This window comes from Salvelinus alpinus, chromosome 22, assembly GCF_045679555.1.
Source record: "Salvelinus alpinus chromosome 22, SLU_Salpinus.1, whole genome shotgun sequence".
Taxonomy (NCBI): Eukaryota; Metazoa; Chordata; class Actinopteri; order Salmoniformes; family Salmonidae; genus Salvelinus; species Salvelinus alpinus.
In genome coordinates, this window is record NC_092107.1 from 2977 (window position 1) to 255640 (window position 252664).

At 43.4% G+C, this 252664-nt stretch overlaps 4 protein-coding genes across 18 annotated transcripts; 2 read left to right on the forward strand and 2 right to left on the reverse strand.

Moving 5' to 3' along the window:
- Positions 1–5302: 5302 nt before the first annotated feature.
- LOC139548709 (cell adhesion molecule DSCAM-like) lies at positions 5303–152235 on the reverse strand. 2 transcript variants are annotated; one of them, XM_071358445.1, is made up of 33 exons: positions 151413–152235; positions 131345–131662; positions 131092–131238; positions 60874–61020; positions 60382–60660; positions 59886–60161; positions 57382–57678; positions 55947–56219; positions 54340–54618; positions 53945–54064; positions 51492–51671; positions 41612–41808; positions 41266–41362; positions 40932–41060; positions 40606–40773; positions 40033–40103; positions 39579–39822; positions 37845–37991; positions 36610–36765; positions 34654–34787; positions 34296–34449; positions 33980–34097; positions 33270–33433; positions 33020–33118; positions 26456–26644; positions 22777–23067; positions 22420–22596; positions 22008–22038; positions 20867–20979; positions 20619–20768; positions 19319–19519; positions 18716–19018; positions 5303–6542 (listed from the first exon to the last, which is right to left on the reverse strand). In XM_071358445.1, exons 1-33 carry the CDS (start codon positions 151453–151455, stop codon positions 6127–6129), a joined length of 6108 nt encoding a protein of 2035 aa, XP_071214546.1. In that variant the 5' UTR covers positions 151456–152235; the 3' UTR covers positions 5303–6126. The 2 variants fall into 2 exon arrangements, with proteins under 2 accessions (XP_071214546.1, XP_071214545.1); XM_071358444.1 differs by having other exon boundaries at positions 19226–19519.
- A 14796-nt stretch (positions 152236–167031) lies between these two features.
- LOC139548711 (beta-secretase 2-like) lies at positions 167032–177752 on the forward strand. Its single transcript, XM_071358454.1, has 9 exons — positions 167032–167624; positions 173066–173154; positions 173427–173640; positions 174203–174334; positions 174872–175006; positions 175351–175452; positions 175739–175888; positions 176037–176205; positions 176423–177752. The coding sequence occupies exons 1-9, from the start codon at positions 167334–167336 to the stop codon at positions 176659–176661; spliced, it is 1521 nt and encodes a 506-aa protein (XP_071214555.1). The 5' UTR covers positions 167032–167333; the 3' UTR covers positions 176662–177752.
- A 239-nt stretch (positions 177753–177991) lies between these two features.
- atm (ATM serine/threonine kinase) lies at positions 177992–235484 on the reverse strand. Of its 11 annotated transcripts, none has more exons than XR_011669762.1 (67): positions 235378–235484; positions 234906–235033; positions 234696–234817; positions 233693–233838; positions 228058–228222; positions 227487–227652; positions 226894–227132; positions 226507–226676; positions 226158–226333; positions 225650–226021; positions 225307–225504; positions 222364–222465; positions 222031–222256; positions 221718–221849; positions 221503–221628; positions 221306–221395; positions 220969–221164; positions 220531–220724; positions 220301–220383; positions 220051–220206; positions 219877–219952; positions 219625–219755; positions 219378–219495; positions 219119–219289; positions 218187–218350; positions 217543–217786; positions 215043–215161; positions 214819–214945; positions 214447–214646; positions 214115–214289; positions 213796–213954; positions 213531–213663; positions 213313–213408; positions 212952–213123; positions 212397–212538; positions 212096–212272; positions 211751–211928; positions 211462–211573; positions 210613–210771; positions 210417–210525; positions 210247–210335; positions 210055–210157; positions 209794–209942; positions 209068–209172; positions 208844–208963; positions 208087–208321; positions 206217–206384; positions 205978–206097; positions 205588–205805; positions 205151–205358; positions 204822–204947; positions 204558–204698; positions 204255–204393; positions 203513–203595; positions 203167–203307; positions 201693–201809; positions 201222–201371; positions 200963–201128; positions 200746–200832; positions 200525–200639; positions 200352–200415; positions 200072–200220; positions 183923–184052; positions 183471–183730; positions 183223–183385; positions 181060–181202; positions 177992–179186 (listed from the first exon to the last, which is right to left on the reverse strand). XR_011669762.1 is itself a non-coding variant. In XM_071358448.1 (63 exons), exons 2-63 carry the CDS (start codon positions 234975–234977, stop codon positions 187292–187294), a joined length of 9267 nt encoding a protein of 3088 aa, XP_071214549.1. In that variant the 5' UTR covers positions 234978–235033; positions 235378–235484; the 3' UTR covers positions 186918–187291. The 11 variants fall into 11 exon arrangements, 7 of the variants coding, with proteins under 7 accessions (XP_071214549.1, XP_071214550.1, XP_071214548.1 ...); XR_011669763.1 differs by having other exon boundaries at positions 177992–178438; positions 178957–181202; XR_011669761.1 differs by having other exon boundaries at positions 177992–178193; positions 178286–181202.
- Positions 235485–235725: 241 nt separating this feature from the next.
- npat (nuclear protein, ataxia-telangiectasia locus) lies at positions 235726–248092 on the forward strand. Of its 4 annotated transcripts, none has more exons than XM_071358455.1 (17): positions 235726–235935; positions 236156–236274; positions 236412–236472; positions 236578–236656; positions 236750–236790; positions 237502–237759; positions 237945–238020; positions 240641–240764; positions 240863–240954; positions 241071–241152; positions 241273–241369; positions 241499–241618; positions 241723–243141; positions 245345–245457; positions 245584–245674; positions 245764–247115; positions 247323–248092. In XM_071358455.1, the coding sequence occupies exons 1-17, from the start codon at positions 235899–235901 to the stop codon at positions 247401–247403; spliced, it is 4242 nt and encodes a 1413-aa protein (XP_071214556.1). In that variant the 5' UTR covers positions 235726–235898; the 3' UTR covers positions 247404–248092. The 4 variants fall into 4 exon arrangements, with proteins under 4 accessions (XP_071214556.1, XP_071214559.1, XP_071214558.1 ...); XM_071358458.1 differs by having other exon boundaries at positions 241723–241797; XM_071358457.1 differs by having other exon boundaries at positions 241499–241567.
- The last annotated feature ends 4572 nt before the right edge of the window (positions 248093–252664 follow it).

The window sequence follows — 252664 nt, forward strand, 5'->3', positions numbered from 1 at the left end:
CAGGCAGACTGGTCTACTTACATGTTTTACCCCAGACACTCATTGACTTTGGTTGACAAGGACTGTATAACATCACTAGGATGTCCTATATACAGAGAAGTACTGAACTGACCCAAAACATGCCTTGAATCTACATGGACATGGGTTTTGGACACAAATAACATTGATAAATCTTGTAGAATAGAGGCACTACTCACAGAACAATAGAACATCTTACATGTGATAATGAGGTACTATAATATAATGATAATGAGATACTATACAATACTGATGAGGTACTATAAGATACTGATAATGAGGTGAACATGAGGTACTATAATGTATGAGGTAGGTTGTGAACAGTCCTAATGACATCCCTCACCACCACTACACATGACCACACATTTGATTAATTTGCAGTCCCTCATGTACTGTATAGCCTCCATACTGTATGGATAGTTATTAAAAGGAACTAATAAAGAGGATTCAAGAAAGCCACCTGTCAATCAAGACCGGTCTACCCTGAACCAATCAATATCTCACAATCAATGAGCTGCATGTTCCTCTAGCCATTTGGAGTGGAGAATTCTGTCTGACTGATTTAAGAGAACAGTTAATAAACTTGTAGCTTGCACTGGCGGGTTGCGTGTAAATCTCAGACCGCCGCCATGGTTCATTTGGTTTGTAGGCCTACTTCAGAGGAAGTTGGGATGGGGGGGCAAGGAGATGAATACAGTTATGTGGCATAAGATTATAAATCCACCCCCTCGCCAGGAGGATGCCAACCCAACCAAGTCTCCCACCTAGTCCAGTTTGATGATAAATGTTCAAGAGAGACCATTTCTTGTCAGAAGCATCCAGGAGCACAGATCAGATCCTTCAGTTAGGACAAGGACAAGACAGCTTCAGGATCGATAGAGCGAGGAGAGAGAAGAGTGAAGAGAGAGGGAGAGAATGTCAGAAGGAAATTGGGGGAAGACTGGTCTTGTGAGGAGGACAAGGGCTGACAGATGAAAGTAGCACAGGGTTACCTCCAGGGAGATGCCCAGTATTTTATGAGCTCCAAATTGCCCCCGTCTGATGCATGTTCTTCTGGCACCTCATTATGAGGCTTAGTGTAGAGTGGTGGTCTATTCCAAACCTGCCTAAACTGACACTGCAGCACAATCCCCTCAGAGCCTCCCTAACCAATAGAAGCGTCCTCAGTGCATTATCTCTGACCTGCATTATCTCTGAATCAGCTCGCACACACACAACCTCAGAATTTCAGCTCATCTCAAAGTGGGTGATGAAACCCCTCCTCTATTGTACATTCACTCCCTGTGAGGCTGCATGACCCTTGAACACTGTGCTACAAACCTACAGTTGAAGTCGGAAGTTTACATACACCTGAACCAAATACATTTAAACTCAGTTTTTCACAATTCCTGACATTTAATCCTAGAAAAACTCTCTGTCTTAGGTCAGTTAGGATCACCACTTTATTTTAAGAATGTGAAATGTCAGAATAATAGTTTAGAGAATTATTTATTTCAGCTTTTATTTATTTCATCACATTCCCAGTGGGTCAGAGGTTTACATACACTAAATTAGTATTTGTATTTGTAGTATTGCCTTTAAATTGTTTAACTTGGGTCAAACATTTCGGGTAGCCTTCCACAAGCTTCCCACAATAAGTTGGGTGGATTTTGGCCCATTCCTCCTGACAGAGCTGGTGTAACTGAGTCAGGTTTGTAGGCCTCCTTGCTCGCACACGCTTTTTCAGTTCTGCCTACAAATTTTCTATAGAATTGAGGTCAGGGCTTTGTGATGGCCACTCCAATACCTTGACTTTGTTGTCCTTAAGCCATTTTGCCACAACTTTGGAAGTACGCTTGGGGTCATTGTTCATTTGGAAGACCCATTTGCGAACAAGCTTTAACTTCCTGACTGATGTCTTGAGATGTTGCTTCAATTTATCCACATAATTTTCCTTCCTCATGACGCCATCTATTTTGTGAAGTGCACCAGTCCCTCCTGCAGCAAAGCACCCCCACAACATGATGCTGCCACTCCCGTGCTTCACGGTTGGGATGCTGTTCTTCGGCTCGCAAGCCTCCCCCTTTTCCCTCCAAACATAACGATGGTCATTATGGCCAAACAGTTCTGTTTTTGATTCATCAGACCAGAGGATATTTCTCCAAAAAGTACGATCTCTGTCCCCATGTGCAGTTGCAAACCATAGTCCGGCTTTTTTATGGCGGTTTTGGAGCAGTGGCTTCTTCCTTGCTGAGCGGCCTTTCAGGTTATGTCGATATAGAACTCATTTTACTGTGGCTATAGATACTTTTGTACCTGTATCCTGCAGCATCTTCACAAGGTCCTTTGCTGTTGTTCTGGGATTGATTTGCACTTTTCGCACCAAAGTACGTTCATCTCTAGGAGACAGAACGCGTCTCCTTCCTGAGCGGTATGGCGGCTGCGTGGTCCCATGGTGTTTATACTTGCGTACTATTGTTTGTACAGATGAACGTGGTACCTTCACGCGTTTGGAAATTGCTCCCAAGAATGAAACAGACTTGTGGAGGTCTACAATTTTTTTCTGAGGTCTTGGCTGATTTCTTTTGATTTTCCCATGATGTCAATCAAAGAGGCACTGACTTTGAGGGTAGGCCTCGAATTACATCCACAGGTACACCTCCAATTGACTCACATGATGTCAATTAGCCTATCAGAAGCTTCTAAAGCCATGACATAATTTTTGGTAATTTTCCAAGCTGTTTAAAGGCACAGTCAACTTCGTGTATGTAAACTTCTGACCCACTGGAATTGTGATACAGTGAATTATAGGTGAAATAATCTGTCTGTAAACAATTGTTGGAAAAATTACTTGTGTCGTGCACAAAGTAGATGTCCCTTCCGACTTTCCAAAACTATAGTTTGTTAAACAAGAAATGTATGGAGTGGTTGAAAAACGAGTTTTAATGACTCCAAACTAAGTGTATGTAAACTTCCGACTTCAACTGTATCTTATCACTTACGAACCCCAATGACCCTTACTGAATGAGCTCATTAGCTTATACTATAAGTAACACCTTTTTGACATTTGGATGCAGGCTATGATTTAACGGAAAGGTGTGAATCTCTCCTGATTGACACTGTGAGGCATTCACGTCTTGTTTCCCCAGGGGAAGGTCGTTGTGTCTCTATCTAAAATCTGATTCGATTTGGAGCTTCTCTCTCCGCTGTGCGCATTGGGAGGTGGAATAATGGGCTCCGGTCAGAGGAACAGAAGCACTCTATTCCTCCATTCTATACTTACTGTATGAGAGTGAAATCAGCACTCATATATTAAATTCACCCTCTGTACATGACACTTACTTATCACTGTCATGAGGCATATACTGTACATAGGAGCATATTGTTGATGTCTGATGAAAACCTCTACTCTCCAAAACAGAAACTTGATAGGAAATTGAAAAAAAAATGACCCTAATTTCCCTTTAACAAACATACAATTATAAAACATCAGAACCTATTTTTAATATTTTTAATACATTTGCATGGTCCTAGTGTCATGAAATGTTCAGAGTACGGGTTACTGCTTTTAATACATGTAAAACAAAATGTAGTTTTCATCAGACAGCGACGATATGTAGAAAAGATGAGTTATGACCACACTTCCCACGTCAAGAGAGGATAATATTCTCCCCAGTTACATCATGTTAGTATGTACAGTATATACGTGATATCAAGTCAATTAGGAATATGTCATCATGTACTGAAGATGTGGGAAGCACAATAAAAGGCTCCTATGTTTTTCTAAACACAACATATTTTCCCACACCAAGTGCCCATATCTGTCATTACGTAAGCCCCATAGCTGTGATGTGACTCCTCAGGCTGGAGAGTATCATCAGATCTCCAGTGCTACATTATAGGTGGTCTGTCTACAAGTACACCCATTTGGGCAGGAGACAAACCCTAACTTTCAGGGAGGTAGTAGATTCATTAAGATGTCACTACTACTCCCTGTAGTGGCATAGTACTGTGTATGTGTGTGTGTGGTGCCCCATACTCCGGCATAGGGGGATCGGTGTGTGACAATGTGAACCTGATCTGGGACCCAGTGTCGGTGTGGGGATGAATAATTGATTGGGTTCTGTGTGGTAGAGTCTAGCGACGCTCCAAACGGATGGATAGACGACCGCGTGTTCTTGTCCTGCCCTTGAAGCTTCCCATAAGAATGTCAAAATCTGTTTAAGTACTGTACAGCCCTCTCCAAAGCAAAACCAATTTCTCCTCATTTATTGTCACAGAGGTGCTGTGTTGAGTGACTACACAGCGCCCCCTGTTGGGGGTGACAACTCCAGGCAAACCCAGTGAGAGCTATGTAGAGAAGTCAGATCAAACCCAGTGAGACCATGTAGAGAAGTCAAATCAAACCCAGTGAGAGCCATGTAGAGAAGTCAGATCAAACCCAGTGAGACCATGTTGAGAAGTCAGATCAAACCCAGTGAGACCATGTAGAGAAGTCAAATCAAACCCAGTGAGAGCCATGTAGAGAAGTCAGATCAAACCCAGTGAGACCATGTTGAGAAGTCAGATCTAACCCAGTGAGAGCTATGTAGAGAAGTCAGATCAAACCCAGTGAGAGCCATGTAGAGAAGTCAGATCAAACCCAGTGAGAGCCATGTAGAGAAGTCAGATCAAACCCAGTGAGAGCTATGTAGAGAAGTCAAATCAAAAGAGCCCAACACTCAGTTAGATACAACCAGTGCTAACAGACATAAATGACCCCAAAACATGAACTAAGACACAGGAAGTCTCATCTTTCACTAGTTTGTTATCTCCCTGAAATAAGGTCACAATGCTGACAGATATGTCTAGTCAATACCGTTCACTGCAGTGTTAACATTAGATCTGGGCTTTCAGGTGATGCATGTATTGGATTGCCACAGTTTTCCACATACCAATAAGTCGTCACTAGTGTGGATAAATCATACCTATTTAACCAGAGAGCCCTCTGCACTAAGGGGGAGCGGGTCAATGGAGTCAGATACCCCTGAGGTCTGATAGAGAGCAGTGATGTCTATACCCTGCCTGCCCTCTACTAGCTAATATAATGTGAGACATCCGATCCAGGTGACCTGTTCAGAGTCATTTATCATGTATACACCCAAATCAATTATTGCAGTGTCTACATAGTGAAGGGTGCTTGTGTTACACAACACACAGGCTATGGAGTGATCGGTGTGCTGGGCTCTGTGGTGGCTGAGAGGGTAGAGATGGAGGAAGAAAGAGAATAAGCAGTATTGTCCAAATCTCAAATCAAACCCACGTGTGCAAACATGACTAAGGACTTTATTAACCAAATCATTTTCCCTGTAATATCCACAAATAAAAGTGATCTCTTTTATATATATTCACATTGTATAATTTTCATAGTGTGACAAAATTCTCTTTTGGATTTTCCAGCCATTCCTGTAATTGTCATAGATCAGTCCCCATGCAGTCATTGGAAAGGTTGAAGAATGTAGTAACAATCTATCTGAGTAGATTGAGTCGAAGGCATGGACAGACAGGTTCAGCTTTAATGCAGTTATTTTCCTTGGCTCCTCTCATTATTGAAAAACCACCAGCTATCCAATCATCGATTTGATCACACTGCGACAAACAAAATAAATAAATGAAGAAAGCAATATCCTCCTGCAGAGTGCTCCAGAGTCCTCCTCCTCTTCTTCTTCTTGTTTTTAGATTTATTTTTATTTTTATATATAATAATAATAATGACTATAATTATCATTGATATAAATTCAATAGTATTTTTCTCTGTCAAATTGAAATACATTATTTTGGCAATTTTCATATGGAGTTTAGAATAAAAGAATACTCAAATAGAAAATAAAACAGAGAAATCAGAGAGCAAGAAGAAGAAAGAAGGGAGCAAGAACAAAAGAAAGGAATAGAGAAGAGAGAAGAACGAAAGAAAGCAAGAGAAAGAAATACAGAAAGAATCAAAGTAACGCATCCACTTGGAGTCAGAAATATATATTAGTTGTTGTTGAAAAGTGTCCATCATCATCATTGTTCCGTGCCAGATCTCTGTGTAGAGCTGCAGTACAGTTTACAGTCTAAGTCCTGGAGTGTGTAACGTAACTCCTTGTGTTATACCAGCGTGTAGGACTTTGCGTAGGGGTTGTTGCTCTGTTTTAGGTGTCCTCTGGAGTCTAGCAGGGACTCCTGTGAGCTGCTGAGCTTGGCAGCCTGGGCCTGGGCCAGGTCTCCGGTGGCCTCACGGCCAGTGGGCTCACGCTGGGGCAGGGTGGAGGCAGTCCCTGGCTGCCACTGCTGCACCTCCCTGGACGTGGGCACCTCCATGGGTGTGGGTTCCAGGAGCGGGGGCCGTTTCAGGGTGCGGCTCTTCTGGGGCTCCAAACACGCCTGACCCAATGCCCCTGTCTCCCCTCCTCCTCCTTCTCTTCCTCCGTTACCACCATTGGACCCCCGGCCTCCCGACGTAGAGCCACGGTTTAACAGGAAGTCCATTCGTAGGTACGGGGGCAGGTGCACCAGCTCTCCTCCTGAGGGATGAGACCAGAGAGGCAGTTAGAGGGGTGCCCAGTCAGAAAGGTTAGAGGGGTACCCAGTCAGGAAGGTTAGAGGAGTACCCAGTCAAAAAGTTTAAAGGGGTAGCCAGTCAGGAAAGTTGGAGGGGTACCCAGTCAGGAAGGTTAGAGGGGTACCCAGTCAGGAAGGTTAGAGGGGTACCCAGTCAGGAACGTTAGAGGGGTACCCAGTCAGGAAGGTTAGAGGGGTACCCAGTCAGGAAGGTTAGAGGGTTACCCAGTCAGGAAGGTTAGAGGGGTACCCAGTCAGGAATGTTAGAGGGTTACCCAGTCAGGAAGGTTAGAGGGGGACCCAGTCAGGAAGGTTAGAGGGGTAGCCAGTCAGGAAGGTTAGAGGGGTACCCAGTCAGGAAGGTTAGAGGGGTACCCAGTCAGGAATGTTAGAGGGTTACCCAGTCAGGAAGGTTAGAGGGGTACCCAGTCAGGAAGGTTAGAGGGTTACCCAGTCAGGAAGGTTAGAGGGTTACCCAGTCAGGAAGGTTAGAGGGGTAGCCAGTCAGGAAGGTTAGAGGGGTACCCAGTCAGGAAGGTTAGAGGGGTAGCCAGTCAGGAAGGTTAGAGGGGTACCCAGTCAGGAAGGTTAGAGGGGTACCCAGTCAGGAATGTTAGAGGGTTACCCAGTCAGGAAGGTTAGAGGGGTACCCAGTCAGGAAGGTTAAAGGGGTACCCAGTCAGGAAGGTTAGAGGGGTACCCAGTCAGGAAGGTTAAAGGGGTACCAGTCAGGAATGTTAGAGGGGTACCCAGTCAGGAGGTTAAAGGGGTACCAGTCAGGAATGTTAGAGGGGTACCCAGTCAGGAAGGTTAAAGGGGTACCCAGTCAGGAATGTTAGAGGGTTACCCAGTCAGGAAGGTTAGAGGGGTACCCAGTCAGGAAGGTTAGAGGGTTACCCAGTCAGGAAGGTTAGAGGGGTACCCAGTCAGGAAGGTTAAAGGGGTACCCAGTCAGGAAGGTTAGAGGGGTACCCAGTCAGGAAGGTTAAAGGGGTACCAGTCAGGAATGTTAGAGGGGTACCCAGTCAGGAGGTTAAAGGGGTACCAGTCAGGAATGTTAGAGGGGTACCCAGTCAGGAAGGTTAGAGGGGTACCCAGTCAGGAAGGTTAAAGGGGTACCAGTCAGGAATGTTAGAGGGGTACCCAGTCAGGAGGTTAAAGGGATGCCCAGTCAGGAATGTTAGAGGGGTACCCAGTCAGGAAGGTTAGAGGGGTACCCAGTCAGGAAGGTTAGAGGGGTACCCAGTCAGGAAGGTTAGAGGGGTACCCAGTCAGGAATGTTAGAAGGGTACCCAGTCAGGAAGGTTAAAGGGGTACCAGTCAGGAATGTTAGAAGGGTACCCAGTCAGGAAGGTTAAAGGGGTACCAGTCAGGAATGTTAGAGGGGTACCCAGTCAGGAAGGTTAGAGGGGTACCCAGTCAGGAAGGTTAAAGGGGTACCAGTCAGGAAGGTTAGAGGGGTACCCAGTCAGGAATGTTAGAAGGGTACCCAGTCAGGAAGGTTAAAGGGGTACCAGTCAGGAAGGTTAAAGGGGTACCCGTCAGGAATGTTAGAAGGGTACCCAGTCAGGAAGGTTAAAGGGGTACCAGTCAGGAAGGTTAAAGGGGTACCAGTCAGGAATGTTAGAAGGGTACCCAGTCAGGAAGGTTAGAGGGTTACCCAGTCAGGAAGGTTAGAGGGGTACCCAGTCAGGAAGGTTAAAGGGGTACCCAGTCAGGAAGGTTAGAGGGGTACCCAGTCAGGAAGGTTAAAGGGGTACCAGTCAGGAATGTTAGAGGGGTACCCAGTCAGGAGGTTAAAGGGGTACCAGTCAGGAATGTTAGAGGGGTACCCAGTCAGGAAGGTTAGAGGGGTACCCAGTCAGGAAGGTTAAAGGGGTACCAGTCAGGAATGTTAGAGGGGTACCCAGTCAGGAGGTTAAAGGGATGCCCAGTCAGGAATGTTAGAGGGGTACCCAGTCAGGAAGGTTAGAGGGGTACCCAGTCAGGAAGGTTAGAGGGGTACCCAGTCAGGAAGGTTAGAGGGGTACCCAGTCAGGAATGTTAGAAGGGTACCCAGTCAGGAAGGTTAAAGGGGTACCAGTCAGGAATGTTAGAAGGGTACCCAGTCAGGAAGGTTAAAGGGGTACCAGTCAGGAATGTTAGAGGGGTACCCAGTCAGGAAGGTTAGAGGGGTACCCAGTCAGGAAGGTTAAAGGGGTACCAGTCAGGAAGGTTAGAGGGGTACCCAGTCAGGAATGTTAGAAGGGTACCCAGTCAGGAAGGTTAAAGGGGTACCAGTCAGGAAGGTTAAAGGGGTACCCGTCAGGAATGTTAGAAGGGTACCCAGTCAGGAAGGTTAAAGGGGTACCAGTCAGGAAGGTTAAAGGGGTACCAGTCAGGAATGTTAGAAGGGTACCCAGTCAGGAAGGTTAAAGGGGTACCAGTCAGGAATGTTAGAAGGGTACCCAGTCAGGAAGGTTAAATGGGTACCAGTCAGGAATGTTAGAAGGGTACCCAGTCAGGAAGGTTAAAGGGGTACCAGTCAGGAATGTTAGAAGGGTACCCAGTCAGGAAGGTTAAAGGGGTACCAGTCAGGAATGTTAGAAGGGTACCCAGTCAGGAAGGTTAAAGGGGTACCAGTCAGGAATGTTAGAAGGGTACCCAGTCAGGAAGGTTAAAGGGGTACCAGTCAGGAATGTTAGAAGGGTACCCAGTCAGGAATGTTAAAGGGGTACCAGTCAGGAATGTTAGAAGGGTACCCAGTCAGGAAGGTTAAAGGGGTACCAGTCAGGAATGTTAGAAGGGTACCCAGTCAGGAATGTTAAAGGGGTACCAGTCAGGAATGTTGAAGGGTACCCAGTCAGGAAGGTTAAAGGGGTACCAGTCAGGAATGTTAGAAGGGTACCCAGTCAGGAATGTTAAAGGGGTACCAGTCAGGAATGTTAGAAGGGTACCCAGTCAGGAAGGTTAAAGGGGTACCAGTCAGGAATGTTAGAAGGGTACCCAGTCAGGAATGTTAGAAGGGTACCCAGTCAGGAATGTTAAAGGGGTACGAGTCAGGAATGTTAGAGGGGTACCCAGTCAGGAATGTTAGAGGGGTGCACTCACTACATACTGAGCTGGGAGGACAGTTCTCAATGTCAGCATTACTTGGTTACTTTCTATTAGTTATTTTCTATTCCATATGCGTATTTTCATAAGGTATCTACTTACTGTCAGGATATATGGCATTTGATAGGAAATCAAATGAGTTGAGGAAATACGATTTGAGTTTGGATAATGTAATGTAATCTTTCGTATTGGGTCGGGAGGATACAGATTCTATAAGGGTTTCAGGACGATATGATTTTTCATGGCTTGATGACGGGATTTATTATCCTTTGATATTGCTGCATTAACCTGTCAGATTCATATTCAAATCACTTTTCAATTTCTTCAGGACTATTATGTCAAACAGCCCTGCACTGCCCACTCTCAAACTCTGCTCATCTGTACCTGGGGTTAACTGAAGCAGAAAGGTGGTTCAAATCTCATTTGGAGACAGAATCTTTGCTGTCCAGGAGCCAGAATAAACCAAGCCTGTGATGTAACCCAAGTCTACATTTAGTTAATGATACTGCAGCACTTTAAAAGACTTGGGCTTTTCTACACAGTATTCCCCCATGCAAACAGTGAGTGAATCACTGGACATGGTTGAGTGGATGATGATACAATCACGTCTGCTGTAAATGTATCTCGTCCACTGAATAAACTACGTATTAATTTTAGGAAATTAGCTCATCACAAAGACGTGTCCAGTAGTCATACTAAATATTTTACACTTGATTAGGAGTGGTGGGGAGACGTGTACTGTTCCATTACTGTTCTAATGGATGTCTTCAATATTAATCTTTCTGAGGTCAGAGAGATCAGCAGGCTTCAGTGACTGGCCTTTTCAATGCCAAATCACTATCCCCCACCACCACCATCACCACCTCGTCACACAGAGGAGGACCGGCTCGTCTATGTAGATTGTATCCTACATGTGACCTTAGTGACTGAATTCCAGAGTTCATGGGGAGCATGCATAATTTACTGTTTATATTACAGGCTTTATTAAAACAAGTAAAGATGATAAATGGTGACCAGCTTTAATTGAATTAAATATAGATTTAAGCTTTTCTTTGGGAGCTCATTAGGAATTTACTTAGCTGAAATCCATCAGGCTGTAAGTTGCAGTACGTGGGTAATGGCACAACTTGTATCAGCTACACAATAATGATTGCCAGCCATCCAATAAGTCTCTAGCTGGGGGGTTTGATGTACAGTGCATTCAGAAAGTGTTCAGACTCTGACTTTTTCCACATTTTGCTACGTTTCAGCCTTATTTTCAAATGGATTAAAAAAAAAGAATCCTCAGCAATCTACACACAATATCCCATAATGACAAAGAGTAAACAGGTTATTAGAATTTTTTCTTATATTTTTTTTAATTTGTACTTATTTACATAAGTATTCAGACCCTTTGCTATGAGACTCGAAATTGAGCTCAGGTGAATCCTGTTTCCATTGATCATTCTTGAGATGTTTCTACAACTTCATTGGAGTCCACCTGTGGTAAATTCAACTGATTGGACATGATTTTGTAAGTCGCTCTGGATAAGAGCGTCTGCTAAATGACTTAAATGTAAATGTAAATTTGTAAAGGCACACACCTGTAAATACAGTGGAAAGAAAAAGTATGTGAACCCTTTGGAATTACCTGGATTTCTGCATAAGTTTTACATAAAATTAGATCTGATCTTCCTCTAAGTCACAACAACAGACATACACAGTCTGTTTAAACTAATGACACACAAATTATAGTATTTTTCTTGTCTATATTGAATACATAATTTAAACATTTACAGTGTAGTTTGGAAAAAGTATGTGAACCCCTAGGCTAATGACTTCTCCAAAAGCTAATTGGAGTCAGGTGTCAGCTAACCTGGAGTACAATCATTGAGACGAGATTGGAGATGTTGGTTAGAGCTGCCCTATAAAAAAACTAATTTGAGTTTTGCTATTCACAAGAAGCATTGCCCGATGTGAACCATGCCTCAAACAAAAGAGATCTCAGAAGACCCAAGATTAAGAATTGTTGACTTACATAAAGCTGGAAAGGGTTACAAAAGTAATTCTAAAAGCCACGATGTTCATCAGTCCACGCTAAGACAAATTGTCTATAAATGGAGAAAATTCAGCACTGTTGCTACTCTCCCTAGGAGTGGCCGTCCTGCAAAGATGACTACAAGAGCACAGCGCAGAATGCTCAATGAGGTTAAGAAGAATCCTAGAGTGTCAGCTAAAGACTTAAAGAAATCTCTGGAACATGCTAACATCTCTGTTGACAAGTCTACGATACGTAAAACACTAAACAAGAATGGTGTTCATGGGAGGACACCACGGAAGAAGCCACTGCTGTCCAAAAAAACTTTGCTGCACATCAGAAGTTCGCAAAAGAGCACCTGGATGTTCCAAAATATTCTGTGTACAGATGAAATTAAAGTTGAGTTGTTTGGAAGGAACACACAGCACTATGTGTGGAGAAAAAAAGGGACAGCACACCAACATCAAAATCTCATCCCAACTGTAAAGTACGGTGAACAGGACAATGACCCAAAACACAGAACTAAATCAACAACAGAATGGCTTAAACAGAAGAAAATACGCCTTCTGGAGTGGCCCAGTCAAAGTCCTGACCTCAACCCAATTGAGATGCTGTGGCATAACCTCAAGAGAGCGGTTCACACAAGACATCTCAAGAATATTGCTGAACTGAAACAATTTTGTAAAGAGGAATGGTCCAAAATTCCTTCTGCAATGTCTGATCCGAAACGACAGAAAACGTTTGGTTGAGGTTATTGCTGCCAAAGTAGGGCCAACCAGTTATTAAAACCAAGGGTTCACATACTTTTTCCACCATGCAATGTGAATGTTTACACGTGTGTTCAATAAAGACATGAAAACGTACAATTGTTTGTGTGTTATTAGTTTAAGCAGACTGTGTTTGTCTATTGTTGTGACTTAGATGAAGATCAGATAAAATTTTATGACCAATTTATACAGAAGACCAGGTAATTCCAAAAGGTTCAAATACTTTTTCTACCACTGTATAAGGTTCAACAGTTGCCAGTGCATGTCAGAGCAAAAACCAAGCCATTAGGTCGAAGGAAATGTCCGTAGAGCTCCGAGACAGGATTGTGTCGAGGCAAAGATCTGGGGAAGGGTACCAAAACATTTATGGGGAAGGGTACCAAAACATTTCTGCAGCATGAAATCAGTGGCCTCCATCCTTCTTAAATGGAAGAAGTGAAGAACCACCAAGACTCTTCCTAGAGCTAGCTGCCTGGCCAAACGGAACAATCGGGGGAGAAGGGCATTGGTCAGGGAGGTGACCAAGACACCGAGCTCTACAGTAACTCTGTGGAGACGGGAGAACCTTCCAGAAGGACAACCATCTCTGCAGCACTCCACCAATCAGGCCTTTATGATAGAGTGGCCAGAAGCAAGCAACTCCCCAGTAAAAGGCACATGACAGCCCACTTGGAGTTTGCCAAAAGGCACCGTAAGACTTTCAGACCATGAGAGACAAGATTCTCTGTTCTGATGAAACCAAGGTTGCCCTCTTTGGCCTGAATGCCAAGCGTCATGTCTGGAGGAAACCTGGCACCATCCCTACGGTGGAGCATGGTGGTGGCAGAATCATGCTGTGGGGATGTTTTTCAGCGTCAGGGACTAGGAGACTAAGTACAGAGAGATCCTTGATGAAAACCTGCTCCAGAGCGCTCAGGACCTCAGACTGGGGTGAAGGTTCATCTTCCAACAGGACAACAACCCTAAGCACACAGCCAAGACAACGCAGGAATGGGTTCGGGACAAGTTTCTGAATGTCCTCGAGTAGCCCAGCCAGGGCACGGACTTGAACCCGATCTAACATCTCTGGAGAGACCTGAAAGTATCTGTGCAGCAATGCTCCCCATCCAACCTGACAGAGCTTGAGAGGATATGCAGAGAAGAATGGGAGAAACTCCCCAAATACAGGTGTGCCAATCTTTTTCATATATATATAAATGAGCAAAAAAACTTTTTTTGCTTTGTCATTATGGGGTAATATGTGTAGATTGATGAGGAAAAATACAAATTTAATTAATTTTAGAATAAGGCTGTAACCTAACAAAATGTGGAAAAAGTCAAAGGGTCTGAATACTTTCCAAAGGCACTCTATATGACTGTTTTAACATTCTGTGTGACCAAGTTAATCTGTGCTGCTGGGGAAGGAGTTGTTCTCATTTTCTGTAATCTGGCCTTCCAATGAGCTTCCACAACTACCCACACATTAGTAAACAGACAGACACATCGCGCGAACACACATGCACACACCCCCACACACAAACACACAAATATACATTGACACTGTCGCTTGTTTAAAGGCCCATGACACAATAAACAGTGTTGCAGTAAATGTTTATGAGCTGAAAACCTCAAGATCTTCCTCTATAATTGGCTTCCTACAGTAATTGTACAGGACAGACTGTTTATGAGATGTCACACGGATCATTGCCCAATGTTTCCATCCAGCTTGCGCCAATGACTATGGTCACACACTCACATGAAGAAATGAGCTTGCCAAATCCCACACGTAGTGGACGCACTTAATGTCAAAGTCATGACCCCAGGTTGACCCAGTGTATCAGTATCAGGTGTGTGTGATTGTGATTGAAACGTGTCAGAGTAACGGGAGAGAGGGCTGTCCCCTCCTCCGTGTCACTGTGTGACTGACAGAGGAGGTCACAGGGTCAACTCAGGGCAAAGGTACATTACTACAGAAGGGGGGGGGGGGGGGGGGGGTAGTGGGCCACTGTCAGACAGACAGACAGATATCCATCAAGCACTTTTGTATGCCATCACTATTGTATGCCAGCATCGACATGTATGTTTCATATTGAAAATATAGCCTTTTTTTCTTGAGGATTCTGATGCTACTATGTGACACTCATTGGGCAAAAACACCATAAAAATGAACTGTGTTCAAACTAACATGGGTGAATTCCACAGTGTGCCACAACAGAGCTGGCTGATGCTATACCAGACTGGCAACAACGGTCTTCAACAGGGACTTATTGTAGAAACCTGTAAAGCGTGTCTACGTGTCGCTGGTGTCGCCCCAGCTCCCGCTGGATGAAAGTGACACCAGGGTTAGCACGACGCTACAACAGGCTCTGTGTCTGAAAGACTGATATCGCGCTGAACATCTCCATTGTGGCAGTAAAGTGCTGTTTTGTATTGACAGACAATAGCTTTAGATTGGCTTGACAGATAGCCTCTACTTGCCCTCAGCTGACGGTTTAAGCCTCCCGCTGGCTGATGACTGTGGGCAGCTGGCTCGTGCGTGCACCATGAAAACATAATGAGGAATGGAAACTCAAGACCCAGCTCAGATAGACAAAACCTGTCTACCTTGTCTAACTCAGCCCAACCTAGGTCCTGCCTTCAGACAACATCCACACCAAGCTAGTCTTCATGCACCCAGCCCAGACTGACAACATGGCAGGCCAGGACTTGCTAAACGTACTATATACAATCTGTCTGTGTGTGTGTATTTTTTACAAAAAGTTTTTGAAAAATGTGCATTTCCTCATGTCTATGTATTTCAACCCATTCTGTTTGGTCTGTCCACAAGCTGCGCCAGACAGTGGAACCAATAGGAATAGGAGTTGAGTAGCAGCAGGTCATATGAGGCCAACCTGGGGGAGGACAGTGTCAGACAGACGGACAGACGGACAGACAGACAGATGGACAGACAGATCCTCCATGTGCAGACATTGCTGCAGAGCACTGAAGATGAATACAGCACTGTGAGAGGGGTATTACTGGGGTTTTAATGGTGTTTGTACTAGAGGTCGACCGATTATGATTTTTCAACGCTGATACCGATACCGATTATTGGAGGACCAAAAAGAGCCGATACCGATTAATCGGCAGATTTTAAAAATGTATTTGTAATAATGACAATTACAACAATACTGAATGAACACTTATTTTAACTTAATATAATACATCAATAAAATCAATTTAGCCTCAAATAAATAATGAAACATGTTCAATTTGGTTTAAATAATGTAAAAACAAAGTGTTGGAGAAGAAAGTAAAAGTGCAATATGTGCCATGTAAGAAAGCTAACGTTTAAGTTCCTTGCTCAGAACATGAGAACATTTGAAAGCTGGTGGTTCCTTTTAACATGAGTCTTCAATATTCCCAGGTAAGAAGTTTTAGGTTGTAGTTATTATAGGAATTATAGGACTATTTCTCTCTATACGATTTGTATTTCATATACCTTTGACTATTGGATGTTCTTATAGGCACTTTAGTATTGCCAGTGTAACAGTATAGCTTCCGTCCCTCTCCTCGCTCCTACCTGGGCTCGAACCAGGAACACATCGACAACAGCCACCATCGAAGCAGCGTTACCCATGCAGAGCAAGGGGAACAACTACTCCAAGTCTCAGAGCGAGTGACGTTTGAAACGCTATTAGCGCGCACCCCGCTAACTAGCTAGCCATTTCACATCGGTTACACCAGCCTAATCTCGGGAGTTGATAGGCTTGAAGTCATAAACAGCGCAATGCTTCAAGCATTGCGAAGAGTTGCTGGCAAAACGCACGAAAGTGCTGTTTGAATGAATGCTTAAGAGGCCTGCTGCTGCCTACCGTCGCTCAGTCAGACTGCTCTATCAAATCATAGACTTAATTATAACATAATAACACACAGAAATACGAGCATTAGGTTATTAATATGGTCGAATCCGGAAACTATCATCTCGAAAACAAAACGTTTATTTTTTCAGTGAAATACGGAACCGTTCCGTATTTTATCTAACGGGTGGCATCCATAAGTCTAAATATTCCTGTTACATTGCACAACCTTCAATGTTATGTCATAATTACGTAAAATTCTGGCAAAATAGTTCGCCACGAGCCAGGCGGCCCAAACTGTTGCATATACCCTGATTCTGCGTGCAGTGAACGCAAGAGAAGTGACACAATTTCACCTGGTTAATATTGCCTGCTAACCTGGATTTCTTTTAGCTAAATATGCAGGTTTAAAAAATATATACTTCTGTGTATTGATTTTATGAAAGGCATTGATGTTTGTGGTTAGGTACAGTCGTGCAACGATTGTGCTTTTTTCGCAAATGCTCTTTTGTTAAATCATCCCCGGTTTGGCGAAGTTGGCTGTCTTTGTTAGGAAGAAATAGTCTTCACACAGTTCGCAACGAGCCAGGCGGCCCAAACTGCTGCATATACCCTGACTCTGTTGCAAGAGAAGTGACACAATTTCCCTAGTTAAAAGAAATTCATGTTAGCAGGCAATATTAACTAAATATGCAGGTTTAAAAATATATACTTGTGTATTGATTTTAAGAAAGGCATTGATGTTTATGGTTAGGTACACGTTGGAGCAACGACAGTCTTGTTTCACGAATGCGCACCGCATCGATAATATGCAACTGTCACGGTTTTCTTCCATTGGTGAAGGAGAGGACCAAAATGCAGCGCGGCTAGTGTTCAACATATTTAATAAACAAAGAGACGAATACGTGAACACTATACAAAATACAAAATAACAAATGTGAAAACCGAGACAGACCTATCTGGTGCAGAACACAAACACAGAGACAGGAAACAATCACCCACAAAATCCCAACACAAAACAAGCCTCCTATATATGATTCTCAATCAGGGACAACGATTGACAGCTGCCTCTGATTGAGAACCATATTAGGCTGGACACAGAAACAGACAAACTAGACACACAACATAGAATTCCCACCCAGCTCACGTCCTGACCAACACTAAACAAGCAAAACACATAAGAACTCTGGTCAGGACGTTACAGCAACGCAGGACACGCTAGATATCACGATCGTCGTATGGAATGGACCAAGTTGCAGCGTCGGGAGCGTACATTTTTCTTTATTTGCAAATGTCGCCAACAAAACAATAATACAACAAAAATGAACGTGAAGCTCCGTAAGGCTATACATGCACAAACGAAGACAACTACCCACAACTACCAAAAGGAAAAAAGGCTGCCTAAGTATGATTCCCAATCAGAGACAACGATAGACAGCTGGGTCTGATTGAGAACCATACCCGGCCAAAACAAACAACATAGAATGCCCACCCCAAATCACACCCTGACCTAACCAACTAGAGAAATAAAACGGCTCTCTAAGGTCAGGGCGTGACAGTACCCCCCCCCCCCCCCCCCCCCCCAAAGGTGCGGACTCCCGGCCGCAAACCTGAACCTATAGGGGAGGGTCCGGGTGGACATCTACCCTCGGTGGCAGCTGCGGCTCAACCTGGTCAAGAACTACAGGAAACGTATGATCTCTGTAATTGCAAACAAAGGTTTCTGTACCAAATATTAAGTTCTGCTTTTGTGATGTATCAAATACTTATGTCATGCAATAAAATGCAAATTAATTACTTAAAAATCATACAATGTGATTTTCTGGATTTTTGTTTTAGATTCCGTCTCTCACAGTTGAAGTGTACCTATGATAAAAATAACAGACCTCTACATGCTTTGTAAGTAGGAAAACCTGCAAAATCGGCAGTGTATCAAATACTTGTTCTCCCCACTGTATATATTTTTAAAATAAATCGGCCAAATACCGATTTCCTATTGTTATGAAAACTTGAAATCAGCCCTAATTAATCGGCCATTCTGATTAATCGGTCGACCTCTAGTTTGTACTTCATCAAGCATTCCAGAGGTGTTATCTGAGGAAGTGTACCTTATGACCATGATCATTATTTTGCAATAGGCGTTTTGTAATATGCTGTGTTAAATGAAAGCTATGAAACTTTGAACTTTGAACAGGCCTAGAGAGCTGTGGAAGTTATAGTAGTAATGCAGTGGCACAAGGTCTAATTGGGGCAGAACACTTAATTCAACTTGTCAAGGGCTTGATGAGTAGAATCAGGTATGCTTGTCCAGGGCCACAACAAAAATATGTACTGTTGGGGGTACTGGAGGACCGGAGGTGGAAAACACTGATCTAGGGTAATGAGGAAAATAATGAAGTTTCAGTGAGGTTTGAACTGTACTGTGCGTGTGTTCTGTATACCCGGTCTGTGGGCCTTGGGTGCTGCCATGTTCATAACCCGGCTGACGTCCTGAGGCTTGGGCGGGGAGGCGGTGAACCTGCAGATGCCTGACTCGGACGGCGTGCTGGACGTCAGGCTGTCTGTGTAGTCATTGGTGCCGGCAGTCATTTGCTCTGAGGAGGTGTCGGAGATGAAGCATTCTGTGATGGTGAACTTGGCGTGCCGCAGGTGCTCCTCCATCTTAGCGTGCTCGTATGCTCGGGCCAGCTCCTCGTACGTGGACGACGCGCTCTCTGTCGACACCATGCTGCTCCGCGCACGGTCTGCGTAGTCACACACACACACACACACACACACACACACACACACACACACACACACACACACACACACACACACACACACACACACACACACACACACACACACACACACACACACACACACAGAGACAAAGAAGCAACATCCATTATAGTACATGCATATAGCTGAAATTTCCTAAGATATATAGGAAATATCTTAAAACATACCGTGAGCACTCTGACCCTTCCACGTACAGTAGTAGTGGTCTCCCCTTTGCTGCAGACTAATGTTGTATGTGAGACATAGGGTCAGTCCAGTACCTGTGTCCTGCGATGGGCTGACGCTGTAGCTATCGCTCTCCTTGTCCACAGAGCCGGCGGCGCGCGGTGTGGGCAGTCTCCAGTCTGTGCTCAGGGTGTGGGAGGAGGTGGGTGGTTGGGGGGGGTTCAGAGTCCACTGGCTGGCGTATCGGTTCCTGCTGGCTGCAGGGCCTGCTTTGGCAGTGCGGCGTGCTGTGGGGTCTGGGGGTGAAAGGGCCAAGGTCATTACTGATGAGAGGCTTAGGCAGTGTCGGAATTGGCACCCTATCTCCTATGTAGTGCAGTACTTTTGACCAGGGTCCCAATGGAATAGGGTGCCATTTCATACGTACCACTGAAGTGCTACTAGACAGTAAATAGCATACATTGAGTATTAATTTTCTGTGTATCAAATTACAGAGACATCTATTGATCAATAATAATTAATAGTTTTGAAACTATCATCCTAACCTTTCACAGTAGATATAATATTCCCCAAAGAAAAAATAGTATCATATTCGGTCTGACCCAGACATTTAACCTACTGTGCTATGCATCAATGGCACCAAATCAGAATGGCCCTTTAGAACGGCCATGATTAGATTAGGCCAGGAGAAGCCAGAGAAGAATAGCAGTGGTAATAGTAATAGGTCAGAGTGGAGTAATTCCATCAGTGGGCTGGAGACTGGAGCACCAGGCAGTGTTTGCCCAACACTCTGGATAGATATGGCTGAGTCAGGAGATAAGGTTTAGGCCCACAGTGCTACCCAGCCAGCCTCAAAGAGCCCAATCAGGTGAGCTGTCAGGTGGAGCCAGATGCCTCTCCTCTCTTCATCAGTTCAGCTCCACTGAAGCTCAGCAGCAACAGAGCCTCCATAAGCCACTGTGCAGCCACTGGCTTGGCTCACACTGCTCTGGGATGTGGGCTCTGTGAGTGCATCTGAGGGTTGAAACTATGATAAGCTGAAAATTCTAGTTTGCTTAAAATGGATTTGGGATCAAGGTATGTGAATACATGGAGGTTTATTGTTAGAGCTGTTGTTTATAAAAACTAGAGTCTAAACACTGATTGAAGGACTGGGGTCCAGTTACAGGCACCTGAGAGATAAATAAATATGTACAATGATTTAAAGTTATAGCAGATGCTTGGATTGAATGCAACTATATCAAAAAATATGAATCTTGAGAGAGAGCATTCTCTTATTTCACATAACTACAAACAAATAAACAACAATGAATTACCCCTATTCTTCCAGGGGACGACAGAGTAAAGGTGGTGAGGGGTGGGATATAGAGGTGATTAAATGGGTAAAGCTCTTACTGGTTCCAGGCCGGGCATCGGAGACGTCCACCAGTGGGCCGGTGGCCTGCGACAGGGACTGGTAGTGGACTGTGTGCGTGACAGTGGACGACTTCTGTTTGGACGTCTCCCCAAAGTCATTATCAGTCAGCAGCACCGTCGACCTGTCGTCTGAGAGACAGAAAACAGGCAGGAAGACAATGAGTTATTAGAAAAGATTATCAAATATAACATGCAAGGGATAAACTGGCGTGGCAGACTTGTCTCACCGATAGTCTCCATAGTATCTCTCTCTTCGATGAGCAGCTGGGCTCGGGGGATGTCGATGTGCATTCTCATGGCTTGCTGTTTGTTCGATGTGTCTGGTGTCCGTGTGTTTTTACTAGGAGATAGAAATGTCAGTTAGGGGCTTTTGTTGTATTGTTTGTAAGTTTTCTGTCATAGTTTTAAAGTAACTGTCCAGTGAGAATCTCACTTTTAAAAGTTCATCTTATGTTAACTCATACCAAGATTGAAAAACAGCTTCTATCTCAAGGCCATCAGATTGTTAAACAGCCATCACTAGCACAGAGAGGCGGCTGCCTACCTACAGACTTGATATCATTGGCCACTTTAATAAATGGAACACTAGTCACTTTAATAATGCCACTTTAAGAATGTTTACATATCTCGCATTACTTATCTCATATGTATATACTGTATACTGTATCCTACACTATCTATTCTATACTATCTATTGCATCTTAGCCTCTCTGTCACTGCTCATCCATAATTTTATATTTATATATTCTTATCCCATTAATTTACTAGATTGTGTGTATTAGGTTTTGTTGTGGAATTTGTTAGATATTAAGTTTTGTTGTGGAATTGTTAGATATTACCTGTTAGATACTGCTGCACTGTTGGATCTAGAAGCATAAGCATTTCGCTACACTCACAATAACATCTGCTAACCATGTGTATGCGACCAATAAAATTTGATTTGATTTGATTTGTTGACTCGTCCTTTGGCTTTGTGGCCAAAGCATAAATTGGCCGCAAAAACCCTAACTCAAACTGAAAAATACTTTTTATTTCCTAATAGAGTATGATGTCATACTCCTGAGGAGGATGAGCTGGCCAATCAGCAGTCTAGAGAAGGATGAGCTGGCCAATCATCGGTCTACTCCCGTTAATATTTTTAATGACTGGTATATGCCCACACCATTCCGTTGTTGGGGTACGCCCACACCATTCCAACACAAAAAAGCTGCTTTTTAACACACTTAATTACCATTTTTTTGTTACTATTTTACTCATATTGTAAGTAATTATAGGTCATATTTCATAGAAATCTGGAAACACTGGACAGTTACTTTAAAGTATTTTATGATTCCTATCTATAGTTAAGATTTATTCCTCTTCACGTACCTCATCAGCATTTCTGCCAGGCTTTTTGCATCTGTGAAGTCAGCATACAATAAGTTAGTAACAATGCAGAGTTGTGGTGGACAAAAGCTAACATATTACAATCATAGGCACCAAGCCAATTTCCTAGATTTTCAAAACTAGAACATTAGAGTGTTTGCAAATGAATAGTGGAACACTAGATCTGATCAGACCGTTCTACGGTGTTAGCTAAACTCATAGCCTCCAAATTACATAATGACAGTCAATAGTCACAAACTCACAATTCTACTCTGCTCAAGTTAATTGATCCTCACTCTCTTGAGCATAAATCTCTAAAGTGCTTGTGTGTTATTGTTTGCCTTGTTTCTATTGTGTGTGTGTGTGTGCGTGTGCGTGTGCGTGTGTGTGTGTGTGTCTTTATGTTCTGACTCACCGCGTAGCCTCTTGAGCCTCTGCTCCCTCCTCCTCCTCTTCAGCACCATCAGGAGGATGAAGACCATGACAGCAGCCACCAGGATACAGGTGATGGTCACCATCATCTTCAGCCCCTCGTTGCCTGACATGTTGTCTGTGATGGGGTCCACTGTCTTCAACAGAGGAGGGATAGTGCCTGCGGGGAGAGGAACCATCCCGAGTATTAGGCATGACTATTTATCACCAGGGCTGGGACTTGGGAGGACTAAGAATCGTAGTCAAATATGTTTCTTTGGAAGGACTTCTTTTGTAAATGAAACTCTCATGGTTTAGGAAAAAATATTGTCATCCTAGAGGACCACTGAACTGAACTCACTTCCATCTGCGTTGAGCGTGGCGAATGTGATTTTCTTCTCGGCGAAGCCAGCGCTGTTGACCACCTTCATCTGCAACTCGTACCAGGTGGCTTCCGCCAGGTCGTACAGGATGTAGCTCTTGGTTAGTGAGGTCCGCTGGGCCATGGTCCACATTGCCGTCTCCACCGGACGGTACTCCAGGGTGAATTTGGTGATTGGGCAGCCGCCATTGTTCCACCCAATTAGATTGAGCCTGACCCGGGTGGAATTGATGCTGGCAAACAGCTCGTGTTCTTTGGCAAACTGTGGCTCTGGAAAAAAGAGGGGTGAAGAGACCAGATGTAGACTTTTAAGGATGCCAGTAACATTTTATTCATGAACCAAATCAGGTCACAATAATTGAGGAAGTTCAAGGAATTGCTTGGTAAATTCTTTAGATAGGACTTGAGTTAGAGTCGGTTCTAAGGGGACAGTGGTGGGGTGGAGATGCTATAGAGCAGAGATGAGCAAATTTGATGGGGGTGGGGGCCACAAAAAAGTTGCTTTCAGGTCTGCGTACCCACATGTGCATCCCCCCACCCACCACATTGCAAGCAAAATATTTTAGCAGCCCCACTCTTGACCTCGGAGAGAAATGTTTTACGTTTTAGAGTTAATGTCGTGCAATTCTACTCATGGGATATAGAGAAAATGGTTATTTCATCCAATTCTACACATTTTGCCATGGGATATAGAGAAAATGGTTATTTCATCCAATTCTACACATTTTGCCATGGGATATAGAGAAAATGGTTATTTCATCCAATTCTACTCATTTTGACATGGGATATAGAGAAAATTGTTATTTCATCCAATTCTACTCATTTTGCCATGGGATATAGAGAAAATGGTTATTTCATCCAATTCTACTCATTTTGACATTGGACGGGGGGAAAAGTTGTAATTTTACATTTTGCCATAGGGTGGAGAGAAATGTTTGCAGTTTTTAATGTGATACCTGAGTGAGACTGAGAAACAAAATCAATGGGGCCGGTAATTCATCCATGATTACTAAGTTTAGATTGCTGGCCGCTAGACTAATTTAGCAATCTAAAAAATGTTAGCTGATATGGGCTAATTGAGTGACTATCAGTGACTGACATAACACATTTGTTATTACACCATGTCTATTCTACTATTCTAACTTGCAACTGTAAATTGAGACTCCGACTGAGTTTTAAAAAAACAAAATAAAAACTGTATCCGAGGGCCAGTAGCCCATCCCTGCTATAGAGACTCTACTTACATCCCATCCCTGCTATAGAGACTCTACTTACATCCAATCCCTGCTATAGAGACTCTACTTACAGCCCATCCCTGCTATAGAGACTCTACTTACATCCCATCCCTGCTATAGAGACTCTACTTACATCCAATCCCTGCTATAGAGACTCTACTTACAGCCCATCCCTGCTATAGAGACTCTACTTACATCCAATCCCTGCTATAGAGACTCTACTTACATCCCATCCCTGCTATAGAGACTCTACTTACATCCAATCCCTGCTATAGAGACTCTACTTACATCCCATCCCTGCTATAGAGACTCTACTTACATCCCATCCCTGCTATAGAGACTCTACTTACATCCAATCCCTGCTATAGAGACTCTACTTACATCCCATCCCTGCTATAGAGACTCTACTTACATCCCATCCCTGCTATAGAGACTCTACTTACATCCCATTCCTGCTATAGAGACTCTACTTACAGCCCATCCCTGCTATAGAGACTCTACTTACAGCCCATCCCTGCTATAGAGACTCTACTTACAGCCCATCCCTGCTATAGAGACTCTACTTACATCCCATCCCTGCTATAGAGACTCTACTTACATCCAATCCCTGCTATAGAGACTCTACTTACATCCCATCCCTGCTATAGAGACTCTACTTACAGCCCATCCCTGCTATAGAGACTCTACTTACATCCAATCCCTGCTATAGAGACTCTACTTACATCCAATCCCTGCTATAGAGACTCTACTTACATCCAATCCCTGCTATAGAGACTCTACTTACATCCCATCCCTGCTATAGAGACTCTACTTACATCCCATCCCTGCTATAGAGACTCTACTTACATCCCATCCCTGCTATAGAGACTCTACCTATAGCCCATCCCTGCTATAGAGACTCTACTTACATCCAATCCCTGCTATATAGACTCTACTTACATTCCATCCCTGCTAAAGAGACTCTACTTACATCCCATCCCTGCTATAGAGACTCTACTTACAGCCCATCCCTGCTATAGAGACTCTACTTACATCAAATCCCTGCTATAGAGACTCTACTTACAGCCCATCCCTGCTATAGAGACTCTACTTACATCCAATCCCTGCTATAGAGACTCTACTTACATCCCATCCCTGCTAAAGAGACTCTACTTACATCCAATCCCTGCTATAGAGACTCTACTTACATCCCATCCCTGCTATAGAGACTCTACCTATAGCCCATCCCTGCTATAGAGACTCTACCTATAGCCCATCCCTGCTATAGAGACTCTACCTATAGCCCATCCCTGCTATAGAGACTCTACTTACATCCAATCCCTGCTATAGAGACTCTACTTACATCCCATCCCTGCTAAAGAGACTCTACTTACATCCAATCCCTGCTATAGAGACTCTACTTACATCCCATCCCTGCTATAGAGACTCTACTTACAGCCCATCCCTGCTATAGAGACTCTACTTACAGCCCATCCCTGCTATAGAGACTCTACTTACATCCAATCCCTGCTATAGAGACTCTACTTACATCCCATCCCTGCTATAGAGACTCTACTTACAGCCCATCCCTGCTATAGAGACTCTACTTACATCCAATCCCTGCTATATAGACTCTACTTACATCCCATCCCTGCTAAAGAGACTCTACTTACATCCCATCCCTGCTATAGAGACTCTACTTACAGCCCATCCCTGCTATAGAGACTCTACTTACATCAAATCCCTGCTATAGAGACTCTACTTACAGCCCATCCCTGCTATAGAGACTCTACTTACATCCAATCCCTGCTATAGAGACTCTACTTACATCCCATCCCTGCTAAAGAGACTCTACTTACATCCAATCCCTGCTATAGAGACTCTACTTACATCCCATCCCTGCTATAGAGACTCTACCTATAGCCCATCCCTGCTATAGAGACTCTACCTATAGCCCATCCCTGCTATAGAGACTCTACCTATAGTCCATTCCTGCAATAGAGACTCTACCTATAGCCCATCCCTCCAATAGAGACTCTACCTATAGCCCATCCCTGCTATAAAGACTCTACCTATAGCCCATCCCTACAATAGAGACTCTACCTATAGCCCATCCCTCCAATAGAGACTCTACCTATAGCCCATCCCTGCTATAAAGACTCTACCTATAGCCCATCCCTGCTATAGAGACTCTACTTACAGCCCATCCCTGCAATAGAGACTCTACCTATAGCCCATCCCTACAATAGAGACTCTACCTATAGCCCATCCCTGCAATAGAGACTCTACCTATAGCCCATCCCTACAACAGAGACTCTACCTATAGCCCATCCCTGCTATAGAGACTCTACCTATAGCCCATCCCTGCTATAAAGACTCTACCTATAGCCCATCCCTGCAATAGAGACTCTACCTATAGCCCATCCCTGCAATAGAGACTCTACCTTTTCCGTGGGTCTTTGCTTCAATGATCTCACTGATGCGTCCGGGGCCCACTCCGTTCTGAGCAGTCAGGGTGAACTTGTACCAAGTGCCACACTTCAGGTTCTCCAGACGGTACGAGCGCTCGCTAGGGCTAATGGGAAAGCTTCCCCACTGCTCACTGTTGTCCTCTGAGTACTGCAGGATGTAGCCTATAGAGAGAGAGAGAGAGAGAGAGAGAGAGAGAGAGAGAGAGAGAGAGAGAGAGAGAGAGAGAGAGAGAGAGAGAGAGAGAGAGAGAGAGAGAAACTGTAAAATCTCTCCCAACACACACTCCAAGTTAATCTAATAACCTAATAACTACATTACCCAGATAATCTCTCACAGTGCTGGCACAGCAAAGTGGAACCTTGAAGTAGTTGCGCTTAGACATGGGCTAAATACTTATAAACATGCCAATGAAACTGATTAACATTACATGTAACATAAGGCAGGACCACAGCACATGATCATAGCCAATATTTACTTTATATTTACAGAAATAAAAGGAAATAAGGGACTGTATTGGGGTAAGTGCAAGACTAGACAATATACTGTACTTTGACGCATGACATGAAAACAAATACCATAGGAAATCACCCTGGACATCCCGTATGATCTCTGTTAAAAAGCCTGAGGCCAGAAGCGCAATGTTGTGTTCCAGTGATGACCAGCTATGATAAATCACCAGTGCTACTCCTTCAGTGATTGGGCTTTCTTCTTGACTGAGTGGTTTAATCTTCCACTTTAACCCACCTAATCTTCTTTGTTCCTTTTTAATCTATTCCCTCTCCACTGTTTTAGCACCCCACTCAGCGCAATTACTAAGCCTGTCTAGGATAATGAGAAGTGGGGGCACTAGTAAGATTATTTTGTTCACCCAATGTCCTAATAGGGTCCCAGACGTGTTACTGAAGTGCCATTGGTGTGTCTTAGTAGTTACCAGTGAATTGTTGAGGTGTCGTTGGAGTACCCGAATGGAGGTCTACTTTATCTCTTGTTGAAATGTCATTAGTTAGTGTGTCTGAATGGAGGTCTACTTTATCTCTTGTTGAAATGTCATTAGTTAGTGTGTCTGAATGGAGGTCTACTTTATCTCTTGTTGAAATGTCATTAGTTAGTGTGTCTGAATGGAGGTCTACTTTATCTCTTGTTGAAATGTCATTAGTTAGTGTGTCTGAATGGAGGTCTACTTTATCTCTTGTTGAAATGTCATTAGTTAGTGTGTCTGAATGGAGGTCTACTTTATCTCTTGTTGAAATGTCATTAGTTAGTGTGTCTGAATGGAGGTCTACTTTATCTCTTGTTGAAATGTCATTAGTTAGTGTGTCTGAATGGAGGTCTACTTTATCTCTTGTTGAAATGTCATTAGTTAGTGTGTCTGAATGGAGGTCTACTTTATCTCTTGTTGAAATGTCATTAGTTAGTGTGTCTGAATGGAGGTCTACTTTATCTCTTTTTGAAATGTCATTAGTTAGTGTGTCTGAATGGAGGTCTACTTTATCTCTTGTTGAAATGTCATTAGTTAGTGTGTCTGAATGGAGATCTACTTTATTCTACTCTTGTTGAAATGTCATTAGTTAGTGTGTCTGAATGGAGGTCTACTTTATCTCTTGTTGAAATGTCATTAGTTAGTGTATGTGAATGGAGGTCTACTTTATCTCTTGTTGAAATGTCATTAGTTAGTGTGTCTGAATGGAGGTCTACTTTATCTCTTGTTGAAATGTCATTAGTTAGTGTGTGTGAATGGAGGTCTACTTTATCTCTTGTTGAAATGTCATTAGTTAGTGTGTCTGAATGGAGGTCTACTTTATCTCTTGTTGAAATGTCATTAGTTAGTGGGTGTGAATGGAGGTCTACTTTATCTCTTGTTGAAATGTCATTAGTTCGTGTGTCTGAATGGAGGTCTACTTTATCTCTTGTTGAAATGTCATTAGTTAGTGTGTCTGAATGGAGGTCTACTTTATCTCTTGTTGAAATGTCATTAGTTAGTGTGTCTGAATGGAGGTCTACTTTATCTCTTGTTGAAATGTCATTAGTTAGTGTGTGTGAATGGAGGTCTACTTTATCTCTTGTTGAAATGTCATTAGTTAGTGTGTCTGAATGGAGGTCTACTGTATCTCTTGTTGAAATGTCATTAGTTAGTGTGTCTGAATGGAGGTCTACTTTATCTCTTGTTGAAATGTCATTAGTTAGTGTGTCTGAATGGAGGTCTACTTTATCTCTTGTTGAAATGTCATTAGTTAGTGTGTCTGAATGGAGGTCTACTTTATCTCTTGTTGAAATGTCATTAGTTAGTGTGTGTGAATGGAGGTCTACTTTATCTCTTGTTGAAATGTCATTAGTTAGTGTGTCTGAATGGAGGTCTACTTTATCTCTTGTTGAAATGTCATTAGTTAGTGTGTCTGAATGGAGGTCTACTTTATCTCTTGTTGAAATGTCATTAGTTAGTGTGTCTGAATGGAGGTCTACTTTATCTCTTGTTGAAATGTCATTAGTTAGTGTGTCTGAATGGAGGTCTACTTTATCTCTTGTTGAAATGTCATTAGTTAGTGTGTCTGAATGGAGGTCTACTTTATCTCTTGTTGAAATGTCATTAGTTAGTGTGTCTGAATGGAGGTCTACTTTATCTCTTGTTGAAATGTCATTAGTTAGTGTGTCTGAATGGAGGTCTACTTTATCTCTTGTTGAAATGTCATTAGTTAGTGTGTCTGAATGGAGGTCTACTTTATCTCTTGTTGAAATGTCATTAGTTAGTGTGTCTGAATGGAGGTCTACTTTATCTCTTGTTGAAATGTCATTAGTTAGTGTGTCTGAATGGAGGTCTACTTTATCTCTTGTTGAAATGTCATTAGTTAGTGTGTCTGAATGGAGGTCTACTTTATCTCTTGTTGAAATGTCATTAGTTAGTGTGTGTGAATGGAGGTCTACTTTATCTCTTGTTGAAATGTCATTAGTTAGTGTGTCTGAATGGAGGTCTACTTTATCTCTTGTTGAAATGTCATTAGTTAGTGTGTGTGAATGGAGGTCTACTTTATCTCTTGTTGAAATGTCATTAGTTAGTGTGTCTGAATGGAGGTCTACTTTATCTCTTGTTGAAATGTCATTAGTTAGTGTGTGTGAATGGAGGTCTACTTTATCTCTTGTTGAAATGTCATTAGTTAGTGTGTCTGAATGGAGGTCTACTTTATCTCTTGTTGAAATGTCATTAGTTAGTGTGTCTGAATGGAGGTCTACTTTATCTCTTGTTGAAATGTCATTAGTTAGTGTGTCTGAATGGAGGTCTACTTTATCTCTTGTTGAAATGTCATTAGTTAGTGTGTCTGAATGGAGGTCTACTTTATCTCTTGTTGAAATGTCATTAGTTAGTGTGTCTGAATGGAGGTCTACTTTATCTCTTGTTGAACTGTCATTAGTTAGTGTGTGTGAATGGAGGTCTACTTTATCTCTTGTTGAAATGTCATTAGTTAGTGTGTGTGAATGGAGGTCTACTTTATCTCTTGTTGAAATGTCATTAGTTAGTGTGTCTGAATGGAGGTCTACTTTATCTCTTGTTGAAATGTCATTAGTTAGTGGGTGTGAATGGAGGTCTACTTTATCTCTTGTTGAAATGTCATTAGTTAGTGTGTCTGAATGGAGATCTACTTTATCTCTTGTTGAAATGTCATTAGTTAGTGTGTCTGAATGGAGGTCTACTTTATCTCTTGTTGAAATGTCATTAGTTAGTGTGTCTGAATGGAGGTCTACTTTATCTCTTGTTGAAATGTCATTAGTTAGTGGGTGTGAATGGAGGTCTACTTTATCTCTTGTTGAAATGTCATTAGTTCGTGTGTCTGAATGGAGGTCTACTTTATCTCTTGTTGAAATGTCATTAGTTAGTGTGTCTGGTGTGAATGGAGGTCTACTTTATCTCTTGTTGAAATGTCATTAGTTAGTGTGTCTGAATGGAGACCTACTTTATCTCTTGTTGAAATGTCATTAGTTAGTGTGTCTGAATGGAGGTCTACTTTATCTCTTGTTGAAATGTCATTAGTTAGTGTGTCTGAATGGAGGTCTACTTTATCTCTAGTTGAAATGTCATTAGTTAGTGTGTCTGAATGGAGGTCTACTTTATCTCTTGTTGAAATGTCATTAGTTAGTGTGTCTGAATGGAGGTCTACTTTATCTCTTGTTGAAATGTCATTAGTTAGTGTGTGTGAATGGAGGTCTACTTTATCTCTTGTTGAAATGTCATTAGTTAGTGTGTCTGAATGGAGGTCTACTTTATCTCTTGTTGAAATGTCATTAGTTAGTGTGTCTGAATGGAGGTCTACTTTATCTCTTGTTGAAATGTCATTAGTTAGTGTGTCTGAATGGAGGTCTACTTTATCTCTTGTTGAAATGTCATTAGTTAGTGTGTGTGAATGGAGGTCTACTTTATCTCTTGTTGAAATGTCATTAGTTAGTGTGTGTGAATGGAGGTCTACTTTATCTCTTGTTGAAATGTCATTAGTTAGTGTATGTGAATGGAGGTCTACTTTATCTCTTGTTGAAATGTCATTAGTTAGTGTGTCTGAATGGAGGTCTACTTTATCTCTTGTTGAAATGTCATTAGTTAGTGTGTCTGAATGGAGGTCTACTTTATCTCTTGTTGAAATGTCATTAGTTAGTGTGTCTGAATGGAGGTCTACTTTATCTCTTGTTGAAATGTCATTAGTTAGTGTGTCTGAATGGAGGTCTACTTTATCTCTTGTTGAAATGTCATTAGTTAGTGTGTCTGAATGGAGGTCTACTTTATCTCTTGTTGAAATGTCATTAGTTAGTGTGTCTGAATGGAGGTCTACTTTATCTCTTGTTGAAATGTCATTAGTTAGTGTGTGTGAATGGAGGTCTACTTTATCTCTTGTTGAAATGTCATTAGTTAGTGTGTCTGAATGGAGGTCTACTTTATCTCTTGTTGAAATGTCATTAGTTAGTGTGTCTGAATGGAGGTCTACTTTATCTCTTGTTGAAATGTCATTAGTTAGTGTGTCTGAATGGAGGTCTACTTTATCTCTTGTTGAAATGTCATTAGTTAGTGTGTTGTCTGAATGGAGGTCTACTTTATCTCTTGTTGAAATGTCATTAGTTAGTGTGTCTGAATGGAGGTCTACTTTATCTCTTGTTGAAATGTCATTAGTTAGTGTGTGTGAATGGAGGTCTACTTTATCTCTTGTTGAAATGTCATTAGTTAGTGTGTCTGAATGGAGGTCTACTTTATCTCTTGTTGAAATGTCATTAGTTAGTGTGTCTGAATGGAGGTCTACTTTATCTCTTGTTGAAATGTCATTAGTTAGTGTGTCTGAATGGAGGTCTACTTTATCTCTTGTTGAAATGTCATTAGTTAGTGTGTGTGAATGGAGGTCTACTTTATCTCTTGTTGAAATGTCATTAGTTAGTGTGTGTGAATGGAGGTCTACTTTATCTCTTGTTGAAATGTCATTAGTTAGTGTATGTGAATGGAGGTCTACTTTATCTCTTGTTGAAATGTCATTAGTTAGTGTGTCTGAATGGAGGTCTACTTTATCTCTTGTTGAAATGTCATTAGTTAGTGTGTCTGAATGGAGGTCTACTTTATCTCTTGTTGAAATGTCATTAGTTAGTGTGTCTGAATGGAGGTCTACTTTATCTCTTGTTGAAATGTCATTAGTTAGTGTGTCTGAATGGAGGTCTACTTTATCTCTTGTTGAAATGTCATTAGTTAGTGTGTCTGAATGGAGGTCTACTTTATCTCTTGTTGAAATGTCATTAGTTAGTGTGTCTGAATGGAGGTCTACTTTATCTCTTGTTGAAATGTCATTAGTTAGTGTGTGTGAATGGAGGTCTACTTTATCTCTTGTTGAAATGTCATTAGTTAGTGTGTCTGAATGGAGGTCTACTTTATCTCTTGTTGAAATGTCATTAGTTAGTGTGTCTGAATGGAGGTTACTTTATCTCTTGTTGAAATGTCATTAGTTAGTGTGTCTGAATGGAGGTCTACTTTATCTCTTGTTGAAATGTCATTAGTTAGTGTGTCTGAATGGAGGTCTACTTTATCTCTTGTTGAAATGTCATTAGTTAGTGTGTCTGAATGGAGGTCTACTTTATCTCTTGTTGAAATGTCATTAGTTAGTGTGTCTGAATGGAGGTCTACTTTATCTCTTGTTGAAATGTCATTAGTTAGTGTGTCTGAATGGAGGTCTACTTTATCTCTTGTTGAAATGTCATTAGTTAGTGTGTCTGAATGGAGGTCTACTTTATCTCTTGTTGAAATGTCATTAGTTAGTGTGTCTGAATGGAGGTCTACTTTATCTCTTGTTGAAATGTCATTAGTTAGTGTGTGTGAATGGAGGTCTACTTTATCTCTTGTTGAAATGTCATTAGTTAGTGTGTCTGAATGGAGGTCTACTTTATCTCTTGTTGAAATGTCATTAGTTAGTGGGTGTGAATGGGGATATTTGTCTTGTTGAAGTGTCACTGGGGTATTGGAAAGGAGGTCTATGCCTTATAGAGGTGTCTCTGCTGTGTCTAAATGGCCTAATGTCACTCACCTCTGATGGAGCTTCCTCCGTTGTCCCCAGGTATCCAGGACAGAGTGATTGACGTGGTGGTTGTCTTGGTAACTGTGAGGCGTGGTTGGTCTGGAGGAACTGTAGAACAAAAGGAATGATGTTTATAACAAAATACATGACAACAAAGCATCTGTGCTACATCAAACTAGCCACAAAGTGTCCAAACTAGCCACAAATTAGTATTGGACAGTATTGGACAATTATCCTTGGGCATCTCTCTCTGTCTTACCTTGAACCTGCAGGTTGAGCGTGATCTCATCAGAGCCCCAGTTGTTGCTGGCCACACAGCTGTAGTTCCCAGAGTCCTCTGCTTTCACCGTTCGGATGATGAAGCTACCGTTGCTATGGACACTGCGGCGTCCGTCAATCAGAACAGGGGCAGGGGTACCATTGCTGTTGAGAGGTAGAGTTGACCAGATGATGTTCAGTACAGTATGTAAAAACGTGATTACGATTGCATTGTGCTGAATCATGTGACAGATAGGCCTTGACCATAGAGATGTATAGAGATCATTACTTGAAATTTACCTGGTTTTGCATGGACATTTGCCATTGAAGGCTTCCATAATTTTAAAGTAGTCAACTGGATGGGGATTCCTATGGGTTGGGAGCGATCAGCCAATGATCAGAGCATTGTCTTCTTCTTCAAATTGGTTTGCATAGTTTGTAAATGGCTTAAAGCTATATGACCGCCCTAGTTTGTAAATGGCTTAAAGCTATATGACAGCCATTTAGTGGCCACAATAAATGAAGGACAATATTTGGTTCAGGACTCCAGCACTGCAAATGGCGGTAAGTCACCAATATTAGACCTTTTTCATACATCAAAAGAAGAAGAAAATGTAGATAGCTTCAATGGCGCTGCCAATGCTGTCACAGATGCCATAATGGTACAGATACAACGTTGTGATCTCTATACAGCTCTATGGCGTGACTTACTTTCCCTTCAGCCACTTGATGGTGGGGGGTGGATCTCCGACCGCCTTGCAGGGCAGAATGATGTCCTTCATCCAGGGTGTAGTCACTGTTCCGTTGAACGTCAGGATCCTGGCAGGAGCTAGGGGGGTTACACACATGCATCCCTGTGACTTTACCATTCTATTCCAATGGATAACAATGATGAATAATAACAGAGTGCAAGCAATATCCTAGATGTCATATCAATCAACATCATACTGCAATCACTAATATTTCAGAAACATCAGTTTTGATTCCCAACGTTCAATAGTTACGCTGTTACACAGGCAGCCCGTACCTTTGGCCCGAGGTTCCACTGTGATGGTCTCACTGCTGTTGCCTCGCCCAGCGGCTGTCACGGCACCAACCCAGATGCTGTACTTCCTGTTGCGGGCCAGGTTTGGCACTCTGTAGAAATACACATCAGGAGAAGCCTCAAACTCACTCATCACCTGAAGAGAGGGACGGAGAAAGGGAAGGGGGTTACACGTCTACGTATTTATCATACAACTTGAACAGGGGAGTAATCTTCATGAGCTTTCTCTCTGCCTACAGGACTTTCTAATACAGCCCAGAATGGGAGAACTGGAGGCAGTGTTGTAATGAGCATTCAAGGCTGCTGTGAGAGCTGTGTTAATAATAATAGAGCTCCGTACCGTGGGGTGAAGGTTGGAACAGAAGACAATGTACTTCCTGATGATGCCGTTGAGTTTGAGAGGAGGGAGCCAGGACACAAACACCACGGAGCTGGTGGCGGCTGCACTCTTAACTCCCGCTGGAGGCCCAGGGACTAGAGGGAGGAAGGAGGGGCATATTATGTTAAACATACATACAGTGGGGCAAAAAAGTATTTAGTCAGCCACCAATTGTGCAAGTTCTCCCACTTAAAAAGATGAGAGAGGCCTGTAATTTTCATCATAGGTACACTTCAACCATGACAGACAAAATTAGGGAAGAAAATCCAGAAAATCACATTGTAGGATTTTTTATGAATTTATTTGCAAATTATGGTGGAAAATAAGTATTTGGTCACCTACAAACCAGCAAGATTTCTGGCTCTCACAGACCTGTAACTTCTTCTTTAAGAGGCTCCTCTGTCCTCCACTCGTTACCTGTATTAATGGCACCTGTTTGAACTTGTTATCAGTATAAAAGACACCTGTCCACGACCTCAAACAGTCACACTCCAAACTCCACTATGGCCAAGACCAAAGAGCTGTCAAAGGACACCAGAAACAAAATTGTAGACCTGCACCAGGCTGGGAAGACTGAATCTGCAATAGGTAAGCAGCTTGGTTTGAAGAAATCAACTGTGGGAGCAATTATTAGGAAATGGAAGACATACAAGACCACTGATAATCTCCCTCGATCTGGGGCTCCACGCAAGATCTCACCCCGTGGGGTCAAAATGATCACAAGAACGGTGAGCAAAAATCCCAGAACCACAAGGGGGGACCTAGTGAATGACCTGCAGAGAGCTGGGACCAAAGTAACAAAGCCTACCATCAGTAACACACTACGCCGCCAGGGACTCAAATCCTGCAGTGCCAGACGTGTCCCCCTGCTTAAGCCAGTACATGTCCAGGCCCGTCTGAAGTTTGCTAGAGAGCATTTGGATGATCCAGAAGAAGATTGCGAGAATGTCATATGGTCAGATGAAACCAAAATATAACTTTTTGGTAAAAACTCAACTCGTCGTGTTTGGAGGACAAAGAATGCTGAGTTGCATCCAAAGAACACCATACCTACTGTGAAGCATGGGGGTGGAAACATCATGCTTTGGGGCTGTTTTTCTGCAAAGGGACCAGGACGACTGATCCGTGTAAAGGACAGAATGAATAGGGCCATGTATCGTGAGATTTTGAGTGAAAACCTCCTTCCATCAGCAAGGGCATTGAAGATGAAACGTGGCTGGGTCTTTCAGCATGACAATGATCCCAAACACACTGCCCGGGCAACGAAGGAGTGGCTTCGTAAGATGCATTTCAAGGTCCTAGAGTGGCCTAGCCAGTGTCCAGATCTCAACCCCATAGAAAATCTTTGGAGGGAGTTGAAAGTCCATGTTGCCCAGCAACAGCCCCAAAACATCACTGCTCTAGAAGAGATCTGCATGGAGGAATGGGCCAAAATACCAGCAACAGTGTGTGAAAACCTTGTGAAGACTTACAGAAAACGTTTGACCTCTGTCATTGCCAACAAAGGGTATATAACAAAGTATTGAGATAAACTTTTGTTAAAGACCAAATACTTATTTTCCACCATAATTTGCAAATAAATTCATAAAAAATCCTACAATGTGATTTTCTGGATTTTTTTTCTCATTTTGTCTGTCATAGTTGAAGTGTACCTATGATGAAAATTACAGTCCTCTCTCATCTTTTTAAGTGGGAGAACTTGCACAATTGGTGGCTGACTAAATACTTTTTTGCCCCACTGTATATACTGTATATATGAATAGAAACAGTGAAGATGTGTTTATATGGCCTCATTGCAGACAGTGCTTTATTACGTGCATAGCTTGAACTTATGCAGGAATCATGCTTTGATGTTAATGTGAAAGCAATGATCCACATCTATCTCAAGTGTATCTCAAGCCAGGATTTGTATCTCACCGTCTTCCTTGGTCCGGGTGAAGATCTGCTCGCTGCGCACCCCGTCCCCGGCCCGGGTGAAGGCCAGAACCTGGATGCTGTAGTTGGTGTATTTCTCCAGACCATCCAGTTCCAGAGATGGGTAGGAGGTGGTCACGTTCCTGATCTCTCCCAACTCTGTCAATGTCACACAACGGTTACAAACAACCTTTTATCACTCACTCTCATGCCATGTCAAATTAAGTCTATGATCCAGTGTGACAGCATTATGAGAAAAGAACTACAGTGACCACAATAATACAATAATCCTAGAACCAGAGGTGGAATAAGTACTCAATTGTCATACATGAGTAAAAGTAAAGATACCTTAATATAAAATGACTCAAGAAAAAGTGAAAGTAACCCAGTAAAATAGTACTTGAGTAAAAGTATAGATACCCCCAAAAAACGACTTAAGTAGTACTTTAAAGTATTTTTAATTAAGTACTTTACACCACTGCCTAGGACCACACTGCAAACTACCATACTAGACGATGCACATACACAGTAAGCTACTGTGATTTTTGACCGAGGTAGTATCTGGGATATAGTAATGACTGAGTACTGGCAGTAGTGCTCTGTCTGCTGCGTCTCCTGTGTCCTTGACTGAGTGTCCTTGTAGACAAAACTGAAGCAGTGACCCTCAGTGAGTTACTGCATCTTGTGAATTATTGATGGAGCCCCGAGAGGCTGCAGGCTGGATCCCATCCACAGGGCCTGGGAGCAGGGTGTTAGCTCTGGGTGCTGCCCACTCTGGCCCCGTGGTACCTCCATCCAAATAACCCACCTCATCTAGAATGAAGCTACTGAACAACTAATAAACTACATTATATACAGAACAGGAACCCGTTTTAAATGGATATGTGTCTATTGAGATATAATACTCATTGGATAGTTGATTTGTAAGTAAAGCTAGAAGTGTCATTTGTAACTAATTTGAACCAACACTGGCAGAATGAAATTGAGGAGGAAATGGCAACGTTGCTGAGATATTGCAAACATTCAACAAGGCACACCCATGATCTAGCGTTGCCTGTTGAGAAAACTAAAAACGAAACCATAGCCTCACCTAGTGGCACAAATCTGTCAAGATGAATGACATGCTACATAGCAGTTAATATAGAAAATTAAAGAATGGACTAAAACCATTATGATCATAGTGCTCACACCACCAGTGGTCCGCTAAGTATTCTGAGCGTGTGTTAACAAGCCCCTACCTCCGTCTGGCAGGTTGGCCCAGTAGATGACTCTGTAGCCCTGCAGGTTTCCATTGAGGGCCTCTTTGGGCAGGGTCAACCAGGACAGAGAGATGACTTCTGGGGACTTGGCCATGGCCAGGACATTCTCAGGGGGACGCGAGGGGACTGTCAAGGGACAGGAGGGGAACCAAAGTTAGGACATGTATAGACAATGGTACACTGAACAAATATATATATGCAACATGTAAGGTGTTGGTCCCATGTTTCATGAGCTGAAATAAAAATGTAAATAAAATGTTCTATATGGACAAAAAGCTTCTTTCTCTCAAATGTTGTGCAAAAATGTGTTTATATCCCTGTTAGTGAGCATTTCTCCTTTGCCAAGATAATCTATCCACCTGACAGGTGTGGCATATTAAGAAGCTGATAAACAGCATGATCATTATACAGGTGCACCTTCTGCTGCAAACAATAAAAGGCCACTCTAAAATGTGCAGTGTTGTCACACAACACAATGCCACATATGTCTCAGGTTTTGAGGGAGCGTGCAATTGGCTGCAGGAATGTCCACCAGAGCTGTTGCCAGAGAATTGAATGTTCATTTATCTACCATAACCCACCTCCAACGTCGTTTTAGAGAATTTGGCAGTACGTCCAATTGGCCTTACAACCGCAGACCACATGTAACCACATCAGGCTTCTTCACCTGCAGGATTGTCTGAGACCAGCTACCGGGACAGTTGATGAAACTGTGGGTTTGTACAACCGTCTCAGGGAAGCTCATCTGCGTGCTTTTTGCACTCACCAGGGTCTTGACCTGACTGCAGTTCTGCGTCGTGACCGACTTCAGTGGGCAAATGCTTACCTTCGATGGCCACTGGCACGCTGTAGAAGTGTGCTCTTCACGGATGAATACCGGTTTCAACAGTACTGAGGCAGATGGCAGACCGCATGTATGGCGTCGTGTGGGCAAGCGGTTTGCTGATCTCAACGTTGTGAACAGAGTGCCCCATGGTGGCAGTGGGGTTATGGTATAAGCAGGCATAAGCGACGGACAATGAACACAATTGCATTTTACTGATGGCAATTTCAATGCACAGATACACAGTGACGAGATCCTGAGACCCATTGTCGTGCCATTTATCCGCCGCCATCACCTCATGTTTCAGCATGATAATGCACAGCATGCTGCAAGAATCTGTACACAATTGCTGGAAGCTAAAAATGTCCCAGTTCTTCCATGGCCTGCATACTCACCAGACATGTCACCCATTGAGCATGTTTGGGATGCTTTGGATCGACGTGTACGACTGCGTATTCCAGTTCCCGCCAATATCCAGCAACTTCTCACAGCCATTGAAGAGGAGTGGGACAACATTCCACAGGCCACAACAACCTGATCAAATCTATGCAATGTGTCGCGCTGCACGAGGCAAATGGTGGTCACACGAGATACTGACTGGTTGACCAAAAGATGCATATCTGTATTCCCAGTCATGTGAAATCCATAGATTTGACACGGTGCGTTTATATTTTTGTTCAGACTAGGCTGCAATATCTCCTCCTACTGGCTTCTTACTGTATTAGTGATTTCACATCTTTTGGTTTGAGGTAATTCATCCAGAAGATGGTAGTCTACCTACGGCAGTTACATTTTCACACTGCAACATTCTCATGCTATTAAGAAGTAAACTAAACACAAACACACATCCCTACCCAACCCCACCCCTTAACCCCCTGATCCGTACTAACCATCCTCCAGTGTTTTGGTGATGACCTCCTGAGAGGAGGGGCCGGTGCCAGCACGGTTAGCTGCCTGCACCACCACCCCATACTCAGTGAACTTCCTCAGGTTGTCCAGGGTGATGCTCTCGCTGCTCTCCCCAGTGGTGTCCATGCTGATGATGTTAAACTGGAAGCTGCCTCCAGAGCTGTACTCTCTGTAACCCACCTGGTAGCCCCGGATCACCCCATTCTGAAGGTGCTTGTGGGGGGCCTGAGGAGGAGGAAGAGGATGGGGGACAACGACAATATGTTAAAACGCTGCAAAATATGTTCAAATGCTGCCATCCTTTTGCTTATAATTAGGGTAACACGTTTGGTCAAATGCTCTGCATTACTATTGTCATATCATACGATCAGACTGTACATAGACATCGATAGAAACAGGAAAATAGCTCTGTTTAACACCATGAGGACACAGTACCTTCCAGGTGACTTTGATGCTTTGTGGAGAGGTGGCCTCCAGTTGTACTTCCTGTGGAGGGCCATCGGGGGCTGTAGAACAGGTGTAATATTAACACAAAATACTCTTATGAGACAGTCAGTTGACTGTTGCAGAGATGATAGAGAAAGCAAGACATTTCATAGGCTCCTTTTTTTCTGGTTGGTGCGTGGCGCGTGAACTAAGTAGACCAGCTATCGCATTGGTGCCTATGGGAGAGCCACCCCTTAAGTAGACCAGAACTGTGAAACAAAAATACAATCGTAAAAGTCCTTTTTGAAAAAAATTTAGAACCCACCATCATTGACTGAGTCAATTCAGACATTAATTATTTTGAGTAAATATCTCACTAGATGGTGCTACAACGCTAGGAATCCCTTTGCTCTAGTTATGAACGAGTGATGGACCTTTACTGTATTCAAGAAAATATCATAATTGAAAACAACACATATCCATGGCTAAAATCTGAAGACCAACAGAATATGTGTCAAACTGGTTTGGAACATAACTACATGATGTTTTGACCCAGTGAAGGACAGATCTGCGTGGGCCGACCTGCTTCGTCAGTGGTGATGGTGAGCTCGTTGCTGGTGTCACTCTTGCCGATGTCGTTCTTGGCGAATATGCGGATGTTGTAGGTAGAGGAGGGGTGCAGCTCTATAATGGTGGCCTGGTTCAGCTGGGGGGACACATCTTTGGTTATCTGGGCTGAATTCCACGAGGCTAGGGGGGGCCAAACGCAATGAACCTATTAGCATCTCTGTATGACATGACAACAAACAAATTAGCTAATGCAAAAAAACGATTTAGTTATAACTATGTCATATGCAATTTCATGTGGATTTCTCACATTATTCCATAGGCCTTTGTGCCAGCCCTACCTGACTTGTTCTTGCACTCAATGTCATATCCTGTGATGGGGCTGTTTCCGTCAAAGCCCATGGTCCAGCGGAGGGCAATTGTCCGGTCTCTGACCTCTCGGATCTCCACCTCGGGAGGGTCCGGAGGTTCTAGGGTTTAACACCACACACACACAGATTAGATAGAGAGGTTTATCTGTTCACTTAGTTGACCTGACCAGGAGAAAACAAACTGCAGGCTCAAGTTAACTAAGGCCCAGAGATATTAGCTGATGTGGTCAGGAAAAACTTACAGAAGCAACAAAAAGGTACCACTATGGAGAAACAGCTTAAGAAGCTGGAGCCAGGAGTTTACCTTGCACTGTTAACTGAATGATCCCTCTGTCTTCACCATAGGAGTTGATGGCATGGCAGGAGAAGAATCCAGAATCCTCCCGAACAGTGGGCAAAATCTGAGGAGAGGTCAACATAGTTTTCAACCAGGAAACATCTCCATAATACACCAAAACAGTTTGGTATTCAACTGATCATAACCTCTGGGTATTTTATAGGCTACACAAAATGTCCAATGTCAATGACTGCAAGCACAAACGCTACTATGATCATTCATGCTATATTGAGGACGTACTACACTAATACCAGCTCAGTATAAACACAATAATACACATCACTCCCTTTTGAGGTGGAGGCCTCAGGCGCACCTTCAGAGTGGAGATGACCTCGTCAGCCACCTCTTTGACCACGACGGTGTAGCGGCTGGTCTCTGGGTTGATGATGCGTTCCTCCTTTTCCCAGCGCACCATGATGGGCTTCTCCCCATGGGCTGTGCAGCTCATCTCTTTCTGCTGGCCCACCGTGGCCATGGTGGTGTTGGGGTACGACGTGATCATGGCCGGAACTGAGAGAGAGGGTGAGAGGAGAGAAAGGGAGAGATGGAACTTCTACGTAACTTAACAGAGGCTCATACATCCTCCTTTAACTGTCCTCTGCCACCCTAAAGCCTGAAGGAGTACTCATTCCCAACGTCACGGCTGAGAATAGTCAACTATGGAGAGTCATGAACTCCTATCTAGATCTCCCTGATTCCCACAATGCATTGACCACTAATGGTTCAAAAACAGGCCTTCAGGTAAGCAATCAAACAGACAGCAACTGTTTACGTGTTGTTCCTGAGGCAGAGCGTCTCAGACAGAGACAGAGACAGGGTGCTACAGAGCAGAGGAAAGCTGTGACTAGTCTGAACTCCCCGCGGTGTGTGTAGAGCTCGTCTGGCGTTGCGGCACTACGACGTACCACGCTCATTAGCAGTGGTGCTGTGTGTGTGTGTGTGTGTGTGTGTGTGTGTGTGTGTGTGTGTGTGTGTGTGTGTGTGTGTGTGTGTGTGTGTGTGTGTGTGTGTGTGTGTGTGTGTGTGTGTGTGTGTGTGTGTGTGTGTGTGTGTGTGTGTGTGTGTGTGTGTGTGTGTGTGTGTGTGTGTGTGTATTTCGGGAAATACCCCAGTTCAGCTATAAACAGCTGCAGGTGTCCTCTACTACTGTACAGACACACAACACAGTCATGTACTGTCTCACATAGGTTTGTGTATATCACAGTTACATTGAAAGCCTTGATGATACAACCTGCTGTACTGATATCTGATACAAATGCTGCACATACTGTATGTGCAGTGCACTGTTGCTGATGTTTCAGAGAGGAATGGACTTCAAGGCAGACAAAATAATGTACTGTATATGAATGTGTAGGTACATACGGTATGTCTACTGTACGTGTTTAACAAGATCATATATACAGTACATCCTACTGGCTAAGACAATGGGATACGTCTGGGGGCTGGTGCTCTAGCCATTCTCCTCTGTGTGTCTGTCTGTCTGTGTGTGTCTGTCTGTGTCTGTTAAAGAAGCTGTTTCTCCAGGAACTAAGTGGGTAGTACGAGCAGAGAGGACTCATGACAAGTCTCAGAAACACTGTCTGAGAGCATGTTCCCCTGCAGCAGTGTAACTGTGATCTCTCTCCTCTCTCTCTCCTCTCTCTCTCCTCTCTCTCCTATCCCACCAGGACGGCTATGATTTAATGATGAGAGCCCACTTTGATTATTCATACACAGCAGACAAGACTACTCCTCTGGCCCCACTGCTGTCTCACTACCCCTCCACACACACACTCAGAACCTCGACCTCTCCTCTGTCTTCTACACACACAGTCACACACCAACACAGAACACACACACATCTCCACAAGAAGGCAACACTCACACGGAACACACATACACACCCACACAAATTCTGAAAAACAGAGAAACGCATGCAGCAAAAACAAACCACACATAATCCCAGGTGACACACTCTCTCCATCTCCCTCATTCTCTCTGCACCACCACGTTTGAGGTTCTCGGTGCAGAGGAGGGGTGTGTGTGTGTGTGTGTGTGTGTGTGTGTGTGTGTGTGTGTGTGTGTGTGTGTGTGTGTGTGTGTGTGTGTGTGTGTGTGTGTGTGTGTGTGTGTGTGTGTGTGTGTGTGTGTGTGTGTGTGTGTGTGTGTGTGTGTGTGTGTGTGTGTGTGTGTGTGTGTGAGTGTGTGTGTGAATGTGTGTGTGTGTGTGTGTGTGTGTGTGTGTGTGTGTGTGTGTGTGTGTGTGTGTGTGTGTGTGTGTGTGTGTGTGTGTGTGTGTGTGTGTGTGTGTGTGTGTGTGTGTGTGTGTGTGTGTGTGTGTGTGTGTGTGTGTGTGTGTGTGTGTGTGTGTGTGTGTGTGTGTGTGTGTGTGTGTGTGTGTGTGTAGGAGGGGGTGTGGCTCCGCTAGCTGACAGCCCCTCTCTGACATGATTGAATGTGTCACACTAAGGTCTGCCAACATTTAAGCCTCATCTCTTATTCACTCTCAAGCTACGCCAAAGAACGCTGATTTATTTTGCATGACAACTATGAATTTTAAGTGAGGCACATTAAAATATCCTCCTCAGCCTTCTCTAAATGTTATTGCTCCTTAACAGGGGTAGTTTCTCCGTACATCTGAGGTAGCAGGCAGCGCCGTGGCAGGAGGCGTCAGCAGGAGACCTGCCTGATGTTTTCCTACTCCTGCCCCCGCGAGACAGAGGGCATGCCTTGATGAGCGCTCCGCCTTTGAGGAGAGGAGGGAAGAGGGGGAGCTGGAGGAGGGGAGGACGCAGAATAGAAGAAGAATCCTAATTCTGACATACCTTTCAAACAACACAGGCATACGATCTGCTATTGTCATCACACACGTGACTCTGGCACAGCACCCAGCTCCTCCACTGTTCCACCTGATCAAATTTCAGGGAAGTGTCTGTCTGCTCTGGCTGCTTGTTAAAGCTAGAGACTGGCTGCTCTGTGCTGTGTGCTTCCACAGTGTCATACTCAGTTTGCGGTGACACTCCCAATACTGATACAGTAAAGGCCTCGGGTGTCAAAGATGACATAGAACAAACAGGCAGCTCAAGGTGTTCTCCATCTTAAACCATCCTCACAACAACCTGAGACTTGTTAAAGAAGGTTGTGGGGGCAACAAAAGGCTGCTCCCAGCCAGTCTCCTCTCTCCTGCCTACATTCACCACACAGCCCTCAGTAGCCCCCCAGGCTACCAGTATTCTTTTTGATAGCCCATAATTGCTTGGTTGATGTATATTTTTTAATATCCAGCGATGTTACAGAGCCTGGTAATAATGCGCAGGAGAGAGAAAAAGAGGGAGGGAGAGAGAGAGAGAGAGAGAGGAGGTTTCTATTCCTATCTGTCTGTCAGGTGCCAGTCAGGTCTGGATGTGTGTCACTGGGCAGAGGGAGACTGAGGAGGAGGTTTCTATTCCTATCTGTCTGTCAGGTGCCAGTCAGGTCTGGCTGTGTGTCACTGGGCAGAGGGAGACTGAGGAGGAAGTTTCTATTCCTATCTGTCTGTCAGGTGCCAGTCAGGTCTGGATGTGTGTCACTTGGCAGAGGGAGACTGAGGAGGAAGTTTCTATTCCTATCTGTCTGTCAGGTCCCAGTCAGGTCTGGATGTGTGTCACTGGGCAGAGGGAGACTGAGGAGGAAGTTTCTATTCCTATCTGTCTGTCAGGTGCCAGTCAGGTCTGGCTGTGTGTCACTGGGCAGAGGGAGACTGAGGAGGAAGTTTCTATTCCTATCTGTCTGTCAGGTCCCAGTCAGGTCTGGATGTGTGTCACTGGGCAGAGGGAGACTGAGGAGGAGGTTTCTATTCCTATCTGTCTGTCAGGTGCCAGTCAGGTCTGGCTGTGTGTCACTGGGCAGAGGGAGACTGAGGAGGAAGTTTCTATTCCTATCTGTCTGTCAGGTGCCAGTCAGGTCTGGATGTGTGTCACTGGGCAGAGGGAGACTGAGGAGGAGGTTTCTATTCCTATCTGTCTGTCAGGTCCCAGTCAGGTCTGGATGTGTGTCACTGGGCAGAGGGAGACTGAGGAGGAAGTTTCTATTCCTATCTGTCTGTCAGGTCCCAGTCAGGTCTGGCTGTGTGTCACTGGGCAGAGGGAGACTGAGGAGGAAGTTTCTATTCCTATCTGTCTGTCAGGTCCCAGTCAGGTCTGGCTGTGTGTCACTGGGCAGAGGGAGACTGAGGAGGAGGTTTCTATTCCTATCTGTCTGTCAGGTCCCAGTCAGGTCTGGATGTGTGTCACTGGGCAGAGGGAGACTGAGGAGGAAGTTTCTATTCCTATCTGTCTGTCAGGTCCCAGTCAGGTCTGGATGTGTGTCACTGGGCAGAGGGAGACTGAGGAGGAGGTTTCTATTCCTATCTGTCTGTCAGGTCCCAGTCAGGTCTGGATGTGTGTCACTGGGCAGAGGGAGACTGAGGAGGAGGTTGCCTTCTTGGATAGAGATGGACTACAACAGATTGAGTAAACAATCATCCAGTAGCATTATTAAAAGGTGTGAATTGCAATAAATGCCAGTCTTGAAATTGTGCATGATGAACAGACTATTATAGAGTTAAATTTTTTTGACAAGAAATCCCCAAAACATTGGTATATAAATTAAAATTAAAACATCTTACTGTAGGATTTCTAGTTGGCTAGGGTGTACACACTTTGAGTAAAATGTGTTAGCTGCACAGCAGTAGTAAAATCCTCAGTTGCTTTATCTTTCTGATCTGAACCCTTTCTCTGTAAGAGAGGGACTGAAAATAAGGTAGAACACCACATGCAAATAGCTGTTCCCTTGGGCCCTTACTTAGTCTGTCTCTAATTGAAGTACTGACGGGTTTAAATGAAGCAGAAACTCACTGAAGAGCTTCATCGGCCTGGGACACACACACACACGCATGTACACATGCACACATACACACATGCACACATGCACACAGAATAGTTAGGGCAGACAGGCAGCAGAATAGTTAGGGCAGACAGGCAGCAGAATAGTTAGGGCAGACAGGCAGCAGAATAGTTAGGGCAGACAGGCAGCAGAATAGTTAGGGCAGACAGGCAGCAGAATAGTTTAGGCAGACAGGCAGCAGAATAGTTAGGGCAGACAGGCAGCAGAATAGTTAGGGCAGACAGGCAGCAGAATATTTAGGGCAGACAGGCAGCAGAATAGTTAGGGCAGACAGGCAGCAGAATAGTTAGGGCAGACAGGCAGCAGAATAGTTAGGGCAGACAGGCAGCAGAATAGTTAGGGCAGACAGGCAGCAGAATAGTTAGGGCAGACAGGCAGCAGAATAGTTAGGGCAGACAGGCAGCAGAATAGTTAGGGCAGACAGGCAGCAGAATAGTTAGGGCAGACAGGCAGCAGAATAGTTAGGGCAGACAGGCAGCAGAATAGTTAGGGCAGACAGGCAGCAGAATAGTTAGGGCAGACAGGCAGCAGTGCATACTGAGACACTAATGGTGTTCTTTTTCTATCCACTCAAGCGAATAAGTACACTTTTACAGAAAGCATCTTGAGTCTACGAGTGCACAGTTCAGGGTTTATAAGGCATGAAATGTGATATTTTGATGAGTGACAAGAGTACAGCTGTACCATCATGTAATGACTGAGCTTCCAACCCCCCAGTAGCAAGATGGATACAACTAACAAAAGCCCCAAAGACATCGCAACTCTGGGCTTTCTGGATAATCAGAATGTTCTCCTTTCCAAGATGTCAATCATCATTAAATTTAAGTAGTCTTGAGAGATTTGAGTAAAACTAAACAGGAAATGAGAGTAGGCTATAGGAGAGAACGAGCAGGAATCTATACACCTCACTACACGGAGACACGCTCACAGAGGATCCCCTTTACAATTAGTATTACTGTAACACCCCTTACTGTAACAGCCCTAAATCTCCCTCCGTCTACCTGATGAAGCTTTTGAAGGCTTGTGGAATCTGGTGATAAGGAGCAGCTCTCAACCTAACTCCTCCATCCTGCATAGACCTATAGTACAGTACAATGTAGTCAGCTCACACATACACACACTTACAGTAGGCTATGAAACGCTTTGAGACTGATACATTAAAAGCAAATCTCTTGCTCTCCCCTCCTCCCCCTGTACATTCCCAATGATATCGTGTGTCCTGGGGCGTGCTGGTCTCAGTGTCAGGGTGGAAGCTGATCTGGGGCTGAGGCTGGGGCGACGGCGCTGTGTGAGGATAATATGCTTCAACCCTCATTTTATCATCTCCTCTCCTCACCGGGCATGCTGGGAAAGTAGGCCACCACGCCATGCAATGCCTCACTGGGCTATACCCCCCAAACACACACACACACAATGAAATGCATATAGCCTATAATACACCCACACACAGAGATTTACACTACACACTCCTCAGGCCGGCCCAGTGTTCTTCTTACAGGCCATACAGTACAGGGATGACAAGTTGAGTGGAGCCACTCTAATGCCCTGTTCTCCTGCACAATTACTCTCTCACACGTCAGGAGACAAATACCTCCTGGGAAAAGAAGGCAGAGAGAAGAGGAAGAGGCTTTCTTGTGACTGGAAGCGTCTTGCTGTTGTTGGGTCTGGCTACGGTGTACAGCCAACTGTTTGTCAGTGATAATTAGGCATTAACCAACTGCATAGCTACTGTTTATGGCATGCTGACCAATGACCTGGGTGGTTTGTAAAAAAAAAAAAAGAAAAAAAAAGAATGGTGCCCGGGCCCAGCCAGTTGCTGATTGGCTGTGTAAATGTGCTGTCTCACAGGTCCAGCCACTGCATGGCAACTACGGCCTCCAGTGAGCTAATGTACTGATGGAAACACAGAGTGCTACATAAGCACTTCCATGTTAGCCTCATTAACTATGACAAGCTCATACTGTACAGTACACTGGGTGGGGTAGGCCAGGGCATCGTAGCCATGCTGGCTAGCATACAGCCAATGTCTGTTGCCTCTTCTCAGTGTCTTAGCCACACCATGATCAGAGTGTTTGTTTAAATAGATGGTTCATGCTTGTTTGCACAAATCAGTGTAAGTATATAAAACGCAAAGGTATGGAATGGAACCTAAAAGTCTGTGCACGTCTGTGTGTATTGATGATGGGATGTGTATTTATGGTTACTGATGTGTGTGAGAGTGTGTATTTATTTACATTATGTGAATCTGAATGGATGCATGATAGAGAAATAGTGCACGTGTGTGTGTAAATGTGGGCTTGTGTGTACTGTAGGAGCGCACGTGTGTTACCATCTTTGCGTGTGTTTGTTTGTGTGTGTCTGTTTGCATATTTGTGCAGCAGTCAATGCCAGGAGGGAGCTGCCTTTGGCTCTGACAGAGAGAGCGGCTTAGCGGGGGGGCTCCTGCAACAGCTTGATAAGAACAGCAACAGAATCTGAGCACCATCAAATGAGAATACTTCCCCCATGCAGCGAAGCCAGACTAGCAGTGCCAGGAGACTGGTGACCAGGGTCATTAAAACTTCTTAGGGCTAGGCCCCTTTTTTCTCCACTTCCTGCCTGAATGACATGCCCAAAGTAAACTGCCTGTAGCTCAGGCCCTGAAGCCAGGATATGCATATAATTGGTACCATTGGAAAGAAAACACTTTGCAGTTTGTAGAGATGTCAACATAATGTAGGAGAATATAACACAATAGATATGGTAGGAGAAAAAACAAAGAAAAACCAACCGAGAATCTTTTTTTTTTGAGAGAGAGACCATCCTCTTAGAAATGCAAGAAAAAGGTCATATTGACAATGAGCTCCCTGTATGCAATTCCTATGGCTTCCACAGGGTGTCAGCAGTCTATATGCAAGGTGTCAGGCCTGTAACTTCAAAAACAAATAAGAAATAACAATTTTAGTAGAAGGACACAGTCTTGGAAACTCGTGTTTGCGCACACCATGAAGACATTACGCACCTGCTAAAATCTGTTTCCTATTGAACATACTTATTTCGGAAAGAAATATTATAGTTTAATGTAATTAATGTAATTAATTACATTTTACGGTATCTGAGGAGTAAATAGAAACATATTTTGACTTGTTGAAACAAAGTTTAGGGGTAGATTTTCGGATTCCTTTCTCTGCAAGTTGAATGAGTGGATCACTCAAATCGATGGCGCCAACTATATATACGTCATCTCCCGTCTGGATTACTGCAACTCGCTGTTGGCTGGGCTCCCTGCCTGTGCCATTAAACCCCTACAACTCATCCAGAACGCCGCAGCCCGTCTGGTGTTCAACTTTCCCAAGTTCTCTCACGTCACCCCGCTCCTCCGCTCTCTCCACTGGCTTCCAGTTGAAGCTCGCATCCGCTACAAGACCATGGTGCTTGCCTACGGAGCTGTGAGGGGAACGGCACCTCCGTACCTTCAGGCTCTGATCAGGCCCTACACCCAAACAAGGGCACTGCGTTCATCCACCTCTGGCCTGCTCGCCTCCCTACCTCTGAGGAAGTACAGTTCCCGCTCAGCCCAGTCAAAACTGTTCGCTGCTCTGGCACCCCAATGGTGGAACAAACTCCCTCACGACGCCAGGTCAGCGGAGTCAATCACCACCCTCCGGAGACACCTGAAACCCCACCTCTTTAAGGAATACCTAGGATAGGATAAAGTAATCCTTCTAACCCCCCCCCCCCCCTTAAAAGAGTTAGATGCACTATTGTAAAGTGGTTGTTCCACTGGATATCATAAGGTGAATGCACCAATTTGTAAGTCGCTCTGGATAAGAGCGTCTGCTAAATGACTTAAATGTAATGTAAATGTAACTAAACAGACTTTTGGGGATATAAAGAAGGATTTTATCTAACAAAACGACACTACATGTTATAGCTGGCACCCTTTGGATGACAAATCAGAGGAAGATTTTCAAAAAGTAAGTGAATATTTCATCCTTATATGTGAATGTATGAAACCTGTGCCGGTGGAAAAATATTTTGATGTGGGGTGCCGTCCTCAAACAATTGCATGGCATGTTTTCGCTGTAATAGCTACTGTACATCGGACAGTGCAGTTAGATTAAAAAGAATTTAAGCTTTCAGCCGATATGAGACACTTATATGTACCTAAATGTTTAAAATCCATAATATTAATGATTATTTATTTGAATTGCGCGCCCTCCAGTTTCATCGGAAGTTGTCCCGCTAGCGCGACACCGATCCGTATTAACATACTCCACATGCTGCAACCACACCAGTCAACACAGCAGAGAGAGACAAACTGTCTGGACTCCAATACAAAACCATGCCCTGTCCTTGTTTCAGTATGTCATGATTCATTACTCAGACTGTATCTGTTTTAACTGTGTGATGATTCAATGTACAGTTACTACAGTAGCCTATAGGCCATCTGAGTAACCCTAAGGTCAATTGTTCAATGACTAAACCTTTGAAATGACACAGCATCTAATGAGTGACCTTATGTCACTGAACTGTGTCCCAGTTCCTCTCCAAGTCCCACTGACATTAATGATGCCATGGCCCAGGCCTTGGCTCTGTCTCAGGTTGGTTTTGTAACCGGAAAGTGATTAGTGATGCTACAGCTACATTAGACTGCTGCTGGTACTGATTAAAATAGACCTGGCAAGGCAGGCCCTCTCCCCCTTGTCGGTTAAACATGATGTCTACAAGGCTATAGGAGAACACTGTAATACAAATCAATATGCAGCCAGGGACAAGGCTAATACCAGAAGATAACATATAGGGTGGTCACATTTCTGTGACTTCAGGGGAATACAGATTGAGAGATGGCATACTGGTGACCTTATGAAGGTGCTATATGTCATGTTAAATGTGATGTAGGTGATGTAAGACAAGTAGGGCAACAGAATCATTATCAGAGAAAGAGAGAGAGAGAAACAGAGAGGGGGAAAGAGTGAGATAGAGAAAGCAGGCCAGAGAACAAGAGAGCGGTGTAGTGCTCTGTCCCTCTCTTTTGCAATTGGCAGACTCCGCTTGAATGAAGAGTTCAGCGTGTAATGGACGGGACATAAGTCCTTAGCTGCTCACGCACACACACACACCCAGGGCCAAAGGAACAGTGACTATACTGTGGGATCAAGATTTTACCCTTATATTCCCCTCATTTGCTCTGACCCAAACTCACAGATGCGATACACACTTGTCATTTGATGCTTCACCCAACAATATCAAACAGAGTTATTCTAATAAGGAAGTCAGAAAGAAACATTACAGTGTTTTTGGAGTCTTACTTTTGATGGTGAGGTACATGGATTTGCTGACGTCAGCTCCCACATCGTTGCTGACCTTACACAGGTAGTAGCCGCTGTCCTCCTCCAGCACGTGTTTGATGAGCAGAGAGCCGTTGACCAGCAGCTGGATACGGGAGCCAGAGTTCAGGGCGATGGGCTGGAACTGGGGAACCCCGTTACCTAGGGAAGAGACAGGAGGGACGGGGCCACGAGTCATGGATGATATGACCTGAGATCCACATTTTAAATGCATTTAGCACCTTTCAAAAGTGTGTACATATTTGTAAAGGACGTGTAAGTCTACAACATACTCTAATCCTTAATCTGAAACATTGTATTTGGCATAAGCAATGTAAGGTTAACAGCACATGGGGGTGGTGTGCTACAATTTCCCCTTCCTAATTTAAATCCAAAGCTACTACTGTTTTTGTTTTTAATGCTCATGTTTTGGGTCAAGACTATTGACAGATGCGCATCCTTATTTGACTTGTACAGTGTGTGTAACGCTTTAGTGACAAAGCTTTAGGGATTTAAGGACAGTAAACATGTATCTTAACGCTGCCCCTAAACCTCAGCAGCTGCTGTGGAGAATGTAGCCACTAAAATGAGGTAATCGTTAAAGAGATAGTGCTCATGTTCAACACCAGAGCAGATTGCTGAGGAAGAAAACAACAAGACTGCAACGTGGCCTTGAAACAAGGAATCAGCCAATAAAATGCAAAGCAGTTTCCTTTACACAAAAAAGTACTTTTCTTTTCCTTTGTTTTTCCTTGATTTTCTGTCTGTAAGCCATGTTTGGTATCCTTCATGTGAACAACATTGAACATGTAAGCATGTACATTTACAAATCTACACATCAAAGACTGAACATTGTATTGTACATATTTTTGGGGGTAAATACAACCTAATCTCCAAAGCATTGGTTTTGTCTTGGTGAAACACAAAGATGAGTAATAGTATGTACATGCTTTTTGTAGGTCAAATATTCTTCATTTGTTGGGCACATCTCCCTGGTGGTGAGGTATTCTTCAGCATACTAGCATACAGCATTATACTTTTCACATATTAGGGAACAAGTTATTTTCTATAATCATCCATGTTTCTGTTGGAGGTAATGTTGGACAGTTTCATTCAAAAAGGTCAAAATGACTTCAGTACTGTAGGAAATGTTTAATACTGAAAATGTTCAGGTCAACGAGCTGCCTGGGAATGGAAATCCACTCAGAGCTGTAAGTGGTCTACCTATGTTACAGCAACACATCCAGGCTCGCTCATAGAGTATTAAACATATGTCTGAACTGGGCCAGATATTAGCATGCGATAAAGTTAGCGTGTAAAGATAAGGACATTTAGTGAACTGTGGGTTTTGGTCCTTAATTAAAAATCCAGTCAAGTGCCTATGGTTAGCGAGGGGTCAAGTGGCAGTACTATTCCCACTCTGCTGCCTTGTAGATGAGACGAGAAGAGAGAGAGAGAGAGAGAGAGAGAGAGAGAGAGAGAGAGAGAGAGAGAGAGAGAGAGAGAGAGAGAGAGAGAGAGAGAGAGAGAGAGAGAGAGAGAGAGAGAGAGAGAGAGAGAGAGAGAGCGAGAGCGAGAGACGAGGACGTGCTCTTGAATGATGGATTTTGCATATCCAGAGGGAGCTAGCAGTTATGCTAATACCAGCTGACCTTTCCTTCTTCACTGTTCTATCTCTCTGTGGCTCTGCTCTGCTAGCACCTGACTGGGAGAATAAAAAGCATTATCCAGAACCACAACATGCAGCAACACACGCACTTACAAATTAGAGGTACATCTCAGATAAAGGCCCCGGCTGAGTCTTCACTCTGCCATCGCCGTGGCGACAGACCAAGGTTCTGCCAGACATTTTTAATCAGACAGGAGGTCTAAGACATTGAGGAGCGTCTCTCTCACATCAAACCCAATCTCCTCTCTGTCCCAGGGAGCCAAAGTCACAAACAAATCCCATCAAAGCCTGGCTGCTGTCTGTCTGGCCCTGTCTCCACGCCTTTGATGCCCCTCACACGGCCCCCCACGCCACCCAATTGGTTGGATTGGTTGTTGTCTCTCCATTGTGGGAAACTTTCATCCCTGGTTATGGACGAAGCAGCAAACACCTGGGTCCCCTCTTCAGCTAGCCAGGTCAAGTGCTGTGCCACTTTGTTCACCTGCTCTCTCACACCTCACTGGTAGCTCCCCCACCTCACAACCCACAGTGGCTGTACACCTGCGACCTGTGACAGTGTGTGTGTACACCTGCAGTTGTTGAACCACATCATACACGGGCTGTGGATGAAACAGATGGAACCCATATGCCTTCAACTACTACTACCGTTACTCCATCCAAAAGAGCTGCCGTTACATCCCCAAACAATGTCCATTAATACGTTTGTATAACCATTTAATTCATGCTACCAACAGTCTTCGGATGCTTGATTTCAATATATGTTTACCTTTGGAGTGCTTCCATACGAGGGTGGGGCGTGGATAACCCTCAGCAGAGCAGTTGAGGGTCACAGTTTTGCCATAGATCCCATCCTGGTCTGTGGGCTGCACCACAAACTGGGGAGGAACTGGAGGAGCAGAGGGAACCACACACAGACTGACTTACTAGTACTTCTGAGACAGAAAGATAGTAGAAGAGATAGATTGAGAAAAAGACTGCAGTGGAGAGAAATCACAGTATAAAGACAGATGAGAAGCAACGGAGAGAGGAGCAGAGAAAGAAACAGAAACAGAGAGAGAAAGAAAGAAAGACACAGTACGAGTCAGGGAGCGAGAGGAGGGAACCTAAGAGAGATACATCTAGAGACAGAGACAGAGGAACAACGTGCTAGCCTCCTCTCACCCCTGACAATGAGCTGACTCTGGTGCTCAACAGCTGCAGCCTCGTTGCGTGCAATGCAGGTGTAGTTTCCGTTGTGGTCTGGGGACAGGTTGGAGATCCGCAGTGAGCTGGTGAACTCTATGTTGTCGATGGTGACCCCCAGACTGGCAGGGATTGGCCGCCCGTCCTTCTGCCAGGTGATGTCCAGGGGCTGGTCACCTGACATTACCACGCAGGGGATGAAGACACGCTGGCCAATGGAGAACCGCTGGAATGCAAAGGGCTGGATGTACGGTGGAACTGGAGGGGAAGAGGGGGAGAGGTGACCATAACCACATTAGGCTGAGAGACAATACACTATACCGGTACAATCTCCTGTGTGTCATACTTCAATATTCTATCAATCCCTTTGGTCATTGGAAATCATTGAATAGACTCTGAACTCAGAAGGACTGAGAGTGAATCATCACGTAATTCCACCTTAGTCATTCCTCCAGTCTAGCCGAACATTCTGTACTCTGAGTCGGAGCAAACAGTACCAAGAACAGGTGTACTATTCCATAAACACTTGAAGGGGTGATTCTGTATTTTGGTGACTCATGCCACATCAGTCTGTCTAGAAAACCTAACGACCCTCAAGAAGGGAAAAAAACAACATGTTATACAAATGAATGGAGAATCAGGCCCCATGCTAGACTAGATAACGACCTAGATGTGAGATCCTGCTCAGTAAGTCCACTGTGGCACCTTCTCAGGGGACTCTCCAGCCATCTCGCAAGTCAGCTGCATTTGAGAATCAATGAGTTAAAATAACACTGAAATAAGCAGCACTTGAGCACTGATTTAATTCACAACAAAGTAGGGATAATGGACTCCTGGGATCTCCCCAGCCGCTTTCAGATTTTGAAGCTTGAGCAGAGCAAATTAACTAAGATACTTGTAGCGGGGAAGTGTTGCTTTATATCATGTGGTCCCCCTTTCCCCCGCCCCGCCCCAGCCTCATCTCCTGGAAATGTTTTAAGCAGTGGCTGCATCATTCATGACATGGATATGAGGCATGGGGAATCACTCGTTAACATTCCCATTACGTATTCTGGGTCTCTGGTAATCAAGCTCAATCGCTACTGTATGTGCAGTCATACTAATGACTCTAGTTTAGTCTCACATACCAAAGAAGCGCAGTCATAGCAGTGGTGAATGTCAGGCAGTGTTTCTGTAGATTATGATGGCCCTGTCCAATGGGAGTATGACCTGCGAGGTCACTTCCTATCTCTGGCTACAGCGTTGTCATGTTCTACTGTCCACACTCTCATACCTCTTAGAATGCTTATGAAGCACATGGTGATGTGTGTAACCTACTCCTCAGCCTGAAGTGTCCCCACTTGCGCCAGTGAATAGCTAGCTTTTCATGTGGTGCCGACTGGTAAGATGCTTCAGGAGGGTGGTCATGTATGCTAGCAAGACAGAGTTCGTGCCGGGTATGGGTTGAATCGAGAGGAAGTGGTATTTGCTAAGAAAGCAGTGTGACTTCCTTTACACTTTCCAAATTGTTGTATGCTAGTGTGGATATTAGAAAAAATACTGTGTACTGTCACAGTGCATGAGTCAGGGAGGCAGGCTCTTCCTACCTTTGACATTGAGATGGACGCTCTGATTGGTCTCCTGATGAGGTTTGACCAATACCCTGCAGTTGTACTCTCCCTGGTCTAGCTCCTGCACGTTGGACAGCTTCAGAGTGCCGTTGTTCTCGAAGGCCCGCTGCCGGTGGTTAAAGGGGAGCAGGTGGGAGTTCTTATACCACTTGATGGAATAGTATGGGTAGCCAATGACGCGACAGTGGACGTACGCATCCCGCCCTGCGATGGCTGTGATGTTTTTCATTGGACGGATACTGGCAGCCCCTAAAAATACAGAGAGGGAGAGAGAGCTCTCTATAAACACATTTATGGGTGAGAGGATTGTGAAATGACAGTCAACAACATCAAGCCGTATGTATTGACAGCACACCCAAATGTGTTTGTTTTTACCACAGGACCTCATGGTAGACTCTGAAGAGAGGGCTGTGAAATCAGGACCAAATTAGACAAGGACAAGGTAGGGTTGGCTGACAGCTGAAAGACAGAACATTTTAGTGGACAATATTCACTGTATGAGTTATCTGCATTACAAATCCAAGAGCCACTTGAAACTAACTGTCTCGTTGAATAAATAAACTATACATTCAACAACAAAAAAGTAAGTAAGAAACTAACCAAGGAAACAAAAGAGAGAGAACTATAATCCCTTTTACAGTCTTAAGATAAAACCACCACCAGCATAGAAACATGCAGTACAAAGTTGACCAGTATACACCACACTGGGCTGAAAACCTGCCTGTCAGTAAGGCCTACAAATAAAATGATAATACTTTGGTCAAATGTGTTCAAACATCTACACATGGAACAGCAGTGTAAATCAGCTGAAGGGAATCATCTCTGCAACAGTGATCTGTGTAGAGGATCAGATTACTATTAAAGACAGGAAGAGAGGTATTATAGCAAGAAGAACCTCCCTGTCCAACAAATGAGACACAATCAATAGAACAGACATGTTATGGATGGATCACACATACACAAACACACACTGACAAAACATGATTGGTTGTGACCTGGCATTGTCTTTGACAGTATGAGGGACTGACATGCAAACAGGCCAACAACATATGGGCGACTAGAAATAGCAGTGTTAAAAAATAAAAAGCTATAGAACTGGAGTATCACAATCATAGAAAGAGGGGCAATGTGACAAGAGAAATTCACACAGGGATAAAAAACAACATGGAGGAAATTAGGAGAAACTAAACAATGGAGTCCGAAGCTGCAACTGAAACCGAGGAATAAAAGGAAGAAATAAAGAAAGAAAGAAAATGAGCTCAAGTAAAAAGGTTAGGAATATGTAGGCACTTAGCAAAGGAGGGAGAATAGAACAAAAACCTAAAAGAAACAGGCATTTAACTTGGAAACCAAACAAAAATCAGTTAGGTGTATGTTTTTGTTGTTTTGGAGGAGCTGATCTGACAAGCACCTCTTACGTTTATTCGAGCCTGGTGGTAGACCGCCCCGGCCGAGTTCCTGCAGGTGCAGCGGTACACCCCTCCGTCCACCTCCTTGGTGTGGGTGATGTTCAGCTGGCTGACCACGTGGCCCTCGTGGGTCTCGTAGTGGCCAGGGTGGTGGTGACTGTCCTTGATGACCGGGTCGTCGTCCAGGTTCCAGGTGCAGGAGGGAGGGGGAGTGCCTTTGACGTTACACACCAAGAAGACTGGCTCGTTGGGGTTGACCACCTTCTCACTGAAGGAGGACAGAATCTTCGGAGTGCCGTCTGAAAGGGGAGAGAGAGAGGAAGACCATGGGTAATGGTTAATAGGACTACAACGGGAGGCTTGGACAGAAAAACCTGACAAATCTCTGCATCATGTACTGTATGAACATTGTAAACGTATTCTATACTGACATTAGTCAGCTAAGGTATCGCTCACATAAAACAATTCAAATAATTCCTTACAAGTGTGAAAATAATGTGCAACACAAAACCAAGAACAATTCTTAATGATAGAAAAGAGCTCTATCTTAGAGTGGCCTGCTGTTGCTCTCTGATAACCCTAGCATGTTCTACATCATTATAGATTATCAATATCCTCCTTATACAGTTCAGTGGCCAGGCGAGACAGTTGCCCAAGCAACCAGGCTCAGTTAGGCAGTTTAAAGCTGACTGGGGTAGTAACCCTAATAACAGTTGCTGTTCTGCCGGAGCACAACACTGGCCCTGTATCGATCCAGGGCCAAAATCCCTTTCTGCTAAGTCACTGCTGCTGCAACTACACATACAGTACCAGTCAAAAGCTTGGCACACCTACTCATTCAAGGGTTTTTCTTTATTTCTACTATTTTCTATATTGTAGAATAATAGTGAAGACATCAAAACTATGAAATAACACATATGGAATCATGTAGTAACCAAAAAAGTGTTAAACAAATCAACATTTATTTTATATTTGAGATTCTTCAAAGTAGCCACCCTTTGCCTTGATGACAGCTTTGCACACTCTTGGCATTCTCTCAACCAGCTTCACCTGGAATGCTTTCCAACAGTCTTGAAGGAGTTCCCACATATGCTGAGCACTTGTTGGCTGCTTTTCCTTCAGTCTGCGGTCCAACTCATCCCAAACCATCTCAATTGGGTTGAGGTCGGGTGATTGTGGAGGCCAGGTCATCTGATGCAGCACTCCATCACTCTCCTTCTTGGTCAAATAGCCCTTACACAGCCTGGAGATGTGCTGGGTCATTGTCCTGTTGAAAAACAAATGATAGTCCCACTAAGCGCAAACCAGATCGGGATGGCGTATCGCTGCAGAATGCTGTGGTAGCCATGCTGGTTAAGTGTGCCTTGAATTCTAAATAAATTACAGACAGTGTCACCAGCAAAGCACCCCCACCCCATCACACCTTCCATGCTTCACGGTGGGAACCACACATGTGGAGATCATCCGTTCACCTACTCTGCGTCTCACAGAGACACGGCGGTTAGAACCAAAAATCAAAAATTTGGACTCATCAGACCAAAGGACAGATTTCCACCGGTCTAATGTCTATTGCTTGTGTTTCTTGACCCAAGCAAGTCTCTTCTTCTTATTGGTGTCCTTTAGTAGTGGTTTCCATGAAGGCCTGATTCACACAGTCTCCTCTGAACAGTTGATGTTGAGATGTTTCTGTTACTTGAACTCTGTGAAGCTTTTATTTAGGCTGCAATTTCTGAGGCTGGTAACTCAAATGAACGTATCCTCTGCAGCAGAGGTAACTCTGGTTCTTCCTTCCTGTGGCGGTCCTCATGAGAGCCAGTTTCATAAAATTTTCCAGATTGACTGACCTTCATGTCTTAAAGTAATGCAGTGTAATTTCTCTTTGCTTATTTGAACTGTTCTTGCTATAATATGGACTTGGTCTTTTACCAAATAGGGCTGTCTTCTGTATACCACCCCTACCTTGTCACAACACAACTGATTGGCTCAAACACATTAAGAAGGAAATTCCACAAATGAATAAGGCACACCTGTTATTTGAAATGCATTCCAGGTGACTTCCTCATGAAGCTAGTTGAGAGAATGCCAAGAGTGTGCAAAGCTGTCATCAAGGCAAAGGGTGGCTACTTTGAAGAATCTCAAATATAACATATATTTTGATTTGTTTAACACTTTTCTTGGTTACTACATGATTCCATATGTGTTATTTCATAGTTTTGATGTCTTCACTATTGTTCTACAATGTAGGAAATAGTCAAACTAAAGACAAAACCTGGAATGAGTAGGTGTGACCAAACGTTTGACTGGTACAGTACATGGACACAAAACATACACACAACATAAAACCGTAACCACTCATGCTATAGTCAACTTCCAAGCAGTACAGTACACATGAAAAAAAAACACATGGTGATATATTCTAACCACTGTCTTATTATAAGAACACCAATATATCAAATAACTGCCATAGTAGCATTGATCTTTATAAGAAACCTGTACTGTATCTCACCCTCTAAAATGACCTGAACAAAATCCTGAGCGGACATTTTGTTCTTCCTGGCGAAACATTGGTAGGCCCCGCCGTCGCTCTTTGCCATGCCCTCCATGATCAGGTTCTCCCTGCTGATGCCTGTGATCCGCACGTTGTTGCCGGGGTAGATGATCTCTCCGTTACGGTACCACGACAGTTCATACTCATCAGAGCCACTGACACTGCAATGCAAGGACACCTTACTACCCACGCTGCCCTTCACCTTTCGTGGGCTGACCACCGCCTTCAGGGGCTCTGGACACAAGAGAAAACACAGAACACACATCAAAAACCACAAACCAAACTGGTGGCCTATGACATTCTTATACCGTGACACAAATATTTTGTTGTGAGAACATTATCAAAGAAATAGATAAACAAAGTGACAGGGCAAGAGCAGCTAACGCAGAGACATCATGGCACCCAGGCTGGGATAGCTCCTGATGTGTGAGTGTGATGTGGTGTTTGGACTCACGCTTGACCAGAAGCCGGCCCACCACCTCAGCGTTGCCATAGCTGTTCCACACCTCACACACGTAGGTGCCAGAGTCGGTGGGCTGGGCGCTCTCTATCAGCAGGCCCGTGACACTCTGGCGGAAACGTGTGTCGGGCTCCAGGGGGCTGTTGTCCTTCAGCCAGCGGTACTTGGGCATGGGATGGCCCGATGCCTTACAGGGCAGCTCCACCCGATGGGACGCCATGACCTCCCGGCGGTCAAAGCCATCCAGAATCCCCGGCTCTGAGTTGGTGGGATCTTATGAGAGATAAGAGAGAGAAGTTGTTATGATAAGAATAGAGTTCACTATTAGAAGAGATAGTGTTATGATAGTATTCACTGTGTTGTGGACTTTGCAGTGTATGAAGATGCAGAAGTTTCTGATGTATTACTGCAACATGGTGTACTGTACAGATATCTAGATGTTTCTGGGGTACCGTTATTTAGGTATTTAGGGCAGCACAGACTGACCTGACACAAAAAGCCGGGCGCTGTTGCTTTGCCTGGTCTCGCCCGTGTAGCGATGCCGTGTGGTGCAGCGGTAGTTATACAATCCATCCTCATTCTGAACGTCCAGAATATACAAGGCTCCTGTGGTTGTGATGAGAAATCTAGGTCCTGGAAGAGAAAAAGAGAGAGAAAGAAAGGAGGGATTATTCACATTAAAAATACAGTAGCCAATCAGCTCATAGGAAGCTACTGTAGTACGCCATCCAGCTGGAAAAGACACCCGGTCCCGCATAATCCATGGCATTCACAAACAGTACTGAATTATCTAGGTAAGTTCTATTATACATACATATCCTGAAACATATCATACCAAGACCTTTTACCTGAGATAACCTTTACATTTGGCCTCTGCCCTCCCTAGCTCCAGCAATCTATCTGGTCTAAACCTCTGCTACAGCAACCAAATCCTCTTTGGGTGTCACTAGCAGTTCAGTCTGTGCAGTAATATTATGTTAATTCTGGGGATCAAACCCGACTGAGTGGGGTTGTCACCATCCATAAGGAATGATACCTTCCTCTCGCAATCATATGCATGCGTTATCCCCAGGAGAGCAGATTGATGTCAAAACTGATCGAAAAAGCAATTTACAGGAGATTGTCTTCACTGTGCTGTGGCGAGCATGCTAAGACAGAGACAGCTTAGTGAGCATTTAGGCCCCAAGGAACACCAGCCAGGGGCAGCTTCAGTTAAAACCAGCTACAGTAGCAGCGCTGTGCCTTGTCTCTGACAACGAGGAAGGTGTCTTTAGATAAAGCCTGATCAAAATGGACTGTAAAACGTCATGCACCATTCTGGCCTGAAATCTACAGAAAATCAATGACAAATCAAGCATAGGATATCAGTGTTTTTTTTGGCAAAGTTATCAATTGGTAAAAAAATACAAAAGGACCGGATAAAGAAATATTTTACCTGCATTTAATATTGGCATATTTAATAATTCATTCAATATCTATTGTTCATACAAATAAATACAAATAAAAAATCCACTTTTGAAAGGTAGTAAAAATAAGGAGAGGGAGGAGAGGGAGAAAAAGTCTGCAGCTATTGTAAGAGTTGACCTAGTTAGGATAGACACCAGAGTCCATGGATTTGAAATCCTGAAGGGGTTTCTAGCTCCTGATTTAAATGCAGTTGTGTGACGGGCCACCAGCAGTGTGATCTGTAGAGGGAGGGTGGTGTGTGTGTGTGTGTGTGTGTGTGTGCATGCCCTTATCATTGCCAGGCATTTCTTTAAAGGTTGAGGAGATCAGATGCATCAAAATTATATCTCTTTCATATTGATATTCATAAATGATATGTAGGATTTACTTCTTCAATATTCAATATTGTCACAATACATTGTGCAATCAAAGTGAAAATATAAAATGTTGTGATTTGTATCAGAGTATTTGATATCACCAACATAGGCCAATAGCAATTATGTTAAAAAAAACGAGCTTTTTTAAAGGTTCTCCATTTTGATTCTGTCTTTGGTACCCTACCCTGCAATCTCACAGGGGAATCCATCTTGTGCGAGACAAAATGGTATTTCTCTCTAGCCGCTGAGTAGCCTGTGTTCTGCAGCAATTTTCTCCCCAAGCACCTCCATGCTCCTCCAGTGTCTTTTAAGCTGTCAGACCTCTGTTATTGTGTTATGACAGACTGACGAGCAGGGAGAGGGGATGCTAGAGAGAAGACAGGGGCTCAGCAGACTGCAGCAGAAAATCAAAAATGAAAGAAAATCTATTGTCTTTCTCTCTCCTATCTCGCTCTCCTTTCTATTAGTCTTTCTCTCTCCTTGCCTCTGACTCCTTCTCCACCATCTGGCTTTCACAGCACTCAGCGATATTCTGTCCCTATCAATGTTAGCCTGTATCGGATCCTCCAGACATACAGTACTGTTATACACCGAGTATACACAGAGTATACCAAACATTAGGACCACCTTCCTAATATTGAGTTGGACCCCACCCCCTTTTGCCCTCAGAACAGCCTCATCTAGTTGGGGCATGGACTCTACAAGGTGTCAAAAGCGTTCCACAGGGATGCTGGCCCATGTTGACTCCAATGCTTCCCACAGTTGCGTCAAGTTGGCTGGATGTCCTTTGAGTGGTGGACCATTCTTGATACACACAGGAAACTGTTAATGCTGCGTAAAAAAACGCAGCGTTGCAGTTCTTGACACAAACCGGTGCTCCTGGCACCTACTACCATACCCCCTTCAAAGGCACTTAAATATTTTGTCTTGAATGGCACACATACACAATCCATGTCTCAATTGTCTCAAGGTTTAAAAATCCTTATTTAACTGGTCTCCTCCGATTAATCTACACTGATTGAAGTGGATTTGACATCAATAAGGGGTCATAGCTTTCACCTGGATTCACCTGGTCAGTCTATGTCATGGAAAGAGCATTAATGTTTTATATACTCAGCATATTTGCATGTATAGATTAAGCTTCTGAACCTGAGGTGAAATCATTGAAACAGGCAGCCTGGTGTTTGTGATAAAGGCAGAGCATCAAAAGAGCCAGGAGTGCTGCGTAGTCTTCCATGTGCAGCCCAGCCCTGCCCTGGTCTTCCCAGCCCTGCCGTGCCCCACCCTGCCCTTCCCAGCCCTGTCCAGCCCAGCCCAGCTCAGCCCAGCTCCACACATTCCCTTCCCAGCCCTGCTGATCTGAAGGAGCTAGCTCTCCCTTTGTTCTCCAGAAACATACTTAATCTAATCACCCTCACTTGCTAAGACACAAATACAGATCTGTAGTCAAAGACATGGAAATAGCAGTACAAAATGCTACAATGCCCAAAAGCATTGTCGAAAACCTCAATGGGAAAAATGTATGGGAAATAGGTGTGGACATTGTAGGGACAAGGATCTTGGCTCCGCCTGCTCCTCCACACTCTCTCCTTGTCCTCCTGGACAGGGTGTTCTTTTCTGACGGCATGTTCGGAGTCTAATTGGTGGCTGCTCCGAGGTCAGTGTGCCGGGGATCTGATCTCTAATCTGGTATAATTGAGGTCAGGTCACTGGGCTGCTGACCTCACCATGCAAGGACAGGGAGTCAGGGAGCTCCTCCTCAGCCAATAGCGCAGTAGGGTGGATGCATGGACACCCGGCTGGCTGACAACATGGCTCCATCATGGCTGTCATAGTGTACGTCGGCTACATTCACCAACAGCCCAGTCCTCACACCCTGGATAATATAAAACATACTCTGCCCTCTCTCTGGACCTTCCTCTCCTTCATCCACCGCTCAGTACCTCATCCCATTTTAACATCCTTCCCACTTCTTTCTGTCCTCTCTCTGTCCTCTCTCTGTCCTCTGTCTGTCCTCTTTCTGTCCTCTCTCTGTCCTCTGTCTGTCCTCTTTCTGTCCTCTCTCCCTATTCAGCTACATGTACAGTATGTGTCCTGACTCCTGTTATTTGAGGTTAGAGGGGTTTGCAAGCCATCCAATAGATATAATAATCGTATCTCTTCCAGTACACAAAGCCCAGCCCACTAGACAGCTGGCCCAGCCACACCACACCGACCCACGTTTATGGTAGGGACTCAGCGCACTGTGGAGCGTTAATAATGAATGTGTGTGGAAGGGTGACGAAGCGTGTCACCATCTCCCCTCTTCTCCTTTGTGCTACATCAAAACACCACTTAAGGACACGTAGTAACTCCTTTGATCCGTCACTCAACCCTAATCCTCTCAAAGATCAAAGATCTGTAAAATCAAGAAGTGATTTGAGAGGAATTATTTTATGGCTTGTTGTGATTGGCCTGTAAAGAAAGCGTCCTCCATTTTGCAGTGAGTGACTGGTGTTATTTACCTCTCCTCAGTAAATTAAAGATGCCTTTTTATTCATCATAAATCATTCAGCTGGGTTGAATCAATCCATGCAAAAAATGCCCAGCTGTCATGAGATGAACTATGCATATTTAAACACAAATCTTACATGTGAAATATGTCATTTGAATAAATCATGCAGTTGTTTTCTACTCTCTTTAGTTTTGATCAAAGTTCTGGTTTGAACCTTTGATTCAGGACTATATTTGAAGGATAGGACTTTATCTGAAATAGCATATAGAATGAATGTACAGTATTTTACAGAAGAAACCCTCTTAAAATATCAAACAAAAGCATATGCTATACAGTAGGTCTGATATGCTAGTACCAATTATGGCTAGATTATACAACGATAAAAAAACATTTCCGTGAGCACTATTGGCACATATCCCAGTAGACTCTTGAAGAGGTTGAGCCTTGCTCACTACACGATGAGAGACAGGCGGCAATTAAAATCCTAGTTTGGATTGTGAAGGAGCGTATAAAAAAATTCTGGTAGCCACTAACACATATGAACAGTGTAGTAGAGTATAGAATGACCTGTACAGTACCTAAGCACAACCAACAATGGTTGTCCTGAATTAGCTTGTTTTACACATCAATAACTGACTGAACAAAAGTTAAAATGCAGCTTGTAAATATTTCAAACTCCTTCTTCAAGTTGTGATATCAATGAGCCTTCAACCCTTCTTAGTAATATAAGGCCTATACAGGAGATTATTGGACTATACTAGCCTCTTCAAAAATGTCAATAGAGCTCCAGCCTGCAAAACCTCTGGGACCTGAGTTGTTCAGTACTGTGGATCCTATAAACTTAGGGCTCAGACAGACCAATAGAGTTTGCTGGCTGAGAGTACTTAGCACCTCAATGTAATTTGTGAACCAAGTGTGTACTGATTTTACATGTAGAATTGCATGAAAAATGTCGTCAGTTTGACGTTCTACAGTGGGTGGTCCCTAAAACACAGTGGGCTGAAAGATCGGCAGACGAATGGCAGATGCACATTCAGTGGGATGTGTGTGTGAGCCTTTAGTTTGAGCCTGGCTGGGCACAGAGGCAGCAGGCAGGCAGGGAGCTACTGTATTGTACTTGCATATATAATTAATCCACCTTCCCTCCATGTGCTCTCTGCATACCTGGTGCCATTGTGGAGGTGTTCTCCCTCCGTGCCATTCCACGACCACGCACCAACCAACCGCTCTCATCTCCACACGATACTGCATAATGAGGGAGTGCTATTCTTTCTCTCTGACTCCTGGCCTGATGAAAGGTATTCAAAGTTCTCTTTTATTTCTTTCTTCCCTCTGCTCTGACAACAACAGAGGCTCCGTGCTGCTTTCACGCAACCAGAAGCCAAGGTCAGTACAGTGCAGAGAGAGAGAGAGACAGGCTAACCACCCTTAGATGTACTCTACTACAGTTGGCTCCTTGTATCAGCACCTCTAGCCAACAGTGAGAAAACGTTCCTGGATTAGCTTTGGTTGTTGATGTGGACTGAGCATGGTGGGATTTTAGCTGTGAGGTGTGATTTTTGTATGTGGGTGTAATCTTCTTCATGGCAGTTAGTTATCCCTGAGAGATGCCTGGTGGGCTGGCTAATGTTAGCTTCAGCACAAACAGACAGCACACTGCAAGCAAAACCAATCAACTGGGAGGACAAAGGCTGGTGTTTGCTCCAGCCAGAGACAACAACATTCACACTTCTCTCTGTCAAATTATTACCTCTTGTCTGAAATGTCTTTGTATCGGAGAGCAACATTCTGTGTAGGCTACAAGAGAGAGGACAGCCAATGCCACAGGAAACCCTGTACGTTTCACATTAAACCAGCTAACTAACACCACAGCTGGAAACACTTCCACTGGCACTAAATGTATATTTGATGATGTAGAATATCCACAGATTGTAAAATGAGTAATTACATTTAGCACTCTATTTTCACCAACCAACAGTTCTGTGAGTTTATATGGGCTCTGGGCTAAATAATGTGCCATGAGCAGTCTGCCATCATAACCTTATTATTGCAGCAGCTTAAAAACAGCAATTAACACATTTCCATCCCATCAGACGACACTAATTTGTGAATTTCATTCTCTCTCCATGCAGTCCCCAACCAGAGAGAAACAACAGTATTCTCCACTGAGCTACTGGCAACACCAAATCCACATATATAAAGCTGATGAAATTGCTTATGGTAATTGAGGTTATTTTAAAGCTAGGTTTAAGCTTTAAATTAAACTTTAATGAAATTAAAAGTTAATCATTTTGGGGTTTGTTTTGGCCTCTATTTCGTAAAACAAAAGTGAGGCTGGAAATAAATTGAACCTGCCATAGAAATGTTCATGATGTAGCGTTGTGCCGTTTTAATGTCATATGTTGAACATCCTTTTACTGTCTATAATGCTGAACTGTTATGGACTACTGAGATCCTCCAAGCGCTCTCTCTCTCTATCCAAGACAAAGGGTCATAAAGTGGGCCTTCACACCTAGGTGTGATACCATGTGACCTCACAGGACTACAAAAGGGCTCTGACGTTAGCCTCTTATCATGCTGGACCTCTCAAACTGGACTTCTATCGAGGAGGGAGAAGAACCTCCATGTTCAGTAGGCTGACAACAGGGCCTGGACCTTCACCTTTAATGTCAAGAACAAGTGAACTGATAAGTCAGGGAAAAAGTACATGTTGGGGAATAGTACCTGTAATCCAGTACAGAAACTAGGACGGAAGAGCCCATGAACTAAACAGTCTCAGAAGGAGACTTAGTATTTAAGGAGTTAGTGCGGCCTGAACTGTACATTTAAGCTAACCTTCTTCAAGGAAAGAAGGAGAAGACAATTTAGAGCACAGCCTCTGCAACTCAAAGGAAGAGCCAGCAGACAGAGTAACCTGGGACACAACCCAGAGGAGCAGCACATGAGGGGCCTTCCAAACTCAGAGGAAAGGAGCAATAAACCACCACAAAGAAACCCCTCAACTAAGGACAAAGGAGGACACTGCCATCTTGCCTTTGTTCACCTCTATGTGGCCTAACTAGAGCCAGGGACAACAGACTGTTCACAGACTGAGTATCACATCTTTAATATTCAGATATCTTGGTCTCTTTCTTCTCTTTCATTCTATTTCCTACCTTTTTATGATCCCTCATTATTTTGGTAAATATTTTGATTAGCGTTATTAAATGTTGATTGTATAAAAAACTTGTGTTTGTCTTTTATTCTGGAAAATAACTACAATAGATTCTTAAAGAATTCATACCTTCAGATTAAATCAATGTATTGCTATTATTCAAATGTTAGTCTTACAAAGTTATTGTAAATAACTCATAAGTCAAGTCATAGAATACCAATTTTGTCCAAGAAAGGACTGGTGCTCCGTTAATAATTTCATAGTGATAAGCATTCACACTACCTTACAATGCAGTGTCTTTGTAGACAAATTACTGCCCCCACACACAACTGGAAGCACCTGTGAAGGGAGTCTACTTGGTAAGAGAAGTAGGTTTTTATCAGCACCCAAAACCATCATGTGAATTTATTTGAACATGGGAAAAAGCTCCTCCTATGTACTGTAAATACTGCAGTGCAGTTCCATTGAATTGAGCCCTATGTCTATTACCCCCTTGCCTGTTCTCCTACAGTATTTCTGTCTGAGTGGAGTTCTGGACTTAAGGACATTAGTATACGGGTTGTCTACATCAGCCTCCCAGAGATGCAGCTGAATGATAGGCCTAACCATGAGGCTCGACACTGAATCTGAAGCCCTGGCTTTTAATAGGGTCTGTTCTCAGTAATTATGCTGACACAATTTGATCAGTGCAGGCTAAGTATCTTCATCTGAAGGAGATGGGGGGAAATTAACGCTGATGTAATAAGTACCATTTGTCACTATTAAGACGGAGGTGTTGACAACTACTGACGTTGTCAGGGAAACTGTTGTCTCTCCCTCACTTCCAGCAAGCACCCTATCCCCCCCAAAATAATCAGTGGTGGAAAAAGTACACAATTGTCATACTTGGGTAAAAGTAAAGATACCTTAATAGAAAATGACTCAAGTAAAAGAGAAAGTCACCCAGTAAAATACTACTTGAGTAAAATACACTTAACTATCAAAAGTAAATGTAATTGCTAAAATATCAAAAGTACAAGTAAAAGCATAAATCATTTCAAATTCCTCATATTAAGCAAACCAGATGGCACAATTTCTTCGTTTTTTATTTATTTATGGATAGCCAGGACACACTCCAACACTCAATCATAATTTACAAATGAAGCATGTGTGTTTAGTGAGTCTGCCAGATCAGAGGCAGAAGGGATGACCAGGGATGTTCTCTTGATAAGTGCATGAATTGGACCATTTTCATGTCCTGCTAAGCATTCAAAATGTAACAAATACTTTTGGGTGCCAGGGAAAATGTATAGAGTAAAAAGTAGATTATTTTCTTTTGGAATATAGTGAAGTAAAAGTAAAAGATGTAAAACATATAAAGAATAAAGTAAAGTACAGATACCCCCAAAAAACGACTTTAGTAGTACTTTAAAGTATTTTTACTGAAGTACTTTACACCACCGCAAAAATGGAGTCAAATACTGTACTCTGCAGTACACACACGCATGCACACATACACACACACATGCAAAATAACCATTATTCCTCAGGGCGCTGTGTATCAGGCAGTCCCCCGTCATGATTGAGAGCTTCTGTATGCTGCCTTGAGCTGCCATACTTCAACACTGGGGGGGTGCAGTCACTGCTACACACTGGCCTGGCTAGTATCGGCTTTGGAAATAGTTTGCAATAAACAATGCACGAAGCCCACATGAAACAACATGAAAGAGTGGTAATAAATCTGTCAATCGATTACAGCACAGAGGGAAAAAAAGCCATCAAAGTATTGACAATGCATTTCATAAATTATGCATGGATTGTCAGATCACTGAATCAAATCTTATTTGTCACATGCGCCGAATACAACAGGTGTAGACTGTATTGTGATATGCTAACTTACAAGCCCTTTCCCAACAATGCAGTTAGAAAGTAAGAAAAAATAGCAAAAGTAAATAACAAAGGAAATGGTAACACAATTAAATAACGAGGCTATATACAAGGAGTACTGGTACTGAGTCAATGTGCATGTAGGTCAGGGCAAAGTGACTAGGCAATCAAGATAGATAATAAACACAGTAGCAGCAGTGTATGTGAAGAGTGTGAAAGTGTATCTACAGTGCATTTGGAAAGTATTCAGACCCCTTGACTTTCTCCACATTTCGTTATGTTACAGCCTTATTCTAAAATGGATTAAATAGATTTTATTCCTGATTAATCTACACACAATAGCCATTTCTGACAAAGCAACAACAGGTTATTAGAAATTTGGGCAAATTTATTACAAATAATCTGAAATATCACATTTACATAAGTATTCAGACCCTTTACTCAGTACTTTGTTGAAGCACCTTTGGCAGCGATTACAGCCTCGAGTCTTCTTGGGTATGACGCTACAAGCTTGATACATGGCGTTTCTCCCATTCTTCTCTGCAGATCCTCTCAAGCCCTGCCAAGATGGATGGGGAGCGTTGCTGCACAGCTATTTTCAGGTTTCTCCCGAGATGTTAGATCGGTTCAAGTCCGGGCTCTGGCTGGGCAACTATGGCTGGGCCACTTGTCCCGAAGCCACTCCTGCGTTTTCTTGGCTGTGTGCTTAGGGTCGTTGTCCTGTTGGAAGGTGAACCTTCGCCCCAGTCTGAGGTCGTAAGTGCTCTGGAGCAGGTTTTCATCAAGGATCTCTCTGTACTTTGCTCCGTTCATCTTTCCCTCGATCCTGACCAGTCTCCCAGTCCCTGCCGCTGAAAAACATCCCCACATCATGATGCTGCCACCATCCTGCTTCACCGTAGGGATGGTGCCAGGTTTCCTCCAGATGTGACACTTGGCATTTAGGCCAAAGAGTTAAATCTTGGTTTCATTAGACCAGAGAATCATGTTTCTCATGGTCTGAGTATCACGACTCTGGATATGAACCAGATGCAGACACAGGAGGAAGATGGTTCGGTTCTCAGAATATTTATTATGACAAAGGGGCAGGCAAAAGGGCAGGTCGAGGGCAGGCCGAGGGCAGGCAGAGGTTTGTAGTCCAAGTCAGAGTCAAAAAGGGACAGAACGGTAGGCAGGCTCAGGATCAGGGCAGGCAGAAAAGGTCCGGGAAGACTAGAAAACAAGAACTAGAGAGATGGTAACACACAGAAAACATGCTGGGATGACAAGCGGGCTGTCATGTGCCATTCACTGAGGAGTGGCTTCTGTCTGGCCACTATACCATAAAGGCCTGATTGGTGGAGTGCTGCAGAGATTGTTGTCCTTTTACAAGTTTCTCCCATCTCCACAGAGGAACTCTGGAGCTCTGTCAGGATGACCATCAGGCTCTTGGTCACCTCCCTGACCAAGGCCCTTCTCCCCCGATTGCTCAATTTTGCCGGGTGGCCAGCTCTAGGAAGAGTCTTGGTGGTTCCAAACGTATTCCATTTAAGAATGATGGAGGCCACTGTGTTCTTGGGGACCTTCAATGCTGCAAAAATGTTTTGGTACCCTTCCCCAGATCTGTGCCTCGGCACAATCCTGTTTCTGAGCTCTACTGACAATTCCTTCGACCTCATGGCTCATCAACTGTGGGACCTTATATAGAAAGGTGTGTGCCTTTCCAAATCATGTCCAATCAATTAAATTTACCACATGTGGACTCCAATGAAGTTGTAGAAACATCTCAAGGATGATCAATGGAAACAAGATGCACCTGAGCTCACTTTCAAGTCTCATAGCAAAGCCTCTGAATACTTATGTAAACAAGGTATTTATGTTTTTATATTTTCAATGAATTTGCACAAATGTAACCTATATTCGTTTTGTCATTAAGAGGTCATGTGTGTAGATTGATGAGGCCATTTATTTTACATATTTAAATGTAACCTTTAATTAACTAGGCAAGTCAGTTTAGAACAAATTCTTCTTTACAATGACGGCCTACCCCAGGCCAAACCCGGATGACGCTGGGCCAATTGTGCGCCATCCTATGGGATTCCCAATCACGGCCAGATGTGATACAGCCTAGATTCGAACCAGGGACTGTAGTGACTGAGTGTGATCTAAGTGCCAGTATCAATTTGTGGTGGTAAATTGGCAGCTACAAAAATATGGCATATCATGAGGTATTCTAACTCAGGCTAGCAGAACCTGGAGACTTCCTTAATATTAGAGATCGTACACCAGCTGTTGTTAACAAAGACACACAGCACCCCCCTTGTGTTTACCCGACGCTGCCATTCTGTCCTGCCGATGTACAGAAAAACCAGATCGATTTATATTTTCCATGTCCTTGTTAAGCCACGACTTGGAGAAACGTAGGATATTACAGTTCTTCAGATGACGTTGATCTCAAGAACTTGAACAGGGTTCTTCCAGTTTATTCTCCAGTGATTACTGTTCTATTGACGAACGTGCAGAGGCAGTTTATCCACTCGCCGATGTAGTCTCGTCAGGTATCCCGCACACCGGCCTCTATAACGCAGTCTCTTCCTTTTTCGAGTGTCGGGATTTGGGCCTGGTCTGGGATGAGCAGTTTGTCCTTCGCCGTCATCTCGTTGAAGTAGAACTCCAAATCGAGGTTAGTGATCACTGTTCTGATGTCTAGAAGTTATTTTCGGTTATAGGAAACGATGGGGGAAACATTATGTACAAATAAAGTTAAAATCAGCAAAAAACACACAACAAAATAGCACAATTGGTCAGGAGCCGCTGCTATTCTTTCCAGCTCCATTATGAGAGCATATATAGTTACTGATGCATGCACTTTTAAAAGTTTGTGGAAAAGGCTGGCTTTACATTAGGTCAATACTGAAGTATGATTGTGATATTGTAGTGTTGCAATACTGCGGACAACTTCTGTATCTTGAATAAACTAGACCTAAATAGCCCACATTTCTTGTCCCACTTTTAACACATTTAGCCAACAGCTAAAAAAATATCAGCCAACAGCTAAAAGTAAATAAATAAATACAAAATGATCATATCTATTATCTAATACTGAACAACAATATAGACCAACATAGAAATAGACCTGGGGATATAATTTATCTGAGAGAGGGGGGGGGGGGGGAGAACGAGAGAGAAAGAGAAGAGAGAGAGAGAAAGAGAAAGAGAGAACAAGAGAGAGAATGAGAGAGTGAACAAAAGAGGGAGAGACAGAGGATGCTACAGTAATCAGATGACACACATGGCTTCGTAAGGCTGAGCTCGTTAAACACCCAGGGGCCCAGGGTTCGTCCATCTTAGGGCCCTGTCTCTGTCTGAGGCTTCGTCCCAAATGAGCCCTAGTCAAAAGTAGTACTCTATATAGGGAATAGCGTTTCATTTGGGATGCAGCCCAACACTGCCCCTCCTGCAGAATCTCCTGTTCTGTCATTCCTCACAACACCGTACTGATACGGTCATACTCACCATGCCTCGTCTTTCTCCGGCCTCCAGTCTCTCTGCATCCTCTCTTTCCTTTTTCTTCCTCCCTCCTTTTCTCCTAAGCTTTTATCAGTTAGAGTATTATCTTGGTGCTGATGTTTGTTGTAAAGTTCAGTAGGAATGGGACTTATGTGATCCCTTTTGTACACCAACACTCAGAGAGAGATGTGCACTTGGTGATAAAAGAGGCCTTTTTCTCTTTTGTGTGTGAAATTTGACTGGGATGTGAGCATTTTTCGACATGAATACCCAGAAAGATTTTGAAACGGATGTGTATCCACAAAACATGTCTGACGTCAAAACCTCAAATCAATGAAATACACCCAATGTGGGTTTTCAGAACACCTTAGCATGCTGATTCTATAAAAGGTAGTGTAGAGTAGGAACCTTCCTGTCCATACATATAAGCGCACACGTCTAGCATCCCTCGCTCATTTGCCCCCCCTCCCACCCTTAGGGAACCCGCCTCCTACACCCCACCGCCCTGCCCCTGCCTCTCCTTTCCAGCTGACTGCCCTTCGTCCATCCAGACCACTCACAGGGACAATTAATGTGGTCCGCCTTGCCTGCTCTACACTAAAATAGCTCTGATGATGCCTCTGTTTCAGGGGAGGAAAATGGGGGTTGGAAAAAAGTCCTGTCATGTTGTGTTGGGGTGACATGAAAGCCTGTGACGTGTGACATTAACCAAAGGTCACATGTGGACACATTCAGCAGCCATGCAGGCAGAAAGCCTCTCTGGGTTACAGTATCAAACCATCAAAAGACGATATTGAAAGCTCAACAGAAAGGGGCGCTTTAAGCTGTGTGACTACATTAGAAACTACAGATAATTACACAAAAATGTTTAAATGATGAGATGATAATGGTCATAAAGTGATTGCATCAGTGAGGATTTTCTCAAATCTCTGTCCTGTAATGGCATGCCCCCCCGCACATACACACACACACACACACACACACACACACACACACACACACACACACACACACACACACACACACACACACACACACACACACACACACACACACACACACACACACACACACACACACACAAACACACACGCCTGACAAGCTGTGATGTATAATCTCCATGTGCTGTTTTGTCAGGCAAGTAAGTGTGTGTGTGTGTGTGTGTGTGTGTGTGTGTGTGTGTGTGTGTGTGTGTGTGTGTGTGTGTGTGTGTGTGTGTGTGTGTGTGTGTGTGTGTGTGTGTGTGTGTGTGTGTGTGTGTGTGTGTGTGTGTGTGTGTGTGTGTGTGTGTGTGTGTGTGTGTGTGTGTGTGTGTGTGTGTGTGTGTGTGTGTGTGTGTGTGTGTGTGTGTGTGTGTGTGTCTATGGCCTCAGTCAGCACTTCTGCAGTGTGTGGTGTCTGTCCAGCTGACGTCACACCTGGGGAAGGCAACTCCAACTCTACCAGGCAACCCCTGGCCCTATCCGCACAGAAATAGGCAGAAAATACAGCCAGACAATTACTATCCACAAAGACAGGGAGACATCTACAGCCTGAAAGAATAAATCAAAGGCATAGCATTTTATCTAACTCTCCCAGTGTGTCTTTCTCTCTCTGCCTCTCGATCTCTCTCTTTCCCCTCTGTCTTTGTATGTGTGTGGATGTCTCTCTCTCTCTCTCTCTATTTCTCTCTCTCACTCTTCCTCTATCTCTCTCCACACACTGCATTCACTGTTCATAATCTCCACCCATGACAGCAATCCTCCTCTCTCTCCTCTATCTACCCTTTAGAGTGTCACTGCAGGGCTGGCACTCAGTATGCAATGCTGTGGCCACGTGTCCGAACAATGGCTCATTTCAACCTCAATTTCCCCTGAAATGAATGGCCGCCCACCCCTGCGCACGCTGCATGCCTTTTAATTGGCCCGAGTTAGATTCAAGCCATTAAACCACTGATGTCTACACCTCTCCGCGGCGCCTATTGTCCTTTTTTCCTTGCTGGCAGAACATAAACGTCTTATCTCTGGGCCCCCGCGAGCACGCCCCATGAATATTCAGCATTCAGCAGCCTTTCTCTGTTGTCTCGGTTTCAGGCATCACACAACAACACACCCTAGGCTTTTATCCTACATACACTCCTCTCAAACCATCCAGGCATCCTTATGCTGCGATGACTTCTGGTAATTTGTCTCTTACTTGCTATTTGATATTAGTTGTATAGATAGATCTGATTAGAGATGCTGATGAAGCACCTGACAACAATTTGAATAATAATAACAATATTTTAGTTTCAAAACTATAACTTTTTTCGTATTATTATTATAATTTAACACAGTAAAATATATGTATATGGCTTACCTAATTCCAGAAGAATTCCAAGGTATGCATGGAAGAGAAAAGAAGGGGTTTAATGGGTTATTTAATACTCCAGCAGTTAACCTATAATATATAGCTGTTGCGATTGTGTAGTCAGCACTAATCAACAACAGCAATAACTATAACTACTTGTTTCTTGTGAACAGTTCGTACACAGAATGTAAACTAAGTCAAATGGCCAAAAACGGTATGTGCTGTATGAGGTTCCACCGTCTAGATGCATTTGAAGATATAATATCTGGAGGCAGGTTCACAATCCGTTGCATAGAAGACAGAAAAATAAATAGGTAGCCTAACATTAAACAATTCTTCATAAACTAAACGCGGCCCTGAGACGATTCAGTGCGCAGTAGTTTTCAGAGGCAGACACAGCAATTATCGGTCTGGGTGTCATCCTGGTTAATCAATGTCAGACTGTATTATCAGGTTAAAATGAAAGGCATTTTGATCAGAAAAGAAGACAAGACAACAGGTGCAGCAACCCTTAGATTTCTACCCAGCAGCATAGAGACAACATGGTAGAGGAGAGATGAATCTTCAGTTCTGCGACCCCTTTGAAATATTTCACTCCAAAATTCACAATATCCCAAACCCCAGTGGATGTTGTCAGAGATGAAAGAGGGAGTGCTCTATCCACATGCTCTCTCGCTCCCTCTCTCTCTCCAGCACAAGAAAAAGGAGAGAATACTCAAGCAGCCCTCTCTCCAACCATTTTACACTCCTCTCTTTGATCTGCTACAGCATGCCGCCGTCACAGAAACCATGGATAAACCCCGGGAACGTCTTTGTATTAGAAATTGCATTTCTCCATTAATCTGACTTGCATGTATTCATTTGCTTCTCTCTCTCTTTCTCTCTCTCTCTCTCTCTCCCTCCCTTTCTCTCCTCTATAAAAACTCTGCTCTTGGCTGGGAGGGTTTTCCTCCTCGTTTAGCTCGTTAGAGCTCGGCGGTAGCCAGCAGGATCAATTACTGGGAATATGCTCTCCCGTCTCGGTATCATTACCCAGCAAAAATATATTAGCTCAGTCTGAGGGGGAAAACAGAAGAGGAGTCATTATTACTGTCTGTATGCTGCTTCTGGAGCATCGTCTGCTGCTAGCTTTTCTCTCTGGCCTCAACACATTTGTTCCTTAACTTCAAATGCTACGCTGTGTTTACTTACTTGATGCCAATGACACAACCAACACAACGTAGAGATATATTGAATATGGTGAGACAAAACAAAATGAGTATGGATGCTGCTTTACATTTGCTCCAATAGTGAATTATTTTGTTTGTAATCATTCTTGTCACCAAAGGTCAATGTGTCACTGTGAGAAATGATGGCTCTGTGTCACAATGTGAAAGTCCATGACTGCCGTCTCCTTATCTCCCTGTGTTTTTATATATCTTATGCACAGATCTAGGATCAGTTTATCATCCCCAAATCCTAAATTGAACCATTGTGCGGGGAAATGTAAAACCGACCTTAAATTGGTGCCATAGGTGCAACGTTGCTCTGTTTTGATGCATCCTCATCAAACATCCTCATCACCAGCTGTCTATGAGGAAACCAGTCCCTTCCCCTTCCTCCCTCCCTCTCTCTCTCCCCCTCACCTCCCTCTCTCCCTCTGCCCCTCTCCTCTTCTCCTTCCTTCCCCAGTGTCTGACTGCCTGAGATGGGTGCAGTGAGCTGTATTCTGTAATGTGAGATTATGATACAAATTAGAACTCCTTAATCTGTTATGGAAGCCACCCAATATGGCATCATGTCTTCTGCCAAGGCATGAATAACCCAGCAGACTTCACTGGGAAGAGTCTTTGAGCAGATTTGACATGAGAAGAAAATCACCTCACCAAAACCCAACATGATCTAATCTATGGGATGATGGTGATTGGCTGTGGAGGGTCCATTCATGAATTAGTGTTTCGGTCCACAAGCAGGAGGCCTCCTCCAGAGCTCTGGGCCTCCACAGTTGGTCGTAATGCAATATTTACTGTTAAGGGATCATCCTCAGATCAGAGCTAGTGACTGCATGAACAATGCCCAGCTGTTGCGTAAATTGTCAAAGTACTGCATGACAACAAACATACAGCCAGCAGCTGAAGTGGTGGGGAGTGAATAAGAGCTCCCTGTATCATTTAAGGCCTACAGAATGATCAAATCAATCAATAAATCAAATAAACCAATCACAATTATTTTATAAAGATCTTTTTATGATGTTGATGAGAGCATTAAATGTAGGTAATAATCTCATTCATGTCCAATAGGGCGGCGTCCGGGTTAGGGGATGGTTTGGTCGGGTTAGGCTGTCATTGTAAAATACGAATTTGTTCTTTAACTGACTTGCCAAGTTAAATAAAGGTTAAATGTCTGACGTACAGTATATACAGTACAGAGAGGCAATCCTGATGACTTGAGTAGGGTTGCAAAGGGAGGTTATATAACTGGTAACTTTTGAAGTTTACCAGGAAACTACAGGGCTCCAGACTAATGTTTTCCCCGGGTGGCACTGGTGCCACTAACTTTTTCAGTTAGTTGCACCAGCCATGAAAAAAAAGAAGAAAGAAATCGGATCATGCAATTGAACGAATAGGAGTAATCATACTAATAGTCATCATCAAGTAATTCACAATGTTTTATTAAGAAGTGTAATAGACTACTGAGATTGTATTCAATAAATACGTTTCATATAACATGTCCATGCAGGAATGCATGATTGAAGATATTTTTATATGCAACATAATCCAGTGATATACATTAATTTTGTGTTGACAATTTTTGTTATATTTTACTGTCAAAATAGGGCTCCAGAATGATCAGATTTGTTTGTTCAATAGAGATTCATTTTCCTTCATCTTTATGTGCACTAATATTACATATAGGCCTATTTCCATTGGTGTTAATTCACCACCTGAGGAAATGGAAACTCAAAATACATTAGCTAAATCGTTGACTCAAAATATAAAACCTACTGCTAGTAGCCATATACTAATCTAACAGTAAATGTAATGTCCTAAAACAAACTTGGTAGTCGTAGTAGGCCAATGAGGCAATGGTCGATGCGCATTTCGCACGGTCCGTATTTCAAAGCCCTATCAGATAACTCGATTGTAAAACAGTGTGCTTTGATCTCAATATTGAACATGTTTTTATACCCACAGAAAGCGGAGACCATCTTTGACCAAAGTTTAGTTTTTCACGCCATTGCATTTTGAAATGTTATACAATGTCATGACTCTCTCTCCTCTGTGAGGATCAAAAGGACCCATCAGCTAGGCATATGTTTGAGGATAGCCAGACCCCCCTCTCTCCCACAGGAGAGCTGAGGGGGGAGTTTGGCCTGTTTTATGGCCTGTTCTGCAGAAATGGAAGGCTGAAAATCCTTTGTTACACAGAGACTTTGCCGCCAAAACTCCAACATCCAAAAGTGGATAACGAAACAATATTTCTAACATAAAGAATGTGGGAAATGGTCGGTGGGGATTTAAAGAACAATCCTGTCAAAGTGTTTATTATTTTGTGATATCACAACATTTAGATGCAAACCTGACAACTAGAATGTGTACACCCTCAGAGATACAGTTGTTTAATTATACCATAACTAAATAACTGTATCTCTGAGGGTGTACACATTCTAGTTGTCAGGTTTGCATCTAAATGTTGTATAAAATATATAATTAAGTATGACAATACTTTTGTGAAGATGGCAATGTGATTTTAGCCTTCTAAATGAGATAATGTTGTTTCATATAAACTTGTGCCCAGTCAGTAGCCACGCCCAAGTGAGCTCAGAGTTCATGTCAACATGATGGAACCGTGAACCAGAGTGCTTAAAAGAACTCGCTAACAAAATTTACATTAGACCAAAACATACCGGGTTGCTGCCGGTGTGTAAAGTGGTTCTAGTTGTACCCTGAATAATCAACTATTGAGACCAGAGAACGTGAGGCCGTGGTCCATATGTTGAAATGGTTAGAAATGTTGCAAACCAGACCAAAACATGCACCGTCTGCAGCTGTGCATGTTAATCAGTCTAGGACATTTGACCAAAGACGAGAGGGAAGAATATATCCCTCTGAACACCATGTGGTACATCTGAAGTATCTATTCTAATGAACACTCCAGAACAAAAGAAGCCTACATCTAAGAAGGACATTGTGACCTCTGGTGGACAACCAGAGACCTATATTGAACCACTTCCCATAGACGGATTGAGTGGTTTCAACAGAGACACGGCAGAGAAAGACATCTACGAGTAAATATATGAGTATCCGAATGAGCGGTTGTTATGGTGCTAAGGATTCTGGTTATGGTGAGCGTAGTTTGCAAGTGTATGTATGATAAGTTGACTCGCTTTGTCTCTCCTTACAGAATACGTAACCAAACGGTCATGCTTTTGTTAGTCCGCTAGGGACCTGGTTTCATTGTATTATGTATGTAATCAATAACCTATGCTGTGTGTGTTTATGTATTCTGTGTGATGATTTAGTTAGTTAGTAAATAAATAATGAACTTCTCTAGGATAGGGGGCAGAGTTTTCACTTTGGGAAAAATAGCGTGCCCAATTTCAACTTCCTTCTACTCATCCCCAGAATATAAGATATGAATATTATTAGTAGATTTGGATAGAAAACACTCTGAAGTTTCTAAAACAGTTTGAATCATATTTGTAAGTATAACAGAACTTATGTAGCAGGCAAAACCCAGAGGAATAACCATTAAAAAAAATTAAAAATGTAAGTCACTGTCTGTTCAATAAGGTTTTCATTGGAAAGCCAGATTTCTAATCACTGTGGTCTCAGTTCCTACTGCTTCCACTGGATGTCACCAGTCTTAGGAAATAGGTTGAGGTTATTCATTTGTGCAATGAAGAAGAAGGCCATCAGGAAGTAGAGTAACGTCATGTGTACTGTTTGAGAGTTGCGCAAGACTAAAAAATGTAGCGTTTGTTTGTTGATCTCCTGTATTGAAAACAGATAGACCCGTCTTCAATTTGATCGATTATTAACGTTTACAAATACCTTAAGTTGTATTACAAAAGTACTTTGAAATGTTTTGGCAAAGTTTAGAGGTAATTTTTTGGATATTTTGTAGTGACTTTGCGCAAATTGGAAGCTGTTTTTTTCTGGATCAACGGCGCCAAATAAATGGACAATTTGGATATATATGGACGGAATTAATCGAACAAAAGGACCATTTGTGATGTTTATGGGACATATTGGAGTGCCAACAAAAGAATCTCGTCAAAGGTAATGCATGTTTTATATTTTATATCTGCGTTTTGGCATGGTTGAAATATGCTACACTCTCTTTGTTGACATTATAATAGCATCTTATGCTTTTGCCGAAAAGCCTTTTTGAAATCTGACATGTTGGCTGGATTCACAAAGAGTGTAGCTTTAATTTGATATCTTATATGTGTGATTTAATGAAAGTTTGATTTTATATAATTTTTTTGAATTTGGCGCTCTACATTTTCCCTGGCTATTGGCCAGCTGGGACGCTACCGTCCCGCTATCCCAGAGAGGTTAAGCCAATTTGTGTATTGCTGATTCATCACTTAGGTTAGGGTTCGTGCAGATATCCAAGGATTATGCGACATTCAGAATGAGATTCTTGAGGTAATAATTAATGTAAGAGATATTTAGATCATCTTTAGAGTTTAAGTCCGGAGATAGTAACTCGGTAAAACACTGTTCCCGTGGTGCCCCAAATTCCTAATGAGTTAATTGTTTCATTATTAATTTAATCGAGTAATAATTAAACGTAGTATGTAATTATTCGATAAATAGCAGTCATCACATTAATGATAATCACGTCACGACAACAATCACAATGCATTTTTCAGGGGAATGAGGGGGGAGAGAGAAAGTGTGAGAGGCTTGCTCATTGCAGCAGCTGGCCCCAGCTAAACAGGCACAGTGGCAGGGCAGACACTTTCATTACAAGAATTATGAGGATAATGCACTTTACTGTTTACCAAATCATGGTTTTATCCGCCCCAAAAATAGGACATTTTGATTGAGGTGACCAGGTAGAATGTGCAGCTCGCACCGGTGCAACCAATTAACATTTGTACTCACACAGCCATCTAAGGCTGTTTCCACAGCCACCCTAAGTACCCAGATCTGATTTTCTTTCTATATCCAATCTGTTTTTCTGACTGTCCACACAGTATTAAATTTGATCAAAGATGCAATACTCATTACCTGTGGGGTGGCTGTCATGGTATTGGCAGGTCATGTGCAAAAAACATAACCACAAAAAACAGTTCAGAGCAAAGAAATCTGATCTGAGCATCCTGAAGGAGTCTGGATATGGAGGATCGGGTTTGTATCAGTCAATCACAAAGATCTAACTGAGGGAAGGCTACTGTATGTGCATATGTCCCCATTCCCCACTGTCATGCACGGTTGTGTGGACTTAGACTCCTAGGCTGTGTTTACACAGTCACTCTACACATTTGCAAAATAAAATGGAAACATACATGTTATTCAATCATTTCATCCAAACTGCTCGCGCTTGTCAACGGGCATGTGCGTAGACAGGCGCTAAAATATAACTTGGTTCTACTTTAGATGCGCTGCAAGTCCCGCCTCTCCCATCTACTCATTGATTTTTACGAGCATACTAGCCCACGTGGGTGATTGAAAGACGAACAAGGTCCACATTCCAATCCAGTTGGTGGTGGTAATGCACCTTAAAGTTGGTTGCCAACCGCCAAATAAAGTCCACAGAAGAAGGATGAATGAGGAGAGATTAATTAAAGAAAACTAACTAAAACCTAACTAGGTTTATCCTTTTATCTGTGGATTAATTGTCAGAGTAGAGAACACGATTTTGTATGATTCAAAATGGGTAGAAATTCTTCAAAGATCTAGCAAAAAAGGACCATATGCGTTTCAGGTAAAATAACAACTTGTCCACAAAATATATGTGGTTGGTTCACAGTTGGTTTTAAATAGACAAAGTGGAGCCGGTTTGGTCAGCATGTAAGAACCCAAATCTGATTTTCTTTCTATATCCAATCTTTTTTTCCCTGAATGTCCACACACAGTTTTACATGTAACCCATATCAGATTTGAACATTCACACTGATGTAGCCTCTGAAGTAGCACATACAGTTGAAGTCGGAAGTTTACATACACCTTTGCCAAATACATTTAAACTCAGTTTTTCACAATTCCTGAAATTTAATCAGTGTAAAAATTCCCTGTCTTAGGTATGTTAGGATCACCACTTTATTTGAAGAATGTGAAATGTCAGAATAATAGTAGAGAGAATTATTTATTTAAGCTTTCAAGTCTTTCATCACATTCCCAGTGGGTCAGAAGTTTACATACACTCAATTAGTATTTGGTAGCATTGCCTTTAAATTGTTTAACTTGTGTCAAACTGTTTTGGGTAGTCTTCCACAAGCTTCCCACAATAAGTTGGGTGAATTTTGGCCCATTCCTCCTGACAGAGCTGGTGTAACTGAGTCAGGTTTGTAGGCCTCCTTGCTCGCACACGCTTTTTCAGTTCTGCCCACAAATATTCTATGGGACTGAGGTCAGGGCTTTGTGATGGCCACTCCAATACCTTGACTTTGTTGTCCTTAAGCCATTTTGCCACAACTTTGGAAGTATGCTTGGGGTCATTGTCCATTTGGAAGACCCATTTGCGACCAAGCTTTAACTTCCTGACTGAAGTCTTGAGATGTTGCATCAATTTATCCACATAATTTTCCAATCTCATGATGCCATCTATTTTGTGAAGTGCACCAGTCCCTCCTGCAGCAAAGCACCCCCACAACATGATGCTGCCACCCCTGTGCTTCACGGTTGGGATGGTGTTCTTCGGCTTGCAAGCCTCCCCCTTTTTCCTCCAAACATAACGATGGTCATTATGGCCAAACAGTTCTATTTTTCTTTCATCAGACCAAAAGACATTTCTCCAAAAAGTACGATCTTTGTCCCCATGTGCAGTTGCAAACCGTAGTCCTTGCTGAGCGGCCTTTCAGGTTATGTTGATATAGGACTTGTTTTACTGTGGATATACAGTATATCACAAAAGTGAGTACACCCCTCACATTTTTGTAAATATTTGAGTATATCTTTTCATGTGACAACACTGAAGAAATGACACTTTGCTACAAGGTAAAGTAGTGAGTGTACAGCTCATATAACAGTGTAAATTTGCTGTCCCCTCAAAATAACTCAACACACAGCCATTAATGTCTAAACCGCTGGCAACAAAAGTGAGTACACCCCTAAGTGAAAATGTCCAAATTGGGCCCAAAGTGTCAATATTTTGTGGCCACCATCATTTTCCAGCACTGCCTTAACCCTCTTGGGCATGGAGTTCACCAGAGCTTCACAGGTTGCCACTGGAGTCCTCTTCCACTCCTCCATGACGACATCATGGAGCTGGTGGATGTTAGAGACCTTGCACTCCTCCACCTTCCGTTTGAGGATGACCCACAGATGCTCAATAGGAGACATGTTTGGCCAGTCCATCACCTTTACCCTCAGCTTCTTTAGCAAGGCAGTGGTCATCTTGGAGGTGTGTTTGGGGTCGTTATCATGTTGGAATACTGCCCTGTGGCCCAGTCTCCGAAAGGAGGGGATCATGCTCTGCTTCAGTATGTCACAGTACATGTTGGCATTCATGTTTCCCTCAATGAACGGTAGCGCCCCAGTGCCGGCAGCACTCATGCAGCCCCAGACCATGACACTCCCACCATCATGCTTGACTGTAGGCAAGACACACTTGTCTTTGTACTCCTCACCTGGTTGCCGCCACACACGCTTGACACCATCTGAACCAAATAAGTTTATCTTGGTCTCATCAGACCACAGGACATGGTTCCAGTAATCCATGTCCTTAGTCTGCTTGCCTTCAGCAAACTGTTTGCGGGCTTTCTTGTGCATCATCTTTAGAAGAGGCTTCCTTCTGGGACGACAGCCATGCAGACCAATTTGATGCAGTATACGGCGTATGGTCTGAGCACTGACAGGCTGACCCCCCACCCCTTCAACCTCTGCAGCAATGCTGGCAGCACTCATACGTCTATTTCCCAAAGACAACCTCTGGATATGACGCTGAGTACGTGCACTCAACTTCTTTGGTCGACCATGGCGAGGCCTGTTAATGAGTGGAACCTGTCCAGTTAAACCGCTGTATGGTCTTGGCCACCGTGCTGCAGCTCAGTTTCAGGGTCTTGGCAATCTTCTTATAGCCCAGGACATCTTTATGTAGAGCAACAATTCTTTTTTTCAGATCCTCAGAGAGTTCTTTGCCATGAGGTGCCATGTTGAACTTCCAGTGACCAGTCAGTATGAGGGTGTGAGAGCGATGACACCAAATTTAACACACCTGCTCCCCATTCACACCTGAGACCTTGTAACACTAACAAGTCACATGACACCGGGGAGGGAAAATGGCTAATTGGGCCCAATTTGGACATTTTCACTTAGGGGTGTACTCACTTTTGTTGCCAGCGGTTTAGACATTAATGGCTGTGTGTCGAGTTATTTTGAGGGGACAGCAAATGTACACTGTTATACAAGATGTACACTCACTACTTTACATTGTAGCAAAGTGTCATTTCTTCAGTGTTATCACATGAAAAGATATACTCAAATATTTACAAAAATGTGAGGGGTGTACTCACTTTTGTGATATACTGTAGATACGTTTGTACCTGTTTCCTCCAGCATCTTCACAAGGTCCTTTGCTGTTGTTCTGGGATTGATTTGCACTTTCGCACCAAAGTACGTCCATCTCTAGCAGACAGAACGCGTCTCCTTCCTGAGCGGTATGACGGCTACCTGGTTCCATGGTGTTTATACTTGCGCACTATTGTTTGTACAGATGAACAAGGTTTGGAAATTGCTCCCAAGGATGAACCAGACTTGTGGAGGTCTACAATTTATTTCTGGGGTCTTGGCTGATTTCTTTTGATTTTCCCACGATGTCAAGCAAAGAGGCACTGAGTTTGAAGGTATGCCTTGAAATACATCCACAGGTACACCTCCAATTGACTCAAATGGTGTCAATTAGCCTATCAGAAGCTTCTAAAGCCATGACATCATTTTCTGGAATTTTCCAAGCTGTTTAAAGGCACAGTCAACTTAGTGTATGTAAACTTCTGACCCACTGGAATTGTGATACAGTGAATTATAAGTGAAATAATCTGTCTGTAAACAATTGTTGGAAAAATTACTTGTGGCATGCACAAAGTAGATGTCCTAACCGACTTGCCAAAACTATAGTTGGTTAACAAGAAATTTGTGGAGTGGTTGAAAAACGAGTTTTAATGACTCCAACCTAAGTGTATGTAAACTTCCAACTTCAACTGTAGATGTACTGCTCATTTCCTGTCACTGTTACTTTACATTTTGGGGTGGTTGTCATGGTTAGGGGCAGGTCATGTGCAAAAAATCCACTTCAGAGAAAATGTATCTGATCTGAGCGTCCAGACGTGTCGGATACGGAGGATCAGGTTTGCATCAGGATTAAGATCCATATTTGGAGGTGGTATAAATCGGTCATAAATCAAAATATATATATGGTTTAAGTCAAAAGATCAGATTCCTGTTTGCACATTAGGGAAACGAGCAGATAGGTACAGTCTGTATCAGATATAAAAATATCTGAATTGGACTGCCTGTGTAAACACAGTCTCAGGGACTTTATTTTGCATTTCTACATGTGGAGGGGGCCAAAGCCCATGTGCCTAGAAACGTAATAATAATATTAATTAGGTGGGTGCTTACATTTGTCCTATTTCACGCGTGTATTATAAGCATGTGAATTCGAAATCAGGTTTTTGCATATCCCACTCCCCCTGAGACACCCTCGGAGAGTGGGGTCACAGCCGGGGATCAGCCATTATTGACCGCGACCCTGGAGCAATTAGGGCACAGACAGCTTTTTCACCAAGTCAGATCGGGATTTGAACCAGCAACCTTTCGGTTACTGGCCCAATGCTTTTAACTGCTAGGCTACAATGACATGATAGATAAAGTTGGTCTAGAAATCCACACGCCACAAGGTCAGAGTCCTCACTGAGTAGGGCAGATTCATTACAAGATCCTCCCAGGATTTGTGTCCATACCCCAAAGGGGTACTGTACACCACTGGCCTGTCTGACACTTTCAGTGAAGGAAAAGTGTTTGGACAGTGTGAGTAACAGTGCCAAACTTCATGGCTATGGTGACTGTAAGAGGTCTTTAATGTCTGTAACTATGATGGAAATTGATGTAAAGCAACCATATGTAGGCCGGTTGTTATGATGTTATCATTGTATTATCTTCTCATTGGATTGAGTAGCCACCAACATTTTTCACACTCCACTCATATTGCCATTTGGCCTATATATTGTCTTATTTTTTTCTCTACAGTTAGGCTATTACTAATATCCCTGTTACATGTACCCTGAAGCAGTTCTGAAACACCAACTTAGGCATACCGTATGTCAGGGTTCCTCAACTGGCGGCCCGTGGGTAGTTTTATTTGTCCCTCCAATTTTTCTGTGCAAAAATATATTTACAGTACCAGTCAAAAGTTTGTACACACCTACTAATTTTTTTAAATTTCACCTTTATTTAACCAGGTAGGCAAGTTGAGAACAAGTTCTCATTTACAATTGCGACCTGGCCAAGATAAAGCAAAGCAGTTCGACACATACAACAACACAGAGTTACATATGGAGTAAAACAAACATACAGTCAATAATACAGTAGGAAAAAAATAAGTATATACAATGTGGGCAAATGAGGTGAGATAAGGGAGGTAAAGGCAAAAAAAAGGCCATGGTGGCGAAGTAAATACAATACAGCAAGTAAAACACTGGAATGGTAGATTTGCAGTGGAAGAATGTACAAAGTAAAGATAGAAATAATGGGGTGCAAAGGAGCTAAATAAATAAATAAATACAGTAGGGGGAGAGGTAGTTGTTTGGGCTAAATTATAGATGGGCTATGTACAGGTGCAGTAATATGTGAGCTGCTCTGACAGCTGGTGCTTAAAGCTAGTGAGGGAGATAAGTGTTTCCAGTTTCAGAGATTTGTGTAGTTCATTCCAGTCATTGGCAGCAGAGAACTGGAAGGAGAGGCGGCCAAAGGAAGAATTGGTTTTGGGGGTGACCAGAGAGATATACCTGCTGTAGCGCGTGCTACAGGTAGGTGCTGCTATGGTGACCAGCGAGCTGAGATAAGGGGGGACTTTACCTAGCAGGGTCTTGTAGATGACCTGGAGCCAGTGGGTTTGGCGACGAGTATGAAGCGAGGGCCAGCCAATGAGAGCGTACAGGTCGCAGTGGTGGGTAGTATATGGGGCTTCTGTGACAAAACGGATGGCACTGTGATAGACTGCATCCAATTTATTGAGTAGGGTATTGGAGGCTATTTTGTAAATGACATCGCCGAAGTCAAGGATCGGTAGGATGGTCAGTTTTACAAGGGTATGTTTTGCAGCATGAGTGAAGGATGCTTTGCTGCGAAATAGGAAGCCAATTCTAGATTTAACTTTGGATTGGAGATGTTTGATGTGAGTCTGGAAGGAGAGTTTACAGTCTAACCAGATACCTAGGTATTTGTAGTTGTCCACATATTCTAAGTCAGAACCGTCCAGAGTAGTGATGTTGTATGGGCGGGCAGGTGCAGGCAGCGATCGGTTGAAGAGCATGCATTTAGTTTTACTTGTATTTAAGAGCAATTTGAGGCCACAGAAGGAGAGTTGTATGGCATTGAAGCTCGTCTGGAGGGTTGTTAACACAGTGTCCAAAGAAGGGCCAGAAGTATACAGAATGGTGTCGTCTGCGTAGAGGTGGATCAGCGACTCACCAGCAGCAAGAGCGACATCATTGATGTATACAGAGAAGAGAGTCTGCCCAATAATTGAACCCTGTGGCACCCTCATAGAGACTGCCAGATGGCCCGGACAACAGGCCCTCAGATTTGACACACTGAACTCTATCAGAGAAGTAGTTGGTGAACCAGACGAGGCAATCATTTAAAAAAAACAAGGCTATCGAGTCTGCCGATGAGGATGTGGTGATTGACAGAGTCGAAAGCCTTGGCCAGGTCAATGAATACGGCTGCACAGTATTGTTTCTTATCGATGGAGGTTAGGATATTTTTTAGGACCTTGAGCGTGGTTGAGGTGCACCCATGACCAGCTCTGAAACCAGATTGCATAGTGGAGAAGGTATGGTGGGATTCGAAATGGTCGGTAATCTGTTTGTTGACTTGGCTTTCAAAACCCTTAGAAAGGCAGGGTAGGATAGATATAGGTCTGTAGCAGTTTGGGTCAAGAGTGTCACCCCCTTTGAAGAGGGGGATGACTGCAGCTGCTTTCCAATCTTTGGGAATCTCAGATGACACGAAAGAGAGGTTAAACAGGCTAGTAATAGGGGTTGCAACAATTTCGGCAGATAATTTTAGAAAGAGAAGGTCCAGATGGTCTAGCCCGGCTGATTTGTAGGGGTCCAGATTTTGCAGCTCTTTCAGAACATCAGCTGACTGGATTTGGGAGAAGGAGAAATGGGGAAGGCTTGGGCGAGTTGCTGTGTGGGGTGCAGTGCTGTTGACCGAGGTAGGGGTAGCCAGGTGGAAAGCATGGCCAGCCGTAAAAAAATGCTTATTGAAATTCTCAATTATAGTGGATTTATCGGTGGTGACAGTGTTTCCTGTCCTCAGCGCAGTGGGCAGCTAGGAGGTGTTCTTATTCCCCATGGACTTTACAGTGTCCCAGAACCTTTTGAGTTTGTGTTGCAGGAAGCAAATTTCTGCTTGAAAAAGCTAGCCTTGGCTTTTCTAACTGCCTGTGTATATTGGTTTCGAGCTTCCCTGAAAAGTTGCATATCACGGGGGCTGTTCGATGCTAATGCAGAACGCCATAGGATGTTTTTGTGTTGGTTAAGGGCAGTCAGGTCTGGAGAGAACCAAGGGCTATATCTGTTCCTGGTTCTACATTTCTTGAATGGGGCATGCTTATTTAAGATGGTGAGGAAGGCATTTAAAAAAAATAACCAGGCATCCTCTACTGACAGGATGAGATCAATATCCTTCCAGGATACCCCAGCCAGGTCGATTAGAAAGGCCTGCTCGCTGAAGTGTTTCAGGGAGCGTTTGATAGTGATGAGTGGAGGTCGTTTGACCGCTGACCCATTACGGAAGCAGGCAATGAGGCAGTGATCGCTGAGATCTTGGTTTAAAACAGCTGAGGTGTATTTAGAGAGCTAGTTGGTTAGGATGATATCTATGAGGGTGCCTGTGTTTATGGCTTTGGGGTGGTACCTGGTAGGTTCATTGATCATTTGTGTGAGATTGAGGGCATCAAGCTTAGATTGTAGGATGGCTGGGGTGTTAACTTCTTGTGAATAGGGGGCGCTGTTTTCACTTTGGGGAAAAATTGTGCCCAATTTAAACGGCCTCGTACTCTATTCTAGATCGTACAATATGCATATTATTATTACTATTGGATAGAAAACACTCTCAAGTTTCTAAAACTGTTTGAATTATATCTGTGAGTAAAACAGAACTCATTTGGCAGCAAACTTCCAGATAGGAAGTGAAAAATCTGAAAACGATGCTCTGTTCCAGGTCCTGCCTATTGAATTGCCTTATAATTATGGATTTGCATGCACTGCATACGCCTTCCAGTAGATGTCAACAGGCAGTGGAAGGTGGAACGGGGTGTCTAGCTTGATCTGAGGTCGAACAAGAGCTCTTGGAATGACGTGACCAAAATTTCCTTTCTCTACCTAGGCGCGGGAAGGACATCAACATTGGCTTCTGAAAAGTGTTCGGTATACACGGTGGATATCTCCGGCTCTGATTTTATTTGATAGATGTGATAAAAACATCATAAAGTAGTTTTTTTCAAACGAGTTGTATCAGTTTATTCAACGTTTATTGCGACTTTTGGAATTTTCCTTTCTTTGCGTCAGGAGAAGATGGGCATGTTCGCGCCACATGGCTAGCTAAGGTTGCTAATTCGACAGGAGAAAAGGACATTCTAAAACCAAACAACGATTTATTCTGGACCTAGGACTCTAGATTCTGATGGAAGCACAGCAAAAGTAAGAACAATTTATGATGTTATTTCGTATTTCTGTGGAAAATGTTGATTCCTATTTTCCGCCCTTTTTGCGGGTGCTGTCTCGCTATAACGTAAGCTGTTTGTTATGGTAAAGTTATTTTAAAAAATCTAACACGGCGGTTGCATTAAGAACTAGTGTATCTTTCATTTGCTGTCCAACATGTATTTTTTAGTAAAGTTTATGATGAGTTCTTTGGTCAGATTAGGTGAGTGTCCAAAATATCTCCGGACAATTTGGTGAATCGATGCTACATATTCACAATGTATAACGTCGGTTTGCTGCTCAAAATATGCACATTTTCGAACAAAACATAAGTGTATTGTATAACCTGATGTTATAGGACTGTCATCTGATGAAGTTGGTCAAGGTTAGTGATTAATTTTATATATTTTGCTGGTTTTTGCGATCGCTACCTTTTGCTGCTGATAAATGCATTTGTGTGTTTGGCTATTGTGGTAAGCTAATATAATGCTATATTGTGTTTTCGCTGTAAAACACTTAAAAAATCTGAAATATTGGCTGGATTCACAAGATGTTTATCTTTCATTTGCTGTACACCATGTATTTTTCCTAAATGTTTTATGATGAGTATTTAGGTATTTCACGTTGCTCTCTGTAATTATTCTGGCTGCTTTGGTGATATTTTTGATGGTAGCTGCAATGTAAAACTATGATTTATACCTCAAATATGCACATTTTCGAACAAAACATACATTTATCGTATAACATGTTATAAGACTGTCATCTGATGAAGTTGTTTCTTGGTTAGTGACTAATTATATCTCTATTTGGTCGGTTTTGTGATAGCTACCTATGCGGTAGAAAAATTGTGAAAATATGCGGTTGAGTCTTTTGCTATTGTGGTTAGCTAATAGAAATACATATTGTGTTTTCGCTGTAAAACATTTAAAAAATCGGAAATGATGGCTGGATTCACAAGATGTTTATCTTTCATTTGCTGTATTGGACTTGTGATTTCATGAAAATTATATTATATGATATCCCTGTCGCGTTAGGCTAGGCTATGCTAGTCAGCTTTTTTGATGAGGAGGATCCCGGATCCGGGAGAGAGAAGCGGTAGAGATTTTAAGCATGTTCCAGTTTAGGTCGCCTAGCAGCACGAGCTCTGAAGATAGATGGGGGGCAATCAGTTCACATATGGTGTCCAGAGCACAGCTGGGGTCAGAGGGTGGTCTATAGCAGGCGGCAACGGTGAGAGACTTGTTTTTAGAGAGGTGGATTTTTAAAAGTAGAAGTTCAAATTGCTTGGGTACAGACCTGGATAGTAGGACAGAACTCTGCAGGCTATCTTTGCAGTAGATTGCAACACCGCCCCCTTTGGCCGTTCTATCTTGTCTGAAAATGTTGTAGTTAGGAATGGAGATTTCAGAATTTTTGGTGGTCTTCCTAAGCCAGGATTCAGACACGATCAGAACATCCGGGTTGGTAGTGTGTGCTAAAGCAGTGAATAAAACAAACTTAGGGAGGAGGCTTCTAATGTTAACATGCATGAAACCAAGGCTATTACGGTTACAGAAGTCATCAAAAGAGAGCGCCTGGGGAATAGGAGTGGAGCTAGGCACTGCAGGGCCTGGATTCACCTCTACATCACCAGAGGAACAGAGGAGGAGTAGGATAAGGGTACGGCTAAAAGCTATGAGAATTGGTCGTCTAGAACGTCCGGAACAGAGAGTAAAAGGAGGTTTCTGGGGGTGATAAAATAGCTTCAAGGTATAATGTACAGACAAAGGTATGGTAGGATGTGAATACAGTGGAGGTAAACCTAGGTATTGAGTGATGATGAGAGATATTGTCTCCAGGTGATGTCATCGCATGTGTGGGTGGTGGAACTGAAAGGTTGGATAAGGTATAATGAGCAGGGCTAGAGGCTCTACAGTGAAATAAGCCAATAAACACTAACCAGAACAGCAATGGACAAGGCATATTGACATTAAGGAGAGGCATGCTTAGTCGAGTGATCATAAGGGACCAGTGAGTAGTGAGGTTGGTTCTGGTAACGGCGATTCAGACAGCTAGCTGAGCCATCGGTAGCAAGCTAGCATAGGATGGAAGTCTGATTTTAGCCACCTTGTGCGTTTCCGATGGTAGATTAGTGGGGTTCCGTGTGGTAGAGGGGATCAATCCAATTGGCAAAATAGATATAGTTATAGTGACCCAAGAAAAATTGTCCGATAGATAGACCTATTCAGATAGCAGCCGATACGACAGCTAACGATTAGCGGGCCGCAGATGGGCGTTCAGGTAACGTCGCGACGGAGGGGCCAGTTGGATAACTCCCTCGGTCAGATAACGTCGGTAGTCCAGTCGTGAAGACCCGGTGGGGCTCCGCATCGGCAGTAAAACGGGTCCGGATAGGTGATTGTAGCCCAGGAGTGGCTGATGAAACTCTTCAGCTGGCTAGCTCTGGAATAATTGATGTTTGCTCCGGGATCGACGTAAGCCAATAGTCACACGGATAGCAGCTAGCTAGCTGCGAGATCCAGGTGTAAATGTCCAGAGCTTGTGGTTGAAATCCGGGGATATGGAGAGAAAAATAGGTCCGGTATGTTCTGGTCTGAGTCGCGTTGTACATAACTGCCGATAGCTTTTTGAGCTAAAGTATAGCTGATGACCACAAACCGTGGTTAGCTGAATACTAATGTTAGCCAGTAAACTGGCTAGCTTCTGGCTAGCTTCTGGCTATCTTCTGGTTAGCTTCTGGGTAGCTTCTGGCTAGCTTCTGGCTAGCTTCTGGTTAGCTTCTGGCTAGCTTCTATTGTGGATTTCAGATTTGAGGTCAATAATACTTTTTTTTAAATAATTGGTGAGGCGGGTTGCAGGAGAGTGTTTTGAAGTAGAGTTTTTGGAAAAAGAAAATATATAAAAGATACGCGAAGAAAGATATATATATATATATATAAATATATACACGGGACAAGACGAGAACAAAGGACGTCTGACTGCTATGCCATCTTGGGACACAGTTCATTCAGTTCATTCAAGGGTTTTTCTTTATTTTTACTATTTTCTACATTGTAGAATAATAGTGTAGACATCAAAACTATGAAATTACACATATGGAATCATGTAGTAAAGAAAAAAGTGTTAAACAAATCAAAATATGTTTTAGATTTTAGATTCTTCAAAGTAGCCACCCTTTGCCTTGATGACAGCTTTGCACACTCTTGGCATTCTCTCAACCAGCTTCACCTGGAATGCTTTTCCAACAGTCTTGAAGGAGTTCCCACATATGCTGAGCACTTGTTGGCTGCTTTTCCTTCACTCTGTGGTCTCAAATTTGGACTCATCATACCAAAGGATAGATTTCCCCTGTCTAATGTCCATTGCTCGTGTTTCTTGGCCCAAGCAAGTCTCTTCTTCTTATTGGTGGCCTTTAGTAGTTGTTTCTTTGCAGCAATTATACCATGCCGCCCTGATTCATGCAGTCTCCTCTGGACAGTTGATGTTGAGATGTGTTTGTTACTTGAACTCTGTGAAGCATGTATTTGGGCTGCAATTTGAGGTGCAGTTAACTCTAATGAACTTATCCTCTGCAGCAGAGGTAACTCTGGGACTTTCTTTCCTGTGGCGGTCCTCATGAGAGCCAGTTTCATCATAGCGCTTGATGGTTTTTGCGACTGCACTTGAAGAAACTTTAAAAGTTCTTGAAATGTTTGCTGTCTACAAACTATTTGTAATAACGTTCCGGACCCCCAACCGTCCGCTCAAGAAAAAAATTGTTTTGCGGCTGAATATAGTCAAAGATCCCTGGTGTATGTCTTACATATATCCACACTTTCCTTTTCTCTAGCCACAATATCACACACACAAGATTAGTCCCTTCTCATAGAGGAAGTAGGCAGCCACTCACTTAACAATTCTAATAGGGTGATTTCCAGTGTTAAGATCCCATTTTAACAGCAGAGAAGCGTCATTGGACTCCTGCTGCAAAGATAGATTGTCACCACAGAGACAGAAACGAGACACTTCAGGATTTGCATAGAGTTTAATTTGATCTACTTGAGATTACGACTTCCTCCACTCGATGTAATTAAACTCAGATGTGACTAATTAAGTTGACGGAAAAACTGGAATGAATCTGAGCGCTGCTCAGTGTGATGTTCACGTAGGAAACGGCAGACGACTGTTAATATTGTCACTTGATTACTGAACACACTACACAGGGACTGATCTAGTCAGAGAAGTTAGTGGATTGAGGAGATCTTCACATGGGTGATCACGTGTGAATTTTATGTTCTAGAGAAGAGGACTGTTCATGTACAGTACTGACGCCTGACTGTTCTTCTGATTGCTTCTCAGTATTATATAACCATACCTTATTTATAAAGTAAACATCTATACGGTTCAAGTCGCAACCCAGATACACACAGATAGCCAATGTGACCCTTCCACAAGCCATCCAGCAGCCTCATATTGGCAATGGGCAACAGTCCCACCCTGCCAGTTCAGCAGGCCACCCTGGGTCAGTCATAACACAGGGTTAAGGTGTGAGATCCATTCCCTGTGCTCTAACTGTGTTAACGGCTGTCCAAATGTGACGTTAATTACACAAACAATTAGTGGCCATGTAAACTGGCCTTGATTAAACCTGGGTTAATTGTCGATGAAAGCTAATAAAACAGCATTAAAGACTGCTGACTGTTTCACAGAGAGACGACAGAACGCCGATAATATATGCATATACCCACACACACACACAGGACTGAGGCATAAAAGCACAGAACATTTTACATGTACCTCCGGTCAAGACAGGTATATAAATATAATCAAATACAAACCACAGCCATGATGTTGGGGAAGCTTTTTCACTCAAATTCCCATCATCACCTGCTCTCATTTGTGTTTGGTGGCTCTATTCATGTGCATAATTGGCAATCTGGTCTGGCCCTGGAGGCTTGATTCATGGCTCTGGATGGGGCTTTTATGGCACCACTACAGACATACAGGAGTTAAAACAGTCTTGTAGTGTTGAGGAACAGATGCTCACACACAGCAGGGCAACAGGTATGGAGCCATTGGCAACAGCTGTACTGTAGGTCTAGTACAGGTCTCTCCAACCCTGTTCCTGGAGAGCAACCCTCCTGTACATTTTCACTCCAACCCTGTTTCTGGAGACCTGCCCTCCTGTAGGTTTTCAATCCAACCGTGTTCCTGGAGACCTACCCTCCTGTAAGTTTTCACTCCTACCCCAGTTTCAGCTAACCTGATTCAGCTGATCAACCAGCTAATTACTAGACTCAGCTGGGCTAGATTAGGGTTGGAGCGAAAACCTACAAGATGGTAGTTCTCCAGGAACAGGGTTGGAGTGAAAACCTAGAGGAACAGGGTTGGAGCGAAAACCTACAGAACGGTAGCTCTGCAGGAACAGGGTTGGAGAGAAAACCCACAGGACGGTAGCTCTGCAGGAACAGGGTTGGAGAGAAAACCCACAGGACGGTAGCTCTGCAGGAACAGGGTTGGAGAGAGAACCTACAGGACAGTAGCTCTGAATGAACAGGGTTGGAGAGAGAACCTACAGGACGGTAGCTCTGCAGGAACTGTGTTGGAGAGAAAACCCACAGGACGGTAGCTCAGCAGGAACAGAGTTGGAGAACCCTGGTCTAGTAGGTCTCCTTGTACAAGCCTACCTCGAGCACTAGTAGCAGGTGATTACATTCAACTCATTGAGTATGAATTGAGCAGAATGCACCCGAAATCAACAGTGCCAGGAACATTTACCTTTAATTGAATGTTAATCTCTGATTGTAATCACAATTTCCGTAGTCCAGGGTAATTAGCCATTAACAAAAGCGTTATTGGATGTCTATGGACATACACAGGTGGTGATAGACACTGTTCCCTATTGTCAGGTCATAAATAGCGCTGGCGTGGTTAATTTTCTCGCTCAGCTGTTCCTTTTTTAGAACGATTCTTTGGTCAACTGACAGGGAAGTGAAGAATCTGATGTAGTATGGGGGATAAAGAAACAACATAAATTCAGCCATACTGCAGAATGCAATCTTTTTCAGTTTTATCCCTCTCGATCTCTCTGCCTCTCCCCTAGCTCTCCATTTCCCTCCCTCCACCTCTCTCTCTCCCTCATTCTCTCTCTCTGCCTCTGCTCTCCATTCCCCCTCGCTCCATCTCCCTCCCTCCCTCTTCCCTCTCTCTTTCTCTCTCTGTCCTCCAGCAGACACACTCATCTCATTAGGTGTGACTGCGGAAGGAAGGTGAGATGGTTACTGTGACAACGGCAGGGAGTCACAGGCGGTGCGGGGCAGAGCGATGCTGAGCGGTGTGGAACAAAGCGTTGACAGGAGCAGAGAGCAGTGGTGTACACCTCTCTCAGCTCTAAGAGGCCTATCACAAACATGTGCCAGATGGGGGGACTGGGAGACCAGAGATCCGCCCTGTTCACCCAGGTAGAAAAGCCCAGACAAAGACGCCATCATCCTCTCCTGGATAACTGCAGTCCTGTGAGAGAGACTGTCACACTAACCAGCTCTGCCTCACTGAGATGCTACAGACAGTGTTTCAAGTTTCAAGCTTTAATATCACATGCACAAGTACAATGAAATGCCTTTCTTGCAAACTCAAAACCCAACAATGCAATAATCAATAACAATGTATGCAAAAAAAATAAAAACACATAAATAAAAATAGGAAATATGAAATACACAATAAAGTAAGTAAGAATAATATATACAGGAAATATTTAAAAAGTCAGATCCAATAATACCATGTTAACATGTGCAGTGTGTTTGTAATGCTGCTACTGTACAGTAGCTGACATATGAGATGATGTCTCAAAACACTGTACATCACCTTGTGGTGTATAACTAAGTCGTTAACATGATCTATTTTACAGAAGTGTATTTACAAATGCAGAGTACTGTAAGTAGACTCCAATGAAAACAATCTGTTTGAAAAACAAAACACTAACCAGAACACTCAGCCACACTCAAGTGGATATCTCATTGAATGGGAGTCAGTCAGACAGAGTCAGTGTGGCTCTGTTTGTTTCCACTGTGCCAGGAAATTAAGGCCAGTACTGAGGGGCAGGGATAACTTTAGATCCGGTTGAGTGACAGCGCAGTAAACCCAATTGGAAGCATGCCACCCATCAGAGGTACCCACTGTGTTCCACCAGAGGAAAGCCAATGTATTGAATGTACAGTATGTACAGTACAGGTGCAGCTCAGCATTAACACACAGAGAAAGACAACACTGATACAACCCATGTATTGTGAATTGCCCTTACTGTACATAGGGTATCAGGTCAGGTGGCCAAGTGGGGAAGGGATGGAGTGTTGATGCTTCTGGGCTGTGACACGGAGAAGTGTCACCCCTGTGACCCAGAGAGAGGTCAGAAGACGCCCATAGCGAAGCAGAGGGGGAGTGAAAACAGCCTGGCGGGGTTTCTGAAGTGTGGACGCTGCCCCCTGTGGTGTGGATGACCTTCGCACTGCGTCAGCACTATGAGGCTCTGGCAGGTCCAGCTGGGAGGTGCCAAACTGTTCCAGCCCTCTCCCTCACAACACAAACACACACTTACAATATAGACACACACAAACTTACACACACAACTAAGCTCAAGGCTCGATTCAGTCTAAAACACATCCAAACGTAAAGCTCACATATTATGGGAAAAGAGAGTAAAAAAACGGGAGAAAATATCTAAGCTGATATATTTTCTGCGTACAAATAACCAAAAGCGCAAGCATCAAGATGCACAGCGATCATAAGACAGTAACAAGGAAGGGTGTATGGGGTGAGGCGGGCTTTCTAGCTCAAGGGGAGAACTAAATAGCATTTGAAAGCTTTTGCTGAAAATGTCCTTTTCAACACTAATTACCGTCACAGAGCTGGACAGTAGGCAGAGCAAGAGAGAGAGAGAGAGAGAGAAAAGGAGGAGAGAGAGAGGCAGAAGGGGAGGGGTGAGAGAGAGAAAAGTGGGGGGGAGAGGGAGTGGGAGTGTGTGCATAAATGGAGCAGAGTATATGTAAGTCATCAGCTTGTCTGACACACTGACACACTAGCACTCCCTTCAGGTCCCGTGTAGCTCAGTTGGTAGAGCATGGCGCTTGCAACGCCAGGGTTGTGGGTTCATTCCCCACGGGGGGACCAGGATGAATATGTATGAACTTTCCAATTTGTAAGTCGCTCTGGATAAGAGCGTCTGCTAAATGACTTAAATGTAAATGTAAGTCACCTTCTGAAAACCAGGACCTTTCAAACACAGGGGACAAACCTGGCCTCGGCCCATCCAGGGCAGGCGGGTCATAGGGTTAAGAGAATGAACAAGCTTCAGTCACATACGCTGCAGGTCCTCCAATGTAACCACAGCTGGGCCCAGCCCAAATTGACAGACGTTGGACTGCGCTCCCCACCCCAGATTGAATGAGAGGTAATCTGATTATGAACCAGCTGTCACAGATGGCCTTTGACGTACAGTACCAGTCAAAAGTTTGGACACACCTACTCATTCAAAGATTCTTCTTTATTTTTACTATTTTCTACATTGTAGAATAATAGTGAAGACATCAAAACTATGAAAAAACACATATGGAATCATGTAGTAACCAACAAAGTGTTAAACAAATCAAAATATATTTTAGATTTTAGATTCTTCAAAGTAGCCACCCTTTGCCTTGATGACAGCTTTGCACACTCTTGGCATTCTCTCAACCAGCTTCACCTGGAATGCTTTCCAACAGTCTTGAAGGAGTTCCCACATATGCTGAGCACTTGTTGGCTGCTTTTTCTACAGTCTGCGGTCCAAATCATCCCAAACCATCTCAATTGGATTGAGGCTGGGTGATTGCGGAGGCCAGGTCATCTGATGCAGCACTCCATCACATAGCCCTTATACAGCCTGGAGGTGTGTTGGGTCATTGTCCTGTTGAAAAACCAAATGATAATCCCACTAAGCGCAAACCAGATCGGGATGGCGTATCGCTGCAGAATGCTGTGGTAGCCATGCTGGTTAAGTGTGACTTGAATTCTAAATAAATCACAGACAGTGTCACCGGCAAAGCACCCCCACACCATCACACCTCCTCCTCCATGCTTCATGGTGGGAACCACACATGTGGAGATCATCCGTTCACCTTCTCTGCATCTCACAAAGACACAGCGGTTGGAACCAAAAATGTCAAATTTGGACTCATCGGACCAAAGGACAGATTTCCACTGGTCTAATGTCTATTGCTCGTGTTTCTTGACCCAAGCAAGTCTCTTCTTATTATTGGTGTCCTTTAGTAGTGGTTTCCATGAAGGCCTGATTCACACAGTCTCCTCTGAACAGTTTATGTTGATGTGTCCGTTACTTGAACTCTGTGAAGCATTTATTTGGGCTGCAATTTCTGAGGCTGGTAACTCTAATGAACGTAGGTAACTCTGGTTCTTCCTTTCCTGTGGCGGTCCTCATGAGAGCCAGTGTCATCAAATTTTACGGATTGACTGACCTTCATGTCTTAAAGTAATGATGGACTGTAATTTCTCTTTGCTTATTTGAACTGTTCTTGCCATAATATGGACTTGGTCTTTTACCAAATAGGGATGTCTTCTGTATACCACTCCTACCTTGTCACAACACAACTGATTGGCTCAAACGCATTAAGGAAAGAAATTCCACAAATGAATAAGGCACACCTGTTAATTAAAATGCATTCCAGGTGACTACCTCATGAAGCTAGTTGAGAGAATGCCAAGAGTGTGCAAAGCTGTCATCAAGGCAAAGGGTGGCTACTTTCTCAAATATAACATATATTTCGATTTGTTTAACACTTTTTTTGGTTGCTACATGATTCCATATGTGTTATTTCATAGTTTTGATGTCTTCACTATTATTCTGCAATGTAGTAAATAGTAAAAATAAAGAAACACCCCGGAATGAGTAGGTGTGTCCAAACTTTTGACTGGTACTATATTTTATCGGTCTCCTCATACATGTGTACATACATTCAGGACAAAAGCTCAGGCAACCTTGTCCTAAGGCCAGAGCACTCAGACATCAGGCTTAATAACATGGACTGTCATTAACATGCATTAGAGGCTTGCAACGAAGGGGTAGCATCTGGTCAGTTGGGACGAATGGCCTCTTTGAAGACAGTTATGGTCCATCTCATCCATTTCAATATAACCCTACACACACACACATGGACAAACACACACAGACACACACACACACACACTACAGGCTGCCACCCTTGTCAGAGCGCCAGCCATATCCAAACTAATGGGAAAAATGGAAATGCCACTGTCAATCAGCTGTGGATTAGAATGTGGTGACGTCAGGAGCTGGGGTTTCCTTGTGATGGTGACAGCCCCACAGAAAGACGGGCGGTGATGAAACAGCTGGGGCGTCACACAGACACAGGAGAATTAGCCATCAGCTGGAAACCTGTTTGCTTCAGTACACCCAGTGTTCCCCATCGTAGGGGGAATGAAACAGACTACATTATGCAGAGAGATGGAGAGAGAGAAGAGAGAGAGACATGAACACGGTGTCCCTGTGATCACATCCACCCGCCACACAGCATAAATCATAGGGAAAAATCGACTCTTTCATCATCTGAGACCCGTTTTCAGAGGGAATAGCTCTCTGTCATTTTACTGCAGAGGGAAGTGTGTGCGTGTGTATGTACCCACAAACAGCGTGGCATTTGGTACCTTGCTTCTTGGCGATGACAAGTGACAAGTTAACAGAGTAGTCGGCAGAGGGTAGGCTACGCAGGGGGAGAAGGTTGGGTAAGGGGGGACGGGGGCTTTACTAAACGCTCTCATCTGTTCATGCCCTCCGGCGCTACAGTACTCTTTTATGTAGATGAATCTGTAACAGGGCCTTCCATTTAGCTGTGATATATAAATACATTTGAATAATGGGGAGCTAATGCTACAGTGCGACGGCTTGGAACGCAATGTCAACAGTCACCTCAGGGCACAGTCTTTTACGGTGTATCAATTAGAAAATAAAACGTAGCATTTCACTGCCCCCCGCCTCCTCTCCCCCTTCAGTGTTAATTACTGGCCTCTCGAGGGACTTGCTGCTGCCCCGAGAGACTCAGCTTCTTGGTTGGAATCTTTGAGAAAACAAACAGATGCTTAAATGAGTACCTCTTTTCTCAGCCAGAACTAATTTGCCTTCCCTTTTGTTATCAATTGGCACATCTAACACTGTACATGAGCCATAGGCCCAGGAAGAGAGACCGGAAAGATCCAGGCCTAATATCCTACTCAGAGCCTTACATACATTTAGGATATATTCTCTAATGTTGGATTTTATCCTCAGTCTTCACTCATTGTTTCATTTTCTCTCAAAAGAAGTGAATGGGGTCTTAACCTCTGAATTACCTGGAATCAGCTCAAGGCTAAGCTTGATATATTATTGCTGCTAGTTGCCTGTACACATTCTGTAGATCACGTTTTGTAAAATATATCCAATCTCGCTGTTTGGTATAGTAATTGGATATGATTCATCCTAGTCCCTCTAAATTGCAGCACATTCAAATTAAGAGGCTTTTAAATTAAAGAAAGGGGAAAATTGGACAGCTTCCACCCCACTCCTCCATTCTTCCCTCAGGTTAACTAATATATTATGATGCTTCAGGCATAATACACTGTGTGCTAGTATTAGGCTAGGCTACTATTGAAGTACCAGACAGTGACACAGGCTTTATGCATAATCTCACAGCTTCAAACCATACTACTTTAGTATAAAGACCAAAACTATGTATGGAGATGGGTGATTATTCACAGATAAAACCCTTTCCCTCTAATCTAAATTCGCCTAGCACGTAGCCTAATGTTAACCAGGGGACAACTCTGTAGGGCTAGCATTAGCTAAAACTAGCTAGTGTTAGCGTGTAATCTATTGTGATATCTGAGTCATGTGTCCACCATACTGATTGCTGACACAATCGAGTAGAGGGCCCAGGCCTTGTAGATAATAGAAGTCTATTTTTAGAGCACTAATATATTTTTTTTTTTAAAGAGACGGGACGGAGCAAACATTTCATTGACATTGACAATTTTGTAACATTGGAGAACTGAAGGAAGAAGGAAAATGTTATGGGCAACCAAGCAACTAATAAGCTTGAACCTCAGCACTCTGCGTAATGCGACAGCTCATTACAGCCCAATTAGGCATTCAAATCTTTGCTTACCCAGGTTTATTGATGCAAATCCGCCTGGAAAAGATACCCTGGTGCCAAAAAAAGGACTGGATCGACAGGGAACGAAAATTGTTGTAAGTACAGGCTCTGTGGCTGGTTGATCGATTTACAAACTCTCTCTGGGGGTAGGCCTATCCAAACCTAAGATGTGATGCTGACACCTATGGAGGACTTTTTCCCTCCGCAATCAAATGGCTTGGCTTCCATCTTAGGTACACTGGGGCATTGAGAACACTATGGCTATAAAGGGGATACCAGCTCTAATTCTACCAACAACTGAGTTGTTAATGATGTTGTTGTTGTTATTAGATGATTTAGAGATGAGTGCTAACAGACGTTGGTGGTAAAAAGCTGAATCCGTTTCAAGACCCACCACACACGGGTCAGACAATTAGGCCTTAATGTTCCCTTATTGGACGCTTTAATTTCTGTATTTTCTTGTGGAGCGCTAATTCCTCTCGTCTCCATATGCTCCCAGGATTACCACATGGCAGTACATTCTGTGTGGATGAGGCCTGACTGGGGTAATTACTGTAGAGGCCTGTCACTGTGTGTGTCCGCCTGACTGACGGCCTGACTGTGACTGAAGGCCAAGACATCAATCTCTCACTGACTAGCTGTGGTGGTCCCTAGGACTGAGGTCAGGGTGAGGTGAGGCCCACCGAGTCAGTGTCTCACCACACTAATGGAGAAGCAGGGATGAAATGCAGACATGTTCAGTTTGGGTTAACAGACAATACAAAGGAAATGGAAAAGGGGCTCATCTTCACTCTCAGTTTGCCTTTAATGATGGACAGGATGTCAAGTCACACAAAGTAACAGAAACATTGTGTGTCAGACAGACAAAAACTGCATAATAATCTCTGGGAGTCTTCTACGGTCTACTTTAAAACAACATGTTTGTAGGACATATCTATTCTCTCTCTCAGGCACCAGTTATTTGAAACAAGGCAGTTGTGAACATGTAAACAGTATGTACTGTGTGTACGTACCATCCCTACAGTGAGGCATGGTGGTGGCAGAATCATGCTGTGTGTCACTAGCGGCGGGAGAGCGATTGTTCCATCTGAGACGGATGAGGAGCGCTCAAGAGTTCACACTGGACTTCAGAACTCTGGCCGCTGGTGCGGGATGGAATGAGCGGGCCCTGATCGACCACTACAGGTGTAGTTTACGAGAGGACGTTCGTAGGGAGCTAGCCTGCAGGGACACCACTCTCAACCTGGACCAGCTGGTGGACTTGTCTATCCGGCTGGATAACCTGTTGGCCTCCCGCGGACGTCCGGATCGGGGTCCGTCCGTTCCATTTCCCAGCACCTTGGATCCAACACCAATGGAGTTGGGAGGGGCTGCTATGAGGGGGGGCGGAGGGGGGACCATTCCCTGCACCACCTGTGGCCGCAGAGAGCACACTGCTGGTCGGTGCTGGGGTGGTTCTCCAGGAAGTCGAGGTAGCAGGCGGAGCACTGGTGGGTCATCCCAGGTGAGTAGGCACACAACTCACCCAGAGCCCCCTGTTGCACACATGTGGTTACCTATAGAATTTCCTGAGTTTTCCCCGCATTCCCAGCATAAGGCGCTAGTAAATTCAGGCGCAGCTGGGAACTTTATTGACCGCTCCTTGGCACATAGATTAAGGATCCCTATTGTTCCTGTTGATGTTCCCTTCCCTGTACATGCCTTAGATAGTCGTCCTTTGGGGTCGGGGCTAATTAGGGAGGTCACAGCTTCCATTGCTATGATAACGCAGGGGGTTCACGAGGAGAGATTTAGTCTCTTCCTGATCGACTCTCCTGCGTTTCCTGTTGTGTTGGGCCTTACCTGGTTGGCCTCTCATGATCCTATTATTTCGTGGCAACAGAGGGCTCTCAAGGGATGGTCCTGTCAGTGTTCAGGGAGGTGTGTAGGTGTTTCCTTAGGTGCCACTACGGTGGAAAGTCCAAACCAGGTTTCCACCATGCACATTCCCCCCGAATATGCCGATTTGGCACTCACCTTCTGTAAAAAGAAGCGACTCAATTACCACCCCATCGACAGGGGGATTGTGCGATAAATCTCCTGGTAGGCGCTGCACTTCCCAGGAGTCACGTGTATCCTCTGTCACAGGAGGAGACGGCGGCTATGGAAACATATGTCACCGAATCTCTGGGACAGGGATACATTCGGCCTTCCACTTCACCTGTCTCCTCGAGTTTCTTTTTTGTGAAGAAGAAGGATGGAGGTTTACGCCCGTGTATTGACTATCGAGGTTTAAATCAGATTACGGTAAAATACAGTTACCCGCTACCTCTCATCGCCAGTATGACAGAGTCATTGCACGGGGCGCGCTTCTTCACAAAATTGGACCTCAGGAGCGCTTACAACCTGGTGCGTATCCGGGGAGGAGATGAGTGGAAGACGGCATTTAGTACCACTTCTGGGCACTATGAGTACCTCGTCATGCAGGTATGGGTTAATGAATGCTCCATCAGTCTTCCAATCCTTTGTGGATGAGATTTTCAGGGACCTGCACGGACAGGGTGTAGTGGTGTATATAGATGACATTCTAATATACTCCACTACCCGCGCCGAGCATGTGTCCCTTGTGCGCAGGGTGCTTGGTCGACTGTTGGAACATGACCGATACGTCAAGGCGGAGAAATGTCTGTTCTTCCAACAGTCCGTCTCCTTCCTAGGGTACAGGTTTTCGGCGTCAGGGGTGGAGATGGAAAATGACCGCATTTCAGCCGTGCGTAATTGGCCGACTCCAACCACGATAAAGGAGGTGCAGCGGTTCTTAGGGTTTGCCAACTACTACCGGAGGTTTATCCGGGGTTTTGGTCAGGTAGCGGCTCCCATTACCTCCTTGCTGAAGGGGGGACCGGTGCGACTGCAGTGGTCAGCTGGGGCGGACAGGGCTTTTGGTCACCTGAAGGCTCTGTTTACCTCGGCTCCCGTACTGGCTCCTCCTGATCCCTCCTTGGCATTCATAGTAGAGGTGGACGCGTCCGAGGCTGGGATAGGAGCTGTGCTGTCTCAGCACTCGGTTACGCCACCAAATCTACGCCCCTGTGCTTTCTTTTCGAAGAAGCTCAGCCCGGCAGAGCGAAACTATGATGTGGGGGACCGGGAGCTGTTGGCTGTTGTCAAGGCTCTGAAGGCATGGAGGCATTGGCTTGAGGGGGCTAAACACCCTTTCCTCATTTGGACTGACCACCGCAATCTGGAGTACATCCGGGCGGTGAGGAGAATGAACCCTCGCCAGGCAAGGTGGGCCATGTTCTTCACCCGCTTTGTTTTCACCCTATCCTACAAACCAGGTTCCCAGAACGTTAAGGCAGACGCACTGTCCCGGCTGTATGATACAGAGGAGCGGTCCACGGATCCCACTCCCATAATTCCAGCTTCTCGCCTGGTGGCACCGGTGGTATGGGAGGTGGACGCGGACATCGAGCGGGCGTCACGTGCAGAGCCCACTGCCCCTGAGTGTCCAGCTGGGCGTCTGTACGGTCCGTTTGATGTCCGCGACCGTTTGATCTATTGGGCTCACACGTCACCCTCCTCTGGTCATCCTGGCATCGGTCGGACGGTGCGCTGCCTTGCTGGGAAGTACTGGTGGCCCACTTTAGCTAAGGACGTGAGGGTTTATGTTTCCTCCTGTTCGGTATGCGCACAGTGCAAGGCACCTAGACATCTTCCCAGAGGGAAATTACAACCCCTTCCCGTTCCACAACGACCGTGGTCACACCTATCGGTGGATTTTGTGACGGATCTTCCCCCGTCGCGGGATAACACCACGATCCTGGTCGTTGTGGATCGGTTTTCTAAGTCCTGCCGTCTCCTTCCTTTGCCCGGTCTCCCTACGGCTCTACAAACTGCGGAGGCCCTGTTCACCCACGTATTCCGGCACTACGGGGTGCCTGAGGATATAGTTTTTGATCGGGGTCCCCAATTCACGTCTAGAGTCTGGAGGGCGTTTATGGAACGCCTGGGGGTCTCGGTCAGCCTTACCTCAAGTTTCCACCCCGAGAGTAACGGGCAGGTGGAAAGAGTCAACCAGGATGTGGGTAGGTTTCTGCGGTCCTATTGCCAGGACCGGCCGGGGGAGTGGGCGGTTTACATCCCCTGGGCGGAGATGGCCCAAAACCACCTCCGCCACTCCTCTACCAACCTATCACCATTTCAGTGTGTGCTGGGTTATCAGCCGGTCCTGGCACCATGGCATCAGAGCCAGATCGAGGCTCCTGCGGTGGATGAAGGGTTTCGGCACTCGGAGGAGACATGGAACGCTGCCCATGTGCGGCTACAACGGGCCATCAGGAGACAAAAAGCGAGTGCCGACCGCCACCGCAGTACACCGGGGGATGGGGTCTGGCTCTCGACCCAAAACCTGCCCCTTCACCTGCCCTGCCGGAAGCTGGGTCCGTGGTTTGTGGGGCCATTTAAAGTCCTGAGGAGACTGAACAAGGTTTGTTATAGATTACAACTCCCCCCCTGATTATCGTATTAACCCCTCGTTCCATGTGTCTCTCCTCAGGCCGGTGGTGGCTGGTCCGCTCCAGCAGTCTGAGGTGCGGGAGGTTCCTCCGCCCCCTCTGGACATCGAGGGGGTCCCGGCGTATACCGTACGAGCCATCATGGACTCAAGGCATGATGAGTACCTTGTGGAGTGGGAGGGGTACGGCCCAGAGGAGAGATGCTGGGTACCGGTGGAGGACATCCTAGATCCTTCATTGCTACAGGAGTTTCACCGTCTCCACCCGGATCGCCCTGCGTCCCGTCCTCCGGGTCGTCCCCGAGGCCGGTGTCGGCGTGCTGCTGGAGCCGCGCGTCAAGGGGGGGGTACTGTCACGACTTCCGCCGAAGTCGGCCCCTCTCCTTGTTCGGGTGGTGTTCGGCGGTCGACGTCACCGGCTTTCTAGTCATCACCGATCCATGTTTCATTTTCGTTTTGTTTTGTCTGTATTACACACACCTGGTTTCAGTTCCCATATCATGTTCCTTATTTAACCCTCTGGCATACCTTTCTGTTCTGTCCGTGATTGTTGGTGTCTTAGTGGTTGTTGTAGGTGTTAGTTTGTAAGTATTTTCCTATTTGGAATATTGCTTGATTTTTGTGAGTAAACTCAGTTGTGTTGCTCAAACCTGTGTCCTGCGCCTGACTCCGCTACATCTCTGCACCCAATCGCTGACACTGTGGGGATGTTTTTCAGCGGCAGGGACTGGGAGACTAGTCAGAATCGAGGGAAAGATGAACGGATCAAAGTACAGAGAGATCCTTGATGAAAACCTGCTACAGAGCGCTCAGGACCTCAGACTGAGGCAAAGGTTCACCTTCCAACAGGACAACGACCCTAAGCACACAGCCAAGACAACGCAGGAGTGGTTTCAAGACAAGTCTCTGAATTTCGTTGAGTAGCCCAGCCAGAGCCTGTACTTGAACCCGATCGAACATCTCTGGAGAGACGTGAAAATAGCTGTGCAGCGACACTCCCCATCCAACCTGACAGAGCTTGAGAGGATCTGCAGAGAAGAATGGGAGAAACTCCCCAAATACAGGTGTGCCAATCTTGTACCATCATAGCCAAGAAGACTTGAGGCTGTAATTGCTGCCAAAGGTGCTTCAACAAAATACTGAGTAAATGGTCTGAATACTTATGTAAATGTGATATTTAAGTTTTATATTTTTAATACATTTGCAGACATTTCTAAAAATCAGTTTTTGCATTGTCATTATGGGGGATTGTGTGAAGATTGATGAGGGGAAAAAACTATCTAATCAATTTTATAATAAGGCTGTAAAAAAGTAAAAGGTTCTGTCACGTTCTGACCTTAGTTCTTTTGTTATTTCTTTGTTTTAGTATGGTCAGGGCGTGAGTTGGGTGGGTTATCTATGTTCGTTTTTCTGTGTTGGTGGGTGTTTATTTTCCGTATCAGTGTTTGTTCCATACGGGACTGTGTTCGGACTGTGTTCGGTTTTCATTTATTCTCTTTATTCTCTTTTCTGTTTCCAGTGATATTTCATTAAAATATATTATGGACACATACCACGCTGCGCATTGGTCCGACATTTCTTACTCCTAGTCGGAGGAGGACGAAGAGAACCGTTACAGGTTCTGAATACTTTCCCAATGCACTGTACAGAAGGTCGTGTCCTGTAAATACCACCTACCTTGTTACACGTACATTGTGTACTAAAGTGGTAAGATATTATCAAGGTAGCCGTTACATCTAGCAGACAGTTTATACAGAGTGAGAAAATGGTGGTCTCCATTTTGATTCTCTCCCAAGGTCACAGTAAGGGAAGAAGATATTGGAGTAGACTTGCTCTTCACTCCATCTTATTCACTAGGAGATATCCTCCTCCATCACTGAGCCACACACACAGCCTCAGCACCACACAGCCTGAGCACCTGCCTGGCTCAACCCAATGTCTACACGTGTCAGGTGGGTAGGACAAGGGAAGAGGGGTTTGTCGTAGCATCACAGAGGCAGGCTGGTTATTTTTGAATTGGCCAATGGTGTAACCTGATAAAGGGCAGCGATCCATCTGTGCTCCACAGTCAACTCTGACTCGGTTTCCAAGGAGACGACACCCGCGGGAGAGCCAGGGTGGGGGACCTTGAGGGGGAATATTCTCCTGTGCTGCCTGTCTGAAAACCAGTAGGAGTGAGGGAGGGTGGGAGGGATGGAGGGATGGGGGACAGAAGGGAGTGATGCACCAGCCGCTTCACAGGGGTTAACTATAATCAGACATGACACACACCCTCCCCAGGAAAAGAGTGACAAACGCAACTAGAAATACATGTAGGGAGAGTGACACACACACAAAAACACACACACATCACTGCAAACTACTATCAAGAGACCCTTTGTGAAATACGAAGCAACATCCCAAAATGACATGTCATATTTCATTTTCACATCATTTTCTTTGCTACCATAAAAAGACAAATGGCTGACATACAAAAACCTACTGATGCAAATGGCTAGGAAATAAATCCTGCAGGGTTATCATGATATGAAAATCATATACTGTCATTTATAATAACATCTTACATTAATGATATCACATCATCATCCATCATACAGTACAGCTGATCCTCCCCAAAAATATATAATATATAGTACCAGTCAAAAGTTTGGACACACCTACTCATTCAAGGGTTTTTCTTTATTTTGACTATTTTCTACATTGTAGAATTATAGTGAAGACATCAAAACTATGAAATAACACATATGGAATCATGTAGTAACCAAAAAAGAGTTAAACAAATCAAATAATATTTTATATTAGAGGATTTTTCAAGTAACCACCCTTTGTCTTGATGACAGCTTTGCAAACTCTTGGAACGCCGACTCCGAGCCAGGCCTAATCGCCCAACATCAGTGCACGACCTAACTAATGCTCTTTGGCTGACTGGAAGCAAGTCCCCATAGCAATGTTCCAACATCTAGTGGAAAGCCTTCACAGAAGAGTGGAGGCTGTTTGTCACGCCCTGACCTTAGAGATCCTTTTTATGTCTCTATTTTTGGTTTGGTCAGGGTGTGAGTTGGGGTGGGCATTCTGTGTTTATGTTCTATGTTTTCTATTTCTATGTGTTTGGCCGGGTGTGGTTCTCAATCAGAGGCAGCTGTCTATCGTTGTCTCTGATTGAGAACCATACTTAGGTAGCCTTTTCCCACCTGTGTTTTGTGGGTAGTTGTTTTCTGTTTTGTGTCTGCACCAGACAGAACTGTTTCGCTTTCGTTCTCCTGTTTGTTGTTTTTGTTCGATTTGGGTTTTTTGGATTAAATCATGAACACTTTAAACGCTGCACCTTGGTCCACTCTTCCTTCAGCCCATGAGAACCGTTACACTGTTATAGCAGCAAAGGGGGGACCAACTCCATATTAACGCCCATGATATTGGAATGAGATGTTGGACGAGCAGGTGTCCACATACTTTTGTAGTGTATATATACAGTGCATTCCGAAAGTATTCAGAATACAGTGCATTCCGAAAGTATTCAGACCCCATGACTTTTTCCACATTTTATTACGTTACAGCCTTATTCTAAAATTTCTATGAATTTTTTTTTATTATCTTTGCAAAAATTTCTAAAAACCGGTTTGTGCTTTGTCAATATGGGGTATTGTGTGTGGATTGATGAGGAACATAAACAATTGAATCCATTTCAGAATAAGGCTGTAACGTTCCAAAATGTGGAAAGAGTCATGGGGTCTGAATACTTTCCGAATGCACTGTATATAGTCACATGAAATGTGTTGTTTGGAGCAAATTAGGGTTGAGTGTCTTGCTCAAAGGCACATTGACAGTTTTTCACCTTGTTCGCTCAGGTATTTCGAACCAACAACCTTTCAGTTACTGGTCCAATGCTCTATCTGTTTGGCTACCTGCAACCCCGTAAGTGTAGGTGTGGGCCGCCATGCATGTCAAACACATGCAGCTTGATGCCTTCCTTCCCTCCACACAGACAGACACACCGCATCCCTCCCCTCCCTCTGAAGCAGCATGACAAACACTGTGTAATAGAACAGCCTAATCCATAGTCCTCCTCGCTAGATGCTATTTGTATTCTGACAGTGGCCCTCACAGCTCTGCTGATAAGAGACTGGCTGTCCTGGTTAGCTGCCTGCTCCCTGCCTCCCTGTCTGGCCCCAGAGCAGAGCAGCAGACATGGCTTCCACTACACTACAGCAACACCACAGCAGCCTCGCCCTGCCTCCCCCATTAAAAGTGGTAACCTTCCACAATCCATCTGCCAGAGGCCCAAGCACAAATTCTGAGCAAATTAGATGAGAAAATAACCATTATTACCAGCAGCTAGCTGGAGCTGTCTGTACAGGGAGCCTGATCACCTGCCTCGTACACACACACTGTTTAACTCCCTCTTTCTCCCTTCATTTCTCTCATATGCACACACATTCTTACCTTCCTTCTTCTCATGCACACAAATACACACACATACACTACTGTTCAAAGGTTTGGGGTCACTTAGAAATGTCCTTGTTTTTGAAAGAAAAGCACATTTTTTGTCCATTATAATAACATCAAAATGATCAGAAATACAGTGTAGAAAAGGGGCGGATCCTTAAGAGGTTTAACCTTCTTGATTCCTGTAACGGCTTTCTTCCATAGTTGAAGGAGAGGAGACGGATGGCTCAGATGGCGCTGGGGAGACGGATGGCTCAGATGGCGCTGGGGAGACGGGTGGCTCCGATGGCGCTTGGCAGACGGACAGTTCAGACGGCGTTGGGCAGACGGGCAGTTCAGGCGCCGCTGGGCAGACGGGCAGTTCAGGCGCCGCTGGGCAGACGGGCAGTTCAGGCACCGCTGGGCAGACGGCAGACTCTGGCCGGCTGAGACGCACTATAGGCCTGATGCGTGGTGCCGGAACTGGAGGTACCGGGCTGAGGGCACGCACCTCAGGGCGAGTGCAGGGAGGAGGAACAGGGCTCTGGAGATGCACTGGAAGCCTGGTGCGTGGTGTAGGCACTGGTGGTACTGGGCTGGGGCGGGAAGGTGGCGCCGGATATACCGGACCGTGAAGGAGGACACTCGCTCTTGAGCACCAAGCCTCTCCAACCTTACCAGGTTGAATGGTCCCCGTAGCCCTGCCAGTGCGGCGAGGTGGAATAGCCCGCACTGGGCTATGCAGGCGAACCGGGGACACCACCTGTAAGGCTGGTGGCACCCTGCTCGATGCCCAACCTAGCCCTACCAGTGCGGCAAGGTGGAATAGCCCGCACTGGGCTAAGCACGCGTACTGGGGACACCGTGCGCTTTACCGCATAACACGGTGTCTGACCAGTACGACGCCCTCTCACTCCACGGTAAGCCCGGGGAGTTGGCTCAGGTATCCAACCCGGCTTCGCCACACTCCCCTTTTGATGCCTCCAGCTCCGCTTTGGGGCGGCGACACTCCTCTGGCTCTGCCCAGGGTCCTTCTCCGTCTAGAATCTCCTCCCATGTCCATCCCTCCTTGTACCACTGCTGCTGTTGCTGCTGCCCGTTTCCACGCTGCTTGGTCCGGGTTTGGTGGGTGTTTCTGTAACGGCTTTCTTCCATAGTTGAAGGAGAGGACCAAAGTGCAGCGCGGCTAGTGTTCAACATGTTTAATAAAAGAACAAGTGAAACACTACAAACAACATACAAAATAACAAAATGTGCAAAAACCGAGACAGACCTATCTGGTGCAGACAACCACAGAGACAGGAAACAAACACCCACAAAATCCCAACACAAAACAAGCCTCCTACTGTATATATGATTCTCAATCAGGTACAACGATTACCATCTGCCTCTGATTGAGAACCATATTAGGATGGACATAGAAACAGACAAACTAGACACACAACATAGAATTCCCACCCAGCTCACGTCCTGACCAACACTAAACAAGCAAAACACATAATAACTCTGGTCAGGACGTTACAATTCCAATGTTTACTATACATCTTTCACTGCATGGATACTGATTACATTATGTGTGCAGTCCAACTACACTGTATGACATTGCCACAATGGAACTCGGGTAGAACAACCACAGCAGCACCCCTGATTTCCATAAAGTCATCCTGGTTTGGGGTTTAAACTGGGATCAAGTAATCCAACAGAGCAGCACACCAGTCAGTCTCATCACTCCTACTGCACCTCAAGAACACAACCGTGAATTGGCTAATCCAAGATGATGCCTCTAATCCAAGGAGTAATGCACAACATCTGGAACTGGCCATCTAAAATGCATATTGTATCCTGACAAACTATTTTGATTGATACAGTAAACAAGTGTCAAATATAATATACACTGTACATAGGTCACTATCCTGTATTAAGAATAAACACAACAACAAATACTTTGTATAGATTACAGGGCATTCGGAAAGTATTCAGACCCCTTGGCTTTTTCCACATTTTGTTACGTTTACAGCCTTATTAAAAAATGTATCAAAAAGTTTTTTCCCTCATCAATCTACACACAATACCCCATAATGAAAAAGCAAAAATAGGCTTGTATACATTTTTGCAAATTTATTACAAATAAAAAAGCTGAAATATCACATTTACATAAGTTTTCAGACCCTTTACTCAGTACTTTGTTGAAGCACCTTTGGTAGCGATTACAGCATTGAGTCTTCTTGGGTATGACGCTAAAAGCTTGGCACACTATTGCTTAAATACAGTATAGTGCTATGTCTGCTTTTTCTGCTCTCTTCTATGCATTAACACCTTTGCTACAACATAAATTAATCAATCCAGTAGTCTGTTTCTGCAGGTGTCAACGCTGTCCTTTTCAGAGTGCATAATGGAACAGATCATCAATTATCAACAAAAACCTCCAGCCAGCACAGAGCCTCTAATTTAGACCGCTCTCTCCCTTGGTGTCCACTGCGAGGTGTGATGTCAACGGCGAATGTTCTTTTTTTTCTTTCTTCCAAACTGCAGGAGACCTTCTCAAAGAGCATAGCAACAGACCCGTCTTCCCTGTAAAAATAGGATGGGCTTGTGTGAAGCAGTCTCAATGCTTGGGGTACAACACACACTTCACTTCATTGATTATGCACCCCAGCCGTTAAGAGCACAGCTTTACAAGCAATTTCTTCTTGTCTCCTTCTCTTTTCCTTTTTTCATCCTTCTTTCAGATTTGGAGCCATTTACCTCGCACTGGCATAAATATTTCAACCCTCCAGGATGCTGAAATTCCCTTTTTTTATATACATTACTTTTGTATCACACTGGTAATGAAATGTTAATGTTATTTGTGCCTGACAGACAGAAACAGGTCAAAGACAGGGATGACAGCCATGTTGTAAAGATGGGATGTGTATGTGGAAGTCCCCCCAAAAAGTCAAAATAAATAAATAAGGGGTACATTTGATTTCTCACTATATTCTATGGTTAATTTTCTTGCAGCCCTCTGGTATGACTGGTCTTGGTATGTGGAATATGTAGCATGCTTTGCATATTGAACTAGCTTTCAGCATCTGTCCCTTACACCCAAGCACACAGAGCACACACTGGGCTTGGAATACAGGCGCCAGGGCATAAGAGTCTGAGCAAACAAACACAGGAGAAAAGGGGAGAAACCGACAGATGTATTGAGGGCTGTTCAATGACAGGTCATACAGACACATATACAAAGCCATGTGTTGTTGTAAAACCGTCCGAAGGGGGCCACTTAAAATAAAATAAAAACACAAGACCATATGTGTCATTCATAACACAATTGAAATTGAAATTGATTGCTCAAAAACTGCTGCTCAAAATCATTTTATATATCTGAAATGTTTGGTTTATTTTCAGCCTTGTCACCAACTTTCCTATAATTGTCTTAATGTTCCCTTTCACTTATATTTCAATGTCATTTTAAAGAACTTAGATTATGGGTTAGCCTGGTTTATGCAAAGGACCCTGCGCACGCATGCTTATCACTTTAATTTCTTTGTCCTCTCAATGATATTCATGCAAAATCCCAAAGTGCCATATCTTTGCTCACAGCTGGCAAGTGTAACTAAAGGATTATGCAAGCAGCTTCCACAAGCAAATAGATTTCTCCCACTTCAGAAGAACTGCTAGTTATGCAGCCTATATCTGTACACCAGGCATTCACAATAGTTGTTTCAAATGATCACTTTTACTTGTTTTAGTAGTGCATTTCAGAGGGAAAGTGGGAGAGAGAGAAAGAGGTGAGAGTCAGGGAGAGGGGGAAGAGAAGAAAATGGTAAACACACACTGAGTGTGCAAAACATTAGGTACTATTTCCATGACAGATTGACTAGGTGAAAGCTATGATCCCTTATTGATGTCAATCAGTATAGATGAAGGGGAGGAGACAGGTTAAAGAAGGAACTTGAGACAATTGAGACATGGATTGTGTATGTATGCCATTCAGAGGGTGAATGGGCAAGACAAAAGATTTAAGTGCCTTTGAACAGGGTATGGTAGTAGGTGCCAGGCGCACCGGTTTGTGTGTCAAGTACTACAATGCTGCTTGGTTTTTCACGCTCAACAGTTTCCCATGTTTAGCAAGAATGGTCCACCACCCAAAGGACATCCAGCCAACTTGACACAACTGTAGGAAACATTGGGGTCAACATGGGCCAGCATCCCTGTGGAACGCTTTCAACACCTTGTAGAGTCAATTTCCCGAAGAATTGAGGCTGTTCTGAGGGCAAAGGGGGGTGCAACTCAATATTAGGAAGGTAATAATAATATTTTGAACACTCAGTGTATATAAACTCACAACAACAAAAAAACGAATAACTCCACAGATCTTCATTGTATAGGGTTTAAACACTGTTTCCCATGCTTGTTCAATGAACCATAAACAATTAATGAACATGAACCTGTGGAACGGTCGTTAAGACACTTACAGACGGTATGCAATTAAGGTCACAGTTATGAAAACTTAAGACACAAAAGATGCCTTTCTACTGACTCTGAAAAACACCAAAAGAAAGATGCCTTTCTACTGACTCTGAAAAACACCAAAAGAAAGATGCCCAGGGTCCCTGCTCATCTGTGTGAACGTGCCTTAGGCATGCTGCAAGGAGGCATGAGGACTGCAGATGTGACCAGGGATACGCCTAATACGCCTAAGACGCCTAAGACAGCGCTACATTGAGACAGAACGGACAGCTGATCATCCTCGCAGTGGCAGACCACAGTGTAACAACAGCTGCACAGGATCGGTACATCCGAATATCACACCTGCGGGACAGGTACAGGATGGCAACAACAACTGCCCGAGTTACACCAGGAACGCACAATCCCTCCATCAGTAATCAGACTGTCCGCAATAGGCTGAGAGAGGCTGGACTGGGGGCTTGTAGGACTATTGTAAGGCAGGTCCACACCAGACATCGCCGGCAACAATGTTGCCTATGGGCACAAACCCACCGTCGCTGGACCAGACAGGACTGGCAAAAAGTGCTCTTCACTGACGAGTCGTGCTTTTGTCTCACCAGGGGTGATGGTCGGATTCGCATTTATCGTCGAAGGAATGAGCGTTACACGAGGCCTGTACTCTGTAGCGGGATCGATTTGGAGGTGGAGAGTCCGTCATGGTCTGGGGCGGTGTGTCACAGCATCATCGGACTGAGCTTGTTGTCATTGCAGGCAATCTCAATGCTGCGCGTTACAGGGAAGACATCCTCCTCCCTCATGTGGTACCCTTCCTGCTGTTCATCCTGACATGACCCTCCAGCATGACAATGCCACCAGCCATACTGCTTGTTCTGTGCGTGATTTCCTGCAAGACAAGAATGTCAGTGTTCTGCCATGGCCAGTAAAGAGCCCGGAACTCAATCCCAATGAGCACGTCTTTGACCTGTTGGATTGGAGGGTGAGGGCTAGGGCCATTCCCCCCAGAAATGTCCGGGAACTTGCAGGTGCCTTGGTGGAAGAGTGGGGTAACATCTCACAGCAAGAACTGTCAAATCTGGTGCAGTCCATGAGGAGGAGATGCACTGCAGTACTTAATGCAGTGAACCCCACTTTGTTCAGGGATAAAGTTTTCCATTTCTTTTAGTCACATGTCTGTGGAACATGTTCAGTTTATGTCTCAGTTGTTGAATCTTGTTATGTTCATTCAAATATTTCAACATGTTATGTTTGCTGAAAATAAACGCAGTTGACAGTGAGAGGACATTTATTTATTTGCCGAGTTTATATTTGTACACAATTATTGGAAAAAAATATTTATTTTACATAAAATGTGCTGAATTGGTTAATGACAAATGAAATACATTTAAGAATAATAACAGGCTTTTTATATAATTATTTGTCTTTTTTTTTTTTTTACAAATAATAATCAAAAAGCCTGTCCCCAACAATTAAAAAAACATGAGTAATCAAAGAATATTAGGCAAGTCTTTCTCTCAATCTTTAAAGGTGCATTTGTCAAAATATGATTTTGGCCATGGGGACTTTGATTGATGGTGTGCAGGTAAACACCAGGTGTCCAGTTAAGACTAGACCCATGCTTTTCTACAGGTAAACACCAGGTGTCCAGTTAAGACTAGACCCATGCTTTTCCACAGGTAAACACCAGGTGTCCAGTTAAGACTAGACCCATGCTTTTTTACAGGTAAACACCAGGTGTCCAGTTAAGACTAGACCCATGCTTTTCTACAGGTAAACACCAGGTGTCCAGCTAAGACTAGACCCATGCTTTTCTACAGGTAAACACCAGGTGTCCAGTTAAGACTAGACCCATGCTTTTCTACAGGTAAACACCAGGTGTCCAGTTAAGACTAGACCCATGCTTTTCTACAGGTAAACACCAGGTGTCCAGTTAAGACTAGACCCATGCTTTTCTACAGGTAAACACCAGGTGTCCAGTTAAGACTAGACCCATGCTTTTCTACAGGTAAACACCAGGTGTCCAGTTAAGACTAGACCCATGCTTTTCTACAGGTAAACACCAGGTGTCCAGCTAAGACTAGACCCATGCTTTTCTACAGGTAAACACCAGGTGTCCAGTTAAGACTAGACCCATGCTTTTCTACAGGTAAACACCAGGTGTCCAGTTAAGACTAGACCCATGCTTTTCTACAGGTAAACACCAGGTGTCCAGTTAAGACTAGACCCATGCTTTTCTACAGGTAAACACCAGGTGTCCAGTTAAGACTAGACCCATGCTTTTCTACAGGTAAACACCAGGTGTCCAGCTAAGACTAGACCCATGCTTTTCTACAGGTAAACACCAGGTGTCCAGTTAAGACTAGACCCATGCTTTTCTACAGGTAAACACCAGGTGTCCAGTTAAGACTAGACCCATGCTTTTCTACAGGTAAACACCAGGTGTCCAGTTAAGACTAGACCCATGCTTTTCTACAGGTAAACACCAGGTGTCCAGTTAAGACTAGACCCATGCTTTTCTACAGGTAAACACCAGGTGTCCAGTTAAGACTAGACCCATGCTTTTCTACAGGTAAACACCAGGTGTCCAGCTAAGACTAGACCCATGCTTTTCTACAGGTAAACACCAGGTGTCCAGTTAAGACTAGACCCATGCTTTTCTACAGGTAAACACCAGGTGTCCAGTTAAGACTAGACCCATGCTTTTCTACAGGTAAACACCAGGTGTCCAGTTAAGACTAGACCCATGCTTTTCTACAGGTAAACACCAGGTGTCCAGTTAAGACTAGACCCATGCTTTTCTACAGGTAAACACCAGGTGTCCAGTTAAGACTAGACCCATGCTTTTCTACAGGTAAACACCAGGTGTCCAGCTAAGACTAGACCCATGCTTTTCTACAGGTAAACACCAGGTGTCCAGTTAAGACTAGACCCATGCTTTTCTACAGGTAAACACCAGGTGTCCAGTTAAGACTAGACCCATGCTTTTCTACAGGTAAACACCAGGTGTCCAGTTAAGACTAGACCCATGCTTTTCTACAGGTAAACACCAGGTGTCCAGTTAAGACTAGACCCATGCTTTTCTACAGGTAAACACCAGGTGTCCAGTTAAGACTAGACCCATGCTTTTCTACAGGTAAACACCAGGTGTCCAGCTAAGACTAGACCCATGCTTTTCTACAGGTAAACACCAGGTGTCCAGTTAAGACTAGACCCATGCTTTTCTACAGGTAAACACCAGGTGTCCAGTTAAGACTAGACCCATGCTTTTCTACAGGTAAACACCAGGTGTCCAGCTAAGACTAGACCCATGCTTTTCTACAGGTAAACACCAGGTGTCCAGTTAAGACTAGACCCATGCTTTTCTACAGGTAAACACCAGGTGTCCAGTTAAGACTAGACCCGTGCTTTTCTACAGGTAAACACCAGGTGTCCAGTTAAGACTAGACCCATGCTTTTCCACAGGTGAACACCAGGTGTCCAGCTAAGACTAGACCCATGCTTTTCTACAGGTAAACACCAGGTGTCCAGTTAAGACTAGACCCATGCTTTTCTACAGGTAAACACCAGGTGTCCAGTTAAGACTAGACCCATGCTTTTCTACAGGTAAACACCAGGTGTCCAGTTAAGACTAGACCCATGCTTTTCCACAGGTGAACACCAGGTGTCCAGCTAAGACTAGACCCATGCTTTTCTACAGGTAAACACCAGGTGTCCAGTTAAGACTAGACCCATGCTTTTCTACAGTACAGAATGTCTTTATCAAAACAACAAAGGGCTAGGGGAGTAACATATGAGCACTCTACCATAACGTACATGGATAAGTCAGTCAATATCCCTCTAGTTAGGACTATTAATTAGTATTGATATGTAAGAGAAAGTTGGGATATGTCCCACAGAGTGACAGTACAATATCTGACTTAAAATATTGAGGAAACAGGTGACCCCAGAGTCCCCTTTGATACAAAGTCGAAAGGTTGAGAAGCCTCCCAGGCCTTTTTGCTGAGTGAGCATGCTCACTGCCCAGCGACGCAGCCCCAATTTCAGCTAATTATTCCTGTAGGAAAACGAGAGCTCTCTCTCCCCTCTCATTTGTGTAGGAAATATAAAGCCTACGTGAGGTAAAGACAGTATGGGAGAGGCTTGGTAATGGCAGTTTCTGTACATCCCTACAAGCAGCTACTTACATTATAAATGCAACAGTCCTTTGCAATAGGCAAAAATGTATATTCAAATAGAAAATGGGAGAAGCGAAGGCATTACTTTATTGCTAGCAATGGTACACATAGTACACAATCTTTGTACGATTGTGATTAGAGACTGCTAGATGCTAAACAGGCAGGTTCATAAAGCTACAATTGTAGAGACTCCAGGAGGAATATATCCTTGAGAATGTTTTTTTATTTGATCGGTAGATGAACCATTTGAGAGAGCTGGAGAATTTGGCTTTGAGAAACAGACAACAATTACACTTGCCCTAGGAGGCCAGGGGAACATGACCAGGTTTCCATGGTAACTCAAGTACAGCAGAAAGTACCAGGAAAATCAATTCAGATTGAGCTTTTTTTCTATATATTATTTCTACTAAGGCTACAAAGCATGCTTTTGCTCTAAAACCCAATTTTAGAATTTTTCTACCGACATACTTAACTACAATGATTGAGGCACTGAACATTTCTCAAACAGCATTAAAAAAAACAGCGCCTCAAATATGTTTAAGCACACTAGCTATATCACACAAGCAATGTACCATGAAAATTCAATTTGAATGCAGTGCTTTAAAATACATGGATATGTGCTGGTACAGGCAGAGGAAATCATCCTCTTTCTCAACCGCAGTAACATCTCTCCCCCCCCACCCTCCTCCTTGCTCCATCAGAGGGGCAGCAGCAGCTGTAGGCAGGTGATAAGACTGTGCAGCAGCAGGAGCTGCTCTGATTGGCTGGCTGAACACCTACGCGGATGTGAAGATTGCAGGCTGCGTCTGTCAAAAGGTCAGTCTCCACGGCCGCCACCTTGTGACGTCACAGTCAACAGCACTATGAAAGGCTCCATAATACCAAAGGAAGACAGGGACAGATAATTGCTTCCCCTTTCACTACGGTTTACACAAAATGGAAAATGTCAAGAGTGCACCTACCAACCCCAAGGCAGATGTCTGTGCATCACAAAATCAATTGCATCCCTACTTTATCAGCCTCACTTTTGTTTTTTCAGGTAAGCTGAATCAGGTTTGTTACATTAGTGCAGGGCTGGAACAAAAGCATGCACACCCAGTTAGCTATACAGGAGAGTTGGCCACCCCTTTTCTAGACCATAAGCATCTTTGTGACAGCCAGGAGAGAGCCACACCTCCACCCTGCTGCCACCAGAAGCACTCAAAATGCCCAATCCCTTAACCATATCACCATGCTAACACTAATCGCTATACTCTTCTGATGAGGAACCGTCTGTCCATCCGTCCTGGATAGATGGCTGGATGAATGGCTGGATGAATGGATGAATGGATGAATGGATGGATGGATGGATGGATGGATGGCTGGATGAATGGATGGATGGATGGATGGATGGATGGATGGATGGATGGATGGATGGATGGATGGATGGATGGATGGATGGATGGATGGATGGATGGATGGATGGCTGGATGAATGGATGGATGGATGGATGGATGGATGGATGGATGGATGGATGGATGGATGGATGGATGGATGGATGGCTGGATGGATGGATTGATTGATGGATGGGTGGATGGATGGATAGATAGATGGATAGATGGATAGCAATGCACACAAACCCACCACAAACCGCAGTTCTGATACTCACACTCAGGGGAGACATACTGTGGTGTAGGCTGAAGGGGGAAGGAGAGGTCAAAGACATGCCACTGGGGCACTTTGTCCATGTTCCTATGGTTAATGCTATGGAGGAAGGGAGAGGGGGAAAGGACAAGAAGGAGTTTGCCATATTGGGCAGTAGAAAAGGAGCCAATGAAGGCTGATGTTTCATCCATCAAGACAGAGATGGAGGGTCACCTTAAAATAATAATACTGGCAGGCAGCAGTGGACGAGGAGCACTGCTACACTGTAGACACACTGTATACTAACACTAATAACCGATTAGTATCTAATATTCTAAAAATGCATGATTTAAGCTCAGCTTTGAGTGAACGTAATTGTAAAAAGATATAGATATCCACCAAAAACACCCAAACTGCAATGCCATTTGTTGTCTGAGATGAGGTTCTTTGTTGCACAAGAAGCATTGACACTCCACTTGATTAGTTTACTTCAGTGTTTTAATGTCTTGAGCATTTCCAATCAGCGCTAAGGCCCCCAGTATGGGCAGAATGGCTCACAGATTTAGTGTGAAAGTTTAAAAGGACTAAATGCAATTTACTGTATTTTCTAGATTGACCACCCTGAGAGGAAGATGCATTCATCTCAGATTGGAACGATGAAGGAGAGAGAATAAAATCTCTTTGGTCAGTCTGTGGGTGCTTTGTCTTTAAGTGCTTTTTTTCAAGGCTTTTAAGATGGGATCAGAGACTGTTGCATTCTAGGAGGTTGATTGAACATCAATTGGCCTCTCTTCTTTGTGATTATCCAGTGTTCTCCGGACCATATAGGAAGCGCCCGCCACAACACTCGCCACCAACACACCCCGACCAGGGGACGCCTGCCCCACTGCACTATGGGTAAACACAACCCCAAATCTAGGAGTGGTTTATAAACTGAAATTAATTGGTTGTTCCGCCCGTAATTATTTCACGCCGCGCTTATTACTAATCTGTTTCTTGGCCTGCTGCCATGGTGTAGGCTGGCCCGGGTCCAGTCCACCTGTACAGCAGTGTAATCCATAGGCACTGGGAAGGCCCGTTCCCGTTCTGACGACTGATGCCAAACTGCAACATACCATAAACCCATCACTGCTTATTAAAGATTAAACCATGCTTAGTACCCATCGCTCCACAGATCGCCACCTAATAATTTTCATCCTAAGTGGCCTAATGGCTGCCATATTGCTTTTACTTATCAGTAAACTGTGATTAAGAACGCCTGCTCAGAGCTATAACGGGGATCAACAGTTGTTGGTTTCTATAGCTCTGATAGGCTGGGTGGCAGGCAGGCACTGTATCAGCAGGAACTCTGGTGCTCGGCCTCCTCAATGGAAAATTGCTATAATACTGAAGTAATACTGCAGTAATGAATCAGCAGGAAATCTGGTGCTCGGCCTCCTCAATAGAAAATTGCTATACAATAGTAATACTGCAGTAATACTCTGACTACTTACTGTATACGGTGCACCTCATACAATGTGAAAATACTCACATCGTACAATGTGAAAATACACAAACAATTCTATCCCTCCCTCCATGGTTGGGGTCATACACACAATACCCCAGAATGACAAAGCAAAAACAGTTTATTAGAAATGTTTGCACATTTATAAAAATTTAAAAAACGGAAATATCACATTTACATAAGTATTCAGACCCATTACTCAGTACTTTGTTGAAGGACTTTTGGCAGCAATTACAGCCTCGAGTCTTCTTGGGTATGACGCTACAAGCTTGGCACAACTGTATTTGGGGAGTTTCTCCCATTCTTCTCTGCAGAACCTCTCAAGCTCTGTCAGGTCCCGAACCCATTCGGCTGTGTGCTTAGGGTTGTTGTCCTGTTGGAAGATGAACCCTCGCCCCAGTCTGAGGTCCTGAGCGCTCTGGAGCAGGTCTTCACCAAGGATCTCTCTGTACTTTGCTCTGTTCATCCTTCCCTCAATCCGGACTAGTCTCCCAGTCCCTGCCGCTGAAAAACATCCCCAAAGTATGATGCTGCCACCACCATGCTTCACCGTAGGGATGGTGCCAGGTTTCCTCCAGACGTGATGCTTGGCATTCAGGCCAAAGAGTTCAATCTTCGTTTCATCAGACCAGAGAATCTTGTTCCTCGTGGTCTGGGAGTCCTTTAGGTGCCTTTTGGCCAACTCCAAGTGGGCTGTCATGTGCCTTTTACTGAAGCGTGTCTTCCGTCTGGCCACTGTAACATAAAGGCCTGATTGGTGGAGTGCTGCAGAGATGGTTGTCCTTCTGGAAGGTCCTCCCATCTCCACAGAGAAACTCTGAGGCTCAGTCAAAATGACCATCGGGTTCTTGGTCATCTCCATGACCAACGCCCTTCTCCCCCGATTGCTCAGTTTGGCCGGGCGGCCAACTCTAGGAAGAGTCTTGGTGGTTCCAAACTTCTTTCAATTAAGAATGATGGAGGCCACTGTGTTCTTGGGGACCTTCAATGATGCAGACATTTTTTGGCACCCTTCCACACAATCATGTCTTGGAGCTCTACGGATAATTCCTTTGACTGCATGGCTTGGTTTTTGCTCTGACATGCACTGTCAACTCTGGGACCTTATATAGACAGGTGTGTGCCTTTCCAAATCATGTCCATGTATGTCCATATAACAAATATAGCACTGTGTGATGTACATTTAGATCAACAACCAACCCCAGACCATCTCCTCTGCTCACTCCACTCACATATAAAAGGATCCATTATCCCCCACCCCAATTCCCCAAACACCCCTTCACACAGCATTCATGCTGCAAATGCACAAATGCATCCTTCAGCTCATGTTCCCATAATTCTCTCTGGCAGCCGTGTGATTAATGCACACAAGTATTGATATTTCTGAATTGTATCGTTCTCAACACACACACACACTCACAGACGTGCATACACACACTCCCAATACCTCATCTCCCCAAGCTTTCCAGCAGCTGTGCATGAGTAGACTATGAACTGGGATCTAGTGAAAGATGAGGGTCAGCATTTCAGTTGCTGCTGCTCTGGGTGGAGCAGGAGTAAAATGATGTGCTGTGTTGTTTCATAAGGCTTTACTGCAGGGTGGGAGGAATAGCACACGCAGGCACCACGCACGCAGGCATACACGCAAAAACACACTAGCTCAGGGCTGCCTTGCAATCGTTCTGTGGTTAGATAGAGATCATGCTTTCCCTCCTCCTGAGTGAGAGAGAGAGAGAGAGAGAGAGAGAGAGAGAGAGAGAGAGAGAGAGAGAGAGAGAGAGAGAGAGAGAGAGAGAGAGAGAGAGCGCGTGAGAGAGAGACATAACAATGTGGCCTATGCAATGCAGTGTGGACGCCTTTGTTTACCAAGGGAAGCTTCAGCCTCGCCCACTCTCCTCTCCATCTTCTTCTTCCCCCTCGGCAGACCAAGCGAACCAGTGCTAGCTTATTTTTGCCCTCTTTTCAAGGTTGGCCTGACTTTGGGTTGGATCCGAGTTGATTTAACTGTCCTGTCTCTGCCTGCCTGTAGGTGCCCTCTGTCAATCCCAGTGAAAAATGGGGAGGCGTCATGAAGCTGACTAGATTAATCCCTGCTGTGTGATGATGGCTTCCTTCCTTCCCTACTGTAGTTTATGTAAGGGCATCCCAGACATTATGGAGATTGGCTGGTTAAGACACTGATGCTATTAGCAGGCAAACTCCTTGATAAGCTTTGATTAGCACTGCTCAAGTACCTTGAATGAGGGTGAGTGGCGTCAAGAGCAGTGTGAGAGATTGCCGAGGCATTTAAACAGTTAGTGTAAAGTACACAGTTGTGAAGCAGCCCACATAAATATGACGGAAAAAATGTATCCAGGGGCTCTGGTATTGCTCCGAGCATTGGATGGCTAAATTTGCATAAACCAAATAGAAAACAGTGTTTTGCAGCCAGCAGGAAATTGACTTGGGCCTTCTGCCAAGTGTTATGCAACGGAGGAAGGCAGGCTGGCAGTCAAGGAAGAAGACTCACTGATCATCCAGGATAGAGACTTTAAGACTGCATCAGTAGAATCGTAAGGCCCCTTTCCCTGACCACCACGACCCCTGAGTCCTTATAGAAGGTCAAATCCAGAAGATTATACAATATATACAGTACCAGTCAAAAGTTTTAGAACACCTACTCATTCAATGATTTTCTTTATTTTTACTATGTTCTACATTGTAGAATAATAGTGAATACATCAAAACTATGAAATAACATATATGGAATCATGTAGTAACCAAAAAAAGTGTTAAACATATCAAAACATATTTTAGATTTTTCAAATAGCCACCCTTTTCCTTGATGACAGCTTTGCACACTCTTGGCATTCTCTCAACTAGCTTAACCTGGAATGCTTTTCCAACAGTCTTGAAGGAGTTCCCATATATGTTGAGCTGCTTTTCCTTCACTCTGCAGTCCAACTCATCCCAAACCATCTCAATTGGATTGAGGTTAGGTGAAAGTTGAGGCCAGGTCATCTGATGCAGCACTCCATCACTCTCCTTCTTGGTCAAATAGCCCTTACACAGCCTGGAGGTGTGTTGGGTCATTGTCCTGTTGGAAGAAAAAAAAATGATAGTCCCACAAAGCGCAACCCAGATGGGATGGTGTGTCGCTGCAGAATGCTGTGGTAGCCATGCTGGTTAAGTGTGCCTTGAATTCTAAATAAATCACTGTCAGTGTCACCAGCAAAGCACCCCCACACCATCACACCTCCTCCTCCATGCTTCACAGTGGGAACCACGGAGATCATCTGTTCACCTACTCTGCGTCTCACAAAGACACGGCTTATCAGACCAAAGGACAGATTTCCACCGGTCTAATGTCCATTGCTCATGTTTCTTGTCCCAAGCAAGTCTCTTCTTCTTATCGTGTCCTTTAGTAGAGGTTTCTTTGCAGCAATTCAACCATGAATTGGGGCGGCAGGTAGCCTAGTGGTTAGAGTGTTGGGCCAGTAACCGAAAGGTTGCTAGATTGAATCCCTGAGCTGACAAGATAAAAATCTGTCGTTCTGCCCCTGAACAAGGCAGTTAACCCACTGTTCCTAGGCCATCATTGTAAATAAGAATTTGTTCTTAACTGACTTGCCTAGTTAAATAAAGGTTAAAGCCTGATTCACACAGTCTCCTCTGAAAAGTTGATGTTGAGATGTGTCTGTTACTTGAACTCTGTGAAGCATTTATTTGGACTGCAATTTCTGAGCATGGTAACTCTAATGAACTTATCCTCTGCAGCAGAGGTAATTCAGGGTCTTCCTTTCCTGTGGCGGTCTTCATGAGATCAAGTTTCATCATAGCGTTTGATGGTTTTTGCGAATGCACTTGAAGAAACATTCAACATTCTTGAAATGTTCCAGATTGACTAACCTTCATGTCTTAAAGTAATGATGGACTGTCATTTCTCTTTGCTTATTTGAGCTGTTCTTGCCATAATATGGACTTGGTCTTTTACCAAATAGGGCTATCTTCTGTATACCACCCCTACCTTGTCACAACACAACTGATTGGCTCAAATGCATTAAGAAGGAAAGAAATTCCACCTTTAAACTTTTAACAAGGCACACCTGTTAATTGAAATGCATTCCAGGTGACTACCTCATGAAGCTGGTTGAGACAATGCCAAGAGTGTGCAAAGGATGGCTACTTTGAAGAATCTCTTGTATTACACTTTTCTGGTTACTACATGATTCCATATGTGTTATTTAATAGTTTTGATGTCTTCACTATTATTCTACAATGTAGAAAATAGTAAAAATAAAGAAAACCCTTGAATGAGCAGGTGTGTTCAAAGTTTTGACTGGTACTGTATATGACTGCATTTAATACCATTATGGTATTGTACCAAAACTGGGAACTAGGAAAGATGCTCAGTATGCAATGCATTCACCAATAATAACAAATATCTTTCAACAACATTCCTTATAAGTTAGCAAGGGAAAGAGGTGATGAGAGAGAGAAAGAGAGGAGAGAAAGAGAGAGGAGAGAGAAGGAGAGGGAGAAACAGAGGATACAGAAGAGGAGGGAGAGGCTTACAGTCATCCCTCTCCTCCAGCATTGCAGTAAGCCTGTGCCTTAATGCTTGAGAAAAGCTTCCCTTGCACCATCTCCAGCTTAATCTTCAGCTTGAAAAGATGAAAGGCACGTGTGTTTGTTCTAATGAGAAAGCACTATCTCCAGGCACCAGAGGACCAGTCTCTACTTTTCCTCCCAGCAGCAGTAGACAGACACTGGCCGTCTCGCCCATACACAGGCCTTGTACCTGTCTGTCTGTCTTGCTGTCTGTCTGGGGCAATGTGATGCAGCAGCACTATCGCAACATCCTGACACTTAAATTAACATTTAAATATTTTCAAATGTTTGCAAATGCCAGCAAACAACATGTGTAAGATACTGTATAAACAGTAAGCTGTTTGCTCAAGAGAAAGTCCCACCTCACATGGATGAATACAAGTTTCCCAGTAGGTGCAGAGTGTAGCATCATTGGAGGAGACTGAAACCCAGAGGACCAATGCAGGGACATGCAGGGCCGTGGTCTGAATGAGACGGGTTCACTGTGCAGCAAACCCCACCTCTGCCTCATCCAGCAAAACAAAGAGGAAGAGTGTGAGAGAGAAGAGAGGAAGAAGTTGTTATTGTATAACCATAGGACTCATAATTGCATTGTAAATCACCCCATCCAAGGGGAATACACACCTGTATGACAACATGTTGTATGCATCTCTTAGAGAGATAGTTTTGATCAGCCTTTTTCCATCAAGGCCCCCTCATTAAATTGGATCACATGTGAAAGGTGAGAGACAAAGGCAAAGCAGATGCGGAAGACAAAAAGATGTCCAGCCCGTCCCGTATTCAACAGCCTCACCACTTGATACATAAAAAAGCTGGAGATGCATTAGGCGTCCCATATAAAAGGCAGCCGCGCTGCAAGCTCCACTCCTCTGCTTTGTTCTCTTTCATCTCCCTATTAGCTCTGTCAATTGTTTATCAAAAGCAGAGAGGAGCCAGGCGGCTGCTGTGAATTTGAAAAGCCGCACGGCGAGGAACATTTTAAAATGCATGACAGGTTAATGGTAAGTTAGTGGCAACATTAGGGCTTGTGAGTTGCGGTGCTCATTCAGATTGAAAACAGGGCCACTTCAAATGACTACTAAGCAGTCCTTATTTTAAGAGGTCATTCATATTGTAATTAACTTTTCAATCACAGTTGATTAATTAAGACCGGCCCTAGACTGTAATTATACATATTCTTTCCCCTGACATGAATCAATAGAAATGTACAGGTTTCAGATGAGACACAATGCAAACCAGTCCCTTGTACATATTAAAATATGATTTATAGGGTAACATCTTATGGTGGTGTCTACTTTAAAGGGGTTATATGATACAAGAATCTATCAAATACATACATATTTGACTGAACAACCACAAAGAAATGACTGTATAGTGAAAAAAATTGCCAAATCTATAATAAACATTACATTAAAAACCAACATTTATAATAACTGCCATCAGAGGCCCTGGTTGAGGTGGATCTGTTGTGTGTGGAATGTGTTTTAGTCTTTGAATTCCAATAGAAAGTCTGACTGCGGATGTGTGCTTGATGTAACTGTTCCCAACCGAAACCTTAGATTAATAATTTAGCACAGCGGTTGGATAGCTTATTTTTGTGTCCACCGAGACAAAGTCTTCTTTCATGAAAAATTTAGAGGGCAGGGTTGGCAACCCTCAGAGAAGAATAGGTTGGGTCAAACTTCTCTGTTTCCAGGCCTGGTTGATAACCTCATGCTAACACATTTACAAACAAACAAACACACACACACACACACACACACACACACACACACACACACACACACACACACACACACACACACACACACACACACACACACACACACACACACACACACACACACACACACACACACACACACACACACAACCTGGGATCAAACCCCTGGTAAAGAAATAAAACACACACACCTTTAAATGCACTTTGTAAACATACGCAGTAAACATACCCTCTCCATAACTGTGTAAGGTGCGCATTTGCTCATGTGTCAGAACATCATCAAATATTTAGCAAGGAAAGAGCACTGATCCTGACCATGATACTGATGCTTCTGACAAGCCTGCTGTGGCTTGATAGTTATTGGAATAAACAGGGAACAATCCCATCTAGGTTGTTTTTAATGCATGTAAAAGCACTCTGAAGAACTGGGTGATGATAAAACATCACTGCTCCTACACGTTATTCACCTTTAGAACACCCTGGCTGTTTTGTAGTAAAAAATAAAGGTTCCATAGGACTACAATACTGCATGACCTAATCTCACTTAAAAACCCACTAACTATTATAAACTTGCCCTGTGTTATACAGTTAAGCACATAATTAAAATGAGAAAAGTCCAAATTCCGCTTTCCATACTACTCTACTTTTCAAGGCCATGAATGTTACACAGTAAAAAGTGATGACTTCTAGGTTTCCCAGATGCTAGCATCTTTTTTAGTCTTGTCTGAATCTGCAAAACTCATGTGCAGTCATTATAGACCATATCATATCTCCTTACAGAAGCAGAAACAGCAACCAGTACACACAGACATGGATCACAGAAGGGATCTTTGTGCTTGAGCAGACACATTTAAAATGTCACGAAAACATGTCCCACAATATAAAGCAAAATTGCCCAGAGGTTGGTTAATAGTCTAACAGGAGAGTTGTCGTTTAATGTACAATATCAACCTGTGCAATGAATGGTTCCAATCGAGGGGGGTGGGATCAACATGACAGACAGACATTAGCCTGGCTAGTACTGTAGGTAGACAGGATTCCATGGAGCTCCAGTAAAGGTTGACTGAGACCACAAGCAGGTAAGTCACAGAGAGACAGAGAACAGTGGCCCAAGCACACAGAGCAGAGCAGGGATGGCTTCCCATTCAGAAACTTTGGGATCCATAGCACTGTCTGTGTAAACAAATCTTATTTTGTTAGCTACACCAACGAATCATTCCACTGAACGTGTAATCCAATAGCTGATTTGAAGAGTCCAAGCAAGGAATTGAACAAAATTCTGACCAAGATATACGAATGTTGTCTTACCTGAGGATAGTGAGACTGTGTCTTTCTCCCACGATACGACAGTGACGTAAGCCTCCACGGAGGCAGGGATAATGCACTTGAAGACCGCTACATTGCCTCTCATGGCTTTCTGGTCCTCCACCCGGACAGTGTAGGGTTCCCGAAATACTGAGGATAGCAAGAGTGGTGCCATTTGGCAAATGCAAATGAATACATACAAGAAGAAATTAAGGAATGACAACAACGACAGCTACTATTTAAAATAAACACTTACCGGCCTTAATGTGGACATCTTGGCTTCTTATTTTCCCTGAAGGATTTTCAGCTGTGCAATAGTAGGTATTGTCATGGATCAGCTTACTAAAGCTGGAGGGGAGGAAGTTAAAGATCTGGAGGGTGCCATTGGGGTGCACGTGGCGGATCCCGGGCACATCGTAGATCTCCTCTCCGGTGGCCAGGTACCAGCGCAGCGAGGCGGGGGGCACCCCTGCAGCGGGACAGGGCACCAGGGTCCCTGTGGTGCTGGCAAACACTACCTCTTGCAGAGATGCATTGACAAAATATAAGCTGGAACGTAGATCTTCACTAAAAACTGCAAGAGAGGAGAACAAAGAGTATAAAAACATTAGATGACAAGACAACTGACTTGAATGGGTATACTACAGGAGTAGGATCTTAATTTTATCACTTTTTTGTTGCTGATAATTTTCCTGCTGAGAAAATGCAGATGAGCTTCATGATTTACATACATTCACTGAAAACCGTGTGTACTAACCTTGGGATTCATAGCACACGGTTATATTAACAATATTACAACTGTAGCCTAATTTTAGCCAGCTAATAGCCTAACCATTGATCAAGCAATATTATGGACTAATCTTTCAAATCCTGTTGCTGCAGGATTATTTTGCTGCGACAATACTGGTCAAATTAAGATCCATATGTATGTTTACTTCTAAATACATCAAGACAGTAGTTATTTACTTGGCCATGATGAAACAAATGAATTATTTGTTATGGATCTGGGCCCAGATTCACAAAACACTTCTTACGCAAAAAAACTTAAGAAGCTGCTTAAGAAAAAAGATAAAGAAGTTCATAAAATAATTTGTAAGTGCAATTCCTCAACAAAATCTTAAGATTTCATGATTTTCTTACGAACTCCACAAATATCTTCTTACATGTCTTCTTAAGATGTTTGTTACTAGGCAACTGATTTACCTAGCTGTCTAACTAGCAATGGCAATCATGTTAGCACATTTCCAACTGAGATTGCTGTTCTAAAACATGTTCTTGGGTTTAAAATAATAAATACTGAAACTTTCTGTCAGGTTTTGGCCAGGACTGTTCTGGTTTTTGTCACTAGATGTCCCCATTGCACCTTTTTTGAACCTTTAGTTTTTTCCTTGCTCTATTATTGTTTGCACCTGTGTGTCGTTCCCTTGTTGGTATTTAAACCCTGTGTGTTCCTCAGTTCTTTGCTCAGTGTTTGTATGTTAGCACCCAGCCCCAGCACAAGCCTTGTTGTGAACATATATTTTCTCTTGTTGGATTTTCCAGAGGTTCTCTGGTTTTGTTCTTGTGTATTTTTGGATTAGTCTTTTGAGGTTTGTTTTTTCCCTTGCTGTTCTTACCACTTTGTGGATTTTCTTTGTATTTTGGAAGATATCCATTTTTTGCCTCTTGGCTTTATTTTGGACGTTGTGGATTTATATTCTTTGCCTGAAGATCTTGTTCTTTTATTAAACCACCATCTCTAGTACTGCTGTGTCTGCCTCATCTTCTGGGTTCTGCCGATTATTAGTGACTGTTTCTCGCACCGGGTCCTGACACTTTCAGATGAAGTTTGTGAGTAAATTAAACATGTTCAATTGCTTTCATGAGCTTTTTCTCTCACTGCCCTGAGTTTAAGACAAGAGTTTAGCTATCTTGGAATTTAAGAACATTTCCAATAACTTTATTTTCAAGAATCTCATTTCTTCTTAACTTTTTGCCTAAGGTGAAACATAAGAAACAGCGCAAGAGAATTTCCAAAAACCTTTTTGAGGAATAGCAACTTTGCTTATCTTTCTTCTTAAATCTATAGTTAACAGGCCCTGAAGTGAGGCCATTTGCTCATACACAGCATTGAACATGTATGCTGCTTTGGTTGAGCAGGGGAGCAACAAGCGGGAAAGGAGTGTTGATGATGTAAAAGTGTGTGTCGTTATGTAGCTCCCTTGAAAGGGAGAGAAACACGAAGTGGGACCAATTAGCATCAGTTGGCTGGCTCAGTGCTAATCGTTAGGTGGTTGATTTCTGAGTGGTGTATAAACTGAGTGTACAAAACATTCTGAACACCTGCTCTTTCATGACATATTGATGTCACTTGTTAAATCCACTTCAATCAGTGTAGATGAAGGGGAGGAGACATGTTAAATAAGTATTTTAAGCCTTGAGACAATTGAGGCATTAATTGTGTATGTGTGCCATACAGAGGGTGACTGGGCAAGACAAAATAATAATATATGGCAAGATTTATTTACCTTTGAACTGGGTATGGTAGTAAGTGCCAGGGCTGCTGGGTTTTTCATGCTCAACAGTTTCCCATGTGTATAAAGAATAGTCCACCACCCAAAGGATATCCAGCCAATTTGACACAACTGTGAAAAGCATTGGAGTCAACATGGGCCAGCATCCCTGTGGAACGCTTTTGACACCTTGTAAAGCCCATGCCCTGACGAATTGAGGCTGTTCTAAGGCCAAATATTGGTGCAACTCAATATTAGGAAGGTGTTCTTAATGTTTTGTACACTCAGTGTATTATTTCTCCTGGCTGAGCCGGGCCCTGTGCCTGCCTGCTGCCTACCTCTGGATCTCTGTCTGGTGTCAGAGTCGGTGCCTAGTAGTAAATGGCTTACCAGTGACAGCTATCTAGGCCTCCCTGTGGATAAAACATTTTAGCACTTCATAAATTTCGAACAAGGTTTCAAATCGCAATGGTTTCCACCCTCTCTCTGCTCCAGGGGCTTTGACCCGCAAAGAGATACACTCAAACACACAACCATGCACGCACACACACACAAATAAAAAATAAAAACCAAACTGAGAAAAAATTGTGTAAGTAGGCTACCAATTAAAATGTTTGTAATTATGTGGGAATCCAGTGTCCATAGTTTGGTTTCCATCCAATTGGCGACAGATTTTCAGGTGAATATTCTAAAATCCACATAATGAAAATTTGCATTTTCCCACCAGTGTTGTGTTCGCACCAAACTAACTTGTTGAGGATAAAAATCAATGCGATGACAAGTAGTGCACACAAAATGTACTTTTTGGCTTAAGTTTTCATGTCCCAAATAAAAATAAAAAGTTCAATGTGTTTCTATCGCATTTTCAACTCTACCGATAGTTTTGTCACAAATGTGCTACTCTGGTCTTGGCACGTGTGCTCTAGCCAACAGCTCTCAGATACAGTGTGGACAGGCTGTGCGGGTAGGCTAGTCTACATGATGATATTATTATGGATAAGAGCAAGATTTTGGGGGGGGGTCAAATGGCAGTTAAGCATTGATCATCATGCCATGACCCTCGATATGAAAGGAGCATAAAGCTCAGAGCCATGAACTTTCACCACTCTAAGTTTATCACAACTTATTTAATCTGTATCCTAATAAACTGCATAGTTTTCCGAGTCGCAGTGGAAGGACCACACGCCATATCATCGTATGACTCCAAGTTTACTTTGATATCAGTGTTATTATATCAACATTTGTGCACAAAGGTATTTCCACCGCCATTTCTCGCATAATACATTTTACAGACACAAAAAGATCCCACCATGTTGAACAAACAAATTATCTGTCAGCACTTATATATTTGTATCGAAACTTCCATATTGATCTACCCTGATTTGAGAGTCTGTTCAGTCCAGAAGTAAGTTGGGATCAAATGGTAGCCACTCTGACTTATCAATTGACCCCATTTACTGTAGAAGGCATTAACGAAAACAACGAACTGGGAGAAAACACAATCCTGTATAACCTGTGGCTCATCCATAACTGTATTTCTATGGCAGAGAGTCGGCCTGAGAGAATCCCTGGCTGTGACTGAGCTCATTCCTTAGTAGGTGATGGAGGCGCTAGCTGAGCATTAGCCTCCACAGATAGATCAATCTGTCAATGGCAGTCGCACACACAGAGGACAGACGATAGGGATGACTCATGACGCACACCCACACATGCTTTCACAGACACTTAGGGGTATCCTGAGTCTAGCTGCGTGACGCCCATGACTTCCAACAGAGAGGGCTACCCAGGACACTGATTTCTCTCTCTCTCTATCCCTCCCTCCCTCTATCTCTGATTGATTCTAGCTTGTTTCTGTGGTACTAGCATCTGCAACATAGCTCCGGGAAGGTTTGAATGTTGTCTATGATGGACCTAGGCTTATCCATTTGTAACGCGGTTAATTATGTTTCCACTTGCCAATGCAGAAATGTGTATTTAATGTTTATGTATTCTGATTGGTTCTTTTAAGTCAGAAGTCAATAAGTGGTAATGTCATTGGCTACGCTTGCAGAAAGAGGGGGAGATTGGAAACGTAAATTCTTGCCAGTCTGATATTGACATGCAAGCGGTAGGTCACGTTCTGAAATACTGTAATCTATTTCCATATTTACAACGTGTACATTTCCTAATATATATACATACACACACCCACGCACATACATATGTGTACGGTACCTGTTAGATATTGGGGGCATCCTGGGATGTGCTTTTCTATGTTATTGTTGAAAGAGTGAGTTAGCTAGCATGCTCTTATTGTAATGGTCACATTAGCTCTCTGCTAATTCACAGTTATTTCCATGCTAACTGATGAATCATGAATCTACAGCCATCAACATATTGTTGTTCTGCACATCTAATGTGCTTCCTTGTGTCTATCGTCAGAATAAACACCAATCACCTAGGACCGCTGGCTTGACTTTCTTTAAAAACATAACGCAAGAGAGTTACGAGGTAAGAACACATCTGTTGCACATTGAAGCCCATCATGATTTGCCCAATAACAAATAAATAACATTGATTGAGAGAAAAAAAATACAAATTCTATCTAGGTTGTGCCTGTTTAAATCTTTAAAAATGGAGTGAAAGTCTTATTGCTATGTATGGGTGTGTAGCTGCTTTAAAGACTCAATTGAAAAGAATACATCAAAGTCATATCAAATTGTAATTCATTCCCTTTTGCAGCTGGGGCTTAAGTAGAACCCTTCCTTGTGGCATATTGATAATACAGCCTCAGACATGAGGGAGAGATCAAAACCAACCTGTAGGTGTGCCAAGCAATTTGAATGAAAAATCCTCTGAAATCATCAATGTGTATAGGTAGGTGTCTTAAATAATGAATCAATAATTGGTGATGTTGTTCATATTTTAGAAACATTAAAATCCCTATTGCATTGATAAAACGTAAGATATGTTGAATATAATATTTGACGGCTTTCTAAAATCCTCTTGTCTCAAACATTTCGGTGTTACAGATCTTTGGCGGTTTATCAAGAGCAATCTGAGCCAATGGCTGAGAAAGAAAACAGATGCAGCACACATTAGATTTATAACACTAGCGACACAAGAAGTTCTTTCTAGTCATTTCATACAGAAAAAACACTGTCCAATACAATTCCCAAACAACAAAACGTTCTATTAAATTTGACTCAAAAGCGTTCCACAGGGATACTGGCCCATTCAGGGATACTGGCCCCTTCATCTACACTGATAGAAGTGGATTTAACAAGTGACATCAATAAGGGATCATAGCTTCCACCTGGTCACTCTATGTCATGGAAAGAGCACGTGTGCATAATGTTTTGCACACGCAGTCTATACTCTGAAAGCAGAAAATGCCACAATAGTAAATGCCTGGAGAGAAGTACATCAAAGGAGTCTGACATTTTGAAAAGCTTGTATTCTGCGAGAGTACTGAAAATAAATGGGAATAGCGGCAGTGGGCTCAGTATGGCATATTTCACATCCTTCATATTTCACATTCTACTGAGCCTTATTTACTTTATGTTAGTTTTCTTATATTTTATTATTTCTTATTGTTGTTGCATTGTCAAGAAGGAACGTGCAAGTAAGCATTGTTTTGGACGGTGTATACCATGTGTATCCTGAACATACGACTAATTAAACTTGAAACTCATAAAAGCGACTCAATTTAGCACCGTGTAGTCATAACAAAGATTGTTTTGATAAGACCAACTGCAGAGAAGTCAAAGGTCCTTGTGGATCTAATCATACTGAGTACCATGTCACTGCACTACTACACCCATTCCTAACGGAGCAGCTCTACATGAGTTACTCTACAAAGGGTTCATCCAACCCAGGTACAACCTCCTCAGAGGCCCCACTAAGGGTCATGCTTCTCATGCCCGAACAACTTCTCTCAAACCTAACCACTTACTAAATAACCACAGAGGTCATTTGTAATTGCCATAATTTTTCATGAGCTGAACCGTAAAGACGAAAGAAGTGACACTGTTCAATAATGTATTATATCCATCTATAATTAACCAAGCTTACTTTTTTGCTATCAGCAAAGCTGGAGGGAGAAGAAAAAAGACAAGGCCACTCCATTGCCACTGTCTTTTTCAGTGAGAAGGGGGGAGGATTCTAGTTGGGAATATAAATCCAGAACATTTTATACACACAAACATATCCCCGAACAGATTTACATTTCATAGATTTGTAAATGTTGTAGATGTTAGATAGCCCAGAGATGGGCATCCAACCATGAAAAACAAGGAAAATGTTTATGACAGAGGCAAATGATGCCTGGTGTTAAGACCACATATCTAGCAACTACTGTACTGTAGCTACATGCACCTGGGAATATCCTCAGTATACCATTTCTGTGAATGCATGTTTAATTCCTGAGCAACTGAACAGAGCGGTGCATGAAATAATGAATGTATATGTACAGAGAATGATAGCTTAATCATTCCATTAAATACGTGGTATCATAGCACTAGATTGGTCAAATAAAACAATACTGCTAATATGAAAACATCTAATGAAAACCATAATTGAGCAGTAAATCTGAAAGTGTACCACTTGAGAGTAACAACAATCATTTGTAATCTATTATATTATCCATTTACTTCAGTATTGAAATGATGCCAATTAGCATCAATATTCCATAGCACCAAATGGCTCCTCTCTCATTTTAATATGAAAATAACTCTCAATCACGCTGTCATTATGCAACTGCTGTGTTGCGATTGGACAAACATCAAGATGGAATATTTTTGGATGGAATGCTGAGCATGATTATTATCTGCACACAAAACAGCCCCTTGTATTAACATAGAGGTACAGTGTGAAAAAACTATATTTACATAACACATTTACCATGAAAATTCACACTCTGAGTGAAGCTGATCAATCAAAGGCAGTATAATTCATCAGCTGACAGGCAGGTGTAATCAGCCATCACAGAGTGCTTTCAGGACTACCGAGGCGCTTCATTTAATTCAACGTGTAATCGATGCTGATGGGACAAACACCAACATGTATGCATGCTTTAACCCCTTACTGCCTCTTTCTTTAATGAATACAGCCACATGTACAGTTTATGTAGTGCATTTGCTTGGAAGTTTACTGTTTAAATTGTGATTCATCCATGGGTGGTATTCCATATTTTGCCATCGTTTTATCATGAGCTCATCTGACAGACAGACATCGAGAGCAGAAAAAGAGAAATCCAGAGAGACTGGGAGGGTGGATTGATCAACTGGGTCCAAGTATTTTATAGGGCACCCATGTCACGTCTGGTGAGCCAGTGGCCTGTCGTCGGGGCTGCCAGTGGGCATAGGCACACGGGGCAGAGTGGGGCGGGGCGGGCAGCTGCTGCACTGTGACAGGCTCTGTCAGCCAGGAACCCTTGGTAATTAAAGCAGCCCTCTGTGCTATGCCTGGGGGGTGGCCTGGGACCAGGAGCAGAGACAGGAGACAGGGGAGGAAAGGAAACAGGGTAGGGGGCAATGAGGGGGGTTATCCAATGTGAGTAAGCATTCTCCTCTTTCTGCCCAGAGGCTATACACAGGGCTTGTACAGGAACTTGCCAAATGACAGTCTCCCAATTTGCTTTCATGAATATTAACCAGGACATGACAGAAGGGGCCGTTGTCTGCTCTGCTCTGCTCACTGGTGATATGCAAAGACAGATCCATTGTATGATGTCAGAGGAGTAGGATATGGTAAAGCGTAGCCCCATGGTGTACCTCTAGATCTAGTTTTATTTTCATGCGTTAAACGGGTGAGAGTGGATGTCTCATTAATAGAGGAGGCAGCAGCAGCATATCTCAGTAGGGAGAATGTCAGCGCTCCAGACGTTGATGTCTGAATTATGCTGCTGATGAACCAACAGGAGGGAGAGAATCTGATGGGGGATTACAGTATATACCAAACTATAGCAGCTCCCTCTGCTGCTACTACAGCTGAATAAAAAGTACCAGGGTAAAAATACAACTGTTTCGTTGCGCAATATGAACACTGGAGGGTGGAGAAAGAGTTTATTTCAAATCTAATCCATTCCATTAGTCACATGTGTAGTAGACCTTACAGTGAAATGCTTACTTACAAGCCCCTAAACAACAATGCAGTTTAAAAAATAATAATAATACGAATAAGAAAAATAAATAAAAGTAACAAGTAATTAAAGAGCAGCAGTAAAATAACAATAGCGAGACTATATACAGGGGGGTACCGGTACAGAGTCACCGGTTAGTCGAGGTAATTGAGGTAATATGTACAGTACATGTAGGTAGAGTTATTAAAGTGACTATGAAATAGATAATAACAGAGAGTAGCAGCGGTGTAAAAGAGGGGGGGGGGGGGGCATTGCAAATAGTCTGGGTAGCCATTTGATTAGATGTTCAGGAGTCTTATGGCTTGGGGGTAGAAGCTGTTTAGAAGCCTCTTGAACCTAGACTTGGCGCTCCGGTACCGCTTGCCGTGCGGTAGCAGAGAGAACAGTCTATGACTAGGGTGGCTGGAGTCTTTGACAATTTTTAGGGCCTTCCTCTAACACCACCTGGTATAGAGGTCCTGGATGGCAGGAAGCTTTGCCCCAGTGATGTACTGGGCCGTACGCACTACCCTCTGTAGTGCCTTGCGGTCGGAGGCCGAGCAGTTGCCATACCAGGCAGTGATGCAACCAGTCAGGATGCTCTCGATGGTGCAGCTGTAGAACCTTTTGAGGATCTGAGAACCCATGCCAAATCTTTTCAGTCTCCTGAGGGGGAATAGGTTTTGTCGTGCCCTCTTCACGACTGTCTTGGTGTGCTTGGACCATGTTAGTTTGTTGGTGATGTGGACACCAAGGAACTTGAAGCTCTCAACCTGTTCCACTACAGCCCCGTCGATGAGAATGAAGGCGTGCTCGGTCCTCTTTTGCTGTAGTATACAGGCATTAACCGAGCAAACAATGTGAATATTCAATCAAATGGATGGGAGAAAACAATTGTTGTTACAACTACTCATATGAGAATACCAAGTTCTTAAAATTGCTCAATGATTGTCCTCCTCAGTGCCCAGACTTTTCTAGGTTGATTCAATCTATCTGTGCCAATGAGGGAATACTAAGGTTTTTTTGCAAATTTCTCAAGAAATTTCGAGTGCAGCATTTTCTTCATATTGGGTAGACTTTCCACAAACAAATTAACAGAAATTAAAACAACATGATGTATTTATGGCAAGCTGGAGCTAATCACCTTGTCAAAGCCTGTGAGCGGCAGAGGGAAGAGCAAGGGGCAGTCAATGCGTGTAGACTAAACTAAACCACTGCTTAAACCTACAGGGATAATGCCAAGATGCTAGACCATCTTGATTTAATGACATCCAAGTAGACCAATGCTGGGTGGCAACATTTTAGATGAGGAGGACATGGTCACACTGGACTGTTTGAATAAAGAATGAGCTGTGAACCTTTTGAGTATAGTATGCTGAATCTCTCTTATATCCTTTGTCAGATTCCTTTGTACCAGAAATGGTACTGTACAACCAGTTGAAGACAGCGTGACTATGGTGGCACAGAGGGTGATTGTGTATGGTGTGCTGCACAGGTTTTTGTGATTTCTAATGGTCACATCCATATTGATCAGGCCACACCTCGCCACACCCACCAAACGGGATCAAACATACACTACATGGCCAAAAGTATGTGGACACCTGCTTGTCAAACAGCTCATTCCAAATACATGGGCATTAATATGGAGTTGGTCCCCCCTTTGCTGCTATAATAGCCTCCACTCTTCTGGGAAGGCTTTCCACTTGTTTCACTCTTGGAACATTGCTGCGGGGACTTGATTCAGCCTAATTGCCCACTGATGTTGGGCGATTAGGCCTGGCTCGCAGTTGTCTTACCAATTCATCCCAAAGGTGTTCGATGGGGTTGAGGTCAGGACTGATGGGGTTGAGGCCAGTCAAGTCCTTCCACACCGATCGCGACAAACCATTTCTGTATGGACCTCGCTTTGTGCACTGGGGTATTGTCATGCTAAAACAGGAAAGGGCCTTCCCCAAACTGTTGCCACAAAGTTGGAAGCACAGAATCATCTAGAATGTCATTGTATGCTGTATAGTTAAGATTTCCCTTCACTGGGACTAAGGGGCCTAGCCGAACCAGGAAAAACAGCCCCAGACCATTATTTCTCCTCCACCAAAGAGGTGGCACGATGCATTGGTGCAGGTAGTGTTCCCCTGTCATCCGCCAAACCCAGATTTGTTCATTGGACTGCCAGGTGAAGCGTGATTCATCACTCCAGAGAATGCGTTTCCACTGCTCCAAAGTCTAATGGTGGCAAACTTTACACCACACCAGCCAACGTTTGGCATTGCGCATGATGATCTTAGACACTCGGTCTCCCAAGTGGCGCAGTGGTCAAAGGCACTGCATCTCAGTGCAAGAGGCATCATTACAGACCCTGGTTTGATTCCAGGCTGTATCACAACCAGCTGTGATTGGGAGTCTCATTAGGGTGGCGCACAATTGGCCCAGCATCGTCTGGGTTAGGGTTTGGCCGAGGTAGGCCGTCATTGTAAATAAGAATTTGTTCTTACCTGACTTGCCTAGTTAAATAAAGGTTAATTAAATAAATAAATAAAAGACTTGTGCGCTTGCTCAGCCATGGAAACCCATTTCATGAAGCTCCTGTCGAACAGTCATTGTCCTGACGTGGCTTCCAGAGGCAGATTGAAACTTGGCAGTGAGTGCTGCAACCGAGGACAGACTATTTTACCGCTCTACGTAGTTCAGTACTTGGCGGTCCCGTTCTTTGAGCTTGTTTGGCCTTTGAGCTTGTGTGGCTGAGCTGTTGTTACTCCTAGAAGTTTCCACTAACAGCACTTACAGTTGACCGGGGCAGCTCTAGCAGGGCAGAAATTTGACGAACTGACTTGTTGGAAAGGTGGCACACTATGACGGTGCCACATTGAAAGTCACTGAGCACTTCAGTAAGGCCATTCTAATACCAATGTTTGTCTATGGAGATTGCATGGCTGCATGGCTGAAATAGCCAAATCCACAAATTTAAAGGGGTGTCAACATACATTTGTACATATAGTGTACCTCAAAGGCTGTTAAAGAATGCAGCATTTTGGGGAAATGTGTCGTTCAGTACAAACCGTAACGTAGCAAGCGTTAAACTGAACTGAACACACCCCAGGTCAAGAAGAGCACATGGGCTCAACAGTATTTTGACAGACAACCCTGCTTAGCTTCCTCACACAGAGTTAGAGTAATTAAGTTTATTACATACTGTTGATAGTGCAGTTTGAGGGTTATTTAGATGGTGGATGGATGGATGACTGTCTATGTAGACAAACACTGGAAGGAGACAGATTACACATCTGCAGAATTAATGATGGACTGACCACAGTTACTGCCATCCATGAACTCAACTACTTCCTGTTCTCCTCCAACAGAATAGAACAAAGTAGTTGCTAGGTAGATAAGCAATTACTGTTACAATTCCAAACAATTGATTTTCCACTTTTTAGAACTACACAACGGTGACTTTGAAAATAATAATATCTCTCAGAAAATAAATGATGCACTATTGATAGTATTAGCAGTTACTCAAATAGTATTTTGTAATTGGTTCCCATCTTACAACACGACAGGTCTGGCCGTGAGGTGTTTCTTGTTGGTCAGATATTCTTTTTACATCAGCCTCACATACTGGGGATAGCATGTACTGGTCAACACTCCTTATTATGTCACCAAACAGTAAGGTGCAGGGACATCAATGATGTTGTCATGCATATATACATCCTTGCCAACCTGCATGCTCGCTATGGGAACAGGATCTTCCAGAATGGTGGCAAATGTAGACATACTACAGTGTAGAGGAGAAATTCTAGAGAAAATTAAAATAGGTGAACAGGTGATCATAAATCATGTAGCAAATGTAAAATATGTTGCAAACGCCCCATGTATTGTTAGACAGTGATGTAACACTAATTGAGAAACCAACAGAAGTGATGTCATCACATATTGTTGTTATTTCCATTGATCCACATTCCACTGTTGTCAAAGAGAATTCAGTCATGAACAGCTGGCGTTGTGATGTGTGTCAGTGCTAATGTCACAACAGCTGGCTCCTGTCATCTTATTAGCTGCCCCATAACCAGGGCCCTTTAAATATGCTATGTGCCACACTCACTTAAATACTCCAGAACTATTTGACAATCTTTATAGACATATTATATTAAACATTTATCACATCCAATCCGTAAAGCAAACATATTTATTTAACACTAAGGAGCACAACATGTATTCCCTAAAGAACCCCCTAGCCAACCTGCCCCCTCCTCTCTCTTCTCAGTCACTACCCTTGCTTTCTTTGTTATCCCACTTCCTCACTACACACCATCTCTCCAAAAAAGGTAATGTTCCTCCTCTCCTCTAGGGTTGTCCCTTTCTCCTGTGTGTTCGCTGTGTGACAGGGAACGTTAGCTCTGTAAAGCCAGCCAGCCAGCCAAGCGGAAGCAAATGTATTCAGAGCATTTAGTACTCCGGATTAATCGAATTATAATTTAATCATCTGATCAAACAGCAATTAGCATAATCACTTCTGGGGAAAGGCTGATAGAGAGAGAGGGAAAGCAACACATAATAAAGCTCAGGCTAGCAACACTCTAATGAGACATTTGCCAACATTCACAAAGTTACTGATTCCTGGGGACTCTTTAAATATGATCCACCTCTTTTTAAAGGTGCAACTCTGCATATTAAAACATCAAATTGGTGACGGATCCAAATTCATTTGAATGCATGCTCATTCATACACTGTGGTTTGTGTCTCTTTCTCTGTATTCTGAAATCAGATATGAAGTTTGAATATTGTGAACCCAAACAGTATTTGCATCTTACAGAATGACTGATTGAGAAGTTTAGCTGTGATAAGGACATAGATTAAACACTAAGAAAGGTAAAAGAGTGTAGATCAATAAGACAAACGGAAGCAGATGAAATGTGAGCAACCTGCCAAGCTCAAAGCGATCCAGGGACACACTGTGAGAGTCACCAAGGTGATCCAGGGACACACTGTGAGAGTCCCCAAGGTGATCCAGGGACACACTGTGAGAGTCACCAAGGTGATCCAGGGACACACTGTGAGAGTCACCAAGGTGATCCAGGGACACACTGTGAGAGTCACCAAGGTGATCCAGGGACACACAGTGAGAGTCACCAAGGTGATCCAGGGACACACTGTGAGAGTCCCCAAGGTGATCCAGGGACACACTGTGAGAGTCACCAAGGTGATCCAGGGACACACTGTGAGAGTCACCAAGGTGATCCAGGGACACACTGTGAGAGTCACCAAGGTGATCCAGGGACACACAGTGAGAGTCACCAAGGTGATCCAGGGACACACTGTGAGAGTCCCCAAGGTGATCCAGGGACACACTGTGAGAGTCACCAAGGTGATCCAGGGACACACTGTGAGAGTCACCAAGGTGATCCAGGGACACACTGTGAGAGTCCCCAAGGTGATCCAGGGACACACTGTGAAAGTCCCCAAGGTGATCCAGGGACACACAGTGAGAGTCCCCAAGGTGATCCAGGGACACACAGTGAGAGTCACCAAGGTGATCCAGGGACACACAGTGAGAGTCACCAAGGTGATCCAGGGACACACTGTGAGAGTCACCAAGGTGATCCAGCCATACAGTACCAGAGCAAACATGTGCATTGGGCATACAGGGATCCATCCAGTTCATTCACATGGCTGTGGAGTTCAAAGCATGAGCATTTGGGTACTAGATTAAGTGACCGATTAATTCTGTCCCTCAAAAATGATATGTGATCTTTGTGACTTTGTGAATAGTTATCGTTACTCTTTGTATATTTATTTCTCATGCTGTTACTTTTCTATTATTTATCTTTTCTCTCTGCATTGTTGGAAAGGGCCTGTAAGTAAACATTTCACTGTTAGTCTACATCTGTTGTTTACAAAGCATGTGACAAACACAATTTGATTTGATTAGCCACATCAACCACACTTCCAACATCTGTCCTGTTCACTGCACTCTTATGAGTTGCTCTACATCATACTTGAGCTCTATATACACACCACTCATATACAGTAGTCCTAATCCAACATACAGTATGTGCATTAGACATAGGTAGAATGTTAGTGCATGTATTTCTTTTGTCAGTGTTCTCTAAAAACTGCTTTAGTCTCATTGTTCCTTCACCATGCCACTTTTCTAAGTGCTCAGCCTTTTAAAATAACATTACATAAAATAACATGTCATGTCTTTGCCAGGTTGATCAAACACGTAAATCTGTGTGAGGTTTTCTTCCCCAGCCGATGCTAAACAGTATAGTTAACATTTTAATGTGAAAGACATTTACATGGTGCTCATGCAATTATATTGTTCTGATTCAGCAGAATCCTTAAGGATACACAGTCTGATTTGTAATTAGATTTTACATTCAGTGAAACATACCACCACCCCTGTGAGTCTCCCATGCCCCATTACTAATTAGACTGCAAGACGGTTGCTGAACATCTTTAGTAGGCATCTTCATTATGCAGTCAGTATGTGTGAACTGGGAGATCCATTATTACACATCAGGGTCTCCATTATCAGACATTACCTTTAGTAACAGTTCCTCAGGAATAACAACAACGCAACCATTCACAGTTTTCACCAGCAAACACTCTCTCAAAGGGGAACTACTCTAGAGAACAATTGACCTTAAACAAGTGCTGAATTCATGTTTGAACTGAACTCACATTTACTTCTCAGATATGTATCTATCAATGCATACAGAGCGACTATATTTTATTGCCTTACTAGACCCATTTTCATAGGTAGGTCAACCGTGCTGCTCGGATACCTAGTTGACTGTTGGGTCATTCCATTTGATTTCAATCACTTTTTGAACGCACCCCATTTGATTTGAAATATACTTTTTATACATTTTTGCCCATGGTAGAAGTGTTCAGAAAGTAACTTTTTGTACCTGATTGACCAAACATTTAAGTGTGCTCAAAGCATACCCCACCCTACCACGAGACCCTCATATCTTCATCACTGGAAAAGATAAACAGTTGAGTTTGCTATAATTTCCCCTCCTCTCCCTGTAACTATTCCCCAGGTTGTTGCTGTAAATGTGTTCTCAGTCAACTTACCTGGTAAAATAAGGGTTAAATAAATACAATTACAAACAAGATTGTCAAACTGTTATATCATTTCATTTTTATTTATTTTTTATCATCATTCTTTTTCAACTTTTAACCTTTAACATCAATGATGTAGTTTAGACCCTATTTTACATCCTCTGAGGTGTTTGTGTTGTGTCCGCCATCGTTTGAGACACAGCATACTCTTGAGTGTGGGTGGCATGTTTTGGCTGAAAATTGTTTTTTCAATAAATTATAAAATAGTTTGACAACTCTGCTGGTAAGCTTTTAAATTATATCAAACTCAACTGTTTATCTTTTCCAGTGATGAAGACATGGATGTCTCATGGTAGGGAGGGGTATGAAAAACTTTGAGCACATCTGTCTCATAAATGTTATGTCATTCAAGTTCGAAAAGTCACTTTCTTACCACTTCTACCATGGGCAAATATGGATTGAACGTTTTGTTCAAATGAAAAGCGGTGCGGTCAAAAAGTGATTGAAATCAAATGGAACGACCCTGTTCCCTAACTGGAAATAGGTTTAAACAAATAATACTGATTTAGATTTAGATCTAAGTCCTCCTCAATTGCCAGCATGAGGCCACTGCTACCAAAAGACGGTAAGTCTTAAAGATCTTTAAATAGATATGGAGGATTCAAGGGCATAAGTCTTACAAGAGGAGCACCTCACTATACTGGAACAGATGGATCTCTAAATCAGTGCGCTGCCTTAATTGCCCCCAGCATATTAACTCCCCTGAAACACAGGTTCCTCCTCTCAGCCAAGTTTTGTCAAATCAATCTGCCCCCAGTCTCCAATGCATTTTCCTTCTCAGGTTTCTAATGTGTTGTCATGCTAACTTGGCAGGCTAAGTGATGTTGGCAGCTATTTAGATGCCCTACGAGGACTATCTTTTCTGAAAAGGATTTTGTACATAGAGTCATCCCTCGACAATGAGAAAGAAAGGCATTTTGATTGAGATAGAAATGTGTACATGAGAAGTGTACATAACCTATTGACCTTAGTGTAAATGTTAATTTATTGAAGACAAACGAAGGTGTAGGCCATCTCAAACGGCCTTGCTCAGGTCTGTCTCTCAATCATTGTGCTGAAATCTATGGTTTGCACCTCAGTCACTCCGTTGTGTCATGCCATTGTTATGAACATTCTCAAGCAGCCCTCCGTCATAGTGCCCAAAAAGCTGCCCAGTCATTCTGAACGGAGGCGAATGACTGTTTTGTCTAAATTACACTATAGTGGCCTGGAAATACATTGACATTGCAAATATTTAGTAGGAAACAACTTCGCCATGATTATCATGTTGTCAATTTTACTTTAGACAGATGGCAATGTCATCATTAGCTAGCAAAGTTGGTAAAAAATAGCTAGTAATGCTAACGTTAGCTAGCTAAAATCCGGTGCTCTCCCCTCAATCTTAGTTAGCTAGCTAACATTATACTACATCTAAAGTCAATCTAACAAAGGGTTTTCCTAATAATTATTTGGCTCCTTTTGAAATGTCATTGCATTTCCAAGCCACTGTAATGCACTTTTGATGAAATCTTCATCAGCGCTCATTGACAATGCATTGAGCAGAATGCTCAGTCGGGCATCAGTCCTGAAATTAATGTTCAAAACAATTGTGAGGAAACGTGCAACACATGAATAATGGCCCTATGTGAGCTGCCTCGCCGCATAATGTATTTAAAAACAGAATTGGAGCTTGGATTGGTTTTGCCTTAAGGCATCTTTTAGAGAGCAAAATCCTCAGCCATCTAAATATAACTATTATAGCCTACTTTATCTCTTAATTACATTTCAATTTGAATAAAAATTATAAAAGGTAACCCACAGTACACAAAATAAATACATATTTTAATTTCCATATTGCATTATTAATTCATGTTTTATAAATGCTTTAATGGTTCAAAATAAAATCCCAATATCTTTGGATAATATGGATAAATGGAGTTAATATGAGAGCACAATGTCTAAATAGGCCAGAATACAAATTAAAAGAAGGCTTAAAAAGATCATACCTGTAGAATTTTGTATTTGGAGGCTAATTACAACAGAGAAAACTAATCTACTGACCCAGTTCCCTCAGAAATTATATATTTTAGCTGCATCTTTTATTGTGCAATTCAGGTATAATTCCCTCAATTATCATTCTGCCAGAATATGCTAAATAAGGGCACAGGAAGTGGCTTTGCCCTTATCAAGCAATTCCCGGCCACCCACCCAGTGTATTGCCTTATTTAGTCAAACTCACACTTTCCTGACACCCATAATGGAGGTTTCCATAGAGACAGGCCAGTGAACATGTGATAGACCTGTAGATTTAGGAATTAGAATACGAATTTGGTATTTAGAATAGTAATTTAATAGGATCTCCATAGACAAACCTAACTCTAAAAAGCAACAATTAACTACAAGGTCGTTCATTCTGCCATTGTCAGCTCAGCTCAGTCAATACAGACCTCATCATTATCATGATAATCACCATCTTCAGAAACCAACCACAAAATACAATGAAATACAGTGCAGCGAAATAAAACAAGATTCCAGCTCCAATTGCATTCTATACCCATCGTCCAAAAAGGCATAACATAGATAACAACAGAACAACACAGAAGGGTGAAGCCATTTCTAAATAATAAAATACATTTTGCATGTACCCTCTATTCTATTCTTATATTAGGTTGCCAATATAAGGCTTCTGAGACTATATATGGATCCGGCCTGGCCTGACAGTTGATCTAATGTCACGGCACAATTATAATGATTAATCACGAATCCTTATTGTTATTTTATGAGTTTCCACAGAAGACAGTGTGAGTGAGGGAGATACCATTTTATGTGGAGTAGAGATGGAATAGGCTAACCTGGATGTCAATAAGCAGCTGACTGAGAATAGCCTTACAAGGAAAAAGGGAAGATAGTCCAATATGTATCATTTAAGATTATTTTGGGGGGAGGGGAGTGGAGTGAAACAAGGAACTAGAAAGGAACCACTGATTTTCTTGCTAAGTGGTTTGGGTTCACCTAGTCACATCTGCGTTGGTATAAAATTAATGTCCCTCAATGTGCTACAATGGGTTAATCCCAAACCTCCAATGCCCCCTTTTTGCCTGATGCGGTAAATTCAGCGACCCTCTACGACATAACCACAACCAGAGGTTCTACCCTGTTTACTTAAAATATCTGCAACGCCCCCATCTTGTCAGCTTGTACAGTTTGTAAGAAGATATATTTTCTTTCCGTTTCCCCCCCTTCTTCAACCTCTGTGTTTTCTCAGTCTCCATCTCCCCCTTTCCATACACACCCAGCCTTGTCATAACCCCCTTCCTGGGGAAGGGATTATAATGGTTTATTTGATCCTGTATAAGTAATAAATTGTATACATTTACTGCTTTCACCGATCAGCTTCACATTGCAGATTCATAGATTTATGAAAGCACACACAGTACACAAATACACACACACACACACACACACACACACACACACACACACACACACACACACACACACACACACACACACACACACACACACACACACACACACCTTTTAAGTGAATGCATAGAGAAAGTCTTTCTATCATTTATTGGTCCTTTTAATCTTTGAGGTTGCAAATCAATGTGAATTGATCACATGAAAGGAGACAGTATAATTCTGTGTGTAATATTCTATAATATCATTGTTTTTTATTTCTGTTACATGATATATGGACTGCAAGCTCTTTCAAATCTATTTACCAGCATTAATCTCAATAAGAAATTACAACTAAAAATTATATTTGTCTGCAGTGTCTACAGGGGTGCCTTTCCCTTTTGCATCATTATCAGGTTCTGGTGGCTTACATTTTCTTATCTCCTTTGTACACAATTATTGTTTCTTTACAAGTCTTCATTTGTCTACACCCCTGTGAAACGGGCTAGAAATGTATCGCATTGTTTAATGAAAACTTTAATGAAAACTAATGCATTTATTCAAAATCAATGTACTATTTTAATCTAATATCATACATCTCTAAGGATAGAGTAAAATGATAAGCTACATGATCAAGCTTTTACATGTGTCTAATATCCTTTCGAATTTTAATACCCTACATTGAACTTGAAAATATACAACTCTAAATAAATAGCTTGGATGGGGGAGGGGAAGGGGGTTAAACCAAATGTCCAGTATATAAAATACGTCAGTCATTATTGAGGCCCATGCTACTACTGACTGACATAGTCTACCGGCATAAACATCCAGGCATGTAAAGAATGATTAAATTCGATGTAGTAATTGCAACTGACAACAATTAAGGTTTTAACCTTAAGGTCACGTCACTTTATCAAGCCTCTTACGAACATCAATTTATTTCCTCAGCAATCAATGAAATATGCAATTGAAGAATGAAGGCATCATAAAAAATATTTTCATTGCCTTAACACAATTTATGTGAATCTATCAAATATTGACCAATGATGTGGCGTATAGTTAAAATAGATTAAAGCACATTTCACTCCCGTTCCTCTCTCCCTAGCACTGTTGGCAACCATAAAATGTGTAACACAGGTGACCTCCACCCCCCTCATCTACTTTACATTCTTCACTGAATTACTGACATAACTAATGAACATTCAAATTAGAAAATTAAACTTACCATTTAAGATGCTCTGGAAAAAGATAACAGCCAATATCCACATCCCCTGCTCCGTTCAATCACCCCAAGCTATGCTTTCTCGTCTTCCTCCGCACACTTTGACAGCTGCTTTCCTATAATTATGTTTTGTGTGGCAGGTGTAATGTTAAACATTTGCTACTAGCTTGTAGTAACCAGTCCAACTCGCTGCTGATAATAATGTCTTTACCGTCTCCTCCTTTTTTCTCTATAACGCCCTCCCTGGTGCTCTCGAAGCCTACTCTTCCTCTCCCCTTTTCAGACCCCTCTTTGAGCTTGGAGGATATGTGCCTCTCTGATTGTCTTGGTTAAAGCTGTGATATCCGACTCTACGCAGCTCTACGCTGGTCCTCCGTGCATTGCTACTTTCCCTGCTCTTCAAAGGGATGCTCGAGGGGGCTACAGTGCTCGCCTGCAGCCCAGGTGTGATGCTGAGTCTGGGTAGTGGCACGCGGGCAACCGTAGGTACTAAAATAAATCTCCGGGTGTGAAACGGGGACACCTAAACAATAACGATGTGGAATCCACAAAAACGCATCTTAAAACGAAAACTGAAAAATAAAATCAGGTTTGGAATCAAAATGTGACAAATAAAATAACTTAAAATAAAGAGTCAATGTTCAGTTCAATAAGAATGAAAACCCAATCCGGATGAGCTGAAGTCAGACCATCTTCACCACCTCTCTCCGTCCAGCAAGAGGCAAGCACGCGCATCTTCCCACTGCCCTTTTAATCGCATTGGTCCATGCGCTAACCCTCGCTGCCTCAGAGCATTACAGAATAACCCTCTCCCCTGCCTTTGCAGCCGCTTTAATTCCTCATTGCCTTAAAGGAGCAGAGGCGATAGATAGCCAGTCCTCCTAGGCGCTAGGTGAGAGCATTTACAGTAAGGAGGGGGATTTTGCAGTTAAAGAAGGCGCACCTGAAGAGCCGGTTAACAAGGAGAACATTTTACGCACAGTGTTATACAGGCACAAAGTGCGTGCGTAAAAATGTTTTACTTTTATTAAGGTAAACTAGGAACATGACTAAAAACGTATTTTCTATACAGGAGAGGTACACAGGATTTCGCCTTCAAAATGTTCTTGACTCAAGGTTCTTGAGGTTTTTAAATTATATGTTTGTGGGAAATAATTTTATAAAAAACATTATTTTTAAATGGAGTTGAAAATAATCATACACACATCTAGCATTAGGTTGGTAAAATGCATGTAAAATATGTCATGATATCTTTGTGAAACAAATGGAAAAAGTCATTTTTTCTTAATTTCTTTACTCTATTTTGGGTTGGCATTACATTTTGGCATTTTGTTGAAATAGGCTATCATTCAATATTTAATTCTAACATCAAAATTATTACCACAATTGTTTTGATGGGGAATTCTAACTGGATTTGGTGCATTTTACATTGACCTGCCTCTGGTCCTTTCCCCACCCAGCCTCTGCCCAGGAGCAGGCCCTGTCTGATAAGCTTCCAAAACCATCAGACCTGCCCAAGAGGCCATTCACTGCAAACAGAGGACCTGTCTGTCAGCATCTGTCTGCAGCCACACATTCAGTACCAGCCCCTATGTCACGACTTCTGCCGAAGTCGATGCCTCTCCTTGTTCGGGCAGTGTTCGGCGGTCGACGTCGCCGGTCTTCTAGCCATCGCCATCGCCGATCCATTTTTCATTTTCCATTTGTTTTGTCTCGTTTTCCCACACACCTGGTTCTCATTTCCCTCATTATGTGGTATTGTTTATTGTAAGTGCTTGTGCACATTTTGTTTGACCGGTTGTGCGTCGGGATATTGTGCCCATACTTAGTATTTTTTATGCCATTGGTTTTACTTTTAAACTGCTCCGGCTATTATCAAGTTCTGCTCTCCTGCATCTGACTTCCCTGCCACCAGATACGCACCCCTTACACCCTATCCCTCTCCAGGCATATAGCCTGCTAAATTAAATGTATGTACAGTTGAAGTCGGAAGTTTACATACACTTAGGTTTGTCACGTCCTGACCATAGTTCTTATGTGTTTTGCTTGTTTTAGTGTTGGTCAGGACGTGAGCTGGGTGGGCATTCTATGTTGTGTGTCTAGTTTGTCTGTTTCTGTGTTCAGCCTAATATGGTTCTCAATCAGAGGCAGCTGTCAATCGTTGTCCCTGATTGAGAATCATATATAGGTGGCTTGTTTTGTGTTGGGATTTTGTGGGTGGTTGTTTCCTCTGTCAGTGTTTGTGCCACACGGGACTGTGACGGTTAGTTTGTTTGTTATTTTGTATAGTGTCTTGTCTTCGTGTATATTAAATCACGGAAACTTACCACGCTGCACATTGGTCCTCCGATCCTTCTCGCCTCTCCTCGTCCGAGGAGGAGGAAGAGCTAGACTGCCGTTACAAGGTTGGAGTCATTAAAACTCGTTTTTCAACCAGCATCTGATAGGCTAATTGACATCATTTGAGTCAATTGGAGATGTACCTGTGGATGTATTTAAAGGCCTAACTTCAAACTCAGTGCCTCTTTGCTTGACATCGTGGGAAAATCAAAAGAAACCAGCCAAGACCTCAGAAAGAAAATTGTAGACCTCCACAAGTCTGGTTCATCCTTGGGAGCAATTTCCAAATGCCTGAAGGTACCACGTTCATCTGTACAAACAATAGTATGCAAGTATAACACCATGGGGCCATGCAGCCGCCATACCGCTCAGGAAGGAGACGTGTTCTGTCTCCTTGAGATGAACGTACTTTGGTGTGATAAGTGCAAATCAATCCCAGAACAACAGCAAAGGACCTTGTGAAGATACTGGAGGAAACAGGTACAAAAGTATCTATATCCACAGTAAAACGAGTCCTATGTCGACATAACCTGAAAGGCCGCTCAGCAAGGAAGAAGCCATTGCTCCAAAACCGCCATAAAAAAGCCAGACTACGGTTTGCAGCTGCACATGGGGACAAAGATTGTACTTTTTGGAGAAATGTCTTTTGGTCTGATGAAAGAAAAATAGAACTGTTTGGCCATAATGACCATCATTATGTTTGGAGGAAAAAGGGGGAGGCTTGCAAGCCGAAGAACACCATCCCAACCGTGAAGCACGGGGGTGGCAGCATCATGTTGTGGGGGTGCTTTGCTGCAGGAGGGACTGGTGCACTTCACAAAATAGATGGCATCATGAGGTTGGAAAATTATGTGGATATATTGAAGCAACATCTCAAGACATTAGTCAGGAAGTTAAAGCTTGGTCGCAAATGGGTCTTCCAAAGGACAATGACCCCAAGCATACTTCCAAAGTTGTGGCAAAATGGCTTAAGGACAACAAAGTCAAGGTATTGGAGTGGCCATCACAAAGCCCTGACCTCAATCTTATAGAACATTTGTGGGCAGAACTGAAAAAGCGTGTGCGAGCAAGGAGGTCTACAAACCTGACTCGATTACACCAGCTCTCTCAGGAGGAATGGGCCAAAATTCACCCAACTTGTTGTGGGAAGCTTGTGGAAGGCTACCCAAAACATTTGACCCAAGTTAAACAATTTAAAGGCAATGCTACCAAATACTAATTGAGTGTATGTAAACTTCTGACCCACTGGAAATGTGATGAAAGAAGTAAAAGCTGAAATAAATAATTCTCTCTACTGACATTCTGACATTTTTTAAATAAAGTGGTGATCCTAACTGACCTAAGACAGGGAATTGTTACAAGGATTAAATGTCAGGAATTGTGAAAAACTGAGTTTAAATGTATTTGGCAAAGGTGTATGTAAACTTCCGACTTCAACTGTACCTCTGTCCTTGAGCTGTTTTGTCCATTATTGTTCTGTATTATGTCCTGTTTCATGGGGACCCCATGAAGAGTAAATGCCGCTTTTGTAACAGCTAATGGGGATCCTAATAAAGTCCTAGCTACTGAAAAGGAGCAGGATACGTTATGGTGGACATTGCTGAATAATTTACTTAAAATCAGCGTTTTTAAAAGGATGAATGCGGGTCAGATTTTCTGTTGATAGTTTTTATCTCTGTCTCTCAACTTGGTGAGGAGGACGGTGCTGTAGGAGGACGTGTCCTCTTCCTGGTTCGAAGTGCAGTCTCTCTTGTTCGCTCACAACACACTGTTCCAGCATCTCTTGTCAACAGCATTCCTTTGTTCAGTAACAGCTACTTACACTAGACTGTTCTCGAGACACAAGAAGAGATTTAATCAAAATAAAATGGTCTAGCTTTCATTTAATTTGGTACACTATCTATTTATATCATATGAGCACTCCAATAAAGTGAGGTCAGGGAAGGACAGGAAGAGGAGTTAGGCCTGTGGGTCAACAAACCTGCAGGCCACTTACATTGGATTTAGAATGGTCTGCTCTAGTATGGAACTATGTGCATGTGTTTGTAAGCTTGTTCATTTGCAGTAGCACAATTGACCCAGCCCCAAGGAAAAGGAATGTAGCTTTGTGAGGCTGCCTGTCCAGTGGCTTTGGCTGTTTACTGGTGCTTATTGCTGATGTGATGTCCGAGACAGAGATGGCCTGTAGATGCAACCTCTGTTTCCTACAGATGACGAGAAGTGATCCTGTTAGCAGACCACCTGAGAGGCTCGTCTACTCCAGCTCCTTCTCATTATCAACCAGGCTGCTCAATGGGCCTGCCATGGCTGCTCTGCACTCTCCCAGCTGAGGGGATGGACATGGAATTATGATGCATTATACATAAAGCATCCAGCGCCATGCCAAAAACTAAAAATCAGGATTTCTTTTGAACCTGTTAATGATACCGGTTGTTAAGCTAGCAATAGTTATTTTTTCTGCTACATAGTTTAGACAGGGGATGGACAGAGTAGAGGAGGGGTCTGGTCGCTTTATTAGACGGAAGCCACTCCTGAGAAAAATGCACATGACATCATACCTGGAGTTTGCAAAAAGGCACTTGAAAGACCCAGAGCATAAGGCAAAAGAGTATGTGGTCTGATGAGACAAAAACAATGAATGGAGCCAAATACAGGAAAATCCTTGATGAGAACCTGCTTCTGAGTGCAAACAACCTTAGACTGAGGGGTAAAGATTTACGTTCCTAACGGGACAGTGACCCCAAGCATACAGCCAAAGCAATGCTGAAATGGCTTCAAAACAAGAATGTTAAAGTCCTTGAGTGGCCCAGCCAATGTCCAGACTTGAATCCCATTGAAAATCTGTGGAAAGACTTGAAGATTGCTGTTTCACCACCGCACCCCATCTAATTTAAGAGAGCTTGAGAAAATCTGCAAGGAAGAATATCCCTAAATCCAGATGTATTAGGTATGTGTGATACAGACATACCTAAGACAACTGAAAGCTGTAATTGCCACCAAAGGTGCTTCTACACAGTATTGACTCAGGGGTGTAAATTATATATTTCAGTTTTTCATTTTCAATACAATTGCAAACATTTCTAAAAACATGTTTTCACTTTATCATTATGGCATATTGTGGATGGTTGAGAAATGTTTTCTCTTTCATCCATTTTTAATTCAGACTAACACAGACAATACTTTTTGAAGGCACTGTAAGCCATTAAGCTCCATACCAACTGGAGACTAGACAAGAAACAACTAAAACTGATTTTAATTTGAGTATGTTCACGATATCTGTCATCAAGCCAATTATGGAGATCCTTATTAAAAAACTGGAAGTGCTTCATAGTTTGGACATGAAATACTGCAGTTGTGTGAATCCCTTTGATAGTGTAGTGGTTATTTAGTTAAAGTATCATCACAAACATAATGTGTCACCACAAGTGAGACATTTGTGTAATACTTATGTTACTACATAAATAATACGGGTGTAATAACAATGCATCATTGTTATCCTGTCACCAACAGGATTCATTTCCAGGCCAACCTCTCTCTGAAGGTACCAATCCTCCATCTGTCAGTGGAAAAATGGCTCCTTCTCTTGGCAGGAACAGGAAGGGATGGGGCCAGAAATCCCATGTAAGCCCTTTCTACAGAACGGCATGTCCTTGTGAATCTCACCAATGACACCTTCTCTAATTGTTGTGGTCTCAGGTAATTTCGAGTGAGTCTCTCATGTCTTTATGGCCACCATTCAGCAAAGTGCATACTGTAGTCCAGTGATGACATCGGTACTGCTCGTTGTTGATATTCAAGTTACATAAAAGTGAAACAAGGGAGAATAAATAGCTATGAATAATAGAATGTAAAATAGTTATCCGAGGTCAAGAATCTCTTGAGTAGGTGACCTTCTACAATATTTTCATATCATCATTATGCTCCTCCTTCACACTTGGTTTCTTATGTGTTTGGTGGCAAATAAACATACCAGATAGCATCAAAGGGGATCTAATAACCTTCAGTGAACTGCCTATAAAGCTAGTAGACCTAAATAATAAGGTACTTCACATGTTTGTATCAAGGAGGTTTGCGTTAATGGACATCTAAAATAAAACAATTATACAATACCACTGTCATAAAATAGATTTTCAGCCATGTCTGATGTATACAATAGGATCTTAATCATCCTGTTGCAGGAGAACTTTCCTGCAAGCAGGACATTTAAAACTGGTAATGTATTTGAGGTTTAAAAAGGCTTCTGAAGTTTGAAATTTCCACTTCCCCTACAAAAATGTCCATTAATTATAATCCACATTTCCGGTTGCTGCAGGATTATTTTCCTGCTGTAGCAAACTGTCTCAAATTAAGATCCTATATCTGTAGGCAGCAAGAGGTAAAGTGCCCTTTTACATTATGGGCTATAATTATGAGAATAATGTCATACATCTCTGCCGTATTTAAAAATGTCACACTCAATGGGGGAATTTTGTGAGTAGGTGATACGCATCTATCAAATGTTACAGTAACCCTCAATTCTTTATGGATAACAGGTGCTTTAATTTATCACTTCGCTGCAGTGACAGCTGTACAATCTCTGTGGCTTACTTACATTGTGAAACACAATACCGTCATTCACACTCCCAGAGCAGTGGACCACTGACTGCTCACAATGTACTAGCTGTTAATGAAGTAAGGCTAAGTAAGCATAGATGGTTAGTTTTCAGTGAAGAAGTAGCCACTCCAATGCAGGTTTAACAGTGTAAATGTATTTCATATGTTCTGTATACACAGATAATAGGAAGACTTCTTTTATTACATTTTGAATATGGCGTGGGGTTAGGTGGGGGTGGGGTGTAATTTAGCCTCCCCGCAAGTTGTTAAAATACTGGTAAATACATCTGACAATGAGGCCCATGGGCTACTGCAGCCTTGCCCTTGCTGTGGGTTTGTGTGGGACAACAATGGAACTGAGAAGAAAGGTCTCTATATTGAAGGTCATGACTCCCCATAAACACACACTCCCTAGAAATACACACATTGCTTTCACAAAATGGGTTGAATTGTTGTGTTGCTGACATTTCTTTTGTGTCATCAAAGCCAACACAAACTGTGGTCATGCAACAATATACTAACACTTTTACAGTATTTTCAGTTACTTAAAAATGTTCATATTTTTGGTAAAAAGACATAAGGATGAAGGCTTTTTTATTTTATTTCCATCTTAAACAATGAAAGAGATCTAATGAACTCATTATTTCTGCTGCCTTTATCCAGTCTGCCCATCCACCCTCTCTCCCATCAACATTCCCCTGGCCTTTCCATGGCGCGTGTGCTGCAGACGGTGGATCAGGGGTAATCGCCCAGGAACAACATTCATGTTTTGACAACTCCTCTGAAGCCGGGTGTCTCTTACAACAAAACACAGACTTACCTATCATCAGCAAAATGTCAGGCTGCCCTTTTTCAAGTCACCCAAAGGAGGATCAGGTTCCCTCTCACTATGCAACCCATTAGCTCAGAATAGAACTGTCCACAGCACCAGTAAATTATCCCCTTTGTTGCTTAAAACAATGATGCTGATAGGGGACAAACTGTGCATGTGGCTCCAAATAACAATGTGTAGAGTTACAAGTTGGCTGAGGTAGAATGGTGTTCTGTTGGTGTTCTGTTACCAACCATATATCACTCTCAAGGGAGATGAACACTTGAATCAGTCAATATCAACACACGTGCACAGTCTACATGAGAGAGCTTGGAAAAATGAGCAATGGTTTTATTTTGGTCAAGAGAAAAAGAACATGCCAACCGTTGAAAACAGTAATACAGGATCAATAAGAAAAGCATTTTGCATAAACAAATCACAAATATAGACAATAGAAATATATGTATTTGGTTTACAAATGCATGCATTCCATTGTCTTTCTCCCTCTACGACTTGTCACCCATTCCCCTTCATCCATAGAGAGCAGTTATCCACCCCCCACCTCTCCTCCCCGAGCAATCCGGTACCAATCCACAATACCAATGCCCCACCCTGATACCGCAACCACAGCCTGCCTTCCATTTGCTAGCCCCAAGGCACGGAGCAGCATATCTGTAGCCAACCTTGACGTGCTAAACTAGGGCGCTGAGGGGGCTAGAGTGAGAGGAGAGAGGGAGGAAAGGAGAGAGAGGACGAAAGGAGAGAGGGAAGATAGGGAGCTGTTTGGTGATTTGGTGCTTATAGCTGCATTCCCCTTGTCTCCCTCTCTCCCATTCGTCACTGGAAAAGTGAAAGATCAATAAATCATCATTATGCATTTCATCTCCAAAATGATCAACCCTTTTCAACCCATCATCTTTATCATTACACATGTGGAATGCAGATCATTTCACCACAATGTTATTATAGTGTCATAACAATGGTGTAATACCATTTTGATATTCTCTTATCAATTATGTGTTTGCTTTAATCCTTCAAAGTCTAAATTAGTTTCTCGGTCTTGACACAGACCATGCACGGAGCTGTGAGCTGCCCGATTGATAACAAACGCAGAAGCATGGCGGCAATAAGAATGTGGAATTTGACTTCTCAGCTTCACAACTCAATCCAACACAGGGTCGCAGTGTTGCCTAGTAACAATGGCACACAACTGACCTTATCTATGTGGTCATAAAAATGTATGAAGACCCCCTTTCCCCCGCACCTCTATATTTATTTATCTCCCCGTCTCAGAGCACAATCACCAGCACACAGCCAGAGGGCAAGCACACTCTGCACTCTCTTACCGCGGCCCGGGCAGCAGTGGGGTGGGTGTTTTTGCCTGGAAGCGCCCGTCTTTCATTATAGAAGGGTATCTGAACCAGAAAACAGCCACACAACACATACAGCACTGGTGGGCGGGAGATAGTGGAGATGCAGATCGCATGCCATGAAACAGATAGATAGCTGTAGCACAGACGGACAGAGCGAATCACAACAGATATTCAATAATATTTCGCAAGCTGAATAATATAGTAAAAGCAGCTACCACAGAATTATTTTCTTTGCAGCCTTTCCTTTGCTCTCCTCCCTTTAAGACAACAACAATAGAACAGACATTAAAACTCTCCTGCAAGAACAATACATTTTTACAATACCGTATGCAACTTTTTTCCAAAGGGCTTTAGAGAAGAATTAATCAAACTGAACCAATTTGCTATGGAACATAGACCTACAGATAGTCAAACAAATCTGGTAAATCAATCTGATCGCTCACTCTCTTGGCCATAAAACCAAGTATAATGCCTCTGATTGTCTACTGTATGTGACTTTGGAGATATGAACTCATCCGGGGAGCTCTTTGGAGTTACTGTTTCTTCCCCAGGTGATCCTGTACTGTAAACACCATGCCACGAAAACTGCTCTGCTCTGCCACCAGCCACCAGCCTCCCGTCCTGCTGCTACCATGGGAACATCTGTGTTGAGCTGCTGTGCGCATCTGGCGGGCACCATGCTAACACAGATGGTGTGTGTGTGTGTAATACTGCTGCAAAAGATGGGTAAGGGTAGTGATCCTGACTCCTACAGGGACTGCTGTGCTGCTATATCCTACTACGTGTGTCCCCAATAATCCCCATTTTAAGGGTCAGCGAGTGACTTTAAGTATAAATATTTCTGTAGGGCAACGAATAGTAAAATGTGATTCGTATCTCTTTGCAACAAGTATGAGGCATTACAGACTTTCTGACCTCCACAATAATCTGAAGCAGAGTAGGTAGGCTGAGAATCTCCATACAAACAATGCTATTGCCTGTCCAATAAAAAGGCGCAGGCAGGGTGAGGGTAGAAAATTAGATTCGCAGCAGAAACATGTGGCCAGGTCATTACGCTTCTTCCCCTTTAATCCCAGCTTGTCCAGCTCTTTCCTGGCTGTAATTACACAGTATCCAATGTCACATGGAAATGCCAACAGATGCACAGCGTCTAAGACGAGCATTATGTACTTAGAGATGTCCTAGTCATTAGGCCTGTTGCACAAGGCATGCTGATTGCACCATTGTTGTGCTCTGGCTAAGGCAATGGGGTGAGGTGGACGGAGGGAAGGACAGGCAAGCATAACAGGTGGACAACTCTAGGGCCATTGTGTGAAGCCAATTCAGAGGATGCTGTCAACTGTGGTCATAATGACCAGTGACCACAAGAGTGAAAGACACCAATAATGCCTAGTTATTACACAGATCTGATCATTGCAGCCTGAGTATGCAATGCACACAACTACTACAGCTAATACTGTATTATACAATCATGATGTGTGCAATCAAATTATCATAGTATGAACCAAAAAAGTTCTCAGCATATGTTTACGTGTACCTGACTTGTAATGTGTTAGGCTGAGAAATTTCATTTAATCTAGAAATATATGTACATATAAACTCTATAATTTGACATGTATTAATTGTAAAGATTGGGAGATGGCTACTCTGAAGGTGATTGGGTGGAGCTGTGGGTGTATTGTGATGATGAAAGAGGTGGAGGGGGCAGGGGGTGATATGAAGGAAGAGCTGTTTTTCTTTCTCTGTGTGGTCATCTCTCCGGTCTCTCATCAGACATAGTGATCAGATCTCTGTGAGGATTAGGAACCGATGTTCCTCTGAAGAAGCTTTGCACAGCACTGTGAGGCTGTTTACTCCCATAATCTGACTAATTTGCTCACCAGTATGTCACAGCGCCTCCAGTTTACATGGGAGCAAGGTAATGGACAGGATTGCCCTCTTCTGGTCATTGGTGGAGCAGCAATAAGGTAGTGAGGGGATTCGATTAATGCCCCCGGCACGCCCTGGGTAAACCGGGTTATGACTAAATGTGATATAGCTTTTGTCATATTTGACTTTTTGTATCAGGTTAGCATAACAAAACAAAAGTGACATAGATTAAGCACATGGAGTAATAAGTAGGATTCTGTGTTTTCACATGCAAAAGTGATTGTTTTCGATAAAAACGCTTTTTGCCTTCCCAATGAAAACTAGTATGAAAATGCTAACATATATTTTATGGAAAAGAGATGCACCATGCTGCATTGTTGACAATATGACAGAGCGGTGCAGATTACCGGTCCGTTTTAGCAGAGCGCACCTCCCACACCGGCTTCGCCCTGTCACAAGACGGGCCATAGCCCAGTTCAACCTGGGGCAGCTTAATCAAATCCCCTCAATGTGTGCAAGGAAGAATTTAAAGCTCTCTTTGTTCTGATTGTCTGAGTTCTCATGATGGACAACAGGCCCATTGAGGCCCTGCACAAAGACACACACAGTCAAAATTATAAATGACCATAAGGGTGCTATGAGTTTATGATAATAATGTCTTTCCAGGAAGCTAAGAAGGATAGAATGCAGACCAAGAAAACACAAGACCAATTCCAGCAGAGCCAGAGCCAGAACCAATTCAATTAAATTCTAAAAAAATATCATAACATTTTTCCAGGCAAATTATCCAAAGGATAATTACTGAACTATTATGTTTTCAAACAAACATTGTATTCATTGTTTTCATACCACAGCCATTTTGCTTTCTTATCCCTACTCACATGACCCCATACTTAAAGTGACAGGTATAATTTTGGCCAATCAACAGAATTTCAACCTGGCATATAAATCATGGCATGGATCTACAAATATTTCATAAAAAATGTAAAATGTAACCTTTCTTTCTGTTTAATTTCATACCACATTTAATGTGGAGATGTTACAACTGAAATGTTGACTTGCAGACTGCCTGGAATACATTTCTTGACTTAAAAGGCAGAGGCCAAAGGAAAGCATTGATGCTAACATTGCGTACATTTTATTTACAGGAACATCAGGTGTTATATAAATGGTGATATCCATAGTAGGCACCATTTGATTATGTCATGTGAGCACATAGGCCCTATAGTGCATGCAGCTGTATTGCTATGGAGCAGATTGGTAAACGATTTTCCCAGGTTGTAGGCTGTGGAACTTCATTGAGGACATGTGACACTGGAACTGTTTTAGCCCAAGTGGAACTCATTGGGGCTGTGCGGGGAGACAATGCCTGTCTCTGTGCTGCTCTAAGAGAATGAAGCATGGTGATGTAGTGTGTCATATTGATCCCTCTGACAACTACGGTCTCCCTCCCTCCACTTGTGGTGACAGAGACAGACTGGATGGTTTGCTGGTCATCCACCACATTGGTCAAGTGAGTGAGACAGGGCCTAAAGGGAATCCACCTTAATGACACTTTGCAGCAGATGATTGGGTAATTTTTAAGCAATCATGTGGATCAGCAGTTGTTGCCTGCGGTAGGACGAGGAGGGCAAGGGTCAATCCAGAACACAATGCAAATAGGACAATAACACCTCTCTGTGCACGTGGGTCATTATGTGGCAAACTTCTGTTTCACCTTTGACAAATACTAAATAATTTCCATATAATTCTGCCATTTACAATATAAGCTCACGTATGCCTATTTATTTTGTATTTTACAAAAAATGTCCTCAATAAAAAAAACATTATTATTTTTTCCTCTAGCTAAAGACTAGCCATACAGCACATAAATCCCTTTTAAAGGTCCAATGCTCCCGCTTTTATCCTCATATAATTTCTGGGTAACCATTAAGTACCTTACTGTGATTGTTTTCAATTAAAATGGACAAAAAGAAAAATTGCTTCTTAGAAAAGAGCAATTTCTCAAGCTAAAATTTTGCTGCAACTGTCTGGGAGTGGCCTTTGCCAAGTCCTCAACCACCGGATGTTCCGGTTTTCAGGGGAAATGGAAAGAGAGCCTATGATGTGACTTCCGCTTTTGGAAGTTAACCTCTACGGGATCGGTGTCCCCCCGCGGGACGGTTGAGCTAACGTAGGCTAATGGGATTAGCATGAGGTTGTAAGTAACAAGAACATTTCCCAGGACATAGACACATCTGGGCAGAAAGCTTAAATTCTTGTTAATCTAACTGGACTGTCCAATTTACAGTAGCTATTACAGTGAAAGAATACCATTCTATGAGGAGAGTGCACAATTATAACTTGAAAATGTATTAATAAACCAATTAGGCACATTTAGGTAGTCTTGATACAACATTTTGAACATATATGCAATGGTTCATTGGATCAGTCTAAAAGTTTGCACATACACTGCTGCCATCTAGTGGCCAAAATCTAAATTGCGCCTGGGCTGAAATAATACATTATGGCCTTTCTCTTGTATTTCAAAGATGATGGTACAAAAATATTTTTTAAATGACATGTTTTTTCTTTGTATTATCTTTTACCAGATCTAACATGTTATATTCTCCTACATTAATTTCACATTTCCACAAACTTAAAAGTGTTTCCTTTCAAATGGTATCAAGAATATGCATATCCTTGCTTCAGGTCCTGAGCTACAGGTAGCTAGATTTGGGTATGTCATTTTAGGCTAAATTGAAAAAAAGGGTCAGATCCTTTTAACAAGGTGGCACTCTATCTTAACATCTCCTCCACATTTACTGGATTGGTTGACAATGCAGAAGAGAACCTCCCCCGATAGTTTTTTCTCTTCTCCTCAACACCAGTATGTAGGGGAACTAGTTTCATGCATTTCTTTTATGCCTGCTATGTTAGGTTAGTCTGGGAGTGATCTGAGTGGGGAGGGGAAAACAGAAAAATAGCTGTTATTGGTAGAGAGGTTTGGAACTCTCTTTCTTATTGGTCTATTAACTAATTTAATGCATGGTGATGTCACTCCATCCCACCAAAACAGACTGAAATTTCAGCCGGTCTTTTCAAACAGCTCTTACACTAAAATGGCATTATTATCATGTTCACAATTTTACAGTATTATTCCAATCTCAAGGTGTGGAAATATATACAAAACACAGAAAGAAATCATGTTTTTGACGGCTCTGGGCCTTTAAAGGGAGATTGGTTGACTGACATCAAATTGTTGCTACATATGGGAAAAACTGAATCTATTTTGTTTGGAACAAAACATAGATTGCTTAGGGCTGACAAGATAAAGGTAAACTGTGCAGGGAAGGAGATTGAATCTAAAACAAGTGTAAATTCTCTTGGTGTGTCCCTAGATCAATCTCTTTCTGGAGACCTGATTGCTGCTAAAAAAAATCAATGAAAATGGCGAACAAATTGACAGTTTTATAGTGTAACACTAGATATTTTAACATTAAAGTTAAGAAACTGCTTGTCTCAACCTTGATTCAGTGTCATTTTGATTATGCTGCTCTGCTTGGTATAGTGGGCTATCAAAAAAGCTGAAAAAGAGAATGCAGGTCATGCAAAATAATGTTATCAGGTATATGCTGAATGTCCCCCCTAGGACCCACATAGGGGTACAGGAGTTCTGAGAGGTGGGCTTGTTGCCTTTGGAGTCCAGAGTGGACCAACTTAAACTGAATCATATGTTTAACATCTTAAATGATCGTGCCCCAGGTTATATGAAAAACCACATTGATATGGTCTATCATCAATACAGTTACAATACCAGAGCTAGTGTTGTCTTGTAAAATCCCAAAAGTAAACAGTTCTGCCCCCTACTGCTACTTTATTTGAAGGATCGGTATGATAATTTTTTTTTTTTAACCTTTATTTAACTAGGCAAGTCAGTTAATTAAGAACAAATTCTTATTTACAATGACTGCCTACCCTTAACCAGGACAATGCTTGGCCAATTGTGCGTCGGCTTGTGGGACTCCCAATCACGGCTGGTTGTGATAGAGCTTGGAATCGAACCAGGGTCTGTAGTGACTCCTCTAGCCCTGAGATGTAGTGCCTTAGAACACTGCGCCACTCGGGAGTCCTGATATGCAATTAATAGATTGTTTTAATGTGAAATGAATATGGATGATTTTTAGGGTTAGGGAGAGTGCAGTGAATCGTGCCACTTTATAGGATGTCAATATAAATGAATGTATTTATGGTTGTTTGTAATTTTGTCTTGCCTTTTAATCATTATATGTGATATTGTTTTTACCATCGAGGACCACTTTGGAAATAAGCATATTAATTAATACTTTCAAGTGATATCGTCTGGGTCCACATTGTACATATTGTTGTATATGTTGTCTGTTACCCAAAATAAAATAAATGAAATTCAAAGGCTGACAGAGGCCTCTAGTGGCCAAAAGGCAGTTTTAGCATGGGCAGGACCTCCAGCATGCTTCCACCATTTTAAAGTAGTCTAAGTAGTCATCTAGGTGGGGATGCCTATGGGTTGTAGCCTCAGTGGCGCTGCCCGTGGTGTCACAGACGCTATAATGGAACATATATAAAGATAAGTGCTCTATCTATCTCTATGGTGCGCCCCGTAGGCGCCCTCCAAGCAAATCGTCCTTGACGAACAAAAAATCTCGTCACATCCGCGATATGGATTTCAGGAAGTAATCTAAAATAATAAAGTGGTGAACAACTTTCAGAGAGAGGAGTAAACGTCTAAATGCCAAGCGTCTAAATGTAAAGCCGGAGTTGTTTCTTATGAGTTTCTTTAGCGTCGTTGTCGGGACATCACGTTCACCATGATTACCGCACTGTAGGTTTCATGTTGGCCAAGCTGAAAACTAAGGAGCAAACTTTGAACAAGGCGCTGGAATTCTTCTGAAGTTTGACTTGCCCAAAATAATATTTGCCATGGCTTACCATAAAGGTTCTATTCCTTTTAGTGCATTATTTATCATGCTCTGTTTTGGAATGGCAAAATCTCTCTATACCATTCCACTTAAAATATTTATAGGGACGTTTAACTCTTCTTTAGATTTGGATTTAACTCCTATGAAACGAATACAAGCCTCAGGAAATGGGCTGTCCCTGGCATCTGATCCAGCTGGAATAGTGAACTTTTTGGACATGGTCAATAACTTACAAGGCGACTCTGGCAGAGGTTACTACATGGAGATGACACTGGGTACCCCTGGTCAAAAGGTATATGAGAATATGACCTATTGTTGTTTTTACATTTTCAATGTGGAATACATTTCTTGACCTCTTTGGTATCACAGTCCAAATGTTTTCAAATGAAGGAGATATGCATACACACACTACCGGTCAAAAGTTTTAGAACACCTACTCATTCAAGGGTTTTTCTTTTGACTATTTTCTACATTGTAGAATAATAGTGAAGACATCAAAACTATGAAATAACACATATGGAATCATGTAGTAACCCATTTTTTGTTTTTAACAAATCAAAATATTTTTGAGATTCTTCAAATAGCCACCCTTTGCCTTGATGACAGCTTTGCACACTCTTGGCATTATTTTCAATGACGGCCTAGGAACAGTGGGTTAACTGCCTTGTTCAGGGGCAGAACGACAGATTTTTTTATACCTTGTCAGCTCGGGGATTCGATCTAGCAACCTCTCGGTTACTAGTCCAGCGCTCTAACCACTAGGCTGAGAGAGAGAGAGGCTAGGGTGGGAGGGAGGGATGAGGCGAGGGTGGGAAGAGGAGAGAAGAGGCGTGGTAGGGAGAGGAGAGAAGAGGCGAGGTAGGGAGAGGAGAGGAGAGAAGGGGAGAGGAGAGAAGAGGCGAGGGGAGAAGAAAGAAGAGAAGAGGCGTGGGTGGGAAGAGGCGAGGGAGGGAGAGAAGAGGGGAGGGAGAAGGGAGAAGAGGTAGGGAGAGGAGAGAAGAGGCGAGGTGAGGAGAGAAGAGGCAGGGGAGGGGAGAGAAGAGGCGGGGAGGGGAGAGGAGAGGTAGGGAGAGGAGAGGCGAGGTAGGAAGAGGTGAGGTAGGGAGAGGAGAGAAGAGGCGAGGTAGGGAGAGGAGAGAAGAGGCGAGGTTGGGAGGGGAGAGGAGAGAATAGGCGAGGTTGGGAGGGGAGAGGCGAGAAGAGGCGAGGTAGGGAGAGGAGAGGAGAGAAGAGGCGAGAAGAGGAGAGGTTGGGAAGGGAGAGGAGAGAAGAGAAGAGGCGAGGTTGGGAGGGGAGAGGTGAGAAGAGGCAAGGTTGGGAGGGGAGAGGAGAGAAGAGGCAAGGTAGGGAGGGGAGAGGAGAGAAGAGGCGAGGTAGGGAGGGGAGAGGAGAGAAAAGGCGAGGTAGGGAGGGGAGAGGAGAGAAAAGGCGAGGTAGGGAGGGGAGAGGAGAGAAGAGGCGAGGCGAGGTTGGGAGGGGAGAGGTGAGAAGAGGGAAGGTGTGAGAAGAGAAGAGGGGAGAGGAGGAATAGGGTACGGAGGGGAGGTAGGGAGAGGAGAGGGGAGGGGAGGGAGGAAGGAAGGTAGGGAGGAGAGAGAAAAGGGGAGGTAGGAAGAGACGAGGGGAGGTAGGGAGAGAAGAGAAGAGGGAGAGAAGAGGAGTGGGAAGGTAGGGAGGGGAGAGAGGAGGAATAGGGTACGGAAGGGAGAAGAGGGGCGGTAGGGAGGGGAGAGAAGAGGGTAGTGTCGTGTCTTTGGCTATGCCGTATTAAGAGTTATGACATGCTATTCTATAAAATACTTTCTCCGTAATTAATATTACCTGATTGAACTAATCATGTAAATGTAATTAACTAGAGAGGAGGGGCACCACAAAATAATATTTATAGAGCTGTTATCTTCCCGAGTAAACTCTTAAAGACCTAGTAATATTTTACATCAATAGCAGTCAATATTAATCGTCACCTTATTTCAGTCTCATCTGAAAGTTGTAAATTCTTGGTTATCTTCACGAACCCTGGCTAACAAGTTGAATCAGCAATACAAAATTGGGTTTAATTATTTATTTACTAAATACCTAACTAATCACACAGAATTACATATACACAGAATGAATCATACCTTGATTACAAATGACATCATAAAGGAAAACGTCCCTAGCGGGCGGAACAGATATGACAGGTTGTTACACAAAAGAAAAGGAGCTGGGTTTGAGTGAAAGAGCGGGAAGACTGAGGAACAAAGGGCGAAGCTCTGCTATCGTAAATACAATATCTTATGCATTCTAAATTACCGCCCATTTGGAAAAGGAAAATGCAATAAATATTTACTCTGAGCTGCGCTTCGGTAGGTTGGTGGTAGATGGAAGGCCGTGTTTCCCAACCGGGTCCTTTGTCCTTTGAAGAATGTCTCTGCTGCTGGTAAATTGAATACGTTGTAGTAACGTCGTTGGGTGGTAGACGGGATACTCTTGTCTGTCCTAATTTACGTTTGCAGCTGCTGTTGCTAACTCAACGTCTAGGAGGTATCACTTCTATAGTGAATAAGAGTTCAAAATTCATACCATTCACAACCAAAGCTCATGCTGAGGTTGGCTTAGTTCTGTAGTTGACATGTTATCTGAACCATTCTGACATCGGACCGTCGTCCTCACATCCTCGGAACAGGAAGTTACATTTTCGTCAATGGCTTATATAGTGGAGGGAGAAGGGTGTGTCTGAAAAGTTTATAACCCATGTCTCTTCACAGTGGCGGGCCACTGGTTGAGCAGAGCCCTAAACTTATGAAAACCCAAATCTCTCATTTGGAAGCTAAAATTACATTTAATCTCTTCACCAATAATTTCATATTCAAACATTTGAATTGAACAACAATTCCATGTGAATCTGACAACTCTGATGTGTAGACTTTCCACAGTAGAGTTTGTCATTCTATCATTGATGAGAATGTGCCAGATGACAACCGAACTGACATAATATACCTTAAGTACCACCGCATATGTTCAATTGGTCGGATTACCAGAATATAGTTCATTTCCCCCCAACTTCTGATGTTCCCAGAATCTCTATGTTAACCAAGGGGTTTTCTAATGTCACATCAGTAGAGTAGGGAGAGGAAAAAGGGGGGAAGAGTTATTTATGACTGTCATAAACCTACCCCCAGGCCAACGTCATGCCAGTAGGTAGAAAGAGGAGAGAAGAGGAGAGAAGAGGGATGGGGTGGAGGGGAGGGAACAGAAGAGGGGAGAGGAGGAAGAGGGTAGGGAAGGAAGAGAAGAGGGAAGGTAGGGAGAGAAGAGGAGGGGAGAGGAGGAAGATGGCAGGGAAGGAAGAGAAGGGGGAAGGTAGGGAGAGAAGAGGAGTGGGAAGGTAGGGAGGGGAGAGAACAGAATAGGGAAGGTGTGAGAAGATGGGAGGCAGGGAGAGAAGAGAAGAGGGTAGGTGGGGAGAGAAAATGGTAGGGAGGGGAGAGAAGAGGGGGAGGGGAGAGAGAATGTGGAGCGGAGAGAAAGAGAGAACAAGGGGAGGGGGCACAATAACACCAAACCTCAAACAGTTCTATCTACAGTAGGATGTAATTAGAGGCCTGATGTTAAACAAGGCGTTATTCAAATGATCCACTAATTGCCACATCTGTTAGCCCCGTCACAGCAAGGCTGAGGTGTTAGCTGGAGTGCCTCACATCTGGTAATTGGTACAAACAGGTAGCAGATGTACGTCCCCGCCATTGAGCCTCTGCTAATTAGCCAGGCAGGCCTCAACCACAGGCGACCAGGCCGCCGCGCTGGCTCAGGGATGGAGAAGAGGAGGGATTTGCCTGGCAGTGGCCCAGCCAGGCTAGGGGAGTACGGAAGAGGATTGAGAGGGTTGGAGGTGCAAAGAAATGCCCCTATTTTTCCCCAACAGGCTGCGTCAGGATGGTCTGTCCAGTTTGGGCCCAGCGTGAGTGGATTGCTGCCATCGGTGTGGTGGCAGTAGGGTTTCAGATGTCAGAGCCACGGTGGTGGGACTTCGGCCAGTCCAACTAGGAAACACAGATAGGGACGCAACATAGAGCTTTAAGGAAGTACAGTGCCTTCAGAAAGTATTCACACCCCTTGACTTTTTCCACATTTTGTTGTGTTACAGCCTGAATTTAAAATGGATTAAATTTAGATTTTGTGTCACTGGCCTACACACAATACCCCATAATGTCAAAGTGGAATTATGTTTTTAGAAATGTTTACTAATTAATTGAAAATCAAAAACTTAAATATCTGGAGTCAAGTGTTCAACTCCTTTGTTATGACAGGCCTAAATAAGTTCAGGAGTAAAAATGTACTTAAGTTGCATAGACTCTGTGTGCAATAATAGTGTTTCATTTTTTTTAATGAATACCTCATCTCTGTACCACACACATACAAGTATCTGTACGGTCCCTCAGTCGGACAGTGAATTTCAAACACAAAGATCAGGGAGGTTACCGATGCCTCGCAAAGAAGGGTAATGGTAGATGGGTAAAAAAAAAAAAAAACAGACATTCAAAATCCGTTTGAGCATGGTGAAGTTATTAATTACACTTTGGATGGTGTATCAATACACCCAGTCACTACAAAGATACTCAGGGATGTGAATCGTTATGTAAATTAGATATTTCTGTATTTCATTGTCAATACATCTGCAAAAATGTCTAAAAACATGCGGTATTGTGTGTAGATGAGCGAGATTCATTTTTATTTGGTCCATTTTGAATTCAGGCTATAACACAAGATGTGAATTAAGTCAAGGGGTATGAATACTTTCTGAAGGTACTGTAGATCCCGCTAGGGTTTTTGTTTACCGTATATTGTGAGGAATAGCTAGGCCTATTTACTCAGTGTTTGTCCGTCATCAATACTTCCTGCTCATCTGTTTTTTTCAGAACAGGGTCGACAACACAAGAATGCAGAATACTCTTCAGTAGCCTATTTATTGAGAGCAGAATGCTACATTTGTTCTGTTTGGGTGTCAAGTAAGGTCTTCAATTTAAAATCTCTGAGTAAGTCGCTTCTTATTCTTAGCTTTGATGAAGCCCATGCTTTAGTTGAATGGAAACAAATATCCAGAAAATCATGTTTTCCTCAGGCTGCTTTAGGGAAGACACCGGAAGTAGAATGTCACACCAGCAGACCGCATTCCTGTGTGTTTCCTTTGTTACCTCTCCTCCATCAATCCAAAGTGCCTTAAAGACTAGGTATGCAGCCTAACATGATTTGAGGTCATGTTTAAATGGCAAAGAAACTCATTTTGAGAGCCGTGGAGGGCACTGTTTATTATGGCCTCTTTAATGATGAGGAATGTTAAGTAATGACTCTTCTGTGCCGGTCACCGAGGTGACAAGAAGTCGGTTATCTCATTAGTTCCCCCTCGTTGAATTGATGCCTGAGCCAACATCATCTCAACTGCTGCTTTGCTAGCTCATGCTCCGCTCCTGCTCGCACACAGCCGACAAATACCAAGTTGGAGAGACATTTAGACTCTGGAACAATGGGTGGACGTTTTTCCCAAAGACTACCAGACCAGAGAGCTTTTTTTAAATCTTCAGACGTCAGAAGCATAGTAAATACCCTGTTCAGCTCAAAGCACGATTACTGACTGTGAGTCAGTTTGTGTGTTTATTGCGTGTATTAAGATGAATGGGGTTGAGTTGTTCTGTGTGCTTAACCCAGATGGTTGAATGATTGATAAAGTACTCACTACTCTCTTTTGTTTTCCAGCTGAATATCCTGGTTGATACAGGAAGCAGTAACTTTGCAGTGGCTGCAGCAGCACATCCCTTCATCACACACTTCTTCAACACAGCACTGTGAGTCATCAGGCTCTCATATTTGCTCTCAGTGGAATAGCTCTTTCTGTAAGGTCAATAAGAAGCCTACGTTATCTACACATTATATTTGGTGGCCCCAATAATATTAGAAAATGCCTTAATTCAATAATCAGTGTTTCACATCAATCTCATAATTTATACAACAATCTGATTGTGTTTATTTTTGTTTAGAATTCGCTCAGGCATGCGTTTGATAAGATTTCCTTTGTCTAAGAGTACTGGTTACTCTCCCTGTCCCTCCCTGTGTTCAGCTCCAGTACGTACCAGTCCACTGGCAGGGGCGTGGCCGTCAAGTACACCCAGGGCAACTGGGAGGGCGAGCTGGGCACCGACCGCGTCCTCATTCCCAGCATCCCCAGCACCCCCACCATCAACATCGCCACCATTCTCTCCTCTGGCGGATTCTTCCTCCCGGGGGTCAACTGGCAGGGCATCCTGGGCCTGGCCTACCCCCTGCTGGCTCAGGTAAAGGGAGTGGGCTTGATGCCCCCTGGGACTCTGGATATGAAGGAAGGGGTTCCATGCCTATCGCCATGTCTGTTTGATTTGGCACAGTGGTGTACGTAAGCGTGGTGGGGCATGAAGAGCTGCTGAATGTTATCAAAGAGCAAATCAAGGTTCACACACATGATATTGTTCATATTCTCATCATCACATAGACCCATGGGGCGTGGTGGCTGAGGCTATTCTGAGCTGACACAATGTATGCCTTATGCAGATTTTGAGGTCAACCATTTTAAATCATTAACATGCAAGAACGTACGGTGACCACTCTGTACTGCAGTTCTCAGCTTTTGTTCAGATGATTTGCAGAATGTTTGTCAAACATCACATGCATATATCTGGCCTTTGACATATACACCATGTGAAGTCAAGGTATATGGGGGGGTCCTGTTTAGTCACGGTGATAACTGATAAGACTTTATGCTGTCATTCTCTGTGCTTACAGCTTCACTATTGACCAATAGGACAGCCAAGACATTACACTGTTTTCTACTAAGTTTTGTGTTTGTCTCCTGTTTCTCAGCCTGACTCCTCGGTGGAGCCCTTCTTTAACTCCATGGTACGACAGACAGGCATCCCAGATGTGTTCTCCCTCCAGATGTGCGGAGCTGGGTTGTCAGACAGCTCCACTGCCGACCCCGCGGGGGGAAGTCTTGTGAGTAGTCAGGTGGAGAAAGCTAAAGGCTATGTATGGGAGGAGTGAATGCTGGGGGGGAGACTTCCTTACAAAGGCTGGTTATTGTACTGCAAAAGAGGATGATTATTGAGGCTGTTCATCTCACGCACGCTAGGCTGACTCTTGGCATAATATTGCTCCCAACGCCCAGACCAGATAAACCTTTCAAGGGCGGATGAGACTGAGCGGCATGATCATTTTTAGAAACATGATCGCTAGCAAGTCTCTGCGCCTCTCAATGCGTTTCCCCATTGGACGCCCAATCTAGTTAGTGAGTGGCTAATTAAGCTAAGAGAGCCCCCTGCCGAGAGCAGGTCTGTCGGTGTTATATGAGCGGTCGAGCCGACCACGTGAGCCTCTGAGAGGGGCAGGTGGGAGAGATGGTGGGGTGTAATCACTGTATGCAATGCCATACCAAACTGTGCCAAGGTATTCCATTGTAGTTTTATTATATTATTCAGGCTATCATTGTATTCAGTCATTTGTACGGTGAATGAAAACCCAGTTTTGTTTCAGGTCATGGGAGGGGTTGAACCAACATTGTATTCGGGGTCCATGTGGTACACCCCTATAAAGGAAGAGTGGTACTATCAGGTGGAAGTATTAAAGCTGGAGGTTGGGGACCAGAATCTAAACCTGGACTGCAAAGAGGTATGAGACAGACTGGCCCCCTGTTGTTTTCTAAATGTTTCAATCTGCACAACACGTCAGGAACAAAGACTAACCTTGGCCCTAAGCCTAAGGCTGTTTCTAGTCAGCATTCTTGGTGGATTAGCCTGTAGAGCAGGTTTGGAAAGAGGAAATAAAGCAACAGTTAATAAAGACAACAATATGCTAATCCTGTTTCTGAAGCCTTCCAGGAACCAAGGTGGACATTTCAGCTTTTTGTTTGATCAAGACTTTCTGAAAGGAAACCATGTAACTGAAGATTTTTGTATTTTTTGTCTCCCCGTTTCTTTATACATCTTCTCTCTCTCCTTCTCTCTATCTCTCAGTACAACCAGGATAAAGCCATAGTGGACAGTGGAACCACTCTGCTGCGGCTGCCTGTGAATGTGTTCAATGCTGTGGTGGAGGCCATCTCAAGAACATCTCTGGTATGTCAGCCTCTGTGCCCATGATCAAATGACCAAGGACTTCTAGGATTACCTGCTTGTCTGAGGACACTTCAGTAACTGTGTAGACTGAGGACACTGCAAGTTATTCCCTTTTCATACAGTATGACCATGGCCTGTATTTTTCCACCCCAATATGACCAACTTTGTTCTGGTCTACAGATCTGAGAGAAAATGTGTAGTCATCTATGTAAAAGTACACTTTTTTTCACAACTCAGTAGTTTTGTTGGAGTCTTAACAATCAGTCACTGTCTTTCTATGGACTAGATCCAGGACTTCACCTCAGGGTTCTGGGGTGGTACTAAACTGGCCTGCTGGTTGAAGGGAGAGACACCGTGGAGGTTCTTCCCCAAACTGTCCATCTACCTGAGAGCCACCAACACCAGCCAGTCCTTCAAAATCTCCATCCTCCCTCAGGTGACAACAAACGTCCCCCATGTTGCCCCCGTGTGTTTTGTTGTTTGCTTACTCCAACCAACATCCGCCATCTTGTTATGAGCTTTAGATCTGTTTGCCGACAGCTCTTTGATTGACATTAGTGTGTCTGTGTGGCTCCTCCCTGCAGCTGTATATCCAGCCAATCACAGACGTGAACGGTAGGCTGGCCTGCTTCCGCTTCGGCATCTCGTCGTCAGCCAACGGCCTGGTGATAGGAGCAACCGTCATGGAGGGATTCTACGTCATCTTTGACCGGGCTGAGAAGAGGGTGGGCTTCGCTGTCAGCAGATGTGCAGGTGAGGGCTGGAGACACTTGGGGCATAAAGGATATTATTGGGTCTTACATAAAGCCTTGGTCTTCCAATACAGTATGGTTATGGCTCTAGCATCAGAAAATATGTACTTTTTTGGGCTATTAAATGTTTATCTGCTTGGTCAAGTGCCCTTCATATCCAAAATATCGCATTCCACAATACGTCAGTCATTATAGCCCCGGACCCTCCCTCTCTCTAGTGAACGGTGGGCTAGCCGTGTCAGAGATCTTGGGGCCCTTCTCATCTGCAGACGTGGCATCTGACTGTGCTGCTAGAGGGCTGCTGAAGGAGCCCCTTCTCTGGGTCATCTCCTATGCCCTGATGGCCGTCTGTGCTGTCGTACTCCTCATCCTGCTCCTCCTCCTGTCCTGTCGTCACCGAGACCGGTCCAGCGAGATCACTGATGAGTCCTCGCTGGTCCGCCACCGCATCAAGTGACTGAGGCGGGCCTCGGGTGACACGACGGCGGCCACCGGCAGTCCCAGTTCTACTGAGGCTGGGAAAAGGGAGGGGTTGGGGCTTCACTGACCAATAGGACTGTTCTCTGGACACATCATGGGGGGAAAAAAACGAACCAGTTTGACCAGTGAACACTTAGCTTAGATGTTACCAGTTCTTTGCACTCCAGTTTTACATCAACCTATGATTAATTTAGACACATGTTATAAGACTGAAGGTTGGGTAGCAGAAAGGAATCATGCTATCCTTATGCCAGCCCAGTCCCCGATTGCACATATTACCTGCTGATTCTCCACTGCCTACAACATGGTAGTGAAGCACACTGCTCTCAGCTGAGAGACAAGGTCCCAAGAACTCTTAAACAGTCAGGTTTCTTTTTACTTCTTAGAAGCCTCAACTCAAAATAGGATATTGTAAATGATGCTTTGAAGTTTGTTGAATGTTCCCCACAGGTATCAATACCATTATTTCATGGCAACTTCTTCTCTGCGATAAAAGGAGGAATGTTTCGTAGCAGTTTCTTAGTTTCATTCACAAAGCACAACCAGGAGTTCAGACAATTGAAGATGCACACATTATGTTGGGGTAAGAAAATCACTTAGGTTGATATCATACTTCCCTTCTGGTTTACAATGTTGTCATATGGGAACTAGCATGGTTTGCAACATTTTTAATTGCACTTTTCAAATACTGATCAAAAGTGTCAAAAATATGAAGATCAATATCACTGCAACTGTGTTATAGGATTTTGTAACGACATTGTTGAATTATGTACTTTTACTGCTATACATATTTGAAATGTCAATGTGATTGTATAATATTATTTCAAAAACTTGCCATTAGTAGACACATACAGAAAACTGATTTGTAAGGGCACATATATTTCTATGCTAATTAATATTTTCTAAATACCCAAAGTTACCCATGATTTCAAAAGTTAAAGAAAATATTTTGCAAAGGTGTTGGTGCAGATGATGATCATGTTTGTTTAAATGTGTTTTAACTATATCAGTGCCAAAGTTGTGATTGTATATAATTACATTGACCAGATTAAAGTAACAGCTCTCTCATTCCAGTGTGATAATAGGACCGGCCTCTATTCCAACAGCCTTCAACCTGGATAAACAATCCACCATTTGACTAGTATGACTAAAGAAAGAGTTACACAAGTAGAGGGCACCATGGTGCAGGTTCACTTTCTCTAATCTTGAGCTCAAGAGGAACTACCAAGAACACCATCTGGTGGTCAAAGTGATACATAAATGTAACGACTTTTCAAACTGTACAGTATATATTACACAAAACAGTATCAGGATGTAGAAGTAGTAATTTAATGATTCAATTAATACATACATACAAATTCAATATGTAGCACATAGCGTCGGAATTTCTGATGACACACTGTACGTACAAAAAGTAGACAAACATCTCTTTCTGGCTTTTCTATTCAGAAAAAAATACAATGTTTCCACCATTTCATCCTGATTATTTCTCAGTTTTCATCTTCATTTCTGCAAAACCAAACACACCATAGTTACAACTTCCCATTATTAAAAAGTGTATGCATGTAAATCACAACAATGGATTTAATGGTTTCTTATACCTGCATTTGTTCATAGATCCAGCCTAGGAAGAAGGCGACGTTTCCATGGACGCCTGGTTTGTTCCTCTGGTCACAGACATCTCCCCAGCTTGTGTCCCCTACCAGCCACCATACTGAGTCCTTCTCTGTCACAAGCGGGCCACCACTGTATCCCTTGGAGATAGAGTCCATGCCACATTTAAGGAATGGTGCAATACACAATCCAAGAGTCTTAGAGGGTTTCTTCTATTTATATGCTATTAACTGCAGTTTCATTGAGCTTGTTGTTCTGTAACTGAATAAGCAGTATTGATGTATTACAGGCCATTTTATCACATAATGTGCTAGTGGACATACAACACTCACCCACTTAAATCAAATCAAGTTTATGTTATATAGCCCTTCGTACATCAGCTGATATATCAAAGTGCTGTACAGAAACCCAGCCTAAAACCCCAAACAGCAAGCAATGCAGGTGTAGAAGCACGGTGGCTAGGAAAAACTCCCTAGAAAGGCCAAAACCTAGGAAGAAACCTAGAGAGGAACCAGGCTATGAGGGGTGGCCAGTCCTCTTCTGGCTGTGCCGGGTGGAGATTATAACAGAACTTGGCCAAGATGTTCAAATGTTCATAAATGATCAGCATGGTCAAATAATAATCACAGTAGTTATCGAGGGTGTAGCAAGTCAGCACCTCAGGAGTAAATGCCAGTTGGCTTTTCAGAGCCGATCATTAAGAGTATCTCTACCGCTCCTGCGGTCTCTAGAGAGTTGAAAACAGCAGGTCTGGGACAGGTAGCACGTCCGGTGGACAGGTCAGGGTTCCATAGCCGCAGGCAGAACAGTAGCAAGGCCAGGTGGACTGGGGACAGCAAGGAGTCATCATGCCCGGTAGTCCTGACGCATGGTCCTAGGGCTCAGGTCCTCCGAGAGAGAGAAAGAAAGAGAGAAGGAGAGAATTAGAGAGAGCATACTTAAATTCACACAGGACACCGGATAAGAGAAGTACTCCAGATATAACCAACTGACCCTAGCCCCCCGACACAAACTACTGCAGCATAAATACTGGAGGCTGAGACAGGAGGGGTCAGGAGACACTGGCCCCATCCGATGATGGATATAACCCCACCCACTTTGCCAAAGCACAGCCCCCGCACCACTGGAGGGATATCTTCAACCACCAACTTACAATCCTGAGACAAGGCCGAGTATAGCCCACAAAGATCTCCACCACAGCACAAACCAAGGGGGGGCGCCAACACAGACAGGAAGATCACGTCAGTAACTCAACCCACACAAGTGACGCACCCCTCCTAGGGACGGCATGAAAGAGCACCAGTAAGCCAGTGACTCAGCCCCTGTAATAGGGTTAAAGGCAGAGAATCCCAGTGGAGAGAGGGAAACCGGCCAGGCAGAGACAGCAAGGGCGGTTCGTTGCTCCAGAGCCTTTCCGTTCACCTTCACACTCCTGGGCCAGACTACACTCAATCATATGACCTACTGAAGAGATAAGTCTTCAGTAAAGACTTAAAGGTTGAGACCGAGTCTGCGTCTCTCACATGGGTAGGCAGACCATTCCATAAAAATGGAGATCTATAGGAGAAAGCCCTGCCTCCAGCTGTTTGCTTAGAAATTCTAGGGACAATTAGGAGGCCTGCGTCTTGTGACCGTAGCGTACGTGTAGGTATGTACGGCAGACCAACTCGGAAAGATAGGTAGGAGCAAGCCCATGTAACGCTTTATAGGATAACAGGAAGCCAGTGTAGGGAAGCTACGGAGTGTGTAAAAAATTTGACTTAATTTGTTTCACAGAAGGGTAAATTTGTTTATTAAAAAAAGAAAAAATAATATTTCAAAAGGTAGAAATGTCTCCATGTTAGTCATTGGAAACAACCATTTGGCTTAGTTCACATTGTCAGTAGTTACAGTGCCTTCAGGAAGCATTCACAACCCTCAACTTTTCCCACATTTTGTTATTACAGCCTGAATTGTTTTATTGATTTACATTTAGATTTTTTTATCATCATATGATCAAATTTCTTGGTTCTAGTCAGGATTCTAGCAGCCGTATTTAGCACTATCTGAAGTTTATTTAGTGCTTTATCCGGGTAGCCGGAAAGTAAAGCATTGCAGTAGTCTAACCTAGAAGTAACAAAAGCTAAAGGCACAGTATATAATGGAGGTTTTGTTTGACCAAGGGCAGAGAGCATGTTACATAAAGGCATGAAAACCCTCTGTATGATCTGTTCAAAGCGTAGGAACACCCTTGATGTCACTGCTATGTTTGTACAGGATAAGTGGAATTGTATGATTCCACTGGTATGATACTCTTGTTTGACTTTTATAGAAACAGAACAAAGGTACATTGCTGTGGCAGTGTGAAAGCCTTATCCAACTGTCTTTAAACATCTTGTTTATAAGTTAAGATGTTCTTAAATCAGAATGACACCATGAATGAACAGAGCAAGTGATCAAATCAAACATGATTTAGGCTCCTGATACTTTCATGATATAATAGATCATCAATTGTCTTTATTTTTCTTAACCTTCAAATATATTTTGTCATTCAGAGTAAACAGAATTTGAGTGGGGCTCTAAGTTTTTCTAAAAACCCTTAATCGGACCAGTAAAAACTGGTAAAAAATATAGGGACCTATCCTGGGTACCAGACCTGTTTGTTCCATCATTCCACTCCTGGCATATGACAAGGAGGGCAAGGAGTGGAATGACTGCACAACCAGGTCTGGTACCCAGGCTAATAGGGACCTATGAGGCAGAGGGGTCAGTTATCTTTTACCTGGCATGAGTCCACTCCTACCTCCAGCCTGCCGGCACATTTCATATCCTGTGTGATCTTCCCATTGTAGACAGAGGAGCTGTTAGAGATGATCCTGTCTATCAGTGACACCTCAGCTTCCATCAAAGAGCTGGAGCCTGAGCCTGGGACAGACAGGTGAACACATTGAACATCTCCCTTCATCATACTCAAAAGAAAAGATCTTAGCTACAAAATATCTAATGGCTTCTGATTGTATTGATGTGTAGGGTATTTATGTTGACACCAACTGGGTTGGTAATATGCTGTTACTCAACACCATGTCATGTGCTGTACATCTTTTCTTAACCAATAAAAAAATATAAAAAATAAATTATATATATACAGTTGAAGTCGGAAGTTTACATACACTTATGTTGGAGCCATTAAAACTCGTTTTTCAACCACTCCACAAATTTCTTGTTAAAAAACTATAGTTCTGGTAAGTCGGTTAGGACATCTACTTTGCGCATGACAAGTAATTTTTCCAACAATTGTTTACAGACAGATTATTTCACTTATAATTCACTGTATTACAATTCCAGTGGGTCAGAAGTTTACACACACTAAGTTGACTGTGCCTTTAAACAGCTTGGAAAATTCCAGAAAATGATGTCATGGCTTTTGAAGCTTCTGATAGGCTTATTGACATCATTTGAGTCAATTGGAGATGTACCTGTGGATGTATTTCAAGGCCTACCTTCAAACTCAGTGCCTCTTTGCTTGACATCGTGGGAAAATCTAAAGAAATCATTGTAGACCTCCAAAAGTCTGGTTCATCCTTGGGAGCAATTTACAAACGCCTGAAGGTACCACGTTCATCGGTACAAACAATAGTATGCAAGTATAAACACCATGGGACCGCTCAGGCGTCATACCGCTCAGGAAGGAGACGCGTTCTGTCTCCTAGAGATGAACGTACTTTGGTGCGAAAAGTGCAAATCAATCCCAGAATAACATCAAAAGGACCTTGTGAAGTTGCTGGAGGAAACAGATACAAAAGTATCTATATCCACAGTAAAATGAGTCCTATATATCGATATAACCTGAAAGGCCGCTCAGCAAGGAAGAAGCCACTGCTCCAAAACCGCCATAAAAAAGCCAGACTACGGTTTGCAACTGCACATGGGGACAAAGATCGTACTTTTTGGAGAAATGTCCTCTGGTCTGATAAAAGAAAATAGAACTGTTTGGCCAAAATGATCATCGTTATGTTTGGAGGAAAAGGGGGGAGGCTTGCAAGCCGAAGAACACCATCCCAACCGTGAAGCACGGGGGTGGTAGCATCATGTTGTGGGGGTGCTTTACTGCAGGAGGGCCTGGTGCACTTCACAAAATAGATGGCATCATGAGGGAGAATTATGTGGATATATTGAAGCAACATCTCAAGACATCAGTCAGGATGTTAAAGCTTGGTCGCAAATGGGTCTTCCAAATGGACAATGACCCCAAGCATACTTCCAAAGTTGTGGCAAAATGGCTTAAGGACAACAAAGTCAGGGTATTGGAGTGGCCATCACAAAGCCCTGACCTCAATCCTATAGAACATTTGTGGGCAGAAATGAAAAAGTGTGTGTGAGCAAGGAGGCCTACAAACCTGACTCAGTTACACCAGCTCTGTCAGGAAGAATGGGCCAAAATTCACCCAACTTATTGTAGGAAGCTTGTGGAAGGCAACCCGAAACATTTGACCCAAGTAAAACAATTTAAAGGCAATGCTACCAAATACTAATTGAGTGTATGTAAACTTCTGACCCACTGGGAATGCAATGAAAGAAATAAAAGCTGAAATAAATCATTCTCTCTACTATTATTCTGACATTTCACATTCTTAAAATAAAGTGGTGATCCTAACTGACCTAAGACAGGGAATTGTTACTAGGATTAAATGTCAGGAATTGTGATAAACTGAGTTTAAATGTATTTGGCTAAGGTGTATGTAAACGTCCGACTTCAACTATATATATAAGTATATTCGCAGTTTACTTCTTACCTTTGTACCATTTCAGGTTATTCACTGAACATGAATTACTTATGTCTCAATAAAAACTGGAAAAATGGGGGTGTTCAAAAACCTTTGACTGGTAGTGTATATTTCAATAATATAGTGCACATACTGTACAGTATGTATGTCTATGGACTTACTCCACTACGCAGTGTGCTCCCATCACTATCCAGTATGGGGTGATGATGGAACCGCCGCAGACGTGAAAGACCTGGAGGCTGACCTGCCATGGCAAGGCCCCCAAACGAGCCTCCTGGCCCCCCACTACACGACTCAAATTGGAGACTACTCTGGTACCACAGTCTGGAGACAGAGGTTTATCAGGTGGTAACACTTTACATGAAGTTGCTCTATACCTAATTACTGAGAAAGTTACATAATGACTTACCTATGCACTTCAGGGTCACCCCATGAACACTGGGACAGGTGTCGCTGAGGAGAGTAAAAGGAATCACAAAAATACAGATGGTGCTATCAAGAGTTTAACATACCGTTAGGAAATGGTATGATATGAAATGTGATTGGCTCACATTTTTTCACTGACGCCCAAGCTGTTGCATTATGGGTGTGTCAGGGCTTGACCCAGACTTCAGCATTAAGAATCCACTGGCATTTGTCTTTTGTTGGCCAGATTTAACATATGTGTCTCTGTGAACCCATAGCAAACAAATTAAATAAATTACCATAACACATGCTCACTGTTTTACATTCACGTTTACGCTTGCTTGACTATCTCACAATGCATATGGGGAAGATTCAATTCTCTATACTATACCAATGGGCATAAATATAAAAACAAAATAAATCTCAATCTGAATCTAGATACAGTATATGTCTCACCTGCTGTATCCTAAACGCTGTTAGGCTGCCTTCCCATGGTGATCTGCCCATCCATCTGAGCACACTGTCCTCCACGATCCAATGTCAGACAAATAGGCTTGCAGAAGAAAACTGGAGCCACACAGCTTCACTGTAGAAAAACAAATAGCACAACACACAATGTTAAGTAAAAGAGCAAAAACAAACATACGTAGACACACAGTACCTGTACAGTAAAATTTCCCAGCCAGGTCTTTGACAGGGCAGATGACCAGAGGTCTGAATGGGTAAAGGTAAAGCATCCGAAAGCCTATCTTCAAAGAGTACCTCGTTTGAACCCTCTAGCAAAAATAAATAAAATAACCTCACACTTACTGTTGTACTTGCCTTTCTTGCACTAACACTAACGCTTCTCTTTTCTTATTAGCTACGATTTTGCTGATAGCTGCTTTATTAAGAAAAGTTTAACTTACAATCACTGATGTGGTTGTTATACTACCTTAAGTGTAATGCACTGACTGTAAAGTGTTCTGGATTGGAACATCTTCTAAATTACCAAAATGTAATGTAAAAATGAATAGTTACAACACTGAACTTCATCCTGCCCTGCTGGACAGTCTCTTACCCCATCACACCACTAAGACTGCCTGACACAGCGACCATCGCCACATGCAACCCCACACGCACAGATGGAGGACACTGAAGGGTGAGAGGGTGAGGTTAAGGATGGTCAGAAGGGAACAAGTTAATTCATCAAATTGAAGTGAATGAAGTGCACCTACATACACTACATGACCAAAAGTATGTGGACATGTGCTCGTCCAACATCTCATTCCAAAATCATGGGCATTAATATGGCATTGGTCCCCCCTTTGCTGCTATAACAGCCTCCACTCTTCTGGGAAGGTTTTCCACTAGATGTTGGAACATTGCTGTGGGGACTTGCTTCCATTCAGCCACAAGAGCATTAGTGAGGTCGGACAATGATTTTTGGCAATAAGGCCTAGTTCACAGTCTGCATTCCAATTCATCCCAAAGATGTTTGATGGGGTTGAGGTCAGGGACCTGTGCAGACCAGTCAAGTTCTTCCACACTAATCGACAAATAATTTCTGTATGGACATCGCTTTGTGCGCGGGGGCATTGTCATGCTGAGACAAGAAAGGCCTTCCCCAAACTGTTGCCACAAAGTTGGAAGCACAGAATCATCTACAATTTCATTGTATGCTGTAGCGTTAAGATTTTCCTTCACTGGAACTAAGGGGCCTATCCCAAACCATGAAAAACAGCCCCAGACCATTATTCCTCCTCCACCAAACTTTACAGTTGACACTATACATTGGGGCAAGTAGCGTTCTCCTGGCATCCGCCAAACCCAGATTTGCCAGTCGGACTGCCAGATGGTGAAGCGTGATTCATCACTCCAGAGAACTCGTTTCCACTGCTCCAGAGTCCAATGGCTGCGAGCTTTACACCACTGCCGACGCTTGGCATTGCACATGGTGATTTTATGCTTGTGTGCGGCTTCTCGGCCATGGAAACCCATTTCATGAAGCTCCCGACGAACAGTTGTTCTGCTGAAGTTCCGTCCAGAGGCAGTTTGGAACTCGGTAGTGAGTGTTGCAACCGAGGACAGACGATTTTTACGTGCTTCAGCACTCGGCGGTCCCATTCTGTTAGCTTGTGTGGAATAACACGTCGAGGCTGAGCCGTTGTTGCTCCTCGACATTTCCACTTCACAATAACGGCACACACAGTTGACCGGGGCAGCTCTAGCAGGGCAGAAATGTGTTGAAACTGACTTATTGGAAAGGTGCAGTGGTGGAAAAAGTACACAATTGTCATACTTGAGTAAACGTAAAGAAACCTTAATAGAAAATGACTCAAGTAAAAGTCACCCAGTAAAAATACTGCTCGAGTAAAAGTTTCTGGATTTAAATGTACTTCAGTATCAACATTAAATGTAATTGCTAAAATATAATTAAGAATCCAAAGTAAAAGTATAAATCATTTAACATTCCTTATGTTAAACAAAACAGACAGCACGATTTCCTTGTTTTTTAAAAAAACTTACGGATAGCCAGGGGCACACTCCAACACTCAGACATTATTTACAAAGCATTTGTGTTTAGTGAGTCTGCCAGATAAGAGGCAGTAGGGGTGACCAGGGATGTTGCCATGATTTGTGTGAATTGGACCATCTTCCTGACCTGCTAACCATTTGAAATGTAACGAGTACTTTTATGTGTCAGGGAAAATGTATGTAGTAAAAAGTACATTATTCTCTTTAGGAATGTAGTGAAGTAAAAGTTGTCAAAAATATACATAGTAAAGTACAGATCCCCCCCCAAAAAACAAATTAAGTAGTACTTTAACTTAAGTATTTTATACCACTGGAAAGGTGGCATCCTATGACGGTGCCACACTGAAAGTCACTGAGCTCTTCAGTAAGGCCATTCTACTGCCCATGTTTGTCTATGGAGATTGCATGGCTGTGTGCCCGATTTTATACACCTGTCAGCAACGGGTGTGGCTGAAATAGGCGAATCTACTAATTTGAAGGGGTGTCCACATATTTTTTGTATATATAGTGTATATAGTGTGTGTTTTAGGGTAGAGGCCAAATGATGAGGGAAAAACACTAATACTTACAGTAGTATCCAAGCAAGATCCCAGCAACCAATAGGAGGCGCACACTGATGACCGTGGTCATTAAGTACTTGATGCGCCTGTCCCTCACACCTGAAACAGGTTAAGGTATATGGACGAATTCCTCTACATTCTTCTTCAACATAACATCAAAACTACTAAAAAAAGTTGTAATTTTTTTTGTTTGTTGCTTAATTACAATAACACATTAGTCTGACAGGAAGAGAACCAAATGTATACAGGTAACAAGGTAAAGAGGCAGTGCTATCAGGGGGAGGTGCAGGGCCCAGTTCATGTACAAACTGGGGTAGTTCCTCCGCAGATGGTTTGAGAGGGGATCTCCCGAGTCAATTAAATCTTCTCATCTCCTGAATCAATTATCTCTTTATTATCTTACATGTCAGCTATTTACCATCCAACGGTACAATGAACATATTCAAGAACAACCATTTTTCACTTTAAAAGTGCCCCCAAAAAATCGACTTGATATATAATCTGACACTTGATACAAAGAATTCAGAGCAACACAAGAAAACAAGTCATTTACATGTTGCATTAGAAACCTAATAATTCATTACAGTCTATTAAGTGCAGAAAGCTAAAATATCAGCTGTGATTGATAAGGAAGCACATGGTGCATCAAGTATGTCAAAGCATAAACATTCATTATTCATACATAGTACTTTGTAGAAAGCGGACTAAGATTGACCCAGGCCCCCTGGTTTCTCCCAGTATGTTAGCCCTAGACCCAGGCCTGCCAGCCGGGGAAGAGGCGGCTGAGATTGTTAGGGTCCATGGCCTGCTGGATGAGGAGGTTGACCTGCCCTCCTACACTGAGCACCCTGCCATCCTCCACCCCCTTCAGCTTCTCCTGCAGCCGCAGCAGCACGCGCTCCGCCACCTTGTTAAAGCTCTGGCTATCACTGCTGAGAGAGAAGAGACAGGATATTGTGCAGCCAATATATGAGATTCGTTAAAAATATTTATAGCACAAATGTAAATGACCAACACCAAGCCTTGCCACATGATTTTCTTTAACGAGTCCGACGCGAAGGATATACTGCTTTCTCTGGAATGGGCCCGAATCCCTGTCATTTGCGTGAAGAAAAGACGGAGAAAAAGGGGGCGGTGGTCGGGCTGCCTTCTATTGGCCAACGTGCAATCATTGGAAAACAAAATGGATGATATACGATCAAGACTATCCTATCAACGGAACATAAAAAACTGCAATATCTTATGTTTCACCAAGTCGTGGCTGAACGATAATACGGATAATAGAGCTGGCGGGATTTTCCATGCATCGGCAGAACAGAGAAGCTACGTCTGGTAGGACGAGGGGCGGCAGTGTGTGTACATTTGTCAATAACAGCTGGTGCGCGATGTCTAATATTAAAGAAGTCAAGGTATTGCTCGCCTGAGGTAGAGTATCTTATGATAAGCTGTAGACAACATTATCTACCAAGAGAGTTCTCATCTATATTATTCATAGCCATCTATTTACCACCACAAACTGATGCTGGCACAAAGACCACACTCAACCAGCTGTATAAGGCCATAAGCAAACAAGAAAATGCTCGTGGCCGGTGTCATGGAAATTGCAAGATTATGTTATAACGCTTGTATTGCATTATAATGGTTGTTTTATTCGACAGAATAGAGTATTCTGTAAACTTCTTATGGCTGGTGGCGCTATTTTCACGTTCAGATGAAAAGCGTGCCCAGAGTAAACTGCCTGCTACTCAGGCCCAGAAGCTAAGATATGCATAGTATTAGTATATTTGGATAGAAACACTCTGAAGTTTCTAAAACTGTTTGAATGATGTCTGTGAGTATAACAGAACTCATAAGGCAGGAAAAAATCTGAGAAAAATCCAACCAGGAAGTGGGAAATCTGAAGTTTGTAGGTTTTTTCCAAGATAGTGTAAATTTGGTCCGATTGCACTTCCTAAGGCTTCCACTAGATGTCAATAGTCTTTAGAACATTTTCTCAGGCTTCTACTGTGAAGGGGGAGCAAATAAGAGCTGTTTGACTAAGAGGTCTGGCAGAATGCCATGAGCTAAGTCATGCGCAGCCGTGAGAGCGAGCTGCGTTCCTTTTCATTTCTAAAGACAAATGAATTGTCCGGTTGGAATATTATTGAAGATTTATGATAAAAACATCCTAAAGATTGATTCTATACATCATTTGACATGTTTCTACGAACTGTAATGAAACTTCTTGACTTTTCGTCTGGACTAAGTACCTGCGCCTCGTGAATTTGGATTTGTGAACTAAACGCGCAAACAAAAAGGAGGTATTTGGACATAAATGATGGACTTCATCGAACAAAACAAACATTTATTGTGGAACTGGGATTCCTGGGAGTGCATTCCGATGAAGATCATCAAAGGTAAGTGAATATTTATAATGCTATTTCTGACTTCTGTTGACTCCACAACATGGCGGGTATCTGTATGGCTTGTTTTGGTGCCTGAGCGCTGTACTCAGATTATTGCATGGTGTGCTTTTTCCGTAAAGCTTTTTTGAAATCTGACACAGCGGTTGCATTAAGGAGAAGTATATCTTTAATTCCATGCATAACACTTGTATTTTCATCAACATTTATGATGAGTATTTCTGTAATTTGATGTGGCTCTCTGCACTTTCACCGGATGTTTGTTTGAGACAATGCATTTCTGAACATAACGCGCCAATGTAAACTAAGATTTTTGGATATAAATATTAACTTTATCGAACAAAACATACATGCATTGTGTAATATGAAGTCCTATCTGATGAAGATCATCAAAGGTTAGTGATTCATTTTATCTCTATTTCTGCTTTTTGTGACTCCTCTCTTTGGCTGGAAAACTTTAGTTTTTCTGTGACTAGGCGCTAACCTAACATAATCACATGGTATGCTTTCGTCGTAAAGCCTTTTTGAAATCGGACACTGTGGTGGGATTAACAACAAGTTTATCTTTAAAATGGTGTATAATATTTGTATGTTTGAGGAATTTTTAAATATGAGATTTCTGTTTGAATTTGGCGCCCTGCACTTTCACTGGCTGTTGTCAAATCGATCCCGTTAAGAAGTTAACTATTGTGTGTGTGTTCTACTGAGGATGGGCCTCTATGAGATAACACTGACAGAGGAGATTTACGATGTCTTTGGGTGATAAAACCTAAAGAGCATTCCAGAGAACATGAGCTAATGGTTCTGTTCTATACCGTACCAGGAAGAGATGGTTCCAGTTTGGAGCAGGAGGGCCAGACACTGGTCTATACAATGAAAACTGTTGACATAGCAGTTGCTGTCTGCTATGTATTATAGATATCTTTTATACAAATCTTAACCTTGTGACAATTTTATGTATCTGTTGTTCGTCATGTAGGTTGAGAGGGGTGTATCTTGGCTATAAAAGATCTTTGTACTTTTGTGTTGTCACTCTCAACGGTTCATTAGAAATAGGGAATCCGGGGGACAAAATGGCGCCGTAGAGAGAACACTGTGTTTTAGCGAGCTCCCGTGGCATTCGTAAATTTATATTTTTACATTAATCTCCTGGCTTGAAAAAGTGGTAGAATTGGCTAAATAAGTTATTCTACAATGAGTCTTGACGGCTATTTCTCAAAAATCTCCGACAACATGCCCAACAGAACTACTAAGAACTCGACCAAAACCACCATCCCTGTAGATGTGCAGGAAGAGCTAGCTTACGTTAGCGAAGCTAACACCATTGCGGATCCAGGCACAATGGACCTGGCGATTCAAAAGATGACGGATAACATTACTAAAGTGATCGATGTTAAGATAAGAACGGTCTTGGAAGCAATAGCAGGCCATTCAGCTGAATTACAGAGGGTTGTCAAATGTGTTGATGAGGCAGAAGGAAGAATTGCTACAGTGGAAACTTCAACTACATCTATGGACACTAAGATAAAAGCACTTGAGAAACAGGTGCGCGAAATGGCGGAGCACATTGACGACTTGGATAATCGAGGATGCAGATGCAATATTCGTGTTGTGGGACTCCCGGAAAATTCTGAAGGGACACGTTCAGTAATTGTCTTTGAGGAATGGATCCCTGACTACCTACAAATGGACATTAAGGCTGGTCGTGTGAAGCTGGACAGAGCCCATCGCTCTCAAGCACCGATACCCGGTCCCAACCAGCGCCCACGGCCAGTAGTTATAAAGTTCCTTCACCGACAAGCAGCGCGTTATGGATGCGGCTAGAAACATCGGCTCTGACGGTAGTCAACGTAAAGGTCCAAAAGTCTCATTCTTCAATGATTATTCCACAGCGGTTGTACGAAGACACAAAGGGTTTGATGAGGCGAAGGCTCGACTCAAGAGAATGAAGAAGATGGGACTACTCACTGCTGTATCCAGCCACATTGAAGATTATGGTCAACGGATCGCCTAAAAAAACTCTACACACCTGAAGAGGCTGCTGCGTTTATTGACTCTCTCGGGTAAATAACTTTAAGCTGCACCTCCGCAGCATTGGATAACTTTTAAAAAATTTGAATCTGATCATGAAACAGTGGTGTGAGTTCTCACGTGCTCCGGTTCAGTAATATTCGTATCTTTATTATTTTTCTTGCTAAAGTAACTGCCGCTATAGCTCAGGCTGAGATATGTGTGAATCTATATTGGTGCCCAGGCTTGGTTTTAGGTGGAAGAGCCTCAATCTTCTTCTATTGATTTTCATTTCCATATATTAAAAGGATGAGGCTATTGAGTGGCAATGCAGACTTAAGAGTCTGTTGAAAGTTGAAATCCCCTGCATGTTAGCTAGTGGGAAAACCCCCTTTTGGATCTTTACATGTTTAATTTTTGGGTTTAGTATAGTTCGAGTTCAGGGTTCATATCGTTTGTTTATGCTCGGTGAGATAGAAGAGAGTTCAACACATGGAAAAAGGTACCACCCCACTTTTACAGTAGGATTCAGTCTGGATATTGAATGGTCAAAGTGCAATGGCAGGTAACAGACTGCGTGTATGTACATGGAACATTAGAGGGAGCCATAACCCCATTAAAAGGAAGAAGGTACTGTCTTTTTTGAAAAAAGAAAATATTGATATTGCCCTGTTGCAAGAAACTAATTTGGATGATAAGGAGCATCTGAAATTACAACAAGGGGGGTTTGGTCAAGTGTTTTTCTCATCATTTACATCCAGAAGTAGAGGTGTAGCAATTCTTGTGAAAAAGAACTTAAGGTCTTGAATTGTGTGAAAGATACATTTGGTCGCTTTGTTATAATTAATGGTACTTTACAAGGGCAGAACATCTCCATAATGAATATTTACTTCCCCCCCTGCCCACCCCCCTGATTTCCTCACTAAGGTATTTCTAGACTTTTCAGAATTAAAACTCAGACACTGCAGTGGTTGGAGGAGATTTTAATTGTTTGTTGAACCCCCTTATTGATAAGTTTCCCAGCGGTATAGCTTCACTCTCTCCTCGAGCTAAGTCACTTAAAGCTATTTGTGATGATCTGGGGTATGCTGATGTTTGGAGAACTTTTCACCCCTCCAACAGAGTTCACTTTTTTCTCTGCACCTCATGGATGTCAGACTAGAATAGATTACTTTTTTATGCCCAGGACGTCTTTGCAGTCTGTTTTATCCGCTAGGATAGGAAGCATAGTCATATCTGATCATGCGGAGGTGATCCTGGACATAAAACTCAACGGGGCATTCAATCTGTCAAGACATTGGAGGTTGAATACAATCATCCTTAAAGACCATACATTCACATCATATTTTATTACAGAGTTTAAAGCATTTTTCTCTATTAACTTTTACTTGGTACTCATCCCGGATCCGGGAGCACCCCCCACAGTAAAAAAGCTGACTAGCATAGCCTAGCATAGCGTCACAAGTAAATACTAGCATCTAAATATCATTAAATCACAAGTCCAAGACACCAGATGAAAGATACAGATCTTGTGAATCCAGCCATCATTTCTGATTTTTAAAATGTTTTACAGGGAAGACACAATATGTAAATCTATTAGCTAACCACGTTAGCAAAAGACACCAGTTTTTTTACTCCACCAGTTTTTTACTCCATCAGTAGCTATCACTAATTCGACTAAATAAAGATATATATAGCCACTAACCAAGAAACAACTTCATAAGATGACAGTCTGATAACATATTTATGGTATAGCATATGTTTTTTTAGAAAAATGTGCATTTTTCAGGTATAAATCACAGTTCTACATTGCAGCTGCAATCTGAAATAGCGTTGGAAGCAGCCGGAATAATTACAGAGACCGACGTCAATTACCAAAATACTCATCCTAAAACATTTCTGAAAAATACACAGCCTACAGCAATTGAAAGACATAGATCTTGTGAATCCAGACAATATTTCAGATTTTCTAAGTGTTTTACAGGGAAGACACAATATGTAAATCTATTAGCTAACCACGATAGCAAAAGACACCACTTTTTTTCTCCAGCATTTTTTTCCTGCATCAGTAGCTATCACTAATTCGACTAAATAAAGATATATATAGCCACTAACCAAGAAACAACTTCATAAGATGACAGTCTGATAACATATTTATGGTATAGCATATGTTTTTTTAGAAAAATGTGCATATTTCAGGTATAAATCACAGTTCTACATTGCAGCTGCAATCTGAAATAGCGTTGGAAGCAGCCGGAATAATTACAGAGACCGACGTCAATTACCAAAATACTCATCCTAAAACATTTCTGAAAAATACACAGCATACAGCAATTGAAAGACACAGATCTTGTGAATCCAGACAATATTTCAGATTTTCTTAGTGTTTTACAGCGAAAACACAATATATCGTTATATTAGCATACCACATGAGCTAACATCACCCCAGCATTGAATCAAGGCAAAAGGGGCGATAACGTTATCGCCACCAAAATATATACATTTTTTCACTAACCTTCTCAGAATTCTTCAGGTGACAGTCCTGTAACATCATATTACACAATGCATATAGAGTTTGTTCGAAAATGTGCATATTTAGCATCACAAATCGTGGTTATGTAATCTGTCAAAACACGGCATGCATTCTGGCCGGCGCCATCTTGGAAAGGCACCTAAGTTTACGATTATTTATCGATTAGATTGACTAAAGAAATACAGGTTGGACAGCTAATGAAAGATGCATTGGTTATTAATGCAACCGCTGATTTAGATTTTTAAAATTTACGTTACTAGACATACATTGTGAGTTACAGCCAGACTAGTGCCTCAAAAAATGGCCGACAACTGCGTTTACATTTTTCCACATAAATACGGAATAAAATCATAAATAGCTCTTACTTTTGGACGAGCTTCCATCAGTATCTTGGGCAATGTGTCCTTTGTCCAAAAGAATCGTTGCTTTGTTGTAAAACGACCTCTTCAACTTCGGAACTGGCAGCTAACGATAGCTACACGGCACACACATGTCCAAATCCTCAAACGCAATACTAAGGAAATTCCGAAAAATAGCAATATACTCGCATAAACTGATATAAATTGGTTTCAAATAACTTCGTTATGATGTTTCTAACACCTATATCGAATTAAATCACAGACGGATATATCTTTGGTCAATAACGAGAGCTTTTGAGCATGCCATTCTGATGTCCTCTCTTGCGCCTTGGCGAGCGTCGAAAAGAAGGGACATCTCACTCCATTGCCTTTTATAAACTCTGAGAAACACGTAGAGACACCATTCCACTTCTCATTGGTTACTGACATCCAGGGGAAGGCGGGTGCAGTTCATTTCGATCCATAGGGCACACACAGAGTTTTAAACTGATCCGAGATCAGAGACTATTTTTCAGACCTTCGCATGTCCTGTCATGACTTTCGCTGTAGAAAGAGTTCTGGTTCACCCACAGACATAATTCAAACGGTTTTAGAAACTAGAGATTGTTTTCTATCCAATAGTAATAATAATATGCATATTGTACGAGCAAGAATTGAGTACGAGGCAGTTTAATTTGGAAATGTAAAAAAATAAATAGTGCTAACAACTCCCCCTATTGACAAAAGGTTAACTCTCAATCAACAGATAACCCCTCGCTCCTTTGGGAAACCTGTAAAGCGTACGCCAGGGGTCTGATTATGTCATACACAGCCACTAAGAGGCGGAAAAAGCGTGAAAAGCAAAAAACGTTAGAGGGTGAATTAGGAACTAAAGAGAAGGACTATATTAAAACTCCCACTCCTGCCCTATTAAAGGAAATATCAGTTCTTAGATCAACGTTGGACTCTCTCCTAACACAGGACGCTGAAAAGAAAATTTGATTTGTCAGGCAAAAGCTATATGAACATGGCGATAAGCCAGGAAAGTACTTGGCGTACCTAGCTAAAAAGAGAGCTGACTCACAGTCAATTGCTACTATTACTGATTCGGATGGCAATCATTTATATGAAAATAAATTGATAAATGACTAATTTAAAGACATTTTATGCAAACCTTTATGCCTCAGAACTGCCAAATGATGCACCCAAATTAATGGAGAACTTATTTTCTAAGATTAAGCTCCCTACTATCTCCGAAGAACAGAGGTCTCACCTTAATGCTCCTATTACCGAGGAAGAGATAATGTTCGCAATTAAGAATCTGCAAAATGGTAAGGCCCCAGGACCAGACCGGTTTTGTAGTGAGTTCTATAAAGAGTTCCATGGCCTGATCCTTGAGCCATTGCGTGATATGTTTAACCACTAATTTTCAAATGACCAGCTCCCTCAAACGCTGAGAGAAGCCAACATATCACTTATTCTCAAAAAGGGAAAATGTCCAGAGTCTTGTTCCTCGTACAGACCAATTTCCCCTCTGAATGTGGATAGAAAATTGCTTTCTAAAATTCTAGCCACAAGATTAGAGTACTCACTGCCACTAATTGTGAAAGGAGACCAAACTTGCTTCATTAAGGGCCGTAAGTCATGGAACAATGTCAGGCGGCTTCTTAATGTAATTCAAGCCTACCAACAAAGTGCTATGGATGGTCTTGTGCTCTCCCTAAATGCTGAGAAGGCATTTGATCGTGTGGAGTGGTCTTACCTATTCTTTGCTCTAAATAAATTTGGTCTAGGGGACAACTTTATAAAATGGGTGAAAGTTTTATATGATGATCCTCAGGCTGCTGTCCTTACTAATGGGCTAAGGTCAAATAGCTTCTCTATATACAGAGGTACCAGACAGGGCTGTCCTTTGTCCCCTCTCCTATTTACACTCGTTATGGAACCACTGGCCGAGGCCATCAGGGTAACGCCTGCTATACAGGGGCTGCTCATTGGTGATGTTCAACATAAAATAAGCTTGTATGCTGATGTTGTCCTGATATTCGTCTCTAGTCCCAAGACTTCAACTACATCTCTTATTAATATTATTGAATTATTCAGTGAATTCTCAGGCTACAAGATTAACTTAACTAAATCAGAGGCTATGCCACTTGGTAACCTTCACTTCGTACCTAATACTTCTCCCCCCTTCCCTTTTAAATGGTCTCCCTCAGGTTTTACGTATCTGGGCATATTTGTAACTCCTAAATTCCAGCAAATGTACAAAGCTAATTTTGTTCCCTTGTTTGATACAATAAGACAGGATCTGGAGCGCTGGAACTCTCTCCCGATTTCTTGGTTGGGTAGAATATCCCTCTTGAAAATGAACGTTTTACCTAGACTACTTTACCCAATCCAAATGATCCCAGTATTACTCTCCAATAAGGTAATAAAGGATGTAAATGCATGGCTAAGTTCCTTTATATGGAGTAAACGCAAGCCAAGACTTAATTAAGATGGCAATATTGCAGCTGCCAAGTTCTATGGGTGTCTTGGATCTGCCCAATATCAGGTTCTATCAGTGGTGTGCCCACCTATGTTATATTTCTGACTGGATCACAAACGATGACTCCTCTATTTGGTTAGACATTGAGACTTCTCTTTCAAAATACCCCTTACAGGATCTTTTATTTTTCAGAAGTTTCAAGTCTGTAGAAGATCACTGCAATAATCCTATTACACTTAACACACTCAAAGTATGGAGGTCAGTTCAACGCTTCCTGGGAAGGTCCAAACTAACCTCTGCTCTTACCCCAATTCTTAACAACCCAGATTTTGGTCCAGGATTGCTGGATGCTGGCTTTAACTTTTGGCTTAATAAGGGCATACATAAATACATACATAAAGGACTTATTTGCTGATAAGATTTTATTGTCATTTGAGCAGATGGTCGAGAAATATCGACTCCCAAAGCAGGACTTTTTCCGCTTCCTACAAGTAAGACCTTATATTGTGAAGAGCACCACCTTAATTGGTAACCCTGATATGTCTGTCATTGAAAGAATGCTTTTTTTTCCCACAAAGGAAAATGTCTGTAAGTCTGTTTTATGATGCTTTAAGGTCCTTTTCTGCTGTCGATACACAGAGGGTGAAACAAGTGTGGGAGAAAGAATTGTCTATTACTATTGACGAAGAGATGTGGGAGGACATTTGGAGATATGCAAAAACAATATCTATATGTAATCGTACTAGAGCAATCCAATTAAGAATAATACACAGATTGCATATATCCCCAAATCGCAGACATGCTTTTAGCCCCTCTTCCTCTTCTCCCCAGTGTCTTAAATGCAAAACTGATACAGGCACCCTAACACATTTTTTATGGTCATGTACCAAAATACAAAGATACTGCTCTGGTGTTCTGCAAGAAATTGAAAAGATCCTAGGTGTTGATCTAGAATTGGACCCAGTTTCTTTACTGTTGGGTCTCCCTAGTAGGCATTAGAGGTCGACCGATTATGATTTTTCAACGCCGATACCGATACCGATTATTGGAGGACCAAAAAAGCCGATACCGACAAAATCGGCCGATTGTTTTATATATTTTTTATTTGTAATAATGACAATTACAACAATACTGAATGAACACTTATTTTAACTTAATATAATACATCAATAAAATCAATGTAGCCTCAAATAAATAATGAAACATGTTCAATTTGGTTTAACCTCTCTTGGGCACGTGAGACGGTAGCGTCCCACCTCTTTAACAGCCAGTGAAACTGCTGGGCGCCAAATTCAAATACAGAAATACTCATTATAAAAATTCAGAAAACAAAACATATTTTACATAGGTTTAAAGCTTGTGAATCCAACCACGGTGTCAGATTTAAAAAATGCTTTACGGCGAAAGCATACCTTACGATTATTTGAGAACATAGCCCACTAGACAAATCATTACAAACAGAGCCAGCCAGGCAGAACAGTTACACAATTTAGAAAGAGAGATACAATTAATCCCTTACCTTTGATGATCTTCATATGGTTGCACTCAGAAGACATTCATTTACTCAATAAATGTTCTTTTTGTTCGATAAAGTCTCTTTATACGCAAAAAAATCCGTTTTGTTTGCGCGTTTTCTTCAGTAATCCACAGGCTCAAACGCAGTCAAAACAGGAAGACAAAAAATCCAAATTGTATCCGTAAAGTTCATAGAAACATGTCAAACGATGTTTATATTCAATCCTCAGGTTGTTTTTAACCTAAATAATCGATAATATTTCAACCGGACAATAACGTCATCAATTTAAAAGTTAAACAAGAAACGCACTCTCTCGGTCTTGCGCAGGAAAAAGCTCTGTGACACGGCAGGGTCCACTCATTCAGACTGCTCGTACTTCTTCATTTTTCAGAATACAGGCCTGAAACAATTTATGAAGACTGTTGAAATCTAGTGGAAGGCATAGAAACTGCAATTTGAGTCCTAAGTCAATGGATACTGTATTGGCATTGAATAGAAAACTACAAAACCAAAAGAAAATACTACTTCCTGAATGGAAGGTTTTCGCCTGCCAAATCAGTTCTGTTATACTCACAGACACCATTTTAACAGTTTTGGAAACTTTAGAGTGTTTTCTATCCTAATCTACCAGTTATATGCATATCATATACAGTGGGGCAAAAAAGTATTTAGTCAGCCACCAATTGTGCAAGTTCTCCCACTTAAAAAGATGAGAGAGGCCTGTAATTTTCATCATAGGTACACTTCAACTATGACAGACAAAATGAGAAAAAAAATCCAGAAAACCACATTGTAGGATTTTTAATGAATTTATTTGCAAATTATGGTGGAAAATAAGTATTTGGTCACCTACAAACAAGCAAGATTTCTGGCTCTCACAGACCTGTAACTTCTTCTTTAAGAGGCTCCTCTGTCCTCCACTCGTTACCTGTATTAATGGCACCTGTTTGAACTTGTTATCAGTATAAAAGACACCTGTCCACAACCTCAAACAGTCACACTCCAAACTCCACATGTCCCTGTGCCCAAGGAAGCAAAGATAACCTGCCTAAGTGATTACCACCCCGTAGCACTCATGTCGGTAGCCATGAAGTGCTTTGAAAGACTGGTCATGGCTCACATCAACAGCATCATCCCGGATACCCTAGACCCACTCCAATTTGCATACCGCCCCAACAGATACACAGATGACACAATTTGAAACGCACTCCATACTGCTCTTTCCCACCTGTCCACAAGGAACACCTATGTGAGAATGCTGTTCATTGAATACAGCTCAGCGTTCAACACCATAGTGTCCAAAAAGCTCATCACAAAGCTAAGGACCCTGGGACTAAACACCTCCCTCTGCAACTGGATCCTGGACTTCCTGACGGGCCACCCCCAGGTGGTAAGTGTAGGCAACAACACGTCTGCCACGCTGATCCTCAACACTGGGGCTCGTCAGGGGTGTGTGATTAGTCCCCTCCTGTACTCCCTGTTCACCCACGACTGCGTTGCCAAACACGACTCCAACACCATCTTTAAGTTTGCTGATGACACAACAGTGGTAGGCCTGATCACCGACAACAACGTGACAACCCATAGGGAGGAGGTCAGTGACAACATCCTCTCCCTCACTGTGAGCAAGACAAAGGAGCTGATTGTGGACTACAGGAAAAGGCGGGCCGAACAGGTCCCCATTAACATCGACGGGGCTGTAGTGGAGCGGGTCGAGAGTGTGTCCACATCACCAATGAACTATCATGGTTCAAACACACCAAGACAGTCGTGAAGAGGGCACGACAACGCCTTTTAACCCTCAGGAGACTGACAAGATTTGGCATGGGTCCCCAGATAGTCACTTTACCCCTACCTGCATGTACAAATTACCTCGACTAACCTGTACCCCCGCACATTGACTATGTACCGGTACCACCTCTATATAGCCCCGTTATTGTTATTTTATTGTGTTACTTTTTATTCGTTTTTACTTTAGTTTATTTGGTCAATATTTTCTTAACTCTTTCTTGAACTGCATTGTTAGTTAAGGGTTTGTAAGTAAGTATGTCACTAAGTTGTATTAGGCGCATGTGACAAATAAAGTTTGATTTGATGTTTCAAAAGCATGTGGAGGGTTTGGTGAGTAACATCAGGACTGAGACAGGACTGAGAGTGTGCTCTCAGGCATATAATTCCACTTGATGGTATACTAGTAGGCAGAGACCCCTGATGTGGGGGGTTTATAGTACTGAAGAGTACCTGGACTTGCGGTGGGCCTCCAGGATGTCTCCCCCCAGTGTAGAGTTGAGCGTGGCCTGGAGCTCAGCCTGCTCATCATGCTGCTGCTGCAGGTAGAAGGCCTTGAGAGGGTTCATGGTCCAGTCAAACAGAGGGTCGTACAGCAGTACCTACACCACAGGGCAAAGGAATAGCAGGAGTTATCACATAAACATGTAATGAACATACACTCCAAGCTCACATACAGACATTGAGTGAATGTGAACAGTATTTGTGTGTGTGTATATGTTTGTGTTTATACCTCTACAATAGTCAGCAAGGACTCTTGTGAACTCCTCATGACCTCCATGGTCTTCTCACAGCATCTGAATGGTAGAGATGAACACAGTAAAAATTATATCCTGATAAAAAAAATGTTTTGCTTGAATAAAATCCATCCAGATCTATCTGCATTGGGTCTCGTTGTCTGCTCACCTTCTGAAAACGCCCTCCACCCCCGTTATGCCCATTCCATCCACAATATCTCTGGATAGCCTGAAGGGAACAGTCTCAGGAGTTGGGAGAATCTTGCCCTGTTCAAACGCTACACCTGAAGAGAGATAAACGCATTACACCAAATACCTAACCCAAAATGTTCTCAAGACACATTCCTCAAATGTTAACTCAGACACAGCTATTATGAGTATCCTCCTTACCCAAATCAATATGCACCAGTTCAGCTGTCTGTTCGTCTATAAGGATGTTCTGAATGTGCCTATCCCCCAGTCCAACAATGTAGCCCACTGAGGAGAACAAACACAGAAACAAAGGAAGAATGTGTTGAAGTACATCAGATGAATAGCCCCAAAACATTGTGTAGGTATGGTAATGATTGTATTGTGTTGTGGAGAGCAGAGGTGATGGTGTTTGTACCGATGGAGGAAGTGGCCACACTGCGAGTGTAGGCCAGCCGTTTTTCCAGCCACACTGCCGGGTCCAGGAATCGCTCCATGCAGAAGTACCGGAAGACAGGGCGGAAGTTCTGACACACCTCACTGAAAGCCTGGGTCTTCCCATCGGAACCAAGCCTCTGAGACTCCTACAGTAAAAACAATATGTTACTACGAAATTACAGTACTACACAATTCAGCCATCAAGGGACTAAGAATAAATGAGTCAAAGTGAGACTCACCATCATCTTTTTCCGGCAGGTTATGCTGGTCCAGTCTTGGGGGCAGAAGCGTGTGTGAGCGCCCTTTTGTGGGTCTATGAGGAAATCCCCTATAGGGACGGTCCCCGAGCACCATTCTAGAACCCCACTACGCTGGGAGAAGGGCACCACCTGGGGGCAGAGACAGGGGCCTCAATCACTCCCATCCACCAAAATTGATAACAGCTCCTTAAGAATATGTATATGTATTTTTACATATAACATAACAATGATATGATGAGGAATAGTCAACTGAGTAATTTAACAGAACCTTGTCTCTTGTGGATCTATGTCTGTGAAATGTTAAGTTGTCTATTGTGTAAGTAGATTAAAAATAAATAAAAAATCGTACCCCCCGCCCAACCCAAAACAGAAACTCTTCTACAGAGCAATTTACAGTACCGGCAAATGTATTTAAATAAGTTGAGCTGTGAGACTGGGGCAGTGAGTGACCTTGTAGCGTCGGATGTTGAGTTTCCTCTTGCGTGTCTCAGTGTTGCGCTGCAGCAGCATAGAACACATGTGGAACACCTGCTGCATCACAGCATCCTGCCGCAGGTCATCCTGGCCCTGAGGATACAGAGGGGCAAAGGTCACAGGTGGTAACAAACTACATAATATCAAAATAAAACACTACACCGGAACTGACCAATTCTCTATAGAGTTTGTGTGATGGGTGCACTGCCACATGCTATGTTGAGTGAATTTGCCAAAAAAGAACATCAGAAAACGGTCTAATATACCAAATATTTTTTCCCAGGACCATCAGGTAAGTATTTCAAGACTGATTCCTTCTTGGCATTTTCCATGAGCTAATCTGTTATTTCATCATGAAACTCCAACATCTTGACTGTGCATTTATTAGACTGGGAGTGACAAGTTTTCCAGCAAATAAACAAAATGTGAACAGTTCCCTAAAGAACACACTCATGAGGAACAAAGCACTGGATAGTGTTTATTTGTTAGACTAGAAACATAGGGGATCAATAATTACCCTCAGGCCAACATGGAAAATAACTGAACCCACAACAGAACCTCAAGTCCTCTATTGTCTTTGACATGGCTTAGGTACACAAGGCAGTGGATTTCCCTTCAAAGGGTCGGGAAATGCTTTGAATCTCCTGACCCCTCCTGTCTCAGCCTCCAGTATTTATGCTGCATTAGTTTATGTGTCGGGGGGCTAGGGTCAGTTTGTTATATCTGGAGTACTTCTCCTGTCTTATCCGGTTTCCTGTGTGAATTTAAGTATGCTCTCTCTAATTCTCTCTTTCTTTCTCTCTCTCGGAGGACCTGAGCCCTAGGACCATGCCTCAGGACGACCTGACATGATGACTCCTTGCTGTCCCCAGTCCACCTGGCCGTGCTGCTGCTCCAGTTTCAACTGTTCTGCCTGCGGCTATGGAACCCTGACCTGTTCACCGGATGTGCTACCTGTCCCAGACCTGCTGTTTTCAACTCTCTAGAGACCGCAGGAGCGGTAGAGATACTCTTAAATGATCGGCTATGAAAAGCCAACTGACATTTACTCCTAAGGTGCTGCACCCTCGACAACCACTGTGATTATTATTATTTGACCATGCTGGTCATTTATGAACATTTTAACATCTTGGCCAAGTTCTGTTATAATCTCCACCCGGCACAGCCAGAAGAGGACTGGCCACCCCTCATAGCCTGGTTCCTCTCTAGGTTTCTTCCTAGGTTTTGGCCTTTCTAGGGAGTTTTTCCTAGCCACCGTGCTTCTACACCTGCATTGCTTGCTGTTTGGGGTTTTAGGCTGGGTTTCTGTACAGCACTTTGAGATATCAGCTGATGTACGAAGGGCTATATAAATAAATTTGATTTGAATTGCATTGAACACACAGTTTACTCACACAATGACTTGCAGGGGGAACAGCGATATAAATCTATGGTTCACAGTTCATCTCACCTTGACCAGTTGTCGTCTGCTCTTCCCGTCTGATCCCACACAGTCAATGATCTTGGGCAGGTTGACCCCTCCGGCCAGGTGAAAGTGAGGCTTGAAGGACTTGATGGTCACCAGGTTGTCATATTTACCCGAGGGGTCCACCTGTTAAAACAGAGACCAATATGGACACAAGTCCTTCTTACATCCCTTTTCAAAGCATGCCATGGGTGTGACATGGTATATACATACATTACAGTGCAAACACTATACAAACTGGCTGCAAAACATCCTATTGCATAACAAAAATCCCCTTATGTCAGGTGATCGACTAGTGAGGGATCCACAGATGATCAAACCCATTCTCTACCTTGATCTCCATTGTAGGAATGATGACATCATCTAGGTTCTTTATCTGCATGATGGGCTGGTCAGAGGGGATGAGGATGGCTTCTACAGAGGAACACAAGGTACAATAACTTCACAAACACATTAGCATGTGGTAAAAACTAGGTAGTCATTCATGAAGGTGGTTGTGTTTTTTAATTTTATTTAGGTAAATTGACTGAGAAAATATTCTCATTTACAGCAACGACCTGGGGAATAGTTACAGGGGAGAGGAGGGGGGATGAATAAACCAATTGGAAGCAGGGAATGATTAGAAGCTCCATGACGGTATGAGGGCCAGGACACCAAGGTTAACACCCCTACTCTTACGGTAAGTGCCATGGGATCTTTTAGTGACCAAATAGTCAGGACACCCGTTTAATGTCTCATCCAAACTACACAGGGCAATGTCCCCAATCACTGCCCTGGTACCTTTTTTTAGACCAGAGAAAAGAGTGCCTTCTACTGGCCCTCCAACACTACTTCCAGCAGCATCAGGTCTCCCATCCAGGGAGCGACCAGGACCAACCCTGCTTCAGAGGCAAGTCAGCAGTGGGATGCAGGGTGACATGTGCTTCTACACCTGCATTGCTTGCTGTTTGGGGTTTTAGGCTGGTTTCTGTACAGCACTTTGAGATATCAGCTGATGTACGAAGGGCTATATAAATACATTTGATTTGATATGCTGTGTTCAGTGCTGTAAGGAGTGTGCCATTGTCACTCACTTTTCTCTGTCTTGTGTCGACTGGCGTCCATGTAGGCCAGAGTGATGTAGGCATCACAGAGGACCTCTATGCCTCTGATCATCTGGGCTCTCTTCTTCCTGATCTTGTTCATTATCCTCTGGGCCACCTCAGACCGCTCCTACAAGACATCACATCTTTCCTTCATTCTCACGCGACACACACTAAAAACTAACTCAGTTCCTAAGAGAATTCCAACAAGACAGTAACAGGTCATGCACACAGTAAAGAGACCCAGTTCCCTCTTTCTTTTATTGGCAGTGTTTAGCGAGGTGTTGGGCCTACCAGGTCCAGTTGGGAGGAATGGCGCGGGGTGCTCTTGGACAGGCGGCTGCGGGAGAAGCTCTCGTCCTTGTTAGCGTTGACCAGAGCCAGGATGATGAAGAGGGTGTGGTGAGGGTGCTCCAGACACGACAGGCAGATCAGCTGTGATGGAAGGATGGATGAACAGATGTATGGATGGATAGATGGAAACATGCTAAGCTGAGGAAGACAACTCTATAGTTCAAACAGACTTCTGTTGCCTATTGAAACATATTGAAGTCTCACCTCATTGAGAACACCATGGAAGCCCACATCCTCTGCCACTGTAGCAGACATTTTGGTCCCCATGCGGGCAGCCAGCTGGTACATGAGAGGCAGAAACTTATAGGACGGGATCCTGTTCACACCTCCCTGAAGCACAAGAAATAGTCAAACAAATTGTAGTTTCTCTCATGTGAATGGGAAGACACACTAATGCCAGGTAGCCTGGGATCCAAACAGAGAGATTTCAGTTTGGAATGGAGCCCAGACTAAACAAATAGTGCAACAAACAATATTGTATCAATGTAGTGAGTGTTTGGGGGATGTTAGTTAGTGTGATATCACTAACTCACCTTCATCATGTCGTTGACTATCTTGACGTCAGCGTTCTCCAGCCACAGTGAGGCCAGGCGGAACACCCAGGTGTCGTGCTCCTCACCCTGCTCCAGACAATGGATGTAGTTCTCCACAGCCTTACACAGGAACCTCCTTCTGTCAGCCTGCAGGTTGGACAGAGCCCTCTCATCCAGCTCCAACTCCCTCTGCACCTTCACTGTGTACCTGGGAGAGACAGGGAGAGGGAGTTGGAATATCATACACACACACACACAGTAGGTATTGAGCAGAGAGGACAGTGGAAAATAAAATCTTCACAACAGCTCGGAGGCCAACTCTCTTTCAGCATCTGTCACCTACACTCAGCCGGTGTAGAACCTGCATAAAACAAGCTGATTCAAATCCACACAAGGTTAACAGTGCTCTCATTCTCTGCTGTGAGTTTGTGTCTGACCTGTTGGTGCCGACCTTCCGCTCCCTCATCAAGTCCACCTCCTCCTTGGCCTTCTCCAGCAGAGCCTGTTTGTTCTCAAACTCAGATGACTTCATGTAGTTATCAATGCCCTGGTACTGGGCATCTGAGAACCTGGCCAGGGACAGGAAGGCCTGCGTCCTCTGGCTCTGCAGCTTGGTGTCTGAACCTATCGCATGGCCCTCGATCACCTCCACTGCCTACAGGAGGTCAAACACACAGACCCAGACAGTCACACAGACCCAGACAGTCACACAGACCCAGACAGTCACACAGACCCAGACAGTCACACACACACAGACCCAGACAGTCACACACTATAGATCAACTGTGCCCAAGGAGTGGATTATACTATATGGGCCTTAGTTTTACCCTCTCCAGGTACTTCTCCAGGATGACCCCAGGGCTCTCCAGGCACGTCTCTGCCAGCCAGTTCCCACACAGCCTCAGGCACTCCGTGAACACCGGCACCAGGGCAGGGTTAAAGTTAACCTGGCCAAGACAAAGGAACAAAATTAAGCTCTAGTTATAGGCCTAGAGTTTTTCCCTGGTCAACAAAAACTCCTGTCCCCAAGACTGAGTAGTTAACATGTAGACTGACTCCCACTGACCTGCTCCTCCAGAGTGTGGATCATCTGTCTCAGTAGCCCCAGAGCAAGACCCTGCTCTCCCTTCGCCCAAAACACCTGGGCCTCCTCCAGCTGCCATGACGACGCTGTGGAGCCCCGCCCCCCTCCTCCGCCATGCTGCTTCATCTGGAAAACTGCCCGCTCTGCCAGCTGGGGAGGGGTGAGGACGACACAGGGGTGAAAAGGTCACAGCGGTAAGACAGACGACACAGGGGTGAGGGGGCCACTATATAGTCACTCACACATAGAGACCAATATAGTCACTCACACATAGAGACCAATATAGTCACTCACACAGAGACCAATATAGTCACTCACACATAGAGACCAATATAGTCACTCACACAGAGACCAATATAGTCACTCACACAGAGACCGATATAGTCACTCACACATAGAGACCAATATAGTCACTCACACATAGAGACCAATATAGTCACTCACACAGAGACCAATATAGTCACTCACACATAGAGACCGATATAGTCACTCACACATAGAGACCGATATAGTCACTCACACATAGAGACCGATATAGTCACTCACACATAGAGACCGATATAGTCACTCACACATAGAGACCGATATAGTCACTCACACATAGAGACCAATATAGTCACTCACACAGACCGATATAGTCACTCACACATAGAGACCAATATAGTCACTCACACAGAGACCAATATAGTCACTCACACATAGAGACCGATATAGTCACTCACACATAGAGACCGATATAGTCACTCACACAGAGACCGATATAGTCACTCACACATAGAGACCGATATAGTCACTCACACATAGAGACCAATATAGTCACTCACACATAGAGACCAATATAGTCACTCACACAGAGACCAATATAGTCACTCACACATAGAGACCGATATAGTCACTCACACATAGAGACCAATATAGTCACTCACACAGAGACCAATATAGTCACTCACACATAGAGACCGATATAGTCACTCACACATAGAGACCGATATAGTCACTCACACATAGAGACCGATATAGTCACTCACACATAGAGACCGATATAGTCACTCACACATAGAGACCGATATAGTCACTCACACATAGAGACCGATATAGTCACTCACACATAGAGACCGATATAGTCACTCACACATAGAGACCGATATAGTCACTCACACATAGAGACCGATATAGTCACTCACACATAGAGACCGATATAGTCACTCACACATAGAGACCGATATTTCACTCACACATAGAGACCGATATAGTCACTCACACATAGAGACCGATATAGTCACTCACACATAGAGACCGATAGTCACTCACACATAGAGACCGATATAGTCACTCACACATAGAGACCGATATACTCACTCACACATAGAGACCAATATAGTCACTCACACATAGAGACCAATATAGTCACTCACACATAGAGACCAATATAGTCACTCACACATAGAGACCAATATAGTCACTCACACATAGAGACCAATATAGTCACTCACACATAGAGACCAATATAGTCACTCACATAGAGACCAATATAGTCACTCACATAGAGACCAATATAGTCACTCACATAGAGACCAATATAGTCACTCACATAGAGACCAATATAGTCACTCACATAGAGACCAATATAGTCACCACACAGAGACCAATGCAAATGCATGTTGTGCTGCACTATTTAAGAGAACATACCGGTAAATGGTTGAGTGCTGTGTGAATCCAGACCAAAAAAAACACGTGCACTCATTCTCCTCCTGTTACGTGTAGAGTAGACCCACTATACATGTGGAACACACTATATAAACCCTATACATGTATGAAACACCCCCACAGTGAGCGCTGAGCTCCAGTCTACCTGTGTGTTTCCTGCGGCACGGGCCAGTTGGCAGAGCTCCATGAGGTGGGAGGTGAGGACAGTGCTGAGGTACTTGTTCTTATCAGGGTCTCTCTCCTGGGAGATTAGGGTCTCCTGGGCCACGGAGCGTAGGGCCAGGATGGGCTCCACCAGCGTAAAGTCACTGTCCACCAGCAGCTGGGAGTGCTGCTGCCAATGGGAACACACCTCGGCCAGGCCTACGTCGGTCAGGGGCCTGCCACAGGCCAGGGGAAATATAAGTTACATGACTTGTATTACCTAAGAGATTGACGTATCAAAACCCTGCACTCTCTAAAAAATCTGATCATGTGTTTTTTGTATGTTTTTTTTAAAAATAATAATTGAAAGAGGGAGGAGCCTACAAGTCTCTGTTTTTTTTTTATTTAAACTTTATTTAACCAGGAAAAGCCCATTGAGACCCAGAGTCTCTTTTTCAAGGGAGACCTGGCCAAGAAGGCAGCAACAATCAATACATTACATAATTAAAACATACAACATGATCCAGCCTGAAAAAAGCATTTACACTCCTAACAGTCTCCCATGTTCTTTTTGTTTACCTGTAAAACCATCATATTGTTTTTTTTGTGTGCAAATAAAACATTTATAAAAAAAATACAAAATCTCTAGGTTTGTGGATGTGCATTGTGTTGAGGTATCAAACATAAAATACACTATTTCTATACTGTATAAATATTTTAAATTAGCGATGTTGACATGCTGGGAAGGAAGATCATACTTGGAGAAGAGTTGTCGGATGCTCTCCAGCTCACTGATCCTCTGGAGGTTCCGTAGAGCAGGGTAGAGAGAGGACACTGCCTCCAGACTGCCTCTGCACAGTTCCTCCACCTCATTGCCCCTGATGCCACACACAAGTAATTTCAATGAGTACAGTTGTTTGTGTGGTGATATTTTGATGGCTGAGAGATAGTTGTTGATTTCCATGAGGGAAACCTTGTTTACCTGGCATATTTAAGAGTTTGATCGAATGTGGAAAACTCTTTGTCTCTCAAAGCCTGCAGGGAGCAGAACACTGACTCGTTGAAGCCAGGGTTCAATTTCTCATTCCTGAAACAAGCAAGAAGGCAAGACACCAAGGGCACATGTCAATCCATTTAGCAATATTTTCTTCACCTTCTAAAATACCACCTCAGGAACCCTTACTTTAGTACCCCTTGTCTTCCAGAGGCCCCTCCCACTCACCTTTCCGATAGGCCACAGTCCTGAGGCCCCTCTCACTCACCTGTCTGATAAAAGTCACAACCCGAGGCCCTTTCCACTCACCTCTCTGATAGGTCACAGTCCTGAGGCCCCTCTCACTCACCTGTCTGATAAAAGTCACAACCCGAGGCCCTTTCCACTCACCTCTCTGATAGGTCACAGTCCTGAGGCCCCTCTCACTCACCTGTCTGATAAAAGTCACAACCCGAGGCCCTTTCCACTCACCTCTCTGATAGGTCACAGTCCTGAGGCCCCTCTCACTCACCTGTCTGATAAAAGTCACAACCCGAGGCCCTTTCCACTCACCTCTCTGATAGGTCACAGTCCTGAGGCCCCTCTCACTCACCTGTCTGATAAAAGTCACAACCCGAGGCCCTTTCCACTCACCTCTCTGATAGGTCACAGTCCTGAGGCCCCTCTCACTCACCTGTCTGATAAAAGTCACAACCCGAGGCCCTTTCCACTCACCTCTCTGATAGGTCACAGTCCCACTGCATGTTCCTCCAGGCGGCCTGAAACCTGAGCTCCCTTAGCTCCGCCCCCCACTCCACCCCCTCACTCTCCAGACCCCGCAGGTAGGTGGCCAGGATACTGCTCAGACCAATGTTCTGCAGACCCTGAGGGACCATTGGACAAGCAGCATTAGGTTTTGTCATCTGTCCCCAACAATGGTTTACACAGACAGACAGAGACGATACCGATTTGGAGTTCAAACAAGTTTCTGCTTACCTCCACAATGCCCACTTGCCGTGTGCCATCAGGAAGATTGGAGTGGAGGTCGTAGGAGGTCAGAGCCTTTCCCCACATCGCCTCATGCTCATAGGTCCGAATCCTACAAAACAGACACACAAAAAAGAGAATTCTCAGCAAACAGAACTTTGAATATCCAAGACAGAACAAAAGTAGGATAACAAAGTTCACCTGGTGAGAGCGCTGGTCATCTTCCCACCTCCACACCCATACAGACTGTCTGGCTCCCCAATACTACGATACACCTCAATCAGTAGGTCCTAAGACATGGTAAAGAAATGATAGTACAGAGCTATGCATTGGACAACAACCCTAAAGGTTAATTGCAAAATCAACTCTACCTGTAGACTGATACCAGTGTCTTTCACACTCTCCTCTGTCAGACTGAAGATGGGGAAGTTCTGACTGCTCTCATCAAATGTGATTCTGCGCGACGCTCTGGCTGGATTTCTGTAAGCAGAGGTAAAGAATGATGAGAACAACACAGAATAAGAAAGGCATAAGAGACATCAGTATTTCCCATCATGTGTAGTGTACCTGCGGTTCTCCTCCATGTTAGTCTTGATCTTGTCTACGTAGATCTCAGAGTAGAGCAGGGCTGTGAAGTGGGCTGAGCAGGACTGGGCCGCCCTGGCCACCTCCAGGTAGTTCAGCTCCAACCAGAAGTTAGAGTGGCACACCGTACCACACAAGTTACTAGAACCAACACAACAGCATCAAACTCCGTACCACACAAGTTACTAGAACCAACACAACAGCATCAAACTCCGTACCACACAAGTTACTAGAACCAACACAACAGCATCAAACTCCGTACCACACAAGTTACTAGAACCAACACAACAGCATCAAACTCCGTACCACACAAGTTACTAGAACCAACTCAACAGCATCAAACAAGTTACTAGAACCAACACAACAGCATCAAACTCCGTACCACACAAGTTACTAGAACCAACACAACAGCATCAAACTCCGTACCACACAAGTTACTAGAACCAACACAACAGCATCAAACTCCGTACCACACAAGTTACTAGAACCAACACAACAGCATCAAACTCCGTACCACACAAGTTACTAGAACCAACTCAACAGCATCAAACAAGTTACTAGAACCAACACAACAGCATCAAACTCCGTACCACACAAGTTACTAGAACCAACACAACAGCATCAAACTCCGTACCACACAAGTTACTAGAACCAACACAACAGCATCAAACTCCGTACCACACAAGTTACTAGAACCAACTCAACAGCATCAAACAAGTTACTAGAACCAACACAACAGCATCAAACACCGTACCACCTAACAGAGAGAGGGGTGCAGTAGATTCTATAGTCGTACAGGTCAGGAAGATAAGAGCAAATGCATCTACAAACCTATCAGATTCTAGAGGTCTTTGTTGCTGCCTCAGATAGTTAATGACAGAGAGCATGGTGCGCAGAGAGGCCTTATCCAACGGACCCTGGTTGGAGATGTCCGACTCTCCTGCTGAGATAATAAAAATCACTGTAATGACCTCATCTTCAGGAGAAAAAGCTACTAGAAATGTCTAAAGTCAAACATAAACAGTGAGCGAGAGAGCTAGAGAGAGAGAAAGAAAGCTAGAGAGAGAGAGAGAAAGAGCTAGAGAAAGAAAGCTAGAGAGAGATGGAGAGTAAAACCCACCAGAGTCGGAGGGGAGAGGAGTGGTGGAGCGGCTGGAGGCCCGGGCACGACTGGAACAGCTGGTGAAAAAGTCCTGGATGTGTGTGGAGAGGAGCTTCCTCCAGGAGCCGTCAGAGTCCCCCAGCAGGATGTCATGGATGATGAGCGGCAGCACCCTCTGGCAGAAGTCTGTTTTCACCTGAACACATGTGAAAGGATAGGGGTTAGAGACAGGGATATCTGACTGGAAAGACGAGCCGAAATTGAACATGTGTGTACAACGGCGATAGCGAGAGATGCCTGACTGAACAAGAAATTAGCATTAGCACAAGTGCTGGCCTAGAAATATAACAGCCATGCCCTCACCAGACACAGGGGCCGGGAAAGCAGCAGAGCCTCACTCCTGACCCCTCCACTGTCCAGCAGAACCATGCAGAGCGTCTTCAACCAGGCCTTATGGCCGCCAGCCTCAGGCACCCACAGGTCCTGGCTCTCCAACCGCTCCCTAGCCACCAAGCTCACCTCCTCACTCATCCCGACCACCTGCACAGGTGAATGAATAATTAACACACCGACACATGTATGTATGCAAACAAATTCACACACTACGAAATTCAGACACACATACGAGGATGTGATATTTCAGGTCTTGAAAAGTCTGCCCAACCTTCTTCTTGGTAGATCTAAAAGGGTTGAGGTAAGCCAGCATGGGGTCACGGTTGTCTTTATGGATCTCCCAGAAGTCAGCTCCAGCCTGAGTGGCCAAGATGTCCTTCAGACTCTGGACAGCAGCTTGCCTCACCTCAATACTGACAGAAAAACACATGGGACCACAACAAAACATGACAGCATGTCAAGACACACTCACTATATGAAAACCTTATGACAATACAGTAGCTACTTCCCTGGGCTAAATTCAGTGTTGAATTAGTAGGAAAGTGTCATTGTACTTTCGGGCCATTAGATACAGTATATGGCAGGGCTCTAAACTGCTACCATTATGTACACATATGCTCCTAAATATGTTACTGTGCTACCTGGAATTGTATTTTGGGAGCACCAGTGCCCCTAAAAAATGTAAATGTATTTTGTAATTGGTGGCAATTCTTATCATTTATACCTATAATATTTTTCTATACTAAAATTCTAAACCTACATTTTTCAACTTTGGAGCAAATGTGCTCTTTGAAAACATGTCAGCGTAGACCCCTGTATGGTGTACCAGTGGTGTGTGAGGGCGTTGTTGATGCAGTTCAGGATGATGTAGAGCCACTGTGGTTCCACTGGAGAGAAGAGTGATACAGCTCTGGCATTGAGCTGGTCCTTCCCATGGAGTAGAGCGATGGTGGAGAAATCCACAGGCCCCAGCTCTCCCAGACAGCTCCCTGCAGCCTCTATAAAAACATAAGCACATGGTCAAGGAAAAGACTAAGACCCTTTTCACACAACGGTGCCAAGCCGGCCGAAACTACTTCCTAGTTTACTTCCTAGTTTACTACACTAACAATTATTGATGCTTTCTTGGGCTGAGAGAGGAAACATACGCAGAGTGCCAACAGTGAGGTTGTGGTAACCATACATACCTAAGATGTCTCTTCCTCCAGGGTGATTGGCTGCTAGCTTACAGAGCTGTAGTAGGTTAAGGACCAGCAGCACCAACACACTCTCTTCAGGGTCCGCTAGAATGAAGAGGTACAGAGATAGGATTCAAAAATGGCAAACTAGCACACACTCACCCCCACACACAGATACATGGGTCTGGTAACATATCTAGACTACGGTAGCCCTCCCCCACTCTGACCGAGGCACTCTCTCAGCAGCGGTCTGATCTGGCTCTTGTTGTTGTGGAGCTGTCTCCTCAGGTCCTTCAGCCCCTCCAGTCTGGTCAGAGGCAGGGAGTCACAGGAAGCCACAGACAGGAAGTGGGCTATCTCCTGTGGACGAGACACAGATAGGCTCATGGGATGTGGCAATAGTGTGACAGAAGTGTGAATCAGCTGTAGAGGTCATACATGAGTGGTTAGAGGGTGTGTGCTGTGCCCTGTGTGTGAAGGGGGTGCCCTTACCTGTCTGAGAGTGAATTTCCCTGTGCTGTACTTCAGTGTGTGCTGCACGGCCCTCAGCTCTCTGAACTCAGGTCGGTCTGGGAAGGGCTCTAACTTCTGGATGGCACTCTTCAGCTTGTCCTGACTCTCTACGACCAGGAACTTCAAAAGACTGAGCACCTGAGAGAGAGAGATCAACAGAGAGAAAGAAAAAAAGGAGCGAGAAGAGAGGGGAGAGAGAAGGAAAAAGAGAACAATGAACAGTGTAATACCCACTTAGAGCAAATTATTATTTGTCATACAAAGAGTCTATTGGCCATGTAATACAACCATGTCTTACCTGCTGTGAGATAGCAAGTTGGTTTGTCACCTGGGCAGTGAGAGTACCAACGATGACCTGGAGGTGGCTCTCCACAGCATCGTCACAGAACTGCACGGCCGTGCGACACACAGAGGTCAGTAGGTCACAACACAGGGAGAAACTACGGCTGGACACCTCGTCCAACTGGGCAGGCCTGTCAGAAAACAAGAACAGGCAGAAAAACAGTTAACTACTAGAGAGAGCAAAAATGATGAGTCACTCCATTGGATCTGTGTGTGAGCAGCAGACTTTGTGTGTGTGTGTGTGTGTGTGTGTGTGTGTGTGTGTGCGTGCGTGCGTTTACCCCTAACCTGCTGTTGATGTGGTGGATGAGTGTGTAAATTATGTCTCGGAGGACGAAGGCCCAGGCTCCCCCCAGGCCGTCCTTGACCTCCTTGAGCAGCAGGCTGACAAACAGGTAGTACATCAGCAGGATGCGGTGCCTCTCGTAGGCATTGATCGTCTCAGCTGCCTTCTGACACACCGCCAGTAGGATCCTCTGGATGGAGATCTAGAATCACAACACAAGAGGGTCACAGAATCCGGATTCCTTTCCAGATTAAACGTTTTGAAAAATTGGGCTCACGAAACCACTCAACTTTGTAAAGCCCTATTCTGTTCCATTGTGTAATAACATTTTACAGCCATTGCAATACAATGATGAGAGCAGGAGAGCATTTTACCGGAGTCTTGGATAAAATGGCCACCAGGGACTTGAGATTGGCACTGTGACACGAGCTGAGATAGTCCAGTGTGGCTTTTATGACATAGGAGCTGAAATAGGGTGGGTTTGGGGCTGGGTCCAGTTCCCTACAGAGAACATATTAACATCACAGTCAATGAAAGGTTCTGAATGCAATTAAGGGTGGTTGTGGAGTGGTAAGAAGTGATGTGTAGTGAACATTACCCTATGAACCTTCTCAGGTCCCCTCTGCCCCCCTCCTCAGTAGCAGCCCCTTCATACAGGGTCATCAACAGCTCCACCACAATGTCTGACAGGTTACTGTGAATCAGGCTGTCGATTTGCTGTGGAAAGTCCAACAGTGATACAGTAAGTTAGGTCTGTGAGAGAGACAGACATTAAAGACTGCTTTTACAGCTTCTAATGCAGATTCACTTGACTGCTGCTGCGGATTGTAGCTAGCTCAACCCGAATGGGTTGTATGGTGGGAAAATTAGAAAAACTCTGTTATGCACATACCCTGTATAAGCCTTAAACCTGTACATTCCCACTGTCTGTTTCTGTCATGTAAGAAGAAGCTAGTGTTCTTCCACTCTTGTGTAACTTAGTCACGCGGCCAAAGACAAAGGGCCGTCTGAGAGTGACCACAATTTTTGGTCCATCCTGTTCTTTTTGTATCTTTCAAGGGCACAGCTGTGTGGAGATATGAAGAGAACAGAAGCTAGCTTGAGCAGCAGCAGCTAGATAGCGTACAAACAAGTGACAACACCAGTTTTGTTACTATGTTCCCACCAGGCTCTTACACATTTGCTAAACTGCCACATAGACAAAGGTTATAAAAGCTGAGACCCAAATCTTGCTAGTTGGGCTCTTAATTCTGCACTATTGAGTGAATTGTGAACCGCTCCAGAATAATAAAGATTTTATTTGAAGAATCTACAGTCTCTTTCTTCCTTTCTGGTTAGAATTTCCACGACAATTCTTGGCGACGAGGATGGGTTGGCCAACTCCGTTTGCTGATCGGACACCAAGGTCAACAGCGCGCAGTCCTGAAGTACTATAGATACCAGGACAGGGTCGTGATGAAAGTGTTCCAGGACAAGGTCCTGAAGTACTATAGAGATACCAGGACAGGGTCGTGATGAAAGTGTTCCAGGACAAGGTCCTGAAGTACTATAGAGATACCAGGACAGGGTCGTGATGAAAGTGTTCCAGGACAGGGTCCTGAAGTGCTATAGAGATACCAGGACAGGGTCGTGATGAAAGTGTTCCAGGACAAGGTCCTGAAGTACTATAGAGATACCAGGACAGGGTCGTGATGAAAGTGTTCCAGGACAGGGTCCTGAAGTACTATAGAGATACCAGGACAGGGTCGTGATGAAAGTGTTCCAGGACAAGGTCCTGAAGTACTATAGATACCAGGACAGGGTCGTGATGAAAGTGTTCCAGGACAAGGTCCTGAAGTACTATAGATACCAGGACAGGGTCGTGATGAAAGTGTTTCAGGACAGGGTCCTGAAGTACTATAGATACCAGGACAGGGTCGTGATGAAAGTGTTCCAGGACAGGGTCCTGAGATAGAAGTAAAAAATATTCCTGCAGGATAGAAAAATATTGTAAAAGAAAATGTATTAATCAATGGACTGGTAAAACAGTTGGTTATGATTGGGAAACCAGCTATACATTTAAAACCTTAAATGTGCATATGAAGAAATACCATGTGGGTACAAAATCTAAAATATTTTGATGAGAAGAAATTACTCCTTTTTAATTATAAGAAAGGAAGACGTTCCTAACCAAATACTGTTTGTTTTTGTTTCCTGAGTGTGTATTGACGAGAGATTCATATTATGTACGGACGATGAACCCTATCAGGCCCAACTGGCTGCACTGTGTGATCGCATAAAGGAACATTACCCACCAATGACTGATTGGTCAGCCATCCAGATGCACACAGTATGTATACATATATTTCTGTTTATTCTACATTTCTTAAACTAAGCAAGTCAGTGAAGAACATATTCTTATTTACAATAACGGCCTAGGAACAGTGGGTTAACTGCCTTGTTCAGGGGCAGAACGACTGATTGTTTACTTGTCAGCTCGGGGATTCGATCTAGCAACCTTTCGGTTACTGGCCCAATGCTCTAACCACGCCTACCTGCCGCCCCAGAAAGCCAAAGAGTCACTGGAGGACTACATTGGAAAACCGTGACAGATTAGGTGGAAGAAGAAGCAGGAGGTCGACGCTGAACCCTGGCAGTGTGGACAGTGTCAACGTGATGATTGCCCTCTTTGTACAGACGAAGGGTGTACTCCTGTGTAACTGTTCAAATGATTTGTAACTGTTTCAATTATTTGTAACTGTTTAAATGATTTCCATAAGAATGTTTTGAACCATATGAAGGTAAAATAACTGCCTCAACAGAAGCCATTTACAAAGACAATGTAGTAGTGTAAGAAAGCCCTGTCCTACAACTTTGTAAATTTTGCTTGGTTGAAGTTTTGAAGAATCTACAGTCTTTCTCTTCCTTTCTGATAAAAATTTCCACGACAGTTAGCAAACCTGGCACCAGGGTTGGAGTCAATTCCATTTAAATTCAGCCACTTCAGGGGATGAAGTGAAAAGGAATGGATCGCAAACCTGGTTTATACATGATAACATCCTAAAGAGTTTTAAGCCCATCAGCTGCAGGCACAGAGACTCCAAGCGTGTCTTCCTCACCGGTTTGCCCAGGCAGTTGCTGTCCTTGAGTAGGTCATAGACCCTGTGGGCCTTCTCTCTCTGCTGGGCCACTTGGGCATCCTGGCCCGACACGGCAAAGTAGGGCAGGATGTTAACCATGATCTTAGGGAAGCAGTTGGCCAGCAGCTTCTTCCAGTCCTTACCCAGGTGGGTGCTGATGGACTTCACCTGCTTAAAGTCATCCAGGAAGACCAGGTGTGGGATAAGGACCTGATAGGAGGAGCTGGGATAAAACAAAGAAACAACAAATAAATAAATCTTATTTAGATGCATCATTCCTTCTTTCCTTCCTTCCTTAAGGTGATCTGACATGATTGAATAGGTGAAAGCAATATGGTAGAAACTCTACTTTCACCTCAATTCTGTCAGATCAGTAAATTCACAAAGTCATTTTATGGACATAAAACGTATGGGATGCGGCGAATTTGAGTAGTAACCGAGTTAAATAAAGGTTAAATAAAAAATGAAATAAATATAAACAGGTGCAGACCTTACCCTGAAATGCTTACTTACAAGCCCTTAACCAACAATGCAGTTAAAAAAATAGAGTGAAGAAAATGTTTACTAAATAAACTAAAGTAAAAAATGAAATGTAGAACGTAAACTAAGCTTGTGGCACCTACCTGTAGAAGTCCTTGAGAGTGGCGTGGTTGAGCAGCGTGTATGGGAAGGACTCCAGAGTGTAGCCATGCTGGCCCAGCCACTCTGCCACCAGGTAATCCAGGTGAGAGCTGACAAATGCCTCCACACTCCTGTAGCCCAGAGCTCTGGACACACTGCCCAGGACCTACAGGGGGTGAGAGACAAACCAGGTTAACATTCAGTCTGTCAATATCATAGCATATTGATACAGTAGTCAGAGAGATACTGTATGTAGTGACGGTGGAAAGCAGTTGTGTAAAGTACTTAAGTAAAAATATTTGAAAGTACTACTTTAGTCGTTTTTTGGGGTATCTGTACTTGACTATTTATATTTTTGACAACTTTTACTTTATTACATTCCTAAAGAAAATGATGTACTTTTTACTCCATACATTTTCACTGACACCCAAAAGTACTCGTTACATTTTGAATGCTTAGCAGGACAGGAAAATTGTCTAATTCACACACTTATCAAGAGAACATCCCTGGTCATCCCTACTGCCTATAATCTGGCGGACTCACCAAACACATGCTTAGTTTGTAAATGATGTCAGTGTTGGAGCATGCCCCTGGCTATCCGTAAATAAATAAAAAACATGAAAATGATGCTGTCTGAATTGCTTAATATAAGGAATTTGAAATGTTTTCGACTTTTACTTTTGATACTTAAGTATATTTTAGCAATTACATTTACTCAAGTAATATTTTACTGGGTGACTTTCACTTGAATCCTTTTCTATTAAGGCATCTTTACTTTTACTCAAGTATGACAATTGGGTACTTTTTCCACCACTGGTGGAAAGGGCGAGTTACCTACATACACTATAAAGTGCTTTCAGTTTAAGAAACATGAATACAAAACATAATAATTGATGAGACCGTAAATATGTGTAGCCAAATGAATTTCCCTTACCTTTTTGATGAGCGGCTCCTCTATGTTGTTCTCCTTGTAGGACTGGAAGAGGGCGAAGAGGGACTGTTTCTCACAGACGGGGCTGCAGCACAGCACCACCGACACACTCTTCAGCAGCGTGGCCTTGCGGTTAAAGGTCTCGTCACTCAGGTCTTCAGGAGAGCTGTTCTTCTGTGACACACCAGGGAGAGCAGAGGGATAGTGAGACGGACTGGCCATAAAAACGTCTGTCAGAGTAATATGTGAAAGACAGGCTTACCTGGACCCTCATCCCTTCTTGGGCTTTCAGGTAGATGTTCTCAAAGGCTGTCTGCTGGCATTTCAGAGGAAGCATCTTTCTCTTCTCCAAGCTGTCTGGTGTCATCTCCAAGAACAGCCTATGGATGGAAGAGAGCATGCATGGTAGATATGTCAAACATGTAAATATTTACTTTTTAACTTGAGAGACATTAGCCTCTGTGATGGAATTAAGGCTGGTGAGAGAGTGTTCTGTCGGTAAAACCAACCTTTCCACTGTCATGGCTGCAAGCATTCGTACGTGATGGTGAGAGTCGGACAGGTGGGACGGGAGGATGACGGACACTGGAAGCTCCTCCTCCCTCAGGGTAAGGACCGCCCACTTACAGCAAGGGTCAGCCTGACATAGGGGGAGAGACAGGGAAGTAAATGTTTGGTGTTATTACCCTCTATCTACCTAAAGACAGGGTGGTTATCATGGGCAGTTACTATGCTGTGATTTCAAAACATTGTGAGCTCACCTCCAGTAGAGCCAGTAGACAGTGAATTAATGCCACCTTTACAATTGCTGTGCATTTCCCCGTTCTGCCCAAAATGCTAGAAGAGACCATTAAAAAGTTGTAAGTTCAATTCTAGAACAAAGAAAAATAATTATTGTGAAGTCAAAATACAAAAATCGAGACTTTGGTGCTGACCAGAATCCAGAGACCACTTGGAGCAGAGCTCCCTGGACGTGTCTCATGTCATTATGCTGGTCCTGAGTACGGCCCAGACTACGGATAGACGGTAGCAGACCCAGCAGCACTGCAGCACAGATCTCCTGGTCCTGGCGGTACAATGAGCAAAGATCCCTGCAAGCACAAAAAAAACTCCTAATGTCTCCAGCACCTACTGTATAGCATAGTATACTTGACATATGAATCTAGAAACAGAGGCCTTCCTTACGCCAGAGGTCTGAGGAGTGAGTCAAACTCTTCAGCTGCCAGCGATGTGTCCTCAGCAGGTAGTTTCTTCAGAAGGACCAGGTACTGAGGGGGGACAGGAAAATAATGAACTATTAGTATTCCATGTTAAGAGATAAAAGATCATCATCCGTCATCATTTCCAACATGATTGGTAGGGAACAACGATTAGCTGTGCAACATTGACCACACTACACAGTCCTGGTCACTCACCATGTTGAGGTGTAGTGGCTTGGTGCAGTCTATCTGCTCCAGCAGCAGTAGTAACTTGCGGCGGACCTCCACTGGTTTGAAAGAGAGCCCGTGGATAAACTCAGCCGATACACACAGGGACAGGAACTCCAGACTGGCCAAGATGGCTAAATCCTGCTGGGCCAAATGCTCCTCAGCCAGTAGGCTTTTAGCATCTAGGAGAAGATAGAGTATTTAAATGACCATCTGGTCATTGGTTGATTCATAGAAATGCTTGGAGGACAATGCCTGGTCTGATTATCATCCCCCAAGCCCCTACCTCTGGAAATATCTCATTGATCTGAGAGAATCAGATGGGGTGTACACAATATGTCAATAGCTCCACCTCAACCTATATTATCCTGGCATAGCGGCTGACGCTGAGGGGTTAATTTTACATGTGGGATATCATCCACTTGCCAGGACCACACTGGGTGTCATTGGGGTCCACATTCTGTCTGTGAGTCCCCTTAGATGTGCTGGTCTGTGGTTCGTCTCCATCATCAAACAGGTCAATGTCCTCCTGCTGGTCAGCCTGTGTCCTCGTCATGTCCCAGTCCTCATCTGTGGTCTCCTCCTCAATCCCCACACTGCCTCTCTTACAGGAGCTGTTCAGCTGTGAGTTAGAGACACAGACACAGGGTGAGCTTACAGAATTCAGATCATTATAGAGTGGTTATACAGGTCCAAATTATGGTTATTAAAAATGGTCAAAACGATGGTTGATGGGACAGAAAGCAAACTCTCCATGACTCACCAACAGTTTGCATATTTCTGCCAGTTCAGTCAAAAGTCTCGCAGGGAAAATCTTCATGAACAAGTTGCAAGAGACAGAGCTCATACTGTCCTGTGGGAGAGAATATGTGGAAGTAAATGAAAGTACAAATATAGAGCCAGATTTTAAACACAGATGTTGATGGTGATGATAACGACGAGGAAGAATGCTCGTTTTACCTTAACCCCTCTGTTGACACACTGTGTGCACAGCCGCATGACAGACCTGAGTGTGGTCATTGTCCCATCCTCTGCCATCTTCACCTTCACATTAGATATGTACTCACTAAAATCCTGAACCAGTGCCTTTGAAAAGCCAACAGAATATACAATGAAATACATATATGTGGCTTTCAGCAGGCATTAAAGAAATGTTATCAACCCGTTCAGACTACCTTGGCCTTTAGGAAGAGTTGGGAATGGCAGGCTTCTTCCTCAGTCAGGAGACCAGTAGAGACATATCCTGCTAAAACGCCAGTAAGAAGACTTGAACAACGAACCAGGCATTCTGGTGGTGTGGTCTGAGACTGAGGAGAAAAGACACACAGTACTTACTTTGAACATACACCAACTCACACAACATTTACATTTACATTTAAGTCATTTAGCAGACGCTCTTATCCAGAGCGACTTACAAGTTGGTGCATTCACCTTATGATGTCCAGTGGAACAACCACAACCATGGTTCTAACATAGGCATTCACTCACATCTGGGGAGTAGCAGTTGAGTAGGTGGTCAGCCACAGACAAGAGGCCCTGCTCCAGCTTGTGTTTTAGGCTGGGGACAACAGTGAGCTGGGTGCCGGCTGAGGACACCATCTCTTTCACCATGGGGTTAGAGGGCATCTCGTCAAAGCTGAACTGCAGGTACATGCTCTCAATCTCACTCAGGGCACCTTTAACTTCCACTTGTGTTTGATCTTGCATCACAGCACTTTAGGCAGAGGGAAAGATTGAAGGCGGCATGAAATCTATGGAGTTATGTTGACACTGATGACAATATGGTTGAATTTATCGGTTTTAGATAAATATTTCCCTCACCTCTCAAGTCCCTTTGCTCCAAGGAGAAACATAATGCCAGCTCGGGTGTCTTTGAGGGTCAAAGGCACAAGGATTCTGGGGATTAGGTTATGAGGAAAATCCCTGTGAAAAGAGGAATAAGACAAACTCTTATTAGGAATGTGTTAAAACAATTACAGACATAAAACATTGTACCAAGACAAAATAATCCCACTAGTAAATAACAGCTGGTGCACGATATCTAAGGAAGTCTCAAAGTTTTGCTCGCCTAAGGTAGAGTATCTCAAGATAAGCTGTAGACCACACTACCTACCGAGAGAGTTTTCATCTGTATTCTTTGTAGCTGTTTACATACCACCACAGTCAGAGGCTGGCGCTAAGACAGCATTGAATGAGCTGTATTCCGCCATAAGCAAACAAGAAAACGCTCACCCAGAGGCGACGCTCCTAGTAGCCGGGGACTTTAATTTAGGGAAACTTAAATCCATTTTACCAAATTTCTATCAGCATGTATATAAATGTGCAACCAGAGGAAAAAGAAGTCTGGACCGCCTATACTCCACACACAGAGACGCATACAAAGCTCTCCCTCGGCCTCTATTTGGCAAATCTGACCATAATTCTATCCTCCTGAATCCTGCTTACAAGCAAAAAATAAAAAAGGAAGCACCAGTGACTAGATCAATAAAAAAGTAGTCAGATGAAGCAGATGCTAAACTACAGGACTGTTTTGCTAGCACAGACTGGAATATGTTCCGGGATTCATCCGATGGCATTGAGGAGTACACCACATCAGTCATTGGCTTCATCAATAGGTGCATCGATGACGTCGTCCCCACAGTGACCGTGCGTACATACCCCAACCAGAAGCAATGGATTACAGGCAGCATCCGCACTGAGCTATAGGCTAGAGCTGCCGCTTTCAAGGAGCGGGACTCTAACCCGAAAGCTTATAAGAAATCCCACTATGCCCTCCGACGAACCATCAAACAGGCAAAGATCCAATACAGAACTAAGATCGAATCGTACTGCACCGGCTCTGACACTCGTCGGATGTGGCAAGGCTTGCAAACCATTACAGACTACAAAGGGAAGCACAGCCGAGAGCTGCCCAGTGACACAAGCCTACTAGACGAGCTAAACTACTTCTATGCTCGCGTTGAGGAAAATAACACTGAAACATGCATGAGAGCACCAGCTGTTCCGGAAGACTGTGTGATCACGCTCTCCGCAGCCGATGTGAGTAAGATCTTTAAACAGGTCAACATTCACAAGGCCGCAGGGCCAGTCGGATTAACAGGACGTGTACGGCGAGCATGCGCTAACCAACTAGTGTCTTCACTGACATTTTCAACCTCTCCCTGTCCGAGTCTGTAATACCAACATGTTTAAAGCAGACCACCATAGTGCCTGTGCCCAAGAACACTAAGGTAACCTGTCTCAATGACTACCGACTCGTAGCACTCACGTCTGTAGCCATGAAGTGCTATGAAAGTCTGGTCATGGCTCACATCAACAGCATCATCCCAGAAACCCTAGACCCACTTCAATTTGCATACCACCCCAACAGATCCACAGATGATGCAATCTCTATTGCACTCCACACTGCCCTTTCACACCTGGACAAAAGGAACACCTATGTGAGAATGCTATTAATTGACTACAGCTCAGCGTTCAACACCATAGTGCCCTCAAAGCTCATCACTAAGCTAAGGACCCTGGGACTAAACACCTCCCTCTGCAACTGGATCCTGGACTTCCTGACGGGCCACCCCCAGGTGGTAAGTGTAGGCAACAACATGTCTGCCACGCTGATCCTCAACACTGGGGCTCCTCAGGGGTGTGTGCTCAGTCCCCTCCTGTACTCCCTGTTCACTCATGACTGCGTGGTCAGGCAGGATTCCAACACCAGAATTAAACTTGCCGATGACACAACAGTGGTAGGCCTGATCACCGACAATGACGAGACAGCCTATAGGGAGGAGGTCAGAGACCTGGCCGTGTGGTGCCAGGACAACAACCTCTCCTTCAACGTGATCAAGGCAAAGGAGATGATTGTGGACTACAGGAAAGAGGACCAAGCACACCCCCATTCTCATTGATGGGGCTGTAGTGTAGCAGGTTGAGAGCTTCAAATTCCTTGGTGTCCACATCACCAACAAACTAACATGGTCCAAGCACACCAAGACAGTCGTGAAGAGAGCACAACAAAACCTATTCCCGTCAGGAGACTGAAAAGATTTGGCATGGTTCCTCAGATCCTCAAAAGGTTCTATAGCTGCAGCATCGAGAGCATCCTGACTGGTTGCATCACTGTCTGGTATGCAACTGCTCAGCCTCCGACCACAACGCACTACAGAGGGTAGTGCAAACGGCCCAGTACCTCACTGGGGCTAAGCTTCCTGCCATCCAGGACCTCTATACCAGGCGGTGTCAGAGGAAGGCCCTAAAAATTGTCAAAGACTCCAGCCACCCTAGTCATAGACTGTTCTCTCTCCTACCGCATGGCAAGCGGTACCGGAGCGCCAAGTCTAGGTCCAAGACGCTTCTAAACAGCTTCTACCCCCATACCATAAGACTCCTGAACATTTAGTCAAATGGCTACCCAGACTATTTGCAGTGCCCCCCCTCATCCCCTCTTTACACCACTGCTACTCTCTGTTGTCATCTATGCATAGTCACTTTAATAACTCTACCTACATGTACATACTACCTCAACTAACCGGTGCCCCCGCACATTGACTCTGTATCGGTACCCCCTGTATATAGTCTCGCTATTGTTATTTTACTGCTGCTCTTTAATTACTTGTTACTTTTATCTCTTATTCTTACCCGTATTTTTTTGAAACTGCATTGTTGGTAAGAGGCTCGTAAGTAAGTATTTCACTGTAAGGTCTACAGCGGTTGTATTAGAGGTTAAGCGTGAATACAAATGTGATACGAGCCCAGTGATAAACTGCCCACCTGCAGACGATGGGGTGTGGTCTTGAGCTCTCCTCTGCCTCTTCACTCTGTTCGTTCATCAGCAGCCAGCTCATGATGTTCTCCTTGAGGCTGGGTGGCCCGACCCCCTCCACAGCCCCTGCATGGTCCCACCCAGTGCCCAGGCTCTTAAGAACAGGACACTTGAGAAGGGCCTGGGCCAAACACAGAGCAGCAGCACTGCAGACATAGAGACAGAGGATGAAATCGTCCTTCAGAGATAAAAAACATAAAGCACTATAGTTTGCAAAGAGTAAATGAGTCAATCAATTGTTGAGGAAGTGACTTTATATGACAAAATCATTCATCAAAGCCAAGGACTCACTCAGAGGGCTTGCAGGCCGAGCCAGAGAAGAGCTTCCAGAGCTCTCTGTCAATGGGAATGAAGGCTCCCTGGAGGATGGTGGACAGCAGGGCCAGACTGAGGGCCTCAGTTTGGGGGGAGCTGACCCCCCGTAGAGCCAGGGCCCAGACACGGCCCCACAGCCTGCCCAGTTCAACCCTGTAGGATTGGGCCCTCTCTGGGTGTGTGGCCTGGCAGCGAGCCACCTCCCTCAGGCAGCGCAGCACGTAGGGCCCCCTGTCACCCCGCCGCTGCTCCCCCAGCAGCTGGCACAGGATGGACAGCAGAGGAACCAGCTCCTGGCCAGGCACCATGGAGGGGTACTTAGAGGTCAACACTGATGTGATCTGTAACCTAGATAGGAACATTGTATTGTTGAGTTGGGGAACACAGAGGATATGGAGATGTGAAGAGTTTGATTGTACTAAATATAAGGATATTTGGCAAGTTAATGAGCACTGAACCTTGGTGTGATATTGTCTTTTCTCACCATGGTATGATGTCAAAGTCACTATGGTGTGGCTGCAGGTGGTCTCGGAGAACCTCCCAGCCCAGCTCGATGCGTCTACGCTTGCTGGGCGTGCCGTGTGGACTGCCTCTCTGGGTGGCTCTGAGGTGGGCCTGAGTCACCTCCAGAACCTGGAGGTTACAATCCTCGCTAAAGAGCTGAGAAACAGTCAAACACCCAAAACATGAAGATGAGACCAACAATACTAAAATCATCTATTTTCATTCTTAAAAACAGGAGAACTATGTCAGATGATATCAGCACAGCTCAGGTTTTAGTCTTGAACTAAATGAAGTCAAGATGGAAAAACGAAGGATCGTAGCTTTATCACCTGATGGCAGATTTCTGCAGTTAGCTCCATAAGGTTCTCCTTCACAGCGATGTGGCGCGACCCTGTGGCATATTTCCCCCGGCTCCCAATCTGGCTGATCTCACTCACCAGGGCATCATACAGGTTATAGAGTAGACTCTGCCATTTGACCCAGTCCTCAGCGTAGGCTCCTGGAATAGTGAGGTGTGGAATGGTCAAGAAAAGTTGTCAGATGGGCTGTATCAATCATGATCTATAATATAATTCTACTTCAAGGGTTTCCGTGATGAACACTTCACACTTGTCTGTTGTTCTACACCATTTTTCATCGCTCAACATCGAAACAGATTCATAAAGACAATGGTGTTTTTTCACATTTTCAGTCTGTCCACAAAATTCCAGCCATACCTGTGTCTTGTGTCTTTGATCCTTTGGGATGATGTACACAGAGCTGCAGGTTGAAGAACTCTACTATCTCCTCTTTGAGAGTGGTGCTGGGCCTCATCTGTGTCCACACATAGAGCACAGAGGGCAGGAGCTCCTCACCCAGCCGACACACCCTGATACGGCAGTTCATGGCAGCAGACCTCAGGAAGACGTTCAGAGCAGAGACCAAGTGCTCCACCACTGCCAAGTGTCTCTCCTGCCTGGAGAGAGAACATATCACATGCAGTGTAATGGATGAAGTCTCTTGATGGTAGGTCTCACTGTAGACCAGAGGATGGAATCAATGGAACAGTATCAAACATATGGAAACCACATGTTTGATGCCGTTCCATTTATTCAATTCCAGCCAATACAATGAGCCCGTCCTCCTATAGCTCCTACCACCAGCCCCCACTGCTGTAGACTCAATTTCTAAGAGTTCAGTTTAGTAGGTTTACACATCAGACAACTTACACCTACAGTCTCTGAGGCGCATAACTACTGGAAAATGACGGTGGCAAGTAGCAACTCCCTTGCATGATACAGGTCACCTCTCGCAGTTATTGTCATCGTACCTGGCATTGAGCAGTGCTCTGGAGAAGAAGCTGAAGAGTGTATGGCTGAAGCCCTCAGTCTGCAGACAGCAGCCCTGGACTGCAGTGTGGATGATCCTGCTCACAAGCACACGATTTATGGCCTTGGAGGAACCAGTGAAAAGGCCACAATACAGATCCAGCAAATCTAGATGATTAGAGAATTCATTGTTTAGAAACTAACAAGAATGAAATTAAAATCTGGACAATACATTGCATTGCAGACCCATTACTAGCTGCAATTACTCCAAAACATCACCAATTACTTCCCCCTAACATTCATAGATTACATTCAACAGGGGTGGCAGGTAGCCTAGTGGTTAGAGTGTTGGGCCAGTAACCGAAAGGTTGGCTTAATCACCTGACGGCAGATTTCTGCTGTTAGCTCAAGGTAAAAATATGTCATTTTGCCCCTGAACAAGGCAGGTAACCCACTGTTCGACGGTAGGCCGTCATTGTAAATAAGAATTTGTTCTTAACTGACTTGCCTAGTTAATTTAAAAAAAATTGAAGTCTCTGCTGTATTGAGAGAGGAACAATAAAAACCACTGACTGTGCCACTGCTGCTGGGTGATCTCACACCAGTACTTGCGGACAGACAGGATGTTCTTGAGCAAGATGCTGCTGTAGTCCTCCCCATAGGCCGAGCAGCTGAATGAGCTCCGCAGAATCTCCATCACATGATTCAGGAGCTCACCACAATTCAGCCGAGGCCCTCCTGTAGGGAGAGAAGTGGAGGGTTAAAGTACCCAGAGGGACTCTACAGGCCCTGGTCAAAAGTAGTGCACTATATAAGGAACAGGGAGCCATTTCAGACACATATTGGTGATTCCCCTTGCCACTTTATTGTTAAGCCAACTGGTTTAAGTTTTGTCTTGCCTTCACCTACTCAACATGGCATCTTATTGGCTGGTTTGCGTGACTTGCTTGAGGGGGGATGTTTAAGTTAGAATTGTCCCAGTGAACAAGCACCAAACCAGCAGTAGGTTGTTGGTTGCAAAGCCCACGTCAAAAGTGATTTATCACTCCCAAGTGATGATTTGAATGTACAATTTATTTGTACATATTATTAGAACATCACATAAGATTAAGCGTTTTTTGTGCATTTTGTTGTAGAGAATTCCAGCTAATGCTAGCTAGCAACTTACTGTGTCTGGTGTGGGGGTTTCGTATATGTTGTACAGTGCTTGAGTGCAGAGTCGGATGGTGAATCGTGCATTGCATAACGTGCAATTTTGTGCTACTTATCAGGTACATTGTTGAAAATATTACATTGTGTATTGTAATCGTTGTATTATTTTGGTAACTACGTTCCCCAGTGAATAAGCACCAAACCTGCGTGCGTGAGTGCAGAGTTGGATGGTGAGCCGTGCATTGTATGACGTGCAATTTTGTGCTATTTCTATCAGAATAAATCTCCATGACTTGTGCTACAAATTGGAGTCCGTGTCGATGATTGTACACAACGCAAGAAGAGTAGCGGTGCCGTGGATCGGATCATCCTTCGCTGGATTTCCATATCAGAAATCCGCGGTGGTTGCCATTGGAGAATCACATAAGACTTTGCTAGTGCAGTTTATGGCGATATCGCGTTTCGGCACAAGAGGGTGCTAGTGCGCCATTTTTTGATGACTTAAGTTGGTGATTTCTCTTATTGAGACTTTCTATATTGATTGGAACTTTCTTTTCAAGGATAAACGATAACTTCTGTGTTACTTGTTTATTTGTAATTCTAGTGTATAACTAGGCTGGGTTTTTACCATTGTAAATGTTACATTTTGAGGTGAGTTTTTATTATTTTATTTTTAAATGTTTTGCATTTTTGTTTTAGTGTGTTGATTTCCCATTATTAAGATGAAAGGTGAGGTGTTGGGAGAGGTAGGGGTTTCCTGACATTTAATCTGTCACCATCTGTTGGTAGGGGTTCAGCCAGAATTCTGGTTGCTTCTACACACATGCCTAAACTGGAGGGTTTTGGGGGGTTTGATGATAGTTTCAACAGGGAAACGCCCAAGGATGTGAATGAAAAAGGTTTGCCAAATACAGGGAGCTATGACATCTCCATGGATTTCAGAGCAGACATTGTTTAGCAGATCGGTCATTCCATTGGGGAAAACATTTCCTCCTGTTTGGAGTCAAAGGCAATTGTTGGACATGTTGGGGACAATGTTATGGGGAATGCATGCAGATCTAGGGTTATGGATGTGTTGGGCCTGAAACCTGGTATTGAAGTCTATCAAGGAGCCGGTGTACTTTAGGGGGGGATGGCTCTGAACAGTGCACAGTGCATGAGTGGGAGGATATGGTCATGGTTTACATGCGTAAGAGGGGCGTATCTGTGGTGGACCAAGCAGATGAGGTTATGCGTAGGCTTATGAGAAGGGCCCGCAATGTTGTTAAAGTGGGCATACGCAGCAATCCCTCTGTTGATTTATATAAAAGGCCCAAGTCCCATCTTTGACATACTGAAACAACATTTTAGTGACACTTCTTTTTCAAGCATGCCCCTCGCTGACTTTTATGCCACATTACCTCTGACTGATGAACAACCATTTGACTATTGGCTCAGACTAAACAGGGCTATGGAGGTTGCTGAAGATTGTCTAAAAAGACAAAAGAAAAGTGTTGAAGACCCATCTCGTGAGCTCACAGTCATGTTCCTCAGACATTGCCCTAACGCTGAACTGTCGCTTATCTTTAAGTGCAAGCCATTACAGTAGTGGACCGCTGAAGATGTTCATGAGAGGTTGGATGAATACAGGAGGGAGCGGAGGTACTCTCACTTATCTAAGGTGAGTCCAGCATTCGCAACAATGAAGCAGGAAGTTGGTGGTGTCAGGCCGCTCACCATGCCTGTTGTGGGGCTCCACATGGAATCACCTAATGCGTTGCCTTCCCCAGACCAGGCTCCCCAGACCAGTGCCCAGGGCTCTGAGCCGATGGAATGTATCCTTGCAATGCTGGAGCAAAAATTTTTGTTGCAGATGCTTTGAGCAGATAGCCCTTCATACGACTCAGTGCAATCCATAGAATGACAAGGATTCGGTACGAGACCTTACTAGCTGAAGCTAACGCTGTGCGCACAGACAGAGTGCAAGGTGTGTTTCGCTGGTCCAACCACCCCTTTGACAAAGCCTCTGACACCAACGAGGTGGTTATTAGCTGCCAGGCTACTGTTGACCCCCCCATCTGGTGCTTTATCAAGACAAGAAGTTGTTGCGGTTCTTCATTCACACAGGTGCTGGGATGGTGATGTGGGCTCACATGCACTGCTGTTGCCACAGCTTCCGCAGGCTGTAATGCCATCAGAGCAGACAAATGTCAATGTCCTGCCACACAATCTACTGATGAGTAAGCAGCGTGATGAGCAGAGTGATCTTCTTTATGGAGAGGGGGAGAAGACCATCCTGGAGAGACCGTGCCCATGAGTGTTGAGGTTTTGTGTCTTCTCAGAAGTTGGGACAAGTTGACCATGAAGATGGGTGTCCTGTATCGTGTTTCGAAGAATGTGGTTACAAAGAGAAATGTATCTGTATGTGGTTCCAGCCTCCATGAAAGCGATGGTGTTGAAGGGTGTCCATGATGAAGCTGGCCACCAGTGACAACAGAGAACAGTCTACCTGACAAGACAAGAGGTTCTTCTGGCATGGCCTGGAGAGGGAGGTAAAGGAATATGTTGTGCTGCAAGAGATGCATCGTGAGCAAAACTCCTGACCCGGAAGCCAGAGCTCCTCTGGAGAGCATAATAACAACTGAGCCTCTCAAACTAGTGTGCATCGACTTTTTGTCTGCTAAAAATTCTTCAAACAAGTCCTTGGATGTGTTGTTACTGGCCACTTTACAAAGTTGGCTCATTCCTTATTGTGTCCGAACCAGTCTGCTAAGTCTGTTGCTCATCAGTTGTGGAACAAGTATTTCTGTGTCTATGGGATGCCTCGCCGTATACACTCGGATCAAGGAGCCAACTTTGAGAGCGCTTTAATAGCAGAACTCTTGAGGGTTGCAGGTGTTCAGAAGTCTCACACCACGCCGTACCATCCGATGGGGAACGGGTCTTGCGAAAGGATGAATAGGATGTTGGGAAACATGATCCGGGCTCTGCCAACGAGAGCAAAGCACAGATGGCCTCAGGCGCTGAAGTCTCTTACGTTTGCGTACAATTGTACAATCCACGAGACCACAGGCTTTGTCCCTTTACTGTTAATGTTTGGGAGGACACCAAGACTGCCTGTTGATAGTCTTTGGCTCTGTCAGAGAACCCAGAAGTTGTCGACTATGACCAGTTTGTTCAGTCCTTGAGGAGATATCTGAAAGAAGCTATGAATACAGTACATGCATCTGCAGCTAAGCAGTTGAGGCATGTTGACCTGTACGACAGAAGAGTCAGAGGAGCACCAGTGTAGATTGGTGACCGAGTGTTGCTGGCTAACAAGGGGGAGCGCGGAAAGCAGAAGCTTGCTGACCTTTGGGAGGATACTGTCTATCTTGTCACTGGATTGAAAGCTGACAGTCACACCTTTTAAGATTCAGAACAGCTCCACTGGACAGGAAAATATGTTACATCGCAACCTGATAATGCCAGTCAACTTTCTTCCTCTTCCCCATGCTGCGGTTGATGATGGAACAGATGTCTAGATTAACAGATTCTGAGGACGGCTTTGTGGTCTCAGCTGCCATGAAACTGCCGTGGGTGATGATGATGAGGATGCTGAGTAGAGAACAAAAGTGTGGGTGTCGGAGTTGCCTTCTGAAGGAACAGGTGACCCAAGCTTGGAGGGTGATGTGCAATCCTTGGATGCTCAGGACATACCACCTTTGGATTCTGTGGAAGATGTACTGCAGCTGGAAGGTCTGCCTTGATCAGAGAGTCTTCAAGAATCTGACCCAGACCGTAACAGTGTAGTGAGTGAGCTAATTGACCAGTCTGCTTACAATATCCGTACTGACCTACCAAACTCGGACCATTCCTTACCTGATCAGTTACGCACTGACTGTGTTGACAGACCCACTATTGCAACACTACACTGTCACTCTTTATGCAGTTGAAGGTACTCTGGGTCGTATTAGGTAGGAAGACTATTTAAACCAGTGTCTAGACTGATTGAGATTATGAATCAGCAGAAAGTTAGCACTTGAAGGTTAATATGTGAATACAGAGGGTCAATGGTATTGACATCTTTTATTTGTTTTGACATTGTGACCATGATTAGAGGTTACAAGATGGTAATGTGATGAATATGATAGTCTCTTATGGTGGTTTCTTTTATTACGTGGATGTTTTAAAGTCGTTGAGTGTAATTAACATGTAACAGGCATTTTTACCTATGAGGGATATTGATCAACCACTTTTCACTCTAATTCTCATGGAGAATAGTCTAATGACTGGAATATTTAGTGACTGATTTAAAGCAGGGTCTGTCTCCAGTCCACCTGGCCGTGCTGCTGCTCCAGTTTCAACTGTTCTGCCTGCGGCTATGGAACCCTGACCTGTTCACCGGACGTGCTACCTGTCCCAGACCTGCTGTTTTCAACTCTCTAGAGACAGCAGGAGCGGTAGAGATACTCTCTATGAAAAGCCAACTGACATTTACTCCTGAGGTTCTGACTTGTTGCGCCCTCGACAACTACTGTGATTATTATTATTTGACCATGCTGGTAATTTATGAACATTTGAACATCTTGGCCATGTTCTGTTATAATCTCCACCCGGCACAGCCAGAAGAGGACCGGCCACCCCTCATAGCCTGGTTCCCCTCTTGGTTTCTTCCTAGGTTTTGGCCTTTCTAGGGAGTCTTTCCTAGCCATCGTGCTTCTACACCTGCATTGCTTGCTGTTTGGGGTTTTAGGCTGGGTTTCTGTACAGCACTTTGAGATATCAGCTGATGTAAGAAGGGCTATATAAATACATTTTATTTTATTTGGTCTGCATCTTCAATATACGCAGCTTTACCTTTTAGTTTTATCTATTAGGTGGTCAAAAAATATTTTTAAAATTATATCAATTTTTTGTAAATATTATTAGATCATCACACAAGATGCAGTGTATCAGAATACATCTCCAAGACCTAGTGCTACAAGTTGGAGTCCGTGTCGATGATTGTACACAACGCAAGAAGAGTACTGTTACATGGACATTAGGCTCTATAGGTCTATGATCTTATCTGGTATGTGATTCTCCAAACCCTTACTCTTGTTGGCACAGCGGATGAAGTATTTGACCAGGCTGCTGATCTCCTGCATCTTCTTCTGACGGTTAGCCTGTGTGGTGGCTGACACGTTGGCTTTCCCTGACTGGAGCAGCTCAGTCTCTTTCTGCAGATACTTCTGCAGAAACCTGAAAGAAAGGCAGTGAGAACGCAAACAGTGCAAACGCAAACAGTGAGAACGCAAAGCGATGGACTTAATCAATAAAATAGTAGCCTGGCTACACCTTACACGGAACCCAAACCGGCTGCGCGCGTGCGCCATCATGCGCTATCGTGCGCCATCGTGCATAAATATATTTTGTCCCCTTACACCAAACACAATCACGACACGCAGGTTAAAATATCAAAACAAACTCTAAACCAATTACATTCATTTGGGGACAGGTCAAAAAGCATTAAACATTTATGGCAATTTAGCTAGTTAGCTTGCACTTGCTAGCTAATTTGTCTTATTTACTAGCTTGCTGTTGCTAGCTAATTTGTCCTGGGATATAAACATTGAGTTGTTATTTTACCTGAAATGCACAAGGTCCTCTACTCTGACAATTAATCCACACATAAAATGGTCAACCGAATCGTTTCTAGTCATCTCTCCTCCTTCCAGGCTTTTTCATCGTTGAACTTATATGGTAATTGGCATCTAAACTTTCATAGTATTACCACGACGACTGGCAAAACAGTTAATCTTTCAATCACCCACGTGGGTATAACCAATGAGGAGATGGCACGTGGGTACCTGCTTCTATAAACCAATGAGGAGATGAGAGAGGCAGGACTTGCAGCGCGATATGCGTCAGAAATAGAACCGGTTTCTATTTTAGCCCATGGCAACGCAGACGCGAGCAGTGTGGGTGCAATAATTGAATAACATGGATTTCTAAATTTATTTTGCAAAGCTCACGTCGCGTGCGCGAGCGGTGTGGTCAGCCTATTAGTCCCCTAATAGTGGGAATTGTGTCATACACAGTGTAGGAAGCAATAGTACCTGAAGACTGCATTCCAGGTGAGCTGCTTGGAACTTTTAGCAGCTCTGGTTCCAGAAATGCGATCCAGCTCCTCCACTGTGTCAGGAGACCGGATGAGCTGTCTGAAGCGATCAGCCTCTTTCTGGATACAAGAACAGAATGTTCTGTGTACAGATGTTGAAATAGGCCTATTGATTCAATGCACTGATTTTATGAGTGACATAAGTTACCTTTCTCTCAGTTGCTTTGTCATTCTCTAAACCTCTGCAGCAGACCAGGAGCTCGTGTAGGACCAAGCTCATGATGCTCTAGGGTCGTGTATCAGGTTCCATCAACAGATTTGGGGGGGCATGCATCTCTAAAAACAAATGATAATGACATGCATGAAGCATGATGTTGATGACAAGTATGACAAATTAAACAGATATGATGCATTGATCAAACAAAAGTGTCAACAATTTCATCACTTTGGAAAGAGTGTAGCAAGCCTAGCTTCATAACAAATCATACTAATTCACAATGAATACTCCTGGTTGATGAAAAATAGCTAGCTAGCTAACTACCAAGCTAAAGCTGCTGCAGTTAGCTTGCAATAATAGCAAGCATGGTATTGAATTCACACATAACACCAAAATAATCAATTTTAAAAGAGTCACATATCAAACCCATCACATTTGATATTGATGCTCGGTTATTTCATACCTTGATGTTTTTTCTCCTCATATAAAGTGAAACTTCCACCAAAGATAGAAGGGATTTTGATATGTTGACGTGCGCACGCAGCAAAACCGCGCCCCCCACGGTTGAAAAAGATACTTCACAACCGGGTCACAGAGAAATCGCACGAGTGTCTAGTTTTTCTGGTGTTGGCAAAAGTGAGTGCATTTACTGTAATAATAATCAGCAAAACAAACTCCAATGACAAACTGACATCAGCTTATATCTGTAACTTCGTGGAAATAACTTGAAATGTGCTAAAAACTGAAAGTGGACACTCACCATTTAAACATCATTTCCCATAATGCACATCTGCTAAATATTATGGAAATTCCGGGTTACATGTGCTCGAGTTCCCCGCCTTTTCACAACTCGTAGGACGTTGCTTACACAACACACTTTATGTTTTGACAACTGTACTTGCTTTATTCGAGATTAAATGTATTCTTACTTGATTTGACAGAGAATGTAATTTGTAATTGTTGCAATAATTCGACATTGCAGCCATGTTGCTTCCGTCTGACATGGCGCGTCTCGTTTTAGGTAAATCTTAACTGGGTCCTGTTTGTGTTGCTAGCTAACCTAACAACTGAAAGATAGCGAGCTATGGCAGTAGCAGGAAGCTAACTAATGTTAGATTACTATCTATAAGATCCTGCTGATGATATTGCAAGGAGGGCTGCACTGTAGTAAGCAAAAATCTAGATGATTTTGACAAGCTGAGCCTCCAATTCAGCTACTCTCTTGTACACTGCTTTTACAGGATACCTGCAACAAGAGGGACTGTGTAATACAAGCCAGGCATTCATTCGCGAAAGCCCCAATTTGAAGGAGTACGCAGAACACAGCTCAGATGATGGAACTATTCCTGCTTGTGTGTTTGTAAGTAACGTTATGTTGTCAGTTCAGACTGCATATAGCTGTGTTCAACTCTGTCATTGTAATGACTATCTAGCTACAGTCAATTCTTTAGTGGATTACTTAGCTAGGTAGCTAATCCATGTGTACTCCCATTGCAGTCCCTCTTCGGGAAAAACCTGACAACCATTTTGAATGAATATGTTGCTGTCAAAGCTAAAGGTAAGCTTAACCTATGACCTCTTACCACTTTCAGTAAATGAGTACAGGACTTTCATGTGTATGTATTGTATTATTGGTTGTCACCCCCCTGCTATTTCTGCTTAGAGACCAGTGAAGAGACTCAGATACCCATCATGATGACATCATTGTGGAAAAAGCTTGACTTCACACTCAATCAAATAAAGTAAGAAACTCACCAACAGATTGCTGTTTGATGGTGTCACTCAGTCATCTTGCACTTACTGACGTCTTCAATTCAACTTCTTTCTTTCCTTAGGTCTATGCAGAACTCCCCAGCTGTTAGCCAGAATCAAAGACGTAAGTGCTTTATTAAATATTCTTGCAAGTTAAATGGTTATGATCTTAGTACGACCTATGAACTTGGATTTTATTGTCTCTTTGTAATGTTGTGTGGCTCAAACAGTCATGCAGAGCGCAGAACTCCATGGCTGTATGGCAGGGGTCCCTAATTACATTCAGCCGCGGGCTGGACTTGAAACATAGTAAAGAATAATTTGGAGTGGCTGTGGTTCCAGATTTTCTGGAGTCAGACTTGCTGTTGCAAAAAAGACAAAGATTTCTGCGCATGCAGGATCCACTAGCCTACCTCCTTTCAGTTGCTGCTCAGTCACTCATGACGCTGCCAATGTTCACAAAACAGCAGTCAATAGCGATTGAATGCTCTTTTTCATGGTCATTGCAAACATTGGCTAAACAGGAGGCAGACTGCTGGCTATATGGCAGCATAACTATAAAGTTTACATCACACAAAAAGCTAATCGTTGTGTACCAGGTATTTGAGAAAAAAATGAATAATTTTCAACCTTCATTACATTGGTATACGATCCAATATTCCTCCTTATTTATGCGTGGGAATACACATTTCCTGGTGACTTTACAGTCTTTTATGTCCAAGCAATTATATATTTTCTGCTCAGAAAATATGGTGGGCCGAATGAATTCACTCCCTGGCCGCCTATTGGGGAACCCTGCTGTATGACGTGATTCATAAATCTATTTCCTCTGCAGTCCGCACACGTAATGGGATCGTGAACATGAGGGGGCGACAGAAAGCCTTGTCATCAACGCAGTCCCCCAGCTCTGGGTTTCTGTCATCGTCAGCCCCTCTGTTGGCCCAGGGCATTGCCAGCCCCATTGATACCCCTCAGAACATCTTGGGACACTCCACTCCAGTCTGCTACAGCTCCCAGCTGACCAGACCCTCCCCCATCTGCAGCACATCGCCCCAGATCCAAGATGGAGGACGTCTGCTCATCAATGTGAACCGTAAGTAAACACAAACACGTCCATGAGCAGCAGTGTACTGGGGAAGGTTGTTACAGTAGGTGTATGTCTCACATCTCATTTTAACCATCGATTACTGTAAATATTATGGACATTAATACCAACTTGTAGGAAAAGTTGTCAATAAAGCTTCATTGAATAATCAACACTTGTTTTTTTTATTACAGGAGAGTCACCTTTGCAAATAATGGTTCCAGACAACCGGTTAACACCAGGAGCATTATCCCCAGGGCGTCGGAAATGGTGAGATAGTCATTGTCATCCATTTGTAAGTTCTTAGAAGTTCTTCTTACCCGTGTGTAGATTCTAGTGATGTAATGATTCAACTATACGCATTGGTCCATTATTAAAATGTTTAAAGATACAACTGCATCAGTCCGTGGACCCCAAATAAGTCAAATGTAGCATGCATCGGTCAGGAAATTGATTTAAACATTACGGGGGGAAAATTGCTCATATTACATTGTTTCTAACTTCGGGAAATACCTCATCTTTGTTGACAACAAATGCATCCTCTCCTTGTAGATCAATGACTCTCAACAGTTACAGTGCCTTCAGAAAGTATTCAAACCCCTTGTCTTATTCCACCTTTTGTTGTTACAGCCTGAATTCAAAATGGAAATCATTTGTTTGTCTCACCCATGAACACACAATGCCCTATAATGACAAAGTGAAAACATGTTTTAAAAAATGTTTGCAAATTTACTGAAAATGGAATACATAGAGCTCATTTACATAAGTATTCACACCCCTGAGTCAATACTTTGTAGAAGCATCTTTGGCGGCGATTACATTTTTGAGTTGTCTTGGGTAGGTCTGTATCAGCTTTGGACATCTGGATTGGGGGATTTTCTCCCATGCTTTCATGCAGATTTTCTCAAGCTCTTAAATTAGATGGGGCATGGTGGTGAACAGCAATCTTCAAGTCTTTCCACAGATTTTCAATGGGATTTAAGTCAGGGCTTTGGCTGGGCGACTCAAGGACTTTCACATTCTTGTTCTGAAGCCATTCCAGCGTTGCTTTGGCTGTATGTTTGGTGGTCATTGTCCTGAACGTAAATCTTCGCCCCCAGTCTGAGGTAGAGTCTGTGTAGTTCCATATTTTATCCATTTCCCAATGATGGAGACCACTGCTCTTGAAAACTTTCAACATTCTTGAAATTGTTTTATACCCTTCCTCAGATAGAATTGTGATGAGGAATATATCTCGGAAATCTACTGACAGTTCCTTGGACTTCATGGCATAGTTTCTGCTCTGACATGGACTGTCAGCTGTGGGACCTTATATAGACAGGTCTTTCTTTCTAAATCATGCCCAAACAATTTAATTGTCCACAAGTGGACTCCAATCAAGTTGTAGTGACATCTCGAGGATGATCAAAGGAAATTGGATGCACCTCTGAGCTCAATTTGGAATGTCATAGCAAAGAGATGTAAATAAGATGAGTCTGTATTTTATTTTCAATAAATTAGAAAACATTTCTAAAAACATTTTCGCTTTGTCATTATGGAATATTGTGTGTAGATGACTGATAGAAACATTTAATGTAATCCGTTTTGAATTCAGGCTGTAACGCAACAAAATGTGGAATAAGTCAAGGGGTACGACTATTTTGTGAAGGCACTATAACTGTGTTGTCATTTTGAATGCCGAACAACCCCAGGCAATATCAGTAGCCTAGTCAAACTGCGCACTGTGCACATCTGCGCAGCACCTTCAGCATTCAGCCAGGTCGCAATTGTAAATGAGATCGTGTTCTCAATTTGCCTACCTGGTTAAATAAAGGTTAAATAAAAAAAAATACTAAAAAAAAAATACATTCAAATAGTACAATGGCTTGCATGATATTAGGCTTTATTGTTTGAGTGACAACCTATGTAATTTGCTAGGTTATTTATCTATGCACTGTTGAAAATGTTTTTTTACCGGAATAAAAGTAAGCTACCAGAGACGCAACTCTCATCTGGCTATATCTGCTGAATGGGGTTTACAATAGATTTGATTTGGATTGTTCAGTTTCACCATCAGCAATAGTTTGTGTAGTTTTGCTTCAAACAATCAGTGTATATTGTCATAAAAGTAGTACAGTGCCCCTGGAGCAAATTGTGGTCAAGTGCCTTGCTCAAGGGTGCATTGACAGATACTTTTTATTATTTTTTATTACCTTGTTGGCTCAGGTATTCAAACCAGCAACCTTTTGGTTACTGGCCCAACGCTATAACCGCTAGGCTACCTGTCGCACCGATATACAGAGTAAAGTTGATAATTTCATAATGAGGACAGCAATCACTTTTGCGAGACGGACTACATGGCCGACGCGAAGGAAGATCATTCAAAACCATTTCATTTTGAGATGGGGGGTGAAATCCAAAGTTGTTGCTATATATTCATTGGCTATGTCATAGCTAGTTTGTAAATGATAAATATTGATACATTACATTATTAAATTACAATTTAATTAGTGGGTGACGGTGACATGAAAACAGGCTACATTGCCCCCCCCAATCTGGTAGTGGGATGGTAGAAGCCTCCTTTATGGTTCAGCTCAGGTGTCTACATAGTACATACACCATAGACATGCATAATTTACACACCACACTCACCGAAGTCAGCTCAGAGAGGCCCAGCTCATGAGCTCCCATCAGCAGCAGAATTTGAATGTGTTTATGCAAGAAATGTTAGTGTATCGAATCACATCGATTCGTTCTCTAATCAAACCGAATTGCACCAATTAGTTTCAGAGTAAAACTTATTGTTCCTGTAATGTTTTGAAGCCAATGTATCTAGATGCGTATCGAATCATCTTGAAAATGAAAGATGCCCATCCCTAGTAGATTGAGTTATGACGAGTAATCTTCCCAGTGACTCCCCCAGGAGGAGAGGTGGGGGCTTCAGTGGATCTGGTGGGACTGGAAGAACCAACATGGCGGCCAGTAGCCTGACAGCTGAGCCCCAGAGTGAAGAGACAGTCACAGAGAATTTCCCTGTGAGTACAAAACAAAGTTAATACTCAGTTTTTCTATAAATATGTTGCATTTGAAAACTCCTAACCTGTTGAATCATTGAATTGTTTTGTCTTTGCAGCAAATGGTGATACAAAATGCAAGAGAGAGGATTCTAAATGACAAGTCCTTACAAGAGAAGCTTGCTGAAAACATCAACAAAATCCTAGCAAGGTAATAATCATCTTCTTTTGTAACATTTGAACAGTACTGACTTAATTACTTATTACATTTGGCTGTTGAGTAGATATTTCTTACCTGTACATGTGTTTCTTTCTCTCTACTTGTAGTGATGGCAGTCCACAGTCTTTAAAGGCATCATGCAGCACCATGGAGCCTGACCAGTCCATAGATGAAATTCTGGGCCTGCAAGTAATGTCATGTTCTGACAGACTTGCTATTCCTAATTTATCCACTCGACCTACGGGAACATTGTCAGTCTTTAGTGCATAGTGTGGATATGTGCTTTCTGCTGACATTTACTTTGTGCAGGGGGAAATCCATATGTCTAATGATGTTATACAAGACATCTTGGAGCAGACAGAGTCTGACCCAGCCTTCCAGGCTCTCTTTGACCTCTTTGATTACGGTAAACATTTTCAACTAATCATGTGCAGGATTTTGTTGCTCCTGACAATGCATGAAGTTGGTTTAATGTTTGACTAAGATGATATAAAATCACATTCTTCCACTAAATCTCTTGATTCTTTGCATTAAGGCAAAAGCAAAACCAGTGAGGATACTGAACAAGGAGCTGGGAACGTGAGCAATACCACCACAGAGAATGGTGAGACTGAGACTAGATGTATTGATGGCTCTCCTGAGACTGGAGATTCAGGTATGGACAAAGTCCTCATGATCTGATGGAATCATATACTAAACAATATTGCTGCTTCATCAGAAACATCTTTCTGACAATGGGATTTCTCTCTCTTATCTCAGGCACTGGGCCTGAAAATTCGACACAGGGGCAAGAAACAACAACTAGAGCGACAAAGTCTAGTCAAGAGCCCAAGAGTAAGAAAACAAGGAAATCTGCACCTCATGTTTCAAGCACTTCAAATGCAACTCCTGGACCCAGTACCAGAGGGTCGAGAAGGGGAGCTAGCTCAGCAACTCCTGGACCCAGTACCAGAGGGTTGAGAAGGGGAGCTAGCTCAGCAACTCCTGGACCCAGTACCAGAGGGTTGAGAAGGGGAGCTAGCTCAGCAACTCCTGGACCCAGTACCAGAGGGTCGAGAAGGGGAGCTAGCTCAACAACTCCTGGACCCAGTACCAGAGGGTCGAGAAGGGGAGTTAGCTCAACTCAACCATCAGCACATATCGATAAACTTACTGTTGCTGCCTTTTCTGCTGCCAAGGACTCTGATACTGTTGACTCCGGCTCCATCTTTGATCAGGATGGATCAGGCGTGGATATAGATGAACCTCTGAATACTCCTCCCCTTCACAGTATAGCTCTCCCAGATCTCTTTGAGCCGGTCAGACAGGAGAGTGGAACAAATAATCCTGTGTCAGCATGCAATGCAGCTTCATCTGAAACCAGTATGGTCTCTGCTGTCAAAAACATATTAGGCAATGAGAACCCTACCGGGGTTGATGATGGACAAATGATGGATAACCAAGCATCACTTAACTCTTCACCTGGCCTGTCCAATTCCATGCTAGCGCTGGATCAGTCTCACAAGGCTCCCATACAGGCCTCTAACCTGTCTCACAGGAATATGACCCCTCCCAGCAGTGTAGAAATTTCCCAACCTCTACCACAGACCATACCCTCTATGGCTGTCCCATCAACATTTAAAACATCAACCACTCCTGCTGCCCCAACCTTCATTCCCAACCCCACAGGCAAGGAAGTTGACCCCAGTAAGATTGTAGCCCTGAAGATCATCATCAGTGATGAGCAAGGGGAGCCCTCCTGTGACTCAGCCCTGAACCAGGCTGTGTCCAGCATCACTGGGGACAGGATCCCCACCATCTTCCTTTCCTCCCCCACCAAGTCACCTGCTAAGGCCCCGGCCCTCAGTGGCGCCCCCATGGCTCAGGAGGAGACGGTGCAGGCGGTGACCAGTTTACAGAGGACAGAAGTCCTCCAGCCAGCAGAGACTAATCCTCTTAGTGAGAAAGCAGGGGAGGTGGCAGCATTGGCAGGGACGTCATCTGCGTTGACACAACCAGGCTACTACATTCAGCTCCCCTTTGATTCAGCCACATCCAACAACAGCTACATCTTAGTGACAGACACAACAGCCACAAACCACCAATCCAACAAGGTGATGTTACCCAGTGGCGCCCCACAGGTACCGACTGTATCCCCGACCTCATATGCTCTGGCCACTCCACCCCGCTATTCACCTGGTAATACTGAGTTTAAATACTTAAAGATGCACTATGCAAAAATTCTAATAGTTCGCCTAATTTCAGTTTGTGACAAAACAAGCAAGTATAGTGTAGAGAATCATTGTACCATCTAAACTGCTGTGAAATATATTTTCCATAACTAAAGATGTTGTATTTTCAGCTGTTGGAAGCTTGTGTACAAAACTGAAAGTAAGACTCAAACTAAACATAAGAACGGGAAGCATAGAAATAGTGCACATAAAACTGATCTACCGCTTCTTAGACTTGCATTTAATCAGATTGACAGATCTATAACACACATTTCTATGTGAATTTGGTCGGGTCGCCCAGAAAGTTACATATTGTAGCTTTAATATTTTGGACTTCATAAAGCTATAGGTAATTTCCATGTAAAAGGACCAATGAGCACCAACATATGAAGTTCATAGGAGCATGTCAAATTGGGTGTCAATTTTCTGACCATTTTCCATCCTAAAAATTAGGAATAGGCAAATGCTTTGATTTCTGGTCAAACAGATGTAAAAGGAGTCTTAGAAAACATCTACCAGAATAAGTATTAGAAATACATCAAAACACAACGTTAAAGAAATGACCCCTGCCAACTTATATCAACACTTGTATGTAGTTTTGGAGAAATTGTTCTGCTTTCTGTAAATTTAAGAAACATGGCCATGTACCTTGAAATTTCATTACCAAAAACCCACACGATCTTTTCTAATTTATCTTCCTCGTGAAGAGGGAGGATCATGGAGGTAGACCTATCAATTAGTTATAGTGCTTTTACTGATATCAATTTTGTTTATGAATTAAGTGATTAAAACTTGACTTTCTGAAAAATCTGTAACAATGTCTGCTATTGAATTGGTTATGTTAGGTTCTAATTTTCAGAGAAACTCTACGGACACTATGAAAGCTTAACCAAGTTTATTCTTCCCAGAGGATCAATACAGCTGCATTAGACAAAAACATTTTCACACAAGCACTGATATTTAACCCTCCCAGGCTGAGTCTCCTCCTACACATCTGAACAAACATTGTATCTTTACTGCTAGGCAGGACACTAAGTGATACGGGCCATAAACTTTTCTTTCTCCCTTAACGTGACATGACCTCGACCCCCTTCGTCACTAATCCATGGCTCTCTCCCCTTATCAATGCCTGCCACGTGATCGCTTTCCCTGCATTCAGTACATTCCTAGCTTAATTGCACACACTATATACCTTCCTCCCACAGATAACCATTAACTTCTGGTGTAGACCCTCTAACCTTAATCAATAGGACACCTGATCTAATGTAAAAGTTATACATTACCCTTGCTCCATCAGTGACATGAATAACTATATTTCATATTCTCAGAACCCAACAGCTACAATGAAAAATCATAGTAGTCACAAACCACAGTTTGGTTCACAAGTTTGAACAGCACAGTACAGTAGAGCACAGTAAGGAAAAGTAGAGTATAGTTCAGTGCTGTACTGTTCTGTACTCTACTGAGCTCTACTGTGCTGTGCTTTGATGTCCAAACTTGTGAAACATAGACGTCTATTATTGGTTTAGATTTGGACCAAACAAATTTGGTCTCGTTTGGGGACAGAGCTCATTAAAATAATAGCCCGTGTGGACAACAATACCCAAATATGCAAAGGAGGATATGGCATTACACCTTTGTGTACCTATTTAGGATACATCACCATGAAGGGAATGATATTCATAATTATGCATTTCTGTGTAGGACAAATCAGGGATCCATGATGAAATTCCGTTACCGCAATTATGTTACCGGGTGTAAATCCACTTCAATTACTGTAGTTCAATAGCCAAAATATATATTTTTTTTCAAAGTCAATGTGTCATTACATAGTGTAATGACACATCATTCTTTCTGCAGTCAACGTTAAATCCTAATATATTTAAAACGTGGACATACATTTTTTATTTTTTTCAAATTCTGTTACCAAACTTTGCATTTGCCCAGTTCTTAAAGTAAATGTTATAATTTTTTTTATTCCGTGTAAATTGTTAAAAGTAGTACTTGTGCATAAAGTTGTATGGTTTGTTAAACTTTGAAATGAATAGCTTTTGTTTGGCATACTTAAGTCTCAACGCAACTCTCTTACTGGGGAATTACCCATTAGTCATCACTCATTTTGCCATGCTGTTTTGCTGGAGGGAAATGTCTAACCATTTATATCCTTCCAGGATCTAGACTCGTCATATCTTCACCAGTTCAGCCCATGCTGCAACACATGGTGGTTCCTGTATCTGTTGTTGGGCAGAATAATGCAGGACAGTTCTCAATAGTTCCTAATCAGGTAAGCACTCCTTTTTATTGTATAAAGAAGAAAAACTAACTGTTTTACATATTTGCATTTAATCCCTTTTCTTTAACTGATAGGCTACCTTAGCAACAGTAACATGTGATAATTTGTCTGTTACAGTTGATAGCCATGCCTAGCCCTGTTTCAGCAAAGCAGCCAGCAGCAGTGAAAACCAAGCCTAAACTGGCACCCAAGGACACCACAGTCTCAGGTAAGGATTAGTGTTCAGTTATATATAATGTCATTGTCTGTTTACTGTTGTTTTGTTCACAAATGTTGTTGCTTGCGTGTGCATTTCAGACAAAATGGGAGCTTCTGGATTGAATATGATTACAAAGCAGATTCAGGGGCAATCCTCTGAAAGCACAGAGCAGCAGAAGGTAGCAGTTGGCTTGAGCCCCAGCCATAGAAGGATGCTTTGCTTTGATGGGTCTGCTAGTAAAACTTCCACTCAGACCAGAAAAACTGGTTTCTCCTCCAAAGCTCCAGCAACAGCTACTCCTGTATCACCTTCTGTCCAACAGTTGGAGAAAGAGAGAACTAAATTGGCCTCAGCAAATTCTGCTATCTTGGGTAGCAGCAGGCCAAAAAGGAGAATAGAGACCGTAAGATGCACGGACAACACTCAAACATCATGGACCGGAACAGAGACCGAGAAATCCTCCACTGACCAAAATCAGAAAGAAGCTGTGAAAAAGACCCCTTCAAAGAGGGACGCAGATCAAAATGCTAGAGGTCAAACTGCAAGTACCAGTAGATTTCAGAGTGCTGGTAGCAGTAAGACTGATGCCTCACAGTCAGAGTCCAGAAAGAGATCACAATCAGCAGACCAGAAGGATGATGGTGGAACAGAACCTAAGGATCCCCAGAGCTCCAGGTCTTCTTCCTCTGATCACAGACTGAGATCAGGGAGCAGGAAAGAAAAGGAGGAAACAAGTAGACAAGAGTCTACTGAGAAATCTCCTGCCAAGGAGTGGGAGGGACGGACCGAGAAAATGACATCTTCTCAGGACCCCCCTCATGTTACTGCCAATAAGGAGAATGAGCTGGAGGGAGGCAGGCGAGAGCAGCAGCCCACACCAGCACCAAGAGAGTTCAGCCAGGCCCCAGTGGGCTCACAAACCCCTGTCCACCAGGCTAGCTCCAGTAAAACCCCCTCCAAGACCAGCCCGCTGACCAAGCAGGCGGCCGAAATGCTCCACGACATCCAGGGTCTAAACCCTCCCTCCACCCCTTCTAAGAGGCCAGACATGGGCTGTCCGGACCTGCCACTTCCTCTGACCCCTGGCCGTCTCCAGGAAACTCTAGACTGCCCCAGGACCCCTGCACGTCAGAGGCTAGGCAGGGATGGAGAGGGCACCCCCAGGGCCCTGGTCCCTCCCGCCACCCCGGACCTTCCCTCCTGCAGCCCAGCCAGTGAGGCAGGGAGTGAAAACAGCATCAACATGGCGGCCCACACACTGATGATCCTATCCCGAGCTGCCATCGCCAGGACAGGCACCCCACTGAAAGACAGCTTGCGCCAGGAGGGGGCTGGAACAGTGGCCACTGTAGCCGCCAAAAGCAAGAAGCGCAAGCAGCCCGAGCCCCTGGCCAGCCCACCAGCAAAGAAAGATCTCTCAGGTTCATCTGGTAGTAAGAAGAAAGCAAAGGTGTGCAAAACATACAGAATTTTCTATTCAAGCTGTGTATCCTAATCTTTCCTAAGGTTAAAAATTTAATGTAATCGCATCAACCCAATCTTAGATATTTGACATAATGCCCGTGAATTAAATGTGAACTCAGTTTTCTTTTTGCTTGTATAGTGAGAAAGCACATTTAAAACAACTGCGTCTCTATTATTATTTGTTTCCCCTCAGAAACAGCAGAAACTAATGGATTCCTTCCCTGATGACTTGGATGTGGATAAGTTCCTGTCTTCACTGCATTATGATGAGTGATGGGTTGAGTTTTAGCAGTTTGACAGTGAGATGGGAATCTCCCAAACACTGCCTACCTACCTACTCTCCAGGAATAGAACAAGCCATGATTTAGTGTCACAGTGCCTATGGTTAACCCATCATGCCTTTTAGGAGTTAGGCATCTGTGGTCTAGTGGTGCATGTCCTCAGATTTTCTTTTTTCTTTGTACTGTCTGCTTGTAGGGTGTGTCCTATAACCTTGGACTTAACTAATTATACATGTGATATATGAACTGTATAGTAATTATTGTAGAAATGCTAGATAGCGAGCACTTTGATTCCATGCAAGGACTGTAATGTTAAGAATGGTTTCCCAATCTTGTATCAATAATTTCAAGAAAACAACCCTTTCCTTGGTCAATGTTTGACTGTGTCTAAACTTTAAATGATCCATCTTACACACTATGGCTGCATTTAGACAGGCAGCCCAATTCTGATCTTAATTTCACTAATTGGTCTTTTCACCAATCACATCAGATCTTTTCATATTAGCCCTTTTTCAGAGCTGGTCTGATGGGTCAAAAGACCAATTCATGGGGGAAAAAACATCAGAATTGGGCTGAATGTGTAGATGCAGCCTAAATGCAGACTGTGTTGTGTGTAAAGTATGTTTCTGCAGATGTTTTCTTCACTAGTGATTTTATATTAAACAAAAATTAAGAATCTTAAGTAATCATGATCTTTTTCTAGAAAAATCGAGTTCCGTTTAATATCGTCTCTGTGCAGGTAAAAACTGACCAGTTTTCTATCCAAAACATCACTATCAGAATAGCCTAACAATATAACCAAGTTAATATTGCACTATTTTATTCACTTGAGTAAATTACTACTATATAGTAGGCTTACAGTTGAAGTCGGAAGTTTACATACACTTAGGTTGGAGTCATTAAAACTCGTTTTTCAACCACTCCACAAATTTCTTGTTAACAAACTATAGTTTTGGCAAGTCGGTTAGGACATCTACTTTGTGCATGACACAAGTAAGATTATTTCACTTACAGTGAATTGTATCACCGGTGGGTCAGAAGTTTACAAACACTAAGTTGACTGCCTTTAATCAGCTTGGAAAATTCCTGAAAATTGTCATGGCTTTTGAAGCTTCTGATAGGCAAATTGACATAATTTGAGTCAATTGGAGGTATACCTGTGGGTGTATTTCAAGGCCTACCTTCAAACTCAACGCCTCTTTGCTTGACATCATGGGGAAATCAGCCAAGACCTCAGGGGGGGAAAATGTAGCCCTCCACAAGTCTGGTTCATTTGGGAGCAAGTATAAAAACCATGGGGCCACGCAGGCATCATACCGCTCAGGAAGGAGACGCGTTCTGTCTCCTAGAGATGAACGTACTTTGATGTGAAAAGTGCAAATCAATCCCAGAACAACAACAAGGGACCTTGTGAAGATGCTAGAGGAAACGGGTACAAAAGTGTCTATCCACAGTAAAACGAGTTCTATATCAACATAACCTGAAAGGCCGCTCAGCAAGGGAGAAGCCACTGCTCCAAAACCGCCATTAAAAAAAGCCAGACTACAGTTTGCAACTGCACATGGGGACAAAGATTTTACTTTTTGGAGAAATGTCCTCTGGTCTGATGAAAGAAAAATGGAACTGTTTGGCCATAATGACCATCGTTATGTTTGGAGGAAAAGGGGGGGGGGGGCTTGCAAGCCGAAGAACACCATCCCAACAGTGAAGCACGGGGGTGGCAGCATAATGTGGTGGGGGTGCTTTGCTGCAGGACGGACTGGTGCACTAAACAAATTAGATGGCATCATGAGGGATGAAAATTATGTGGATATATATTGAAGCAACATCAAGACATCAGGAAGTTAAAGCAAATGAGTCTTCAAAATGGACAATGACCCCAAGCATACTTCCAAAGTTGTGGCAAAATGGCTTAAGGACAACAAAGTCAAGGTATTGGAGTGGCCATCACAAAGCCCTGACCTCAATCCTATAGAAAATTTGTAGGCTGAACTAAAAAAGTGTGTGAGCAAGGAGGCCTACAAACCTGACTCAGTTACACCAGCTCTGTCAGGAGGAATGGGCCAAAATTCACCCAACTTATTGTGGGAAGTTTGTGGAAGGCTACCCGCAACGTTTGACCCAAGTTAAACAATTTAAAGGCTATTGAGTGTATGTAAACTTCTGACCCACTGGGAATGTGATGAAAGACTTGAAAGCTGAAATAAATCATTCTCTACTATTCTGACATTTCACATTCTTAAAACAAAGTGTTGATTCTAACTGACCTAAGACGTGGAATTGTTACTAGGATTAAATGTCAGGAATTGTGAAAAACAGTTTAAATGTATTTGGCTAAGGTGTATGTAAACTTCTGACTTCAACTGTATATCTCACAGTGATAGAAGAATCTCCACTGGCACTAATCTTAGTTTATAACAATTCTACATTTCGCCACGGTAAGACATTCAAGCATGTTAAAGGACAACTGTCCCCCAAAATGATCTTTTGGCATTCGTTTCATTAGTCCATTGATATAGTCCTACAATGTTTTGAATGTCAGCAATCAAGTTTAAGGTATGGAACTTTCAAAATACAGAAATCTGGTCCGTATGATGCGGCAAGGTAAGTAACTCCAGTGTATATTTGGCCTTGTGTTTTCGGTTATTGTCCTGCTGAAAGGTGAATTTGTCTCAGTGTCTGTTAGAAAGTAGACTGAATCAGGTTTTCCTCTAGGATTTTGCATGTGCTTAGCTCTATTCAGTTTCTTTTCACCCCCCCCAAAAACGACCCTGTCCTTGCAGATGACAAGCAAATCCATAACATGATGCACCACCACCATGCTTGAAAAGATGAAGTGTTACTCAGTGATGTTTGATTTGCCCCAAACAACACTTTGTATTAAGGACATAAAGTTGATTTGCCACATTTTTTGTAGTTTTACTTTTGTGCCTTATTGGAATATTTTTATTCTGTACAGGCTTCCTTACTTTAGTGCCTTATTGGAATATTTTTATTCTGTACAGGCTTCCTTATTTTCACTCGGTCATTTAGGTTAGTATTGTGGAGTAACTACAATGCTTTTGATCCATCCTCAGTTTTCTATCACAACCATTGAACTCTGTAACTGTTTTAAAGTCACCATTGGCCTCATGGTGAGATCCCTGAGCGGTTTCCATCCTCTCCAGCAACTGAGTTAGGAAGGATGCCTGTATCTTTGTAGTGACTGGGTGTATTGATACACCATCCAAAGTGTAATTAATATATTCACCTTGCTGAAAGGGATATTCAATGTCTGCTTTTTAAAAATAATTATTTTACCCATCTACCAATGGGTAGATGGCCCTTCTTTGTGAGGCATTGGAAAACCTCCCTGGTATTTGTGGTTGACTCTATTTAATTCACTGCTCGACTGAGGGACCTTACAGATAATTGTGTGTGTGGGGTACAGAGAGGCAGTAGTCATTCAAAAATCATGTTAAACTAATTGCACACAGTGAACATGCAACTTATGTGACTTAAGCACATTTTTACTCTTAAACTTATTTAGGATTGCTGTCAAAAAGTGGTTGAATACTTTTTTTTTTTATTCACTTGTAAAAATGTCTAAACATAATTCCACTTTGACATTATCGGGTATTGTGTCAATTTTGAATTCAGGCTGTAACACAGCAAAATGTGAAAAAGTCAAGGGGTGTGAATACTCTGAAGGCACTGTATGTACATATAGATCGGGATAAAGTGACTAGGCAACAGGAAAGATGATAAACCGTACCAGCACTGTATGTGAAGAGTCAGTGCAAAATGGGTCAATGCAGATAGTATGGGTAGCTACACTATATATACAAAAGTATGTGGACACCCCTTTAAATTAGTGGATTCTGGTATTTCAGCCACACCCGTGGCTGACAGGTGTATAAAATCGAGCGCACAGCCATGCAATCACCATAGACAAACATTGGCAGTAGAATTACCTTACTGAAGAGCTCAGTGCTTTTCAACGTGGCGCCGTCATAGGATGCCACCTTTCCAACAAGTCAGTTGGTCAATTTCTGCCCTGCTTGAGCTGCCCCGGTCAACTGTAAGTGCTGTTATTGTGAAGTGGAAACTTTTAGGAGCAATAACCGCTCAGTTGGGAAGTGGTAGGCCACAAACTCACAGAATGGGCCTGCAGAGTGCTGTAGCACGTACAAATTGTCTGTCCTTGGTTGCCAAACTCACTACCGAGTTCCAAACTGCCTCTGGAAGCAACATCAGCACAATAACAGTTGTTTGGGAACTTCATGAAATGGGTTTCCATGGCCGAGCAGCCACACACACGCCTAAGATCACCATGCGCAATGGCAAGCGTCAGCTGGAGTGGTGTAAAACTCACCGCCACTGGACTATGGAGCAGTGAAAACGCATTCTCTGGAGTGATGAATCACGCTTTACCATCTGGCAGTCCAATGGACAAATATGGGTTTGGTGGATGCCAGGAGAACGCTACCTGCACCAATGCATAGTGCCAACTGTAAACTTTGGTGGTGGAGGAATAATTGTCTGGGGCTGTTTTTCATGGTTCGGGCTTAGCCCCTTAGTTCCAGTGACGGAAAATATTAACTTTACAGCACACAATGACATTCTAGACGATTCTGTGCTTCAACTTTGTGCCAACAGTTTGGGGAAGGCCCTTTCCTGTTTCAGCATGGCAATGCCCCTGTGCACAAAGCGAGGCCCAAAATGGTTTGTCAAGATCTGTGTGACCAACTCCATATGAATGCCCGTGATTTTGGAATGAGATGTTCAACGAGCAGGTGTACACATACTTTTGGTCATGTATTTGGATAATTAATTACTACAGTCTTATGGCTTGGGGTTAGAAGCTGTTCAGGGTCCTGTTGGTTCCAGACTTGGCGCATCGGTACCGATTCCCGTGCGGTAGAGAACGGTCTTGGGTGGCTGAAGTCTTGACAATCCTAAATACGTCCTCCGTGCATGTGGAGACCAGCTGGCTGGAGTGTTTACAGACTTATTCAATCTCTCCCTATCCCGATATGTTGTCTCTACTTGCTTAAAGGTGTTCACCCTTGTTCTCGTACCCTAGAAAGTGAAGGTAACTAACCTAAATGACTATCTCCCTGTACCACTCATTTCTGTCATCATGAAGTGCTTTGAGATGCTCGTTAAGGATCATATCACCTCCACCTTAGCCGACAGCCTAGACCCACTACAATTTGCATACCGCCCCAACAGATCCACAGACAAAACAATCGCCATTGCACTGCATTATGCC

What these genes read in the sequence shown, in the direction of transcription:
- atm (XM_071358447.1), bottom strand. Translation starts at nt 234,977, where the DNA reads ATGAGCTTGGTCCTACACGAGCTCCTGGTCTGCTGCAGAGGTTTAGAG. An exon ending in CTGCAGAAATCTGCCATCAG is followed by an intron (nt 226,334 to 226,506) that starts GTGATAAAGCTA and finishes ACTGTTTCTCAG; the next exon opens with CTCTTTAGCGAGGATTGTAA. An exon ending in GGAGCAAAGGGACTTGAGAG is followed by an intron (nt 222,257 to 222,363) that starts GTGAGGGAAATA and finishes CTCTGCCTAAAG; the next exon opens with TGCTGTGATGCAAGATCAAA.
- LOC139548711 (XM_071358454.1), top strand. Translation starts at nt 167,334, where the DNA reads ATGGCTTACCATAAAGGTTCTATTCCTTTTAGTGCATTATTTATCATG. An exon ending in CACTTCTTCAACACAGCACT is followed by an intron (nt 173,155 to 173,426) that starts GTGAGTCATCAG and finishes CCCTGTGTTCAG; the next exon opens with CTCCAGTACGTACCAGTCCA. An exon ending in TAAACCTGGACTGCAAAGAG is followed by an intron (nt 175,007 to 175,350) that starts GTATGAGACAGA and finishes TCTATCTCTCAG; the next exon opens with TACAACCAGGATAAAGCCAT.
- npat (XM_071358455.1), top strand. Translation starts at nt 235,899, where the DNA reads ATGTTGCTTCCGTCTGACATGGCGCGTCTCGTTTTAG. An exon ending in TTCACACTCAATCAAATAAA is followed by an intron (nt 236,657 to 236,749) that starts GTAAGAAACTCA and finishes TTCTTTCCTTAG; the next exon opens with GTCTATGCAGAACTCCCCAG. An exon ending in TGTTAGCCAGAATCAAAGAC is followed by an intron (nt 236,791 to 237,501) that starts GTAAGTGCTTTA and finishes TTTCCTCTGCAG; the next exon opens with TCCGCACACGTAATGGGATC.
- LOC139548709 (XM_071358444.1), bottom strand. Translation starts at nt 151,455, where the DNA reads ATGTGGATATTGGCTGTTATCTTTTTCCAGAGCATCTTAAATG. An exon ending in AGATGTCCACATTAAGGCCG is followed by an intron (nt 131,239 to 131,344) that starts GTAAGTGTTTAT and finishes TGCTATCCTCAG; the next exon opens with TATTTCGGGAACCCTACACT. An exon ending in TGTTCAGGTCATTTTAGAGG is followed by an intron (nt 57,679 to 59,885) that starts GTGAGATACAGT and finishes CTCCCCTTTCAG; the next exon opens with ACGGCACTCCGAAGATTCTG.